At 43.3% G+C, this 288358-nt stretch overlaps 2 protein-coding genes across 5 annotated transcripts; one reads left to right on the top strand and one right to left on the bottom strand.

Moving 5' to 3' along the window:
- Positions 1 to 3392: 3392 nt before the first annotated feature.
- Positions 3393 to 145484, bottom strand: SMC4 (structural maintenance of chromosomes 4). Its single transcript, XM_088479818.1, has 24 exons — positions 145213 to 145484; positions 143916 to 144051; positions 143241 to 143419; positions 142785 to 142976; positions 141918 to 142094; positions 132618 to 132782; positions 125271 to 125398; positions 125020 to 125160; positions 85415 to 85565; positions 72903 to 73067; positions 71088 to 71321; positions 61731 to 61916; positions 50727 to 50888; positions 33421 to 33646; positions 32628 to 32707; positions 32382 to 32534; positions 32173 to 32299; positions 31631 to 31820; positions 20506 to 20650; positions 14302 to 14475; positions 13980 to 14162; positions 12330 to 12562; positions 7931 to 8114; positions 3393 to 4020 (listed from the first exon to the last, which is right to left on the bottom strand). The coding sequence occupies exons 2-24, from the start codon at positions 144043 to 144045 to the stop codon at positions 3844 to 3846; spliced, it is 3882 nt and encodes a 1293-aa protein (XP_088335944.1). The 5' UTR covers positions 144046 to 144051; positions 145213 to 145484; the 3' UTR covers positions 3393 to 3843.
- Positions 145485 to 145687: 203 nt separating this feature from the next.
- On the top strand, positions 145688 to 236383 carry IFT80 (intraflagellar transport 80). Of its 4 annotated transcripts, none has more exons than XM_088479819.1 (20): positions 145688 to 145939; positions 148077 to 148177; positions 151146 to 151369; positions 156887 to 156997; positions 166368 to 166436; positions 169613 to 169722; positions 172126 to 172215; positions 174560 to 174697; positions 204796 to 204975; positions 205254 to 205372; positions 207900 to 207974; positions 208928 to 209091; positions 214256 to 214320; positions 218387 to 218522; positions 219383 to 219530; positions 226562 to 226733; positions 230455 to 230544; positions 230633 to 230805; positions 231370 to 231493; positions 234420 to 236383. In XM_088479819.1, exons 2-20 carry the CDS (start codon positions 148143 to 148145, stop codon positions 234540 to 234542), a joined length of 2346 nt encoding a protein of 781 aa, XP_088335945.1. In that variant the 5' UTR covers positions 145688 to 145939; positions 148077 to 148142; the 3' UTR covers positions 234543 to 236383. The 4 variants fall into 4 exon arrangements, with proteins under 4 accessions (XP_088335945.1, XP_088335947.1, XP_088335946.1 ...); XM_088479821.1 differs by having other exon boundaries at positions 148139 to 148177; XM_088479820.1 differs by lacking the exon at positions 145688 to 145939 and adding an exon at positions 145956 to 146229.
- The last annotated feature ends 51975 nt before the right edge of the window (positions 236384 to 288358 follow it).

A 288358-nucleotide genomic window follows, 5' to 3' on the forward strand; every position in this document is an offset into this window, starting at 1 on the left:
TTGGATAAGACCACTAGTAAAGTAACAATCAGTCAGTAATATATATCCAAATGCGTAAAGATGGAAAGTGCTCTCCACTTCTCGAGGGGAAAAGTTGCCAATGCATCACTTCTGTGGGTGATGGATGTGTCAGCGAGGGCAGCTGTGCTCCTGGCTGAGAATCGACATATATACACTATCATCATTTGTCCAATCTGGCTGGTTGGAACAAAAATCTGGTAATATATGGAAGCAAATGATAATCAACCCTTTTCTCCAAAACACCGGAAAACGGATTTAACAATTTGTCTGAACGACCATTTTTGTCTCTTTTCTAGTGTTTGGGAACAAATGGTCTATTGATATTTGCTCCCATACATTACAAGATTTTCAGTGCAACCAGCCAGATTGGACAGATAATCTTATATTACGTGAAAATAAAATGACGAGTTTCAGCGTTCCCCTTGTTGGGATGTACAAACACCACAATAGGTCATTGTGTTCATGAAACAGTACCAATAATCCAGGGGACGAAAACCTCTTAACTGATACTCCCAGATGTTGCGACCAATCATCCAGTGGACTCTCCCTCTTCCTTATAATTAGTCCTCCTGGAGTTCATGTGTGATTAAGGGGTTCACTAGGAGGTGCACGCACTGCCGATGTCAGATGTAGCTGAGCTATGTTTTTGCTAATTCGTCCCGATTCTGTACTCTTTGCATTCACAAAGTGCATTGAAAATAATTAGCTAGATGCTGACAGACCTTCTGGCCTGTCCATCATGTCTGGGCACCACAAAGGGCAGTCCAGCAGAGTTAATGTGCTCCCCCTCTTTGGTAAATCCATGAGAGGCATATCCTGAGGTGCGCCACCTTGATGTCCTGCACCCAATCACCTCTCGTTGTGGTCTCTATAACTAGTGTGGCAGATCAGCAGCTCGGTTCAGCATATAATACATACCTAGCTTCAGAGCAGTCTGACGAGCAGCACCCGGCTCCATAAGCAACTTAGAAAAAAAAGTGAAGCTTCCAGGCAGCTGTCTGGTAAACTCTCTGGTTCTCTGATATACTGTAGTTATCCATGACACCATTTGATAAGCTGTACTTCTTGATGTTAATTTGTTGAACGTAGTTAAAAATGACCTGACATCATATAGATAAATCAATTGCTAGAACCAAGGCCCTCATTCAGACCCGGTCGCAAACACTTACTCACTCTGCGATGCCTTACAGTGCTCTGCGTAATCGCAATGTAGCATTCGCAACAATAGGGCAACTGCATGCGCTGTTGCGATCATTAATGAATCAGGTCTTCAGTCCTCAAGGCACCCTAACAGTCCAGGTTTTAAGGATATCCATGCATGACCACAGGTGACTTAATTAATACCTCAGTCAATTTGATTTAACCACCTGTGCTTAACCATGAATATCTCTAAAACCTTAACTGTTGGGAAGCCTTGAGGACCGCGTTTGGGAACATCAGGGTTAGTTGCTTTTGATTCATACAGGGGTAGCTACCAAACGGCTTTCATGTATTACAAGAGAGATTTTTTTACTATTCAAGAGTGGTATTCAATTAGAGGTTATGTGTGCAGCCACACATCACTGCAAATTATTGTGACTCAATGGCAGAGATGAAGAAGTGGCACCAATACATTAAACGGGTTGGATATGAAATACCAGCTGTTAAAATAGCATCCAGAGAGGGAGGTATGTAAGTATCCTAACCCTCCCCCCTTCTACCTCTAAACCTCTCTCCTTGCACCCTAACCCTCCCCGTTGGTGCCTGAACCTAACCCTCCCCCCAGTGGTGCCTTTTCTGCAGGGGGTCCTTCGTATCCAGCCTCCCCTTGTCCCTCCTGTAGCACCTTGGGATTTGGCCGTTGTCCTTAGGGCCCTCCAGAGCCCCCCCGCTTTGACCCACTGGGCTCAGTGGACCTCAAATGGCTTACTGCCAAGACTGTTTTTTTTCTGGTCATTGCTTCTGCCAGAAGAGTTTCCGATTTGGGGGCTCTATCTTGTCGTTCCCCATTTCTTTTTTTTCACAGGGACAGGGCAGTGCTTCGAACTCGCCCTGGGTTCCTCCCTAAGGTGGTCTCTAGTTTCCACATTAATAAGGAAATGATTGTGCCGGCCTTCAACTCCCCAGACCTGTCGGCAGGGGAGGCCTCATTGGGTGTGGTATGTGCCCTGAAGATTTATGTGGATCGTATCAGATCTCTCCGGAAATCAGACTCTTTGTTTATACTCTATGGTTTCCACAAGGGACCATGGCCAGCCAACAAACAAACTTTGGCTAGATGGTTTCGTATGACGATCTGAGGCTTACATTCATGAGGGCCTTCCAGTCCTGCCCCCTCAATTACTGTTCATTCTACTCGGTCTGTGGGCCCTTCATGGGCAGCTCGTCAAGGTGCCTCGGCTGTACAGCTTTGTAAGGCGGCCACGTGGTCTTCTATGAAGACCTTTTTGAGGTATTACTCTTGATACCTTTGCCACTCAGGATGCTACCTTCGGGCGGCAGATTCTCCTTTCTGCACAGGAGCGTCCCCGCCCTTGAGGGTACTGCTTTGGGAATCCCCAAGGTCACCCTGTGGACCTTCTATGGATCCTGAAAAAGAACAGTAGAGATATGATAAGAACTTACCCTTGTTATCTATTTTTCCATGAGGTCCATAGGATCCACAGGGCACCCGCCCTGACGCACCTGTGTTTCAGTTGGGCTTCGCTCTGGTCATCGGTTTTCCGTCTCTGTCTGTGTGAGAATTTGATTCTAGTGTGTTCCCAGACTTTCTTCTCTTTTGTCCTCCTCCGGCTTGCTACGTAACTGAGGAGCCTCCAGCCCGGGGTGGGGTATAGAGGGAGACCCATTGCATCCTGGGAGAAGAATTTACTGCGTAAGGTGTCCAGATGACTCTGCATCACCTATACCCCACGGTCTCCCTGTGAACCTTCTATGGATCATGAAGTAGAAACCCCGGCTTCAACTCGTGCTCAGTGTTCCGAGTCTGAGCCAAGTTGAAGCCAGGATTTTATGTCTGAAAGGAATAGTACAGATTAGTCTGACTTAATTTCCAGTCTCATTACTACGTTGTTTGCAAGAGCTATGAAGTATACTGACATTATATAAAATCCTAATACAAACATGTCTAATGGTAAAAATAAAGTCACAAAACAAATGCATACTAAATGATCTTATAGTTATAAAAATATTATTTAAGGTTAAATTTAATTAGCTGGATTTTGTAACACAAAGAATCACGTTGGTTCTGTTATTTGTAACATACCTATAGTAAACCCTGTATTCACACAATTACTTGCAAGTAATGGTTTGCTTTACACTTGAACCTCATTTGTTATACCAGTCAGTAAAGCAACACTAGTTTAAAACATTTAAATTTTATTGGAAATGTACATATCACACACACTTGGATATATACACAAACATATATAATGAAATCTATATATCTAAATATAACAATACACATAGAACAGTGAAACAAAACAAAAAAATATGAAAAACACATTTTCCAATACAACTAAACTGATAAGTTTCACTTTTCTCGGTGGCAAAAAAAAAAAAGTAAACCAGGTAAGGTGTTATACTGAATAAACAAACTATTTGCTTAATTTTGGGAATGAAGGTAGAATTAGCCTGTAGATTAACACTTACAAACTAATCACAGTAGCAGCACTAAATGAGAATGTATTCTGGCTAAAGCAGGTGAGGCGTGAAAGGGTCCTGAGGATAAACCATTGTGCAAGCCCATTACTTTTTCTCCCTGCTCCGATGAAAGTCAGGATTATTTTGACACCTCCAAAAAGCAGGAAGTGTGTGGTTCAGATAATTTTCCCCTGACACAAATCAGACACACTGGGAAGCACCTAGTTCAGCAAGACCTTTTGAAGCAATAATTTTTGGATTTGTAGCCACACTTTTCGTTGTGTTGTGAGTCTTATAAATTCCGATGAGTCTGTCAGCAATCTCAAACATGTTGTTCCGTAATGAGATGATTATGAACTGGGCATTTTTCGTTTGTTCCTTAAAAGGAAAAAAAATTAAAAAAAAATATTGAAAATAAAACAAATATAAAAAGAAAACTTGGCTTCAAATATGTTAAAGTATATTAAACCTGTTACATAGACGCTTTCCACTACATATAGAGTAAAATAGTTAAAAATAACTTCCTTCAAGAAGGGTTGGTGTCCTTTAGCAAATTAAGGTTATTTATGCATTGATTGAGAAATAAAATGTTATATACGTTTTTAAGAATGAATTTGTGATATTTTTGTTCTTTCATGTACAGTTGCCAGGACCATGCAGATACCTCATCAGTCACCAGATTGGTGCTGATCTCCAGTTGGCTGCAGTAATTCGGGAAGGATATATGTAGCAGATGCACAAAAGGGGCCACCAATGGCAGCAGGGGAATGGGTAGTATATGAGAAAAGGAAGAGTACAAGAGTGGGGCGCCCATTTATCATGGTATATTTGAGCTATAATCCCCGAAAACACCAGTTTTAAAAGGGGTTAACCACTAATATTTAGTATCCCCCAGATGTATGAAGGAGGGACCGCAGCAGGTATCTCCATTCCCGCAGGCAGCCGCATGCTATGGGGATTGTGATGCTGCCAAATTTACGAACATCTGGAATGCGATGCATTCCGAATATTGGCCCCTGCAGCCAACTCCATCTGAAGATGGCGTTAGCCGCTACAGCCTATGGGCTACACCACGCACAATTAGCCGGCGGACGGAAAAGGCGGCAGAGCATGTGCAGTCAGTGTGACTGCGAATGCGCAGCAGCCCCAGAAGCTCTCTGGGCACATCGCAGGGACATGCTCCTTTTCGAAGCCAGTGTCCCTGCCTGTGCTGTGATTGCATATTGCAATGTGATCATGGGCGTAATGTCATGCCCAGATCACACTGCAATAGCGATCATTAATAAATGGGGGCCTTAATGATGGAGACAGAAAGAGTAAAAGTCATTAAAAAAATAAAGTGATAAAGAGCAAATATTGAATTAGACAAAAGGTATTTTTGCCATGGGGGCAGGGGGATAGATGGACTGAGGGAGTTTGCTGGCACTGGTGGGGACATATTCTTCAGTGGAGAAGTATAAACACAGAGGTGAGGGGGTAATGCATCTGGGAGATCTGTTGGAGGCATTTGGAGTAATGACACTGAGATCAAATGCCACTGAAGGGACACCCCTAAGGGTATTTTGTCCACTAAAATATATAAAATGATTTTCTCTTTTTTCTTAAAAAACAAGACTTTTTTTTACCAAATTAAATTTTAAAAGATTGCTTCTTTTTTTTTTCCCAAAGTCACCTCAAATGAGTCAAACATAACTTAAATGGTTAAACACGGCTTTAGGGAAAGTTTATATAATAACTTGGAGAGCATCAGTGAATATCTGTTTAATCAAGAAGTGTTACATTTCAGAAACTAGTATGTGACATTTATGAAACAATGTGTAGTAGCGCTTTTGATGGTGTATATATTAAACGTCTTGTTTCATAAACTCCTCATGATATTTTATCAAAAAGAAATATAAAAAGCAATATATTGCAAATACAATAAAAATACACTGTACGTTCAGAAATATGAATTAAAAATTATAGGACAATTGACACCCTTATTCTATGTCCACATAGATAAACATCTGTTCCTATAATGCTCCTGGATAGAGAAACAATCTCAATAATGTAATGTGACACTTGCATAAATTCACTGGAATTGTCCTGTATGCATAGTGTCAAATGATAGTACTTGGATCAATTGTATATTGGACTGTTCATGGTATATTTACTGTTCCTTGCACTGATAGGGGGAATACTCCTATTTGTATTTCAATTTTCTGAACGTACAGTGTATTTTTATTGTATTAGCAATATATTGCTTTTTATATTTCTTTTTATTAAAATATCATGAGTTGTTTATGAAACAAGACGTTTATTAATATATACACATCATCAAAAGCGCTACTACACATTCTGTTTCATATATATGTTTTTATGGGCCTGACTAGCCCTATTCAGTAGCAGCTTGAAATTGACAGCCCATCTCAGCGCCTGTTTCCAACCTGTTAGTAATTTCCATTGTGTGACATGTTTACCCAGTAACAAAAAATATCCCCAAAACAAAAACACACAAAAAAAAATAAAAAATAAGATTTAATAAAACTGGTCTGATTTTGTTTTAATATCAATTTAAGGAGAAAGTTAAGAGGCAGGATGTAATAGTGTGCTAGTTTTTTACTTCAATGGTGGAAATGCACTTTAGTAACCTAGCACGTTCCCACCTTTGAAGTCTCACCTCTCCCAGTCAATGAATGTTTAGCCAATGCATTTCTATGTGAAATGCAGAATCTAAACCGGCATTTGGGAAGTATGTCCGCCAGGTCCACTCTTGTCGGATTTTTAAAGACGGTGGATGCATACATGGAATGAAGAGGTACCAAGGAGTAGTTTTTTTTTTTTTTTTTTTTTTTCAGTACAGTTGTGGATTCTACTGGAGCAGGGGACAGACTAGCGCTAGCGACAAGGTAAGTATGTAGTGTGAATGCGGCTGAGTGTATGTGTAATAAAATATTAAAACCTTCAGTGCATGTGTGGCCTGTTTATTTTAATATTTATTTTGCAAGTAGGGCCAAGGTACGTATGTAGTGTGAGTGTGTGTGTAATAAAAGGTTAAAACCTTCGGGGTGTGTTCTGTCTTTTTTTTTCTTTTATATTTCTTTTGCTGTAAACTAGGAGGTACCAGTGGGCCCTTAATGCTCTGCATGCTGGTACCTCTAGTTCTCCTGCAAAGGACAATATTATTTTATCTATTTTTTACACAATCAACCCAGCACCCACCGCCCAAGTATGCCAGGGTGCTCTGGAGACGGGGGACCTCTTTATAGGGGGGTACCCACTGCCACAGGGATTCCCGGCCTGGGCTGACTAGAGAGGGATGATGAATGCTTTGGCAGGGGACCCCGAGAGACGCGTCACACGGCTGTGGTATTACACCCCGCTAAAAAGAGAGTCTGGGGCTAGTTGTAGCCAATACGGGGACCCCTACTTATTTTGTCCCCCGTATTTCCACAATCACTGAGCCTGGTACTGGTTGATGAAAATACCAGCAGCCCTACGTCTTTTCCCTCTGTATTTACACAACCAGGGCAGGTTAAAAAAAGCCCGGTGCTGGTTGTGCTTTTAGGGGATGACCCCACATAATTTGTTTTTAATATTTTAACACTTTACTAGTTTTTTTTTTTTTTTTTATTACACAGAAGTCTTCACAGGTCTCACTGATCTGTGAAGGCTTCTGTCTAACTCGCACCTGCTCAGGCTACACTTGCTAGCCTGAAGCAGGTCTACTATTTAGCAAGTTTTATGTAAGTAATTTTATGCGACTTAAAAACTCACACTCTATTACATTGGTAGAGTTGAATGTTTTTCATGGGAAAACATCTGGATGCGAATTTCAGCATTGCGAGTTGTGGAAATGCAAGTTTGCATGTTCTTGCATTCTATTACTTCTGCAAGTTCCTTATTACATTTAGCCCATGGTTTATAACGGTCTCTCAACTCCAGTCCTCAAGTACCACCAACAGGTCATGTTTTTTAAACTTCTTTAATCATGCACAGGTGAGCTAATGTATCTTGCTGCTTCAGTAATTATTCTATCTGCTCCACAGACAGAAAACTTAAAAACATGACCAGTTGGGGGAAACTAAAGGGTTGAGAATCACTGGTCTAAAATCTGTTTCAGACCATGAAACAGATATGGATCAGATGTCAGTATCACATGATCCCAGCAAGGTGTGAACAACTGATGTGGTGGGAAAAAGGCCTTTCTTTAGTTTCTCAAGTAATTTTAAAATGGGCAATATTGGCAAGAACAGTCAATGTACGCAACTTGAAGGATTTAGCACAGTTATGAGCCTTAACTACTTACATAAATGTAAAATGCAACAATGGACACATTTTTGAAGTCCAAAGCAGCGTCAATCTCATCCATGAAGTACAGAGGTGTTGGCTTATAATGGTGAAGAGCAAACACCAAAGCTAGAGAACTCAAGGTCTTTTCTCCACCTGAAAGATTAAATATTTTCTTCCAACTCTTCTTTGGTGGTCGCACACTGTAAAAAAGAGTGGGATGGGGTGAAAAACATTGATGAATATTATACACAGCATAATTGTTGCTCGTACTATAAAATACCCAGGTTTCCCCAGTTTAGGGGGAAATATAGGTTCCCTCATTAAAGTTACAAGAAAGCAAAAAACTCCTGTCAGCCTTGGTAGAACAGTAAATCAAAAGAATTAGTACTGACAGCTAGCTGAGGGGTCAGCTGGATGTGGAAATTACAAAGTGTGATTTGCATAACAGTTAATCGAAAGGTATATGATTTTCATTTCCATCCTGCATGACTACTACTCCCAATCTGCATTCACCCTCATGCAAAACCATCTGTGTATTTAAATGTATGCGATTTCATGACTTGCTTGTAATTGGTATTACTTGTTCTGGGCATGTTCTTGAGGGTAGTATAGTTTATTGAGCATGTGTTTACATAACAGTACAATTTATTTGCTTTGCTAACCATTTGAGTTCAGCTGTAGTTTGTCATAATCAGACTCTTTAGAATCAGTAGGGTCAGCTGGATGTGGAAATTACGAAGTGTGATTTGCATAATAGTTAATCAAACAGTTGAACAAACATTGATCATCATCTGAGACCAGGTAATAACTAAATCACTATTTCATGTAATGTTTGAACATGGTTAGGACTAAAACTGGGTACACACTGACATATACTGGCCGATAAATTGATCGGCCAATATATCTGGTGCCCGTCGGCCAGTGTGTACCAGCGATATGTCTATGAACGACGTTGTACACAGACATATCGTGCCGGCTGTGCTGCACAGCTGATGGACAGATATATCTGCAGACATATCTGTCCATCGGCAAGTGGGTATTGCAGACAATCGGTCAAACACATGCATCGGCAGCTGCGGGGAGAGGGGCGGATCCGTCCCCCCCGGCCAGCGGGTCTCCCAGCTGCATGGAAGATAGTCGTTCAGTATATGAATGACCATCATCTACAGATATATCTGCAGATCACTCGCTCTGCAGAAATATCTGCTATGTGTGTTCCCACCTTAAGAGATGCACTAACAAAGCTCTTAGAGCTACAGTATGTGTGCAAATGTGAGCTTAGGAGAGCAAATTCGGAAGCAAATTGCAATAGTGACAACGGATAATCTGGATATTGTGGCTATTACGGAGTCATATCCTGGATACTTTCTCCAGCTAGGCCTCAGAGACCTGGGCATGAGTTTCTGTCCACGTACCCTTACCCCCCAACCTTATCTTAACAAACACTAATACCCAAACATCCTTAACCCCCCACACTAAGAAACCCCTAACTCCTAGCTCTAATAACCTAAGCACTAATACCCAAACAACCTTAACCCCCAACTAACAAATCCCTAACCCTTATACTCTTAGGTGTAGATTTACTAAAGCTAAAACATTCAAGTGGTGATGTTGCCTACAGCAACCAATCAGATTGTAGCTATCATTTCTCTATTGCTTTCTAGAAAAGGATACACAGAATCTGATTGGTTGCTATGGGCAACATTACCACTTGTCTATTTTAGAAGCTTTAGTAAATATATCCCCTACTCTCAAACACTAACACCCTAATACCCAAACAACCCTAACAAACTACCGTAACTCCCTGAACCCCCTAACCAAACCACTAAACTCATCCCTAACCTTAATTAGGTAACCCTAAATGGGCAAACTAGATGGACCAAACGGTTCTTACAGAAGTGTCCACATACAGCTATCCTCATGCGCTACACAACGCCGGAGCTCTGTGCGCCTCGGGAGTACAAAGCGTCTTTCGTGCGACTTTTTACCTTCAAATGTGTCTTATTCACAAAGTTATGCGAATAGGAAGCACAAGCAGCTTCTGCTTATTAAAATGATATGCAGCATGCCTATGTTCTCTGTGCGTCTGTGGGTGTATGTGAAATGCTACGTTACAGTGCCAGTAACGTAGTTTTGCATGCAGATACACCCGCATACAGAACATAGGCATGCTGCATATCATTTAAATCAGCAGACACTGATTGTGCTAGCTATTCGCATCACTGTGTGAATAGGACATGTTTGAAGGTAAAAGTCATACGAAAGACGCTCAGCGCTATCAAGTCACGCCATGATTAGAAGGGCTGTTTAACTTGCACAGAGGCTAGATGTATGAGGATACATCTGTATCTGCCATCAAATTCTATGTTTCTATATGTTAATGATGGTTCTACAAAAATTTGTACTGGCCTTTGAATAGTCTTCAGACTTCTTCAGGTTCAGCACATTGAAATACGTTGCAGTCAATATGGTGAGATTAATTTATTCAGTTTATGCTGTATTGAGCGATTGTATTTTATCTTGGGAGCCCATGACTTTTTTTTTTACATATTTATTATATTCCAATTCTATTCTATGTTGGATTTGATATGCATTTCTCAGTAAACATTAGCAAGAACAGTGTTTTTACTTTTAAATCTGTTTTTCTATGACATTATGGCTATGTATTTTTAAAGTGCACTTTGTAAATTACTTATTTTAAAGCACCGGTGGTTGCTGGACATTCCAGTTTATATACAGCTCACCTGCCTGGTGGGTAAAGGGATTGTTTCCACCATATTTAATATCACCCAATCTATAAAAAGTCTGATGAGCAAGATCTGTTCCACCACTTATACACTTGTCAGACACAAATTCCCTACGTTTGAAGAATAATACCCTTTTCAGTGCAGGAGAAACCTTGTTTTTCTATATCCTGACTTTAAAGGGTCTGTTGAGAGATTTATTTATTTATTAACAGTTTCTTATATAGCGCAGCAAATTCCGTTGCACTTTACAATTTGAATCAACATTAACATTTTACCGGGTTGTAAAAGACATACATACATGACATACTAAGACACATACATAAGGGTAAGAGGGCCCTGCTCATAAGCTTACAATCTGTAGGGAAATAGTTGTTGATACACAGGGATAGGTGCTATATATTGCAAATTGGTCCAGCCCGATTGCAGATGTTCTTGGTGGGCTGTATGATCCAATCACACTGGAAAGTTGGTCTAGGGTTAGAAGGAAGTAAAATTGAAGAAGGAGAAGATGTGATGGGTGTTTAGTATGAGACGAGAGTTAGATAGGGATGCTATAAAAAGGTTAGGTGGGCGGTTCTGGAATCTGATAAGCTTACCTGAAGAAGTGAGTTTTTAGAGAACGCTTGAATGTTTGGAAACTAGTGGAAAGTCTTATTGTGCGTGGTAAGGCATTCCACAGGGTTGGTGCAGCCCGAAAAAGTCCTGTAACCGTGCAGGGGAACAAGTAATGCGCGGGGATGAGAGATCTTGTGCAGAGCGGAGATGTCGGGTTGGAAGATATTTTGAGATAAGTGAAGAGATGTATGTTGGTGTGGTTTGGTTAATAGTTTTATGCGTGAGTGTAAGTATTTTAAATTGAATACGGTAGAAGACTGGCAGCCAATGGAGGGACTGACAGAGTGGATCAGCAGACACTGAACGTTTGGTCAGAAAGATCAACCTCGATCTTCAGTTTCCTTAGGTCACAGATTTGGGTATCCCTTTGGTGCCATCCATATTTTACATTTTTATAAGCTGGAAATTAATAAATGTGACGTGAAAGAGGGAGATAGTACAGCATTTGCAACTGTTTATCAGTAATCAACAGACAAAAATAGCAATCTTTGTGATTTAGTCTTGCTTGGTATAGCAGTTACTTCTCTAGCTGTATACAAATATGGAAGTGCAGCACATATGTACAGAAGAAAGGTTGGATCCAGGGATGCAATGCAACCAGAAGTTTTAAACAGTGAAACACACAATTGCTGCGTAATTTCGCTGGCATCTCTAGCATCACCTTTAATCGTTATTTGAAGCATCAACTAGCCAAACCGTTTATCTGAGAAACCACACAATTTCTCTTCCTGAAATAACAACCATATTATTTAAAATAAAATCCTGTGATTTCATGGATAAAATTTGCATCATCTTACTTTCAATTATATCTGCAAAAAAGCAGAGGCATATAAAGGTCTCTACAATCAACGACAACTGGAACCAGACTTGAGGATGGAACGTCTCAGTGGGGAAACATCACTGACCACCAGGGAAAGGGAAAGACAAAAAAGGAGGCAGAACATAAAGGGTGAAAGAAACACTTGCACAAGTGAAAAAACAAACACAGAAAAGTGAAAACTAAAAAAAGAGGCTCAACAAAGAACAGAGGCACACGATGCATAGAAGACCAACCTAAACATGATGCCTTCTGAAAATGGATCCAAGCTGTCTACGAGTTCCAGCTCTGCATCGCCTCCCAAAGTCAACATCTGGTAGTTTTCTTTTAGTTTATTTGTTATGACATTAAATCCAGCCATAAACTCATTAAGTCTTTGCTTACGAAGATCTTCATAAGCTCGTCTAAATCGATCTCTCTCATTTGTGATTTCATCAAGTTCTGCAACTCTTTGCAAATATAGCTCCTCCTATTAATGAGAAAAGGACATACTTTAAATACAATTTAATAACACAAGGCGTCAGAAAATAGGTACATGGAATATTTTAGTTGTTACTATTGCACTTGTTTATATCACTTTATCCCAAAAAGAGGCCTCTTTCCTTCCATTAAATACATTTATATAAAAAAACACATATATTTCAGATATTTGAAACCTCTCATCAAGGCCTATAATTGCATTTTTGCCACAATTTTAAAAGGATAAGAGAAACGGGGTAGCGGTAATGTACTAATTAATATATTTTGTATTTTAACAATACTATTTATAGGCGCTACTTACATTTACAGGCACCAATCACGTAAAAAAAAAAAGCGAGAGCAGTTTTCCCAATGCAAATATAGGACCGCATTCAATTAGCGTTGAAAAGTCCGAATCCGCGGAAATGTATCGCGGATGACGTCATTTTGCCAGGCAGAAAGTTTCCGCCGTAATCAATTGCAAAGACTTTTCAATGCAATGTAAATCGGCGGAAAAGTTTCGCCTATGAATAGCAGGCGGAAAAAAGTGCAGAATTGCGGTTTTGGGGTGCAAAGGTGCGGAAACCACTCTACACCCTTGGGACAGCCCCACCAAACGATAACTGCGTTAAAAAAAAAAAAAAAAAGGGAGAACACCCCAAAAAGTTACTTTGAAAATGGGGGCACACATAAAAAGTAGCGAAATAGACTTTAGGGGGGGGGGGGGGGTCTGCAAGTATGGGGTAGGTGTGTTTTTGATTGCAGGTGCATTGCTGATGGTGCGTTTTTGACGTCGCTTAAAACTTCACTTAAGCGAATTTAAACCATACTTGAACCCATTTTAAAGTACCCAAATTTGACAGGACTACTTAATTTCTCCAAAAAACGTGCTTAATGCTATTCTTCACCACTTGTGCAAAGACACTATATAGAGGCAATTGAAAGCACTTAAGTACCCCAAATAGCTTCATGGGGGCTAATCGGGGACATCTATACTGATCCCCAATGTTAGTGCATCTTTTGGGGGGCATTAAGCCGATTTCCCCATCTCTGACAGCACTTTACCTGATTGCGTTTCGCCGGGACACGTTTTCACGAATAGCGGGGGCGTGCACGAAAACTTTTCGCGTCCAAAACACGCGATGTAGGTGAAAAGTCCGGCAGGCAGAAAAGTATTGCGGGTGAGAAACTAATTGAATACAGCTCATAAGTGGAAAAAGTATCAATATCATAGCAAAGAGCTTATACCGGGTATTTATTACATCCAAAATATTCAGAATTTTTTCAATCAAATCCAAATACCAATTTTCATGACCTATAAAGCTTCCCAGAGCTAAAGAGTTACAATGCTTTCTCATATAAGCTCTTTCACTTAATTTCAACATGTAAATTAGGTTCGAGAGACCATAACATTGTAAAACATGTACCTTCATTTTATATGCGGCAATAGCACCAAGGTTTGGCTTCATTTCAAGACTCTTTGCTTCTAAGAGAGCAATTTGATTATTTATTTGATCTGGATCCTTTATAGCCTCTAGTTCTTCTTGGGATAGTATGGGGAGAACCTCCTCTGGATTGTCTTCTATGTTATGAAGCTTAAGTTTTGAGATCTAAAAAGGAGATGCACAACAGATACAACTATGCACATTACACCAATAAAAATAAATAATATATATACTGTGTATAAAACCTATGACGCATAACATTACCTAAGAAAATGTAGTTGACAGCCACAAATCTTAAGCTTACCTCTTTTTGCCAGTATTTAATTTTAGACTGATGTTCAGCTAGGTGACCATCTATTTGCTCAATTTTAAGTCGAATATTTAGTGCATCCTTTTGAAGTGCATGCTCCTTATCCTGAACTGCTTTAATTTCTTGCAGTAAACCTTTGTGCTTTTCTTGGATCTCAGTGAGTGAACCCTAAATAAAAATGATGAAAAACAAGTATAAGAAACAATAAATAAATGATCCTACACAACACAAATCAAATTGTACCGGAGCACCGAGCCAGGACTGTGACCAAAGAGACTTTGAATGTAAATGAACAAAGGGGACAACCTTGAGGGAGGCTACCACAGTCTCCAGCAACTGCATGGAAACCTGTCTCAGCCACGATTCCTCACCAGAGACTGAATGGCCAAAACTTCGGGCTCCAGAAGAACAACTTTGACTCCTGGTGTCAAATAGCAGACCAAGAAAATGTATGTTTTTGGCTGGAACCAGAGTGGACTTTGGGAAATTTATTATTGTTCAAGTTTTTTCAGACTAGAATCCACCATGCTTAGATGTTGGCAGAACAGTGGTTCTGAATTTGCCTTAAATGATACTCATCAATGAGTATGTTAATTAAATAGGGAATGATCGATGCGCCCTTGGTCCTCCACAGAAGCATAGGGAGTAGCAGTGGAGACCAAACGGAAGAGTCTGGCATTGGAAATTTCTGACCACAGACCTGAGTAGCGCATCAGTTTTCCAGAACAGTACATGAAAATAGGCATTTCTGAAATCTAAAGTTGCCAGAAACTTGTTCCATGGATATTATGACCAATTGTATAAACTCAATTTTGAACTTCTCCATGAACCAGTGATTGTTCAATAATTTTAGGTCCAAGATTGTCCAGAAAGAGATCTGGTATCATTACCAGAAAAAGGTTAGGAGTAGACTCCCAATACCTGCTGATCTACGGAAACCAGAACTAGGACTTCTAACCTTGAGAGAGTGGAATGCCCTTTTTAATGCCTTCCTTCTGACCAGATCTTTTGAAAGGGGGGAAGGGGGCAACAGATAACTAGCAGGGTGGAAGACTTAAAATATCCAGAATGAACCCTCCGCACAGAATAACATTCACTGACTCGAAAAACTTAGGCCACACTTCCCAGAATCAGAGAAGACTGGCACCCGTCACAGATGGACCTGGGTGAGGCACCAAACTTTCATGAGGACTATTATGTCAGCCTGCTTAAATTCTGGACGTCTTCCTGTAGAGGTCAGACCACCCCAAAAGTTAACTCCTCGTTTAGCGTTGGATTGACCTCTGGATGGCAAAGCTCTTGCCTTTCCCGCAAACCGAAAGGGAAAACTAGGAGAGGCTCACAAAATGGAGACCCAGAAATCAGATTGCCTCCAGTGTCCTTTCTATCCAGAACATCTCCAATGTACTAAGATAACCCCTTGGTCTGCCCACTAAAGGCAGAAGGTCCACTCCAGGAACATTACACTGCAGACCCTAAGCCAATTGGTCATTTCAAGACCTCCTTCACTTAAGCTACAGCCAACACCGTATGTAGAGCGAAACGGTCAACAGCAAAAAAAGTTTTCAGAATACTTTTACATTTTCTATCAGTATGATCTTTTAAGGCCACAACATTTGTAAAAGGAATAACTGGATTTAGACAATTGAGCAATGGGGTATACACTTTAAGTGGAATTTCCCATGAAGCCGTATTATGTCAACAAACATTAAGTGGATATAAGCCAGTGAGGCACCTTTTTTTTTGCTCTGCTGAAACCAGGCCTCATCCAGAATGTTTAAAAATGGAAAAAGGAAGTAGACACTCTCCTACACCAGAGGTTCCCAAACGTGGTCCTCAAAGCTACCCAACAGTACAGGTTTTAGAGATATCCTTGGTTGAGCACAGGTGGTTAAATCAATTGCCTGAGGAACTAAATAAGTCACCTGTGCTCAACAAATCTCTAAAACCTGAACTGTTGGGGAAGCTTTGAGGACCGCCTTTGGGAACCTCTGTCCAACACTAAAAAAAATTAGGAAACATCACTAGCCATAGAGGGCTATCCGCATGAATACTGAAAGCCTGGCGAACAGCCTGGACCAGCTCTTCAAATCCGTGACTGATAGGAGGATCCTCCTTCTAATCTGGCTGGTCTTTCCACTCTAGGTCAGGAACTTTACCTTCTTACTGGGAGTAACCTACAGAATCAGTCTTCTGGAAAATATAACTGGGAAGGGGTCTGACATTCTCTTATGCAAGTAATGCAGAGGACTCAAACATATTTCCTAAGGAAGAGGAAGCCCTAGAAAGTTCCCTTGTTAATATTACAGGCAGACTGTGGTTCTTGAAAAAGACCCACTAATTCCTCTTGGTTGGGAGCAGGAGGAATTGCAACTAGAGATATGGGCTTCCTTTCTCAACAAGTTTTATCATTCACGAGTGATAAAACTCGTTGCGTTTGTTAAATGGTGCTCCAGCCAATCAGCTCCCAACTGTAATTTTTCAAACAAATGACAGTTGTGAGCTGATTGGCTTGAGTACCATTTATCATAAGCAACAAGTTTTATCACTTGTTGTGAATGATCAAACTCGTTGATAATTGAGGCCCGTCCATGGTCTGTGACGGGGCAACATTACAACCACTGATTGACGTGCCACTGCTTGGTTAAGTTCCGCAACTGCCATGTCCACTGTCTTAGCCCACTCAGGTATGAGCTGGCTGAGCTCCACTGTCCACAAAGCTGCACCACGGGCACCTGGTTCTGGGCAGCTATTCAATAATTTTTCCATGCATTTAGAACAGATAAAATCCCTGACAGAAACATTCCCTTGTTTAGCTTTTGAATTCTCTCCCGTGTCAGACATAACATATGCATAAGTAAGAAAACTTACAGAAATATGTTGCCTATACACTCAAGAAGGAAATAGACAAATACAGGCTAATATAAAGCCCATTTTATGAATATAGAGGTAAATAGGACAGGTAATGCAGCCTATGGCTGTAGTTTATTCTCTCTATAAATTTTAGAGAGAGAATAAACTACAGCCATAGGCGAAACTGTGGGGTGGTCCAGGGGTGCACAGGGGCACCCATTAGCCCAGTTCGCCAATCCGCCGCTGGCCCGCCCTAACGCTGCCCGCCACCCACTGCCTTTTTGGGCGCCCGGCGAGAGAACAAACCTGCACAGGTGGCGAGAGGACACTAGCAACTAGATCCCCTGCGCCAGTAGGACTTCTCCGATGTCAGGCTCTGGGGGGAGCTGAGGGCAGGGCCAAAGTCAGCAGCGGGAGTAAAGTGCTCCGGACCCGGTGCTAAGGGGACATCGGTCTGAGCTGTGAGGGAGGGGGGAGTCAGTGGATAATAGGTTCAGCTGGTTACGTGTAGTTCTCAAGGACAGGGATAGTTGAGGTCTGGCACCAACGCGTTTCAACGACCCTATTACGTCTTTTTCAAGATCAAAGACGTCACAGGGACGTTGAAACACGAAGGTGCCAGACCTCAACTATCCCTGTCCTTGAGAACCACTCGTAAGCAGCTGAACCTATTATACAGAGACCAGGACAGCTTCATCTCCGGCAGCCAACAATTACTTCATTATTCACCTGATTCAGGTACACACTGTTGGGGATATTTCCGGCATTTCACCAGGTTAAAAGAGATTGATAGAGCGGCTATCCTCAACTTTACACCTGGCTCGAGCACAAAAGCCAGTCATCCATGGATACCATCCTACATCATAGCCTACTCCGGACCCCTCTTAAGCCAAAGATGAGATATTTCCAGCTGAGCAGCAGGTAATTCTAACCGCTACCCAGAGATCCTAAATCACGGATTGCACTGCTAACCTATATTGGATGAAAGCAGGTAATAAATACAACGATACTGCATAACCCTGCCTTGTCAATACACTTGTCTCAATAACATTTAAGTATATTAAATTATAACTACTGACTGACTTGAGATCAGATTCTCTCCCCAGTCTTATCCTAATGTTGTTGCATAATGCCATATATAGGCTCAAGTGGTTCAAAACTCCGGGAATTTTTAATTTTTTATGACTTTGCATATATTTTGCCCAGTGTATTTTATGCAAAACATAGCAGCTAATATATATTGCTACAATTTAATGATTGTTGTTTTATAATAAATACCTTATAAATTGTTACTGATTTGTGCTTTTATTTCCCACCTTCAGACTCTGTAGCTGCTACTTTGTATTTATTTGTTTATTCAGTGAGGGTGACTCCCTCATACAACTACTGTACATTGAGTCTGAAGTTGTTTTAACTCTACAGCACCTGGATTTTTCTTGTGTTTTATCTTCAAGGAACTGCAGCCTGCTAGCAGTGCTGGACTTAATCCCCACCTCCCAGTGACATCAGCTGTCAATCACCATTATGGCAGGGAGAAGATGGCTGCATAGACTGCAGCCTATGACGTGCAGACAGGTAAGGAGCCGTTGCTGGTTCCAACCCATGGTGCTGGGGTACCGCAGTGGCTCAGCCTACTCTTAATTCCAGTTGCGGGAGTACTGTACTAGCAGACTTTGTGACTGGGGCAACCACCTGCAGCCCGATGCTACATGAATGTAGGCTGTGGCTGCTTCCTTCCTGAAGCAGTGGCCCACAAAGTGTGGTGAAAAGGCCTGTTGGACTCTATTTTTTGAGTCCCTGTACACTCTGCCGAAAGAGTGGGATTGCAGCGTAACAAGTTATGCTAATCGGCCATATATCTCCCTCCCAGCAACGCAGAGTGTACATAGCACTTTCAAGAAACAAAATAAGAAAATTAAGCAAAATAAGAATAATCACCAAAGACAGCAAGCATTCATAAAAGGCTGCCAGTATCCCCTAGTGGATGAAGGAGAGAAAAAAACCCACTAAGGTAATTTGGTAGGTGGCAGGATATAGAGAGAAGTGCAACATTTCAATTTATAGTTAACCATCTAGGATGGGATTTTAGGAAAATTATAACTCTTCGATATAGGATTCATCTCTCTCAGGAACCTGACCCCACAAGATAAGATGGGCAAAAAGAGACATGTATCCTTTTTGCGGCCCTCCATGTGGAGTGGAGGATTGCCCTCTGGGATAAGGGCCCCCTTTTTCACAGTTAGCCTGATAATTTTTTTCAGTTCAGGGCAAAAATGGACAGTGCCATTTCCTAAACACCCTGCCTTCTAGAAGATACCCCCTAAGAGAATGAGATATCTTCCAAGTCTCTGCAGCAACACACCTTCCTGAAAGTATAAATCGAGTGATCTTTCCCAGGACTGGACAATAGCAGGTATCTAGCACTTGTGAGGTCTAGCTGGACAGAGATTTAAGATCTTCCCCAAGGATGAGGAATCATTTATTTATTAAACTCAGACCAGACTTTCCTAGGCTCTAAACCCAAGTTGGCTCTTTAGAAGGAGTAGGAAGAGGGGGTCCAAAGGCTTCTGGTTAAAACCCCCACAAGAACAGGTTTCAAATCTAAAGGTGTTAAAGGGAGATACTTCAGTGGTTTCTTTGCTCACTAGTATGGAACATAAGTTGCTCAATAGACTGAGCTATGGACTTCTAGCAGAACCGGTCTGGGCTGTCTGCTGCACAGCACAGACGATTACGGCAGACTAGACAAGTTATGCACAGGGCATCTACCCCCAACTGTCTACTAGGCAGAAAAAATATTAAGTCCATCCACTAGACTTGGACTCTTGTACTACTTCCTTTATCTAGACAAGGAGGAGATTCAAATGTAAAAAAAAGGGAATGAGCTCTTCTGTCCCTCACCCTGCACTAACAAGAAACAGTTCAAGAGGACAGTACCCTGTAATGCCAGAGGTGTCTGGCTGCATTGTGAAGCAGCATCTTGCTACTTACCTCATCCTATTCCAAGGACCAGAGCTCTGCAACATTTGTCTGTTCACAAGTTTTGCTAATGCTGACTATTACATAAAACTCCTCTCCCCCCACAGGGAGAGGAGTTACTGATCTTAGTCATCTTGTTCTAGGGAACGTCTGCCTAATAGTAGCTCCAGATCAAGAAGCCGGTACCTTCAACAGTAGTGGCCGGCTTGCCCATCTAGAGGCAGTCGACAGTGGGGTGCAGCAATAAAGAGACTATAGCCCGTGCTTAGACAGTGATAATACAATTTGTTTAACCCTAAGCAGAAACCAATATACTTACAACATATTTAAATTAAAGGTTAAATAAACAAGTTTGAAATACCACACCTCTGCTTCTTTGCATTCAGTCATTACTGTAGTTGCTTTCTCCTCCAGATTTTTTAATTCTTCTGACAAATCTTCTATGCTTTTGTCATTATCAACAATTTCCTTTTCTGTGCGGACTACAGACTCCTCTGCTTTCTTGAGGTTTCTGGGAAGAGGAAATAAATGTAAATATATTTTTTTAATGTGTTTTTCAAAAAGTTTTACATTTAATTTCTATGAAAGAATATAAACCTAAACCTTGCCTCTTAACCATGTAGAAAATTATGGGTGAACCTTTAAATCAGACACCATGGGAGGAATTGAATTGTTTTTTCACGCCATATGTCCCGTCTAAAGCGACGTGAGATCGGGGTGAGATATTCAATTGTTTTGAGCACCCATAATGCAGAGTTTAGACAGGTAAAAGCAACTAAACCCATGATGTCCTGGTTTGCGCACTAAAGCCTTACATTTTGCAGATTTCTACTCGCCACCTCAGGAGGGAGAGAGCAGAAATCTCTGCGCCCACATCATTCGAACCCTATCAAAGCAATAGGGGAGTTGCTAAGAAGGGCACCAGTTTGTAATGGGCACACAAAATAAACCAATTTCCCCTCCATAAAAGCTTAATGATCTTAAATTTATTCAGGTATTTTACTTTTTGCAATCCACAACAGGGTGACAAAAAAATAGTTTACGTAAGACAATGGTTACCATTGCTGTTTTCTATGTTGTTGAGTAACTTGGAAAGCACAGATTCTAAATGCAGCCAGAGTGGAGTACTCATTAAATTAAACCCTCAACTCTTTCCTTTGTTAATTGCACAGGTTTGAATGTGACATTGGGACTGATTCAGCAAGGAACGCAGTTGCGTATACGCACACAATAGGTTGATTAATTTGCAGCACGCGATCGAGGCGCTGCATTAGGATTTGCGTATATTGTGACTATGCAGAACCATGGCAGTGACTGACAGGAAGTGCAGTTTGTGGCTGGAGGGGGGCAGGCCAACGCAGGCATGCCAGTGCGTTTCAATGCCGTTGCATGGGCATGCATAAATTATCCACTGCGAAACCAGATGCCGCCTGAGGTCTCACAGCTTGCACAGTAGTTAGCAATTCCTGATTAATGTAAGGGCTTCAGTAACTGTCCGATGTTGCTCGATGTTAACGATTGTTTCACTATGTTGTCAAAGTATACGGATGTGAGCAAGGGGAAGTGGGCGTCCTTAGGTCAGGCTGCCATCGCAATACCAATGAAAAGATTTAAATATCACTGCTGATATTAGCAACGCAGTTGCGTGCGTATAAGCAGAATAGCGATCCGTAGTGAATCAGGCCCATTGGCTGCTAGGTGATTTCAATACATTTCTATAAGTTGTATTAGTTATATTACAAGACAATGTGCTGAAATTGACAAGCAAAACAGGTTCAGAGCAAGTTTGAAACAGCACAGAGAAAAATTTAGAAACAAACCTTAAAAAAATAAAAAAAAATAAAAAAACCCACCAGACATAAGGCACAGGAAAAACTTCTGTGAACAAAAAAAAAAAAAATTGCACTTCTATTAAATCCTTTTCTAGTAGTCTATTGAGGGCCACTGGAAAAAGATTTTCATGAAATTAACACATTTGAAAGACACTTTTTAGTCGATGTTTTGGTCCATACAAGGACCAGTGTCAAGACTGGTGTCTACAATATCAAAAATGACAAAAATTACCTAAAGGACATCTATATCAGGGCTCGACAAATCCCAGGGGCCAGGCCGCCATGGCTACCAGATTTTGCAGTGAGGGAGGAAGCAGGTCCTCATCAGCTCTGGCGGAGATTTGTGCCTATAGTATTGCGGTGTTCATATCATCCACAGGAGTGCATGTGCTGAGTGTCGCCTGTGGTGACTGTGTCTATCCCGGCCTCTACAGATGACTCCTCTCCATCCTGGCCTGCTCTGATGCCTGTTGTCTGTCCCAGTCTACACTGATCCACCTGTATGTCCTGGCTGTCTATGCAGCTGGAGCTAGGGGACAGTAGAGCTCTCCAGTAGTAGGGTCTATGCATGGCCAGGGATTGCGGAGCGGCTTCAGAGGGATAGTTGTGTGACCATGAGGGGAGGGGAGTTTTGTTGTACTTTCTGGCCCCATTGTTTTATGTGAAATGTGGTCCGTTATTACTGGAGGGTAGAGCAGGGGAGCTGTGCAGAGCAGTGAAGGAGCCTCCATTTTACTGTATCCATTCAACTGTGACCATTTTGTGGACTAGGGGGGGCGGTGGTCTGGCTCCTACAATTTCATCCTGGCTCCTAGATTTTAGAAAAATTTGTCAAGCCCTGATCTATATGCTGTATAGAACAGCATAATGCATTTCCAATCCAAGCTCCATAGATTCACCCAAATGTATTGATGAAAAATCGTGAGGGGTCACAGACCACTGACATCAGAGACAAAACTTAAACATACATGCAGACATCTAAGCCAGAGAAGGGGGACGCAAACATCATCCCCGCGTGTGGAGCTCCAATAGTCACGTAAGGTCAGGGCAGAAGTGTATAATAGAGAAAATGAATAATATATATATATATATATATATATATATATATATATATATGGGATGTGCAGGCTCGGATAGGTTCGAGTTTGCACGTGGAGTTCGGATTTTTCCCTCAAAAGACCAGGAATGATGATGTTCGTCCATGTAAGATGACGTTTTGCCTCGTTCTGAGTTCCGTTTTTTTGGAGGGAAAAATCCGAACTCCACGTGCAAACTCGAACCTATCCGAGCCTGCACATCCCTAATATATATAGATATATATATATATATATAGATATATATATATATATATATATATGCAAATGGCTGGCACTCCTATCCAAAAATGTACAGGCTCTGGGTGCACGTCCAACAAATGAAAACCTGCCATCAGTGTAGAACGGATGGCACTCCAAGAGACTTGATAAATACAGTAAAGAGCGAGGCAGACAACAGCGTGTCACATTCAACGTTTCATTATGTAAATCATTTAGTCAGGAACCTGACTAAATGATTTACATCATGAAACGTTGAATGTGACACGCTGTTGTCGGCCTCATTCTTTACTATATATATATATATATATATATATATATATATATATATATATATATATCTCTATCTATCTATCTATCTATCTATCTATATATACACAGGTTGAGTCTCCCATATCCAAAATGCTTGGGACCAGGGGTATTTTGGATATTGGAATATTCCGTATTTTGGAATAATTGCATATTATAATGAGATGTCTTGGAAATGGGACCCAAATATACACACACAGAATGCATTTATGTGTTATATACACCTTATACACACAGCCTGCAGGTAATTTTAGACAATATTTTTTATAATTTTGTGCATCAAAAAATGTTTGTGTACATACATGAAATTCATTTATTTTTCATATACACCTTATACACACAGCCTGAAGGTTCTTTTATACAATCTTTTTAATAATTTGTGCCTTAGACAAAGTTTATGTACATTAAACCATCAAAAATCAAAGGTTTCATTATCTCAGTCATGCTGAAAATATTCCGTATTTCGGAATATTTGGATATGGGAGACTCAACCTGTTATATATATATATATATATATATATATATATATATATATAGATACACACACACGGTCAGGTGCATAAATATTGGGACATTGACAGAATTTTCATATTTTGGCCTCTATTCAACACCACAATGGTTTTGAAATGAAACAAGCAAGATGTGCTTTAACTGCAGACTTTCAGATTTAATTTGAGGGTAATTACATCCAAATCAGGTGAACGGTGTAGGAATTACAACGGTTTCTATATGTGCCTCCCACTTTTTAAGGGGGCAAAAGTAATGGGCAAACTGAACAATCCTAAATCTAACTTTCACTTTTTAATACATTGTTGCAAATCCTTTGCGTTCCAGACTTCAGGCTGTAATTGCCTGCATAGACATCACCAGACGCTGGGTTTCATCCCTGGTGATGCTCTGCCAGGCCTCTACTGCAAATGTCTTCAGTTCCTGCTTTTTCTTGGGGCATTTTCCCTTCAGTTTAGTCTTCATCAAGTGAAATGCATGCTCAAATCGGATTCAGGTCAGGGGATTGACTTGGCCTTAAAAAACTCTTTGGTTGCTTTTGCAGTATGCTTCGGGTTATTGTCCATCTGCCCTGTGAAGCGCAGTCCAATGAGTTCTGAAGCATTTCACTGAATATGAGCATATAATATTGCCTGAAACACTTCAGAATTCATTCTGCTGCTTTTGTCAGCAGTCACATCAATAAATACAAGGGAACCAGTTCCATTGGCAGCCATACATGCCCACGCCATGACACTACCACCACGCTTCACTGATTAGGTGGTATGTTTTGGATCATGAGCAGTTCCTTTCCTTCTCCATACTCTTCTCTTCCCATCACTCTGGTACAAGTTGATCTTTGTCTCATCTGTCCATAGGATGTTGTTCCAGAACTGTAAAGGCTTTTTTAGATGTTGTTTGGCAAACTGTAATCTGGTCTCCCTGTTTTTGAGGCTCACCAATGGTTTACATCTTGTGGTGAACCCTCTATATTCACTCTTGTGAAGTCTTCTCTTGATTGTTGACTGACACATATACACCTACCTCCTGGAGATTGTTCTTGATTTGGCCAACTGTTGTGAAGGGGTTATTCTTCACCAGGGAAATAATTCTTCTGTCATCCACCACAGTTGTTTTCCGGGTCTTTTGGTGTTGCTGAGCTCTCCGATGCGTTCTTTCTTTTTAAGAATGTTCCAAACAGTTGATTTGGCCACACCTAATGTTTTTGCTATCTCTCTGATGGGTTTGTTTTGATTTTTCAGCCTAATGGTGGCTTGCTTCGCTGATAGTGACAGTTCTTTGGATCTCATATTGAGAGTCGACAGCAACTGATTCCAAATGCAAATGTCACACCTAGAATCAACTCCAGACCTTTTACCTGCTTAATTGATAATGAAATAATGAGGGAATAGCCCACACCTGTCCATGAAATAGCTTTTGAGTTGATAGTCCCATTACTTTTGGCCCCTTAAAAAGTGTGAGGCACAAATAGAAACCGTTGTAATTCCTACACCGTTCACCTGATTTGGATGTAATTACCCTCAAATTAAATCTGAAAGTCTGCAGTTAAAGCACATCTTGCTTGTTTCATTTCAAAGCCATTGTGGTGATGAATAGAGGCCAAAATATGAAAATTCTGTCCATGTCCCAATATTTATGCATATATATATATATATATATATATATATATATATATATATATATATATATATAGTAATGCAAGGCAGTGTCACTCTCTGGACTTGAAAAAAGGGGGTCTCACTCAAGTCACTTATAGTCAACGTTTCGAGTTTTAATAGCAACTCGTCATCAGGACATACAATTACATGAAGTGAATTCTTACCTTTATACCCCTTCCCTCATCGCGTGTGCCGCCAGACAGACCCGCTTCCGGCTCACCTCCGCTGCCCGGCAACTGCCGATGACGTCAGCGTGAGACGGAGCATCGTCAAGGCAACCACACACGATGTCAACATAACCACGTGTCAATGCGTGTGTGATACACGCGTATAATCTAAGTTACAAAAGATTAAAAATACAAAGTGCAACATATAAAAAGCACCTCAGGACCCATATCGCAAACAAAATAGTTACTAATAAAGCATCAAATGTTAATAATTTAACACTAATAAATACACAGTTTGCAGACATATCTCTTATACTGCCTGCCAATACACTAAATTGCCTAATCAGGCTTAAGGGAATACTTGCAAAAAGAGGAAGGATACAATTTCACAGACAAATCCTGGAGTGACAACAGAAGTAACTATATTATTAATAACCTAACAATGTTGAGAGCCACCCATATTTTCAAATCATCACAAGGTGACTAGGTCTATATAATATACCTTACTTCTACATATATTCCAGAGAGTCAATAGCTCATATATCAAAAATACAGTATGTATAATAAGGCCACAATCTTAAAAATCAAACAAATGCAGTGAACGACAGATGGTCATTTAGACCTTTCGGCTTGACCGTATCCAACATATATATCCACCTTGTTTCCAAACATAATAGGGCCTTATGTCGGTCACCCCCGTGGGGGCTCTCAGGGACTTGATCTATTATCATATGCCTTAGATTAGCCATGTTATGTTTACTGTCAACAAAGTGCCTGGCCACAGGTTGCTCCAATGATCTACCCCCCATTGCTGATCTTATAGCAGATCTGTGCAAGACCATCCGCTCCGTAAATGAACGGATGGTCTTGCCTACATAATAAAGGCCACATGGGCACTTAATCAGATACACAACAAAAGAGCTGGAACAGGTTAAGTGGAAATCTTATGTTGTATTTTCTGCCCGTATGTGGGTGTGTAAAATATTTACCACAGATCATATGGCTGCATGTGATGCAATCAGTACACTTATGGCAGCCTCCACTTTTTCTTTGTATATTGCTGGATATATTTACAAGTTCTGTAATATCTGATTTGACTATGTGGTGCCTAAGGTTTTTGCGTCTTTTAAGGCACGAGAGAATCCTAGTTTGTTTAAGGCTTTTAAGGTCCCTATCCTGTTGGATAATAGGCCATAGATTCCGTGTGGTCTGGTTGATAATATTGTTAGCTAACGTATATCTACGTGGCCAATGTATTCTCTTATCTACGTTCTTTTTGACACTTTTTTTAGTAAATCATTTCTGCTGAGTGCATCCACTCTTTGTCTCGCTAGTCTCAAAATCTCAGATGTATAACCTCTATTTTTGAATTTAGCGCACATCCTAGTGAGATCTTCATCCAATTTCTCCTGGTTGCTAGTTATCCTTTTGACCCTAACTAACTGTAAGAAGGGTAGACTCCTTATGGTGGCTATTGAGTGGTGACTAGATGCTACAAGCAGTGTATTGCGGTCTGTCGGTTTTGTAAAAATATAGGTGTTCAATTTATCATCTTCCCTTTTAATAGTAACGTCAAGATAATTGACCTGTTCTAAGCTAATGTGAAAGGTAAATTTAATCGGACAATCCATACTATTGATGTTTTCCATAAGGACGACAAAAAAACAGTCATAGTCACCCTGCCAAACAGCAATACGTCATCTATATAGCGACAATAAAAAAATAATTTTATCTCTTACCCCTCTACTGAAAAATAAGTCTTTTTTAATAGCGAACATGTATGTGTTCGCGTTCGCTATTGAAAAAGACTTTTTTTTAGTAGAGAGGTAAGAAATAAAATAATTTTTTATTGTCACTTTATAGATGACGTATTGCTGTAAGAATGTAATTCCTGATGACGAAATTGCTATTAAAACTCGAAACGTTGACTACAAGTGACTGGAGTGAGACCCCCTTTTTTCAAGTCCGGAAAGTGACACTGCCTTGCACTACTACTTACCTTCTTCAGTGAGCACCACGGCCAGAGGACGTTGTTTTGGGAGTGCCTGCACTACGGGGAAGTGTGTGTGTAAAATAATAATAATATATATATATCTCCATCCATGACACATAGACACACATTAACGAATAAAATACATACAGCACATATTTGCATGATACACGACGCATACACGCAGCGCAACGTTTGCGCTGCGTTCAGACGCACAACACACAATGATGAATTCCTGTAAATATCTCACTATTACTTATGCAAACACATATAGAAAAGGTTCCCTAGCATTAAGCTTAATAATGAAAAGGTTTTCTTAGACAATCATTATGGTATAAAGTGTGCATATATGATATTTAAGGTATACAACATGGTAGACATGGCATGTTTGGTACTATACTGACACCCTGTTTATTTCCAGATATTCTAATCTATCAGCGAGGGAGTCGCATCTTGCGTACGATGGTTATGGATTATAGGAAATTATTGGTTAGAATGTATACTCTGTATGTAGTGTCTTAAACCAGTTAAAGACGAAGTAATCTCAAGACATTGTCGGGAGAATTGGGACATACCCCTAGTGACAACATATGAATTACAGCGTACTACAAAGACCAATGGAATTATGTTTGTCTGTCTACATTGTTGTTATCATGATCTGTAGGGTATATAACCTGTGTCCCGGTCCCAGACAGTAGCCATTCTCTTGGATGACCACAGACCTCAGGATTGACGACTGTATAATGGGACCGATGCGCATGCATCTGTATCAAGCTGTACCTTTTGTATTTACTTCCTTCTTTGAGCTAATTGTTTAGATCAAAGTGCGTATTATCCTTTATGTGAATAATATAACTTTTGTGCTTTGGAAACACAGTTGGGCTGGAAAGCAATTATTTCTTATGTGACTTGCAGCGCTAAAAGCTACTAGCGATTAAGGGTTATTCATAGTCCAAACACTGAAGGTCCTCCAATTCATTTTTTTCTGGACGTATTGGAGAAACTCGAACCATTTTTTTTACATCTCATAGGCTGTGTCATGGGTTCAAATATGGCACAAATAATTTTCAAACCTTTATGTTTCAGATTGAGTGTTATTTTTCGATAACTCAGAATTCTCCCAGCATGTGGCTTACTTTACACAATATATTGACAACATTCTGGTTTTATGGTCTGGTACAGAAATTCAGTTGACTACTGCAGTGTCCTGTATAAACCTACCACACAAATTTACTTTTGAATACAGCTTTGAGAAGATTTGCTACCTAGATGTCTATTTCAGTAAATGGTACAGAATTTGATATAAATTTGAACAGCAAACTAGCTGACCACAATACATTGCGGCATGCACAAATTGAATACGGGCCCTAGTTTTAGGAAGGGAAACTTGCATGCGATCTACAAGAATTTTCTGTAATAGAGCGCGTATCTACTGTAGTTCTTTAGTAGGTTGTTTTTGTTGCTCTAAATTAGGCAGTTTAAGGCCCATATTCAACTAGGCAGCGAAAAGCCGTTTGAAAAAAATATTTTCGCAGATTCCACTTATCCCTGTATTCAATTTGTCCGACTTTTCACCAGTGCGAAAAGTTTGCGCCTTGTAACCAGCGGAAAAGTTTCGCCAATGAATACCCGGCGGAAAAGAGTGCAGAATTGGGGTTTTGGGGTGCAAACTTACCACCCCGCACCCTTTGGATAGCCCCCTTGAAGCCAACGGTCAAAAAACGCAAGAAAACAAAAAAAAACAAAGGACACCCCAAAAAAGTGGCCGAAAAATTTCATAGTGGAGCTACAACTTCAACAATTAGCGAAATAGCCTTTGAGGGGCTCTGCAAGTATGGGGAAGGTTTTTTTTTTTTTTTTATTACAGGTGCTTGCTGAAGGTGCGTTTTTGGCACTTTTTAATACTTGACTTTAGCAATTTCAAAATATGCTTGAACCCATTTTCATGTACCCCAAATTTGATGGGATAACTTATTTTACCAAGAAAAAAAATTTGCTTATTGCTATTCTTCACCACTGTTTTAAAGACTCTAAATGACGCCCATTGAGACCATTTAAAAACCCCAAATACCTTTAGCAGGTATATTTGGGGGTACCCATAGTGAACCCCAATGTCATAGCATTTTTAGGGGAGTGTCAGGCTGATTTCCCCAAAAACTACAGTACTTTTTCGCAGATTTGGAATTGAATACGGCGATACGCAGGGATAAGTTTTCGCGTCCAGAACACGCGAAGTAGGTGAAAACTCCGGCAGGTGGAAATGTATCGCGGGTGCGAAACTAATTGAATAAGGGCCTAAGTTCTAATTGTTTATGATGGGATATGAATTGTTTTTTAAGGTGTGACCCCTGTTGTACAGCTATTCCTCTCACCACAGCTTTAAGAGTGTACCAATGCGTAATGATAAGACGCCTTCTCTTGGGCTGGCACTCCTACCTGCCCCAGGTGATTTTGATTGGTATGGGTCTCTGCATTGCAGTACACACATCTAATGGGCCCTATGAAAGGTAAGTCCTACATAAATTAATTAGTGTGTCAATATTAAGAATGTTAGGGACCCCACCTGTATAAGGATTCACAGTGAGGTGGTAGGTGGGCAAACATCTTTGGCGAAACATGTATTAATAAACCTTACTTTTAAAACCATGTTAAATGTTGCAGTTTGTTATAAACTTTTTGATTACTAGAATTCTTAGTGCTTATAGTGTGCACCTGCGTCTTCCCCTTTTTTTTTGCTAAAGTAACTAGGTAGGAGACTGCTAATAATATATACTAGAGAACTAGAATACATTTTGGTGGAACTTCAGATTGTCGAAAGTACAAATTTCTCTAACTATAGCTCCGTACACACTGAACGATCAAAGATCAGATATCGTTGTCTGATCGTCCTTCATGTGCTGGATTTTCGATGTCGAACATCCAGCACATGCACCAACCCCCAAACTACTAGATATCGACCAACCGTGCCCCCGCATCGACCATCGTTTGGGGGGGCCCACAAACAGGGCGATATATCGATATAATTTATATTGACCAGCTAAACCTGACCGTGTATGCGCATCATATGACAGATCCCTACAGATATAAAAGGGGTTAGTCAAAGGTGACATGAACATTGCTAAAATTGTGAGATATTTTCCAGATACCACAACATGGTGTTAAAAGATGCAGTTAATAAAAGCATGATGCACAGCTACTACACGATAGTAAAAGCACTATTACTCAACACCCACAAAAATCTCAGTCAAGTGTAAACACTGTAGATATGAATAGCTGCAGTGACCTCTACAGTGCATACATATAAAACACTATACGCTGATAAGTAGGAGTCCATTTCATCATATCAAGCAATACAAAGAATTTCAAACATAGGACATCCATACTCTATGTAAAATGAAAGACCTAATAGAAGCTTCTTGCAATGATTTGTAAGTAAAAATGACCGATTGTTTGGAAAGGATTGGTATTTCCTTAATTAGTTTGTACATGTAAAACAAGAGGAATAAGGCCTGAATTTGGCAATTTCTGCAGGGTCACTTAGGAATCTTTGCACAACTGGTTGCTTCCGGTTGGGTTGCTCTCTACATGTGAAAGATGATTAATTTCAAGTGAACGCTTTCTACGTACAAGTTGCCTGTGGTAACAGCAATTTCATAGTTTATTATTCTAATTTATATCCACAAGCATATTCCATTTCACTTTGGTTTGTACTTACCTGTCTGCAGTCTTTATTGCCACTTGAGCTTTTGTTATAGAAGAGACACATTCGTCGATGTTTTTGTTGATTTTATCTAGTTTGTCCTGTTGCGCTTTTAACTTGTGGTTGTTGATATCAACTATGAGATTGTGAAGTCTTTTTACTTCTGTTTCTACTTTTCCAGCTTTCTCTGCAGCTTTTTCATAGTCTTCATTCAATCAATCAAGGGAAAAAAAAAAAAAAAATTCCATCACTTAAATAGACTACATTTTGTTCTCCTATATAATAAAATATTATCATGATCAGCAAATTTTTGCAATACAGGTTTAGGTTTTAATCTCTGTACTAGACTGCAGACAATTACTTCTCAAGCTTTGTATAAAAATTTCCCCATTGGACTTTACTGACCATCTGTAAACAGTTAGTACTTGCTAGCTTATCCTATTCATGTGTTTTGGAATTCCATACCAGTTATGAGGTTAGTACTTTTGCAACTAGAATAGCCAGACCATGAATCCATAATGTGGTGGGGTACTGCCAGAACCAACTAGAATACCTACCCTTTGTAAAAGTTTCCAAAATTTTCTCCATCTGCTTTTGTTGATTTTTGTCAGGTGCAGCAGCAGCTACATTGATCTCAAGCTCTTTGACCTGAGTTTTCAAGTGTGTCTCTTGCTCGGCAAGATTCTAGAAAGTAACAGACCACAATTACACTTGTACAGTGCTTAAATGGATCTTATGAAATAAGATCGAGAAAATGCATATTTACCTGCAAACTGGCTGTGTACTTCTCAAAGGTATTTTTCATCTGCCTTGTAGATTGGCGCAGTTTAGACAACTGTTCCTCAAGATCTACTTTGCGATCCTGAATTGCTGTCGCTTTATCAGAGTCCGATTTTAGTTTGGATTCCATCTTTTGCAGCTGCAAATAAGCAAAGACATAAATGAGGATGGGTAGGGGAAAAAAAAAAAAAAGAGGGGAAATGATGGAAGTTCAATTACTAGTACTTCTAACCTGTTCTTCTGAAATTTCAACCACAATTGCATTTCCCATTCTGCCTTTCATCACCTTGCCCCCACCACCAGTCATTGTACCTAGGAATAGAAAGTACAGGATTCATGGATACAAAATATTAGAAAGCCATTTCATATCTCTCTAAATAAAAGACCATTTTCAGATTAAACAAGGTGGTTAGTTTATTTTGAGTTGATTTTATGATTAAGGGTTTACCTCTCCATACTGTAATTTGTGTCAGTGTAAACTAATGCATAAAATTTATTTAAAATCGGTCAATTTAAAGCAAGGAACTTAATGATGCCACAAACCATGGAACAGTAGGATTCTTTTTTTTGTGCAAATTATGAACTACCAAAATAAATTTTGCATTTAAAATAAAAATCTAGAAGTACGTAATTTCTAATTGTTACATAATATTTAGTATCATCCAAAAGGCAATGGGCACATAGTGAAAAATTTTAGGAAAAAAATTGATATAAGAAATCTATCTATAGATTAGACAAAATTATATCTATATCTCTACCTATCTATATCTCTCTATAAATAGAAATACACTAGTAAGCGTAAATCTAGCAGAATCAGGATATGAATTAAATGTGGCAATACACACATTTCTATTGGCAAAAGTAAGACTATCCTAGGAAAAGTCTTATATTCAAACAGGAAGAGAGCTAGCAGACCATTCTTCGCAAGAGCCTTATAAATTAAAGAAAAATCTGCGATATTGAAATACTGTGCCCTTAACCAATGCAGAACAATGAAGTGATTGGAGGCAAGTGAATTTAATTACCTGACTGCTCAATAATTTGTCCTTGTAAAGTCACCACTCTCCACCTCTTGTCTTTCTGAAAGGCCACTCTGGTTGCTTGATCTAAACTATCTGCAACAAGGGTATCTCTTAGTGCAAAGTAGAATGCTGGTCTTATGTGCTCATCTTTAACTTTGACCATGTCAAACAAACGTGGGATGCCATCAGGGGTCTGTATAGTAGCCATTCCTTTTTCCCATACCTTCATCTGCGATTAAAAAAACAAAACACTTAATGCAGGTCCGAAACAAAAAAAGCACTCTGGGCCTGATTCAGACCCGGTCGCAAGCGCTGAGCGCTCGCAACCGGGTCGATGGTGGGGCCAGCTGTCGATGTTGAGTGACAACTCGCCCCCTTTGGTGGGCTTCCCAAACGGAGGCGTTCCCATGAGAACGCCTGCCGTTTGGGAGCGGCCCCACTGACATCACGAGTGATGTAAGTGGAGAGATTCCGGCTCTGTTAGAGCCGAAAGCTCTCTGGGGCTTGCGGCCACGACACCCTACCACAAGGGTCTCGTCGCAAGCCCGATGGTCGCGATGGTCTTGACCATCGCGACCATCATCATTGCCGCTCGCAATAGCTGTGAGTGGTCACCCACAGCTATGCGAGCGGCCAAGGGGCCGAACCAAAAAAAAAAAAAAGCCCGGCCCTGATTCAGAGCGAGCGCTCTGTCAGAGCGAGCGAATCAGGCCCTCTGTTCTCTGTAAAATCCCTTAATTGTAATGTGCAAGTGGGTAGGGAATAGGGACACAACACCAATAGCCAGAGCAAAACAGCTAGGATCAACAAAGTTACAAAGTAAAGCTAAAATTAATTTAATAAACAGACCAGTAGGAGAAGCTAGGGAGAACCAAAACAAAGAAAAAGAAGAAAAAAAAAACCTCCTCTCTGGGTAGCTTGTCCTGTTGCTGCGGTGGGAGCCATTGGGGACATGTGCATTTATTAGATTTGACAGACAAGTCTATGATATAGCTGGAGGGTCAGAACTTTTTTTTTTTATAAAGAATTATTGATCGTACAATCGAGTGGCCAGAGGTAATGGTAGATTTAGTGAACGGTCATCCCTGGGTCATCCAGTAAGGATAACATGAAACCCCTAAAGAAGAGGATAACTTTAATAAATATCCAATACCTGTAGTATGTTTGGAATAACTCAAATGGTAGAACCAACGAACAAGAATAAAAATGAATAATAAAAAAAAAAATATGATGTCTCAGATGCAAATCCTCCTCTATATTCCTAACCCGAAAAAGTATTTAAATTTAAGCCCAAAAGGAAAGTACCAGAAAGATCAAAACCAGAAGAGATCCCCCTGAAAAATTATGATTTTACTTTAAGAGGATAACAAGAGCGCAAAAAGGATGGTTACTCAGACCTAATGTAGGGGCATCCAAGCTATAGCCTGCAATTCAATTGCGGTTTGCCACCTGGTGAGAGGTGACACCCGTGTTCTTGCAGAGCACCCACGAAATGCTAAACATAGTTTGGACATTTGAGCGGAGGAGGTGTAGTGTTGCACCGCCTCCTTCACTCTGGGGAGAGACTGAGGGGTAAGGTTTAGTACCAAACTCAGATTTCGGCCACCTGCCGCCCTTTCAGATCAAATGTGGGCTCTGCAATCACAGCCTCTGCCTCTCATAACAACCCGGTCAGGTATTTACATTAATTATGCATATTTCACTGGGTACACTACTGTGTAGCACATTTTGAATTGAGGACGTTGATGTGTGGAACGGTGGTGAGGCAGCTCATCAACTGAAGGCACTGCTGTATGGCATATAAATTGGGGATACAGCTGTGTGGCATTACTGTGAATCTTATCAGTGAGTAAAACTGAAACCTAAAATTATTAAAAATATTTCAAAAAAGGTCTATTATTTAATGTTTAGAATAAAGCAAAGAATACTTTCCTAAAGCTGCATACACGTAAAGATTTTCTGTCCAACCATCCAACTAGTTGATTGGCTGGAATGAAAATCTGGTAACTTATGGGAGTAAATGATAATCATCAATTTGCTCCTAAATGCCAGAAAACAGATGAAAATGGTTGTCAGACAAGATTGTTAGTTAAATGTTTGATCTAAACAATTTGTTCAAACAACAGTTCTTGTCCATTTTCCGGCATTTGGGAGCAAATTGCTTTTTTACTTTCATACCTTACCAGATTTTCATTCCAACCAATCAACTAGTTGGATGGTTGGACAGAAAATCTTTACGTATGTATGCAGCTTAATTATTTGGAAGCTAACTGAAGTTGAACACCTTATTTAGAGAAAAGGATGCAATGGAGTGTAAAAATCTTGTTTTCACATCATTTGAGGGACAATAGTACCATGGGCATGTATTTATTGGTTCAAGGGTTTTTCATAAAATTATGCTGAAACTAGTTTCTGCATAATTTTATGTAAGAACAGTCTAATGCAGAAGATTTCACAGAAGATTTCGCAGACTGTAGTCCCCATTATTGTCAATGGGGACTGCAGTCTGACCTCTAGGTACAATTGGTGGTATCAGATGGGCATTCTAGGGGTATGTAGGCATGTGGGGAGGACTGAAGGGCATATGGGAAGCTCTAAAGCAAAAATTATGATGGGACCCAGAAATAGTCAGGTAGGACCCCATTTTTTTAAAGTGGCGGGTCCCTGGGACCCACATTTTGTCTTTCAGGGCGATCACCGACTGTAAAACAATTTGTGAAAAAACAAACAAAACAAAAACCCTTTTGGCAGAGCTCTGCAGTGATCTATGACGTAGCCCCAATCCATATTGTCCTTTACCTAGAAACCTGAAGGGGAACTGAAGCACTGATTACTGGCTTCTTTGCGGATTTGGTTTGTTTACATCTGTTATGGCGCGTATCCTCTACAACATAGATTAGCCCAATTGAACGATATCGTTCATCGTACACAGTCTTCCACCTACGATGCACGCTATCCCTCATGAAAGCCCCACCCACCCCTCAAAACGTCAGCCCAGTATACACCCCTCAAGAAACATCATGCCAAGAATTTTAAAACGATATCATTTATCGTTGATTGTAAAATCGTTGCAAATGGTTAAATTTTACCAATATCGTTCATCCTAGACATGGTGAAATTCAAGGGAAATCGTTCAACGATATTGTTCAGGGAGGATATCGTATAGTGGATATGCGCCTTTAGAAAACTGCCTTCTTGGCTCAATAGCTCTGTATTCCAAATATTCTGATGGTCTCAGATGTAATCAAGCTATCCAATTCAAACCTATGCCTTAAAGGCTAAAATAGCTCTAATGCTGGGTACACAATACACGATGAGTATACCCAGCGACAACATGATGCTGCGGCACGATACATCGCTCCTTCCGTACTACGTGATGCAGTGGACGACGGCACGATAACAGGAGATATGGTAAGAACTTACCTTTGTTATCTCCGTTTCTACGAAGTCCTTAGGGTCCACAGGGATACCTTGGGGTATAAGGCTTGGCTCCAGCCATGGGCACCACATAGTTAAAGATGTCCCTCCTAGGATGCACCGGGCCCCCTCCTATACCCCGCCCCCTGGCCAAGGCACCTCAGTTTTAGTATCAAGTCATAGGCCGGGAGAGAGGAAAAAGGAAGAAGAAAGTCTGGAACACACAAGATTCACATTCTCATAGAAAAGGGAGACAGAAACTGGTGACCAGAACAACACCCTACGGAAGCACATGGCGTCAGGTCGGGCGCCCTGTGGACCCTAAGGACTTCGTAGAAACGGAGATAACAAAGGTAAGTTCTTACCATATCTCCTGTTTTCTACCTCAGGGTCCTTAGGGATCCACAGGGATACCTTGGGGATGTCCCAAAGCAGTATCCTTCAAGGGAGGGGACGCTCCTGTGCCGAGAGGAGAATCCGCCGCCCGAAGGAAGCATCCCGAGAATCAAAGGCGTAATGCTTGACGAAAGTATGGACAGAGGACCACGTGGCCGCCTTACAAAGCTGAACAGCTGAGGCGCCACGTCGAGCTGCCCACGAAGGTCCCACAGATCTTGTAGAATGAGCTTTCACAGAGGGTGGCACTGGAAGTCCATCATGAGTGTATGCCTCAGAGATCGCCATACAGATCCAGCGTGCCAAAGTCTGTTTATTGGCAGGCCAACCCCTCTTATGAAATCCATATAGGACAAACAAAAAGTCCGATTTTCTCAAAGAACTAGTACGGTCCACGTAACTCCGCAGAGCCCGTACCACATCCAAAGAAGCCTCACCAGCTGAGAGATCAGATGAATTAAAAGCTGGGACCACAATTTCCTCGTTAATGTGGAAACTAGACACCACTTTAGGAAGGAATTTGAGACGGGTACGAAGTACCGCCCTATCCGAATGAAAAATTAGAAATGGGGGACGACACGAAAGAGCCCCAAAATCCGACACCCTTCTGGCTGAAGCAATAGCCAAAAGGAACACTGTTTTTGCCGTAAGCCATTTCAGATCCACAGAACCCATAGGTTCAAATGGAGGATCCTGTAGCGCGCCTTCAGGACCACAGCCAGATCCCATGGAGCTACCGGATGGACATAGGGAGGATGGATGCGAAGGACACCCTGCATAAAGGTAAGGATATCAGGCCGCGTAGCAATCCTTTGTTGAAACAAAACCGACAGGGCAGAAACATGCACCTTCAGTGAAGCAAGGCGTAGACCTAAATCCAAGCCTGCCTGAAGGAAAGCCAACACTCTCGATATTCTAAACTCGCGAGGATCGTACGCTTTAGGGCGACACCACTCAAAATAGGTATGCCACACCCTGTGGTAAATTCTAGCTGAAGCCGGCTTACGAGCATGTAACATGGTATTGACCACCGCTCTAGAGAAACCCTTGGACCTCAAGAAGGAAGTCTCAAGAGCCACGCCGTCAAAGATCGCCGACTCAGGTCCGGGTAGAGACAAGGACCCTGAGACAATAGGTCCGGCCTCTGAGGTAACAGCCAAGGAGTGTCGATGGATAGACACTGGAGATCAGAGTACCAACTCCTTCTGGGCCACCAGCAGGATCTTGCCTCCTTCCTGCCTGAACTTTCGAATTACTGGAGGCAGCAGGGAGAACGGAGGAAACAGGTACGCAAACTGGAAGTTCCATCGTGCCGACAGAGCGTCCACAAGGAGAGCTCCTGCATCTCTTGTTCGGGATCCGTACGCCAACAGCTTGCGGTTGTGTCTGGAGGCCATGAGGTCTATTTCGGGAAGACCCCACTTGTCCACCAGGAGTTGGAACACCTCCTGGTGAAGAGACCATTCCCCCGGGTGTATATCGTGGCGGCTGAGGAAGTCCGCCTCCCAGTTGAGCACACCCGGAATGAAGATTGCCTTCTGCCCAAGTCAGAATGCGGGACACACACCTCCCTTAGAGCCGCTTGGCTTAGAGTTCATCCCTGACGATTTAGGTAAGCCACCGTGGTGGCGTTGATTGACTGTACCTGCACAGGTTTCCCCAGCAGGAACGGTCTTTTCCAATAAATTGATTGGCAGGTCCGATTCCTCTGACGTCCACCGGCCCTGGAAGACGTGTGGGCCTGTCACAGCGCCCCAGCCCCGAAGGCAGGCATCCATTGTTAGAAGGACCCAATCCGAAATCCAAAACGAACGTCCCCTGCTGAGATGAGACTTTTGTAACCACCACGTCAAAGACAGACGCACTTCCGGATTGAGCCTAATCATCTGCGTCTTTATTCGACGGGGATTTCTGTCCCATCTGGACAGGATCAACATTTGTAGAGGCCTGGAATGGAACTGGGCATACTCCACCATGTCGAACGTTGACACCATGGAACCCAGTAACTTCATCGCTGAGAGAAGAGACCACTCGGCGACTGCTTAGAACATTGCGTATCTTGGACTGCAACAGGGCTATCTTTTCCTCCGTCAAGAAGATCCTCTGTTGCCGAGAGTCCAACAATGCCCCGAGATGGACCATTCTCTGAGAAGGAATTAGAGAGGACTTCTTCCAGTTCACTATCCAGCCGTGAGCCTGTAATACTGATATTGTCAGTTGTAGATGTCTGCAAAGGACTTGTGGCGACCCTGCCAACAACAGAAGGTCGTCCAAGTAAGGTAACAGGCGAACTCCCTGCAACCGCAGGTGTGCCGCCATGACCGCCATTACTTTTGTGAACACCCGAGGAGCCGTGGAAAGGCCAAACGGTAGAGCCTGAAACTGGTAATGGAGGTCCGACACTGTAAATCTGAGGTAACGCTGATGAACCCTGGCAATGGGGATATGCAGGTGAACATCCTGAATATCCAGGGACACCATAAAATCCCCAGGCTGCATAGCTAAAACAAAAGAACGCAGAGTTTCCATTCGGAACCGAGGGACCCTTAAAAACTTGTTCAGGGACTTGAGGTTGAGTATAGGTCGGTATGATCCATTTGGTTTTTGAACCAGAAAAAGGTTGGAGTAATATCCGGTCCCTCTCAGGGATAACGGAACAGGTTCTATTACTCCCATCTGAAGCATAGAACGCACCGACTCTTGGATCGCTAGAGCCTTTGTTGGAACTGAAGGACGTGCTGTTACAAAGTACTGATGAGGCAGCCTTCTGCGGAAGGAGGGCATATCCCTGAGATACCACCTCCCTTACCCAAGTGTCTGTGGTGGTTTTGAACCAACAAGGGGCGTATTGCAGAAGTCGGACTCCCACCTTGGGATCCCACAAGGGGAGGGCCAACCCGTCAGGCTGAGGGTTTGTCGTCCGGCATGGCAGCTGGACGTCTGGTACTCCAAGCTTGCTTCTTGGTCTTAGCGGTCTTTTTGGGACCTGAAGGTCTCGGAAAAAACTGAACCCTAGGTTTTCCCGGAGGGTGATAGGGCCGAAAGGACGGATTTTTAGACCCAGAAAGAGTCGGGGCTGAAGGTAGACATGCAGATTTGGCAGCCGCCAACGTGTCCACTATTTTATCCAACGCTGGTCCAAACAGGACCTGCCCATTGTAGGGTAAGCATTCCAAGCCTTTCTTGGATTCAGCGTCCCCCCTCCAAGAACGTAACCACAAGGAGCGTCGAGTGGTCACAGCCGCCGCAGAAATCTTAGAAGTAAGCAGGCTCAAATCCAAAGCTGCTTTGTTAATGTACGTAGCGGAATCCCGAAGGTTACCCACTAACACAACCTGTTCGCTGGTACCCTCAGAAGCAAATGATGCTTCCAAAGCGTCTGCCCACCTTTCCATAGCCTGAGCCACCCAGCAGACAGCCATAGCTGGTCTAGATGCTCCTCCAGCAAAGGAATAGATAGACTTTAGGCACACCTCCACTTTACGGTCTGTAGTATCCGTCAGAGAAGACATAGACGGCATATGCAAAGTTGCGCTTTTTACTAAGCGCGTCACATGAGAATCCACCTGAGGAGACTCCCATTTAGTGAAGTAATCTTCCGCAAATGGATATGTACGAGCCATACGCTTGTGAGGTTGAAATTTTTTTCCTGGAGATTTCCAGGCCTCCTCCATGTGATCAACTAGCTGACCAGATAGAGGTAATACTGCTGCAGCTCCTTTAACCTCTTTAAAATAAGCATGAGTAGGCACTGCAGGTAAGTTGTCATCAGTAACTACCATGGCCGCACGGACTGCCCGTATGAGGCCTGGAATGTAAATACTAGACTGCCCCTACTTGAGGAGTGTCAGTGTCCAACAAATCTAGAATTTCGCCCTCATCAGACGAGCCGTCATCCTCATCATCCTGAGCGGATGGATATGACAATAACGGTCTTTTAGCAGGTCTAGATTGATCCTGCTGAGAGCCCCGCACCCCAGAATCAGACAAACCTGGGTCAGCCTGATTAAGGACATGTTGCGGGGGGCACTGCATTACTATCGGTCCCGGAATTCCCAGAACAGGAGGCGGGACTACCGCCTGCTGTGCAAACCCCAATTGTGGAAACGTAGGAGGGAGTGCAAGCCTATTTACAAGAACAGTCAGGGCTTGTGCAAAACAAGCCCAAAGTGGTTCCTGAGAGGTGCTGGGTACAGCAGAGGTACCAGGGATGGCCAAACATGCAGCACATAACCCATCCTGTAGTATCGCCCCCTCCCCCACACCTGCTTTACATCTGGAGCAGGAAAATAGGAGAGGTGCTCCTCTAACAGAGTCCTCACTGGACATAGTGGTATGTGACACTCCTCTCACAGAAATAAATCAAACTGTGAGGTAAATTCTTACCCTGACAGTACTGGCACTGAGAGGGCTGATCAGGAGGAAGAAATAGGGATAGTAAAATGGCTGACAGGAGAAAAGATCAGGCACACAGCGCTAGCATAAAGTCACATGCAATGCAGAAACCCTGCACTAAGTGCACAATTCACTTACACAGACCTACAGCCTGGCAGTGATAGTGCTACATACGCTGACCTTATACTGGGAGGAGAGGTATGTAAGGGGCACCAAGGCTCCGCACCCTGCACCACAGCGTCTTTGCTCATAAAATGGTCGCCGGAGGATGAAGGGAGGCGGGCCTGGGGAAGATCACTGCCTCAGCCCGCCAAAACCTCAACGTAAGGTGGCGGAGAGCAGTGATGGGGGAGGAGCCTCTTGTGCGCTACAGGGAAGGCATCCTCCCCTGCCAGGCCATTAACCCCCCGGGATGCTGGAGCGAGTTCCGCAACGCTCCAGCCCCGTATCCCTGGTGGTCTAGTGGAGAGCGCAGGCATCCGCCTGGCTCCACTATACTGCCGTCCCCAGGGAGCCCCCAGCCCTGGGGACGCCGGACTGTGAGTCAGCGGGCGCCTACCGCAGACGCCCGCTGCTTACCTTATGTAGCCACCCGTAGATCCGGCCACAGTCCAAGGCCCCCGGGGGTTCCGCTAGCTGGAACCCCCAAGAGCACGCTGAGCTCCCCGGATCGCTACCGGTGGTCGGCGCCAGCGGGGGTGGTGGAGCGGTAGCATGGACGTCCGCTGGACAGTCCTATGCTACCGCTCTTGAAGATCTTCAGGGGCTGTTATGCCCCAGCTCCCGGCCGGGCACCTACTGAAACTGAGGTGCCTTGGCCTGGGGGCGGGGTATAGGAGGGGGTCCGGAGCATCTTTAACTCTGTGGTGCCCATGGCTGGAGCCAAGCCCTGTACCCCAAGGTATCCCTGTGGATCCTTAAGGACTCTGAGGTAGAAATGTAGTTCCATGCTGTATTTAGCAGCATGGTGTCATTCACTGCAGATGGGATGATGAGATGAGGATTATGAACAACCTGCGGGTAAGCGCGACCAGGTGTACACATTATTCGGTCTGCACGATATATCGTTCCAATCTGAGTAGGAAAAACATATCTTGCAAAAGGACTGCCTAGTGTGTACCCAGTTTTATATTTGCTCCTACCACATTTCCACAGCACATTGTTGACCTACGCGGAAGTGGAAATGGGTCTCAGAAAGGGACTACATAAATAAACTTTAATATACTTGAGGATAGTACAGTCAGGAAAATTATGGACTACTCTTAGAACCTGCAGCTTCATCTGAATATTACACATTTGCAGTATCCACTTTATCCTTTTTTCTGACGATATGGTTAAATGGAACAATCTGCCTAAAGGATCTATGGCCTCATGGGGTCTGCGTAATACGCCAACCCTACTATTAGACCAAAAACAAGAGATATGGTAAGAACTTACCTTTGTTATCTCTGTTTCTACGAAGTCCATAGGGTCCACAGGGTTGACCTTGGGGTATAGGTTGGGAACCAAATCCTGGCACCACGCAGTTAAAGCTTTTAGCTCCCAGGATGCACTTGGGTCCACTCTCCCTATAACCCCACCCCCAAGCCAGAGGCACCTCAGTTTTTAAGTAGCCAAAGGCCGGAGGAGGAGAGAAAAAGAGAGAAAACTGGAACACTCAATAACCATACTCACAGAAATGGGAGACGGAAAATCGGTGACCAGCCACACAGCCCATATGAAGCCAGGTGCGTCAGGAGGGGCGCCCTGTGGACCCTATGGACTTCGTAGAAACAGAGATAACAAAGGTAAGTTCTAACCATATCTCTTGTTTTCTACTTTAGGGTCCCATAGGGGGTCCACAGGGTTGACCTTGGGGATGTCCCAAAGCAGTTCAACCAAGGGTGGGGACGCTCCTGTGCTGAGAGGAGAATCCGCCGCCAAAAAGGAAGCATCCTGAGAGGCAAAGGAAACCAATGCCTAGAACCTAGTAAGGCAAAACAGCCAAGGCACCACAGCGAGCCGCCCACGAGGGTTACATGGCCCAAGAAAAAACAAGCCTCATCAACAGAAAGGCCTACCCATGGGTAGGCCCCTGAAGAAGACATACGAGGCCCTCCAGCCAACATTTGGCTATAGGCCGGCCAGCCTTTCTTATTAAAACCAGAAATCTCAGACCACCAATAAGGAGTCCGTTTTCCGTAAGGAACTTGAACGGATCACATAAATCCACAGAGGCCGGACCACAGTCAATGAGGCCACACCAGCCGAGAGGACTGGGGACTGAACGGCCGTACAATAAGTTCCAGAATAATATGGAACCTAAAAATCACTAAGAAGAAACACAGGGCGAGAGCAACTCACACCCTGACATGATGCCCTCCAGAAGAGGGAGCCACATGAGAACGCTCCCAATTCCGACACTCACCTGGTCGATATAAACACCCTGAGAGAAAGAGAGAGCCAAACCAATAGACCATGTAATGGCTTTCACAACCAGCTGTTCCTTTGACTGTCCCCAGAGGGGACAGTCAGTGGAGATCCGCACTGTCAGGAAGGCCAGGCCGAAGGTGAAACCCAAGCCAGCCGGAAGGAATACCAGAATATCTGGAAATCCTGGACACCGGAGGATCGTATCGACAGGTATACTACCATAAGAATTATGGCTGCCACAGTTTGTGGTAGGTCCCAGCAAAAGCTGATCCATGTGCTCTAATCATTCCAACGATGACAAAGCCAGGGAAGCCGTAAGACCACTGTAGGGACGCAGTCAAAGACAAACGACCCAGGTCCAAGGCAAACCCCAGGACCCTGAGACAACAGGTCTGGGCAGTGAAGCATCAGGAATGGAGTATCGATGGAGAGACTCCGAAAAACCAAGTACCCCTGACATCTGGGGCAATCAGGAGCCACCAGCAGGAAAGCTTTCTGTCTCGATTGAAACACTTCCCTCGAGGAAGAATGGAGACCGGAGAACACAGGTACGCAAATTGGAAGGACCACTTCACCGACAAAGAGTCACTGAAGGTTGCTTCAGAATCCCCAGAGTTGGACTGTAACACCATAGTGTGATAGTCAGAAGGCCATGAGGGTCATCTCAGGAGGGCCCCCCCCCTGCTCACCAGGAGATGAAACCTCTCTTGGGAAAGAGACTAGTCCCCGGGATGCACGTCGTGACGGCTGAGGACTCCCGCTTCCCAATGGAGAGCACCTGAAATGAACGCTGTCGAGATGATCGGGAGGAGACCCTCGAACAATGTCCGAATGTATGACATACCTGACATTGCCACCCAACGAACAGTATTGCTAAAAAGGAAGCCACTGTTCTGACCCTGTCGGACTGAACTTTTTCAGGTTCACCGGGAAACAAGAGCTATGCCAGAGTGAAGGCCGAAGACAGGCTAAAGTTCCAACAAGTTAATTGACAGGGTGGATTCGACAGACATCCAACTGCACTGAAATGGATGCGAACCAGAAACTGTCCTTAGCAAAGAATACCCTGGACGAGATGGCCATAGTCACCCGAAAAGGGACCGACTTGCCTCCAGGGAGAGCATCATCGTTTGAACAGTGATCAGACAGAAAAAAACTTGTTCCATCTGGAGATAAGCCAAATATGGAAAGGCCTGGAATGGAACTAAGCCCATTCCACCCTTCCAAAGGCAGACACTGAATAGTGGACCATGCATCCCAGATTGTAAAGACATATGTCGACTGCGCAGACATCCATGTACTCCTAATGGAAGAGTGGAGATGCCGTCTTATGCCAGAAGAATTCTCAGATTCTGAGACTCCAGCAGGGCTCCTAGGTGAAGAATACCCAGAGAGGGATGCAGGGAGGACTTTTTCCCCATTGATTAAACAGCTGCACCCTGAAAAGGCCACAGTCAACCTGACCCGGCTGTAAAGTACCCCGGTGATCCTGTTAAGAGCAGGAGGCCATCCACGTACAGGAGCATTGGGATATACTGAACAGAAGAACTGTCAGAAAATCCAAAATGTTGGTAAACCCCTGTGGGGCTGAGAACAGTCCCAACAGGCAGAGCCCGAAAAAATTGTAAGTGCTGTGATACAGCAAACCTCAGTCCATGCTGAGGCAAGGTCTCTGTAAGTACCCGTAGGCACGCGTCCTGTATATCCAGTGATACCATAAAGTCCCCAGGATCCAAACATAGTATGATGGAGCATAGGGATTGCCTCCTGAGCCCAGGTAGCTTTAGGAACTGGTTCAGGGAATTGAGACAGAGAATACGCCAAAGAGGACCATTAACCCACCGCACCAGAAAGAAAGCAGAACAACCAGTCCCTCGCTAAGAAAGTGGGGATGGCCCAATTAGCTCCACTTACCGCAACAACTGTATAGCTTTCTGGATTTGTAAGGCCCTGTTCGGGTCCGAATAAGGGCCTGCGTACCATCACATGGAAATAGGCCGCCTGAGCAAAGAGAGGACGTACCCTCCTACCCACATAGCCGCGGCAACTTGACACTAGTACCGGGCGAACTGAGAAAATCGCCATCTCCCAGTGGTAGGCCGGTCTAGTCAGGCTGAAGATATATCCGTAGGTTCAGAAGCAGGATCGGCTGGCAGTCCAGGCCTGCTCGGTACTGGATATGTCGGCCCTTGTAAAGGCCGACAGTCTATGAAGAAACAGACCTTTAGGCTGACCCAGGGACAAAAAGACTTAATAGACTTAGTCTGAGGCCCTGTAGCGGGCATAGCTGAAGGCGGTAAATTTGTACTGCCACTGTCAAGGTCAGGACCCAACAAGATCTACCCTATAGATGGTATCTGCACCTCTGCATTCCCAGAGCGCAGCCATAGGGTATTACGGAGGATACAGTCGCAGCCGAAACTATGAAAGTTAGGAGACTGGTATTCAATATAGGCATGTCCACCTATGACAACTGCATATATTACGTGAGCGACCAAATACATTTGAACCCCAGACGTGTTGTAGGGGAAAAAATATTACAAATGCATCAGCTCAGTATGCACTAGTATTAACCAACCATGCTATAGCCATGGTAGGATGGGTAACAACCCCTGAAAGCGAGTATACTGATTTCAGGCAGAGTTACCACCTACGGATCGGAAGAATCCGACCACGCAGGAATGGGATGCGTAGTAACGTCTGTAATCAGACGAGTAACACGCCCATCCACCCCAGGAGGGGCTCGTGATGACCCCCAGGGAATTTGGGACAGGAGGCCAAACACTGTTGTAATACCTCGTTTCTGGCAACAGCCAGAGTCCCGCCATGCGCTAGTCAGCAACAGGGAACCAGAAGGCACGTAATACTGAGGGTGTATGATACAGGTGCAGGTCAACATTCACTCTAACCAGAATGGACCTGCTACCAGCCCTAAAGCAGGGATAATAATACCTGAAATAGGCTTCCCCCCGTGTAAGAGGGAAAGAGCCCAAAACAGTATCCAGTTCACGGCAGAGCCAACTGGGAAGTAACCACAGGGCGTCAACCACGCCAATTTGCGTTTCGTAGAAAAACAACATCCACCCAGGGTGGCTGTTGTGGTAATCCCTGCAAGGGGAATGACAGACTATTGTGGCACCAGGGAGAATTCATATACTCGAAAAAAAACCTGCAGGGAGCTATAGTCTGTGTCACAGGGGAAAAGTGCAAGAAACTGCAAGATACCCTGAGATGAAAACGCCAGTATGGTGAAGTAACCCCCAGGTGAAGTACAACAATAAGGGCCCGCCTGGCGATCCGCAATTGAGAGGATCCCGAGAAAACAAACCGCCCAAGGGGGTCGTGAAAGGGGCCGGCACCCGATGACGCCACATACAGAACCCTTTAAGAGTTAAACCCTCCACACTAACACCTGCAGCACATGGCTTGCAGGATAGTAAAAATGGTGCAGTATAACGCTCTATCTCCTGGTCAGACATATCTGACCAAGCATTGCGATCAAGCAGCGCTATACTGGTCCTGACTGATACTAAAAATTAGCTGCAGGGACCCATTTTCAGCGTATGCAACACACAGTTCCACTCAAAATATGGCAACGTGCAGCACGCAACAGTATGTGACAAACCTCACAAATATTAACAAGTATATAAATGTGAGGTCTCAGAACCACCCCAAGCACAGCTGTATTAGGGCAGAAAAAGAAAAGGGATAGATATACACTGACAGGTGAGAGAATAAAGTACAGACAGTCAGCACTAGCATAAGTCACATACAATGCAGATATATACATATATACATAAACATGTCATATAATATACTGCACTATTACACTGCATGCAACTTACCCAGATTCAGTGTCTGGGAAGGCTACAGCGCTGTGTACACTGACCTGATGGTGAGGTACGCAGGGGGACTGGACCAACTGCCATCTCCAGAGATTTCTGCTGCACCACAAAGAAATGGCCGCTGGAGACCTCAGAAGAAGCGTGACCCGCGGAAGAAGCAGCTCAGCGACGCCAGACTATGGATACTGAAATGCGCGCTGAGGTGAGGGAAGGCTGCCTCCCCTGGCCGGCTATTAACCCCCGGGACGCCGGCTCCCTGCACCGAACACTAAGTCCCTGGTGGTCTAGTGGATACACAGGGTATGGGGGGGCCCGCCGCCACCTCAGGGTATGGGGGGGCCCGCCGCCACCTCCGGTCCGTCCCCAGAGACCGGAGGCACAGGACTGCATTTCAAATGCGCGGATCAAGGCAAGCGGTGACCCGCACCTTACCTGCTCCACGTGGATCCGGCAGCAGTCCTGGGCACCCGCAGAGTCCGGCTAGTACAGACTCTGGGGTCCCGCTGAGATCCCCAGATCTGTACTGGCGTCTCAGCGCCAGCGGGGTGACGGAGAGGCAGCTTAGACGTCCTATGGACAGTCTGACGCTCTGAAGAATCCAAAGTAAAAATAAAAAACTTTGTCCTTTAGAAAAAATAAAGCTATGGGGCTGCTAATCAGCTCCCCACTGCACTAAAAGGTGACCTGACTCCGGCCGGGCACCAACTTAAACTGAGGTGCCCCTGGCTTGGGGGTGGGGTTATAACGAGAGTGGACCCAAGTGCATCCTGGGAGCTAAAAGCTTTAACTGCGTGGTGCCCGGATTTGGTTCCCAACCTATACCCCAAGGTCAACCCTGTGGACCCCCTATGGACCCTGAAGTAGAAACAATTGTAACGGTCGACCCACGATGTATATTGTCATTCCTCCAGGGTCCAATTAGCGACATCATGAGCCAAGGTGAGGTACTGTGTCCGGTGTCATAATGTTAACGGGCACTCTGTTAGTTTCAATATGGGAGCAGAAGACCTAAAGAACTCTGCACTGACCTGCTGGATATGCGTCTGGTACCTTCCGCATTGAATGTGGATGTGATTTGAGGCAGTGTTATGGTCTGTTACCACGGACAATTCTGGCTAGCTCCGTTGGTCACGATCATTAAGCACCTGTGGTCGGCCACTGCGCTGTCCACGGTGGGTGGTAAGGCCTTCCATAAAAGGTATTACCGGTACACACTAGATCAGGGGTTCCCAACCACTGTCCTCAAGGCACACCAACAGTCCAGGTTTTGGGGATAGCGATACTTGAGCACAAGTGACTTAATTAGTACCTCAGTTATTTTGATTTCACCAACTGTGCACAATCATGGAGACTGCTAAAACCAGGACTGTTAGTGTGCCTTAAGGACAGAGGTTGGGAATCACTGTTGTAGACTGAGGAATGTTGAATATCCGCACAACTTCGGAAACTGAATATCCGTCAGGCACCCACTATCATGGCCCGTTCGAACTCCGATAATTCACGTCGCCTGCCAGGAGCAGCCTAACCGATGTCCAAACTGACTCATGAGAAGTCAATTACAACTAATGCAGTTCTGGACTTTTCCAAGATGTCGCAGTTCAGTGATACCACCTAACATTACCTTTACATACTGCTATCTCATGACTTTTGGCACTTTAATGTATTATGAGACTTTGCTGACCCCTCATTATCCTGGATGAGTCATGTTTTGTGCACTACGTCATTCATCCTGTACCATTTAATAGCATTATTGTCAAAACAAGAGGATCCTTTAATGTCTGAATCCTCGATTACCTCGCCCTTTTCTAACAAGGATCACCAGGAAACAGACCCTACACAGGATGGAGCCAAGCTAGAACACAGGCAATTCCAGGATGCTGTAGTTTAACGAGAAAGGAAGAAAAAGAAGAGAAAGGAGGAAAAAGAAGGAAGAGAAAGGAGGAAAAAGAAGAGAAAGGAGGAAAAAGAAAAGAAAGAATCAGGGAAAGGAGGAAGAGAAAGAAGAAAAGAGAAAGAAGAAAAAAGGAAGAAAGAAAAAGGAAGAGAAGGAGGAGTTTAATATACCAAGGTCCTAGAATGAATTATCCAAAGGACGATTGAGAAAAGAGCAAATTTACTGATCGCTCTTTCCTTGAAATAATCCATGGCAGCCATTACAATGAGTGGTTTCACCCCTAGGTTAGGAAGAAACCGATAAATAAAAATATATTCAGACCATAGTTAGTGAAGCTCCTCCACTACTCCAGTGTCTGAGTAACTTCTGAAAACGAATAACAAATATATCGAAAATAAAAGTGTGGAATTTGGGCTGCCATGAAGTATTTCAAGGTAAAAGGAATAATCAGCAAATATAATTTGCTGTTTCTCTTCAAAAGTCTATGGCAGCCATTACAATAGGATGTACCCAAATAATATCGTAGGGAGGCCTACAAAGAAACCAAACCACATATGATGCATAATTAAAAGTGTATTTAAGTGGCTATAGCTCGCAAGCTGCATTAGTAGAGGATAAGAAACCCACATGATAGTGAAAAGAGAGGGCATGGATTGATGTTCAGACTGCTGCCTTGTACAGCACAGTCAGTAGTTTGAGGCCTTTTTGCCTAAGATGTTTCCAATGCACGGTGTGCTCTCAGTAATTGTGGCACCTTACGTCCATTCTTTTTGAATACCTGTGATTACTTATTTAAACCATCTAGAAATAGCTTGCTTTCAATCATAAACAGTTGTCCTAGATTTGCAAGAACCTCCGTCCTGAATAAATACAGTGACTGTTCACAAAATGTAGTGGTTTCCTACACCTTTTTGCTCTATTAAAAAAATAAATGTACAAGTAAATGGTACCTTGTCCAAACCAATGAATGTTGCTACTCCAACATTCTGTTTCTTCAAAAAATTAACACAGTCTTGTGCAGTATCAATAGTATCCACAACAATATGATCCAATGCTCCACATGATGATGATATGGCAACATCATATTTTTCATCAATAGCTCCAAGATCACCCTAAAAGGGAAAAAAATAAAAATAAATCGTTGTACCCAACTAGTTGCAATGCAAAAAGGTTTAACAAATTTGGCAATAGTGAGATAAACTTAAAAATAAAGTATAGAATAATAAAAGTAAATTATATAGTGGTTGTAAAAACAATCACCATTTTAAAAAGTTTGAAATTCTACAAAAAATGCTTACATCATCGAATAAAAATCATCAATATGTTTTAAACTCCTCCAACTCCTTTCGTTTTCAAACAAAGCCCCACAATGCAGTAAAGAAAGAAAAACCGTTGCAGAGTTTGGCATAAGCCTAACCCTTCATATCATTTGAAGAATACATACCTATTTTTAAGCATGGGGGCATCCTAATGCTGTGGATATGCTTCTCTGCTTTAGAAACGCTAAAAGCTTTCAAAATAGATGATGAAAAATAAATACAAAGCCTGCAAGGGACTTAGGACAGGATAGATGTTTTAGCAGGACAATGAACCGCAAATCCACACTGAAGAAGTCTTCAAACATAAAAAAGCCACTCCTTAACCCCATCAGAATGCTGAAAGCACCACATCAAAGGCTAATGCAGACTGAGAAATATTGCAGAATCCAGATATGCAAGGAATTACACAAATCAAGATTATCAATGCTTCTATAATAAATTATTGTCCATGCTTTTCTCTTGTAAATAGGATTTCCAATATTCTCTTATTTGACAATGCAGTATTTTGTGTTCAGCAGAGTAAGAACCCAAATACGAGGGTTGTTCAATAAGTAAGATAACAAGACCTCAAGCGTGTGTAATGTTCTCGGTTTCATTCTAATTTCCTGCCAGGCCAGAGCAGGTAGACCACTGCTTCCCCTCACGGCCATTATACTGTGCCTAATATCAGTCATACTGTCAACATCAGTTATAAGAAGGCGAGGCTGGCGGAAACATGGTCAAACATTGAGCTACGTAATGTTATCAGATTTCTTCATCTAAAAGGGCACATGTGCTAAAATTCATTGCCAACTTGTTGAGGTGTATGGCTATGTCGTACATGTCATGGAAACAGGTATGCGTTTGGTGCATCGCCTTTGAGAATGGTAGAACAGATGTTCAAGATGAGCAACGATCTGGCCAGCCAAGCACGTCCACCAGATGACAATTTGTGCCGCACTGAAGGTCTAATTCAGGAGGACAGACAGACACATTCAAATTAGTGTTACCGACGAACTGAACATCTCAGTATGTACTGTGCACAACATCGTTCATGAGCAACTGGTGTACATGAAAAAGTGTTAAGCACGCTGGGTACTCAAGCAACTCCCAAGTTTACAAAAAAAATAGGATGGGATATTCTCTCGTGAACTTTACGCAGTAACAGTAGGGAGTGCAGTTCCTGCAACTTATTGTTACAGGAAATTAAGTATTGATGCATCATGTGGCACTGGAGATGAAGCAAGCACCCATGACATGGCAACACGCGTCATCCTCACCTTCAGAAAAATTCAAAACGACTCCATCAGCAAAGGTGGCCATAGTGACAGTCTTTTGGGAACACAGGGGTGTGCTTGTTGATTTCCTCACCAAGGGTATTACGGTGAATGCTATCCGCTGTTGTGACACATTGGTTGCGACACCCTCAGCTGGGCGTCTATACCTTTGGGCGCCCGAACGAGCAACTCAATTATTGTTCCATTCAGACACCTAAAGCTGCAGAGGGTACACATTTATTCTCGCAGCCTCCTGAGGTGTGTGAAGAAATGTGTGCAAAGTTCACCGATTTGGGCGCCCTAACCCCTCCTATAAATGGGTCAAACTGCTTTGCGTGGCTAAACCCCGGACTTTTAGCAGTGTTAAAGACTAATGGGCGCCCAAACTAAACAATTAAATGGCTCCGTTGGGAGCCTATTCCTAGTGATGCCCAGCAGGAGGAGCGCAGAACATTTGAATTTCCCCTATTGAGCCGGTTGCAGAGGGCAATTAGTTGAAAACTGCTTGTATTGCTGCGGACAGGCGTTTTATTGCTGCGCGATAATGCCAGGTCACATTCAGCAAACCATGCAAAGTGAGTTGTTACGGCACTACCACTAGGTACTGGACCATCCTCCCTACAGCACTGACCTGGCACCAAGCGATTTCCATCACTTTGGACCATTGAAACAGACAGACAGTAAAGTTCAGCAAGCCATAAGGTCCTGGCTTCAGGCGCTTGACACAAGTTTCTTCAATGCCGGGATAGATGCGTGGAAAAATGATCTGTATCAATGATTACTATTGATTATACATATAGGTACGAGTTAAATACATTTACGCAATGAGAGGTATATGTTACCTTATTTATTGAACCACCCTCTTATATGGATATTGACATGATGTAAGAAACAAAAAAAATCATGTAATCTTTTGGGACTGGTGGATTCGGGGTTGTAGACTAATACAGTGGGGGCCCATTGGAACTGGGAGTGGGCTCTGCATCTGGGATTATTACCAGTTGCAGGGTGAGAGGTAATAATGTTGGGGAACTTTTTTCAAAGGATGGGGAGTTATTTTACAATGGGGGTGACAAAACATCCCCTAGGTATATGGTTTTTAAAATAAAATTATATATATGAAACGTGTTGGGCGTTCCTGTGGTCACCACCTACTTGAGACAGATAAGTGGATTGTTTATTTAATTGTACGCACAGACAATTTGAGGCGGTTTCTTTTTATCTCCCTACATATTTATGTACCTCGGGAATGAGGAAACCTATGGGAGTTGAAGCATTGTACCAGATTATGAACTAACTAATGTTGGTACAAGCATTACAATTTCTTACAAATTCAGATTTGGTGCGGGTCACCTAAGAGGCACGTTTTGTGTAGTATATTACACTCACGGTGGTGTACAAAAACAACTTTTTCTTTTAAAATATATTTTTCCACAATTGGTCATTCGTTTATCTTTCCTCCTGCATGAGAGCACAGATAAATATATATTTACCAGAATTACACTTTTCTCCCGTTTACCTATATATGTTCAACACAGTAGCACTATATGAAGACAAAAGATTTCTACAGGGACAGCAGAAACTTTTAAAGTACATTGGATTTGTTGTTAAGGTCTTTATCTATTTTTGCACTGAAGGCAATATACACCATGGTTTTTTACCATTTTTGTTGATTTCTGAATATATCGTTTTTTTGGAGAGTGCAACACGTCTGATTTGTTATGCTCTGGTGGGGAGTGCAACACATTTGATTTTTTATGTTGTGTTTGAATTACCTACAATTGTAGATATTTTCTTTTGACACTGTATGGTTAGTTGCGCCACTTACACTGTTGTTTACACTTTATTAAAGAAATACTAAACATTTCTGGACATTTTTTTGGGAAAACATTTGATAGTTAAAGTGGTTAAGTACACAAGCTACATACACACCATGAGCTATGTATTTTTAACAAGGTTACATTTAGGGTCCGTATTCAATTAGTTTCGCACCTGCGGAAAAGTTTTGCATGCCATACTTTTCTCCGACATCGCGTGTTTTGGCCACAAACTTTTCTTGCGCACCCCCGCAATTGGCAATTCCAAAAGAACCGAAAACGCATCCCGGCGAATGTGAAACAGGCAAAAAGTGCTGTCAGAAATGGGGAAATTAGCCTGACACCCCCAAAAAGATGCACGAATATTGGGGATCAATCTAGATGTGCCCGAATAGCCCTAATAAAACTATTTGGGGTACTTTAGTTGTTTCAATAGCTTCTAATTAGCGTCTGCACAAGTGGTGAATAGCATTAAGCAGTATTTTTTGGTGAAAATAAGTAGTCCTGTCAAATTTAGGGTACCTGAAAATGGGTGCTAGCATATTTTAAAGTCGCTAAAGTGAAGTTAAAAAAAATAAAATAAAAAAAAAATATCTGAAGCAAACACCTGCAATAAAAATTAAAAAAAAAAAAAACACACAGCTCACCCATACTTTCAGACCCCCGAAAAGTATTTAGCTACTTTTTATGTTTGGACCACCACTTTGTACTTTTTTGCCTCCAAATTCAAAGTACTTTTTAGGGGTGTTCCTCGGTTTTTTGTTTTTTTTAGGGAATTTTTGACGCAGTTATCCTTTGGGGGGCTGTCCCAAGGGTTCTGAGTGATTTCCCCACCTTTGCACTCCAAAATACAAAATGCACTTCTTTTCTCCTGCTATTCTGAGGCAAATCTTTTTCACGAATTACATTGCAATGACTTTCCGCGTACGCGAAAAGTATTTGGAATTGAATACGGAGATAAGTCTCCGACTTGCGAAAAGTCACAATCTGTGATACTTTTTCGCGGCTAATTGAATACGGCCCTAGGTTTGGACTGTACTGTAATGTACTTTAATGTATATTTTAACAAATTTGAAGGAGTGATTACCAGAGATAAATGATCCAGAAGGAAACAAGACATTTCCATGGACTCAACTAAAGCACAGGAAAAACAAGAGATATGGTAAGAACTTACCTTTGTTATCTCTGTTTCTACGAAGTCCATAGGGTTGACCTTGGGGTATAGGTTGGAAACCAAATCCGGGTACCACGCAGTTAAAGCTTTCAGCTACCAGGATGCACTGGGTCCACTCTCCCTATAACCCCGCCCCCAAGCCAGAGGCACCTCAGTTTGTAAGTAGCCAAAGGCCGGAGGAGGAAAGAAAGAAGACTGGAACACTCAAGAACCACACTCTCAGAGAAGGAGACGGGAAACCGGTGACCTGTAACACAGCCCATATGAAGCCAGGTGCGTCAGGGCGGGCGCTCTGTGGACCCTATGGACTTCGTAGAAACAGAGAACAAAGGTAAGTTCTTATCATATCTCTTGTTTTCTACTTCAGGGTCCATAGGGGGTCCACAGGGTTGACCCAAAGAAGTCCTTATAAGGGTGGGGCCGCCCCTGTGCTGAGAGGAGAATCCGTCGCCCAAAGGAAGCATCCTGAGAGACAAAGGAAACCAATGCCTAGAACCTTAAAAAGGTGTGGAGAGAAGACCACGTGGCCACCTAGCAAGGCAGAACAGCCGAGGCGCCACAGCGAGCCGCCCACAGCCCGAGTGGAAGAAGTATCAACCAAAATAGAAAGGCCTAGCCTATGTGTAGGCCCCTGAGATAGTCATACGAAGTCATCTTACCAATGTCAATTTATTGGCCGGCCATCGTTTCCTGTGAAATCCAAAGTCCACAACTAAGGAGTCTGATTTCCTGAAGGAATTTGAACGGCTCACATAAATCCGGAGAGGCCGGACCCCAGTCAAGGAGGCCACATCAGCCGAGAGGACTGGTGACTGAAATATCAGTACCATAAGTTCAGGAATAATATGGAACTTAAAAACCACTTTAGGAAGAGACACAGGGCGAATGCAACTCACAACCCTGACATGCTGAACTAACCAAAACAGGGAGCCACCTGAGAATGCTTCCAATTCCGACACTCTCCTGGCGGATGCAAACGCCATAAGAGAGAGAGAGCCTAAGCAATAGACCAAGAAATGGCCATCACAGCCAGTGGTTCAACTGAATGTCCCAGGAGGGCACGAAGAACCACTACTAAATCCCAAGGAGCCCCTAGGGGGGGAGAAAGGGAGGCATAATCCAGAAAACACCCTGAAGGATGAACCGGATAGCAGAGAATGGAGCAATTCCACATCCAAACCACACTGACAGTGTAGAGATCCACACTGTCAGGAAGGCGAGGCGGAGGGTGAGACCCAAGTCAACTGGAAGGAATGCCAGAATTTCTGGAAATTCTAAACACCGGAGGATCGAAGTGACAGGTATGATACCATAAGAATTATGTATGCCACAGTCTGTGGTAGATACCAGCAAAAGCGGGTCTATGTGCTCTTAAACATCTCAAGGATGACAGAGCCAGGGAAGCCTTAGGACCACAGTAGGGACGCAGCCAAAGACGAACGATCCAGGTCCAGGGCAAAACAAGGACCCTGAGACAACAGGTCCGGATAGTGAAGCAGCAGGAATGGAGTATCGATGGGGAGATTCCAAAAATCTAAGTACTCGTGATGTCTGGGGCAATCAGGAGCCACCAGCAGGACAGCACCTCTGTCTCGATTGAAAAGCTTCCGAAGACCTCGAGGAAGAAGGGAGACCGGAAGAAACAGGTACACAAAGTGGAAGGACCACTTCACTGACAATGACACACAGAAACAAGCAGTCTAGCGCTGAAATTAGTATATAATGAAACACACAGTTGTTTTATAAAAAGACCACAAGACTGCAGCTTCAAATATCACGACAGGCTGTACTCTACCTGTCAATATGATCAACAACTAATAGAACAATGAAGCGCAATCAAATATTTATTGATAAAAATTGTATGATAAAAATATCACAATGGGAAAAAAATGCCTCCCCTAGACAAATGCTAACTTTGAATCAAAAGATGGATATTGGTTAGTCAAAAAAATAAATGTTTAAAAAATATGACAACTGAACTTGTTTAATATATAAAATTCAGACACAAGAAAGATCAAATATTGAGTCCAAAAAATCCAGAATTATTGAGGCAAGATATTTGATAATATCTGTAGATGCGGATAATGAATAGACCAGAATATCCGAAGTATAAACACCTTAGATAGTTTGTTGCAATGAACTGTAAGATAGCAAATATCTGTGAATTGTTTCAATGTAGCTAGCTCTTATTAGCGCTATCTTTGCTTCAGTCCCATAATAAGTCAATACATATATATTATAAACATAATCCTCCAGGAAGATAGGATACTGCACAATCAGTCCATATAGAAAAGGTATACTGTTTAACAACACGTGGTGCACTCACGTTTGTAACGGATACCGTGTTTTCCTCTGTTATCCGGAGGTATGCATACTTGTATTTTTTGCAGCAGCAATAGCCGATGAAAGTGTCAGGTGGACTGAACCTGCATAAAGTGCCAGGTCTATCTCCTCTATCCTCCGGAGGCCTGCACACCTGTAGTCTCCACGGCGGCAATGTATCAGACACCTGTATGTCTGTATTCTCCGCAGCGGCAATACGGAAGTCGGGTTGAATGAGCCGGCACAACAGCGGACAGTGTGATCACACGGGCAGTATATAGCTTACTGCCGTCTATTCTTCTACACGTTTCTCCGCCTGTCCAGTAGGTAAACTAGGGTGAGTGCGACTTTCAACTGTGTGCAACGGTATCCGTTACAAATGTGAGTGCACCACGTGTTGTTAAACAGTATACCTTTTCTATATGGACTGATTGTGCAGTATCCTATCTTCCTGGAGGATTTTGTTTATAATATATATGTATTGACTTATTATGGGACTGAAGCAAAGATAGCGCTAATAAGAGCTAGCTACATTGAAACAATTCACAGATATTCGCTATCTTACAGTTCATTGCAACAAACTATCTAAGGTGTTTAAACTTCGGATATTCTGGTCTATTCATTATCCGCATCTACAGATATTATCAAATATCTTACCTCAATAATTCCGGATTTTTTGGACTCAATATTTGATCTTTCTTGTGTCTGAATTTTATATAATAAATAAGTTCAGTTGTCATATTTTTAAATCACTGACAATGAATCAGCGAAGGTTGCTTCAGTACCTTAAGAACTGGACTCTTACACCGGCAGTGTCTGATAGAGGCAGAAGGCCATGAGGGCTCCCTCTGCTCACTAGGAGTTGAAACCTCTCTTGGAGAAGAGACCTGTCCCCGGGATGCACATCGTGACGGCTGAGGAAGTCCGCTTCCCAATGTAGAACTCCCGGAAAGAACACTGTAAAGATGGCCGGGAGGAGTCCCTCGGACTATGTCAGAATGTGTGACACTCCCGTAATTGCTAACCAACGACCAGTGTCACCTAGATGTAAGCCACTGTTGTGACACTGTCAGACTGAACCGTTTCAGGTTCACCATGAAGCCTGTGTTAGGCCAGAGTGAGGGCCCAAGACAGCTTAAAGTTCCAACAAGTTAATTGGCAGGGCGGAAGCGACAGACATCCAACAGCCCCGAAGGACCGGTCACAGCACCTCAGAGACAGGCGTCCGTAGTAAGGATTACTCTAGATGAGATGGCTATAACCACCCAGATAGAGACACACACATCTCCAGAGAGAACATCTCTAAACAAACAGTGATCCGATGGAGAAAACCGTTCCCTCTGGAGAGGATCAGTCTTTGCAAAGGCCTGGAATGGAACTGAGCATATACCACCCTTTTGAAGGTAGACACCCTGGATTGAAGAACCCACAAGACAGAGTGTATAGACACTTGTCAACTGTGGAGACATCTGTGCACTCGTAGTTAAAGAGTGGAGATCTTGTCTGATGTTAGAAAGGATTCTCCGATTCTGAGAATCCAGTAGGGCTCCCAGATGAATTATATCCTGTGAGGAATTCAGGGAGGACTTTTTCCCAGATGATTAACCCTTCGTGCTAGTGAAGGGTAGCAATGGATAACTGGAAATGCCTTCAAAGAATCCTGGTGATCCTGTAAAGAACAGGAGGTCGCCTGGATACAGTACACACACACACACACACACACACACACACATACATATATATATGTATAGGATGGTAGTATTATGCTATTTTTCGTTAAATATTTGTTTTGGTTTATATTTCTTTTTTTCTAGGTCGTGTACGTATATAAAAATTTTTTTTGTTTTTGTTGTTTTTTTCTAAGATTGGTATTTAGCAGGACATTTATTGAGTGATGCTTTTAAGATAATAATTTTTTCTATGTTATTTTGTTCATGTATCTTTTATATGTATGTGTCTTTTAGTGAATTGTTGCTGAATTGAGGGATTCAAGGGGGCCTGTCAGACGTTTAGTTTCACTCTCCACGGATTTGTGTTTGTATTCTGGTTACCTTGGTAACCGCTGTAAGACCGGTCTTCCGGGTATTAAGGGGCACGTGATTCATCTGCACCACGTGTCTCCGGCTGTCCACTGCACAGGCTTGGTGCCTGTCACACGCCCCTCGCATCACGCGCCGGCATTGGTCCCTTTGCGGCATGACGTTCTGCGGGGAGTGTCTGTATTTTGCAGTTTGGGATGAACAACCGTCATCGTCCGGTATGCAAGGCCCAGAACGAGTCTTGGCTTCCCGCATCAGGTGAGTGTTAATTACATGTCTGATTCGGCGCCCTTTTCTCCTTTTTCTAGGCCAGGTTACTGTATTCAGCTTGTGCTCATGATGAAGGTGGTTGTACCACCGAAACGGCCGTCGGGCGCTTTATCCAGCATACTGCATTTGGTCACCAGGCACTGTTGAGTATCTACTGCATCGCAGATGTGACATGCAAAAATATTTTTTCCCGATGTAATTTGGCTGTACTTCAATACATGTGTTTTCATTGATTAACTGTCTGGTGTGCTGGCTTCAGAGGTTGGTTCCCCCCTTCTTTGTTGTAGGGGATCTGGTCTCACTTTTGTATATATGTATAAAAATATATTATATATATATATATACATACACATACACACACATATATATATATATATATATATATATATATGACACACGAACATGACGTATAATATACTGCAAAATGTCGCTACATTCAACTGCCCAGATTCAGTGGGCACGATTCTATTCAGCGTGATGTAAATTGCTCCGGGAGTGAGCTCCCGAAGCTATTCAATACACCGCGTTGCCAAGTCCGACTAATGATTTCTTCTCTCATCCCTCCGGGGATGAGAGAAGAAATCCGATAAAAAGTCCTGGTGCAAGGCTGTTTTCTGCCCTTCGCGCCTGGAAAACAGCCTCGCGTCGGGAAGTTAGGTCGGGGAATGCCCGTTATCGCGCCTAAACACCCTGTTTAAGGCGCGATAACGAGCCTTCCCCGACCTAACATCGCGACGAATTGAACAGCTCCGGGAGCTACCTCCCGGCGCTATTTACATCGCGCTGAATAGAATCGTGCCCAGTGTCTGGGAAGGCTATAGCGCTGTGTACACTGACCTGATTGTGAGGTACGCAGGGGAACTGGACCAACTGTCATCCTGAGAGGTTTCTGCTGCACCACAGAGATAAAATGGCCGCTGGAGACCTCATAGGAAGCGTGGCCCGCGGAGGAAGCAGCTCAGCGAGGCCAGACTATAGACACTGAAAGGCGCGTTGATCTGAGGGGAGGAGCCACTACAACAGGGAAGGCTTCCTCCCCATGCCAGCTATTAACCCCCGGGACTCCAGCTCCCAGCGCCGACCGTTAAGTACCTGGTGGTCTAGTGGACATGCGGGGTATGCCTCCATGGAGGGATAGCCCGCCGCCACTGCCAGCGTCTCCGGTCTGTCCCCAGAGACCGAAGGCATCGGACCGCATATTAAATGCGCGGATCACCGCAAGCGGTGACCCGCGACCTTACCTGCTCCCCGTCGATCAGGCAACAGCCCAGGGCGCCCGCAGAGTCCGGCTAGTACAGCTCTGGGGTCCCGCTGAGATCCCCAGATCTGTACTGGCGTCTCAGCACCGGCGCTGCCGCTCTGAAAAGTCAAAGTAAAATTAAAAAAACAAACTTTAACTCATAAAATAAGTAAGCTTAGGGGCTGCTAATCAGCCCCTTCTGCGATAACGGTGACCCGACTCCGGCCGGGCACCAACTTAAACTGAGGTGCCTCTGGCTTGGGGGGCGGGGTTATAGGGAGAGTGGACCCAGTGCATCCTGGGAGCTGAAAGCTTTAACTGCGTGGTGCCCGGATTTGGTTCCCAACCTATACCCCAAGGTCAACTCTGTGGACCCTCTATGGACCCTGAAGTAGAAATGCCTTTTCAGAGCCTATAATTACATTCAGATTGCCAAAAGAAAGCTACAACCGCTACATTATCTGCAGGACACTGTTTAGATATTACATGAAAAACAAAAAACAAAACATTAACACACCAGTCTTCCATAGATGCCAGGGATTTTTCCCAATTTCTTCTGCTGAATCAAAGCATCAAGAACTTTTCCTCTGCTACGATTTGCAGATAAAGAACTTCTTGCTTCTTCCACTTTCTGTCGTATCTCTCTAACGCCATTCTTTACAGTGATTTCTTCTTTTAGGAGTGTTTCAAACTCACTTTCTTTCTGTAAATGTATTTCAAGGAATACATTTTAATCTAATTAACATTAAGAAGTATACACTACAAGGACATAATGGAATTTTTACTTTTAAGTTGAGTCCATTGTGGGGCACTGGAACATAGAAAGACTCCACTGGAGTTTGGGCACTTTAAATGTCACACTAAATGCTGCATTCATCCCCTATATAGCCCCATAGCCTGCTGGTATACTCAGATAATTATTATTTTTTTAACAAAGTTCTACAGGACAGAACATGGACAAACTAAATGAGAGAGAGAAAAGTAAAGATTTCTGTAACAGTCTGTTAACTAAGTTGTGTTTTTTTTAACAAGGAGAAAAAAGAACTTATCAGGTGGGCGTCCTGTGTTCAAAGGAATACAATAAAAAAACAAAAAAAAAAACAAAGATTTTGATAGAAAGTGAAAAAAAAAAAAAAAAAAAATCTAAAAATTGAAATACTAAAATTGCAATTTAACTCTTCCATATAGGGGACAATGGAGACGTCTCAAAGTACAGAAGGGTACAAGTTGCCATAGACAGCACATTCAGTTTAAAATTGGGATCTTTGGATGCAATAAAGCATTCTGTAATACTTTGTTAATGTATGTACTGGAGACCAGGTAGCCATTCAATACAGCTGTTCACCTTAGGCCCCTTGCTACCAAAGAAGCATTTTCGCTTACTTGCCAAATGAATTAAGAGTAATCCATCTAGCAATGGTCAGTTTGGGTGCCAGCCAACCTCACAGAAGACCAAAAGGTCATCCATACTCACACTTCACAGATCCTATAAACTTAGGCCCTCAAAGCTCTGCCAACATCCAGAGCCTAAAGAAAGCCCAAACCTCTTGCACTGAATTTTAACATTAAATTATCTCACAGATCTACTGAAGTGAAAAAATATGAGATATGGTAAGAACTTACCCTTGTTATCTCTATTTCTACGAAGTCCATAGGGTTCCACAGGATACCTTGAGGTATAGGTGATGACGTCAGTCTTCAGGCACCACAGAGTTAAAGTTTTCAGCCTCCCAGAATGCATCTGGGTCCCTCTCCTATACCCCGCCCCCGGGCCAAGGCATCTCAGTTACGTCACAAGCCATAGGCTGGAGGAGGAGAAGAAAGAAGAAAAAATCTGGACACTCACAAGAATCACATTCTCACCATAGGGAGACGGAAAAAACGGTGACCAGAATAAGCCCATCTGCAGTACAGGTGCGACAGGGCGGGAGTCCTGTGGAACCCTATGGACTTCGTAGAAATAGAGATAACAAGGGTAAGTTCTTACCATATCTCATATTTTCTACTTCAGGGTCCATAGGGTATCCACAGGATACCTTGGGGATGTCCCAAAGCAGTATCCTTTAAGGGTGGGGACGCTCCTGTGCTGTAAGGAGAATCCGCCGCCCAAAGGAAGCATCCTGAGAGGCAAAGGTGTCAAAAGCGTAATACCTCACAAAGGTATGGACAGAAGACTACGTAGCAGCCTTGCAGATCTGAACCACGTCTAGCTGCCCACGAAGGACCCACAGACCTAGTGGAATGAGCCCTCACCAAGGAGGGAACTGGAAGACCTTCATGAAGATAAGCTTCTGAAATTGCCATACGAATCCAGCCTGCCAAAGTCTACTTTGAAGCAGGCCAACCCTTTTTACGGAAGCCATAGAGGACAAACAAGGCGTCCGACTTCCTAAAAGAAGAAGTGCGGTCAACATAAATTCTCAATGCCCGCACAACATCCCAAGTGGCGTCATCCACTGAAAGACCAGGTGAATTGAAAGCCGGCACAACAATTTCTTCATTGATGTGAAAACTGGATACCACTTCGGGAAGGAATCCCGGACGAGTGCGAAACACCGCCCTATTCCTATGAAAAATCAGAAAAGGGGGTCTACAAGAGAGAACCCCTAAATCCGAAACCCTTCTGGCCGAGGCAATGGCCAGAAGGAATATGGTTTTAGCTGTAAGCCATTTAAAGTCCACTGAGTCCAGTGGTTCAAACGGCGGGCCCTGGAGAACTCTCAGGACCACAGCCCAATTCCAAGGCGCCACCGGTGGAACCAAAGGTGGCTGAATGCGAAGAACACCTCGCATAAAGGTGTGCACATCAGAGAGCGCAGTAATCCTACGATGAAACCAGACTGACAGGGCAGACACCTGCACTTTCAGAGAAGCCAGGCGAAGCCCATGATCCAGTCCAGCCTGTAGGAAAGCCAACACCCTAGATAGGCGGAACTCCCTAAGGGAATACCCCCTAGGTCTACACCACCGGAAGAAAGTATGCCACACACGATGGTAGATTCTTGCCGAGGAAGGTTTACGCGCTCTTAGTATGGTTTGCACCACGGAGCTAGAAAAACCCTCTGGACCTTAGCATGACCGTTTCAACAGCCACACCGAGTCAGGTCCGGGTGAAGACAAGGACCCTGTGACAGCAGATTCGGTCGTAATGGTAACCTCAGAGGAACGTCTACTGACAGACTCTGGAGGTCGGAGAACCAGTGCCGTCTGGGCCACTCGGGAGCTATCAACAGTAGCGTACCTCCTTCTTGATTTGAATTTCCAAATTACCCGCGGAAGAAGGGAAAACGGAGGGAAAAGGTAGGCAAACTGGAACGTCTACTGGACGGACAGGGCATACACCAGAGACGCCTTTTCGTCTCTTGTTCGAGACCCATACACCGGCAACTTGTTGTTGTGCCGGGACGCCATGAGGTCTATCTCTGGAAGACCCCACTTGTCCACCCGACTCTGAAAGACGTCCTGGTGTAAAGACCTCTCCCGGATGCACGTCCTGCCTGCTGAGAAAATCCGCTTCCCAGTTGAGGACTCCCGGGATGAACACTGCCGATAATGCTGGGAGATTGCGCTCCGCCCAGACCAGAATACGGAACACTTCTGCGAGTGCTGCTCGACTTTGGGTTCCTCCTTGCTGGTTTAAATAGGCCACCATGGTGGCGTTGTCCAACGGGACCTGCACAGGGTGACCCTGGAGAACCGGCTGTGCCAGCTGGAGAGTTCTTGACACCGCATGGAGCTCCAAAATGTTTATTGGAAGCTCCGCTTCCGCCCGAGTCCACCTGCCCTGAAACAAGTGTGGACCCGTGACAGCTCCCCAACCCCGGAGACTGGCGTCCGTTGTTAACAGGGCCCAGATCAACGGGCGACCGTTGTTGAGGTGGCTCGTCTACAAACACCAGGTTAGAGACAGGCGAACGTCCGGAGTGAGCCCCATCGTCTGGGACTTGAGACACTTAGGCAATCCATTCCATCTGGACCGGATCAATAGCAGCAGAGGTCTGGAGTGAAATTGGGCGTACTCCACCATGTCGAATACCGACACCATTGAGCCCAATAACCTCATTGCCGAGTGTCTCGGGAACTCCCGCATGGGTGACGACACCACTGACTGCTGGGACAAACCCGTCTGGGTAAATGCAGGTGGCGGAGCTAGCTGGCCCACAAGGGTTGTAAGCGCCTTAGCGAAACAAGCCCAGGGAGGATACTGTACCGGGACCATAATCGGCCGTCACAGTGCCAGGCACTGGGGACATAACCCCTTCGCGTCACCCTCCCCCTCCGCTATTGGTACCTTACATTTAGTACACATGAGCTGGAGAGGAAAGTCAGTCTCAGACATGATGGTAAGTATGTGACACTCACACCTATACGTATTGGTATAGTGTGAATAACGCCCTGCACACCGCGCACCGCAAGGGCTTTGAGCAGAGCAAGATCAGGGACAGTAATAAGGCTGACAGAAGTGAAAGTACAGACAGCAGGCTAGCAGATTAGTCACATACAATGCAGAAGAAACAAATCCCTGCACTAATAGCGCTGGTTCTCAACTACTCAGACCCTCAGGCTGGTAGGACTCAGCGCTGCATACACTGACCTGTGACAAACAGAGGAGAGGTATGCTGGGGGACCCAGACCGCAATGCCACCGCTCACAGGCTTCCAGCAGCGTTCACCATGCTTCAAAGATGGCCACCGAGGAGCAGAGGATGAAGGAGGCCGGCCTGGGGGAGGAGCGCTGACACACTATGGCCAATCGGGCAGAGCAGAGAGGCTGTGTGCAGCAGGGGAGGCGCCGGCTGTGAGACAGGGAAAGCGCGCTCCCCTGGCATGCATTTAACCCCTGGGACGCCGCAGCGCATGCCGCTCAGCAGCGGCCCGCTGTCCCAGGGAGTAGTGGAAGCGCAGGTTGGTCGCCTGGCTCCACGCTGCAGCCAGTCCCCAGGGAGCCCCCTGCCTGGGGACTCAGGACCAAGTGATCAGCGGGGACCCACCGCGGGACCCCGCTGCTTACCTGCTATCCCCTGGGATCCAGCCATGGTCCAAGACATCTGGGGGCACCGCTAGCCGTGACCCCAGATGTCTACCAGCATCCCCGGATCAGTACCGGCGTTCTGGTACCGGCGGGGTGTAGGGGAGACGGCATGGACGTCAGTACTGACTGTCCATGCCGTACTCCCAGATGTGCAGCCAGCGCTGCCTTTAAAAGAAACTTCAGGGGCTCTTCATAGCCCCCCTCTGCACAGTGCCTCCGACTCCGGCCAGGCACCGACGAAACTGAGATGCCTTGGCCCGGGGCGGGGTATAGGAGAGGGAACCAGATGCATCCTGGGAGGCTGAAAACTAACTCTGTGGTGCCTGAAGACTGACGTCATCACCTATACCCCAAGGTATCCTGTGGATACCCTATGGACCCTGAAGTAGAAATTCCTCCTTGTTAATAGCAGAGCAAATCCTTTTCACAGATTCCATTCAAAATTACTCCAGAGTTTTCTTGAGACTCTAGATTCACTTACCAAGCCCCGAGCCAGAGAGTTCGGGCATGCTTTTTATACCCTCACAAAACCCAGTATACCTTTAAGAAAGCTGCAGGCTACACAGCGAAATGCGTCAGGAATGCTGCCTATCCATTTAACGATGCGGGAGACGATGGCACGATTACGACGCCGTTGTCTCCCGCGTGGTGAACTGCATACACTGAACGTTCAGATGTTCAGTGCATGCAAATCAATCATCCCCAAACATGGCAACCTGACGGCGGTCGTCAGATTGATCGTCATGTTCGAACGATGATTGATGTTAAAAACGACCAGCGCGCGCATCGCTGGTCGTTTTTAACCTTTTACTGCCCGATTTGCAGGTGATAACGACCGTAGTTATCGCTTTATCGCTATGTATAATCGCCTAGTGGATGGGCAGCAGTAGGCACCCTGACACTACCACCCCAACTCCAGGAACCCTGTGGACTCACACTTACCTCTGATAGCACCTTGAAGCTGCAGCACTTTTAATATGTAATCGAAAGGAACATCCCAGCATTTTGGAGCACTACCTGCTTGGACTGGTAAATATCCTGCTGGATATTTGTTCCTCCACTAACTGTGGCAGATGCTTAAATAAATAAGGAAACTATCTTAAAGTGAACTTTATATTGAAGTATCAACAATACTCGATATACTAAGACAATTTATTTATAAAGATTAGGGATTTTGTGGTGTGTCATTTTATATGTACATTTGTCATTGTATGGTCACTGTATTGATTTTATGAGATTAAAGCAATTTACTTCTAGAGGTAAATTAACTTTTTTTGTATGTCAATTTAGTGCTGTAAATACAAACTGTGGTATTTTTGGCTTATACATTGTTAGATAGACACTATTTTTACAGCTACTTTTAGAGAGGCACCCATGGTAGCATCTGGACAGTTTTGCATAACCCCTTTCTGCTGTATTCTTGCTGTGTAGATTTTCTGCACTGCCCACAATAAATCATCCACCTCACACCATCTTGCAGAATCCTCGTCAAAAGCCGAGGAATTCTCAAAACTTGATTCCTATGCTACTCTACCCTTCTCCTTGAAGGTGTACTCTGAATCTGACCCTACAAAAGGAAAAAACAAAAAACACAGAACTTTGAAATCTAGCCCAATTAGAGATCTCTGTAATATTCACTAAGGAGGAAACGTTAACAATATCCTACACGGGTGTAGTAGGCATTACAGCCTGCCGCGCCGCATGGCCGGCGGTTCAAATCCCGACAGCGGCAGCCCGGCAAAGGTGAAGATTCCGATCGTATTAAGGTAAGTATCGCTAACCTAATTCTACCCCCTAACCCTCCCTTAGGGGTGTCTAACCCTAATCCACCCCCTTCTCCGCCGACTAAACCTAAGTCCCCCAGGTGCGGTTCCTAACTATAACCTCCTTCGGGGGTGCCTAACCCTAACCCCCCCCATCCCCTAGCCTAAGCCTAACCCTCCCTCGCGACTGTCCGCGCCCGGCTTACTAAGCGTCGGTCTTCCGGCGTATGGTTAATGATTGGCATTGAGTTTGACACCTGTCATTAGTACCATGCCGGGATTAGAGAGTCTGGTAGCCGGCGGTCGGCATTTAGACCGTCGGCTTCCAGACTACATCCCTCCTACACCGCCTGTCAGGCTTTTTCCCCAAACCAGCTTTTACAATGTCAATAATAAGGGACCAGGTTACCCGGGGTCAAACATAGGGCCTGATTCAGAGCCGGACGCAATTAGCGCTCGCTTGTCCAGAAAATAGGGGTGGCTATTCAAATGAACCGTTCGCTATTTGCGGTCTGTTCACGCCTCTAGGTCTGAACGAGCGAACAAAACTTGCGGTCGTTTTTTGGAAAAATATGCCCCCTGGCCGATCGCATCCTACGTCATGTCCGCTATTTATTAGATTAATCGAGTACATCGACCAGCGTATGAACTGCTCGCAATTCTTGTGGTTGGTTTTTGCTACCACAATCTTGCGATTCAGATGCTTGGGATCAGTTGCTGAAGTTTCTGCGAAAGAAGTGGAGGGATGTATTCCTTCAGCCATAATGTGAAAACGTGGGGCAATCGGTGAGAGCTCGGAAGTTGGCTGGGCTGCATGTGGCAGATGGATGTCAACATCACAGGTTGTGCATAAGGCATCTGTTCCTTACTGTATACTGGGAAACTTAAGGCTCATACACACTTAACGATATGATCCACGAGCGATATCTCCAAGTACTTCCTCCGCAAAGCCAGGCTCAATGTCGTTAACAACATTGAGCATACACACTGAACGATATCGTTCAGTGACGGCACCCTTGCTCATCAACGAACTTTGAGAACTTTACAATATCGTCAGATTGCCCTGCAAGTAAGGGGGATGAAAGACATAGTTAATAGCACTCCCGCTAGGCTGTTTTAGCGGGGCGCGGCGCCCTGCCTTCCTTCTGGAAGGCAAAAAGCGCCCTGCCCTCAGAGCCTGCGGGTGTCGTCTTCACCTGCGGGTCGCAGTATCCCACGGGTGGGAAAATGTGCGGTGACCCGGTCACCGCCGGAGAATAGACACCGGGCGCATGTTCCTGGCATCTATTCTCCCTGTCTACAGTGCTTGGGGGCTCCCCGGCGTGCCCGTAAGTGCCGGGCACGTCCCCAAGAGTAAAGAAAAGGGGACGTGCCTTATAGACACGCCCCTTTTCAATGGCCGTGCCCTCTCTAGCTCCGGCGCCCTGCCTGCCGCCGGAGCTAGAGTGAACACTAGTTAACGAACCGCGGGAGCGCGCATCGTTAACTATATCTGGCATTCACACTGGACGATATTGAATGCGATGAACGATATAGTTATCGTTCAATCATCTAGGGTGAACGCAGCTTTAGACAATTCAAATCTGTATAACATTTGATTGATAAGCCTAAAGAGACCATAAATTATTCCTTTTGACAGATATAAAGAGAAAAGGCAGCTACAGTACAAATAATGGAGATGATTCAGAGCTGCACGCAAGTCAGCCGCATTGCGCTAACAGAAATAAATGTTAATAGTCATATGCAGAGCTGCATGCATTTATGTAGCCATACTGCCCCCATTCAGCTTGTGAACATAGGGCCTGATTCAGAGCCGGACGCAATTAGCGCTAGCTCGTCCAGAAAATAGGGGTGGCTATTCAAATGAACCGTTCGCTATTTGCGGTCTGTTCACGCCTCTAGGTCTGAACGAGCGAACAAAACTTGCGGTCGTTTTTTGGAAAAATACGCCCCCTGGCCGATCGCATCCTACGTCATGTCTGCTATTTATTAGATTAATCGAGTACATCGACCAGCGTATGAACTGCTCGCAATTCTTGTGGTTGGTTTTTGCTACCACAATCTTGCGAGCAGTTCTGGCTATAAAATAACCCAGTGACGTGGTCAATGACGCTGCTGTTTTAATTATGCACACCCTTAAAACGCCCGTTTTGACCTTTAAGCACGCCTGCGTTCGGATTTCCACTCCCCGTTTTCAAGCACCTTCCCCTGTTACCACCCACATACGCCTCATTCTGTTACTCAAAATAGCAGGCATTCGCTATTTAGCGAACAAACGATTTTCGGCCGCACTGACTGGTTCGCGCATGTGTATAACGATCCGTACGCATGCGCAGTTGGGCAAACATCGCTCGGAGCGAACGAGCGGCCGCTTACGAGCGGCTCTGAATCGGGCCCATAGTCGTAATTACTGTCCACACATTTGCATCAAGTCCTATATTGGGTGCAAGTCATCTTTCCAAATTTAGACGCCTACACGATCACAGAACACTAATGCTATGTACAAATGCTGCGTTGCCTACCAGTTACAACCATTCAGCCACAACTGGAGATACGCAGACTCCCAAATCACCCATAGTTGTCTGCATTTGGCCCTGTAACATGTTCAGTGCTAAAAATAGCAAGAACCAGCCACGATACAGAGTTTTTAGCAACTCTGAATCAGTACCAATATCGGAATGTGAACACTGCTCAGCAAACAGATAAACTTAGTTGGAGAAAGTCCCACTAACCCGCTGAATTAGAAGAGCGCAGCCACTTGTGTCAACTCCATCTGCATTCAACCAAATTGCACAGCAGGGCCCCTAGTCACCATCTGCAAATAACAGTCAACTATAGGAACACAACACAGGTTCCCTGCAGGAAGTGGAGATGGAAGAGGGAAGAGAGGACAGACTGAATCTATTTATAGTCCTTATTGAAGCTTTATTGACTACACGGTTCAGTACCCTTCAAGTGGATATAAGAAACAAATTTAAAAACACACAACCACCATTTACTTTGAGGAAAAGGCCAACAACTATTCATCAGTGCTTCTCATGGTCTTACAATTCAGTTTCAATTACAAAAACACAGCGCACCTTTTTAAGATCCTCTTCAGCCTTTGGTAGCTCAGTCTCTGATTCTTTGATTGCAGATTTTCTTTCTTTTAATGTCGCTGAAGCAGTGTTCAATGCTTCTTTTGCTTTGTTTAGCTGGGACAATGCTGTTTTATGACGACTCAAATAAATATCCAGTTCAGATTGTGCCACATCCATCTTTGAACGTGTCTCATTGACACTCTTGTTTAGCTCCATCAGCTCTTTCTCTTTGACCTTGAAGTTGTAAAATAAAGTAAAATAAATAACTGTATAAAACAGCCTCTTAAGTGGACATGTCAATTCGCACATAACTATTGTGTCAAGGAATTAAGATGTTGGAGCCCCTGTCCCTGGATGTTCTTAAACCACTTGCCTGGCATGGACGCATAGTTTATGACCACGCCAGGCTGTGAGTTACCTGACATGGTCTCAAACAATGCGACCAGTCAAACACACACTGGGCAGCTGCCAGAAGAAAACCTTCCAGCAGGCACCAATGGCAAAGGGACTTTCTAGCCCTCTGCAGCCCCCCAGTGTCTTCCGCACTGCTAATTGGGCAACATGGTAGGACCCCCCACACTGCAGGGTGCTAATAGGAGCAGCTGCTGGGGGAATATAAATAAAGCAGCTCCCAGTATATACCTGGGAAACAGTCACAATGTCCCAAAATATCGACGACCAAAATGTAATACTCAATATTGATGCTGTGTGTTTTGTTATTTTACAAAATGATGGCCCGCATTCAATTAGTTTCGAGTGCACGATAAAGTTTCACATGCCGGACTTTGCCTATATCGCATATTTTAGTCGCAGAAACTTATTGTCTGCGTACCCGCGATTCGCCCTATTAAGTTCCAAAAGATACGAAAACGCACACACGTGAAGTCAGAACAGGCGAAAAGTGGTGTCAGAATTGGGGAAATCAGCCGGAACCACCCCAAAAAGATGCAGAAACATTGGGGATCAATGTAGAAGTGCCTGAGATTAGCCATAATACAACTGTTTGGGGTCTCTCATAATTGCCACTAATTAGCGTATTTGAATAAGTGGTGAAGAATGGCATAAAGCAGTATTTTTTGGAGAAAATAAGTAGTCCTGTCAAATTTGGGGTACCTGAAAAATGAGTGCTAGCATATTTTAATGTCTCTAAAGTGCAGTTGTTTTTTTTGTTTTTTTTTTAAATTTGAATTTCCACCATCATAAGAGCACCTGCAATCCCAAAAACACTTGACCCCCTTCTTAGTGCACCCCCAGAACCTTAGTTTGCGAACTTGTACCCCCACTTTGTGCTTTTTTTGCCCCCAAATTCAAAATGGGGTGTCAAGTTGTTTTTTTTAGGAATTTGACGCAGTTGTCCATTGGGGGGTTGTCCTAAGTGGTTTCCCCACCTTTGCACCCCTAAACAAAAATGTTGCACTCTTTTTCCTGCTATTCAGAGGCAAATGTTTTCGCCTATTACATTGCATTCACTTTCCGCGTACGCGAAAAGCGGATGGATTTAAATATGGAGATAAGTTTCCACCTGGCGAAAGTCGCAATCGGCGATACTTTTTTGCAGATCTCGGCTTTTCGCTTCTAATTGAATACGGCCTGATGTTGGATAAGTTATAAATAAATGTTCTTGACAGAATTTAATTAGAAAAAAACCCCGACAATTTCTGATCGGTTTCTGGAAAACATATTAATCACTTAAGTGGTTAACAGCACATCTGGGCGATCTATAAATTCTAATTGAAGTGAAATAAATAATAATCACAATATAAAACCCAATAATTAGTAAATATGCCCCATAGTGAGATCTAAGATTATAAATACCTCTTTATCCTCTTGCAAACCTTTGGTTTCTTTCTTAAGACTATCCATAACTTCTTTCAGCTTCTCTTCCTGCTCCTCTTTTTGCTTTTCGAAAACGCCTTTTTTATTACTAGCCTCATCAATAATCTTCTGACTGTTAGCGGGTACACTTCCTAATTCTTCCACCTACATGTACAGAAAAGCATATGACAACAAATGTATTAACATTGGACAAAATTAATATTAAGAACTAGCGATTGAATCCAGTATTAGTTTTTTGGGGGTTTTATTTAAAGCTCACCTTTTGCCATCTCTATTATCTGCATTGTGGGCTTGCACGGTCTGTGTTCAGGGTTTATTGTGTAACACTGGGGAACAGGCTTTGTGTACAGCAGACAGTGTTACATTATTGTGGTAAAGGTTCTGTGTACAGCAGCTGACATAATTAGGGTACAGAGGGCCTGATTCAGAGCCGCTCGTAAGCGGCCGCTCAACCGCGCATGCGTATGGGTTGTAATACACATGCGTGAACCAGTCATTGCGGTCGGAAATTGTGTGCTCGCAAAATAGCGCATGCCTGCTAATTTGAGTGACAGAATGAGACGTTTGTGGGTGGTAACAGGGGAAGGTGCTTGAAAACGGTGAGTGGAGATCCGAACGCAGGCGTGCCAAACGGTCAAAACGGGCGTTTTAAGGGTGTGCATAATTAACAAAGCAGCGTCATCGACCACGTCACTTGGTTGTCTTTTAGCCTGAACTGCTCGCATGATTGCGGTAGGAAAATGCTACCACAAGCACTGCGAGCAATTCATACGCCTTTCGATGTACTCGATTAATCTAATAAATAGCGGAGATGAAGTAGGATGTGAGCGGCCAGGGGGCGTTTTTAAAAAAATAGCGAGCGCATGTTTCGTTCGCTCGTTCAGACATAGAGGCGTCAATAGACCGCAAAGAGCGAGCACTCTATTTAAATATCCGGCCCCTTTTTCTGAACGAGCGAGCGCAAATAGCGTCCGGCTCTGAATCAGGCCCAGAGTTCATAAGGTGACCACCTGGCACCATGTGACCTTTCCCTGCAGTCATTACTAATGCTATGTTAAGAGACTGACCTGTTGATCAGACACCATCAGCCCCAGGTTCACATTGCTTAGTTCCCTGTATTTCCTGCTCATTACGGTGCCTTGTCTCCAGCCACATAGAGCAAGCAGACTGTTGTAGACGCAGAAAAAAAAATTCTGCATCAGTCTCCTGCTTTCAGTCAGTAGGTGACAGGCCTACTGCTCGAATGAATCCTTAGGTAAAGGCACTTATCACTAAAGATGTGAGTGTACATCTCTTCCAATGCTTTTACATGCCATCATACAGACCCCTGCCACCTTAAGCCATGTAACTCACTGTCCAAAGCCCTGCCCTGAGACCTACTCTTATACCCCTTTTACACCAAACAAATAACCCGGGTTATTGCCAGGTCGATCCGGGTTGAGGCTGTGTGTGAACGGCTCCCAAAAAAATAACCCGGGTCGATTTACCGGGCAATCTTACTCGGGTAGAGAGCAGGGCTGAAAACTGGTTGTTCCCGGGTCATGAGGCAGTGTAAACGGGTGCTACCCTGATTATTTGACCCGGCTAGCTCCGAAAGATGCTGATTGGAGCTTCAGGGGCATCGGTAGCTGATGTAATTTGTCATTGCCCTGCAGAGAGAGACGCACATGAAGCCATCGCTTGCCTGCCTAACCCCCTTCGCCACAGCAGCCTGACCAGCAGCCACAAAAGCAGGCAGGCACACAGCCTGCCACAGCCAGAACTGCAGCCTGCACCACAGCCTGACCAGCAGCCACAAATGCAGGGTGATACACAGCCAGAACAGCAACCTGTAGCAATGCTGTAAGCAGTCCCCACCCCTCTCTTTTGTTGCCTTTTGTGACCATCTTTGTCAGACCTTAAAACAGACAATTTTTAATGACTTCTATAGAGAAAAGCAGGGATTACCCGGGTTCAGTGTAAACAGGGCAAACCCGGGAATAACCCGGGTTCAGTGTAAACAGGGCAAACCCGGGAATAACCCGGGTCGATTTGCAGTGTAAACGGGGTCTGAAGCAGAGTTCGACCCGGGATTTTGGTGTAAAAGGGGTATTACACTGCAGCTGCTCTCCATGCCGTGGAGAATCGAACTGCTGAAAGTGCTTTTCTTCGGCAGCATTGCGACTATACTTCAGGCGGTCTTTTCAAGCTTTAATTAGATTTTATTGCAATGTTCTTGAGTTTTCTCCTCTAAAGCCCTGTTCACACTGGACGATATGGGTGATAACTATATCTTTCTGCAATATATCGTTCAAATTGTGTGTAAGCACTTACCGATGAAAAGATGCACGCTCCCGATGGTCGTTAACAGCATCCGGATGGAAGATCTACAGCAGGAGCGGACAATAAGCGGCCCTCCAGCTGCTGTTAAACTACACATTCCAGCATGAGCTAAAACATTTTTAGCATGGCCAAATAGCAATTGTGGTGTGGGCATGCAGAGGTGTGTAGTTCTACATCATCTGGAGGGCCACTTATTGCACACCCCTGATCTACAGTGTCTAGATAGACAGTCAATAGGTCGACTTTGTGAAATGGTTTTTTTCATAATTTTTGTGCTAATTTTAGGTTCGATTTAGGGCTAGGCACTTGGTTGAGGGTTAGGTTTAGGAAGGGGACAGTTAGGGTTAGGATTAAAAGAACAAAAAAAAAAGAAGAGCACTGCTGATCTTTTATACCATACCTACGCTAAATGTGGTGATGTAGTTTTTACCACAACTTAAGGCCATATTCAATTAGCGGAAAAACGGCAGTATTTTTCGCCAGTGTCAAAAACAGCCGTTTTCGCCAAAAAACAGGTGAAAACAGCAACAGGTGAAAAAAAAACTGGAGAAAAAGCTCTCCATCCCAGATGAAAAAAAATGCAAAAGCCCCATTTTTGGCAAAAAATGTGGGGATTTAATTCAGAACCCTTTGGAAACCAACCCTGCAAATTTTGGGCTTAGAAAAAAAAACCGTTGAAAAAAAAAAAAAAAGCAATTTTTTTCTACTGCATGGACCATAGGGTATCCACAGAATACCTTGGGGTAGAGACGATGACTCTGCAGTCGGGCACCACACAGATAATCTTTTAGTGCCAGGATGCACTGGGGCCTCCTCTCCCATACCCCGGCCAAGGCACCCTCAGTTTCGTAGGTGCCCGGCCAGAGTCGGATCACTGCACAGGGGGACTGTCAGCACGGACAGTCCAGCGGACGTCCTTGCTGCCGCTCCGACACCTTCGCCAGCGCCGACCACCGGTACTGATCTTGGAAACTCGGCGGGCGCTTGAGGGTTCCAGCTAGCAGGAACCCCCGGGTGCCCTGGACTGTGGCCGGAACGCAGGGGGACAGCTCAGGTAAGCAGCGGGCGTCTGCAGTAGGCGCTGGCTGATGCACAGTCCATTTTTGTCCCCAGGGCTTGGGGGCTCCCTGGGGATGGTTGCTTGTGGAGCCAGGTACTATCCTGTGCTACCACTGAACCTCCAGGACAGGGGGCTGGAGCGCCGCAGAGTTGTGCCCCAGCATCCGGGGGGTTAAATGCATGCCAGGGGAGCACGCTTCCCTGTTCAGCACAGGCGGCGTCTCCCCCTCTGCACACAGCGCCGTGTTTCCTGAGTGATTCAGCGGGCTGTTCCAGCGCTTCTTCTCCGGGCACGCCCACACGGAGTTCTCCGGCGGCCATCTTTTTGGGCTTACAACGCTGGTTTCAAGACAGTGCGGTGCCTGGCTCCCCCCTACATACCTCTTCTTCAGAATAAGGTCAGTGTATGTAGCGCTATTCCCTACTGGACATTAGTCTTGTAGTTGATTTATAGTGCTATTGTGCAGATTGTTTTCTCAGCATAGTTTGTGACTTATGCTAGCGCTGTGTGTCTGATTTCTACTGCCAGCCATTTTAACTATCCCTAACTTTCCTCCCTTCAGCCCTCTCAGTACCAGTGCTGTCAGGGTAGGAATTTGCTTCACAAATTCCCAGTCAGAAGTTCTCACTGTGTGATGGGTCACATTGCTTGTCATGTCTGGGAGTGATGATTCACTGTAAAATGGTGCTCCTCTCCTGCCTGCCTGCTCCAGATGTATAGTAGGCATTGGAGAAGGGGATGTATGTCAGGAGGGCTTATGTATAACATGTTATGCTCTTTCCTGTACTCCTGCTGTGCCTATAATGTCACAGGGGCTTGTCTTGCACAAGCTTTGAATGCATTGGTGAATAGGTTGTCTGCCCCTCCTGTGGTCTCCTCAAAGGGATTTCCGTAGCAGGCAGTAGTCCCATCCCCGGTAATAGGGGTCCCGGGACAAAATGGTGGCACAATATTACTCTTCACAGCCACCTCCCCGAGGAACCGGTTTGGGCAAACACGTTGTCCACTACGGTAGACCATTGCGGTCACCCCCAATCACAGTATAATGAGGATGATGATGACATGACGTCGGATGAGGAAGCCCACTCCTAAAGAGGTTGAGGCTAGGTCTAAGATATTTATTCCAGGCCTCATACGGGCCGTCCGTATGGCCATGTTCATGATGGCCTCCCCACGGTTACGCCCACATATGCCTACTTTAAAGATGTTAAGGGTGCAGCTACTGTTTTTCCCTATCTGGCCAGTCGGTGGATCATTTAGAGGAGGCGTGGAGGTTGCCAGGGAAACTATTTCAGCCACAAAAGTGCCTGTCTTATGCATACGTTTTTGTGGACAGCTATTTCACTAAATGGGAGTCTCCCCCTCAGGTGGATTCTCATGGAACATGTGCAGCTTTACCACAGTCCATTTCATCTCTGACTGATGCTACGGACCGTAAGGTGTAGGTGTGTCTTAGGTCCATTTAATACCCTCCCTGGAGGGGCCTCCAGACCGACTATGGCAGTCTGTTGGGTGGCTCGGGCCATGGACTGATACGTACTTGGAGAGCAGATGCTAACTCCAAGAAGGGCCTGGAATGTTTCCCTTATAATGGTCAGGTTCTGTTTGGCCCTGATTTAGACAAAATTGTGGATACGCTGGCAGCAGCTAAATCTGCATGTCTGCCTTCAGCTCCGATTACATCCGGATCTAGGGACCTCATCCTATTGTCCCCAAGGTACACCTAAGGAGCAGTCTTTTCCGAGACCCTTCGGAGCGAAAAAGGTTGCTAAAACCAGGAAACAGGCTTGGAGCACTAGATACCAGGCTGCCAAGCCTTCTCTAGGTCCTATTAATCCTCTGCGTATGATTTTAAACTGGCAGGTAAGCAACCCTGGTTTACCAGACGCCCGGCTCCTGAGACGGCAGACAAGCCTACTGCGGGACGGGACGGGCCTCCCCCTGGGTGACCCTAAAGTGAGAAGTGGTCTCTCACGGGTATGCCCTCTCTTTCCGCAGAAGGCCTCCCTATCAATTCTTCACGCTGGCCTTCACTCAGTTCTGGAAAAAGGCCCTGGAAATCCAGAAAGTTGTGCACTCTATGCTCCAAGCAGGTGCCATAGTGCCTGTTCCGCTACCCCAATGGGGAATGGGTTATTATTCCAACCTCTTTCTGGTACAGAAACCGAATGGTTCATACAGTTTTATCCTCAACCTCTAGTCCCTAAACAAATTTCTCAGGGTACCGTGGATCAGGATGGAAACTGAGTTCCATTATTTTAGATATGGAACCTGGAGATATCCAGGATGCCTACCTGCATATCACTATTACCACAGCTCATCAACGTTTCCCCCGATTTGCTGTATGGGATCACCATTAACAGTTTCAAGCTCTACCCTTTGGTCTCTACACGACACGGTGGGTATTTACCAAGGTAATGGCGGTCATGGCGGCCCACCTACGGCTCCAGGGGGTTTGCCTGCTACCCTATCTGGACGACCTCCTACCGTCAGCAGGATCTCCAGAAGTACTTTGCAGCCATCTGCAACTGACTAGATCAGTGTTGCAGACTCATGGCTGGCTGATAAATTGGAAGAAGTCCTCCCTAACTCCATCCCAGAGGATGATCCATCTGGGTGCTCTAATGGACTCTCATCAGCAGCAGATCTTCTTAACAGAAGAAAAGATTTGTGTTGCAGACAAGGATATGCACTTGTCTACAGGGTCGCCGAGTGTCCATTCACACAGCAATGCGTCCATGGTTTTGACGTTCGGCATGGAGGAGTATGCCCAGTTTAATTCCAGACCTCTGCAGAGGTTTAGCTCTCTCCGGGTGGGATGGATTACCCCATTGGATAAAGACACAAACGATGGTGCTTTCTCTAAAGGTGCGCCTGTCTCTAACTTGGTGGTTATAGACGTGTCATCTCAACAAGGGACGCTCATTTTGGATCCTGGAATGGGTCCTTCTCACGATGGATGCCTGTCTTCGGGGCTGGGGCGCTGTGACAGGTCCACGTCTTTCAGGATTCGGTGGACATTAGCAGAATCTGCCCTCCTGATCAGTATTTTGCAACTTCAGGCAGTGCTCAGCGCGCTGCAACAAGCAAGACTCGTTCTGCACTAAAGACCTGTGCAAAGTCAGCCAGAAAACGCCACCACGGTGGCTTGCATAAACAGTCTAGGAGGAACTCAAAGTCTGGTGGCCATGAAGGTGGTATTCCACAACCTGGGCGGGAGTTATCTCCCAACCATCTCAGCTGTGTTCATCCCAGGAGTCCTCAACTGGGAAGCGGACTTCCTCTGCTGGCACGATATTCATCCAGGGGAATGGTCTCTTCACCAGGAGGTATTTCAGCAAACGGGGCCTTACCGATATAGATCGCATGGCCTCCAGACAACCGCAAGTTGCATGTGTACGGGTCCAGAACAAGAGACGCTGCGGCTCTTCTGGTAGCGCTCTGTCGGTATGGTGGACCTTCCAGTTTGTGTACCAGTTTTCTCCGTTCTCCTTTCTTCCTCATGTGCTTCGAAAGTTCAAGCTAGATGGGGGTACGATCCTGCTGCTGACTCCAGCATGGCCCAGACGTCACTGGTGCTCAGATCTATGGAGTCTCTCTATCGACACTGTTGCCTCAAAGGTACGGACCTGTTGTCTCAGGGTCCTTTTACCTGGACCTGGGTAGCCTGTCTTTGACTGCATGGCACTTGAGACATACCTCCTAAGGGAAGGGGGTTCTCCAGCTTTGTGGTGAACACCATGCTCAGGGCTAGGCAACATGCTTCTGCCAGGATTTACCACAGGGTGTGGCATACCTGCTTTGAATGGTGTCGTCCCAGGGGGTACGGATCTACAAATATTTCGGATAACCATGGCTCTGGCTTTCCTACAGGCGGGCTTAGAAAGGGTCTCCGTCTTGCCTCCTTGAAGGTGCATGTTTCCCGCACTGAGTGTGGTTTCAGTGTAGGATTGCTCCGTTTCCTGTTATCTGCACCCTTATGCGGGGTGTTCTTCCCACTCAGCTTCCCTTTGTCACCCTAGTGGCTACTTGGGATTTGGCTGTGTCCTTAGGGCTCTCCAAGGACCTCTATTTGAACTCTGGGGTTCAGTGGACTTCAAATAACTTGCAGTGCAGGTTGTATTTCTTCTAGCTAGAGAAGGATGTCAGATTTGGGGGCTCTCTCTTCGTCCTCCCTTTCTGATTTTCAACAGGAACAGGGCGGTTCTTAGGACTCGCCCTGGTTTCCTTCCTAAGCTGGTGTCTTGTTTCCACATTAATGAGGAAATTATATTACCAGCCTTTATCTCACCAGACCTTTCAGCAGGTGAAGCCTCATTGGATGTGGTGTGTGTTCTACGTATTTATGTGGACTCCCTGTTTGTCCTCCAGGGTTTCCATAAGAAGGGTTGGTCTACCAACAAACAATCGTTGGCAAGGTGGATCGCATGGCGATCTGAGGCTTGCACTTATGAGGGCGTTCCAGTACCGCTGTTACTGCTCATTCTACTCGGTCTGTGGATCACTCGTGGGCAGTTCGCCGTGGCGCCTCGGCTGTTCAGCTTTGTGTGGCGGCCACGTGGTCTTCTGTCCATACCTTTGTAGGTATTATACATTTGATACCTTTGCCTCTCAGGATGCTTCCTTCGGGCGACGGATTCTCCTTTCTGCACAGGAGCGTCCCCACCCTTGAAGGTACTGCTTTGGGACATCCCCAAGGTATCCTGTGGATACACTATGGACCTTGCAGTAGAAAATAAGAGATATGGTAAGAACTTACCTTTGTTATCTCTATTTCTACAAAGTCCATAGGGTTCCACAGGACTCCCACCCGTGCTTCACATGTGGGTTTAGTTCTGGTCACCGGTTTTCCGTCTCCTTCTCTGTGAGAGTGTGACTCGTGTGTTCCAGTCTTCCGTCTCTCTGTTTTCTCCTCCTCTGGCCTATGGCTTGGTATGTTTATTTATTGACAGTTTCTTATATAGCGCAGCAAGATTAACATTATACTGGGTAAAAGACATACATAAGGGTAAGAGGGCCCTGCTCGCAAGCTTACAATCTATAGGGAAATAGGTGTTGATACACAAGGAGAGGTGCTATTGCAAATTGGTCCAGCCCAATTGCAGATATTCTTGGTGGGCTGTATAATCCAATCACACTGGAAAGTTGGCCTAGGGTTAGGAGGATGTTCAATTGAAGAAAAGGAATATGTGATAGGTGTTTACTATAAGAAGAGAGTTAGATAGGGAGCTATAAAAGGTTAGGTGGGCAGTCCTGGAATCTGATAAGCTTGTCTAAAGAGGTGAGATTTCAGAGAACGCTTATATGTTTGGAAACTAGTGGAAAGTCTTATTGTGCGTGGGAGGGCATTCCACAGGGTGGGTGCAGCCCGAAAAAAGTCCTGTAACCGTGCATGGGAACAAGTAATGCGCGAGGATGACAGACGCAGATCTTGTGCAGAACGGAGATGTCGGGTTGGAAGATATTTTGAGATAAGTGAAGAGATGTATGTTGGTGTGGTTTGATTAATAGCTTTATGTGTGAGTGTAAGTATTTTAAATTGAATACGGTAGAAGACCGGCAGCCAAAGGAGGGACTGACAGAGTGGATCAGCAGACACTGAACGTTTGGTGAGAAAGATCAACCTCGCAGCTGCATTCAAAATGGATTGTAGTGGGGAGAGCCTGTTTTTGGGAAGACCAAAAAGAAGACTATTGCAATAGTCAATGCGGGAAATTATGAGTGCATGTATAAGAGTTTTTGCAGTGTCTTGCGTAAGATATGGTTGAATTTTGGCTATGTTTCTTAGATGTATGTAACAGGATTTAGAGACAGATTGAACTGTCTTTTGTTCCCCACATTCAGAGTCAAGGATCACACCTAGGCAGCGAGCTTGTGGGGTGAGGTAGATTGTCGAGTTGTCAACAGTAATAGAGATATTAGCTTAGTCACTGCTATTGGCTGGTGGAAATATAATTAATTCTGTTTTGGATATATTAAGTTTTAGGTGGCGAGATGACATCCAAGATGAAATGGCAGAGAGACATTCAGTGACACGGACCAGCACAGATGGTGACAAATCTGGGGAGGATAGGTAAATTTGAGTATCGTCCGCGTACAGATGATACTGAAAACCAAAAGAGCTGATTTGTTTGCCAAGAGAGGTGGTATATATTGAGAAAAGCAGAGGACCTAATACTGAACCTTGTGGTACGCCAACTGATAGAGGTAGCGAGGTGGAGGTAGAATCAGAAAAGCGAACAGTGAAAGAGCGATTAGATAGGTAAGATGAGAACCAAGAAAGGGCTGTGTCTTGAAGACCTATGGATTGTAGTGTTTGTATGAGAAGAGAGTGGTCAACAGTGTCAAAGGCAGCTGAGAGATCTAGAAAAATTAGAAGTGAGTAACGGCCTTTAGCCTTGGCAGTGACCAGATCATTTACTACCTTAGCCAGTGCTGTCTCAGTGGAGTGTTGGGAACGAAAGCCTGACTGAAGTGGATCCAATAAGTTGTGGGTGTTAAAGTGTGTGAGGCGAGTGTAGGCAAGTCTCTTCAGGAGCTTGGAGGGGCAAGGTAGCTGGGAGATAGGACGGTAATTTGAGAGAGAGTTAGGGTCAGAATTATGTTTTTTCAAAATGGGAGTGATCACTGCATGCTTGGGAGTGATCACTGCATGCTTGAACAGTGATGGAAAGATACCAGTAGAGAAAGAGAGATTACAGATTTTAGTTAAATGTGGAACGAGCACAGGAGACAGAGCTTTACGGATTTGTGAGGGTATAGGATCAAGAGGAGAGGTAGTAGAGTAGGAGGATGAGAAGAGTGTAGCTACTTCATCTTCATTAGTGGGGTCAAATGATGAGAATGTGCCACTGGGTTCAGGTATGGAATTGAACAAGACCCTGGCTGAGGAAGTGCATACCATTTCATTTCGGATATTATCAATCTTGTTTTTGAAATAGGAAGCAAGATCTTGTGCACTGATAGTAGGAGGTGGGTTGGGTGATTGAGGGGTAAGAAGGGATTTAAATGTATTAAAAAGTCGCTTGGGGTTAGAGGCTTGGGCAGAGATAACAGATTGGAAATATGTCTGTTTGGCATTATCCAGTGCATTAAGATAAGAGTGGTAGGTCGTCTTATATGTGAGGAAGTCACTTGGAGTATGAGACTTTCGCCACTGACGTTCTACTTTACGTGAGTTTTTTTGTAGGTGTCTTGTGAATTTGGAATGCCACGGTTGACGTCTAAGTCTACGCGGAATGTGATGGGTAGCTGGAGCTACTTCATCAAGGGCTAGTTCTAGGGTCTGGTTCAGGTGTGATACAGCAGTCTCAGGAGAAGTGAAAGTAGAAAAAGGTAAGAGTGATTGTTGCAGAGAGGTGGATAGTTGTTCAAAATTAATAGCATTAATATCTCTGCGGGTTTGAGGAGGTTTGGTTGATTTGCTTGGCATTGAGGCTGATGTAATGGAGGAGAGTGTGCAGGTGTTAAGGTTATGATCTGAGAGAGGGAAAGGAGAATTAGTGAAATCAGAGACTGAGCATAGTCTGGTAAATACAAGATCAAGGCAGTGGCCATCTTGATGAGTAGAAGAGTCAGTCCATTGGGAGAGGCCAAGAGAAGATGTTAAGGAGAGAAGTTTGGAGGCATGAGGGGATTGTGGACTGTCAATGGGGATATTGAAATCACCCATAGTAATGGTGGAGATGTCAGAGGATAGGAAGTGAGGGAGCCAGGCAGAAAAATGTTCCAGAAATTGATTGGGTGGTCCAGGTGGACGATAGATAGCAGCAATGCGCAGAGAGAAAGGAGTGAAAGTCCTAATAGAATGTACTTCAAATGATGTAAATGTAAGGGATAGTACCTGTGGAATAACTGTGTATGTAAAAGATTGGGACAGTAGTATTCCTACTCCACCTCCTTTACTATTACCAGGTATGTAACTGAGGGTGCCTAAGCCTGGTTATAGGAGAGGAGGCCCCGATGCATCCTGGGACTAAAAGATTAACTGTGTAGTGCCCGACGGCAGAGCCATCACCTATACCCCAAGGTATCCTGTGGAACCCTATGGACTTCGTAGAAATAGAGATAACAAAGGTAAGTTCTTACCATATCTCTTATTTTTCCAGGAAATTACTGTACCACATAAATTGGGAGTATGTTAAAAAGGGTGCAAGTATATTTCCGTTTCGTAAAAACACAATTTAAAAACCTGCCTGCTGCGATCACGTGCGATATTTAAAACACGACACAGCCATACCGCCCATCAAAAAATCAGACCCAATACGTTGAAACCATTTTGAACGAGTTTTTTTTCTCCACTAAAAATTTGCGCAGTCGCTTTTCGCCAAAGTAGGCAACTTGCAATTTTTTCCCCCCGCTAATTTATCATTAGGGGAGGGGTGGGGCGAGGTAGGATGGCCAAAGGGTTCTGAAAGAAATCCCCACATTTTTATCCAAAAATAGGGATTTTGCATTTTTTCCCGCCTGTCTGGAAAAAACTTTTCTCCAGTTTTTTTTCGCCTGTTGATGTTTTCGCCTGTTTTTTGTCGAAAATGTCACCAGTTTTTTTTAATCGAAAACGTAAGTTTGACAATGGCGAAAAACACAACCGTTTTCGCTGCTAATTGAATATGGCCCTTAGTATTAATACATAAATATTTTCACATTCACTATACAGGTTGAGTCTCCCATATCCAAATATTCCGAAATACGGAATTTTTTTGGCTTGACTGAGAAAATGAAACCTTTGATTTTTGATAGTTCAATGTACACAAACTTTGTCTAAGGCAGAAATTATTACAAATATGGTATAAAATTACCTTCAGGCTTTGTGTATAGGGTGTATATGAAACATAAATTAATTTCATGTATGTACACAAACTTTGTTTGAGCCACAAAATTATTGAAAATATTGTATAAAATGACCTGCAGGCTGTGTATAAGGTGTATATTACATATAAATGCATTCTCTGTGTATATTTGGGTCCCATTCCCAAGATATTTGATTATGATATGCAATTATTCCAAACTACGGAATATTCCGTTATCCAAAATACCCCTGGTCCCAAGCATTTTGGATATCGGAGACTCAACCTGTAATAGTTTAAAACTGACAAACAAGCTTTACCTTCTCTTTGTCCTTTTGAAGTTGTTTCTGAAGTTTTTTCACTTTACTCTTTGAATGCTTCAGCTTCTCACGAACGTCAACATCTTGCAAGTCTAACTGAGTAAATTTCTCTCTATTCTCTTCGATAAATTTGGTGATTTTATTGATTTGCCTAAATAATAAAATAAAATATATATGTACATATACATACGCATCTCAAAATATATGTTGAAAAACATGCACCTTATAGTCTAGTAAGTACTGGTTATTTTTTTTATTAAGGTGCAAGATTGTGACCAATATGATCAATTTTATGATCACTCTTATCCACATTGTTGAACATTAAAAAGGGACCACCAGCGATACTACATTGACAAGGAATAAGAAAATTTGACACATAAAAGTCCGGACAACTGCACTCATAAGTGTACTGCTTCCTAAGGTTCAAAACGCTCCTGTTTCATGAACCGGCCTCCACTCCACCTGGTGTCTTTTCTTGTATGATACTACATTTTTTGGGTCCATGCATGTAAAAGATACCATTATATACGGAGATCCTACAGGGATACCTGTTTCTGACTCAAAGATCTTTTACTACATCTAAATTTAAGCATTTATGCTGTATGAAGCGCCAATATCCACTTCCTATCTATTTCGTTTAGGGATACAACATTGATATGCATCCCATAGTTGTACATTCCACATAGTACTACACTATATTGCTTTCGCTCTCCTCTGTGGGTTCGTTTGAGGCTAGTTAAGGTTGCCAGCTACACAAAATAATTAGTTCTGTTTGTGCAGTGGAAGGCCTATAACAGGCTCCCTGGGTCAAAATTCTGCCCCGTGCACTCCGCAGTGACGTCTGACCAGGACCCCAACACTCGATTAGGCATCCCAATTGAGACCCGTCTGCAGTTTTCACTCAATTCATCCAGTGGAAGGCTAAGCACAGGTTCCCCGGGTCAAAGTTCTGCCCAGTGTACACCAACAGGAGGTCACCGACAAGGACCCTAACTCCCCTAAAACCTGGCCAGGATCCACCTGGTCCACCTTGTACTGGTTTCACCCTAATCAGTGCAGGGGTGCCCAAATGAATAACCGGACAAACAGCCAATTAATTTTATATATAAAGGAGGTAGATAGATATATTATCTATATATCCACACAGTCAAAAAAGGTGTAAAATAGAACATTTTTAGATTGCTTTGCAGCTCACCTAATTGAGTTGGGCAAGGTCTCATTTTAGACCTATTTATATGGTATATAACAGAAGTGTTTTTCAATAAAAATTGAACATGTCAAATTTTCAAAATCAAAAATACGATTTTTGTTGCTACCGGTTAATTCCTCTTCTCTGTTTTCCAAAGATATATAAAACATATATAAGAACAAAATCCCTGTTTTTTTCTGCCTTCCTATGGGGGACACTGTAGACTGCCCCTTAGGGAGGGAGCGCACCTGTGCGGGAAAATAACACCTGTGAGGGTCTATAATAATTTGGAGAGTGTTAATTAAAAGCATAGTTTCATCAGTACTTCGAAAAAAATCTATTTTCCTTTACACAAATTCCATGAGATTGAACCAGCAGCTGACAACACCCGAAATAGGATACTAAGGGCCTGATTCAACTTTGGGAATAGAGTGAGAATTAGCACTTAACTGTGTATCTGGACAAATCATATTGCAATGCAAGGGGTGTAAATACATACATTTTTTTGCCTTTAGTGTAAATACTGGTTGCTTTTGCATGTAGCCCATAGACACTGCACAGCTTTATTATTGCTCTATAATTTAGATGTCAGTTTTGACACCTCCCTCCCAAATCTAAATATCTCCGCACATTTTAAATGTGCCCCACCTGCAGTGCAACATGGTTTCACCAAGATGATCAGTTAAGTGCTAAATCTCACTCTATTCCCAAAGCTGAATCAGGCCCTAAGTTTGGACTCCATGAAGAGAAAGACAGAATGAAGACCCTCTGACACATTTTATGTCCTGTTAACCAATGAAATGTACACATTTACTGTATAGCCTTTTTTGGCAAATGTTTGTAACAGCAGTTTTCTTGAACTTATAAAAAAGCGGCTTAAAAAAAGAAGTAACTCAGAGCGGAGTTGAATTAGTCACACTGTGTGCTGGGTTTACTTTTCTCCACAGCTGGCTGGATAATACAAGAGCAGAGTTTCTCATACCTTGGTCCAGGGGTAGAAAGCCTCATCACCCAAACATTTCCTGGGGGCTCGTCCAAGATCCCCAACTGCCTGTCCAGAACTGACCAATGACCACCTGGACCTTGGGAATCGCAGAAGCAAATTCCGTAAGTTGAGTAGTTGAAAAAAAAAATGTGCATTTGCGCGTTCACTACTCTCTTCTGCACTTCCTAATTAGTATTGTGTGGTTCAGTAGGGACGGGCTAATCGGGGATCTATGAACAATATATGACAAACCTGCTCTTTTAAAGTATAAGTTGTCTTGTCTTGAAGATAAGTGAAAGTAGTATGATTGTATGTGTTCTAACTATGAGATGTATATAAAGGATTCAGATCTTTAAATAATCAACCAAAGGCTGCACTGCTCACCTGTAAATAAAGGCTTGACCTTGTCTTTTGAGAACTGCTGCCCCTGGGTTGAGACATTCACTGATCTCCTCGCTCTCATAGTAGCTTTAAAAAGTGACACCTAGCGCCTAAACACGGTAAAAGTATAAAGGGTGCAGAGAAAGGTGCCCATTGAGTAGGGATAGGGTCCTTCGTGTTTCCCTAATGGTACCCCCTAGGGGCGACTGAGGCCGGAGGTTTGTACAGGTTATTCATCTGTATAGCATGCCAGAAGGGTTAGAACAGTGGGTCATTATCTGTGGGGTATTATAGTGATATTGGGAATACTGTATTGTCTCTCGAAATTAGGGACAGGGATAACAGGTCTCCAGAGTCTGATATATGAACCACATACAACTAAAGTGTGAGGGGTGTAAGGATTCAGGAAAGACTAGGAGCCGGTAACCCACAATGGGGGCTTAGGGCAATAAAGGCAGGCATAGCAGAAGAATTACCATGTGCTCCTGTGGATCCAGGGAGGGGAAAAGTGCACTTAAAAGATGTTCAAAAGATACTACAGAAAGCAAGGATGCCCAGGGTAGGTTCCCTAGAACCTGTTAAGATGGGAAACCTTTGCAAAAGAAAACAAGGCTTGGATAAAGTAAGAAAGTAGGCAAGCAAGTACAGGCTTGGTTAAAGGTAGCCAAAGAAATACATAAATAACAGGAGGCAACACAAAAGACTTAGTTTATGGAAGATTGTGGTCAAAATACTGTGAGGCCAGTCCTAGTGACCACTTTTGCAAATCAACAGGTATCACTAACAGCCTCTGATTTAAGCTCAAAGTACCCAAGTTTGGCTCCATTTACCATACACCAGTAAGGGATGGCAGGAAATGCCCTGTATGTGGTAAACGTGTACCCAATGCTTAAACTAATTGCCCATTTTGTGCATGCCGCCTCTCTTGCCAACTGATTACTTCCACCCACTCCCGCATCCGAGATTTTTCCCGTGCTGCTCCCTACCTTTGGAATGCTCTTCCTCTCCCTATCAGACTCTCCACCTCTCTACAAATCTTCAAACGGGCTCTCAAGACCCACTACTTCATCAAGGCCTTTCAGCACTCATCCTAACCCACCTCATGCTCTTTCCTTCCTATCTTCCCCTTCTGTGTCACGCCTGTCTGTCTGCCTCTCCCCTTAGAATGTAAGATCTCATGAGCAGGGACCTCTTCCCTCATGTGCTTCTCTTTACATTTTCTTCTACTCTCTACTCCCAATTAGGGCACCTAACACGGAACTGCCAACTCCCGGCAGCTTATTGTGAGTGCTTTAATCGCTATTTCTGCAATGTCGTGTCCTTGCCCTACACTGTAATGTACTGTAAGTTACTTGTTTCTTGTTCACCTATTAGTTCTATGTAAGGTGCTATTGAACACTTGTGGCACCATATAAATAAAGGATAATAATAATAATTTTGTGAGAACCAAGTACCCCGGCCAGGGGAACCCTGTGATAAACAAGGCTTAACAAGATCACCTCATTATCCATCACTTCCACACTTATCACCAGTTACACCACCAGCTCCTCCACTGCCTTATGCAGGAGGAATTTTCAGCCCTATTCCCAAACAGGGGTGGTCAGGCACCTTAAAGACTTAGATGGTTAATAAAAACAGACAGGTGTGCAAGAAGAAAGCCACAGGAAATAATGAACCTTACACCTGTGAACATTGTGGGGGTGAATAGATAAACTTTTAGAAAGGGATAGGTCCATTCCCATACCAAAACACATCTGTAGAGGCTTATCCTGTAACTACACAGGAGGTGTTTGAACCAGATCCCCAGAATGCGTCAGTTATGATAAGAGTAAGAACCCAAAATCAGTATAGACACTGGACGGCAGCAGAGATGAATGATATTGTAAATAAAGCCCCAGACACCAGAAATAATCCAATGGCCAACCACAGACATGTGGAGAGATTAGTACTTGGGCAGATTTGGAGGAAATATGTAGGATGACAGTGGGAACAGGCAGCCTGACAAAAATACTAGCAGTAGTAGCTCTGCTTAAAGACAAGGCAGCAGATTTAGTGCTGGACCACTCATTGATAATACAGGTTCTCCACTCAGTAACAAATACTTAACCAGGCCAGAACTAAGCATGTTTCTGCAGCCAGGTTAACAAATGTGACCATTAAGAGGTGCAGTGTTGAATCCTGATACATTGCTTCCAACGCAGGATTCAAAAGAGGGGAATAGCAAGGGAGGCACACACACACCTGTTGACAACATATCAGGTAATGACAATAAGGAACACAACAGTGAGGATGATGTGGGGGATAATGTACTGCAACTAAAGTCAGATAAAACCACAAATCAATTTTTCTGAACATAATTGTCTTGAACTTATGAAAATGAAGGAACTAGAGAATGTGACAGATGTTCCCTTAACTAATCCAGACTGGGAATTGTTTGTAGATGGCTCTAGATATTATCATGAAGGGTCCCCAAGAACAAGGTATGCAGTCACCACCTTAGAGAAGGTATTGATTCAGCAACCACTCCCACCTTCCTGCTCAGCACAGGAAGCAGAGTTGAGGGCACTCGCTGAGGCATGTATGACGACTGAAAAATCAGACAGCAAACATTTACACTGACTCCAGGTACGCCTCGGGTGTGGCCCATGATTTTGGGCTTATTTGGAAGAGTAGGGATTTTATGGGCTCAGCTGGTAAACCCATTGAGCATGATGAGCTCATTAGATCCTTGTTTGCAGCCTTAAAGCTTCCAAGTAGAGTAGCCATTTTAAAAAGGTGCAAGCACACACCAAGGAGAAAACAGCTGAGGCCAAAGGGAATGCCAAAGCAGATGCTGCGGCTAAGCAAGCTGCCCTGTTACCGATCCCAGCCCTCTATGGTATAGAAACAGACACAAAGACCCCATGGACATACAGACATTACACCAATTTCAAAAACAGGCCACAGAAGGAGAAAGGAAAGACTGGCAGAAAGAGGGAGCCACCTGTGTTAATATGCATTGGGCAAAGGCCACCAGGTGGTGCCTCCCAAGGGCTCTATATCCCCTGATGACCCAACTGGCCCACAGTCCAGTGCATAGTTCAAAGGAGGCCATGGTTAACACGGTGCTCCAGCACTGGATAGCACCAGGCTTTAATGCAGCAGCTACAGCGTACGTAGCATCATGCCAGGTGTGTGGGAAACACAATCCAGGACAGTAAAAGTACCACAAAGGCATACACCAAAGCCATTATACCCAGAGACTGCAGGTAGACTATATTCAGTTGCCTAAGGAGGGGACATAGGAGTACACCCTCGTCAGTACAGACCTCTTCTCTAATTGGCCAGTTGCCAAAGCCACTGCAAAACAACAGCCAAGAAATTAATAAGTGAAGTAATTTGCAGATATGGGATATAGAGGGTCACACTTTACAGGAGAAATTATGCATCATATCATAAAGGATATAGGCATTGAACAAGCCTTTCACACCCCTTATAGGCCTCGGGCCAGTGGGTGTGTACAGACTAAATGGTACCTTCAAACTTAAGATACAAAAGATGATGGCACAGACAGACAAGACATGGGTGGACTGACTGCCCATAGCTTTATATTCAGTAAGAACCACCCCCAGTAAGCAATAGAAGTCGTTACCTTAAAGAGATATTATTCTTAGGATCTCCTAAGACCGGGAGTAAATTCCCCCAACAGTTGCAGCACAATCATGCAGATTTGACAGACTATGTAGCTACTCTTTGTAATCAAGTGAATAATATCCATTGTCTAGTTTTCTGATACCTTCCGGACCCAGAACGGTACCTGGCATACATTCATTAGAACCGGGCAATTGGGTATACACTAAGACAAGCCAGAAAGTCTCTGGAGCCAGGATTTGATGGTCCGTATCAAGTTCTGTTAACTACACCAACTTCAGTGAAAACTGGAGGAAAGAGCATGTGGAAACACAACTCACATTGCAAGAAGTTGACGGTCAAGACTGAACCACCATCATGAATCCTTTTTATGTAATAATGTTGGCTATACTTAGTCTAGGGGTAGGCACACACACAAGGGGACAACAGAAGGACAATTAGAGTACTCTATAGTAACCAGACTTACCAGTTACACAAATTGAATGTAACATGGTCATGGTTCTATCTATCTATCTATATATATATATATATATATATAAAAATAAAAACAGAAAACCCAGCACTCACCATGTTTAAACACTCACAATGATGTATAAATAAGTAAATAATGGGGATTTAGTTCATGGATTGATCAATGCATTTAAGCCCGCAGCCCACATCACGGGACCCCACTTTCTGCAGGTCCTACACTATCCGTCACACTAATGGAAACCTGTTAGCTGCTATCACATAGTTTAGACTGAAAAAATATATATATGTGTAGTTTTGGACAATATAATGTGAGGCATCTCTACTGGGCGCCAAGGGAACATGATAATATTACTATCATAAGTGGAACAAAAATTAAGTGTTCTACTGATATGTTTACAGGCTATAAAGGATTTCTGAAAACGTGGGCACAGGGTATTCATAGGAAGCCCAACAACTATAGAAAGAGGTGTAGTGCTAGTTTGCACTAATGCCATGCAATTACCAAATTCAGTAATGATGATGAGGATGTACGTCCTAAATAATAAGCCCACTATAAGGAATGACTCACTAGTTAAAGTTCCCTCCACTTGTGTAAATGTGCTTATCCAAAGAAAAAACCACTATATAAAAGATTCAATATTTCTTTTCCCCCAGAACCAAAATGCTACAGCAGGCAGTAGAGAGAATGGTATGATACATTGCTAGCAGCATCAGGTACAGGTTTAGGGTTACTTAATAGTATAGATATAGAAACTTTAGCCAGCAAATGAGTAATGCAGGCGAAGATATGAGAATATTAGTTACAATGAAAGCTACATGGATACCGAATAACGATATTTACAGGTGTTCAATAGCACATTGTTTAACACACTTTACCGGTCAACAAATGTTTAAAAACTGGTTCAATTGGACTGAATGTTTTCTCAGAACCATGCATCAACATATGCAAAAGGGCAAAGCACAAACACAGTTAATGACAGGTAACGAACAAGTATATAGAAGGATGTTTAATATATCTTCCCGGTTATGGATACAAATTCAGGGTAAGATGATGTTGTATATTGACAACTTTTGCACGGGTGAAGTTCATGTGTATAATGTCACACAGAGACAGGTGATGTGTAAGTATTTCATCTTACCAGACCCCTTGTGGACAACTACTGGAGGGACCCAGTTGTGGACTGTCCAGATGAGAGGTACACACAGACACTAGTAATAGGATACGACATATCCCTGTGTACAGATACCGATGATGGATTAGTATGTCCTCAGCAAACACAGCTATATGAGCCTTGTAAGTCAGAACATCCAACCAGTGTATGCAACTGGGAATTGTATGATAAAGAGGTGGATATATTTTTTAGAAGTAGAGCCTCAGGTTGTAGGCCTAGTCACATATGATATGAATACAACTTCCCTCTATAATTTACCAAATCCTTTTTCCAGATGCTTATTTAACGTTACACACCTCAGGTTGGAGAACACTACTTATGTGTTCTATGCGAAGAGACAAGAAGATGTACAGTTTGAATTTCAGGTGACTGACATAAAGCCCCATACCCTTACAGTTAATCTCCAAAGTATCATTAATACTATTAATAACAGAAAAACTTGTTTACCACTTGCAGAAAGTAAACTATTATGCCCATAATGCACAAATGCAGACAGTTTTAGAAGCAGAGAAATTGGTGGAAGTAGCAAGACAATTTCCTGCACCATTAGTGGGATGTGTTCACAGGTAACTCACCTTCAGTCAAAAATAAGAGATAGTCCATAGGGTTCCACAGGATACCTTGGGATATAGGCGATGGCTCTGCCGTCGGGCACCACAGTGTTAAACTTTTGGTCCCAGGATGCACGAGATCGCCTCTCCTATACCCCACCCCCAAGGCACCTTCCGTTACGTAACAAGCCAGAGGAATAGAAAAAAAAAGAGAGAAGGAAGACCGGAACACACAAGATTCACATTCTCAGAGAAGGAGACGGAAAACCGGTGACCAGAACTAAACCCATCTGAAACACAGGAGCGACAGGGTGGGAATCCTGTGGAACCCTATGGACATCGTAGAAATTGAGATAAAAGATAAATTCTTACCATCTCTCTTATTTTCTACTGCAGGGTCCGTACGGTATCCACAGGATACCTTGTGGATGTCCCAAAGCAGTACCTTCAAGGGTGGGGACGCTCACGTGCAGAAAGGAGAACCCGCCGCCCGAAGGAACCATTCTGAGACTCAAAGCATAATACCTTACAAAAGGTATGGACAGAAGACCACGTGGCCGCCTTACAAAGCTGAACAGCCGAGGCGCCACGGTGAACTGCCCACGAGACCGAGTAGAATGAGCAGTCACAGAGGGCGGCACTAGAATGCCCTCATGAGTGTAAGTCTCAGAGATCGCCATGCGAATCCACCTGGCCAACGTCTTTGTTGGCAGGCCATCCATTCCTATGGAAACCGTAGAGGACAAACAAGGAGTCCGACTTCTAAAGGGAACTGGTACGGTCCACGTAAATAAGGAGAGCACGTACCACATCCAATGAGGCCTCACCTGTGGAGAGGTCTGGTGAGTTAAAGGCCGGCACTGTAATTTCCTCATTAATTTGGAAACTAAACACCACCTTAGGAAGGAAACTAGGGCGAGTCCTAAGAACCGCCCTGTTCCTGTGAAAAATCAGAAAGGGAGGGCGACGAGAGCCCCCAAAACTGACACCCTTCTAGCTGAAGCAATAGCTAGAAGAAATACAGTCTTCGCTGCAAGCCATTTGAAGTCTACTGAGCCCAGTGGTTCAAATGGAGGTCCTTGGAGAGCCCTAAGGACCATAGCAAAACCCAAGTAGCCAAAGGGGGGACAAGGGGAGGCTGAATGCGAAGCCTGCATAAAGGTGCAGATATCAGGAAGCGGAGCAATCCCACGTTGAACACACGCATCTTCAAGGAGGTGAGGCGTAGACCCCTTTCTAAGCCTGCCTGTAGGAAAGCTCGAGCCCTGGATATCCGAAATACCCGGGGATCGTACCGCGACACCATTCGAAGTAGGTATGCCACACCCTGTGGTAAAACCTGGCAGAAGCGGGTTTCAGAGCTCTGAGCATGGTGTTCACCACAGAGCTGGAAAACCCCTTAGCCCCTAGGAGGGATGTCTCAGGAGCCACGCCGTCAAAGACAGACGACCCATATCCAGGTAAAGGCAAGGACCCTGAGACAACAGGTCCGGATATTGAGGCAACAGCAACTGAGTGTCGATAGAGAGACTCCGAAGATCTGAGTACCAGTGACTTCTGGGCCAAGCTGGAGCCACCAGCAGGATCATACCCCCTTCTTGCCGGAACTTTCAAAGAACTCGAGTAAGAAGGGAGAACTGAGGAAACAGGTACGCAAACTGGAAGGTCCACTGTACCGACAGAGGGCCTGATTCAGAGCTCTGCATCAGTGCCTGCCTATTGTATTTTTAGAGCGGCCTCCTGGCCCATCGCATAGCTGTGCGAGCGGCCAGGATGATGGTCGCGATGGTCAAGACCATCGCGACCATCAGACTTGCGACGAGACCCTTGTGGTAATGTCTCGTTGCTGCAAGTCCCAGTGGACTTCTTGCTCTTACAGAACAAGAAGTCTACCCACTGACGTCACTTGTGATGTCAATGGGGCCGGCCCTAGACGGTAGGCGTTCCCATGGGAATGCCTCCGTCTGGGCAGCCACACCCCCGCCCACCAAAGGGGGCGTGCTGTCACTCAACATCGACAGCAAGTCCCCTTTGTAGCGAGACCCGGAGCGACGGCTTGCTCGTCGCTATCCGGGTCTCGCGCATGCACACTGGGCCAACATCGACCCGGTTGCGAACAGGTCTGAATCAGGCCCAGAGAGTCTACCAGGAGAGCCTCTGCGTCTCTTGTTCTGGACCCATACACTAGCAGCTTGCAGTTGTGTCTGGAGGCCATGAGGTCTATTCCTGGAAGGCCCCACTTGTCCACTAGGAGATGAAATACCTCCTGGTGAAGGGACCATTCCCCTGGATGCATCGTGCTGGCTGAGGAAGTCTGCTTCCCAGTTGAGGACTCCTGGGATGAAAACTGCAGAGATGGCTGGGAGATTGCCTTTCGCGCCCAAGACAGAATGCGGGATACCTCTTGCAGGGCCGCCTAACTTAGAGTTCCTCCCTGACGGTTAATGTAAGCCACCATGGTGGCGTTGTCCGACTGAATTTGCAAGGGCTTTCCCTGCAGAATGAGTCTTGCATGTTGCAGCACTCTGAATCCTGCCCGAAGTTCCAATATATTGATCGGGAGGGCAGACTCCGCTGACTTCCACCGTCCCTGAAAGACGTGCGGACCAGTCAGTGCCCCAGCCAGACAGGCATCCATCGTGAGAAGGACCCAGTCCGGGATTCAAAACAGGCGTCCCTTGTTGAGATGAGAAGTCTGTAACCGCCAAGCTAGAAACAGTCGCCCCTCCGGAGAGAGCACCATCGTCTGTGTCATTATCCGACGGGGTAAACCATCCCACCTGGAGAGAATTAACCTCTGCAGAGGTCTGGAATGAAACTGAGCATACTCCACCATGTCGCACGTCGACACCTTAGACCCCAGGAATCACATCACTGAGTGGATACTCGGCGACCCTAGAGACAAGTGCGTATCCTTGTCTGTAACACAGAGATCTTCCCTTCAGTCAAGAAAATCTTCTACTGTTGAGAGTCCAACAGTGCACCCACATGAGTCATTCTCTGGGATGGAGATAGGGAGGACTTCCTCCAATTTATCAGCCAGCCGTGGGTCTGCAACACTGAATGTCAGTTGCAGATGGCTGCAAAGTATTTTGGGAGACCCTGTTAACAGTAGAAGGATGTCCAGGTAGAGTAGCAGGCGAATCTCCTGTAGCTGCAGGTGGGCTGCCATGACCTTGGTAAACATGAAGCTGGTAATGGTGGTCTAGTACCGCAAATATGAGAAAAACTTTGATGAGCTGTGGCAATAGGGATATGCAGGTAGGCATCCTGAATATCCAGAGACACCGTAATGTCCCCAGGTTCCCTAGCTAATATAATGGAATACAGGGTTTCCATCCTGAACCTGGGCACCCTTCGAAACTTGTTTAGGGACTTGAGGTTGAGAACAGGACATTAGGAACAGTTTGGTTTTTGTACCAGAAAGAGGTTGGAATAATAACCCGTCCCCCCTAGGTGTAACAGGACAGGCATTATGACCCCTGCTTGGAGCATAGAGTGCACAACCTTCTGGATCTCCAACGCATTGTCTGAACGAATGCCTGTGGTGAAAACAAGAGATATAGTAAGAACTTACCTTTGTTATCTGTTTCTACAAGGTCCTTAGGGTCCATAGGGCCTTGACCTTGGGGCATAGGTAGGCAGGGCAACCAGTCTGGGCACCACACAATTAATCTCTTTGAGCCTCCCAGGATGCAGCAGACTCCCCTCCTATACCCCGCCCCCCGGCCAAGGCACCCTCAGTTACGTTACCAAGCCAGAGGAGGCGAAAATCTAAAGGAGAAATCCATACTCACAGACAAGAGAAAGAAAACTGGACTACCAGAACCAGACCCTTCTGAAACACAGGGCGGGCGCCCTGTGGACCCTAAGGACCTCGTAGAAACAGAGATAACAAAAGGTAAGTTCTTACCATAACTCTTGTTTTCTACATTAGGGTCCACAAGGACTTGACCTTGGGGATGTCCCAAAGCAGTACCCTTCAAGGGCTGGGATGCTCCTGTGCAGAAAGGAGAATCCGCCGCCCGAAGGAAGCATCCTGAGAGGCGACGGTATCGAAAGCATAATACCTCACAAAGGTCTGAAGCGTACACCATGCGGCGGCCTTACAGAGCTGAACAGCCGAGGCGCCACGCCGAGCTGCCCACGAGGGACCTACAGACCTCGTAAAATGAGCAGTGACCGAGGGCGGAACAGGAATGCCCTCATGAACATAGGCCTTGGAAATTGCCAAACAAATCCAACGGGCCAAAGTTTGCTTATTGGCCGGCCAACCTTTTTTGAGAAAACCGTACAACACAAAAACAATCCGATTTCCAGAAATAGGTGCGCTCCACATAAATGCGAAGAGCGCGAACCACATCCAACGTGGCCTCATCCGCCAACAAACCAAGAGAGTGAAAGGCCGGAACAATGATCTCCTCCTAATATGGAAACTGGATACCACCTTAGGGAGAAAACCAGGGCGAATCCTAAGAACCGCCCTATCTTGATGAAAAATCAAATAAGGGGGACGAGAAGAAAGTGCCCCCTAATCCGACACTTCTAGCAAATGATATAGACACAAGAAAAACAACCTTAGTTGTAAGCCATTTGAGGTCCACTGAGCCCAGTGGTTCAAATGGAGAGCCTTCAGCACCACCGCCAAGTCCCATGGTGCCACCGGAGGGACAAAGAGGGGCTGAATGCGAAGAAGCCCTTGCATAAAGGTGCGGACATCAGCCAGAGGAGCAATCTGACGCTGAAACTACACCGACAAGGCAGACACCTGCACCTTCAAAGAAGCAAGGCGCAGACCCTTATCTAAGCCTGCCTGAAGGAAGACGAGGACTCTAGAAACTCGAAACACCAAAAGGATCATATTTCAGGGGTTGGCATCACAAAAATAGGCGTGCCAGACCCTGTGGTAAATCCTGGCCGGAGCCAGCTTCTTAGCCTGGAGCATGGTGGTAACCACCGAGAGATGTTTCAAGAGCCACGCCGTCAAAGACAGCCGACCCAGATCCGGGTAAAGACACGAACTGAAAGGTCCAACGTACCGACAGAGCGTCGGTAAGGAGAGCTCCTGCGTCTCTTGTTCGGGAGCCGTATACCCGCAGCTTGCGATTGTGTCTGGATGCCATTAGATCTATTTCTGGAAGTCCCCACCTGTCAACCAGGAGCTGAAATATGTCCTGGTGAAGAGACCATTCCCCTGGACGCACGTTGTGACGGCTGAGGAAGTCCACTTCTCAATTGAGTACTCCCGGAATAAAGATTACCGAGATGGCCGGTAGATTGTTTTCCGCCCGAGTCAGAATGCGAGACACCTCTCTTGGAGCTGCCCGACTTAGAGTTCCTCCTTGATGATTTATATAAGCCACCGTCGTGGCGTTGTCTGACTGAATCTGTATGGGATGATCCTGTAGAAACAGGTCTCGCCTGTTGTAAGGCCTGAAGAACTGCCAGAAGATGTTGATCGGAAGAGCAGAATCCGCCGAGGTCCACTGGCCCTGAAACACATGTGGACCAGACACAGCGCCCCACCCGCTGAAACAGGCATCAGTCATCAGGAGAGTCCAATCCGATATCAAGGAGAGGCGTCCTCTGATAAGATGAGACTTCTGAAGCGACCAGGTCAATGACAGACGTACCTCCGGAGACAGCACCAGCGTCTGAACATTTAGCCGAAAAGGTATCCCATCCCATTTGTATAGGATCAGTTTCTGTAAAGGTCTCGAGTGAACTGGGAATATTCCACCATGTCGAAAGTCGACACCATGGACCCCAGTAAGCTCATTGCAGAAAGGATAGAGATCCTGCGATCCAGCAGGAAAGTGCGAATCTTTGCCTGTAACACTGAGATCTTTTCCTCCGTCAGAAAGATCCGCTGTTGCCGAGTGTCCAGCATAGCTCCTAGATGAAGCATCCTCTGAGAAGGCTTTAGTGACGACTTCTTCCAATTTATCAGCCATCCGTGACTCTGCAACACCTGAATAGTTAGTTGCAGGTGCCGTTGAAGCACCTCTGGAGAACCTGCCAGGAGTAGCAGATCGTCCAGGTAAGTTAGGAGGCGTACCCCCTGCAGTCACAAATGTGCTGCCATTACTGCCATGACCTTGGTAAACACAGTCGGGGCTGTAGAAAGGCCAAACGGTAAATTGGAGAAATGATGAGAGACCACTATTGGGACATGAAGGTAGGCATCTTGGATGTCCAGAGACACAATAAAGTCCCCAAGTTACATAGCCAAGATAATGGAACGCAGGGTCCCAATCCTGAACCGAGTCACCCTCAGATATTTGTTGAGAGCCTTCAAGTTGAGGATAGGCCTGTATGATCCATTCGGTTTTTGCACCAGGAAGAGATTGGAGTAATAACCCATCCCCCTCTGGGGTAGCGGGAACGGCACAATAACCCCCTCCTGGAGCATGGATTGTACAATCTTGTGAATTTCCAGAGCCTTCTCCGGATTGGAATGCAGATCCGTGGAAAAAAATGGATGGTCTTTTCCGAAAGGAGAGGGCGTACCCGTGAGAGACCACTTCCCTTACCCAAGTGTCCGAGGTGGTCTGACACCAACACTGGGCGAACTGAATAAGTCGGCCTCCCACCTTGGGGTCCCCCAAGAGGAGGCCCGTCCAGTCAGGCTGTGGGCTTGTCGTCAGGCTTGGCAGTCGGACGTCTGGTGCTCCAAGCCTGTTTCCTAGGCTTAGAGGACTTCTTGTTTCCTTATGGTCTCGGGAAGGATTGCATCCTTGACTTACCCGGAGGCCTATAGGACCGAAAGGACGACGTCCCCAACCCAGAGGTGGAGGGAGCCGAAGGCAAGCATGCAGATTTTGCCGCTACCAGCGTATCCACAATCTTGTCCAGAGCTGGCCCAAACAGTACCTGTCCATTGTATGGGAGACATTCCAGACCCCTCTTGGAATCCGCATCCGCTCTCCAAGATCTGAGCCACAAGGATCGATCTGCAGACACCGCTGCCGTAGAAATCCTGGAAGTAGACTTACATCCAATGCTGCCTCTAACATAAATAGCCGAATCCCTGAGGTTGCCTATCAGAATGATCTGCTCGCTGGTAGCCCCGGAAGATAGCAAGGCTTCCAAAGCATCGGCCCATTTTTCCATGGCTCTAGCCACCCAACACACTGCCATTGCAGGTCTGGCGACCCCTCTAGCGAGAGAATAAATAGATTTCAGACATACCTCCACTTTGCGGTCTGTAGGATCCTTTAGAGAAGACATTGATGGCATAGGCAGAGTCACACACTTCACCAACCGTGTCACATGGGAATCCACTTTAGAAAAATAATTGTCCGCAAAAGGGTATGCAGAAGCCAAACGCTTTTGCGGCTGAAACCTTTTACCAGGAGCCTTCCACGCTTCCTCTAGGTGATTAACTAACTGACCAGATAAAGGAAACACCGCATTAGTGTTCTTAACACTCTTGAAATAAGCATGCGAAAGCTCGGTATCTGCAGACGTCTTGTCCTCCATCACCATGATCTCCCGGACCGCCCGTATAAGTCCCGGGATATATATAGACAACCTAGCTTCCGCCTCTTTGACGGGAGCTTCAGTGTCAGACTAATCTAGTACTAGTATTTCTCCATCTGAGGTAACATCCCCCTCGTCATACTGAGGCTCGAATGACAATAATGGCCTCTTTGCGGGCCTAAGTGGGAATTAACCACCTTGGGAAATTTGACCAGCCCACTAGGGGCAGGGGACACCTGAGGCGCAGGTACCGGCTGGCTGTGTCACCATCTGACCAGGGCTCCCCTGAGAAGGGCCCGGTAACATCGGCCGCTGTGTGAACCCCATAGAGGGCTACGCAAGCGGAGCCGGTAAACGTCCTGCCAGTATGGACATAGCCTGAGCCAGGCTTTTTGCCCAAGGAGGCTCTTGTGGCAAGTCGGCGGCCTGAGAAGTGCTAGGTAGCATACATGTAATACATTGGCCCCCTCTCTCTGCCTCTTCCTCCCCAATACCTGCCTTACATCTAAAGCAGGAATACAGGGCAGGTGCAGCAAGCTGCACAGGGTCGTCATCACCTGACATAACGGTAAATAGACCCAATGTATGTGACTATTAAACACAGACCTAGTCTAAATACAAACTATCCCACCCTTTGTACTATAAGGGTCAATATTTTTGGAGAAAGAGAAAAACAAGGATAGCTAAAATGGCTGACAGTAAAAGAAAGGATAGACACAGGTAACAGCACTCAACAGAAACAGTGTCTATCAGCGCTTCCAGTCAACTATCCTGGCACTGGACCTGGTAGGACTGCACTGTTACCTGCACCTCTCAGTCCAAAGGGAGAGGTATGCAGGAGGGGGACCCAGCTCCACTGCTGACTGAAGCTCCTGTCTCATAAAATGGCCGCCGGAGCTCAGACAGAAGGAGGAACCCAGCAAAGAGCACGCTTCTGGGACTTAGCAGCAGGGGAGGAGCCAGCTGTAAACAGGGAAGGCATCCTCCCCCGGCCTGCAATTAACCCCAGGGACCCCAGAGCGGTACCACTACTGCTCTGGTCCGCTGTCCCTGGAGGCTAGGTGGAGCGCAGGACTCAGTGCCTGGCTCCACCAGCAGACCTGCACCCCGGGAGCCCCCAGCCCTGGGTGAATATATGCCTAACGGCGGCCGCCCGCCGATACTTACCCGTCCCCCGTAGACCCGGCCACAGTCAGGAATCCTCTGGGGTTTCTGTCAGCAGAAAACAACCCCCGGAGGCCCGTCGAGATCCCCAGATCAGTACTGGGGTCTCGGTACCGACGGGGTGGTGATGTGGAAATCCGCCGGACTGTCCACATTACCTGCTCTAAGAAGTCTTCAGGGGCTGTGAACAGCCCCCCTTGCGTGGTACACCCGACTCCGGCCGAGCACAGACGAAACTGAAGGTGCCTTGGCCGGGGGGCGGGGAGCCTGCTGCATCCTGGGAGGCTCAAAGATTAACTGTGTGGTGCCCAGACTGGTTGCCCAGCCTACCTATACCCCAAGGTCAAGGGTCCTGTGGACCCTGATGTAGAAAAACTGATTAGGAAGCTTTCTGAGGAAAGCTTCCTAATCAGTGAGAAACCACTTCCCTTACCCAAGTATCTGTGGTGGTCTGACACCAGCACTGGGCATTTAGCAGAAGTCAGCCTCCCACCTTGGGATCCCTCAAGGGGAGGCCCGTTCCGTCAGGCTGAGGGTTTATAGTCAGGTTTGGCGGCCAGACGTTCGGTGCTCCAAGCCTGTTTCTTGGGCTTACCAGCCTTTCTGGCCCCTGAGGGTCTCGGAAAGGACTGCTCCTTAGGCTTGGGGCTGATCGGGCCGAAAGGACGAGGTCCCTGACCCAGATGGAGTCGGAGCTGAAGGTAGACATGCAGAATTTGCTGCTGCCAGCGTATCCACTATTTTGTCTAAATCAAAGCCTAACCATTATAAGACAGGTATTCTAAGCCCTTCTTGGATTCAGCATCAGCTCTCCAAGAGCACAACCACAAGAAGCAGCGTGCTGACACCGCTGCCGCTGGAATACTGGAGGATGGTAGGCTCACGTCCAAAGCTGCTTCATTAATGTATGCAGCGAAATCTGAGATTGCCTTCTAACACAATTTACTCACTGGGAGCATCTGGGGGAAAGGATGCCTCCAAAGTATCCGCCCACCGTTCCATGGCCTGAGCCACCCAACAGACGGTAATAGTTGGTCTGGAGGCCCCTCCAGCAAGGGAATAAATAGACTTAAGACACACCTCCACCTTACGGTCCATAGCGTCAGAGAGCTATGACACGGTAATAGATAAGGTCGCATCACTAAGCGCGTCACATGAGAATCTGCCTGAGGAGGAGACTCCCATTTGGTGAAATAGGTCTTTTCAAATGGGTATGCATAAGCCAGATGCTTTTGGGGTCGAAACAGTTTCCTTGGAAACTGCCATGCCTCCTCTAAGTGATCCACTAATTTGTTCAGATAGGGTATTAAAAGTACAGCTGCTGTTTTTCCCTTAAAAGTAAGCATATGAAGGTGCAGCCGAAGGAAGGCCGTCATCTGTAATGAGCATTGCCATACGGACGGCCCGTATGAAGCCTGGAATATCTTATCCAGAAGTTCACCCTCATCTGAAGTCATGTCATCATTATCATACTGAGTGATCGTGACAATAACGGTCTCTTAGCAGGCCGAAGCTGAGGTTCCTGTTCCGTTTGGGTAAAGTCACCACTACGGTGCAGAACCTGACAGGTTACGCTTGGGAGGAGGGGGGAGGATCGTTGGTACAGCCCGCTTAATCCATAGAGAAAACAGCGCTGTATGCAGCAGGTGGGGAGGGAGAGCCTCCTGTGCTGTACAGGGAAAGCGCTCCCCCCTGGCATACATTTAACCCCCTGGATGCTGGCACGCAACTCCGCAGTGTGCCAGTCCCATATCCTGGTGGTCCAGTGGTAGCGCAGGCTCTTGCCTGGCTCCATTTGCAGCCATCCCCAGGGAGCCCCCAGCTGACAAAAACAGACTGTGCATCAGCAGGCGCCTACCGCAGACACCCGCTGTTTACCTTGCAGTCCCCCCTGCGTTCCGGCCACAGTCCGGGGCTCCCTGCTAGCTGGAACCCCCAAGCGCCCACAGAGTTCCCCGGATCAGTATCGGAGAGGCAGCACGTCCTGTCCGTGGTGACCGCTCTTGTTCAGGGGGCTGTCTCAGCAGCCCCCCTGTGCAGTGACCAGACTCTGGCCGGGCACCTACGAAAATGAAGGTGCCTTGGCCTGGGGGAGGGGTATAGGAGAGGAGGTCCCGATGCATCCTGGGACCAAAAGTTTAACTGTGTGGTGCCCAACGGCAGAGCCATCGCCTATATCCCAAGGTATCCTGTGGAACCCTATGGACCCTGCAGTAGAAAGGCTGTTTAGTGGTCTCATTCAGCCAGTGATAGTTATAATTATTGTATTAATTTTGCTCATTCTGTGGAATTGCTCTTAGAGTTTTCTGAAAAAGGTAAATAAGGCATCTGAACTGGTAGTGACTCTCTGTCACACAGAAGAAGAGTGCCTCAGAGCGGAAAAAGTTTAAGTGTTTAGCGTGTGAAAGAATTACTGTACATTGATCACACCTGAGAAGAAATGAGTTTTCTATAGTACTGATGTTGGAAGAAACCCTTCTTTTTAGGTAAAGATGCGCCGGGATTCTTGTAATGATGCGTGCAACTACTTGCATTTCATCATTATGGAAATATAGTTACAATGGGATTGCCATGACTCCAGTAAGGAAGGGACATTATGTTTTAATAAAAAGAGGGAATTGTGAGGGTCTATAATTGAGAGTATTTATTAAAAGCATAGTTTCATCAGTACTTCGAAAAATATCTATTTTTATTTACACAAATTCCATGAGATAGAACCAGCAGCTGATGCAGAGGAACAGCTGACAACACCCGAAATAGGACAAGGAGTCCTAGGACAAGGAGTTTGGACTCCGTGAAGAAGAGACAGAATGAAGACCCTCTGAGATCTTATGTGCTGTTACCCAATGAAATGTACACATTTACTGTATAGCCATTTTTGTCAAATGCGTGTAACAGCAGTTTTCTTGAACTTCTAAAAAGGCAGCTTAAAGAGGATGTACGTCAGAGCAGAATTGAATTAATCTCACTGTGTGCTGGGTTTACTTATCTCCACAGCTGGCTGGACAATATAAGAGCAGAGTTTCTCATACTTTGGTCTAGGGGTAGAAGGCCTTATCACCCAAACACACCCTGCGACCGAAAGAAGCATCAAGAGAAGCAAAAGTGTCAAATCTGTATAATTTAAAACCAAGTGGTAACTCTGCAAAGTTGTGCCACAGAGGCACCCCACAAAGATCCCACCAACCGAGTTGAGTGAGCCGTAACAGACTCCAGAGTAGGTTGACCACCAAAAATATAGGCATTGCGTATAACAGCCGTTATTCACCTGGCAATAGCTTACTTTGACGCTGGCCAGCCACGCTTGTGCGCATTCAAAAGAACAAAGCAAACATCAGCGCGACACAAATCCTTAGTCTTGGAAACGTATATTCGAAGATCGCAAACTACATTCAGGGTATAAATTAATAAGAGGTGGTATCTAAAATTATTAATCTCAGGGGGCGCTCACAGACATAAGGATACATATAATACAATAAAATATTTTATTAAAAGTACACAGTATTAACATATAATTTTTGTTTATAAAATCAGCATCTAAATGGCCATTCTCACATATTCATCATAATGGATCAATAATAGCATGTGTGAACAATCAAATGTCCACCTGTATAAATAAGTATATTGATCTCCTTTAAGGTTGTAATTATGTCCAAATAGAGCAATATTGCACTCGCGTCCTGTCAATAATTATGCTCCTTATTAGGGGTGGGTAATGAGATTTCCAAAGCAAGTTTCAGCTGTTAAATGTCCACTCCAGTAATACCTGAAGTTTGCCAATCAACACTCTCTGCAGCCAACCAACAGGTGAATCAAGGTAGCTATTTCAAAGAGGATGAAGATTTAGTGGTACAGTCTCGGTATATTTACCCAGCTCTCCTCTCCCTGACGTCTGTAGGGGCACTGCTGGTCCGAAATGCTGCTGTTATCTTGCTATTGCAAAAGGTGTAAAATCCCTTTCTCCGTATGGTTGCAGGGGGATAGATGTCTGTGTGTGCTCTCACCTCACACAGCAGGTTCCCGTTCTCACTGCAGAGCCACGGCTTGGGACAATAGACAATGTTGTAATCCGGATATGTGAGAATAGCAAAACCTAACGCATTTCCCCGTCACGTGACGGCTTCTTCAAGAGGGTGGTACATTCAGAGTATGTAAAGATAGATCAGAAGTGCCGGGAGAGCTGGCAACACAATCTCATTAATGTGGAAACTTGAGACCAACCTAGGAAGGAATTCCACACGGTGAAAAATAAGAAAGGAGTCTTATGCGACAAGGGCTATAATTCAGGCACCACCAAGGGAGGGTTAAGCTACTTACCGCCCTTGTCAGCATCTTGCTTCTTCGGGCATGTGGAATCGGGATATGAACCGATTCATAACCCAACCCAAGGAACCACCGGAGGTGCGAAGGGGGGCTGAATGTGCAACACCCCCTGTAGGAAGGCCTGGATCGCAGGAAAGACCGTAAGTTTCGTTTTTTTGGGGGAGGGGGGGGGGGGGGACATGAAATAGCCAAAACCTGGACCTTCAGGGAACTGGGACGCAGACCCAACTCGTGTCCCATCTGAAGGAAAGATGGCAGCCTAGAAAGATGGAAAAATCGAAATGAGAAAAAACTCCTGTTCGCACCAAAGGAAAAAAAAAAGCTTTCAAAACCCTGCGGTAAATCCTAGCCAACAGCAGCTTCCGAGCCTTCAGGATGACTGTCTCAATAGCCACCCCGTCAAAGCCAGAGACTGTAAATCTTGGTAACGAAGAGGACCTTGACCAAGAAGGTCTAAACAAAGAGGGGGCTACTGACATTCAAAGAAGATAAGAGTACCAGGAGAGACAGGGCCAACAGGAAGCTACCAGGATTGCCAAAACACGTTCCTTCCGTAGCTTGCGAAGGACTCGTGGGATGAGAGTTATGGGAGGAAAAAGTTGGACCATCCTGAAATGCCACGGAGTCTACAAGGTAATCTGCTAGATTCCGAGTATTGTACTTGTCGATCTTGTAATTCTGTAATCAAGTCGATTTCTGGGTGTTCCCACCATTCCACCAGAAGCTGGAAGACGGCGAGATGAAGGGAACATTCCCCAGAGTGGACATCCTTGCGTCTGCCTGACAGTTGTCCACCCCAGGAATACAAACAGCAGAAATGACCAAAATAAGTTTTTTTCAGCCCAGGACATAATGTGGCCTGCTTCAGTCATGACCTGAGCACTTATTGTTCCTCCTTGGTGATTTATGTAAGCGATCGCCGCCGCATTGTCTGACTGTACCTTCACATGGAGTTCCTGAAGAAGGTGACAAGCCTGTACCAGAGCTAGATAGACCGCTCTGAGTTCGAGAATATTGATGGGAAGATGCACCTCCCTAGTAGACCAACGACCCTGAAAGGTTGCGTGAAGGGTTTATAGCTCCCCATTTCGGTGGGAATTGAGAGGGAGATTGAGGGTTTTGAGGTTCAAAATAGAACAGAAGGAGCAGTCCAGCTTCGGAACAGGGAAAATGTTTGAGTAGAAACCTTGTCCTCTCTGAAGTGGAGGTACATACACAATGAGTTCTGACGCTAACAGGGAAAGGATGGCAGAGCTCCTGCTTTTTTTTGGATCTGAGGGAAGACCATTAACAGTGGGCCGCGAAGTACAAGACATATTGCCTGGATACAATGTTGCAAACCCACCTTTCTATTGTTTAAATACGACACTGTTTGCTGAACCTGAGCAGACGACCACGCACCGTCGAATCCTCTTTATGGTGTGGAAGGAGAAGTTAAGCATAGTCATGCTGTAGACTTGTCGGCCGGCTTGGGTGCAGGACGCCGCTCCGGACGCGCTTGATGACCTCCAGATCTTGGAGGGACCTGGATGGAAAGACTGCATCATGTCCCCTTAAGAGGAAAACAAACCTTGGCCTTCCCTGCGGACGAAATTACCGAACGGAAGGCTTTGGATTTGGCACAGAGGAAAGCAGCACATTGGCTGCAATAATCTTCTCCAGCTCAGGGTTGAACAAGACGTCACCATTGAACGGAAGAGAATCCAGTGCCTCTATCAGTGCAATGATGGCAGAAGCTGAGGCCCTAGTAGACAAAATTCCAGAATCAATAGCCGCTTCACCCAAGTACCTGGATGCCAACCAAAAGATCTCCACCAAAGCCAACAGCTCCGCACATCATGTACCACTACGAAGTCTGTCATGTAAGAAGTCCACCCAGCGTTCCATGGCCTTGTTGACCCAGGATGTGGAGAGTGCTGGACGAAGTGCGAGACCTGTGGTGGTAAAAATATATTTGAGTAAACGATAAAGTTCCTTATAAAAGTTACTTATATAGAGGAATAGTAGTAGCCTTGGCCAAACGTGCGATGGGGTATCCACCGGGGGTGGAGTTTACCATCTGGTTCTGTCTAAACATGGAAAAGAATAAAAGGAGAGGATAAATCTGGAAGTTTCGGTGAGGCAGATTCCAGGCTTCAGACAATAAATCCTATAGTTGAACAGAAAAAGGGGAAAGTAATGAATTCCTTTTTCTAGCGCTTGAAAAGGGAGGACACCTGTTCGGTGACACCATCAGAATCCTTAATCTGATGACGGCTATATCCACTCCAATTACTACCATTTGGTGCTGCTGCTCTGGATGGGTGGTGCTACTTGATGGGTTGAAACTGGCTGAAGGCATTATTTGTTTTTAGTATTTCTATTTCAGAAAGGGTGCACTATATATATATATATATATATTTATATATATATATATATATATATATATATATATAAAAAAAAGATGGTGATGGACCAGTTGGATGGAAGAAGGTCACACTGCATTGATGTTTTCCTCTTTCCTTGTCCAGAATAAATGCAAGCCACCATTTATCAGTTAACAAAGACTACAGTTACATACCCTCTATGGGACTAAGGCAACAGCGCTAACTTAATCAGAGTGCAGGGTGCAGTGCAGCTGCTTGCCAGGTCAGCCATCAAGGCTGTATTGACTATGCAGGCAGCGGCTGCATGTGGCGGGAGGATTATTGGGGTCCAGCAGTTACTGGGACAATGCATTACTGGGAAATAATTCCCATGAGACTCTGCTGAGTGACAAGAAGAGCATGTGCTGAGCTCCGATTGTAATAGCCCATAACATGCTCCTCTGACCCATGGAGATCAGCAGCAGGCGCATGGGCTGAGAGTTCTCCTCTCTGCCTGGCCGGGTGACTAAAGGTGCGTACACACGGTACGATTAAAATGGCCGATATTAACGATAATCATGTAATTGATATAGTGCATTTTTCGGTGTCGAACGACCTGCGATGCGCAGGCACGTATGGACGATATCGTTATCATTCATCGACCGTGCATGCAGGCCAACCTGGTCTATATCGACCAGGTTACTATAGGGACCCGTGATAGTTGATCACTATAGTCGTTGAATTGGTGGTGTGCTGGATGATCGATAGTCAAGCACACCCGGGAGATCGTACAATGATAGTTATTATTGTCGATCGTCCCGTGTGTACAAACATGAAGAGGAGCATGCATTCCTCTAATGGAGTGAACTGGAAAAAAAAAATGGATTTGTTGATTTTCTCAGATGTGTAGTGCGTCAAATCAATTTTCATGAATCACTCAAACAGCAAAGCTCTTATAGCAAGTGATTCCACCATTATCCCAAAATAAAACTGACAATTTATTAACAGTATGAACAATTTTGAGTTTAAGGTGAGCTGCAAGTGCAATTTAAAATACTGTTAACAGCAAATTTTTCATAAAAAAATTGCAACTGTAAAAGGCATATAACTTCAAAACCAATGAACGTACCATCCTAAGATTAGAAGGGTTTCTTTACACATACATATAGTCAAGTCACATTATTATGTCCACCTCCTACATTAGACATCGGCAACATGTAGCCAATGAAGTACATCACATGTCGTGCGCGGGCTCTGTGGGTATATAAGGTGTGTGATAGGTAGTCTGTAAACATATAACTCGTTGCTGTCATGTGTAAAAGGGGCTATTTTTCAGAGTTGCAAAAAGGTGGAAAAGGCTTCTATTTTCACGCCTGTATCCGAATTGGAACTTCGGTGATTGGCGCAGTTGCCTTCTCCGATGAGTAACGTTTCTGCTTCATCGAACAAAAGGACGTTGGCGTATCTGGCGAGAAACATCGGAGAACAAACACCCTGCAACCATTTGCTGGTGGTGGCAGCATTATGGTCTGGTGAATGTTTTCATGGCATTCTCTGGGTCCACTCATTTATGTATGAGGCACCCTCAACTGATTTGGTTATGAATCCATCCTTGCAGAGCACGCCGATTGTCTTCCCTGAGGGGAATGGGATCTTCCAGCAAGACAATGCGACATGTCACACGGCTAGAAATGTCAGACAGTGGTTGGATGAGCACAACTTCCAAGTACTTCCCTGGCCCACTAATTCCCCCGACTTGAACCAAATTAAGCATCTGTGGGATCATCTCGATCATTGTGTTCGCTCTATGGATACTCCACCACACACATCGACCAGCAGCTTTGGGATGCACTGCAGTCAGCATGGCTCCAGATACCTGTGCCAAACTACCAGCACCTTATTGAGTCACTCCCAGCCCGTATAGCTGCTGTCCGTGCTGCACACGGTGGTTATGCTGCCTATTATAGCTGGTGGTCATAATAATAGGACTCGACGGTGTGTACAAATTTAATTTATTATAATAAAGTTGTAATGGTTGTGTCTGTACATAGAATTTTTTTTGAGAAATTTACTCCTTGGGACTGTGTATGAACTATGAAGACAAAAAAAATAAAATAGGATAGTTATGGTAAAACTTACCTTCGTTTACTTATGGACTTCGAAGAAAGAGTTGACATTGGGGTTTAGGTGGGACCTGGATGACCAGATACCAACAGCAATGCTCTGAGCATGATCTAGACTACAGAGCTGGAAAAACCCGAAGCCATTAGGAGGGAATTCTCAAAAGCCAAGTCGTTAAAGAGAGACAGGCTTGGTCCAGATGTAGACATGGACCCTGAGACAAAAGGTCTACTCGTAGAAGAAGTTGAAGAGGAACATCTATGGAGGGCCTGTGAAGATCGGAGTACCAATAATGTCTGGGCCAAGCTGGAGCTATTAACATGACAGTAACCCCCTCCTGTCTGAACATCCGAAGCACTCGAGGAAGCAGGGATATTGGAGGGAAGAGATATGCCAAATGGAAGTTCCAATTCACTGACAAGGCGTCTATGAAGGCTGCGTCGGGGTCCATTGTTCTGGTTCCATAAACTGGAAGCTTGTTGTGCCTTGAGGCCATGAGATCCACTTCTGGAATACCCCATTTGTCCACCAGAAGCTGAAAAACTTCTGGATGTAGAGACCATTCTCCTGCATGCACGTTGTGACGGCTGAGGAAATACGCTTCCCAATTGAGAATCCCTGGGATGAGCACTGGGAAGATGGCTGGTAGAATGCGTTTGGCCCATGTGAGAATGCGTGATACTTCTGTACTTACTGACTGACTGTCCCCTTGGTGATTGAGGTAGGCCACAGCCATGGCATTGTCGGGCTGTACTTGTACTGGCCTGTTTTTCAGAATACGCTAAACTAGAGTGAGAGCTCTGTAGATGGCTCGATGTTCCAAGATATTGATTGGCAGCACTGCCTCGACTGAGGACCATCAGTCCTGGAAGCAGTGCTGGCCGTTTACTGTGCCCTACCCTCGGAGGCTTGCATCCATGGTGAGGAGAGCTCAGTCCGGAATCCATAAGGTACGACCCTTGTTCAAATGGGAAGTATGTAGTCACCAGGCTTGGAGAATCCAGGAGGGCTCCCAAATGTACCATCCTTTGAGAGGATGTCAGGGAGGATTTTTAGCAGTTGATCGACCAACCGTGCTGTTGTAGAAAAGCAATTGTTAACTGCAGATGGCGGTGAAGAGTCTCTGGGGAGCTGGCCAACAGCAAGAGATTGTCATGGTATAGGAGCATTCTGATCTCTTGACGACGAACAGAGGCCACCATTACTGCCATGATCTTGGTAAAGACTCAAGGGGCCGTTGAGGGGCCAAATGGCAGAGCCCAAAAACAAGATATGGTAAGAACTTACCTTTGTTATCTCCGTTTTTACGAAGTCCATAGGGTCCACAGGGTTGACCTTGGGGGGGCATAGGTTGGGAACCAAATCCGGGCACCACGCAGTTAAAGCTTTTAGCTCCCAGGATGCACTGGGTCCACTCTCCCTATAACCCCACCCCCAAGCCATAGGCACCTCAGTTTGTAAGTAGCCAGAGGAGGAGAGAAAAAGAGAGAAAACTGGAACACTCAACCATACTCACAGAAAAGGAGGCTGGAAACCGGCGACCAGTAACACAGCCCATATGAAGCCAGGTGCGTCAGGGCGGGCACCCTGTGGACCCTATGGACTTCATAGAAACAGAGATAACAAAAAGGTAAGTTCTTACCATATCTCTTGTTTTCTACTTCAGGGTCCATAGGGGGTCCACAGGGTTGACCTTGGGGATGTCCCAAAGCAGTTCAACCAAGGGTGGGGACGCTCCTGTGCTGAGAGGAGAATCCGTTGCCAAAAAGGAAGCATCCTGAGAGGCAAAGGAAACCAATGCCTAGAACCTTAAAAAGGTGTGGACAAAAGACCATGTGGCCACCTAGTAAGGCAAAACAGCTGAGGCGCCATAGCGAGCCGCCCACGAGGGTTACATGGCCCGAGAAAAAACAAGCATCAACAACAGAAAGGCCTACTCATGGGTAGGCCCCTGAAAAAGACATAAGAGACCATCCAGCCAACATTTGGTTATAGGCCGGCCCATCCAGTCCTGTGAAAACCAGAAATCTCAGACCACAAATAAGGAGTCAGACTTCCCTAAGGAACTTGAACGGATCACAGAAATCCAAAGAGGCGTGACAACAGTCAATGAGGCCACACCAGCCGAGAGGACTGGGAACTGAATGGCCGTACCATAAGTTCCAGAATATGGAACCTAAAAACAACTATATGAAGAAACACAAGGCGAGAGCCACTCACACCCTGACATGATGCCCTCCAGAAGAGGCAGCCACATGAGAACGCTCCCAATTCAGACACCCTCCTGGTTGATATAAACACTAAGAGAAAGAGAGAGCCTAAGCAATAGACCCTGTAATAGCAATCGCAACCAGCGGTTCCATTGACTGTCCCCGGAAGGAACGAAGAACCACTACTAGCTCCCAAGGAGCCCCTAGGGAGGACAAATGGAGGCATAATCCAGAAAACACTCCAAAGGATGAACTGGATACCAGAGTGAAGCAATTCAATATCTTAACCATACTGACAGTGTAGAGATCCGCACTGTCAGGAAGGCCAAGCCGAGGGTGAAACCCAATCCAGCCGAAAGGAATGCCAGAATATCTGGAAATCCTGGACACCGGAGGATCGTATCGACAGGTACAATACCATAAGAATTATGGCTGCCACAGTTTGTGGTAGGTCCCAGCAAAAGCTGATCCATGTGCTCTAATCATTCCAACGATGACAAAGCCAGGGAAGCCGTAAGACCACTGTAGGGACGCAGTCAAAGACAAACGACCCAGGTCCAAGGCAAACCCCAGGACCCTGAGACAACAGGCCCGGGCAGTGAAGCATCAGGAATGGAGCGACTCCGAAAATCCAAGTACCCCTGACATCTGGGGCAATCAGGAGCCACCAGCAGGAAAGCCTTTCTGTCTCGATTGAAACACTTCCAAAGACCTCGAGGAAGAAGGGATACCGGAGAACAGTTACACAAAGTGGAAGGACCACTTTACCGACAAAGAGTCACTGAAGGTTGCTTCAGAATTCCCAGAGCTGGACTAACACCATAATGTGATAAAGTCAGAAGGCCATGAGAGTCACCTCAGGGGGCCCCCCCCCTGCTCACCAGGAGATGAAACCTCTCTTGGGGAAGAGACTAGTCCCCGGGATGCATGTCGTGACGGCTGAGGAATTCCACTTCCCAATGGAGAGCTCCTGAAACGAACGCTGCCGAGATGGTCGGGAGGAGACCCTCGGACTATGTCCGAATGTGTGACATACCTGTCATTGCCACCCAACAAACAGTGTTGCTAAAAAGGAAGCCACTGTCATGACCCTGTCGGACTGAACTTTTTCAGGTTCACCTTGAAACAAGAGCTATGCCAGAGTGAAGGCCCAAGACAGCCTAAAGTTCCAACAAGTTAATTGGCAGGGTGGAATCGACAAACATCCAACTAAATTGAAATGGATGCGACCCAGACACTGCCTATAGCAAAGAATACCCTGGGCGAGATGGCCAGAGCCACCGGGACAGGGACCGACTTGCCTCCGGACAGAGCATCATCGTTTGAACAGTGATCAGACAGAAAAAAAACTTGTTTCATCTGGAGATGAGCCAATTATGGAAAGGCCTGGAATGGAACTGAGCCCATTCCACCCTTTCAAAGGCAGACACTGAACATTTGACCACGCATCCCAGAGTGTAAAGACACATGTCAACTGCTTAGACATCCATGTACTCCTAATAGAAGAGTAGAGATTCCATCCTATGCCAGAAGAATTCTCAATCCAACAGGACTCCGAGATGAGGAATACCCAGAGAGGGATGCAGGGAGGACTTTTTCCCCGTTGATTAAACGTTTGCACCCTGAAGAAGCCACGGTCATCCTGACCTGGCTGTAAATTACCCCGGTGATCCCGCTAAGAGCAAGAGGCCGTCCAGGTACAGGAGCATTGGGAAATACTGAACAGGAGAACTGTCAGAAAATCCAAAACGCTGGTAAACCCCTGTGGGGCTGAGGACAGTCCCAAAAGGCAGAGTCCGAAAAAATTGTAAGTGTTTTCATGTGATTCAGCAAACCTCAGCCCATGCTGATGAAAGGTCTCTATAAGCACCCGTAGGCAAGTGCCCTGTATATCCAGTGATACCATAAAGTCCCCAGGCTCCAAACATCGTATGGCGCATAGGGATTTCCTCCTGAGTCCAGGTAGCTTTAGGAACTGGTTCAGGAAACTGAGACAGAGAATAGGCCAAAGAGGACCATTTAGCCACCGCACCAGAAAGAAAGCAGAACAACCAGTCCCTCGCTGAGATAGTGGGTGTGAGGATACGGGGTTCTCTCAATCACCCAGACACCGAGCAGATGAAACCATTGTGATGGTTTATTTTTCCACAGCACACAGAAATAGATAATATGTCAGGACAAGCAGTAAATCCAGTGAACGGGCAATAAACAGGTAGCAGTCCAGACAGAAGCAGTCCCAGTAGAGTATAATGTCCCAGAACAATTCCACGAAATAGCTAGAGACACTCAGTCCCCACAGTAGAAACTATCACTGATCACGCAGCAGTGCATAGCGTATGTCCACTCAATCGCTTCCAGGACCCCACACGTAGAAACTATCAGAGATCACACAGGAGTGATAGTCCCTGGGTACAATCAAGCATTTCCAGGACCCCATGCAGTAGAAGCTAATCACAGAACACACAGCAATGAATAGCGTATAGGTCCTTGCAGAATTTCCAAGTATAAATCCACAGAACTGGTGATGCGTTCCACTAGCACCTTGGCAGAGCGAGGCCTCTTAGCCAAAGTCAGCGACTAACATCTGGAGTTACCTTCGGTGACATGTTTTAAAATCTTCCAATTTCCCACGATATTGTGACCACCCAGGGGGGGTTGCACCGTCTCCTGATTGGTGCCGGTCCCTTATGCTGTCACTTTCTCCTACCTCCTCCTGATATTACTTCCCTGACGGACACCTGCTGGGATGGTTCCGTTCGGGCTACCATTCACGTGAGACACAAAACAGGCAAATGGAAGGAGGAGTAAATCCTGAGCGTCCCCTGGGGAGGTGAGAATTAACTTAGAGGGTCTTTTGTTCTGGGAGGTGTCACCTTGCTCTAGTGGTTACAAATAACACAGACATATGGACCAGGCTAACATCAAGGCTTATCCAGTATTAAACATTACAATTACTTACATTTTTACAGTACATAATATTCATGGTAATGGAAATGTGTGTCCTGAGAATGATCACACATACACTAGGAGACGGGAAGGGGGACACAAAAGAACTAAAAAGTAAATTGAAGTCTGCAATGACTGAGATGCTGCCAGTAAATTTGTAACACACATCCCATGTCCTCACAGTGGGGATGACCTAATTAGCTCTGCATACCGCAACAAGTGTATAGCTTTCTAGATTTGTAAGGCCCTGTTCGGGTCTGAATAAGGGCCCGCGTACCATCACATGTAAAGAGGCCGCCTGAGCAATGAGAGGGCGAACCCACCTACCCACATAGCCGCGGCAACTTGACACTAGTTCAGGTTGAAGAAATATACTCAGGTTCAGAAGCAGTATCAACTGGCAGTCCAGGCCTGCTCGGTACTGGATATGGCGGCCCTTGTAGAGGCCGACAGTCTAGGAAGAAACAGACCTTTAGGCTGACCCTGAGGACAAAAAGACTTAATAGACTTATGGTGCATACACACGATCAGATTTTTCCTTCAGATATGAACGATAACGATTTAAAAATCGTTCAGTCGTTCATATCTGAAGGAAAATCGTTCATATCTGACATGCCTGAACGATGGACGATCAACGATGCGCGTTCCCGTTTGTCAGATAACGATATCTGACATCTGATGGGTTTGCAGTCAGACTTGGACGATTCCATTCATTTTAATGCAGTCAAAAATCGTTCAATCGTTCAAAACTTTGGTCAAATCGTTCAAATCGTTTAATCGTTCAGTCGTTCATCTGACAAATCTGACAAGTCTGACCGTGTGTACGCTCCATTAGACTGAGGCCTTGTAGTGGGCATAGCTGAAGGCGGTAAACTTGTCGTTAGTAATACTGCCAATGTTACTACAATCTTGTCAAGGTCAGGACCAAACAAGGTCTTCCCTATAGATGGTATCTGCACCTCTGCATTCCCAGAGCGCAGTCATAGGGTATTACGGAGGATACAGTCGCAGCCGGAACTCTGAAAGTTAGGAGACTGGTATCCAATAAAGGTATTTCCACCTATGACAACTGCATATATTACGTGAGCGACCAAATACAGTTGAACCCCAGACGTGTTGGAGGGGAAAAAAAAAGTTACAAATGCATCAGCCCAGTATGCAATAGTATTAACCAACCATTCTATAGCCACGGTACGATGGGTAACAACCCCTGAAAGAGAGTATACAGATTTTACCACCTACGGATCCAAAGAATCCGACCACGCAGGAATTGTAGGCGTAGTAACATCTGTAATCAGACGAGTAACACGCCCATCCACCCCAAGAGGGGCTCGTGATGACCCTCAGGGAATTTGGGACAAGAGGTCAAACGCTGTTGTAATACCTCGTATCTGGCAACAGCCAGAGTCCCGCCATGCGATCCACCCGCTAGCCAGCAACAGGGAACCCAAAGGCATGTTAGACTGAGGGTGTATGATACAGGTGCAGGTCAACATTCACTCTAACCAGAACGGACCTGCTACCAGCCCTAAAACAGGGATAATAATACCTGAAATAGGCTTCCCCCCGTGTAAGTGGGAAAGAGCCCAAAACAGTATCCAGTATACGGCAGAGCCAACTGGGAAGTAACCACAGGGAGTCTACCATGCCACTTTGAGTTTCGTAGAAAAACGACATCCACCCAGGGTAGCTGTAGTGGTAATCCCTGCAAGGGGAAAGACAAACTATAGTGGCACCAGGGGGAATTCATATACTGTGAAAAATCCCTGCAGGGAGCGATAGTCTGTGTCACAGGGGAAGAGTGCAAGAAACTGCGAGATACCCTGAGATGAAAAGGGCAGTATGGTGAAGTAACCCCAAGTGAGGTACAATAATGGGGCCGCCCGGCGATCCGCAATTGAGAGGATCCAGAGAAAACAAACCGCCCAAGGGGGTCGTGAAAGGGGGCCGACACCAGATGGTGCCACATACAGAACCCTTTATGAGTCAAATCCTCCGCACTAACACCGGCAGCACATGACTTGCAGGATAGTAAGAACAGGTGCGGTATCGTGCTCAATCTCCTGGTCAGACATATCTGACCAATGGAGGAAATATCAAGCAGCGCTATACTGGTCCTGACTGACGCTAAGAATAGCTTCAGGGACCCATTTTCAGCGTATGCAACACACCGTTCCATCTAAAATATGGCAACGTGCAGCACGCAACAGTATGTGACAAACCTCATAAATATTAACAAGTATCTAAACGTGAGGTCTCAGAACCACCCTAAGTACAGCTGTATTAGGGTAGATTGTAAAGAAAAAGGATAGATATACACTGACAGATGAGAGAATAAAGTACAGACAGTCAGCACTAACATAAGTCACACACATATATATATATATATATATATATATATATATATATATATATATACACACACACACACACACATACATACACACACACATACATATACATATATACATACATACATACACACACACACACACACACACACACGCGCACACACACATGACATACAATATACTGCAAAATGTCACTGCATTCAACTGCCCAGATTCAGTGTCTGGGAAGGCTACAGCGCTGTGTACACTGACCTGGTGGTGAGGTACGCAGGGTGACTGGACTCACTGCCATCTCCGGAGATCTGCTGCTGCACCATCAGAGAAAATGGCCGCTCGAGACCTCAGAAGCAGCGCGGCCCGCGGAGGAATGCAGCTCAGCGACGCCAGACTTTTGACACTGAAAGGCGCGCTGAGCTGAGGGGAGGAGCAGCTTTAACAGGGAAGGCTTGCTCTCCTGGCAGGCTATTAACCCCCGGGACGCCGGCTCCCTGCGCTGATCGTTAAGTCCCTGGTGGTCTAGTGGACACACGGGGTAAGGGGGGCCCGCCGCCACCTCTGGTCTGTCCCCTGAGACACAGGACTGCATTTGAAATGCGCGGATCACCGCTTGTTCCCCGTGGATCCGGCAGTAGTCCTGGACGCCCGCAGAGTTCAGCTAGTACAGACTCTGGGGTCCCGCTGAGATCCCCAGATCTGTACTGGCGTCTCAGCGCCAGCGGGGTGACAGAGCGGCAGCTTAGAAGTCCTATGGACAGTCCGACGCTGCCGCTCTGAAAAGTCCAAAGTCCTTACAAAAAAACTTTGTCCTTAATAAAATAAAGAAGGCTAAGGGGCTGCTAATAAGCCCTCCCTGCGCTAATGGTGACCCGACTCCGGCCGGGCACCAACTTAAACTGAGGTGCCTCTGGCTTGGGGGTGGGGTTACAGGGAGAGTGGACCTTGTGCATTCTGGGAGCTAAAAGCTTTAACTGCGTGGTGCCCGGATTTGGTTCCCAACCTATGACACCCCAAGGTCAACCCTGTGGACCCCCAATGGACCCTGAAGTAGAAATTGGTAATATTTTTAATGAGAAGGCGCCATAGGTACATGAAGGTAAGCGTCCTGAATGTCTAGGGATAACAAAATATCCAGGCTCCATAGCTAGAATAGAACGGAGGGTTTCAATACGAAACCTGGGCACACTGATAAACTTGATCAGAGATTTGAGGTTTAGGATAGGCCGATGAGACCCATTGGGCTTTTGAGCTAAGAAAGGGTGGAAAAATAATCCTTGACCCGTTGTGAGGAAGAGAACCAATTACCCCTGAATTCAGTAAGGACTGAATTGAAGAAGTCGGCCTCCAACCCCTTGGAGCCGCCAGGGAGAGGCCGGCCCCGCCAGGCTGCAGGCTTGTCTTCAGACTTGGCAGGTGGACGTCTAGCAGCCCAGGCTTGCTTGGCCCTAGACTTGGAAGCCTTTGCTGATGTCTGCGAAATTATAACGTCCTAGATTTAGCATTATATGTAGAGGACAGCAATGCTAACTTCGAAGCTGCCAAAGTAGTCAAAATTATGGACCAAATAAGATGTCTCCCGAATAAGGTAGAGACTCCAGAGCCTGCTTTGAGTCCGAATCTGGAACGGAGCCAAAACAATACGGCGGGAAACTACTGATGTGGCGGATGTCCTGGAGGCCAGAAGAGCTGTATCTATAGCTGCTTCTCCTAAGTAGGAGGCTGCATCCCTAATGTGAAATATGAAGGATAGTTATTCCCTTGAAGTATCAGTGGGAAACGTCTCTTCTAGGGACTCTGCCCAACTCTCAAAGGCTTTCGCCACCCAGGCCGTAGCTCTAGCAGGATGAGTAAACTCCTTTAGAAGCTTGTCATAAATCCACTTACTCTCTTGTAGGAGACTACAGACGGAGATTGCAGTATGAATGGGTAATGTGGCATTTTTAACCAGACGTGTTACATGAGAATCCACCGCTGGGGGAACTTCCGAATTTAGGGCCTGATTCAGAGCCGGACGCAATTAGCGCTCGCTCGTCCAGAAAATAGGGGTGGCTATTCAAATCAACCATTCGCTATTTGCGGTCTGTTCACGCCTCTAGGTGTGAACGAGCGAACAAAACTTGCGGACGTTTTTTGGGAAAATACGCCCCCTGGCCGCTCGCATCCTACGTCATGTCCGCTATTTATTAGATTAATCGAGTACATCGACCAGGGTATGAGCTGCTCGCTATTCTTGTGGTTGGTTTTTGCTACCACAATTTTGCGAGCAGTTCTGGCTCTAAAATAACCCAGTGACGTGGTCAATGACGCTGCTGTTTTAAATATGCACACCCATAAAAGGCCCGTTTTGACCTTTAAGCACGCCTGCGATCGGATCTCCACTCCCCGTTTTCAAGCACCTTCCCCTGTTACCACCCACATACGCCTCATCCTGTCACTCAAATTAGCAGGCATTCGCTATTTTGTGAGCACATGAATTTCGACCGCACTGACTGGTTCGCGCATGCGTATAACGATCCGTACGCATGCGCAGTCGGGCAAACATCGCTCGGAGCGAACGAGCTGCCGCTTACGAGTGGCTCTGAATCAGGCCCTTAGTGCAATCAGGAGCTGATAGCGGGTAAAAAGAATCGCTTTGGAATTTGAAATCTTTTACCAGGCATATTCCATGCTTCACTCATGTCATCAGATAGCTAATCTGCTGGAGGCAATTCTGGAAAAACCACCTTTTGTCTTTTAAAAAGTGCAATTGTTTTAGAAGCAGGTTCATCCTCTTCTATTTGTAAAATAGATTTTGCTGCTCTCACAGTAGCAGGTATATTTAGTTTAGAGGATGGCTCCTCTTCTTCTGAGACAGAGTCACAGAGGTCTAAGGGCCTGATTCAGAACCACTCGTAAGCGGCAGCTCGTTCGCTCCGAGCGATGTTTGCCCAACTGCGCATGCGTACGGATCATTATACGCATGCGCGAACCAGTCAGTGCGGTCGAAATTCATGTGCTCGCAAAATAGCGAATGCCTGCTAATTTGAGTGACAGAATGAGGCGTATGTGGGTGGTAACAGGGGAAGGTGCTTGAAAACGGGGAGTGGAAATCCGTTCGCAGGCGTGCTTAAAGGTCAAAACGGGCGTTTTAAGGGAGTGCATAATTAATCCAGCAGCGTCATTGACCACGTTTCTTGTTTTTTTTTAACTCAGAACTGCTCGCAAAATAGTGGTTGAAAAAACCAAACCACAAGAATAGCGAGCAGTTCATACGCTGGTCGATGTACTCGATTAATCTAATAAATAGCGGACATGACGTATGGTGCGAGCGGCCAGGGGGCGTATTTTCCAAATTTACGTTCGCATGTTTTGCTCGCTCGTTCAGACTTACAGACCGCAAAGTGCAAACGGTTCATTTGAATAGCCACCCCTTTTTAGAAAACGAACGACCGCAAATAGCGAGCGGCTCTGAATGAGGGCCTAAGTCTTCTGCTTCCCCAGATGATATGTCAGAATCAGAAAACTGAGTGGCCTGGGAAGATAACAGGGCATGTTTATTAGATATAGGGCCATATTCAATTAGAGGCGAAAAGTCCGTTATCACGTCATTTTTACCTATTTCAATTAACCCCATATTCAATTTCAAAAGACTTTTCGCTGGTGCAAAAAATATCTGTTACAAAACAGGGATCTCTTTTCTCCATAGAATAAATCACAAAAAAAAAAAAAAAAAGTGCAGAATTGGAGTTTATGGGTGTAGGCTTTTAAAAAAAAAAGGAAAAAAAAAAGCCTGCAGGCCTGGGAGGGTCCCCTAAAAGTAATCTGTCAAAAAAATTTTGAAAAAATCCTCAGGACACCCCAAAAAAAAAAAGGTACTTTAATTTTGGGGGCGAAAAAAAAATATTGGGGAACAAAGTTTTAAAGTAGCGAAATTGATTCAGGGGGGTTACCATGTATGCGGCAGGTGTTTTCGGAGAATGCGGCTGGTAGCGGCACCGGGCTGAGGAGCCTGGGGCTGTGTAGCAATTAATACAAAGACCATCCTGAACAACAATACAAAGACCATCCTCTAGGGCTAAGCATACTAAATAGGAGTTACATGACAGACATAATCACAGCAATAAAAGAATACAGTGGTGTGCAGTGAACACCCTGCAGTATGTGTATTATGGCACAATGTAGTCTGGAACAGAATTATATATGGCACAGTGTAGTGTGCAACCACGCTATATAGTATGTGATAGTCCTCACACTTGTATAGAAAAAGTGAGGTATAATGAACCCCCTATACCTTAGTATATCAGGGAATGTATAATATAGGGACAGTTATAAACGGACAGTGTAGAAAATAGCGAATAGCGCTAGCACAAGGCACACACTAATGCGGAAAAAAACATCACGTCTGCAATGGGCTCTAAAATCAACTACACAGTCCGCAGTGGCTGGCAGGATATAGCGCTCTGTAACCTGGCCCGTGGGAGAGGTATACATGGAGACTGAACCCAGCATTTCCCGGAGACGGGACAGCAGAAAATGGCTGCTGCGCATCTGAGGGGGCGGAGGGTGAGGGAGGAGCAGCTCAGTTATCACCAAGACCTCAGTGGAAAGGCGCCCTGAACTGGGGGAGGAGCTGCAGGTAGAGCACCTTTTCCCTTGGCTGACGTTAAACACCGGGTCCCCTGGCCATAACAACTGCCAGTATATTGTGCCGCGGTGGTGTAGTGGGCGAGTCAGTGCCCACATCAGCGCCTCTGGTCTGTCTTTTGAGACCGGAGGCAAAACTGCACTAAACCACGGGTCCCCGCAAACGGGGTTCCAACTCACCTGTCCCCTGGATTTCAGGCTGCATTTTGGGTTCCGGAAAGCCTGCTAGCTAGTCCCCCTCAGAGGCCCGCCGGGAGAACCTAGCACAAGCTTGGTGTCACGACACTGCGAAGGGGTGATGGGGCTTCAGCACAGAAGTCTGGAGGATAGTCTGGTGCTGCTCGCCCATTAGTAAAAAAAAAAAAAAAAAGAAAATAAATGAAATCATAAAATGAAAAGCCCACTGTTTATAATGGTGGTCCAGCTCCTGCTGGACACCAACGAAACTTAAGTGCCCTCAGGCTGTGGGCGGGGTATAGGGGGGAAGTACCGGTGCATCCAGGAACAGAAAAACTTTGCTGTTGGTGTCCGGTATTCCAGGTCCCACCTACACCCCCAATGTCTCTCTGTGGAGCCCTATGGACCCTGAAGAAAAAAAAAAAAAACCATGGGATGAATTGAGATTGTTTTCAATATTGTATAGCTTAGCCACCTAGAAAGAAACGGATGTATGTATTATGTCAATGTGACATCAGGGAGAGGAGCAATAGGGAAAAACCAGACGCTTGACACTCGGCGCGTGCAGGCTCCTCAAGTCCAAAATTACTATATGTACAGAAAACAACAAACATATATTGCACACTCCGAACGCAAAAAGTTATATATGTATGCATATAGAAATACATACACATGATGAGATGGATATATCTATCAAGATCTAGTTTGCAGGAAAATCCAACTATATATTAAGCACTAATCAGGTAGCTTATCATGGCTCATGAAGTTGCAATAAACATGTCAATCCAGTAGATTGCGCACAAAGACAAATACTACATATCAAGAGTCTCTGCTCATGTTACTTGAATGAGAGTAGGTCCCTAACATACTGAGGTTGAAATCCAGAGCGCAGGACACCCCCAGAGGTCACCTGGGCGCGGTGGGTAGGCCCACAACCATGGCCATGATTATGCCAAAACCTCTTATGATTTGCAAAATTCTATTGTAAAATGTATTATTAATATATATTGAATAATGTTGGAGTTGTGCATCTGTAATTCTTTTTTGTATGTTTGCAACAATAGTTTCCACAGGTAGCACCTCCCCATTATATATATTTTCAGTGTGTGCGGTCTAGGTCCCCATTTCCACATAAACTTTTCAATCCAATCGTCTCAGATTTTCGTTTATTTTTGTAGGATGGTAGAGATATATATGGGCTCCGTGGAAAATTGTTTTAATGTCACACCTCACATTAAAACAATTTTCCACGGAGCCTCCTAGCGCCGCTGATTGATTTCTTCTATTCATATTGTTGCGGAGGGCAGAGGAGCATCTTTCAATTACAGTACAGTGGAGTGCCGGTCCATAGATTATAATTTATTACACACATATATACATACACACACACACACACACACATTAAAAAAGCTGTACATTTCTGAAAGGCATTATAGTGCCCATGAAACAAGAATATATATATATATTTATAGTAGCATTATATTTACTTTTCAAAGTCTTTCAAAGCTTTATTCTTCTCCTTCATTTCTTCAGACAACAAGTTACCCTTCTCAGTAATCTCTTTTGTATCTTCTTGAATCTTATTTTTTTGTGCCTCCATATCCTGAGTACGTTTCTGCAAGTCATGGCTATGACAGGGACAACCAAAAAAAATATTGAGACATTTTTTATTATTTTAACACCCCCCCCCCCCCCTCCAAGAAATGTTTACAAAAATAAAATTAAAAATATGACTCACATGTAATATTGACAGATCTGATTTTTCCTCTTAAAAGTCTCATTTTCCACAGTGAGAAATTCAATAGCCTTATTTTTTTCTCCTTCTAATGCATCCTTTTCTTTTTCCACAAGTTTGACTCTATTAAGCTTTAATAAAATAATTAAAAAATTGATTTTATAGACAAGATCTGAAATAGCCAGCACAATTTCACCAAATTGATTTAATATTTAAGAAATAGTCTGTGGTACCTATTACACATTTCAAGTTTTTAAAAAGACTTCTAATACCAGATCGTATTCAGAAGTCACAAATATGTTCTGCGTACCGTATTAACCTAATACACATAGGCATGTAATATGGGATCTTTTAGGAGCCTCACTTCTCTTCAAGAATTATAATGCATTGTCGTGATTGATGTACTGGAAATCGTTCATAGAACATTCATAACAATAGGAAAAAAAACAAGAGATATGGTAAGAACTTACCTTTGTTATCTCTGTTTCTACGAAGTCCATAGGGTCCACAGGGTGACCTTGGGGTATAGCTGGATCCTGGATCCTCGGGCACCACGGAGTTAAAGCTTTTAGCTGCTCCCAGGATGCACTTGGGTCCAACCTCCCCTATACCCCGCCCCCGAGCCACAGGCACCTCAGTTGGTAAGCAGCCCAGGCCGGAGGAGGAGACGAAACAGAGAGAAGGAAGACTGGAACACACAAGAACCATACTCACAGAAATGGGAGACGGAAAACCGGTGACCAGTCACAGAGCCCATATGAAGCCAGGTGCGTCAGGGCGGGTGCCCTGTGGACCCTATGGACTTCGTAGAAACAGAGATAACAAAGGTAAGTTCTTACCATATCTCTTGTTTTCTACTTCAGGGTCCATAGGGGTCCACAGGGTGACCTTGGGGATGTCCCAAAGCAGTCCAACTAAGGGCGGGGACGCTCCTGTGCTGATAGGAGAACCCGGCGCCCAAAGGATGCATCCTGAGAGGCAAAGGTGTCAAACGCATAGAACCTCAAAAAGGTCTGAATGGAAGACCAGGTGGGCGCCTTACAGAGCTGAACAGCAGAGGCGCCACGGCTAGCAGCCCAAGAAGGGCCCACGGACCGAGTGGAATGAGCCTTAACAGAGGCTGGAACAGGTAAACCCTCCTGCATATAAGCCTCAATAATAACAGAACGAAGCCAACGGGCTAGAGTCTGTTTGTTGGCAGGCCAACCCCTCTTGTGAAAACCAAAGAGGATAAACAAAGAATCCGACTTCCTCACAGAACTAGTCCGGTCCACATAAACCTGGAGTGCCCGGACAACGTCTAAGGAAGTTTCCCCAGCCGAAAGATCAGGTGACTGAAAGGCTGGTACAACAATTTCCTGATTAATGTGGAACCTGGAAACCACCTTAGGCAGGAAATCAGGACGAGTGCGAAGCACCGCTCTGTCCTGATGAAAAATCAGAAAAGGGGGACGACAAGAAAGCGCCCCCAAATCTGAAACCCTCCTGGCAGAAGCAATTGCCAAGAGGAAAACAGTTTTAAAAGTTAGCCACTTGAGCTCCACTGACTCCAAGGGCTCAAAAGGAGGACCCTGTAAGGCCCTAAGAACCACCGCCAAATCCCACGGGGCCACAGGTGGCACAAAGGGAGGCTGGATTCTCAAAACACCCTGGAAAAAGGTGTGTACGTCCGGCATAGCAGCGATCCTGCGCTGGAACCACACCGACAGACCAGACACGTGTACCTTCAGTGAAGAAAGACGTAATCCTAAGTCCAAACCGGACTGAAGGAAAGCCAGAATACGCGAAACTCGGAACACCTGGGGATCATAGTTTCTGGCCTCGCACCACTGAAAGTAAGTGTGCCACACTCTGTGATAGATCCTCGCGGAAGCAGGCTTGCGCGCCCTCAGCATGGTGGTAATAACGGAGCTAGAAAAGCCCCGAGACCTCAGGACGGCTGTCTCAAGAGCCACGCCGTCAAAGATAGTCGACCCAGATCCGGGTGAAGACAGGGCCCCTGAGACAACAGGTCCCGCCGTTGAGGTAGGAGGTACGGAGCGTCGATGGACAGGCTCCGCAGATCGGAGTACCACGGCCTTCTGGGCCACCAGGATCAGTGTGCCTCCGTCCTGTTTGAACTTGCGCAGGACCCGAGGCAGCAGAGATATCGGAGGGAACAAGTAAGCAAGTTGAAACAGCCATTTCACCGACAGCGCGTCTATCAGACTTGCGCCTGCGTCCCTTGTCCTTGACCCGTACACAGGCAGCTTGTGATTGTAACGGGACGCCATCAGGTCCAGTTCTGGCAGCCCCCACTTGTCCACGAGTAGTTGGAATACCTCTGGATGAAGCGACCATTCCCCGGGATGCACATCGTAACGGCTGAGGAAGTCTGCCTCCCAATTGAGGACTCCTGGGATGAAAACTGCCGAGAGAGCTGGAAGATAGCGCTCCGCCCAAGCCAGGACGCGGGACACCTCCGACATCGCAGCTCGACTGCGAGTCCCTCCCTGGTGATTGATGTACGCCACCGTGGTGGCGTTGTCTGACTGCACCTGAACGGCCCTTCCGTGAAGAGCGGTGCCGGACGACTGCAGGGCTCTGTATACTGCCCGCAGTTCCAGGATGTTGATGGGAAGAATCGCTTCCTCCGCCGACCAACGACCCTGAAGAGACAAGGAGCCTGTCACCGCCCCCCAACCCCGGAGACTGGCATCTGTCGTGAGCAGAACCCATTCCGGGATCCAAAAGGGGCGCCCCTCCAGGAGATGCGCTGTCTGCAGCCACCAGGCTAGGGACAGACGCACCTCCGAGGACAACACCAGCATCTGAGAGCGGATCCTGTGTGGCAATCCGTTCCATTCTGAAAGAATCAGCCCCTGCAGGGGCCTGGAATGGAACTGGGCAAACTCCACCATGTCGAATGCCGACACCATGGACCCCAAAACTCTCATCGCTGAGTGCACCGACACTCTGCCACTGCTCAGACAACTGTGAATCCGCAGCTGTAAGGAGGAGACCTTCTCTGGAGTCAGAAAAATCCGTTGCTGACGAGAGTCCAGCAGGGCCCCCAAATGAACCATCCGTTGTGATGGGATGAGGGAGGATTTCTTCCAGTTGATCAACCAGCCGTGCGCCTGTAGACAAGCGACCGTCAGGTGGAGATGCTGGATCAGTACCTCCGGGGAGCTTGCCAGCAAGAGGAGGTCGTCTAGATACGGTAGCAACCGTATCCCCTGGCTCCGAAGGTGAGCCGCCATGACCGCCATCACCTTGGTAAATACCCTTGGTGCCGTGGAGAGACCAAAGGGTAGAGCCCTGAATTGGTAGTGGTTGTGGAGAATAGCAAACCGCAGAAACCGTTGGTGCGATGTTGCTATAGGCACATGGAGGTAGGCGTCCTGGATATCCAGGGAGACCATATAATCCCCCGGTTCCATCGCCAGTATGATAGAACGCAAAGTTTCCATCCTGAATTTGGGAACCCTGAGAAACCTGTTCAGGGACTTCAAATTGAGGATGGGGCGATGAGAGCCATTGGGTTTCTGCACCAGAAACAGCGTAGAGTAATACCCCATCCCACGTTGAGACTGTGGTACGGGTATAATGACCCCCGCCGTCAGCAAGGCCTCTATGGCTTCCTGAACCTGCAAGGCCTTGGTTTTGTCCTGAGAAGGACTTGTGCAAAAAAACTGGCAAGGCGGCCTGTGCAGAAAAGACAGGGCGTACCCCTGGGAGACCACTTCTCGCACCCAGGCATCCGTGGTGGTATTGTGCCAGCACTGGGCGAATTGAAGAAGTCGGCCTCCCACTCTGGGGTCCCCCAGAGGGAGGCCCGTCCCATCACGCAGAAGGCTTATCTTCTGGCTTGGAAGAAGGGCGCCTAGCACTCCAGGCTTGCTTCTTTGGCTTTGAGGCGGTCTTGGGTGCGGACTGCCTCGGGAAGGACTGACCCTTTGCCTTGCCCTGAACCCGAAAGGAACGAAACGCCGAGCTCCGGACCTTAGCAGGTGTAGTAGCTGAAGGGAGGAAGGCTGACTTGGATTTTGCCAGGGTATCTACTATTTTGTCCAGGTCCGGACCAAATAGTAATTCCCCATTAAAAGGTAAGGCCTCCAAGCCCTTCTTTGAATCCGCGTCTGCTCTCCAAGACCGCAACCACAAGGATCTACGAGCAGACACTGCTGCCGACGAAACCCTAGAGGTCAACAGGCTAGCATCCAAAGATGCTTCTCCAATGTAGGAGGCGGCATCTCTCATCTGTCCTAACAACGCCCTCTGGACGTCCGGAGATTCATCCGTAAACGTGTCCTCCAAGGCGTTGGCCCACCCCTCAATGGCCTTGGCCACCCAGGAGATGGCCATGGACGGCCGGGCTACAGCCCCTGAGAGAGAATAAATAGACTTTAGACAAGTCTCCACCTTCCTGTCCGTAGGATCCTTCAGCGAGGATATAGACGGCAATGGCAAAGTAGCACTCCTGATGAGGCGTGTTACATGGGAATCGACTGCAGGCGGAGTTTCCCATTTCTTACAATGCGCTTCCGGGAATGGATAATTGGACGCCAAGCGTTTCTGTGGCAGGAAACGCTTACTGGGCGTCTGCCAGGCCACCGCCATGTGATCAGTCAACTGATCAGACAAGGGGAACGCTGTAGAAGTAACCTTAGCCTTTTTAAAACTAGGATACCTTGACTTGGGAGCGGGTGCCTCATCCTCAATCAGAAGAATAGCCCGCACCGCCTTAACCAGAGCCCGCACATTGATGGAAGACTTAGTGTCTACCTCCTGGACTGAGGCATCTGAGGCTAAGTCATCCTGTACCTCACCATCATCCGAGAACCCCTCAGAATCCGAAAGATGCGCAGCCTGTGCCATGACTGAGCGTTTAGACGCCCTGGAGGGCACGTCACTGCGCAACATCGACTGAAAAGCCGAAGATGCTGCCGCCAAATCTTGGACAGTGTGGGAAAGCGCATCCACCCAGGGTGGAGGAGCTGTCACAGGAGCCTGAAACGGCACCACAGCCGGCTGTGCCACAGGGGTGGACTGAATATACATTGGCAACCCCGCATAGGGACCAAACAGGCTGAGACCCCGGGGGAGTCTGCAATAATTGTGGGACACCCGGGGAATGGCAGGCTGGGGCAACGCCCTAGTAGGGGCGGCAGTCGGGACCGACAGACGGTCCGCGATGGACACCAGCACCTGGGAAAACATCGCCCATGGTGGCTCCTGCGAAATGGGAGGTTTAGACGTACCAGGGACCGCCTGGCACCGTCCGCACAGGCCGTCCTGTGACAAATCCTCCCTATCCACTCCTGCAGAACAGCGCCTGCAGGAGAACAATACCGGAGCCCCGGAGTGCTCAATCTCCTCCTCAGACATGACTTAGGAAGAAAACGTGCGCACTCACCAGTGTGCTGAACAACAGCCCACAATATGGCACCGTGTAGCACACAACTGTATGTGACGGACCTCACAAATACGTGATCTATATAGGTGAGGTCAGTAGAAACACCCTTCCCCCGCACACCTGTAGGGCTTGTAGGAGAAGGAAAGGGATAGGTACAGGCTGACAGTAAGCAGAAAAAAGACACAGACAGGCAGCACTAGCAAAAGTCACATACCATGCAGGAAGATATACTCACTGCACCTTTCCACTACAATCAACCTCCCAGATTCAGTGTCTGGGAGGGCTATAGCGCTGTGTACACTGTCCTCGTCGGGGGAGAGGTACACAGGGGGACCGGTCCGCGTGCTCCCTGAGAGTATCCACGCTGCCACAGAGAAAATGGCCGCTGGAGACCTCAGAGGAGGAGTGGCCGTGTATCTGCAGCTCAGCGACGCCAGACTCCGAACTGAAAGGCGCGCTGAGCTGAGGGGAGGAGCCGCTGACAGGGAAGGCTTCCTCCCCTGGCTAGCATATTAACCCCCGGGTTGCCGGCATCCCGCTTGCCGCGATATTAACCCTAGTGGTCTGGCGGGGTATGCCTCCGCTGGAGGGGGGGCCCGCCGCCACCGCTAGCGCCCCCGGTCTGTCCCCTAGACCGGGGGCATGGGACTGCATTTAAAAAGAACCCGCGCACCGCCGCTAATCAGCGGTGCGCGGCTTACCTGATCTCCCCGGCGTCTTCAGGCAGCAGTCCCGGGGGAAACCAGAGTCCGGCTAGTACAGACTCTGGCTTCCCCCGCCGCGATCCCCAGTTCAGTGCTGGCGTCGCGGCGCCAGCAGGGAGAAGGAGCGGCAGCGTGGGCGTCTGTACAGACAGCCCAGCGCTGCCGCTCTGGAGAACAAAACTAGTGTAAAAATAAATTTAACCTAGTTAAATAAAAAGCTTTAGGGGGCTGCTCCTGCAGCCCCCCCCCGCAGGGTGACCCGACTCCGGCCAGGCACCATCTAAAACTGAGGTGCCTGTGGCTCGGGGGCGGGGTATAGGGGAGGTTGGACCCAAGTGCATCCTGGGAGCAGCTAAAAGCTTTAACTCCGTGGTGCCCGAGGATCCAGGATCCAGCTATACCCCAAGGTCACCCTGTGGACCCCTATGGACCCTGAAGTAGAAAAAAAATGATTGCACGATAATGTGAAAGTGCCCTCCAAGCATATGTCTGTTCTCCAAGTGCAATGCACTTTCCTATTGTTATGAATGATCCATGAACGATTTCCAGTACATCAATCACGACAATGCATTATAATTCTTGAAGAGAAGTGAGGCTCCTAAAAGATCCCATATTACATGCCTATGTATTAGGTTAATACGGTACGCAGAACATTTTTGTGTGGTGCGTGTTACAATTATTATAACAATATCACACTATTGGGCGCTTGTTTCCACCTTTTGTATTTTTCATGTTATCTGAGGACCATACAGCAAAGGTCAACCCTGGGAAACTGAGCAGCCACCTTCAGAACTGGTAATATAGTGTGTCAAAGAGGACTTGACTTAAGAGACCTGACTCTTCGATTGGAAATAACCTGTTTCGGATAGCGCTGTTATCAGTACGTGTATAATATATATATATATATATATATATATATATATATATATATATATTTTATACACACACACACACACACACACATCTCCACTGATTAACTGGCACTCAATTTGTAAAAGTTCATGCGGGCCAGGGTGCCCTCTGCATAGATACTGGTAGTGCTTGCAAAAAGAGAGACACCGGCACTCCTGGACTTGCATTTAATCAAGATGCCGACATTTTCAGGATCACACATATACACACACACATTGTATATATATTCTACTTACCCTTTCCACAATTAAGAGACACACCAAATACAGGGCCCTAAAGACCTTCTAACATTAATCTGAAATAAAAGGAAAAGAAAAGCTAGAATTAAACACTTACCTTTTCCCCTCTCTGCTGATTTAGAGCTTCAACTCTGCGACACAGAATTTCAATTGGGTCTTTTAATCTCCCTGAACCAATAATATCTTCTAAATATTCCAGCATTCCTTCATCATGCTCAGTTTGTCCTTTGGGCTTCATCATTGCAATCTGTTCAACTTCACCCTACAATAGGTTTTTGGAAAAATAAATAAACACAAATCCCCATCAAAAATATAGCAAAAAAACTGACATTTTTTTTTTTTATATAAAATATTTTTTCTCTTCAGTTGTAGACATTGAACTGCCCCTCCTTGAATAGCATAATAGCTGTAAATGCAGAAATTTAAGTGGTTCTGAAAACTACCATAAATCTAAATCGGATATCCTGGGCTACCCTAAAGTGGATGCATTTACAACCACAACAAGCTAATTATCAGTAAACTAAATATAATTTATTAATGTGTACATGTGAATAAGCACCAAATCGAAGCAAATTAATTCCAAAAGCTATGGATTTACATTTAAAGACAAGAAATCAGCATGTCATGTTTCTATATGGAACAGAGTACAGTAGCTTCAACTTAAAAAAAAAAAAGTCTTACCTTTTTTATCCTTAAAATAAAACCTAGGCATGAGTATTTCACCTACATAATGCCTTCTACAGTTTGATAGAGGAGATTAAGCTATAACCTCCATCTCATGTTCAGCATGCTTCCTACAATGCATGTAGTTTTGATTTTTTTGACAGACTCCTCTGCACAGGAGTGAAGTTTGTTGTATATGTCATTTTACTAATGTACCTTAATAAATAAAAGTGGAAAAATAAAGGAAAATGTTGTGATTGAAACGTTGGTATTCAAACACATCTCTTTTCCTGAATCTGCACCTGAGTGCCGCCGCTAATCTAGCAGCTCAAAATAAAGTTGATAAAAAAGTAACCAGTGGTCAAGTTGTAGATGTCACCTCACATGCTATTTATTGGTCAAGGCACAATACATTGGGAACAGCTATAAATACAAAACAAGAGAAAACAACCAAAAACTGTTCTACTGGTAATGGTTTAGATGGCAGGGGATTGCTTTTATTTTGTTCATTTTAGTAGAAAATGGTCAGCAACAAATTTGTTTGTAGGGGGATACACCTTCTACAGTTATTTATAGTATTCATAAACAGCTGAAACAGCATGGCTGCAAAGTGTTCCACAAACTGGAAGCACATACTATAAACAATCATATCACGCAATAAGGCACCAGCTGAACCTAGCTATACACACACACACACAAATATTATATATCCAATACTTTATGAAAAATCCAAGCAGCTAATAGAGAACAAAACTAAATAGCGGGGTCCCCACCATCCTGGACCCTTGTATTACGGACAGATAACCTTTCATATATTTCACTTGTACCACATTTATTACCTGCATTTATTTGTGGATTATACACACACACACACACACATATATATATATATATACACACACACACACACACATATTTATTATGAGTGTTCTATAGATATGGGGAACTAGCTGCAGTTCCTAACTGCAGATAATACAGTAATCCATACCTATGCAGTGCTAAAACGTTACACACGATGTTGTGCCTTATTTCTCTTTTCATGTACCATGAATTATGGTTGGTCAGGTGACCAAAGACAGTCTGAATAAGTTAAAGTAGTTTTTCCAACATGTCTACCATCACTTCATCACATTATTTATTATTTGTTCACTTTTAGGCACTTAGATTTTTCACAAAGTATTGGTTTTAGTTATGCGGTGCATAACCATATATGATCACGTTCCCGCTAGGCTGTTTCAGCAGGGCGCCGCGCCCTGCCCCGTTTCTGAAGGGCATAAAGCACCCTGCCCTCCAGCACAGCGCCCCGCAGGTGGTCAAAACGGCGGTCGCCGCCGGTGAATGGATGCCAGACGCAGGCGCCCAGCATCCATTCACAGTGACTGCAGCACTTGGGGGCTACCCGGCATGTCCGTAGGTGCCGGGCATGCCCCCAGGAGTGACGAAAAGGGGGGAGTCATAAAGACTCTCCCCCTTTAGCGCACCCAGAAGTGCCCTATATCTAGGTCCGGCACCCTGCCTGCTGTCGGCCCTAGAGTGAACACATACACACGAATATATTATAATATATCTCCACAGGACCGGCGCATTGATAATTAATTGGGTTGCTTGCCTGGGTGCCCTCCCCGAGTAGAAGAAACTACTCAGCTTGTAGAGACAAAGGACGGCGGCACTCGGCAAGACTTGTACAAGAAGCATCGTTACAGTGGTATTAAAGCAAACATTTTAATCTCTGTAAGACGAGAATCTCTGCGGAAAATCTCATATTAAAGAGATTGAAACGTTGGCTTTAATACCACTGTAAGGGTGTTTGTTGTACAAGTCCTGCTGAGTGCCGCCGTCCTTTGCATTACATAATTATATATATATATATTTATTTATTTATATTTATTAGTACTAACTAACAATTTTGTCCATTTCATACTTAAATAATTTTTCACCTTCAGGTGAAAAGATGTTTGCTTGGACAAACCCTGCAATTTTTTCCCCCCCAAAAGAATACAAGTTTTTCTATTCTAGTTTCCTCCAGTGCATTTAATTATTTTCTTTTTGTCCCTAGGAAATGGCAATATTCACAGCATAAAACATACAATTATAATTATCTGACTATACAAATGTTAACAGGGAACCTGGAACAAAAGAGGGTTAAAAAGCAGTTCATTAGGCCAATTTTTTTCTGTAAAGCGCTGCGGAATGTGTGTGCGCTATATAAATAACTGGTAACAAAAATAAATAAATTAGGTTGATCTTAAAGTAGAAAATAAGATATCTGATTACAAAACATTTGTAAAGATAATGGGCTGGATAAAATAGTGGTTATAAAACAACCAGTCTATAGGCAGCTGTTATAAAGCATATCTGGAAATGTCAGCATATTATCTTCAGTTGCAATTTTGTGTATGGCCAATTTTAGATCACATCTTAAGAAAAAAAAAAAAAATTACAGTCCATCCACGTCTCCATATTTTTGCTTTTAGTTTTTAATAGACATTACATTTCCATGTCTGTACTTTTTAACCATGTATTTTTAGAAAACAATGTTGCTCTGGAACAAAATAGAATATAAATGTATGCTCAGTATACAACTGTATCCATTCCAAAGAGTACAACACAGCTGTTGTATTCAAGGTAACAAAAAAAAAAAAAAACTGCCATCTGACAAATATATAAGGGGGGGGGGGGGGGGGGGGAACGACACTGCTATATATAAGTTGCAAAAGGAAAAAGTAAAGACCAATAAAATTAAAGTTGTCTGAAGGTATGGAGTATATTTGTCAGTTTAGGCACAATATAGACAAGGAATATTTCACACATTTTTTTTTTATATATGTACTGTGTCTAGTTACAAAGCTACTATTGAAAGCAAAGTTTTGTCCACTATGGGGGGTGAATTCCATTAAGGACAAATCCGTTCGCCTGATCGAATCTGTGCAGCAGTCCCGCGATTTACAGCAGCAGGATCTCACACAAAAGTATTTGTAGCGAGCACTTTTGTTCGAATCGGGCATTCGGCCGGCTGGTGCGAGACAGGTTACCGTTGCCGACGTTTAAAAGCTTCGGCAACAGCAATTCACACTCTTCGCCGGCGAAGGAATTCCTTCCCCAGATGGTTGAGGGATCACCGAGATCTATCATCGATGCTGCTACCTGTAAACTCCATCTAGTTGTGCTGCATTGCAAACATCATGCAACAGGATAGGAGTTGTGCTCATACAGAGCTATGATGCCTATGTCACATTTTGGTATGCATATAACATTTTGACATTTTACATATGCGATTACTGTAAACAGGTGTAGTAGGTATTACCGCCGGCCGCAAATCCCGACAGCAGCAGCAGCCCGGCAAGGGTGAAAATCCCGATCATGAGAAGATAAGTATCGATAACCTAATTCTACCCCCTATCCCTCCCTTAGAGGTGCCTAAACCTAACCCCCCCTTTCCCGCAGCCTAATCCTAAATCCCCCGGGGGGTGGGTGCCAAACCCCCCCTTCCCATAGCCCAGTGGTTCCCAAACGCAGTCCTCAAGGCTCCCCAACATGTCAGGTTTTACAGATATCCAAGGCTGAGCACAGGTGACTTAATTAGTACCTCAGTCAATTTGATGTAACACCTGTGCTTAACCATGGAAATCTCTAAAACCTTAACTGTTGGGGAGCCTTGAGGACTGCGTTTGGGAACCCCTGCCCTAGCCTAAACCTAACCCTCCCGGGTGCCTAACTCTAAGTCCCCCCCAGGTACCTAAAACCTGACCCCCCCTCCCCCCCAGCTGTCCGCGCCCGGCTTACGTTCGTTTGGTATGGCGGGTGTCAGTGGTCTTCCGGCATATGGATAATGACAGGCATCGAGTTTGACGCCTGTCATTAGTACCACGTCGGGATTAGAGTCGGGAAGCCAGCGGTCGGCATTTAGACCGTTGGCTTCCTGACTACACCCCCAGTAAACAGCTAGTGTTGAACCATTAAAAATTTCATGCAATGAAAATAAAATCGCAGCACAACCACCAAAGGAGACACCAGAAAACATTTGGACAAGTGCTTGAACTGACAATTTGTCATGAAGAAAAAAATAAATAAAAAAACTAACTATTGGGGATAAAGTTTTATTTAAAAATAAAATTTAAAAAATAATAGAAAAAAAGCCAGGGCAATTTAGCTAATCCTCTACCCCCCTTCCTGAAGCCCTTAGGGTTACACTCATTTATATGTGAGGTGTGCAACTTTTATTAATGCATTACCACAAAGGAAGTTGTAAACACCACAAAACTCATTTACTTATTTTAAAAAAAAATTCAGCTCAAAAATGAAAAATATTTATTCAATGAAATTTACTCATTTAAAACTCAAAAAGGTGTTTAGAAAGCAAACAGAAGAAGAAAAAAAACTAATCACTGTGGAGAAAAACAAAACAAAAACAACCACTTCTTCACCTTTTGGTTGACAACATTCTGTCAGAAGACAGTTTCAATGCACAATAGACAAATCAGCATTCTGACATCAGACAACTTATATAATGGTGTACAAGGTGTTCTCTTACAGGGTTTCATAATATGAACACACAATCAAGTAGCTCCTTTTTTGTTCAATTTAAAAAAAAGTTTATTTTTTTACATGTAAAATCATGTTCTAGCAAAACAATAATAATAAATAATAATACTACTACACAACACACCAGAAAGATAGCCATCTTCAAAATAAGCAGCGCCCCAATGGGAAATTTATACATACCTGTACTATGGTAACATATAAAAAGAAATAAAAAAAAAAAAAGAACAATAGACTGTTTAGTTAAGAATATACCAAACAATTTGATCCTAGAAAAAGTCAGTCATATTTAATATATATATATATATCAGCATCTGCCATTTGATAACTTTGCAAAGCAAAATCAAGTTCTTAAAAAAGTAACCTGCGGTCAAGGTGTAGATGCCACCTCACATGCTATTTATTGGTCTGGGCACAATACAATGAGAACAACTATAAAAGAAAAAGAAAAAGAAAACAAACAAACAAAAAAAACTGTTCCATTGGTAATGGTGAAGATGACAATCAGAGGATTGCTTTTATTTTGGGAATTTTAGTTGAAAAGAGTCAGAAACTGATTTGTTTGTAGGGGGCAACACCTTCTACAGTATTCATAAACATCTGAAGTGTAACCAATAGCATGGCTGCAAAATGTTCCCGCAAATTGGAAGCACATATAACAATCATATCATGCAATAAAGGCATCAGCTGATGTAGCTGGCTATAAAATACTGGTTACACATATTTTATATTATTTGTATTTATTTATTACCAGTTGTTTATATAGCGCACACATTCTACAGAGCTTTACAGAGAATATTTAGCCATTCGCATCAGTTCCTGCCCCAGTGGAGCTTACAATCTATATTCTGTATCACATGCATGATGTTTTTGGGAGCAAATTAACCTACCAGTATATTTTTGGAGTGTGGGAGGAAACACAAACAAGCACAGGTAGAATATACAAAACTCCACACAGTTATGCCGGGTACACACTAGACGACATCTCATCCATACTGGCCGGATCGGACGAGATATCGGGCACATTGTCTAGTATGTACCAGCTATGTCGCTGACTATGCGCACTCCCACAAGCTCGCCAGCGACATCGCCCGTTCATTGTTAGGGAGGGCCATGCTGCCGAATGCAGCATGGCCCCCGCCGTCGCTTTGTCGCCACCGGCAAGTGTGTACGCACTCACTGATGCCAGCACCCCAGAGAGGGCAGTCGCTAACGAGGTCAGTACACACACACACACACACAACTCTGGGGTGTAAAGCCACGTTGAGTCATCCTGGTAATGGATTCCAATGCAGATGGCAAATAAAAAAAATGAAGAAACTGGTTCCTTATCTATTTATTTTTTTAAGAAATCTGTGAGTGTACACATACATTCACACACAAATACACAACATACTTGAGGTGGGAGAAGACAAGCTCGCCACTGATACTATGGGGGGTATTTATCAAAGCTTGGAGATAATGTACTAACCAATCAGCTTCAAACTTACATTTTACAGGCAGTTTTTGAAAAAGGAGTTAGGAACTTATTGGTTAGTACTTTCTCACAATTTTATCTGTCTCCAAACTTTGATAAATTATTTCCTCCATTGGAACATATAAGAAGTTATCAATTTTTACGTTAAAATATGACTGGGAATTCTAATATCTACATGTCCAAATATTAATTGAAGAAGTGTATACCACCTCCGATTTGACGCAAGCCAATATTCCGCTAATTTGTTGCTTACAATGAAATGCAACATACATTGCCTTTTTCAGATCAGACAATTATGTACATGTTGCTGTGATGGACTCCTTTCCTCCTGCACAAAACTAGGATTATATTTGTTTTAATATTTAAGACTGTTATTTGCAAAATATTTACCATGTATGTACCCCAATAAAAAAAATAAATAAAAAAAAAACGTAGGAGGAATTAAGAATTGGATCTATGCCATGTAGAAATATGCCTTTCGTTTTTTCATGAACCATTTTACATTGCTGAAATAATCACTCGTGTAAACTGTGCAGCTTGTATTTTTACTAAGTGTTATTGGTGCACTGCTTTTCATTTCAAATAAATGCTTTATTACTATCTACAGACCAACACAATAAGGGATTTTATATCACACAATTTTTTATCCAGCAGTTAGTCCTAAACGAGTGACTATAAACTTGCATAGCCAAGGTCAATGATTTTTTTTTTTTAAATTGCTGATAATATGCCCATTCGTGCATATCGCTATACCATATATAAGAATTGTCACACTCAGGTATGCAATACAAAAAGGTAGACCAAACCAAATTGTAGGGAAAGGTAAAGTTTCCAAAACATTAATCATCTGCAATGCTGGACAATGTAAAAGATTTGAACATCCGTAATTGGGCTATAACATTGATCAACTGCATGGTTTGAGCAAGATATGGAACATTAAAAAGGAAAACATCTGAAGACATTAATGTTGTCCACTGCCCCTATTTTTATGCAAATTATCTTTACATTTGTAGCTAGTTTGTAATTTACTTAAAATTATATAAAATGCTACTCCATTAATTACACAACACACACTATAAAATGATAGATAGTCTTGGGACAAATCTTAATATCAAAACTAAACATCATATTATGTAGCCAATTATGGTAAGTATATTGAACAAAATATAGTTTTCTTTATTTTCACAAGACAATATTTAAAGTCTTTTTGTATCAGAAAATCCTGTTACAAGATCTCTAAAGCCAGCAGTTAACTTGGATGCACTTAAGTGTTCACACGGCGTATAATGCTAGATTCTAATGAAGGCCTGCAATAATTAACTTTTGACAGGCCATAGGAGAACTCTCCAATCAGGTGACTACATTACACTTCAGATATCAATCCAATGCCTTTTTTCATACAAGACATTACACTAGAGTATATGATAACACTATTTAGATTTTAATTCTCATAGGTCAAAGGGCCTCATCCAGAAACCAGGTGACAATAAATTAAAAAAAATATATATATTTTTTTTTTTACACAGATAAGAACATATAAAATACTTAAGCCAACTAGTAACGTTATTTAAATATACACAATTATAAAAATTGTCAAAAATTCTATAAAATATATCTATTTTCATACATACGTTTTCAATGCATTTAGAAAAAATAAATAAAACTAAAAAAAAAAAAAAAAAAAAAAAACGGTAAAGCTGTACACCATTGTTTCACAAAAATGAAGAGCCATATCACTAGTCAGAATAGTTAATATGGTAAATGAAATGTGGATTGAAGATAACATGCCATGATTATATAATGAGTCCTACAGTTTAAAATAGAAATGGGGGGGAAAGTATTAAAAACACCTCACATCCTAGAACATTTCACTATTCACCCTCTTATAACACTGCAGATTATGTGCCAACATACAAGAGGTGGTATACATGAAAAAAAATTAAGGGAGTCATTTGAACACAGATCTGTCAAGCAAAGAGTTAATACCAAAACTTCACTGTAGGCAATATTTATTTTTGGCAGAATTCATTTGACCCAGCATATTATGATCAAATGGGAAAGCTAGAGCAGCAAAACTTTTTGAAAATGCAAGGACAACTAAGTCCGCAAATAGCTCCAGTTTTTCTATTTTGTCACCACAAGCTCATTTTAAAAACTACAACCAGTAACTATAGTACATATAATGTTCTAAATGTAAACATACAAATGAAGTTCTAAAATAACACGTTTAGCAAAACAAATGTTTAGTAAAATACACAATTGCAGGTATATTTCCAGTAAATCCAGCACACATTTACTACACGAAAAGAAAAAAGTAAAAATAATTGTACTGAAGTCAGTCTGAAGCAAGAAAACGTTCAGAGTTGGTGCAGAATTCTTGCCACACTAGAGCAGCACAATAATATTGGGGTCCTCTATTTCACCACCCAATATTTACGTGCTGCTAAAGCAGAACAGATAGCAGCTCTGTCTCCCTCAGTCTTCAGTTCACCAAGAAAAAAAAGCACTGGTCATCTTCCATAAAAAACTAAAGCAGCAAATAACGATTAGTATCTTTAATATAGCATGCAAATCATGATGTGCTGCTACAGCTTTTTAAGGACTTCACACAAATAAGAAACAATATTATTTAGACCTATCACATCCTGTGATGCCAAGAAAACGTAAACTGCTTTGAAACAGTGAAAAAAAAAAAAAGTGATACAATTATAATCTTACCTGGAGAATCAGAAACCTGTTGTGATCCAAATCAATCCCATGACTTCTGAGTAAAACACCAACATCCTTAAATGACTTTTTCTTACCACTAATGTGATACACAGATGAATTATCTTTATAAGCAGTTCTGGATACATAGAACCTGCTGTCAGGGATTACTTCAAAATCATCACCTTCCTGTGAAGGTAAAATACCAGTAATATTAACCATTAACAGGACTTCAAAATGTTATTAACTCGATATCAAATAATAGAAAAATATTTGAGTAAAATTTACAGATTTGGGAGTTATATTTTAAAAAGTGCTATATTTAAAAAGCAGTCTCTGGAATTGACACATTAATAAAAAGTAATGTGCTGTAAAATGCTTTAAATTGCCCTTTTTTAATAGTTTCATTGTTTTAAATTTCTTTGATGCTAGCCTTCCACCTTAATACTTTTCGATGGCAAAAAAAATAAAAAATAAAAAATTGTCAACAGTAATATTTAATTTTGTAAAGAAAAACACATAGCATACTTGCTCTTACTATAGACACTGGATAACAACAATAGGGAGAAAATCAGCATGCAAACAGGAAACAAACAAAACAAGAGGTGGGAGGAGTGCATGAGGGCCTAGATCACTACAGAAACACATTGTGCAAGTACTCCAAATACGTCCAGCATATTACAAAGTATGAGCAGGGGGAAAAAAAGTGTGTGTATATATTTATTTCACACACAAAATATAGTTGCATCAGACTGAAATATTAAACATTATATTCTTTTTTTTAATGCTGAAATAACTTTCACACAGTAAGCAACACAAACACACAAATCTATTTTTGAACCACAATGTGGAATGACAATAGGCCAAACCCAATCTCACCTTGTCAATGATCTTCTGAAAATGAACTTCCACGGTGCAGCTCTGAACGTCTTTGTGCTCATCAGAATTATGGATCAGAACTGACAATTTTTTGGATCTTATTTTTTGTGCACGATATCCAAAAACAAAGAGCATTGAATCAATTACATTGGATTTTCCACTTCCATTGGGCCCAATAATACATGAAAAGCGCTAAACAAACAAGAAAGATCTCAGTGTAAGCAGAGTAATATCTTAAACACATTATATAGAAAGGTACTCCGTGATTGTCATCACTCAACCTGTTAAATAAATGAATGCCCAGCACAGCTTATAAAACAAACTGAATTACATACACATTTAACATGGCATTACTAAAGCAAAAGCCTCTACAAATGCACTAAATTGTGCAAGTGGTATTTTGGGCATGATGGTAAATGGCAGAGACCTAGACACACTGACAGAAACAGATATCACCTTATGAAAGGGGCCCAAGATGCGTTCACCAGCATACGATTTGAAGTTCTGGTTTACAATATGTGTTATCATGAGACGAGGAGCTCCAGCTTCATTGGTCATTGCTGGAGGTGGGGGAGGAGGGATGCTACTTAAAATCTCCTCTAAACTTCGATTGTCAGCCACCTCATTAGGAGTCTCTGAAATTAACAAAATAATAAATAATATAGCAACAGTGCAAACTGCACACAGCGAGGAGACGCTGAGGATTAGCCGGATTGACAGGTTGTACCCATCCTAGTGACAAGCTGATCTGGGACTCAGAAAAACGCCCTTCCTCTCCCCCCCGAAGCCCCCTCCCCTCCTACTGGGATCTTACACACTCTATGGGGAGCGGGCGGCTCAGCTGCCACTACGGACCAGTGAGGGGACCGACGGCTGCATCAGTAATACACACATACAGGAGTGTGGAGAGGAGTACGCACTCACCCAGCACCATGCAGAGGAAAGATGGGACACACAATTACGCACATGACAGCCACATCAGTCTCCCTTCCTGGCAGACAAGGGGTTACCCGTTTCCCTGCGGCCGTGTCTTCCCACCACAGTAACTGGCAGCTCCCCGAAGTGCGCGGGGGACCACTGATCAGCCGTGTGCACAATACCCCCCTCCCCCCCACACCGGGTCAGTCATACCTTGTGTCGCTGGCTCTCCATCCGCTGGGGCTTCCTCTGGAGCAGGCAGGGCAGAGTAGCTCTCATTCAGGGGTCGCTCCGCGGGCTCCCTGGCCACGGCTGTGGAGGTTTTGGTCTTTTTAGGTGGCATGGTGATCTGTGGAAGCGAGAGAGACAAGTCACATAGCAGGCACTCCTACACCCGGCTCCATAGCATGGGCTGTCACTGAGTGACCAACACCCGGGACACGGCAGTGATTGAAAGTTACACTGAGAGGTACTGAGTGGTCCCAACACATCACCGATCACAGTGCGGGATGCTGGAATAGTCTGCCACACACAGCACCGATCATTCAGTACAGGATGCTAGCTGGGGAACAGTCTCTGCCTCACAGTACAGCACCGATCACATAGTACAGTACGGGATGATGGCTGGGGAACAGTCTCTGCCTCACAGTACAGCACCGATCACATAGTACAGTACGGGATGATGGCTGGGGAACAGTCTCTGCCTCACAGTACAGCACCGATCACATAGTACAGTACGGGATGATGGCTGGGGAACAGTCTCTGCCTCACAGTACAGCACCGATCACATAGTACAGGATGCTGGCTGGGGAACTGTGCCACGCATGGTACAGTACAGGGTGCTAACTGGGGAACAGTCTCTGCCTCACACAGTAAAGGGTGTTATCTGGGAAACTGTCGCAGTCGCTCACAGTACAGCGCCGATCAGATTTGTACAGTACGGTATAAGAGCTACCACAAATAGTACAGCGCCGATCACACAGTACAGGATGATGGCTGGAAAGCGAACTTGGCCTCGCTGCCCTCGCACAGTACAGGATGCTGGATGGATAACAGTCTGCCACATACTGTACAGCACCGATCACATAGTACAGTACGGGGTGCTGGCTGGGGAACCGTCTCTATACCAAACAGTACAGCACCGGTCGGATAGATAGTATAGCACAGTACGGGGTGCTGGCTGGGGAACCATCTGACACACATACAGTACAGCACCGATCATACAGTACAGCACCGATCACACAGTACAGTACGGGGTGATGGCCAGTAAGCTCCGGGTGAGTGAGATGGTAAACGGTTGCACAGCAGCGGGCAGTGTGCGGTACCAGCAGACAGGGGCAAGGGGCTGTCACCCGCAGCCGGAGTGAGGTGATAACACTATACAGGGGGCACCGGTATGTGCCGCGGTGACAGCTGCTCACCCCCCTCCCAGCACAGCCTGTCACATCGCCGCTCCGTCTCTGCCCCAGCCCGCTAAAATAAATAAGTGACAATGGGTGAGGGGAATCACCTGCAGAGCGCTCCCGCCGGCTCGTCCCGACACCGGCAGCCTACGTGATTTTTTTGCCGATTTTTCCCGGTGTCCCGGCTGTCTGGCGGCGTAATCCACGGACAGGACGCGGGGTGCTCAGTCCCTGCCTGCCAGCGCCTCAGCTGCTCCACTCGAAAATGGCGCCCAAAATCCAAACTCGAACCGAAGTTCGTTACAAATGCGCGCTGCCTTCTGGGAGTCTACTCTGGTTTGAAAAAAAAAAATGGGGCAGGCAGGCAGGGTGCCATCTTCCCAGCAGCTGGGGAACAGCGCCACCACCACCGCACCGGGGGGCTTTCTTAACCACACCCCCCCCCCCCACTCTGAGAGTCCGTGCCAGACACCGGCCCCGGTAATAGCGGGTATTAATAACTAGAAAGATATATAATAAAATAAGTGACGGTTATTGGATTACTAGGCGGTTTAAAGAGGCGGGGCTAGGTTGCGTGGCAACGGAAAGGGGCGTGTATAATGGGTGTGTCTACACTGGGGCAGCCTAGGCTGGTCTGGCCGTGGCTCTCTTCTCTCCTATGTACTGCAGGGTCGCCTTGATTTGTCCATGCGCGGTCACGTGATGCCCGGGGACGCTTCTGCTTCGGCCATGTTATAGTCTGGCAGAGAGCGCCGCTGAGCTGCAGTGCAGACGGAGTGGAGTAAGGATTCTTATACAACGCTCTAACCGAGACATTGACAGCAAAAATGAAATGTGAGCGCTATGTAACCGGCAGCCAGAACTGGTGTGGGGAGCATTCTTCGCGTTACACTCACATAGGCTGTTCAGTTTTGTTCCATATCTCGTGTTTTGAGCACATGTAGTGAGTGGGTCCTGGAGCCGGTGTTACTGTGTGAGGGGGGCAGGCTATAGCACATTTTCCCAATGACACTGTGCCAACGTTGCAACTCTCGCGATACGTTACCATAGCGACGGAACGCCGGGAGTAGCGCTGCTGAGAGAGCCATAGGGAACGGAGGCCTGAGATAGAGAGAGAGCTGCAGGTAATGATCCCCATACAGTACTTAGGCTGTCCTGGTGTGTCTATGCTCTCCCTATTACATCTCAGCTCACTAACTTTTCATTGTATACACACGAGGAGCGCCTGTGAACTCCTCTGCATGCATGGCGAGCCTTTCTAGTTCTCATTGGTGTCAGTGGGGCCCTGTAGAGTATCATTGCTTATCACAGCAATAAATAAGATATGGTTTTTTTTCTGCTCTGATAAGCAGCTGTCCTGGTGAAATCTGTACAATAGACACCGATCTTTGCAGCGGGGAACGTTTACACTATTGGGACGTGCCCTGCCAGTGTCCCTGCGCAGCCTTAAGGCGAGTCCACACTAGGCGATGTGCTCACAATGCAATATCGTGAGTGATTTCCCTTGAACTCTCCCCGACACTCCAGGACACAATATGGTGCTAAAAAGTGTCCAATCTGACAAACGAGCTATCGTGCGTCCTTAACGATTTTCAGTGCGTTGCGTACGAGATTGGCAGATCTTGCCTGCTGTAGTCAAGATCTGAAGATGCGATATATGACCCACGGGGACGCGCATCGTTATTGTGAGTAGACACTCACTATTTGGACATATTTTACATGATTTGTCGTTCCGATGCGTCGAAATCGTGCAATATATCGTCTAGTGTGTAGGTACCTTTTAGGTCTCGCACAAAAAAAGAGGAAAGAGCCTGCTGACTCTATATGAAGATGTTTAGCTATTGGAGACAAGCAATGAAAAGTTAAGCTTTTCTGAGCTTGGTAAAAAGGCCAGACCACAGTTTCCATTATGGTGTTTGCGGACCAGCAGGTGTTTGCCTGATGCAGGAGGTATCGCTGATATCTCCTACACTCAGGCATTGTCTAATAGGCTGTTACTTAAAACTGCCATTTCAACATGATTTACAGGGAAAATTAGGTAATAAACATTAGGTCCCTTTATATTCGTTATCTCGCAATATTTTTAGAATCTTTTTAGCCTTTGGAGCAGGGGAGGGCTATAAGCGGACCTCCACCTGTTGAACTGCACATCAGAGCATGCCTTGCAAGAGTTTTAGAATGGCCAAATAGCAAAACTATCAGGGCATGCTGGGATGTATTGTTCAACAACAGCTAGTGGGTCGCTAATTGCCCTCCCCTACTTTGTAGATTAAGGGGCCTATTCATAATCACTTATGGTCCTATTACACATGTGGAAACACTAATTTACAAAATAAAATTTGTATAGGGCCCATTCATTATTAAGGTAGTATTCTGCAAATTCTAAAAACTAAAAGTTTTCAGAGATTGCTTGTGGAAATCAATGACATCTTCAGATGGCGTTGATTCCAAAAGCCCCGCTCCTTCCTATTGGAGGGAGGTCCAGGGTAGCAAAGAGGGATCCTAGAGATCCGAGCAGATCATGCTTGCACACTGAGTGCCCTGCGCCGCATGCATGATCTCGGGTTGGATGGGCATTGGTAGGTATCACTGCTACTTCTGTAACAGTGTTACTGAGCACGTGGACAGCTGCCTTTTGGAGCAGCTGTCGCCGCACTTGAGCTCTGATTATCAAGTATCCACTGTCACACTCACACCTTGCAGAAAATTGGATTCTTAATTATCGGGGGCCATCCAAGAGAATAGAAGTACACAACATAATCACCTCTTAATCTTTATCTTTAGCAAATTGATTAATACAGAAATATTTGAAATGCTAGTTGAAAAAAAGTTTGAAGTTCAGATTTTTTTTTTTCAAGAATATATTAACTATATATTAAAATTATATTTTGTTGGTTATAAAAAAAGATGAAATTGGAATGACTTATGTTGCTCAAAAAGTGGACTTTCACATTTTGTTTTTTTATTTCAGGTTGAGCTATATTTACTTTTTATTGAAGAATCTGAGCTTATTTTATTCCATTTTATACACAGAAAAATGAGACTGAAGACATCATTATTAAAAGAGCCCAAACATATCCTTTACAGTGAATAATAAAATAAAAACATTTGGTTGCCATTATTCAGAAATGATCTCACTGGCTTAATCTTTTTTAAAGTTTTAATGCAGATGAAGGGCTTTATTTATAAAGCTGCGATTTCTGAAAGCCGCAGCATACCGGTGAGTTGGAGGTGAAAATTTAAAACGGCATCTGCAGTCGAGGTAAAGCAGTCCGGTCTTTACACTGACTGTGAGTGCCTTTTTAAATTTTCTCCTCTAACCCGGTATCTATTTGTTATCACTTGTCCCAGCTCCTACACTTGACAATTTACAAAGGAATATGGGATCCAATATGATGTTATTTTAATTTTGTGAAACAGACATATTTAGAATACTTAGTATTTTTATTACTTTTTTTTTTTAAATACATTAGTTTTTGTGGAAATCATATCAAGACTGAGTAGTTTGGATAAACAATGCTTTTTCTAAGGATCCTTAGATAACTGACCGAGGGAATAATGCAGAACCAGAGCGTCCATTGGTCTTATTGTTTGTATTGAATATTTATTTATACTATGCAGGGCTTGCATTAGAAATCGTGGGGCCCGGGACTGAGAAAATATGTAGGGCCCCCACCAGGGGGGGTTTGGCAGAGGTGGGTGGAGCTACACCAGAGGGTGGGACACCAATTTGTGCGTAAACCAATTTAAAAAGCAGTAAAGCAGCATATATTTAATATATATATATATATTAAATATATTAAATATATGCCTGTGACCCTCTCATATATATATATATATATATATATATATATATATATATATATATATATATATATATATATATAAAGAGAGGGTCACAGGCAGCACTCACAGCTCTTAGTAGCAAACTAGCAATAGTAGTAAATAAGGAGACACTATTCCATATAGTGTCTGGTAGTAGCGCTGCATCCATACATCGGCATTTCAAATATGGCGCGGCTGTGAGCCAATCACAGCTTGCAGACCAGCAGCAAGGTCCGAGAGCTCCGGCTAGCTCGCGGCGGCACCATAAATGACATTCCAATTGTACGTGGCTGCCAGTGCAGCACTGCTGCACCCGGACCCCCTTTTTCTCCGCTGTCTCCTTGCCCCGGACTCAAGGCCCGCCAGTCCTGCCTGATGGCGGCCATGACAGTGTGTTTGAGGAAGTTCCCATAACAAATAACATGAGTATGGCAGTTGAGTAACACAAGTAGAATTATTTCTTATGTAATTCACAAATTTGTGGGTAGACAGGTTGTATAAACATCTCACTTCATATCTTCACCTTTCCAAAAGAATAAAGAAAAAAGAAACTATTTTCAGAAAGAAATGAACAGCTTATGTCACTCAATTTCAGACCAGCTTCTTTTTATGCTACAAAGTAAAGATATGTCATTGAATTCTTTATTTCCAAAGGTGAGCACCACACTGTTAAAAAGCCTGCTATACTGCAAGCACATCTTTGCTTTGCCTGGCTGCTACTAGTTCTCTTGGTTACCACCATTAATTATTTGTCATTTATTAAAATGTATTTATATAGCGCCTGCATATTCCACAGCGCTTCACAATTGGGAACAAACACTGTATTAATACAAGACTGGGTACTAACAGACCAGGGGGTTTATTTACAAAGCATTGGGATGTAAAACCCAGAACTTCTGATCGTGTTTATGCCCGATCTTTAAAAGGACATTGCTTTTTGAATATCTGGAATAAACACAATCAGAAGTGCAGGGTTCTACAACCTGATGCTTCGTAAATAAACCCCCAAGAGTTAAGAGGACCATGAACACGAGCTTACGGTCTATATTAAAATGGAGTATATAGCCTAGAGAGGTTAAGTGAATGGTTCAGGAACTTGATGATCTTGGTTGAAGAGGTGAGTTTTCAGGGAAAAGTTTGGAGGCTAGAGGAAAGTCTTGTTGTGTGAGGTAAGGTATTCCTCACAGTGGCTGTAGCCTGAAAAATGCCCGGTAAGTGGGAATGGGAGGAGCAGGTATGGAGTGTGGATAAGAAATGCAGATCATGTACAGGGCAGAGGGGTTGAATTGGGAATTATTTTGTTACGTGAATATTTGTATGTTGGTGTAGTTTTACTGTATCTGTTAGTAAAAGTACTGATGTAGGGACTAGTGGTGGATGGTTGATAATCATCGGAAGAAAAGCAATGATTATTTAGCCATCGATGGCTGAGTGCTGCGCATGTGCACACTTCAGGCATCAGACCGGCACCCTCAATGTTCTCCAACATAAGGGGGGACTGCCATCGATAAAAAAAACACTTGCCATAGACCATAGATGGCTACAAAACTGTTGATGGCCATCCCTAGTAGGAACCAACAGAATGGATTAGCTATAAAAGAAAATTTTGTAAGGATAACTAATCTAGCTGCTTCGTTCAGAATTGATTTGTAGGGGTGAAGTAAGAAGCCTATTGTTATAATGTGGGCGATAATCGGTGAATTAAAGTTTTTGGGGGTTTTTTTTGTTAAAAAAATATCCAGAGAGGGACAGTTCTGTGGGTTATTGAAAGAGGTCAGAAGAGAATGGCAAGTCTGGTTCAAACTGACAAGGAGGCAATAGTAACTCAAATAACCATGCGCTTGAATCATGAATGCACAGCAAATTGACCATTTAAGTGGATGCGCTAAAGCAGTGGAAGACTGTCTGGTTCCACTCTTGTCACCTAAGAACAAGAATCTTCCCAGTACTAGAAAGGTGTGTCTAATAAAGTGACAACTGACTGTATATTTTCTTAAATCTTTTGTATTGCTAAATTTAAAATGCAGGTATCGTTCAATAAATGTTATTTTGGATTAAAAAAAACCTGAATTTTATTTCTTGTTTAATGTCAATAACTTAAACATAAAAATGAGCACTATGACACAATAAATATGCCTTAATTATGTGTTTTGTTTTTTCTCCACCCCCCCCATCCTACTCAAACTCCATATGTTAAACTCCTTAATCCCACTGTACATAAGGAGCTGGTTAGCTGTGTGGGCTGGACCTCTGCTGATGAGCTGTATTCCTGCAGTGATGACCACCAGGTTATGAAATGGAACTTATTAAATGGCGAGACAACATTGATGGTAAAACTCCCAGATGATACATACCCTATTGACATTCATTGGTACCCCAAGAATGTGGGCAACAAGAAGCAAGGGCAGTCCGATATGTTTGCTCTAACAAGTTCTGATGGTGAGTATGCCCATTCATCAGTATTGTTGGTGCTGGAGGTGTTATTTACAGCATAACATGAAAACATGCTTTAAGAATCTGGGCCTGATTCAGACCCGCTCGCAAGCGGGTCGATGGTGTCCAAGTGCGCATGCGCACGACGGAGGCGACTCCGAGACCAGAATAACGATGGCCAAGGGTCTCGCACCAAAGGGGGCGTGCTGTCGATGTTGATTGACAGCACGCCCCCTTTGGTGGGCGTGCCGGGGGCGTGGCTGCCCAGACTGAGGCTTACCCATGGGAACGCCTACCGTCTGGGTCCGGCCCCACTGACATCACTAGTCAGAGAGTGTCCGGCTCTGAATCAGGGCCTCTGTCCTATGCTTATGTGCATGAGAGATTTTGGCCTGTAATCCATGTGGGGGACAATGCTTAATCAAAATACCACTTTTCTCTTGATTGAAAACATACTTGTGAAAGTATTATTTTTTAAATTAAGTTTACAATAATATTGTTGATGCTTGAAACAAAGAAAGGTACTTTTATAAAGGGAATAGATCTGAGCTGCTTTTTTTACCAATGGGCCTGTTTCAGAGTTGGACGCTATTGTTCCCGTAGTTGCAATTATTTTATTTTCATCTGAGGATGTGTGAAATGATGCTAATGGAACAGCCCCCTGAACTTGTACTGATTCGCAAGCTGTCCGCAACTGCGTACACATACGCAGCATCGGATGCAGATCATGCAAACATCGAATCCTTGAGTAAATCTATAATCACTCAGAATGGACTCCTGAACTGAGATGTCGAAGCAGTGTTTTTAGCGTACGGGATCGCAGATGCAGAATGTGACATGCCCCCGAAAAGGTCGAGTCACGCCTGCGTTTTTAGTTGACACTCCCCGTTGCCTCCCTCAAACACTCCCTGCCTGTCAATTACACTGTGAATAAAGAATCACAGAGTGCAACTATGGTAATGCACCACGACACATGCCTAGTGTGATTAAGACACATGAGCAGGGGCAAAAAATCCCTTGATTTGCAAAAACATCGGCATTGCGTTCAACATAAATCAGGCCCAATGTTCACTAAAGCTTCTGACAATCATAAATCCTCATTCTGGGCCTGATTCTGAATCGGATGCTATGTAGATGTGTTACACATTGTTGAGCGTTTTTTATTCTACGCATGCGTCTACAGTCCATGCACACATTGTCGCAGTTGCTATTGAGACACAGGGCCTCAGGAATGTCTTGAAAATTTATTTTGCATTCTTGGGCGGTAACAGGGACGTGAATAAGGGGATGCACGGAGATGACCCATCTTATGGGGGTGTTATGCATGTCACTGTAGTGGTTGCAGACTTGGACACACAATTGCAACCATGGGAGGTCACACTCTGACGGACAATATGAATCGATTGGGCGACCGATGGTTGCATCTAAAACCGGGCAAAGCTGTATTTGGGAGTCTAAAGTGAGCGTCTCAGTCTTTGCACATTCAGACACATGCTTGTACTCCAAGTAAGGGCTTTTAGCGGTATTTGCATAAAGTCGCAGAAGCAATTCCGGCATAAGTTGCAGACATGAACGTTGCAGCATCCGACTAAGAATCGGGCCCTTTGTGCATAAACATTATCTCTGCACAATTGTATCAATATGGCAGACTAGTTGGGCCAAGTGGTTCTTATCTGCCATCAAATTCTATGTTTATTACGTTTAATATTTGACACAGCAAACTAATTTTTTTAAAGTCCCATATTGTGTGTTTGTGTGCGCGCGCTTCATGTTGTCTGTGCTCCTGCCCGAGGCCTGCTTAGCAGCTGTAGTTTGCTTTGTGATTTCTTTGCTCCATTCCCTCCAGTAGACTAGTTGAGGTTGCCTAGGGGGGTTATAGAGAACACTATAAGACAATTAGTGATAATAACAACAGAACCTGTTGTTTGCTGCCTAGGCAAAAGTAAAGCTGGGTACACACTGGGCTGATATCGAATCGAACCGCCGATATATATCGCAAGCACGTTGGTGGTGGTCTACCCCCGATATGTCTGTAAACAACGTCGGTCACAGACAGATCGCATTGGCTGTGCAGCGCAGCAGATGGGCGATATATATCTGCAGATACAGTATATTAGTGGATCTACTGGTGTGTACGGGCGACCTGCCGAACGCACGTACACATGCTGCAAGGACCCGGCGGTGAGTGACTGCTCAACTGGGTAGGCAAATGCTTCCCAAGTTGTGACGTCAGGCCTGACACATAGGCCAGACGATTGGCAGTGTATATGCACTTACCAGTCGTCAGGTTGGTGGGTCGACCTAGTGTATACACAGCATAACAAACCATGCAGATTGTGAGACACAACACTAAAAATATATTACCATTTTGCGCAATATTCTATTGTGCAGATATTACCTACCAACTTTATGCTTGCATCGGTTATGTTTAACTGATATTGAATTTAGTGGCTATGAAACATATTTGTGACTAACAGATCAGATTTGTTGCGGGACTCTGATGTCATTTCCTGTCTACTTTTTCTGGAATAGTCACCTCTTAACCATCCTTACCCCACACAGACACATTGACGCACACATTGAGTTTATTATAGTTCGCCTACACATATGTCTACATCATTACTGGTTGGAGGTATAACATTTCCTTATAAACATACAAGTTGCAGCTTTAACCAAGGGCTATACATTTAACATAAGACAACAGTGACTGCATGATGCTAATGGGGGATAGAATCATGGTTAAGTACAGTTTTCTTGTTTGTTTAGCGCACACAATATTCTATATATATAGTTGGTATTTATGTACTCTACTTTGGATGGGAATTTTTTTACCTGCAAACAATATTGTTTCCATTATTTGTTGAATTTGTGTTTTGTTTTTACAAAGAGCGTACGTAGTGTGCAGTACAACTACACAGATCTCCACTTTTCACAACATATGATTTTGAGTGGTGTGATACATTTTGGAGTATGTAATACAAATTTTATTGATGTATCAAATGTAATGTAATAATTCTGTATATATGAGGTTGAAATCTACCCTTGGTGATATGAAGTGGGCAAAATCGCTATCTATCTATTTATCTTATGCACGAAATGAGCATACATCGTAAAAACTGTTATTAACGTAAATAACCTTTACACATGCTATTTTTGTGGTTGTTGACAATGTTTATGGTATGATTATTCCAGATAACCTAGACTGGAAATTACATCACATTCGGGAATTAATACAATCAATGAGTCAGATTTGCATTTCACATATCTTGGGTCAGCTGGATGCGTAACGATGGTGTGCATTCACATAGTCATCATTCACAATGTGGACACCAGAATGTTGACAGTTATGATGTCGACATGGTTGGAATGTTGACATCCTGAAAATGTTGACATGACATGAAGTTAGGGAAAATTAATTTATATGATTACTATCGACATAATACACTGAACCCGAACAGATCACTACCCCACTTGAATGACATGGCAGATATTCACAGAAAGCCATGATCCTCAAATGAAATTTCAATGTTTTTATTTTTGTGTGCTTAAATTTGCAACAACCAAAAATGCAACAAATTAAGACTGCACTGTTTAATTTAAACTTTTTAGACTATGAAATGACAGAAAGATATGCATCAGTTAAGGCTCCAAATGTTAAGAATCAATTAACAATTTAATCACATTATATACTGTAGTTAAAACACATCTCACAATCTACATCAATACATATAGATAGTATTATTATTATCACTTGAGTGTTTTCTTACGGTCCTTTCACTTCAATATTAAAACACTTATAACAGTAATATATTCCTAAAAATAAGTTGATCTCTGAGCCATAACCCAGAACAATATTGTAGTTTAGAAGAACATTTTGTTGCAGTTCATTAATTAGATCTGATGTAAAACTTCCAGTATTTGTTGCATATTGGGTACTCACAAGCCCCTTATTGTTGCCTTGCAGCTGATAAATAAATTAAAATTGAAAATATTTACATATATTGTTTATATAAGCGCCAGGTTCAATGGTTCGGTTTTGCTTAAATTTACAGTAAAAATAAATTTTATATACAGGTGGGATGTAGTTATCAGACCGACAGACATCATGCCGCTGGTCTGAATCCCGACACTAAGAGCCGTATTCAATTTGAGCGGACCCGTGATACTTTTTCGCCTCCCAGGACTTTTCGCCTACTTCCCCTGTTTTGCAGGCAGAAAAGTATCATGTGCGTGCGCCCGCGTATCGCCGTGTTCAATTTGAAAGTAGGCGAAAACGGGACCTGGTGAAACTTAAACAAGCGGAAAGAACTGTCAGATTTGGGGAAATCAGCCTGACACCCCCCAAAAGATGCTCTGACATGGGGGTTAGCTATGGTACCCCCTGATTTGGCTTGCTGAAGGTATTTGGTGTTTTTAAATGGGCTCAATAGCTGCTAAATAGCGTTTTTGTATAAGTGGTGCAGAATAGTATTCTGAAATTTATTTTGCAGAAAATAACTTATCCCAGCAAATTTGGGGTACTTGAAAATGGGGGACAGCATATTTTAAAGTTGCTAAAGTTAAGTTTAAAAAAAACTTGAAAAATCCACCTGCCGCAAGTCTCTGCAATGAAAAAAAACACCTGGGGCATACTTGGGGACCCCCTAGAGTCATGTTCACTAGTTTTTAACTTTGTCCCCCAACATTTTTTTTTTTCGCCCACAAATTCAAAGTGATTTTTTAGGGTGTTCTTAAGTGTTTTTTTTTTGTTTTTTTTACATTTTGACACAGTTTACTTTTGGGGGACTGTCTGAAGGCTGCACAGGGGTTCCCGCAACGTTGCACCCCAAAACCCCAATTCTGCACTTTTTTCCGTCTGCTATTCATAGGCGAAACTTTTTCGCCTATTACATTGCATTGACTTTACGTCTAGGCGGAAAGTCTTTCAAATTGAATACGGAGATACTTTTCCGCCTGCAAAATTACGCGATCGGCGAAAAGTTTCCGCCAAAAATGGCGAGATAGAACTCCTTCCGTTAATATACTGCCCTGGTGGTCCAGAGGGAGTGTGGGCGGCCCGCTGTGGCAGAGACCTGTCGGCGGTCTCCATCGCTGGAGCCACCGGCGCGAGGGGTGGTGAGCGGCAGCGCTGAGCGTCCTATAGGACGCTCTGCACTGCCAACTCAAAGCAGCAGGGCTGAACGTCCGCGCTGCCAACTCAAAGCAGCAGCACTCAGGACTCTCTGCACTGCCAACTCAATGTAAAAGCTGCTTGGTGCAGCCCACGAATAGTAAATTCCCGGGTAGCACCATTCAGACATAAGCAGGGTAATTTCCCGGGACTAAAGTCGATTGAAGGGTCAGCTGCCTGAAAGGGGTATTAGAATTGTGAAAAACACCACTGCTATTGAACTCCATGTGGAATATTAATGGACAACCGTGACCTCCCCAACCCCTCCCCCCCCCCCCCTTCTTTTTTTTTTTTCTTAGGCAGTTGGTCATTGTCTGTGTTAAACATTAATATCTCATCTAACTGCTTTCTAGGAAAATTCCACCTCATTTCTAAGTTGGGCAAAGTGGAGAAAAGCGTAGAAGCTCATTCTGGAGCAGTTCTTGCTGGCCGCTGGAATTATGATGGAACAGCCCTGGTTACAGGTGAAATGTGGCTTACATGTTCTTTTGTTAGGGCAGTTTTTTTATATATCATTAAATATGGTAACCTTTCAAACTATGGATGCAAATTAATTGTTTTGGCCCCTCCTTGTGCCCGACGGAGATATATTGTTGCTCCTGTCGGGTGAAAACAGCTGCCGGTGCCAGCATTTCAGCTCGCACCCCCAAACTGCACTTTTCGCGATCGCGCCCAGCACTTTGGTCGGGTGTAGCCGTTTTGCGTGGCTAAACCCGACTTCTTTGGGCGCGATTGACATGAAGATCGCCACCAATTATATAGCGCCCCGCGATCTCCCGTCACTATAGACGGGAAATCGGGCGTGTTTAAAATTATTGAATTCCGCCCATTATGTCAAGGTGAAATCAAGACAAAATGTAAGAATTTCTAATAGCAATGTACACATATAAAGGTGATACACAGAATGAATTTATGGGCACATCGCAGCTTCATGTAAGGGAGGGGTTAATCTAGACAAGAAGAAACAAGACACAAATTCCCCCAGCACTCTGCAATGGGCCAGCACAAGAGACTTGCAGCCTACATAATGATGCCCACCATTCCACCATCACTATGGGCTTGTTAGTTCAGCTAGAACAGTGGTCTCCAACCTGTAGCTCGCCCACTACTGGTAGCTCGCGGTCTTAATCCTGGTAGCTCACCTAGCTGCAGTACTGCCAAGTAAACTAGGAGCGAGCGACCCCTGATGCATGCTCCCACATGAGGTGATTGCCGCAGCTGTGGTTCCACCCACGGCGTCTACGCTACGGCAGAGCGAGTGATTCCCGCATAGCCGTGCCGGAAAATCACAAAGCAGCCCTGCCTATACAGTACCTCCTTGGAGCCGGTAATTAATAGTAAAATGTGCCTGTGCTTACATTTTATTTACAAACTACAATAATATCACTGTAATAATTAAATGTATTGTTGTTTTCTATGACATTTTTTTTTACATTTTCCTTAAATGACCTTCAATTGTTCGGTTATTAGCCAGATTTTTTTCTACAATTTTAATAGCTCTTCAGGAGGTTTAATTTTACTAAAGTAGCTCACACCTCAATTAACGTTGGCGACCACTGAGCTAGAAGGTGGCTGGAGACGGGTCTATTACAGGTATCTTATGATTGCATTTACCATCAGGCTCAATAGAGTCATTATTGGTCTTCTGAGATATTTGGGGGGGGCACACACACAGTGTTCAGCAATAGGGATTTTTATAGTTTGCTCGATACAGAGATGGTAACAAATAGGGCATAAATTGCTATGAAAATACAAAGAATAAAAATTTATGAAGTTCTGTACATATGCAAAGCCATAGACCTCTAGAGATGTGTACGTCTCCCCATAGGTAGCATATGCGCCTACTTTATACCAAGCCATCAGTGTGTACTTGTTCCTTCGCCGATGCAGTTGCAAAAGATAATCCTCCTAATGCAGTGGTTCTCAAACTTTTTTGAATCACGGCGCCATATAGTATCAGTATTTCATGGCACCCCTAACTTTAAGCTTACTACATTTTTTTCTGAATCTCTCAATAGCAAATTAGTAAAGTGAAGTAAATTGTGCTTACCTGTCATCCTTAGGTTCAGTTATATGGAGGTGGACAGGTTTGCGCTGCTGTTTGTCAACATATTTACTTAAATAATTACATTTGGTGGTGGACCACAAACCTGAGGCACCACTGCAAGTATCCACAGGCACCCCAGGGTGCCACGTCGCACAGTTTAGGAACCACTGTCCTAACGGGTTCCGGACTATAGATAGACCTTAAAAAGGTCGACAATGTCTAGATAGACACTAGATGTTAGACCGTCAATAGGTCAACTGGGACAAAAGGTTGACACAAAATGGTCGACACAATAATCTTTTATTTTTTTAAGAGTTAGGCACTGACCGGAGGGTTAGGGCTAGGCACTTACCCCGACGGTTAGGGTTAGGCACCAGGAGGGAGGGTTCGGGTTAGGCACCAAGGGAAGGGTTAGGGTGAAGATTAGGGCTCAAGAAATAAAATAAAATCATGTGTCGACCATTTTCATATAGACCTTTGGACCCTGTCGACCATTTGTCCCAGTCGACCCATTGACTGTTAAACATCTGGTGTCTATCTAGACACCGTCGACCTTTTTACTGTCTATCTGTTAAGCAACACCCCTCCTAACTGGCGTATATGTGCTTAGTATCTGGTCTGCTGAGATGCATTTGCGTGAACACACCCTTACTAAACATTGCCTACATAAAGTGGCCCTTTCTCACCCTCGATTGGTATTGGGTCGTAAAGTTTATTTCATGCAAATTTTGTGCGGTTCTGCATAGGCGCATACTCTGAGAATACACATAAGATACACTATGCAGGCTGGCATAGTACTCTCTCTCTCCATCAGCCCCATAGAGAGTTTGAAGAGTAAGGTAAGTTTCAGGTACTAAGTAGCTTGTTTTCCTTCTTGTTTCTACACCAAAGAAACCATTTTGAAACTTGTATTCATTAAAAAAGGTAGTTGCTATTTATTTATTAACCAATATTTATATTGGTATTCCCTATCATGGACACACGTACACACTATAGCTAATTGTAAGATAGTTTACCTACCGGTGTAGAGTGTGAGGAAACAGACACAAGCACAGGGAGAACTTATGGTGCATACAGACGGTACAACCTGCACAACCAACGATATCACTGATAGATTTCTACTTTCTGTACTGCAGGGCAAACGATTTTGGTTGTGTACACTGATAGATATCTATGATAGATATTTCAGTGAAGTCCTCTCTTAACATGCAAATCGTTATGAAGTCGTCCAAGTTGGCCTGCATGTACGGAAGACCATAGATATCGTTATCGTCCATGCGGAAACGCGCACCGTTAGTCATTCGTTGATCGTACGCTGCATAAAAATGAACGATTTATTGTTGATCGATTATCGTTATTGTTCATATCGTTCATTAAAATCCTACCGTGTGTACGCACCATTACACACTCCAAACAACAGATAGGGGCCCTCATTCAGAGCCGTTCGCTATTTGCGGTCGTTCGTTTAAAAACAAGGGGTGGCTATTCAAATGATCCGTACGCACATTGCAGTCTGTTCACACCTCTAAGTCTGAACGAACGAGCAAAACATACGCTCGTTTATTTGTTAAAAACGCCCCCTGGCCGCTCGCACCATACGTCATGTCCGCTATTTATTAGATTAATCGAGTACATCGACCAGCGTATGAACTGCTCGCTATTCTTGTGGTTGGTGTTTGCTACCACAAATTTGCGAGCAGTTCTGGCTCTAAAATAACCCAGTGACGTGGTCATTGACGCTGCTGTTTTAAATATACACACCCATAAAACGCCCGTTTTGACCTTTAAGCACGCCTGCGTTCGGATCTCCACTCCCCATTTTCAAGCACCTTCCCCTGTTACCACCCACATACGCCTCATTCTGTCACTCAAAATAGCAGGCACTCGCTATATAGCGTACAAACGATTTTCGGCCGCACTGACTGGTTCGCGCATGCGTACTAAAAAGCGTACGCATGCGCAGATGTGCAAACATCGCTCGGAACGAGCGTACTGCCGCTAACGAGCGGCTCTGAATGAGGGCCAGGGTCTTGATTAGGAATTGAACTCATGACCTCAGGGCTTTGAGGCAGTAATACTAACCACCAGACAAATTGTACTTGTATGGTATAGAGAAATATTTTTTTCATCGCCCACTGCTTTTCTCAGGCTCTCTAACACTCATGACTCATATCCTAATAGAAACAAAATGCAGACTAAATATCAGTTTTATGGCTCAGGCCGCTATTCTTGTCTACAAGTGTCTGCAAATTGTCTTTATTTTTTTCAGAATGTCATTTAAATTGTAGCGGGGAGCAAAACCTTGTGTTATCAGTATGATCACATTGAATGTAAATTGTGATGTAAGGAGAATCACTTGTGAATTAATGATTTAGGGAATTTTGCAGAGTAATTCGGACAGTGCAAATGTGTCCAACATGAAAATGAGTTCATTTGGACGATCCCATCATCTTTCTCTAGCTATTGGGAGGCAAATGTTCCCTATTATATTGCCTACAGACAGTTTTTACATCTGTAAGCTGTATTTCACTGTACACTAAGACCATGACAATTTATAGATCTGATTTGGTTATTTTGCTGACTCTTCTTGTTTGTCACAATAGTTTTGCTAATAAAAGTCAAATTCTACAGGCGTAAGGGCCCTTTGTCTCCCAGCATGTGATAGTTTTAGATGCACAATGCCTGCACTAGTTCTGATCTAAGGGGCCAGTTCAATTCAAAATTAGGGATCTATAGCTGTGCAGATTTCTGGCCATTATGGCAATCGTACTTGTTTTTCACTTTCTCCTGTATGGGGTATGAGGTATAACAAGAGATATATCCATGACCTCATATCCCGCAATGTTTCTGATTAAACCTTGCAGCTAATTGAATCACCATTTGCACCAGCATGGTGTGGGTGTAAAACCCAATTCTAATGATAAAGCTGTGGATGGAAAAATAGTTTGGCAGCGCCACGTTCCACATTAAGAGCCGTTTTAAATTAGGTGTGAAAAAGTCGCCGTCGGCGAAAAGCGATCGCATGGCGAAGTTATCGACACATATGCGTACCTTTTTCAATGCTGTTTTCGCCCTATCCAATTGCAAAACACGAGAAAACGCATACGTGCGAAAAGTACAGCACATTTTTTGGGAAATCAGTCTTTACCCCATAAAAAGCCCAACTGACACTGGAAATCAATATAGAAGTATAAAATAGTCCTAATAAAAGTATTTTGGCTTCTTAAAGTGAGTCAAATGGTTGTTATATGCATATTTGCATAAGTGTGGAAAAATTATATAAAGCAATTTATTTTGGAAAATATAATTGCTGCAGTTAAATTGGGGGTACATTAAAAAGGGTGCTAGTATATTTTTGTGTCTATAAAGTACAGTTTTAAAAATATTAAAAATACACCTACTGCAGCCACCTGTAATCCTAAAAACACCCATCCTTACAGTCCCCCAAAATACATGACCCAGTACTTTAAACCCATTTTCCTAAACCCATTTTCCTAAACTTTTTGAATTTTCAGCCCAAAAATTACATGTCATTATTAGTGTGAATTAAGCTAATTTTATTTAATTTTTTTGCCTAATTCGTCATTAGGGGGGTGTCCAAAGAGTTCTGAACCAAGGTCCCGATTCAGACCGCTCGCTAGGCTGCGTTCGCACATAGGACCTCATTCAGAGCCGCTCGCTCGCAAAAAGCGAGCGCTCGCTCTGAATGATGGCAGACGCTTTTCTTTTCTTTTAAAGCTTTTACCACCCACAGCTTTAGCGAGTGACTAGGTGATGGTCGCGATGGTCGAGACCATCGGGGCTTGCAACAAGACCCTTGCAGTAGGGTCTCGTCTACCGCAAGCCCCAGGTAGCTTCCTGTTCTAATAGAGCAGGAAGCTCCCTACTGATATCACTGGTGATGTCAGTAGGGCCGCCTACAAACGGCAGGCGTTCCTTCAGAAACGCCTCAGGAACACCCCACCTACAAAAAGGGTTGAACTGTCGATCAACCTCAACAGCCGCCCCTTTTGTAGCGAGCCCCGGAGCGAGTGACAAATGCAGGCCCTCACCATCGACTCGCTTGTGAGCGGGTCTGAATGAGGTCCATAGCCTGCCGATGTTTGCAATCTGCGCATGCGTATAAGATGCAGTGCGTGTGTGCGAAACAGTCCATGCGATCGCGAAGTGATCGCCCCTTGTACATAGACGCCTCACTAGATTGAGTGACAGGACGAGCCGTTTGTGGGTGGTGACGGGTTGGTCGATGGAAACGGTGGTTTGGTGGTGCAAATGCAGGCGTCTCTGTGCATCTTAATGCCGTTTCAGGGGCGTGCATAATTAAGACGCAGCATCATAATACATGTCACATGGCTGAATTACACACTGAAGCACTCGCAGTGCTTGCGATAGGGTATGATCAGCCACAAGTGCTGCGTATGGGTCCGATGTTACTCGATGTTACTGATTGTTGAATATACTTCCTGGAGATGATGTGTATCACTAAGGGAAAGTGTGCGTCTTAAGACAGGCTGATGGGCGTCTAAATACACATCGCGATCGCACGCCAAGACATACTGGGCTGGCTAATGCCTTGCTGTTCGATCGCAGGATTTGCATACTTTGACGGCTGCGTATGAACGTATCTAGTGAGCGGGTCTGAGTCAGGCCTCAAATCCCCACATTTTTACCCAAAAATAGAGATTTTGCACATTTTATCACGTGCCTCTGAGCTGGAGAAAACTTTTTGCCAGTTTCTGCTTATGGAGTTTTCGCACATGCGAACACTCCGGCAATTGGATAGTGCAATACGGATGTATGCGCGAAAAGTTCGCATCGGCGAACACTTTTCGACAAACGCGACTTTTTGCACCTAATTAAATAAGGCCCTAAGACAGATGGATAATCCGCATACATGGGTGGATATTCGCATTAGCATAAGGTAGTAAGCAAGCTTCTAAGACTGTATGGCAAAGCAGCCGCACATGCGTCCAACTCAGAATTGGGCCCATAGCCTGTAAATGTTGGTGTCATGTTCAGCAGAGTTTATTACAGATATGTGCCTATATGTCCATTGCTATTAATGATGATCACTTAATGATATACTAGGCTTGCTTGCTTAGGGTTATGGTTACAGTTAAGGGTCCCATACATCAGGAGTGTGTCGGGCCAATTTGTCATTTTCCCGATTCCAGGGGATCGTCAAAATCCAACATGTTGGAAATCCTTCATTCGCCGATTCCAACTCAAAAATGATCGGAATCGGTGAGTTGGGTATTTTTAACATGCTGGATTTTGGCAATCATTGGCGCCCACCGACCTGATCGAATTGGCCCGTAGATGTATGGCCCGCATTAGTCTGTTAGATCTGTGGTTCTAAAGCTGGCCATACACCTAAAGATTATCTTTCAAACCATACAACTAGTTGACTTGTTCGATTGAAAATCTGTAATATGAGAACAACTGACAATTGACCATTTGCTCCCAAACACTGAAAAACGGATGAAAATGGTCATTTGATTTAACCAATTTGTCTGTTTTCGACTTTTTTCCAGTGTTTAGGAAATTATCCTGATACTTCGGGAATTTGAATTGGCCTCAGAAAGAATACTCTGACCATCAGATTACAAGATTTATTTGTATTCAGACAATATTATTTTGACAATAACGCATCTGCTTTTCACTCTTTCAAACTTACTGAGGAATGCTTACTTTTTTGGGGAGATTTCAAATTTCACAATAAATTTGGACAAAACAGGATTTCTGGAGATTAGCATCTTGATGTTGGTCCCTGAGGAGAATTATAACTTTAGATGGTAGAAACGGGTGTGATATGACATTAATTATATAGACCTTGATAAAATGTTGACATGTTAGAATGTCGACATATCGTCCCTGGTGGCCCAGCAGTTACTCACCTTTCATGGCTGCAGAGAGTACAGCGCTACTTAAGTATCCCAGCGGTCATGTGACTGTGACTTTCGGGTCAGAGCTGTAACAATAATCCCAGCATCACCTCTGTAGCAATACATCCTCCCTTCTTCCACTAGCAATGCACCCGCCTGTTTCTTGCAAGGTTAAGTGCAGCAACAATACAGAGCCAGCCTGATGGCTAATCTGAGTGAAAACCTGTAATGCTGATATGTTTCCAGGCTGACCTAGCTGATCTGTGGTAGGTCTCACTGTGGATATTGAAAGGAGAGACCCCCTCAAGTCACATTGCGGATCAAGCACTGTGGTACAGCACCTGTGACCGAAGCACTGTGGTAGTATTTCTGTCTCCAGTCTTCCTATATGATTGCTGTTAACATGGGTCCCTGTAGACCCCATGTTTTCCAGCACTGTTTTATAGTATAAAGCATTTCTAATAGTCTGCCCCTGTGCGACAGTAGTCAGCGGTTCTTAGTAAAACACACCTGGAACTTTCAAGTTATACCAGCAGCAGCCTGATAACAGATTGGGTGTAGAACTTTGTTGTAACACTGCTGTATACATACAATAATTGTGAGCTCACTAGCATAGGGGTATTATTTTCTACTCGAAGGGGTATATTTACTAAAGTGTGGGTTTTCGAAGTGGAGATGTTGCCCATAGCAACCAATCTCTAGCAATTATCTTCTAGAAGGTTCTAGATAAATGTTAAGTAGAATCTGATTGGTTGCCATGGGTAACATCTTCACTTCTAAAAACCCGCACTTTAGTAAATATACCCCTAGAAATGTGGCACATGGTGGATTTAGGAACTTTTTGGAATACATGAGACCCAGATGACATTAAGTACATGAAACTGTGTCTCTGACTTCTTATGCTATAGATGACCGGGACCGGGTCACTATTGGAGTTTGAGGGAACACTGCATTGCTTTCCGAGCAAAATGAGGCATTTTACTGTACAGATGATGTAGCATTTATAGCTTTAATCAAAGGGAATTTTGTTAAGGTTGTGGTAAGGAATAATACGCTATTAGTTATATATTTGCTCTGCTTTTTCAAAGTACAAAAGCAATTAATTTATTATTAATATTATTATCCAGTATTTATAAAGCACTAACCTTTTGCACACCGTTATTTTTTTTAAAAGTAAATAGAATGTGGTGGACATTGCAGTGGCGTGGCTTTGTAATGCATAGTAATTCCCAGCTGATAGGCAAACACAGGGGGGTTTCTGGTTACCTGGAAACCCCCTCCCCAGCCCACACCATGACCACAATAGAAATAGTAATATAATTGAATTGTGCTACATGTTCTTCTCAGTATCACAAATTAAATAATTAGCACCACATGTGGATCTTTTAACACGTGTCGGCCAGTAATAAATAACCTGTACACCAACTAAGAGATCTTTAAAACATGCACTGTTAGGGGTGCACTACTATAGACCATCAATAGGGTTAATTACTAATACTGCAAGGAGATCAATATGTACATATATGTCTAGGGCAGTGCTAGGTTCTTCTGCTTCTCCCCCAGACTTCCGGACTTGCTCCAATGGTCTGGAATGGTGCCCACATCTGAAATAAAAACTTTGAGCTCAGGCAGGATGGCCCTACTTCTGCATCTAATAGCTTAATGTGATTGCTGGTCCTGTATATGCTGGAATTATAAAACACACTACACTTTGTATGACACATATTAAATGTGGGTAAGTGCTAATTATTCCCTCTTCATGGACTGGCCACAAACACTCTAAAATCAGGCATTTGGAAACCCCCTCTAGAAATCCTGTTTGCCACTGCAGCTAGACAAACTGAATGCAAGTAATTGGTTGAAATCAAATAATTCAAAGTGTGTGTGCATATGTCCCTACAGTTGGTGAAGATGGACACATAAAAATATGGTCAAAGAGCGGGATGCTGAGATCCACATTGGCTCAGAATGGTAAGAGATACATCAAAATAATCACATTTGTAACAGTGTGTTCTTATACTGCTTCCAAAGCATTACCATGGTACTTGGTAACAGTATATTTTGTAGTGTACTCTGGGAAGTTTGTTGTTTTTTGTTTTTAAAGGAGAAGGAGAGTTTTAAATGTTTATTGACTGATTTATCTTTTTATTTCAACACAATATATATTTTTTATATGTATACTTGTATTTTGGAACGGTCATTCGCCAGGTCGCTAGCTATTGTACCCTGGGTTGCAGATGTTTTTTGTTACCTCTGTCTTCCCATACCTTTTATTCTCTGTCCTCCCTCTTTCTCTCTCCCCGCATTTGTCTCTCTCATCTCTGTCCTCTCTCTGTTTTACCCCTCCTCCCCTCCCCGTTTCACACACACGCCCGTCTCCCTTGTCTTTGTCCCTCCTGGGAGTGTCATGGGCCTGGGAACTATGGGGGGTGTTTGCTGTTGGAAGGGTGCTGGCTCCAGGCACTGACAGGAGGGTACAGCCCTGTGCGTTCATACAGCACTGCAGGGAGAAGAGAGACTGGGGGGAGGGGATTCAGTTATCCCCGTTAATTTTTTGCATGCAAAAAAACAGGAGGTTTTTCTGTTTGTTTTTTTCCTCGCGCAATATATTTGCATTCTGTGTTTTCCGTGCAATAAAATATAGAATCCGTGATACTTTCTCTGACCTATTTGTCTTCTCGCCTGCAAACGCAAAAACGGGGTAATTTTTGGTGATTTTGTTTCACCCACGTTAACTGCCAGCTTCATGGCTAATTGAATAGCCCCTGGGGGATCAATTAGCCTCGGTAATTCCCCCTGTGTGTCCTGGAGTCAGTCTGGGAGGGGAGGATGGGCGGGGCCTCCCACTAGCTCTTAATGAGCCTGTGCAAGACAAACATTTACTAGGATTATTTATACTACACACACGTATCATTCACAGTCTCTTTTGAATGGCTTTCTTTTACCTCATACTAGCAACTCTTTACTAACTATTTTAACTTTGTATAACTAAATGCGCTTACCTTCAGTCTACATTTCACTTAGTGTTTTATACTTTAAAAGAACTGGGCAAATTTGAAGAATAATGCACATTGTGTTGATGTGATGTACATTGTGGTACATGTAATTTACATCATGAACTAATCACTTTCTTTACAAGGTTGATTAAGGCTTTTTATGTCATTTTCAAATATTCGGGTACTGTATGGTATTTCATATGTGCTGTGAATTGTATTCCATACAGTTAAAAATGCTTTTATAAATGCAATCTGTGGGCCTTATTCAGATTTGGGAATAGCGTAAGAAAGAGCAAGTAACTGTGAACCTGGACAAACCATGTTACAATGCAAGGAGCGCAAATACATACATGTATTTTGCATGCAGGGTAAATACTGGTTGCTTTGGAATGTATCCCACAAATGCTGGACAGCTTGTTTTATTATTACACTGCAATTAGATTTCAGTTTGGACACACCCCTCCCAAATCTAAATCTGTCTGCACTTTTTACTTCTGCTTCACCTGCAGTGCAGCATGGTCTTACCAAGGTTCACAGTTAAGGTGCATAAACGCAGTACAATTAAAATGGACGATATGAACGATATCGAGCATATCGTTATCGTTCCTATCGTCCATTTTTCGGTGGCCAACGACCTGCGATGCGCGGGCACACATGGACTATAACGATATCGTCCATCGCCAAACTGGTCGATATCGACCAGGTTACTATACGGACCCGCGAACGTTGATCGCGGGTCGTTAGCCATCGTTGGTGGGTATATGGTGTGCTGGATGATCAATATCGATCTTACGGAAGATCTTACAGCGAAATCGTTGTCGATCGTCCCGTGTGTATGCATCATTACTTGCTCTTTCTGACTCTATTCCCAAATCTGAATCAGGCCCTGTGTTCTGTATTTTTGTTAATTTAGTTGTTTCTTTCCATTTCTCTCTCTCATATATATATATATATATATATATATAAAGAGAGAGAGAGAGATATAGATATTATAGTATTTGTCTTAACATATCATTTAAATACCTTCCTTCCCTGTGATTTAATGACTGTTTGCACACACTTGGTACTGTTATTTAGTAGAAGTTTCGCTCTGTTCGGTTACATTCTATCGCTATCTGTTCTTGAGACAGGAGTGGGAGGAATAGTACTTTGTTGTCTCTCCTTCTTAGCCAGTCTCAAGAACAGTCGGCTGAGTGCTTTATTTAAACAGCATTCCTTAAAATGGCAACGCTGTAATTTAATAATAAAGGATTTTGTGGGGGGAAAAAAAAAACATTTTATTGACTAACTCAGTATGCTTCATACAAATGCAGTACAGAACTGACAACACATAAAAAAAAAGAGAATTGGTTGCTCATTTTTGTGTTACCCAAGCAAATCACTTATGGTGCGTGCGTGCATCAGTACATCAACCAACCAAAAAAGTGAAGAAGTGAAAAGATGATGTGGCCAAATTGTTTACTGAGGTGTCTGTCTGTCCGGCGATCGGCTGAATGACTGAGCTGCTCTGTGTATGGATCACTCAAAGCAGACTCTGGGGACAGACACACACTTCCCCAACATACAGTACCGAGGCAATTTCCTATAGGTTCCTTCACATTACCATGGATTATGTTTCTAACAAAAACACATAGATGTGTCTTTTTGATATGTCGAGTAATGCTTAATTCAATAGATTTAAATGAAATACTGCAGTATATATTTAACTCACCACAAGGCTCCGTCACGTTGGGTATAAAAATGTTAAAGTTAATTATAAAAACATTCCTATCAGAGTACATTGTACAAGTATGTATACAAAATTGTTAAACATTCAATCTGGCTTTAATTCCCCATTAAGGATAAACTATTCTTAATCAAAATAGGTAAATTAAGCATTTGAGGGAAAACAAATTAAATACATTTTCAAATGTTAAATGTACCTGATTGTGCAGCTTCATTTGCAGAGTGTTGTTACAGACGGAACTTAACATCTTTGGTGCAAAAAGAGCACTTTTCTTATTATTTACTAGAAAGTAATGACGTGCGCTGAATGCCTATAAAACTGGTTTGTTTGTGAAGCTACATTCTTTTTAATGATGCCTCGTTTTTATAGACTGCATATTTCACCTATGGTTAATTGCTGCTACTGAATTTTGTTTAATATTTTAGGTGTGCCAGTTTACTCAGTTGCCTGGGGTCCTGATTCTGAGAAAGTTCTTTACTGCCTAGGAAAACAGCTGATCATTAAACCACTTCAGCCAAGTTCTAAAGTCTTACAGGTATCAAATAACCTCTATTTATTACATCACTTTCAGTATTAAAATGTTGTATTTTGCATATTTTTTTCTTTATTGCAATACAGGTCAAGCATTGGAGGATACAAAGTATAGCCTTGTTTATATAATTAAGAATGTTAAGCATTAGAGCATAATGTTTATATTGTTATCCGTAAACATTATATTGTTACACTATTAACCAGAGCTAGGTTGATATCTCGTGCATCAATTTATCCCCAATAAAATAATTCATTATAATATTGAGGTTTTTTTTTTATTTAAATGGTATTTATTCAATCATTTCAAACAAGTGTACAGTGTACGTAAGGTAAGAATATATGAGACACCATACAGAAAAGTAAACTTTGCAGAAACTTATAATATTAAATATCTACAGTGACATATGCAACATCCAATAGAACCCCCTCTCTCTCTCTCTCGAGAGAGAGAGAGAGAGAGAGAGAGAGAGAGAGAGAGAGACTAGACAACAGCTTCTTTCTGCCTATGCAGGTTTAAAGAATATATATATATATATATATATATCTGCTCAAAATAATAAAGGGAAGACTAAAATAACACATCCTAGATCTAAATGAATGAAATATTATTATTAAATACTTTGTTCTTTACATAGTTGAATGTGCTGACACCAAAATCACACAAAAATTATGATTGGAAATCAAATTTATTAACCCATGGATGTCTGGTTTTGGAGCCACACTCAAAATTAAAGTGGAAAAACACACTACAGGCTGCTCCAACTTTGATGTAATGTCCTTAAAACAAGTCAAACTGAGGCTCAGTAATGTGTGTGGCCTCCACGTGCCTGTATGACCTCCCTACAAAGCCTGGGCATGCTCCTGATGAGGTGGCGGATGTTATCCTCCCAGACATGGACTAAAGCATCTGCCAACTCCTGGACAGTCTGTGGTGCAACGTGGCGTTGGTGGATGGAGAGAGACATGACGTCCCAGATGTGCTCAATTGGATTCAGGTCTGGGGAACGGGCGGGCCAGTCCATAGCATCAATGCCTTCGTCTTGCAGGAACTGCTCACACACTCGAGCCACATGAGGTCTAGCATTGTCTTGCATTAGGAGGAACCCAGGGCCAACCGCACCAGCATATGGTCTCACAAGGGGTCTGAGGATCTCATCTCGGTACCTAATGGCAGTCAGGCTACCTCTAGTGAGCACATGGAGGGCTGTGCGGCCCCCCAAAGAAATGCCACCCCACACCACCCCGACCCACTGCCAAACCGGTCATGCTGGAGGATGTTGCAGGCAGTAGAACATTCTCCTTGACGTCTCCAGCGTCTGTCACGTGCTCAGTGTGAACCTGCTTTCATCTGTGAAGAGCACAGGGCGCCAGTGGCGAATTTGCCAATCTTGGTGTTCTCTGGCAAATGCCAAACATCCTGCACGGTGTTGGGCTGTAAGCACAACCCCCACTTGTGGACGTCGGGCCCTCATACCACCGTCATGGAGTCTGTTTCTGACTGAGCAGACACATGCACATTTGTGGCCTGCTGGAGGTCATTTTGCAGGGCTCTGGCAGTGCTCCTCCTGTTCCTCCTTGCACAAAGGCGGAGGTAGCGGTCCTGCTGCTGGGTTGTTGCCCTCCTACGGCCTCCTCCACGTCTCCTGATGTACTGGCCTGTCTCTTGGTAGCGCCTCCATGCTCTGGACACTACGCTGACAGACACAGCAAACCTTCTTGCCACAGCTTCCATAGATGTGCCATCCTGGATGAGTTGCACTACCTGAGCCACGTGTGGGTTGTAGACTCCATCTCATGCTACCACTAGAGTGGAAGCACCGCCAGCATTCAAAAGTGACCAAAACATCAGCCAGAAAGCATAGGAACTGAGAAGTGGTCTGTGGTCACCACCTGCAGAACCACTCCTTTATTGGGGGTGTCTTGCTAATTGCCTATAATTTCCACCTGTTGTCTATTCCATTTGCACAACAGCATGTGAAATTGATTGTCAATCAATGTTGCTTCCTAAGTGGACAGTTTGATTTCACAGATGTGTGAATGACTTGGAGTTACATTGTGTTGTTTAAGTGTTCCCTGTATTTTTTTGAGCAGTGTATGTATGTATGTATATATATATATATATATATATATATATATATATGTGTATGTATATATAATATATATATACATACATAATCTCTAAACCTGCATTGGCAAAAAGGAGCTGTTGTCTAGTCTCTATGGCACTGGGGAGGCTATGAATTTGATCGGTGAAGATACAGCAGTGAGAGGTCACTGCTGCTGTTCCTCTCTGCAAGCACTCAGACTTATGAGCAAGCTCTCTGCAATTCTCCAACTGATCTTGGTCAGGGAGCAGGCTGCATTTTTCTTTAGTGATCATGTAAGATATTTCTCCCTTTTTTTGCAGTGGAAAGCTCATGATGGTGTCATTTTAAAGGTTGACTGGAATCCTGTCAATGACCTCATCCTATCTGTTGGAGAGGACTGCAAATATAAGGTGATGCTCAAAATTTAATGTGGTCTTCTTTAGCATGTATTGTCACATACCAAAGTGCTTAGACACTTTCTATTCTGAATTTTGATTGAACATTACCAACTACGTAAAGGACTGTTTTCTAACTTACTGCAACATTGCTTATGGCTCATTGTAAACCAGGGCTGTCCAGCAGCTTGAAACTTAGATTCCTTATTGTGTGGCATCATATTCACATAGCAACCAATCAGCTTCTATCAATCATTTTATAGACTGTATTTGGTAAATGATAGCTGGAAGCTGGTTGATATGGGCAACTTCTCAATAATACGTGGTTTAATACATTTCCCTTTTATGCTGGGTACACACCGCACAAGGTGTATCAAGCACAACATCGCATGTGGCATGGAGCAAGTGCCTACATGCTTGCCGATGCCGGGTCCGAAGGGGGGAGCTACGTGTTTTGCAGCATGGCGTCGTTAGCGACATCCTCCATCAGCCCTGCAGTACGGCCGACGGGCGGTGTCGCTAGCGACCCGCGGGAAAGCGCATTTCATGGGTACACACTAGACAATGTACCCAATATGACGCTCTGATCCGCTGGATCGGACAATATATCATCTAGTGTGTACCCAGCTTAAGTCTCCAAGGTGATAGCTTGTACAAAGCAACTTGACTTGCAGAATATTAAACGTTATCTTTGGTATCCTTTCTGTTTCTTTGTAATATCCATGTGCCCTATATTTTGATTTGAAGATATATTAAATATTTATTTTAAAAGTGGAGGTCATTCCCTCATACTCCAGTTGTCATATTGCTACTGTTTGCCCAAAGTATCCAGTTATTATGTATTTGATAATTTAATTAAAAAAAAAATATATATATATATATCTATTGATCACACTTTTCTCCATTTTAAATTGTTGTCGCTGTGTGTTCTGTAGGTCATGTTCCGCCAGTATTGATCGTTCCAGTGACCCAGCAGGGGCCGCATTGCGCCCCCTATGGGTATGGCTCCCTCGAGCCAGCCCTGCTCTCGTGCCCCCCCCCCCCCCCCCCCCGTAATCCGGCTCACTGGCATCATGGTCCGCCAGTATTGATCGGTCCAGAGACACAGCTGTGGCTGCACTGCACCCCCTAGGGTGGCTTCCGCGAGCCTGCCTTGCTCTCGTGCCCCTCCTTATGGGGCACATCCACTAGACGATCTACTCCCTGTCCAATCTCTAAACGATTTTCCCTTGATTTTTTTCCCTTGAAATTTTATCTTTCAGTCTGAACGATTTGCAAACGATCTTTAATAGATGAAGTGAAATTGACCTGCATGTTCAGTCGACTGACGAGATGATCAAACGACCAGCGGGAGCGTGCATCATTGATCGTTAACGACCAAACACTGCACGATTTATAAACGATTTTTAAGCGATTGAACGATAACGATGTCATTATTGTTCAATCGTTTGCTAAAATCGTGTAGTGGATGCCCCCCTTTAGTCCTGCTCTCTGGCATCAGCACAATGTAAGCTGATACATGTAACAGCCTCAGCCAATAAGAATCAGCTTGATATTGGCTATTGCTGTCACATTGTCAGCCAACAAAGACAGCCGCAGCTTCAGCTTCAACCAGTTGCGGATTCAGTTCAGTGCAGCTAGCCAATAAGAATCAGCCTGATTCTTATTGGCTGCCGCAATCTGCGGTCGACCAGTCAATTTTGATCGATGCTTTGGTCACCCTTGCTGTATACTTTAACTCTAAGCATGGCAGACCAGGATCCTCAAACAACTACCACCTTCACATATATATATATATATATATATATATATATATATAAAAAAAAAGTACACTTAACTACCTAACCCCCCACCCCCTACCAACAGGGGAAAAATTAGGGCAACTTTACCCGTGTTCCCTATGGCCATGGTACATCCAGCCCATGATCAAGTAATCTTGGTCTGTTTTATAATAAAAGGAGGTTACAGTGTGGCAGACCATAAAGAGGAAAGGGACAGATACAGAAAAGAGAAAAAAGTATCCAGATGGGTGGTCACCAAACTAGACAATTAGATATTTGATATACAGTATATTAATGTTTATAACTTGTTTTACTTTTTAATTTCAACTTGCTTTTAGTACAGTCCAAATGTTTTTTAATTCATCGAAGTTAATTTTTGAATGCTTACCGCTGTCCCTCAAACATTGCCCATCCTGTTTTGTATGTTATATATATGTTCATCAGGGTCTACCTTCCACATGCTTTACACAGTCATTTATCATTACAGTTGTAATGTATTCACATTATGTTTATATAAATAGCACATTTATCATATTTTAATCTCTGCCTTACAGTAGTCCTTTTGTTTTTGTATAAAGGTTTGGGACAGCTATGGGCGCCTCCTATACAGCTCACCAGCCCATGAGTATCCAATAACTTCTGTTTCCTGGGCACCTGATGGAGATTTGTTTGCTGTGGGTTCTTTCCATACACTGCGCCTATGTGATAAAACAGGGGTAAGTAAATAATAAATAAATCTATATATATAAACATGTTGACTATGGAATACTAACGGCTGCCCTTTGTTTATTGTTGTCATTGCTTTCCATTTTTACTCCAGCAAAGATCAGGTGTACAACTTGAATGTACAGTTTACTATCGTGTGTGTGTGTGTGTGTGTGTGTGTGTGTGTGTGTGTGTGTGTGTGTGTGTGTGTGTGTGTGTGTGTGTGTGTGTGTGTGTGTGTGTGTGTGTGTGTAAAATAAAAATACTTTTATTTTGTTTGGAACTTGTGGAATTTATTACCCAAAATGGCTGCACTAATCCTGCATTAAATTCATTGTGCTCGTTCACTATGTTTGTTTTTCGGTTTGTTTACGTCTAACTGTGATACTAAACCTTTGTGCTATGCTTTTAATGATTGTAAAGCGACTTGGCATCCTGAGAAAAATGCTATATAAATAATAATATCACAATTTAAAATATATAATTTATATATATATAATTTATATATGTGTGTGTGTGTATAGTTATGCTATATCCTTAAGTACTACAAGGACACCAGTTAGCCCAACCCACAGACATTTATACCTTGTTTATGGGGTACATGTGTTTAAACCTTCTATAGAGTGAAGTTGCCCATAGCAACCAGTCAGCTTGTACATAGCATTTATGAAGTACATTCTATAGAAACATAGGTACAAGCTGATCGGTTGTTATGGCCAACTTCTGCACTTATATACTGTAGAAGTATTATTAAAACTTCCCCTATGTTCTCTGCTTTACTTATGCTTTAAAAAAAAAAATGTAAGCCACAAGCTGTTGATGGCTTGATTGAAAAATAGGAATAGGCAGACAGGGCACTGACCTCCATGGCTACATTTAAGCCATACCCACTGGGGCAAGTTACAACTCCCGTGCTTCCCATTTAATTGAAACTCTTTCACACCTATGGATAAAAGTCAGGGCAGTTATGTGTCACAGAGAGTAATTGTGATGCTCTATTATGACAGCCACCAAGTCCGTATGCCTCAGTTATGTGTCACAGAGAGTACTTGTGATGCTCTTCCACCAAGTCCGTATGCCTCAGTTATGTGTCACAGGGAGTAATTGTGATGTTCTTCCACCAAGTCCGTATGCCTCAGTTATGTGTCACAGAGAGTAATTGTGAAGCTCTATTATGACAGCCACCAAGTCCGTATGCCTCAGTTATGTGTCACAGAGAGTAATTGTGATGCTCTTCCACCAAGTCCGTATGCCTCAGTTATGTGTCACAGGGAGTAATTGTGATGCTCTTCCACCAAGTCCGTATGCCTCAGTTATGTGTCACAGAGAGTAATTGTGATGCTCTTCCACCAAGTCCGTATGCCTCAGTTATGTGTCACAGAGAGTAATTGTGATGCTCTACCACCAAGTCCGTATGCCTCAGTTATGTGTCACAGAGAGTACTTGTGATGCTCTACCACCAAGGCCGTATGCCTCAGTTATGTGTCACAGAGAGTAATTGTGATGCTCTATTATGACAGCCACCAAGTCCGTATGCCTCAGTTATGTGTCACAGAGAGTACTTGTGATGCTCTACCACCAAGGCCGTATGCCTCAGTTATGTGTCACAGAGAGTAATTGTGAAGCTCTATTATGACAGCCACCAAGTCCGTATGCCTCAGTTATGTGTCACAGAGAGTACTTGTGATGCTCTACCACCAAGTCTGTATGCTTCATTTATGTGTCACAGAGAATACTTGTGATGCTCTACCACCAAGTCCGTATGCCTTAGTTTGCACATGTACCTATCCATTGTTTTAGTTTCACAGCTCACTACATAAAGTCTATATTTTCATTTATTTATTTTATATTTGTGGGGTAGTTTCACTGTTCCCCATTTCTTGCACCTCCCTAGGAGGGGATGCCTCGACACTGATGATCATTAGCTCTTACTGTTAATCATGAGTCCTGGCGAGTATGTCGGAACTCCCCAACCCTGAATTTGTGAGCATTTACGTCGCCCATAAGGATCTTCCGCTACAAGCCTTCTCTTCCTGACATAAAGTGGCTACATTGTGTGATGTCAGCCAGTTGCTTCCATGTGACGTTCATTGCTGCTGGTTTTGTTGATGTGGTGGAGTGAAAAATCCCAAGGTAGTTGTGAGAAACTCTTGGACACTCCCCACGCAGCACATTCTAGCAGTGTTTGTTACAACTTTGGTATGGCTTACTGCCATTTTTGAGGAAGGGGGCAGCAGTGGATCTCAGTGTCAAGTATAACTATAGGGACAAAGGGTCTCTTAAAGCACACAATGCCTTCCTATCAACAGTAGAAGCTGCAAATATGGCTATCCAATGCACCCACCCTCTAGTAGAGAAAGATAGAATGTGCAGTAAAAAAAAACCTTTAAACTTTAAGGGGCATATATAATTGGGCGCAAGGTTTAGCAAGGAAAAAACCTTGCTCCCTCGCGCCCATTTTGGGAATACCGTGGGTATGCGCTCTCAATACCCGCGGCATCCAATTAAAAAAATAGTGGTCGCGGGGTTTTTAGCTCTGAAAACCCGTGCCGCGTAAAAAAAAAAAATTCTTCACTTACCTGCCCTGGGGTCTCCAATGGTCTCCGCAACTCCCGGTGGCATCCCCTCTATCTTCTTACTGGAGAGGGGGCTGCTGGGAGTCCCAGGGGCTCCTGGGAGGGTCCGGGGCTGGTTGGAGGGGCAGGCCTGCAGGGAGATGCATTTCTCCCAGCGTCCATTCTGGGGGCCACACGGACACTAGAAGGGCACACTGGCAGTGGGGGTCACACACACACACACTTTCATACACACACTTACAAACACCACACACACTGACATACTCACCCTGCGGCAGAAGAGCCGACTCCCGACGCTGGATGAAGAAGACAGCGCTGAAGAAGGTGAGTACTTATGGACTAATTAAGCTAACTGGAAACTTCCAAATGCTTAATTAGTCCTAAGGGAGGGTGCTGCCTGGGTGCCAGTGCAAGTCCCACTGATTTTTTATAAAATTTAAGTTTTTAGGAAAAATCACGCTTGCTCTGGAGGTGCGTGAAAAAAAACCCCTGGCGCACAAAAAAAACCCCACGCACCTAATTGAATAGCAAAAAACTTGCACCTGCAAGAAAAACCTCGCAGGTGCGGGTTTTTTGCTATTCTCGCACCCAATTGAATATGCCCCTAAGTAAAGGATTAAAAAAAATGTGAGACAAACCTTAAATATTATCGAAAAGCAATCCCCAATATGTTGTTGCACATAAAGGGACGGCATGACATATCAATAATTACTGGTATCCTATGCCATGCCTCCAGAAATAGGAGCATATTAAAAATGCCCAACATATAAAGTTGTGAACAGAATATAAATGAAAGAACTTTTTCCAAGAGCATAAATAAGTTACTTATATATTGTTTTGGTTTACATAGTTTATAATAAAATCTAAAGAGAAGTGTTGGGAATCTAAAACTGTAATAATATGGGAATAGAGAACTTGAGGAATATATGGAAAGGTTTGGGAATGCACCATAAACCCGCATGAACTAATGCAGAGGAAAGTGTAATTTTTACCAGCCCTACACTCGCTACTTCTCTACTGTTCCCATTTTCTGTCATCGCTCACTCACAACCTTTGCACACTGTTACACGTTCACCATACACAGAGCCATTTTTACAGCTTAAGTAGCATACAACTTTGAGCTACAGTAAATTACTGTTGCTCCAGTTTCAAGACCCTACTGTATTATATATAGTAATACTCAAAATAACATAGAACATATTGTATCTGTGGACCACAATAACAAAAGTTTATCACATGTACATAAAAATACAGAATACGAGTCCCACTCATCCTCAGCATTGCAGTGCTTATGGTAAGTAACTGGAGGGAAGGGGTCATTATGTCATTCCACCACGCAGTCATGATGTCACTGAGGCTGGCTCTTACCCTGCACTACAGAATACAAAATCTGAAGTATATGGGATTGGGTCCCCTTTTTCAAATTATGTACCCCTTAATAATTATTATCTGGTTGTCACATGTGACAAACAGACAAATACGCCATACACTACTAAAAAAGTGTTGTGCTTTATAGGGTGGCAGGTTTTCTAATGCCTAGAGATCCATCATTTTGATCCAAATAAAAACACGTTACCTCTCCATTGATGCAGTAGATTTTCAACTTTTCATCATTTTATTCCTTGTTGGGCTACTTTATTCTTCCTTCAAATTGTTTACATCATTTAAGATGTTGAAACTATAAGAAAAAACAAAAACCAGTATAGTTTTATTATCAGCTAGTAAAGGGACCCAGCACATGCCGGGTCACCTCGTTGGATGGGCGGCACCACCCCGGCTCCCACTGTACATGCATGTAGAAATGGGACAGACCTGTTTTTTGCTGTTTTGAAAAGGTGGCTTAATGTTAAAGTAAAAGCTGTTTTTCTTGGTGGTGATTAGGACAAAACAAAAATCTCTTTTTGCCATTTTAGGCAGATTTTATTTGTTATGTTAGATAAGCAAATGTTCTGAAAATTGACGAAAACAAGGTATAATTTGTGATGGTACTGTATAAAAAAATACTGATACTGATTTTGGGAGGTAACTGCACAAAAGTTGCCAAAATAGGCTCTGCACAGGTGTGAGAAAAGCCTCAGCGACAAAGGGGTGAAAAATGTATTCTATAATATAATATAATATAATATGTAGGTTAGTTTCATCTTTTTGTTCATCCCCACTGAAACACACAATACATCTGCAATATTTTTGTAGATTAAAATTTTACTTTTGTCAAAAACCTATCCCTAATGTAATACCCCTTTTACACCGGAGCTAAAACCCGGGTTATTGCAGGGTTAACCGGGCAGCTCCTTGGTGTAAAAGGGGTGAGGGTTGGATCGCCGGGTCGGGTGACTCAGCAATCCAACCCAGGTAAATAGCAGGGTTTAATACGGGCGTGGCCCGTGAAACCCTGCTGTGTGTACGGCGCACTCCGGGTCTTGATGACCTGCAGTGCGCCGCAAGCCGGCCGATTGGTCTGCTTCTGTGGCGCTTGGAGATGACGTCATCTCCAAGCGTCCACTTTCACGCCGGAAAATCTGGGTCTATGCAGACCCGACTGCAGTGTGAGCGCGCCGACTCGGGAATATCCCGAGTCGGCGCCGGCTAAATTTCGGGTCTGATCCGGACAGGAACCCTGTTCCAACTCCGGGTCAGACCTGAAATTTTGGTGGAAAAGTCGTATGATTTTCCAAATCAGGAAGCCAGTCCTAGATTTTACATTTCTATTTACATTGTGGTATGTATTCTGTATGATGCTGCAAAGAAATAACGTGTACGTCTGGGGTTGCAAATACAGTTTGAGTCTCCCATATCCAAATATTCCAAAATACGGAATATTCCGAAATACGGAATTATTTTGGCATGACTGAGATAATGAAACCTTTGATTTTTGGTAGTTTAATGTACACAAACTTTGTCTAAGGCACAAATTATTAAAAGTACTGTATAAAATAACCTTCAGGCTGTGTGTATAAGGTGTATATGAAACATAAATGAATTTCATTTCTGTACACAAACTTTGCTTGAGCCACAAAATTCTTGAAAATATTGTATAAAATGACCTGCAGGCTGTGTGTATAAGGTGTATATAATACATAAATGCATTCTGTGTGTATATTTGGGCCCCGTTAACAAGATATTTCATTATATATGCAAATATTCTAAAATACGGAATATTCTGTTATCCAAAATACCCCTGGTCCCAAGCATTTTGGATATGGGAGACTCAACCTGTACATACAAATAGTTTCACTTAAAAAGCTTTCATCAGCCATACTTTATTTTCTTATATAACCTAGAAAAACTTAGACTGTGATTCACTTGGGCAGATACATAATCCGTGCAGTGATCCGCTTAATATAAATAACTATTACACATACATTTATTATTTGCAAGAGCACACATGGGATATACATATAAACTTTCCTGTATGCTTTTAAATACAGCACAGGGATACTGTGAGGTAGCTGTTGGATTTCACCTTTTATCGAAGCTGGTTGCCACATGGCAGCTTGACACAGTGACTGTGGGGCGACCAGCATAGTAACCGTCGGGCTCACCTTTGTTCAGGAGCAGCTGGAGAACAGTACAGCAACAGATGACCTCAGCCGTAGTAAGTTGTGGATACAATTAGGGCTATCCCTTAGGATGTGACCTTCCCAACATCTCTGTCACATTCAGAATAGACACCAGATTTGGATGTCCGCATAAGCCAACAAGCATGACCTATCAATTTCTTCCCTTACAGGACTGCTCTATTTTTCAGGACAAGCAGTAGTAACTTCAATTTATATGAAGGAAATTTATATTGATATTTTTTTGTGGTACTTGGGGGTACGCAGCTAATTCTTATAACTAGTTCCAGATATAGGAAGAAGTCAGTGAAATAATTTCAGAAGTAATAAAATAAGTATATGCCTATTTATCCAGAGTGTGGAGACTACTGTAAATCTTGTTTCAAATTGTAACTTTAGATGAGTACCAGCATTTTTTTTTTTTGGACCATTACCGTTTTTCAATGTTAAAAATCACTGAATATAGATTATTATGATCATTATCATTTATTTATATGGCGCCACAAGTGTTCCGCAGCGCCTTACAAAGTACATAAACAAATTGTAGACAAGCGACTTATAGAACAATACAGGACCAGGACATGGATAATATATATTGCTACATTAGCGACCATAACACCCAGATAAGCAACAGAGCATAAGCAACCAAGTGTTAGGTGCCCTAGTGGGGAGTAGGAAGTAGATGAAACTAAAGTAAGGAGAAGCACAAGAGGGTAGAGGGCCCTGTTCATAAGAGCTTACATTCTAAAAGGGAGAGGAAGACAAACAGGTTTGACACAGATGTGGTAGATGCCCCTCATCTATTACATCTGCGTCAAACCTGTTTGTCTTCCTCTCCCTTTAGGGGCATGTAGCAGGGAGTTAGAATGATAGCTGGAAGGCTTTGATGAAGTAGTGGGTCTTGAGAGCCCATTTGAAGCATTGCAAAGAGGTGGAGAGTCTGATGGGGAGTGGGAGAGAGTTCCAGAGGTAGGGAGCAGTGCCGGCAAAATCTTGGAGGCGGGAGTGGGAGGAAGTAATCAGCTGGCATGAAAGGCGGCGTGCGTTAGTTGAACGAAGAGAGCGGAGAGGAGAGTGAAGGGAGATGAGATCAGAGATGTATATGGGAGAAGATTGGGTGAGGGCTGTGTAAGTGAGCATGAGAACCTTAAATTGGGTTCTAAAAGAGAAGGGGAGCCAGTGGAGGGGTTGTAGGAGAGGGGAGGCAGATGTAGAGTGTTTGGAGAGGAAGATGAGCCATGCAGCAGCATTAAGGATAGACTGGAGAGGAGAGAGATGGGATTTGGGGAGGCCAGATAGGCGGATGTTACAGTAGTCCAATCTGGAGATGACCAGTGAGTGTATGAGGGTTTTAGTAGCATCCAGGGTGAGATCGGGTCTGATCTTAGAAATATTTTTGAGATGGAAACGACAGGACTGTGAAAGGTTCTGGATATGTGGTTTGAAGGGGAGGGATGAGTCCAGGATAACTCCAGGACAGCTCACTTTGGGACTAGAGCAGATAGTTATTCCATCAATTGATAAAGAAATAGTGGGAAGTGAGGTTATGTGGGAGGGTGGGAAGACGATCACCTCTGTCTTAGACATATTAAGTTTAAGAAATCGCTGGGACATCCAGGAAGAGATAGCAGAGAGACAGTTGGAGATACGAGTCAGAAGAGAGGGGGAGAGATCAGGGGAGGAAATGTAGATTATAGATATAGATAAATATTACATAGACAAGCTCCAATATCCGCTTGCTAATGCCCCCAAGGCATAATTTCTTCCAACAATCTGATGTCTATTATGACAGCAAAGACTCTTCTTTATAGACAGCAGACTCTTAATAAAAAGTATAATACAATGTACAGTATCTGCTTTTAATTACACATTACTCCTACCTAGACTGTACATAAGAGTCAGCAAGTCATGGAGCTGATTCAATTCTGCACAATGGTCCTTTCCGGAACAGCACATTGCGACCATTAACATCACGGTTTTCCTTGCACCCAATGGAGGTGCCATATGAGGCAAATATGTGTGCAGCTGAACATTGCACAGAATTGAATTGGCCCCTATTTGTGTAATAAAATTAAATTTCTAGATTATATATTCCATGATCCTCAGTTAGCCTGATAATCACTAAAAGTTGTGCAGAAGTGTATAGACAAAACAAGACGTCAAATAGGGAAGAAAAAAAAACTGCTTTTATTTTAAAGCTAAAATCATATAGCCTAATTTATTAAAATATACACGATCAGCCATAACATTGAACCACCTGCCAAATAATGTGTAGGTCCCCCTTGTGCCACCAAAACAGCTCTTGACCCGACGAGGCATGGACTCCACAGGACGTCTGAGGGTGTCCTGTGGTGGTATCAGGCACCAAGTCATTAGCAGCAGATCCTTTAAGTCCTGTAAGTGGCAATTGGAGCATCCAGGGTTCTGACTTTTTTTTCCAGCACATCCCACAGATGCCTGATCGGATTGAGATCTGGGGAATTTGTAGGCCAACTGAACTCAAACTATTCCTGAACAATGTTTGCAGTGTAGCATGGCGCAATGTCCTACTGAAAGAGGCCAAGGTCATCCGGAAATACCGTTGCCATGCAGGGGTGCTCTTGGTCTGCAACAATGTTTGGGTAGGTGAATGGCAGGACCCAAGGCTTCCCAGCGGAATATTTCCCAGACCATCACACTGCCTCCACTGGCTTGCCTTCTTCCCATAGTGCATCCTGATGCCATCTCTTCCCCAGGTAAACTTTGCACATGCACCTGGCAGTCTCTGCGATGTAAAAGAAAATGTGTCTCATCAGTCCAGGCCACCTTCTCCTATTACTCCTTGGTCCAGTTCTGATACTCATGTGCACATTGTAGGTGCTTTTGGCGGTGGACATGGGTCATCATGGTCACTCTGGTCTGCAGCTACGCAGCCCCATATGCAGTGTATTCTGACACCTTTCTATAATAGCCAGCATGAACTCTTTCTGCAATTTATGCTACAGTAGCTCTTCTGTGTGATAGGTCCAGATGCGCTAGCCTTTGCTCCCCATGTGCATCAATGAGCCTTGGATGCCCATGACTCTGTCGCTGCACCGGTTGTCCTTCCATGGACCATTTTCGGTATGTACTAACCACTGAATACTAAGAACACACTACAAGACCGTCCGTTTTGAAGATGCTCTGACCCAGTCGTCTAGCTATCATATTTGGCCTTTGTCAAAATTGCTGAGATACTTAATGCTTGCCCATTTCTCCTGCTTCCAACCAATCAACTTCAAGAACTGTGTGTTCACTTGCTGCCTAATATATATCACCTCTTGACATGTGCCATTGTAACAAGATAACAAATGTTATCCACTTCTTCTGTCAGTGGTTTTAATGTTATGGCTGATTGGTGTATTTGTATTAAACAGACACAGTTGACAAATGCATTTAACTCCAGAAAAGCTTCTGACACCCATTTCTAACATTGGAACCAAGATTGCTCTACAGGAAGGAAGGGCAGTATTGCCGTGTATGCTCAGGGTCCAGGGCAGGAACACTCTAACATGCTTAAAAAAATCACCTACATTTTGTTTTTCCGCTCTGCAGTGAATTCAGTTTGCTATGAAAAGAGAGAGCCTGAACAATGCTTATGTTGCGAGTGAAACCTTTGTCCATAAATGTTTGGTTGATTAGTGCTATTGCTAGAGCAAGGTGGTGTGCTGTAATTTCCAAATATGAATTCTGTGTAAGTGTTTTACTCCCTCTGCTGGACAACATATACACATGAGAAAAATACAGATCAGCTACATTAACTTACTCCTCAGTGGCACTTCTGCCTGTAAGTGCATTAGGGGACCCAGCGTCCCTTTGCTCTATGTAGTTCAGACTCCAAGGAGTAGGCGCTGCACCATTCATTGACAGAAGTACAAAATGTTACTTCTGAACTGTGTCCTGTTAGCTTACTATGTCAGGTGTATGAACAGTTGGTCAGTGTTATTTGTCTAGGAAGAACTGCTTCTCTCGTGTAGTATTTGCCTTTAATTCTCTCTTGTAATAAATGCCACTTTTCTTTACAGTGTTTTTAATCTGTGGGCTAATCCCATTGGGGAACCTCCAGACCTAGTAATATTAAATACTATCTTTCATGGCTCCAGGGTGTAGACAACAGGCACTGTCAAACAAAAAAGAGTTGAACTCCAACTAAGCAAGCAAGTTTATTACAAAGTAATAAATATAAGTGATAAATCACTTATGGAAATAATGTTGAAGTTCCTCCGCCCTGAACAACTACCCTAGTGTGGAAAGCATAGGAAGATCTTGTAATGTATGAATAAGTAGTGAATACTGAAATGGTATGCCGTTCAGCCCTTAAATGTCCTTTAGAACATGTGTGCGCAACATAAATGTCTTACATAGAACATACATGCCAACTCTCCCTGATTGTCAGGGACTCCCTGATATAGCAGCAATCTCCCTGAAGAGTCTAGCAGTCTCACTGATTGCACCTTACCCTATTATGTAGCTGTTATATACATGGAGAAAAATTAAAGAAGAAATCAGAGATATATACATTCAAATGGTATAATCAGTGCCATTTACCTGCATTAGTTATAAGGCACAATGATCCCTATGGCTACAAACATTTGCATATAAGGTTTCTCCTGGACACTTATAAGGAACCTCTTGTAATACACAATACATGAGCAAGCCCTGAAAAGTATCATTGTGTTAGATCTTACTAACTGCTTTGGGGCTTTTTTACAATTGGATGTAAGGCAATTTTATGACACGCCTCTCAGATGTAGCACTACACACCCACTTGACCGCCGTGCTCATAGGTGTTGCTTTCACAATCTTTTTTTCAAAAGTAGGCATGTATGACATAGACTAAAACATTTTTGTATTATCGCTGTTCTCTCATAGTTTACTGCTACTAAAAACAGTTTGTTCTTGACCTTGTCCTCATTTCACTAGATGTCTCCATTTATCACTTGTTCATTTAAGGTGCGTATCCACTAGCAGATATAGGAACGACAGTACGATTACAACATTGTAATTGTACAGTCATTCCTCATCCCCTGTAGTGCCTACACTGAAGTGGTCGCAGATATATGAGCCACGGTACACATAATGCTTGGAGTAACACTCTTTTATTTTCACGTATAATTTTCTTCACGGTGAAGGTATATTACAGTCAATTGCTGAAATTTTTGCAATTCATCTAGATAAAAACTTTTTGGCAAGAGATTTGTCTACAAGCTGTTGGATGTGCTTAGGTAGCTGCAGGTGCTTTTTGCTCTTACCCCTCTTTCTAGGGCAGAATAGATTATAGGCTATTTTATTCCTGGTACATATATAATGTATGTATACCCTGAAAGTGTGCCCTAACACACTGACTTTACGGGGTATATTTATTGAAGTGCAGGTTTTTAGAAGTGGAGATGTTGCCCATAACAGCCAATCAGATTCTAGCTATTCTCTTCTAGAAGGTGCTAGATAAATGTTAAATAGAATCTGATTGATTGGTTGCTATAGGGCTGGGCAATATCTTCAAATCTAAAAACTTGCACTTTAGTAAATATACCCTCATAAATATTAGAGCAGAGCTTGGCAAGTATAGGTAGCGCAGACGTCAGGGCACACATATATTGTGATGCTGTGTACATAGTGAATGGCGCATGTTCATACTGGTCAGGTCAGACTACAATCCAGTCCAATGCTTTTGCATAGTAATATAAATTGCACAGAATATGCAAAAATATTTATAACAGTTCTTTGATCTGATGAACTTTTATTCTGACCGCTCAGCACAACGGTCAGAATAAAGTTTATCATCTGTCCTTTAAAATAAAATTCTACTATAAAATACAGTATAACAATCTAAAAAATTAGGTTTTTTTCTATTTATATAGTTGATTAATTGTAGTATAATAATTTTAAATGCGCTGCTTAAACTGCTTTTCAAATACGCTGTGATATAACCAACAGAAAATTAGACTTGATAAGTAGTACAAGGCTGTGGGGAGGTGAAGGTTGAGGAGAGGTTAGCTGAGCTGGATCCAAACAAAGAGAGTCCTGAATCAGCAGTATCAGCAACGCCCTTCTTTCTGCCCCCAGGCAATGCTGCTAAAGATTTTCTGCAAATTAATCTTTTTAATTATTATGACCCTGCTTCAGGTACATACAGATGTTTTCATTTGTTTTGTTTTTTTACCCTTCCATGATTAGCAGTTGTTATTGTTTGTTACCTTTAATATTTGCAATCAAATCTATTGGGCCAAGTCATTTTTGAAATAGTACACACTATCCTCCCCTATTTCACCCATGTTCCCCGATCGGTGTGGGGAGATAAATGACAATGTCTGACACCAGGGGCCCCAGCCAAGCCCTCTGGCAGAGTCATTAGTTTTCAGCCATTAAATCATTATCATCTTAGACAACTCAAATGTGCTCTAGAGAGTACAACCTCTCTTTCTGTGCCAGATTTGTTTTCTGCTTAATACTATTCCAACTACTCATCATATGACACCAAAAGTTAAGCGATCTTTATTTTCCACAAAAAGGGAACTCTTAGGACTGATTCTATAATATGCATCCTCACTTGTGTTTCGTCATATTATTTATTGTCCTGTCTTCACATTTTACATTAAAGTGAAGACTCTGGTTTTTAAAATCTTATTTTTTTGTTTTTTTTCTAAACTTTATATAACATACTTTAAATTCATTCAAAAATCATAAGTTGTAAACTTAAGGAGATCTCTGTATCGCTAAGGTTTAACTGTTTTGCAAAATGCAGGTGAAAGATTTTTACAAAATGAAACATAAATGCAGTAAACATGGCTGCAAAGCAAGTATTCCATATATACTGAGAGCAAGGAAAGCTGTATAATTATCAAACCGCAGCACCTCCTACTTTGGGAGGGGTTGGCTACGAGATCCCGGCGGTCGGGATGCCGGAGGTCAGAATACCAACAGCGGCATCCCAACAGAATTGGGTAAGTATCCTAACTCTCCCCCCAACCCACCTTTCCCACAGCCTAACCATAACCCTCCCCTCCCGCAGTCTAACATACTGTCGGGATGTCAGCAGTTGGGAATTCTGGAGTCGGTATTCTGACCGCCGGCATCTCGGCCTTCAGGATGCCGTCTACTTCCCCTTTGGGAAAGCTCATTATTTGGTGAGACTGAGATTTATAAACATTAGTCTGTATAATGCCTCATAGTACATATGGACATTAATCAAAACCTTTTAAAGGCACTTCGTTTCTTATAGTCCATAGAATGATGTAAGTGAACGGACCTGTATACACACTGACAGGCTTGACAGGAATTTCTATTGCGCTTTGATACAGTGGTGCAGTCATTGTGTGTTTGTTTTTGTTTTTTAATTAGTAACCTATTTACAGCTATATAATTGTGCTCTTAAATTGTTTCCCTGAAATATCATAAGCTGGAGACACAGCTGTACAAAATACAGGAGAGATTTTACATACCTTGACATAATTAGCAATCATCTAGTCCATACCAAGCCCTAAAATTTGTTACACCTAATTTCATGTGACATATAAACATTAACATATTCGATTTTAAACATTTACCCAACAAAAAGTCAAAATGAAGAAGCCATGTGTGAGAGAACTTGTTTGGTCCATATGAGTAAAGGCTGATGATCACCTGCTGCACGTCATCATTTGATCACTGGAAAGTGCCACCACTCTTATATAAATACAGAAACGTGGGCAGTTTGAGCAAGTTTGTGATAACAGCATGCTAAGGAGTAAAGACATGGCAGTACACTCAGAGAAGCAATTTTTGCTATGCATCAGTCAGGAAAGGGTTATTATAAGATAAATTACAAACAATTATAGTTATAGTATTTACAAATGGAGAACACTGAAAACTCGCCCAAAGATGATGTTCCTAGAAGACACCTAGAACCTGAATTTAGATCATGTAATATGCAGTTGCCTGTGAACACTGTAAATGTTCACGTTTATGACTCTACATATCAAAACAATTAAAATACAGCCTAGGTTTGAAAAGCTGTATTGGAACAAATCACAGTCTTCTGAAATAATTTTCTAGAGTTGTTTGATCTTAATGCGAAACACCATCTGCAGAAAACCAAACACCGCGTATTATACAAGAAACTCATACTTAACTACCGAGGTGGTACAGGGGTGACTATTTAACCTCTTCAGTGCAGATGAGTGGGCAACGTCAACCACATATGTATTAAAACGGTGGATGACATATCCTGCTCATCGTCCCCTTCGAGGTAAGGCTGGGATAACATTATTTCCATACCGGTTCGGTTAACCAGTTGGGCTTGCAGAAAGCCTGGTTTCTCCAAGTACTGACGTCCGTTTATCTAAAAAAAAAAAAAAAAAGATATGAGAGTATGTGGGTAGGGACTTTAAGTACTCTCCAACCCTGCCACCAAGAAACATGGAGGCACCCTTGTTTCAAACTATGTGCTCCCCATAAACATTATTGCCTGGTGATAAATATGATTGTCAGGAAAAAAAACCTAGATCACAGAAAAATCATGGAGTCCGGGATGGGGAAAGTGTCCCCCCAACCTGGCTTTAAGAAACTCAGGAGCATCCACATTTGAAAGAGGGCCCCCTGGTCCCCTCCCAATAGAATAGTAAGTCTATTGGTGTTTAGATTGCAAGAATTGCTTACCCAGAACACACAGCTGGTATTATCTAGACCTACTGTATGTCATGCAGATATGTGTTCAACTTCAATTTCTAACACACTGCTATATTAGATTCACCCTTAATACAATGATGACTTTGTTTCGTTCTGAAGGGCAAGAACTTTACTGCAGAGCTGGAAAATATATAGGGGAATGTGCTACATAGTGTCAATAAGGATACAAGGGATTACGTGGCATGCAAAGAAAGATGCTACAAGCATTCCTGTTTTATGTAGAACATGGAAAACACAGGCTTTTGCATTATTGTTGGATGGCGGATTCTTTATTTTTTCCCATTTAGCTGCACTCAGTCTTAAATATTTCTTGCAAATCTTTGGGGATGAATCACTTTGAAGATTTTTTTTTTCTGGACATTGTCCAAGGGTTCAATGTAGAGATGAGATTATGTTGAAATAATGACATTTTAAAAAGTTTACATTATTCATTGCATATACATCATTGTGTCTAAACATAATAGAAACAGGCTTAGAAATATAAAAAAAAGCATAGTGTTATTAATTAATCATAATAATAATTGAGGCAGAACTGTGCACAGTGATTAGCATTGCTGTCTCACAGCACTGAGGTTATAGTTTGATTGCAACCAGGGAACTATATGTATGTTCTCATATTTGCATGGATTTCCTCAGGGTACTCTTGTTTTTTTTGTCAAATTAACCTACCTGCATGTAATTGGATGGTGGGAGAAAATCAGTGTTTATCCATGTAGTGGGGAATTTAGATTATAATTTGGAGCAGGCACTAATGTGAATGACTAAATGTTCTCTGTACAACGCTACATGCTATGTGTGTGCTATATCAGTGTTTAATAAACAATAATAATAAAATGCACAACTTAATTCTTGTACAAGAATCTGGTGCAATGCAACAGGTTTATAATATACCTTGTAAAACCATTACAAATATTTTGACTAGTAATGGCCTAGTACTTGCAGGAAAATATATAAAGAGAACATTCATGGAGAAAGGATTAGGTAACACATAATTAGGGATTTTCTACTAAGCAATACCCCTTTCAGACATAAAACCTCGGCTTTAACCCAGCCCAGACCCGGGACACTGAGCCCGGGTTGAAGCCGGGGTTTTCTGTACTTACCCCTTTCACACATGGTTATTCCTGGGTCATCACCATTTACACCAGACCCGGGTCTTCCGGCTTTCAGATGATGTCATCTCAGGCGCTAATGTCCCCGCCAATGACTTTTTCTTTTAGGCGTGACCCGGGTCATCAAGACCTGGGTCGCAACCTTCACACATAAGCCGCGTTGTAAGTCTTGGGGAAAACCCTGATAGAGTCGTGGACGTGGGACTGTCAAACCCGGGTCGGACCTTTCACACATATGCCAGACCCTGGTTGATGCGTGTTCACAAGCAAAAACTTGGCTTGTATGTGAAAGGGTATTAGGCTCCTGTCATCTTACATGCAGCTCTAGAATTGGATGTACTTTTTTACTAGGTAGTGGAATTAAAAGCAATTTTTTTTTTCTATACAGCCTGAAGTGTCTGAAATAATGTGAAATAGGCAGCATGATGATGCATTCTGATATTAATATGAGGAAAATTAAATAAACTACTTAGAAAAAAATTACTTGCACAGGCTAAACCTAATGAGACAAGGAGAGCGAAAGAGAGGAAGCAAGACCGCAACAGGGCAATTGGAAAAGTGAAAGCAAGAAACAGAATTAAAAGAAAGGCAGAGATCGAGATAGTTCACAAGACAGGGAGGGGGGGACAAACATTGTGAGAGCAAAAGAAAGTGAAAAACGAAGAGTGAGAGAGCAAAAGAGAGAAGCAGAGAGTGTAAGAGAGCCACTACAATCCATTGAAAGAGAGCTACTACTACCAGCTGCGAGGTTGATCTTCCTCGCCAAACGTTTATCGTCTGCTAATCCGCTCTGTCGGTCCCTGACTTCTGTTTTTCTACCGTTTTCAATATAAAATTCTTTTACTTACACATAAGGCTATTAACCAAACCACACCAACATACATCTCTTCACTTATCTCAACATATTTCCTAACCCAACCTATTCGCTCTGCGCAAGATCTGCGTCTCTCATCCACATGCATTACCTGCTCCTATTCACAGTTACAGGACTTTTTCAGGCCGCACCCACTCTCTGGAATGCCCTTCTCATGTACAATAAGACTTTCCTCTAGTCTCCAAACCTTCAAGCACTCCCTGAAAACTCACCTCTTCAGACCAGATTTCAGAACCGCCCACATAACCTTCATGGCTTCCCTATCTAATTACATCCCTTCTTACAGTCCACACATAACCTCACATATTTTCTCTTTCTTCACTTTTACATCCTCCTAACCCTAGGCCAACATTTCTGTGTGACTGGATCATACAGCCCACCAAGAACTTCTGCAATCTGGCTGGACCAAAATGCAATATGCAGCTTCTATACTTGTGTATCAATGCCTATGATTGATTGATTGTAAGCTTGCGAGCGGAGCCCTTTTACCTCTGTCTGTCTGTTATTACCCAGTTTTGTTCTATTAATGTTTCCAATTGTAAAGCGCAAGGCAATATCCTGCGCTATATAAGAAACGGTTAATAATAAGGCAGATCGTGAGAAACAGTGAAATAGAGAAAGCAAGAGAAAAAAGCAGAGAGTGAGAAAGGAGAGAAAAGGAGTTAAAAAAAGGAAAAGAAAAAGCGAGAGTGGAAAGTAAAAAAAGGAGAGGAAGACCTACAGGGTAAAAGAGCGAAGAATGTACAGTAACGAGAGAAAGGCAAAGAGCAAGAAAGAGATGTAGTAAAATAAGATAAAGATAGAAATAGCGAGAAAGAGAGGTAAGAAAAAATAAGTGCTAGAGAGAGAAAATAAAATGAGAGAGAGACTTGATAAAGGTTTTGTGTGGACTGAAATGTTCCTAGTGCATTTGGGTAAAAAGAAAATGTATTTACTGCTGCAGTCTGGAGGTGCTGCCACTATTTTCTTTTGCTTATGATGAGGACTAGGATGAGTCTGTGTAATGTGGCATGTGCACTTATTTACAAGGAAGTATTTTCCTTATATGTGTAGTTTTATCATCTTTTTTACTGTAGGTTAGTGGCATAAAGGAGCATTGTGCAACTATATAATTTAGTCCTAGGAAACAAGTGCTTACATAAATATATTTGCCTGCAGACCTACATACTGTAGCAAGTGGTGTAAGCAACAAGTGCCGCCTGCAATTCTCAAGCAAGTAAATCCCGAGAGCTTTATGCGGATGCACAAAGATCCATGGAACACGGCAAAACATTAATACCTGGCTTCTAAACCATTGTGTATCAGGAAGCCAAAGATAAACACAATGGGGCTGAGGCAGATTTAAATGCCATTGACTTTTGCACTCGTATCTCCTGCGGTTTCACACTGCTCATGCTGTAGAGCCGGGCGCAGACATCTACTGGCTTTGTGGAGTGGTAATCAACTCAGTCTCATCTCCTCTTGTGGGCATTCACTTGTAGGATAAGTTCAGCAAAGGAATTATGGCTTATCCAGAGTTGTGCATTATTCAGGACACATATGAATTACACAGATTCTGTAGCTGGCTGACGTCAAGTCTCCATTTCATCTGGTTTTAATCAGCCACAGAACCTGTGTAATCCACATGTGTCATGAATTAAAAAGATGATATGACAAGCCTATTCATTTTTTGCACCTGTTTTCAGATCTACCTTTTACACCAAAGATGAGACTGGTGCAAGTGTGCACAGATCACCCCATCAATATGCTTGATTCCATAGTGGTTATCATGATCAGTCTGCTGAGATGAGTACAATTCTGCATAAGGGCGTATTTCTGCATTTAGGGGGAGATGTACTAAGCCTTGAAAAGTGATACAGTGGAGAGTGATAAAGTACGAACCAATCAGCTCCTAACTGTCATTTTACAGGCTGTGTTTGAAAAATGGCAACTAGGAGCTGATTGGTTGGTACTTTATCACTTTTCAAGGCTTAGTAGATCTGCCCCATAGTTCCATGTACGCCATTTTGGTTAATTTGCGTTCAACTTTGCGTTTGCCTCAATATGTATCACCCTTATTTAAATGTGTAGAAATAAAACTATACATGTAAATGTAATACTGTTTTTAGTAACAAACACACGAAAACCTCTACTATTAAGCATGCATAACATGTATCTAAACACAAATAATGTCTAATTAAATCAGTCTGAATGATGACTCTTCAGTTGTGGCCTACACACAAGTATTTCTCTCTCTCTCCATGAGTATACCCTACAGCCTGAGCTCTGCCAGGGACTGACCTCTGATGTAAATCCTTCTCTCTCTCTCTCCCCCTCTCCCTCTCCCTCTCCCCCTCCCTCCATTCCCTGAACCAAAATGACACAGGGTAGAGGTGGCTTGAGAACTACACACTGTTATATTCTTTTATGAGGAAATTTGTTAGGCACTGTGTTATTGTGCATCTAGCAGCAAGAGTAAATTAAAAATTCCACCTACTCTAAATGAAAAATACCATTTACTGGTGCTGTAACAACTTTGCTACTTTCGTCTTCCTTTTCATATGTTAATCATGCCTAAATAAGACTTTGAGAAGAATTTACGAAGCAGCTGCTTACAGAAGCCGCTGCTTCGTAATTCTCCCCTTTGTCTATGATAACAAATTTTAATAATAATCCAAAATATGTACAACGTTTTGATATATGTTTTCTTATTATAGCCACACTTCCGAATATGTAATGTTTGTACCTTCTTCTAGCCTGCAGGTGTCGCTGTTGTTTTAGCGCTATGTAAACATGGTTAAACCATGGCTAAAACTCCATGGATTATCAACATTCATATCTGCAAATTTAAAAAAAATAAAAAAAAAATAGTATTGCCATTCTACATGGGTATACTTCCTTTAATAGGCAGTTAGAAACCTACTTTGTTTGACATTTATTATTAAATATTACAGTTCACCTCCTGGCTTGATTGATTTCCCGCTGCGTTATGTCTACTTGCTTATTCAGATGTTTGAAGCAGTGACAGCCAATATCTGAAAGATCTTAGAAAACCTTGTGTGAAAATGGCGTGTTGACACTAAGAACTTAGGCAGCCTTTACATTAGGTGATATATACTACAGCAAGGCTGAGGGGCCAAACAGTGTCAGGAAGAAAGTTATTTAACTAAAACCAGCTGCCTTGTCCTGCTAAACCACCAGCAAAACCAATGTACAGAGGTAGCCTCTAAGTCTTGCTGTTTCCCTCCTCCTGACACTAATGTTAGCAGTGGCGGTGAACAGGCGGTGTAGGACTGCTAGTTGTGGGAAGGGGATCTGGGTGAGTGGGAATGAGTCACATGCCACCAAAGTGATTATTAAATGAAAAGATCCAGACCAGGCTTTCTGGTCAGCACAGACTTTTTCAATGTACCTGATGTAATGGGGCTGCTTCAGCAAATTGCTCCCTCAGGATTCATAAAAAAACTGTTCATGTCATTAACCCTTGCCCTGCATATGTCTCTCATTAAACAACTTTAATTCAATTACATACATACACCCTTTTCGTAGTGAGCACTAGACAGAAAAGAAAAGAAAAACAAAGTCATTGGGTGATGCATGTGCTGTGTAGACTTACGCCTGAAGCAGCTCTCCCCAGTTCATGTCTTGGTATTGGGACACAACTATATACATTTCGGGTTCCATGGAAATGTGCAGTGAGTTGTTTCATTTACATTTAAGAGAGCATGGAAAAGTGTTTTGCAACCAGATTGTCACAGCATGTTAGTGTGCTACTAAGCAGACCTTAAGCAACCCCATGCATGCAGCCATTCATGCAGCCATTTTAGATATATTAAACTAAAATGGCTGCAAATTGCTTTGTTTGGGTAGCCAAATGGATCAGTAGTCCCAATTACCATGTAATCAGGAGTAGTCCAATTTGAGAAACCGGCAGCAAGTGCAGCCAGAGGAAAAACACAATCTGTGAAAAGACCGGGCTTACCCAGGTTCGCACTGGTGTGAAGAACAGTATATAAAATGATAACCTGAAGACAAAGTGGACCTTTCTTTCAACATCTTTCCATATTCCTTTTAAAATAAGAGCTCTGAACTATAATCATTTCAATAGTGTTGTAAATGCTGCTCCATTCCCTCTTTACTCTCCCTTGCGCCCTCATATATTTGCTTGTCACCACACCTTGCCTCTTTGATAACCAGCTCTTGCTTCCACCTACAACACTTGTCCCAATCTCCACATTGAGTCACACTTGCTCCTCTGGTCATAGCTGTGCCCTTTTCCCACTAGACCCTGAGGGGTCTATTTACTAAGCCTTGGAGAGAGAGAAAGTGGGTGGAGATAAAGTACCAAGCAATCAGCCCCTGTCATTGTACAGGCTGTGTTTGAAAAATGACAATTAGGAGCTGATTGTTTGGTACTTTATTTCCGTGCACTTCATCTCTCTCCCAGGCTTAGTACATAAACCCACAAAAAAAAGAATATATAGCCTCGACGCTTTAACATAAGATACAAATAATACAAAATATATAGATTAATTAATAATAAATAATGATATTAAAAATATTGCTAATTCTAGTTGGTAATATTTCCTTTAGCTGCAGTATTTAATGGATGCTAACTAATTTCAAACAGAAAAATAAATAGAGGTTTTACTGCGCTTAAGAATTACCCAATTACAATGATAATCGACTAAACATCAAAAGTAAGTGCCAGTTTAGTATAATAAAAAAATAAGTTAAAAAACAGAAATGTTTTAATGAAAAATACTATATATCATATTAATTACATACAGATGCAACACAATATCACATTTGACAGTAGAGAAATTTCTCATTTAAAGCTCATGTGAACTCATGAACAATTGTAAAATAGCAAAAAGTTTCTTACTTTAATAAAGTGCAGTCGCGTCCGGCTGGTAAAAAACACAATAAAACAATGTTAATATGAAAAATATGTTGTTGTCATTTTCCCTCAATAAGGCTTCATTGCTGTAACAACAAAAAAAATAAACTGATAGGTCCAACTATTCAAGATGTTGTTATATTGATTTGTATCCAATAATGTAGTTGGTTTTAAATTAAGATGTAGCAAGTTTCCTTATAAGATGATACCACTTGTAGTTATCATATATATTTTTAGCAGCTTCTATCATAAAGTCCGCCACGTATATATGTCTCTGTATTAAAAACAGTCCACAGTCTTTTGCGACAATAGTATATATCAAGGAAAAGACATTTTAATGTGTCTAGCTCTGTGTAATAAACAGTAGCTATTTCTCCCACTCAGCATGAGACAAAGCCGTCAATACAACTCACTGTTTAGTTGTTAGTCCTTTTATCCATAAGCGTAGCCTTGCAGGTGTAGGAGACAATGCAGTAATGGGGGACTCAGCAAAGTGTAGCTATACGCCGTCTCTTGCCTGGGTGATCTCCTGCTTAGAGGTGTGATCTCCAATAGGGATTGTAGTGGCTACTGCACCTGGACGTCCCATCTCTCAGAGGTGCAAGAGCTGAGGTCTCTCCCGACTAAGTCTCCAGAGTCAGCGGCTGCGCTGTATGCAGGTGGGCTGATCGGCTACACAGGTGATCGCTGCGGCGGTCACGAACAATGCAGAGGTGAGCGGAGCTGCTGGTGGTTCACCGAAGCAATAAGCATAAATGAGGTGGATGAATTAGCAGTCCCTAACGCGTTTCTTCCATTAGGATTTCTTCAGAGGGGTGTGGTCACCTCTGCATTGTTCGTGACCGCCGCAGCGATCACCTGTGTAGCCGATCAGCCCACCAGCATATATACTAAACTGGCACTTACTTTTGATGTTTAGTCGATTATCATTGTAATTGGGTAATTCTTAAGCGCAGTAAAACCTCCTATTTATTTTAGTACATAAACCCCTGAGCTCTTTCACGCTACCCTTTGTTTCCTCCTTTGCATTTTTATATTATCTATATTACAATACTTGTATGTTTTATGTATGTTATGTTTTCATCACTGTTTGATGCTGATGGAACTGTAGCTATTTACATATCACTGACAACAATAATACCTGCTTGCATTGTTCTCGCTTTGTTGTGATGCTCTCCAATCAGGCAGTTGACCGTAGAAATCTGTGATCTAAACGTCAGAGTATTGTCTATGAGGAATTCTGTGCTGGTAAATACACGGCCTGGTTCAGACATGTACGCTAATGCATTCACAGCTGCTGTGCCAAAATCTTCTAAAGCTGTAGCTGGCTGGAAATGTATAGTGACGCCCACCGGTGGCTTCGCAGATCCAAGCAAGTCCGTACAAATACACAGCCACCATGGCAGACCATGCGATAATCGGCCATCTGAGTAGCCCTATGGTCACGCAGAATAGCCGTCTGAACTGAGCCGTCGGAACCACCTTATCTGCGTACGGGATCGCAGACACAGGTTAGGCACTCCCAGAAAATGGCCGGGACACGCCTGTATTTTTTGCCACCACCCCAAACGGTCCCTGACTGTCGATCACTTTGCAAAGAAATCCTCTCTGAGAGCAGCATCGCAAAGGTACCTTGGTGCATGCGCTGTCGACCGATAATCACTCAACTGCGTAAATATCGGAATAGCGTGCATCTCCAAATCCGGCCCACAATGTGAACATGTCCTTAGTGATGCTAGAGTTAACCTGTTTTATATTGTCAGAAGTTTGTTCACATAGGACATGATAATTTATTAGTTTTATCTTCCCTGATTAAGGATGAACTCAAAGTTATGACATCATCCAGTCGTTAATTACCTATAGTACTCTTTACATTGGCATCTTTCTAAGCAATGTCCAGCTTGTATAAAGAAAATACAATGCCTTTTACAGTTGTCATAAAGTTTTCTTGTTTCTTCTTACCAAGCAAATTTTAAATGAAGTAAGGGCTGAGCCAAAGATCAGCAAAGAGGATAATTAATGAGCAAATAAAGCCGCAATTTATACAAATATGTACACTGTGCTCTCCCTCACTCAGCTGCAGCAGGTTCCCATATTAGAAGAGATATGTTCTCCAGTGGAACATACACAGGGGGGCATACAATTCACAGGGTCATTTCTGCTCAAAGCCTATGGAGGTGTGAGCAGAATTAACCTACCTACTGGTGGCAGCTCTCATGTAATTGAATCACCCCCAGAGTGACATAACCTGGCAGACTTTCTTTGTGTGTATTGGTTGATTCATACAGAGGCAAGTGTCTGGCAGTAACAGTGATGTCACCGTAGCTCAAATGAATGCAATCTCAGTCATACAGTATTTTATACCTTCATGGTTCATACAGTCTCTAAATAAAATTCAGTTTAGGGGTTTAGTTGTCCTATAATAACAAAAAACGTACATGACGACCATTAATTCCATTTCATGTAGCACCAAATTCTCCTGTCATGTATCTTTTGTGTTCAAGTCTGTAATAGTTTCTTCAGCAGGTTGTTTTTATTGTCTGGAAGATTTATTGGCAATTTTACATGTGTCTTTCCAGTAGAGTCCAGCCGCAGTATGATTTACATGGCTGTGGGCAATAAGTACATTCCTGTACCTTTTCATGTGCGTTTTACAAGCCCTTTTGGAAATTGGAAACTCCAGGCTCAGGTGAATGTAAAAATTCTCAGCCTACATCCACACGTGGCAACTTTGTCACTTCCACTCCAAGTTTTCTTATCAACAACTAATGGCCCCCATACACTAGCGATGGATTGTCGCCCGGCTGCAGGATCGGTGAAATCCAACATGTTGGATTTCACTGATTTGCCGATCATGATCAAAATATGATTGTGATTTGCAAATTTCTGAAATTTAACATGTACATATAATTTCACTGATCCTCAGACGGATCACGGAACATCGATTAACGCCGGTCGGCATTTCCAACAGGTGGATCTGCGTTTCCAATCGCAGGACTGCGCAATCCGTCGTTCGGTGTATGGGCCCCTCATCCATTTTGCCAAAAGAACTTTTCATTTTGGCTGTTTATATCTCTTTACATTATAAACTAAAGTATATTTATTCAGGCCACAGATGTAAATTGAATAAAGAGTCCCAATTATACCATCTGATCAGGATAAATCCGATGTTGTTACGGACCTGTTATGTTAATTCCCCTTATTTACCGTACATTCTGCATGTGTGCATTTTAAGTACCTCGTTTTGATATATGGAATTCTGAATTTTGTTCACTTTGTGTTACTTACGGCTCTTAGGTTTTTACATAACACGAGCGTAGTGTGGAAGTTTTACAAACGAAATGTACATAAATCATTTATTTCATAAAAGGTAGGTTAAGCCTCATTTGCGTTAGAGGACTACAATATGATAAAATACCTGTCGCATTCCATGTGACCATGGTTTGTTGAAATAATTTACTGGATTCTGTTAAATATATTTTATTTTTCGTCCTCTAAAGCTTTCCTTGTCAATTTGAGGTTTGCATCAGTTAGAAAAGCTTGTTATGCTTATTCAGTCCCTCAAACCACACTTCATCTGCACTGCCTATTCTAATTACTGTCAGATGTGTTTTATTGTCTGTATTGTGCAGAAGTTAATAAATAAAATGGATTATTGTATATGTCAAGAATGCTTAAAAAAGAAACACCGCTATCCACAACTTAATAATGTAGTGGAAATCATTATTCTAAATACTAACTGTGAATTGATTTACTTTAAAAAATAAGTTGTAAGTGAAATATTTAATTTTGCTTTGTAAAAGGAAAAAAACTTTTTTTTGTTTGTATTTCCTTATTGTAAACAAACACAGACACACAGTAGTGTATATTTTATTATCAGTGTCCAGTTTCCTAGTATTCCACTGAATTTGTTTTCCATTCTGTAAACACTATTTTGCAATGATAGAACATTAGTACAGACACCCTGTCATTCTTTACATTCTATTTGGCTTTACATTTCAATGATGTGCAATAAAGTAGGCACAAAATAATTTGATATTATCTGAGTGCATTGTAAGCTTTATAACCCTCTCGCTGTTATGATACATTAGAAATGCCATTCACATTTGGACCAAAGGTTTCCTCCTGTTCTGCCAAATATTCCTTGCAAGCGAGTCATATTTCTAATCATTTAAAAACACATGGGGATATATAATAAGAATCATTCAGTAGTTATTACCGTTTTGTTTTCCCACAAAATGTATTATGAACCAAGTGCTAAGCTCCTTTAATTCCTTGCATATTTGATAGCAAATCCTCTACTAGGCACATGGGAGGGTAAAGCAAGCTGTACCGCTTTCAAAGAACAAGTGTAATGCAGCAGTACTCATGTATTGGGAAATCATATATGAAACAGCTACCTAATTCCAGCTTCCCTGTATTGCCTCTGGAGACTGGTCACATACTAACATACTGTATTGCAAGATCCTATACAGCTGTCTGGGACATGGGCAGTAAATTGCTTGTTTTACTCCTGGGATGTTTATTATTTATTATTATTATGATTATTATTATTCTTTGGTTTTCTTCAAATCCATTCAAAACAATATGTAATGTTTTGTAATCCTGCAAAACTATATGCAGTAATTATTTACCGTAAATAATTATGCGTTCTATGTAGTGTTCCCAATTAGTGTACGTAGACTAAAAATAAGTATTTAGATAATATAAAATAATTTACCAGGATACCATATCATGTTTGAAGTCACTTTTCTTTTTGTTTTGTAATCTGTGTTTATTGAGCACCAATACAGTGAACACATAAGAACAAGAGAATTTAAACAATGGCAGTGATACATTTTTACCTTATACAGAGAAAAACAAGTAAAACAAGACCAGACAAAAAGAAAAAACAATAGGAAGGAAGGAAAGGGTAAAGGGTATTAAGTAGGGAATTGGTGAAATACCGAAGGACGGGATGCTGGCTGTCAGTACATTGACAGCGACATCCCGTTGGTTCAAATCCTGACAGGGGAATGGTAAGTAAGGTTCCCCTGTCCTATTTACCCCCTAATCCTCCTTTCCTGCACCCTTATACTAACCCTCCCTACCCCGTACCCTAGCCCTCCCAGTAGGTGCCTAAACCCTAACCCCCCCAACCCCGGTGGTGCCTGAACCTACCCTCCCCCTGCCCAAAGACTAACCCTAATCTCCCCTCTCTCGCAGCCTAACTCTAAATCCCCCCCCGGGCTACCTAAACCTAAGTCTCCCCCCCACGGCTGATACTTACCTTTCCCCAGTGTCCTTACGATCTGGATGCCGTCTGCCGAGATCCCGGGGTCGGCATCCCGAGACATGTCAGGATTTCGGCGCCGGTGTTGTCTTGGCGATTGGGATTCCAATGACGGGATTTCGGCAGACGGCATCCCGGTTGTCGGGATATTAACCGCATCCCTTAAGTAGATCTGATATAGTGCTGATAATCATAAGACAATTTCTACTCCAACCAATAAACCATGAAGTCACTTTCCTATAAATAGAATGCTATTGTGGTGTTTTTAAGTATGCATATAGTAACTTTGGTAAATAATAAGATGGAAGCGTACATATACAGTTTGCAGTTCTAAGCAAAGACTTTGTACAGTTTTATAGACTCTTCTCAAATCTGAGATACTTGTTTCCTCACATTGGGCTCCTATTGTCAGAGTGTTTGCTACTGTAGGTTGTCTAATGTTCTTATTCCTATGGGTGTAATTACTAAACAGCAGGTTTTCAAAGTTGCCGCTTTGACCAGTAAATTTAAAACACCAATAGTAATAAATGCTAAATCAGGTTTGATTTATATGTATTGTTATTGCCGTTTTAAATCCAATGATCCAAGAGATAATCAGCAGCTTTGAAAGCACGAAGTTTAGTAAATATACTTGCTAGTCGATGGATGGATGGATAGATAGATTGATAGATGTGTGTGTATATAGAGAAATATATATACCCATCAGCAAAAACATTAAAACTACCTGCCAAATAGGGATGCAGTCAGGAAGCAGACGGTCGAAATGCCGACCACCGGCTTCCCGACTGTCTAATCCCAGCAGGGGTCTAATGACAGGTGTCGAGATCCCGATGTCTGTCATGTTACCTACGCCGGTTGCCCAGCATACCGATCAAAGGTAAGCCGGATGCTGGGCGTGGACAGCCACGTGGGGAGGGTTAGGTTAGGGGCTCCCGGGGGGAACTTAGGGTTAGGCTAGGGGAAGGGTGGGTTAGGGTTAGGCATCCCCAGGGGAGGTTAGGGTTAGGCAGCTCCTCGGGAGACTTAGGTTTAGGCTGCGGGGAAGGGGGGGTTAGGTTTAGGCACTTACAGGGGGGTTAGGGTTAGGCACTTGGGAGGAGGTTAGAGTTAGGCACCCCTAAGGGAGGGTTAGAAGAGGTGGTTAGGTTAGTTAATAGTAAATATACTTACCTGTCGGGATCTTCACTGCCGGTCTTCCGCCTTCGGGATTAGAATGCGTCCGGCGGTATTCTATACCAATCCCACCAAATATTATGTAGGACACCCTTGTGCCGCCAAAACAGCTCTGACCATTTGATTCATGGACTCCTCAAGATCTCTGAGGTGTTCTGTGATATCTGGCACCAAGACGTTAGAGGCAGATTCTTTAAGTCCTGTAAGTTGTTGTTTTGGTAGGTGATACGTGTCAAAGTAACATCCACGTGAATGGCAGGACTCAAGGCTTACCAGCAGAACATTTCCCAGATGATCACACTGCCTCCGCCAGCTTGCTTCTTCCTATAGTGCATCCCGGTGCCATCTCTTCCCCAGGTAAACGATGCAGACGTACCCGGCCGTCCACAGAATATAGAAGAGAAGATGATTCATCAGACAAGGCTGTCTTCTTTCATTGCTCCATTGTCCAAGTCTGACGCTCATGTGCCCATTGTAGGCACTTTCGATGGTGGACAAGGATCAGCATAGGCACTCTGACCAGTCTGTGGCTACGCAGTCCCATATGCAGCAGGCTGTGATGCTCTTTGTTTTATGACACCTTTCTATCATAGCCAGCATTAACTTTTCTGCAATTTGTGGGATAGGACGGGCTGGCCTTCACTCCCCACTCACGTCAATGACATTTGGGCGACCGTGACCTGGCACCGGTTGTCCTTCCTTGGACCACTTTTGGTATGTACTAACCACTGTATGCTGGGAACACCCCACAAGACCTGCCATTTTGGAAATACTCTGACCCAGTGGTCTAGCCATAACATTTTGGCCTTTTTCAAAGTCTCTCAGACCCTTATGCTTGCCCATTTTATTTTTTTTTGCTTCCAACAAATCAACTTCAAGAACTGATTGATCTCTTCCTGCCTAATATACCCCTCCCCTTGACAGGTGCCATTGTAATGAGATTATCAATGTTATCGACTTCATCTGTCAGGGTACTTTACGTTCTATTTGTATCACCAATACTTTCAACACACTGAAGAAGAATCCGAAATCTCTAACCCAAACTTTCCTCCATTTGTTTATTACAGCGTGAGACCAAATACTTAATTTTTTTTTTTCTGAAATTTTTTTATTTATTACAGACCAGATTCATCTTGGTTCCCACTGTCATGACCTGTCCTAAGCTTGTAATCCACCGTACATAAACATGCATTTCTAGAGCAATTTTATGATTTGACTAAGGTCATGTGTACACTAAATGCAGTTGGTGCTTTTGGGCACTAAATGTTTTGTTCTGCTGTGATCCACATTGCTTCTGCATATATATATATTTTTTTTACAGAATATTAAGTGATTCCTCTTATTACTGTGTCTTAATAAAATAAATTGTCTAGCAGTATTTCAAGCAAGTCCTATATGTACACTAGTCTACCCTCATTATATTTATATGTTAACAGTTGACAAGCTTCCCAGGAGCTTGATATTTTGTGGGTTCATACGTACTGTAAAAGAAATTATAGTGCTAAATATGGCAAATGCATTAAATATTTTTCCCTAAAGCACAAAATGATATATCCTGCATTTTGTGTTTGGACAGATCTTGTCTTAAACAGATGGCTTTTTTGTCATGGTAGTTATTGAATAAAGTTCCTTTTCAGTTTTTGATTAATGAGTGTTTTAATTAGCTTTGCATCTGAGCTCTATTTGCTAAGCTTGACTTGTCTTTCTTCTGATCAATCTTAATAGCCCTGCATATATTGCTAATGTCTCTAGCAGAATTGAAGCACTCGCAATGTCGTCATCTATTCATATTCAGTGGAGCGGCCTTGACCTCTGCCACTACTTCTGTTGTGTGAGATCCAGCTGTTTCAGGTGTGCTTAGTCATGGGCAGAATGTACGTCTACATCACCCACTCTGTTTCTAGGAAAAGGCTGTAAAATGTGTCCGTATGATGGGTATTCCACAGGCAGGTTTTAAAATGAAACCTTTTTAATCTTTCAGTGGTCCTATGCCTTGGAGAAACCGAATACTGGCAGCATCTTCAGCATTGCTTGGTCTGTAGATGGCACGCAGATTGCTGGGGCTTGTGGAAACGGTCATGTTATCTTTGCTCATGTTATTGAACAACATTGGGAATGGAAGAATTTTGAAGTAACTTTGATCAAAAGACGTGCTATGCAGGTTATATTTACGTTCATACCTAATTATCATGCTATTTTTGCACATATGCTTATCAAATTATTTGTGATTTTTTTTCTTCCCCCGTGAAATACTGTATACTGTGGAAGATACAGGACTGTGATTATTTTTTATGAATTGCACAATTTCAGGTCTTTAGGGGTTAATACTGTACTTTTTAATATTATTGGATTTCACCACTGCATAATGTGTGGCGGTTGTAAAAATATTGCGATCTGTCCGAGTAGGACCGGAGCCTTACACGTTCTCTGTTCTTCTAGGTCCGCAATGTAATTAACGATGCTGTAGATTTGCTAGAATTCCGTGACCGAGTCATTAAGGCATCTTTGAAGTTTGGGCATCTAGTTGTTTCTACCTCTCTTCAGTGTTATGTATTTAGGTAAGTAGGTTGCCTGTCTGTGAAATGTTTCCTCTGATTCATAGCTTTTCAATCATGTGTGAGACAAAGGTCTGTTAAACTGACGCTATACCAAGCTTGTGTCCTTTGTTGAAATACTGTCATAGGAAGCAGGTGGTACTGTTGCTGCTAATCTATTCTGCCTCTGAGAGAAGTTAAAGAATCAAAACATCTGGACTAGCTCCAACAAAAACCTTTCAAGTAATTGTTTTTGTAGCTTTCTGTTTTAAGTGTGGTCACCTAGTTTACAAAGTGAAAGGGCGGCCTCCAGCCCCTTTGTTTTGAGTTCATGATCTGGGCCCCAATTAGATGGTTGGGAGCAACACATTTGGGAACAGCTGCAGGCTTTTTTTTTCTTCCCGTTTGTAAGTCTGTAATGCCATATGTAACTACAGTGTGTCTTGTGGGAAGACAATAGTCACTCTGAACTGTGCCCAATGCTTCCATTTAAGCAAACTACTATCAACATGTTTTATTAATAATAATTATTATAATTATTATCCTTTATTTAGATGGTGCCACAAGGGTTCCGCAGCTCCTTACAAAGTACATAAGCGAAAACACAAAACAGTGACTTACAGTACAATACAATGCAGGACAAGATTTATATACATTGCTGCATAAGCAATCATAACACTTGAATAAGCAACAGGGCTTAAGCAACCAAGTTTTAGGTGCCTTAGTGGAAAGTAAGGAGTAGATGAAGGTATAAGTAAGGAGATGCAAGGAGGGTAGAGATCCCTGCTCGTGAGAGCTTACATTCTAATGGGGAGAGGCAGACAAACAGGCACAACACAGATGGGGAAGACAGGGAGGAAGGAGTATGCTATAATGGAAATGCTCTTCCTAAAGTGTGTGAATAAATTGTGATGGAATAATTCACTTTTATCCCATAGTGCTAGCCATAGACCTATAATAGTCAATATTAGAATTCATATGCAAAGTAATGTGGCGTGGTAGGCTAAGGAGTGCGCAAAACAATAGCCTTCTTTATAAATAGTGTGGTGCTTTTATAGGCTAACTATAACTATGTAAATGCTCTGTGTTGAGTTTGAATTACTTTTATCCTACTACATCCTGTTTAGAATCTATAAGAATTTTTCAAGCTACGTCGATTGAAGCCACAATTCATATTGCATGCCGGTGATACGTAATAGCATGGAAATGGCTATATTTGCCTTTTATTTGTGTTATTACTCTATGGGCCCTATTGAATTGTTTTCGCACCTACGATACTTTTTCGCATGCCGTACTTTCGCCTACATTGCCAGTTTAGCATACGAAAAAGTATCGCACGTACTCCTGCTATTCGCCGTATTCAATTCCAAAGGACGCGAAAACGCATCCCGATGAAACTCAAACAGGCAAAGTGCTGTCGAAATATCAGGCTTACCTGGGGGCATTACTTGTACATGCCCCCAAATAGCCCTACTGAAGGGGTTCTTAAGTGCTGTCAATTGGCTCTAATTAGCGTCTTTGCACAAGTGGTGAAGAATAGCATTAAGCAATATTTTTTGGTGTAAATAAGTAGTCCTGTGAAATTTGGGGTACATGAAAATGGGTCCAAGCATGGTTTAAAATCACTAAAGCAAAGTTTCTAGTGTTGCAAAAAACGCACCTTCAGCAAGCATCTGCAATCAAAAAAACACCTCCCCCATACATGCAGACCCCCCTAAAAGAGTATTTAGCTAGTTTTTATATTTGTACCCCCACTTTTAACTTTTTCGCCCCCATTTTCAAAGTAATTTTTTCGGGGTGTTCCTAATTTTGTTTCCATTTTTTTTTACGCAGTTTAATCCTTTGGGGGGGGGGGGGGTGTCCAAAGGGTGCAGAGTGGTTTCTGCACCACTGCACCCCAAAACCGCAATTCTGCACTTTTTCAGCCAGCTATTCAGAGGCAAAACTTATTCGCCGGGTAAATAGTATTGACTTTCCGCACCGGCGAAAAGTCGCAAGAATTGAATACGCCGGAAACTTTCCGCCTGGCAAAATGTCCCTAGACTCAGTTACTAGTTGTACTTATACAGGGGATAATAACTTAATATATTTGAAAATATAAATGTATAATAGGCTTGCTTTTATGATAAAAATATTTTCATCTTTAAAAAAAATAACAAATTAACATTAAATTACAACAGTTCAGTGGAAAAAATTGCCAGCATGGAGTATTACATTTGATCAGCAGCATAGATACCTGTAATTAAATTCCCACAAGAGCTTACTTTATAGTGTAACACATTTCTCCAATTGCGGAAGTATAGTACTGTTAATATGATATTTGAACATGGGGCCTGATTCAGCTGTGCACTGCTGATCGCAGATACCCGATTATCAATTAAGTACAGTGTATATGCAAGATTATACCAAACTCTCTGTTAGAAGAAAACGTTTTATTGTTATTTTATTTTTATGGTTTTTTTGTATCTTGTATATTCAATATGTTGCATACACTGTGCATTTTTTATGAACTGTTTATATATTTGTTATTCAACAACCAGTTCTTTCTCAGCATAAAGAACTGGAACACACCACTCATTTTTGACCTCAAGGAAGGAACCGTGAGCTTGATCTTGCAATGTGAAAGGTATAGAATAATCTATGTATCTTTTTTGTCAATTCCACAGCATACATAACCGCAGCTTAATATATTTCTTTCTATATGTTGTGTTTCAGCAATACGGCAATAAAAACATTTATAAGATTATTTTCACGTAATGTTACTTTGGGAATATGTTTTAAAAATAAAATAGGTTGTCATACTTTCCAATAAAATAAATGAAGTAATTTGATGTGACGTAAATAGCGGACATGATGTTGGTAGTTTTTAATACTTTTGAAATGTAAAATGCTCTTTAACATAAACATCTAAATTAACATTTAGTATGGTGACATTATGGTGTATGTATAATGTGTCTCTTTATGTGGATAAAAATATTAACCATTTATATATATATATATATATATATATATATATGTGTATGTACATCCCTTGATTAATTGTTAGTTTGTAAAGCAACGTCCTCTTGATGCACTGAAGTGGTTAAACGTGTGTTAGAGTAGCAAGTGTCAAATACTTCTGCATACACATGGCTAATTTGAATTAGAAGCCCTGTGTTATGGCATCTCTTTCCAATAAGCCATATGCTCTGTGTTTGTTAACAAATGAACCACATTCCATTCTGCATTCCTCCTCCCTGCTCTAGTGAATTAGAGGACTGGATTACTTCCCTTCTTAAAGGCTGCAGCGTGTGGTGCTTACAAAGCACTGCAACAGCTCTGTAACAATTTAATAATGAAGTAATCCAGAAATCTGTCTGCATTTTAAAAGTAAAAATCTGTGTTCAGCATAAATGCACCATGCTAGCACTAGAACAGGCCCCTCTTCATTTCTGTCAAACTCCGGAAAGAAGCATTGGTAGCTGGTGTATAGCACACATAGAATGACTGCTGTGTTTGCTGAGCTGTCTTTGAAGAAGTACAAGTTGTTGACTATAATGTACCTGCTCTTTGGTCACTTCCTTCCTTATTTTCTTGCAGGCATTTCCTCCTGGTGGATGGTGGTAGTTTGTTTTTATACTCCTATGAAGGTCGTCTCATCTCCTCTCCGAAGGTTCCTGCTATGAGAACAGATATTCTCAATGCACAGACTGTGTCTTTGAGCAATGATACCATTGCTATAAACGACAAAACAGATGAAAAATGTAAGTTATGTATGTATTTTACTGCATAGTGCCCAGTTCTGAAACAGCCTGTATCCATCTCACTTTTATTTAATGCTCTCTAGAAAAGCATTATGACACCTGAAATATATGTAATGCTGTATCACTGAGGAATCGGAGAACGATTAATATCAATAAGTATAAATACGTATAGTGGTGTGCGTCTTCAGTCATATATGTGTCCAACACCAGCTGGCATTAAATAGCCACAAATTCCTTTAAAAAACACCAGAGTCTAATTGAATATATAAGGACCGCAGCTCCCCTTTCTACAGAAAACCCGCAATCCCACAGGTATATATCACTAGAAAAAGAAAGGGGGCGCTCCATAGTGCATAAATGTTTTAATGGCATAAAACCATTAAAAGGACACTTGGCTAAAGGTGTACTGGTACCAAGTATAAAACGGTGTGGGCTGGTTTCCACATGTGTCAAAACAAAAACTTCATTGGCAATACAGCTCACCACCTGCTCCAGAATAGACTCGAGTCCACCATCCACGATGCTCACCAGTAGTTACAAGGTGCAGCATGTTGGACCACGCTAGTCACAGGGGATCACTAAGCCACGCCCTAACACCTTTCATCAACAACTTTGTCTGACGACAAACTGTTGGTACCCAATTATCAACGAGATATAAGATACGGAGGAGAAGCTAAATATACCTTTATAGATGCTTTTGCACTTGCTTTAAAGTGCGTATGGCACATGTTACCCTCCAATAATCTTGGGAGTGGCACCCATCACCATAATTATAGATACACATTCGGGCTGCATTACTCTTTTTCATATATGAAAGGAATTATTACACAGTTTGTTATTGCTTATTTTCATGTTTATGAGCGTAAGAAGAAGAATATTGGACTGATAAAATTTTGTAATTTTGTGACACTAATATTCTATATAGACATTACTCATTTCTTTTCTCTCTGGATGGTGAATATACAGTACATCATCCATATGTAGAAATCAAACATATTTATAATAAAGTCATTTATTTACTATGTGAAAGTTTTGTAACACTGTCAGTGTCTTGCATACATGGCTACCTGCAAAAATGGTAGTTTACGTATTGATTCAACTCTGCGACTTTCAATGTGGGATAGACTTTTACAAAAATATAGCAGCAGGCTAACTTCACAATCATTGTCCGAGTTAAGACTGTTTAAGACAGGCAGTGTTTGGTAGTTCTCTCTCCTAATCAACATGGCAAAATATAATTTAGGGTGTACTTCAATTGTAACTTTTTTAACTTTTTCTCGTGAACTGATACCACTACAATGAGTTATAATTTAAAATAATTTCTATTATTGATGTTTCTCATTAATAACTTATACTGTATCTAATAGCATAATTTATACATTAAGGTAAATTACATACCCATTTAAACAACTGAAGAGACTACCAGTTCCTGTGACTGAAGGGGAAGGAGAGGCAGCGAAGGGCTTCTAGGAGAGGGGAAGCCGATACTGTGCTTTTGGACATAAAGATGGGCAGGAGATAGTTTTGAGATGAAAACAGCAGGACCGCGTAAGGTACTGAATGTGTGGTTTGAAATAGAGGGAGGAGTCAAGAATAAATACAAGACTGCGCACTTGCTGGCTAGAGTAGATAGTGGTGCTGTCAATAGATAATGAAATTTAGGAGTGAGGTTATTGGGGAGAGTGGGAAGATCATCAGTACAGTCTTAGATATATTAAGTTTAAGAAAGCGCTGGGACATCCTGGAGGAAATAGCAGAGAGACAGCTAGAGAGAGGGGGAAAGGTCAGGAGGGTAGATCTGAGTGTCATCAGCATAGAGATGATTTTGGAGACCAAAGGAGCTAGTGAGCTCTCCTAAAGAGAATGTATAAAGAGCTAAAAGAAGAGATCCGAGAACAGAACCTTGGGGGACACTTACTGGTAGAGGAGGTGGAGGAGAAGTGGAACCTTGAGAGGAGACAGAATGGTCAGACAGAGGTAGGTGATCTTATACAATAAGATCACCACTCTGTCAGTATCAAATCATTGTACTTTATTTACTAAAAAGACATTGAGACTAACCAACCATTTACTAAAGTGTGGTGTGAGCAAAGTTTTTCAGTGATTATTTTGGGGGTTTTGTAAAAGGCAAGATTTACTAAAGGCAACAGTGCTTGAAACTCGCCAGATATTCAGAGTTCACAAAATGCCTCCTTACACGTTGCTATCCTGAGTTTTGTTTCCTTATAAGTATATGTAAAGTGTGAGATTATAAAGATGCATTTTGGCCATCAGAAAAGAAGTGTTCTAGATGTGTATGATCATAAATGACTGATCTGACTTTATCAAGCAAAGAGGGAGATTCGATTTGCTGCAGGTTCCGTGCGCTATGCTTGCGCATTAACATTAAGAGCATTTTGTGGGTAATTTCATAAAGCCTGACCCTGATACCTGCGCAAGTCAGTTTATTGGCAAGTCGTGGATGTCTCATGTTAATTCTGCAATATGTGACCTATGTGAAGTACAAGAAAGAGTGGGGTAATTATCCGAAATCCCCCCAAAGAAGCTGCAAATAAGATAGTAGGCCAATGTAGGGGGCAATTAGTGGCCATAAGCAATGTATTGCAGGCAGTTAAATGGTGCCAAATGCTTGGTTTTTGGAACTTTTATAAATGATGGAAAAATGATCACCAGCAAGTGTATTCCAGCAAATAAAAATATTTTTTGTGTAAATATACTTAAATAATAAAATATCTCTATAGTAATTATTAAGTGTGTATATATAAGTTTTGAATGTTGTTAAAAAAAAATCTTGCAACTCCCATCTGCAATTTCAAAACCCCTTTCCCATCAATACAACACCTCAGCATACATGTCCCACATCATTTATCCCATTTTTCTGCTTGCTTTCTACATGTCTTTATTGGCCACATTTTCATATTTTAAAATCCTCTGAATACATTATTATTCATTGGGAGGGGTTTTCCAAGGGCGCTACACTGTGGGCCTGATTCAGACCCGCTCGCAAAAGCTTGAGCGCTCGCGAACGGGTCGATGGTGTGCTCTGCGCACATGCAGCTGCCACACTGCGCGTGCGCAAGCCCCGGAGCGAGAGAGAAATTCTCTCATTCCGTGGCTCTCTACAAAAGGGGTGGCTGTCGATATTGATTGACGGCTCGCCCCGTTTTGTAGGCGTGGCGGGGGGGGCTTCACAAACGGAGATGTTCCCATGCGAACCCTGCCGTATGTGGGCATCTCCAGTGACATCACCAGTGATCAAAAAATATGGTAGTTGCTCAATCAGCTTAATGATATACTACAGGTGCTTGAAAGGGCGGGGTTTACACTGAACTACAGAAAAAAAGGAATTTGCCCCCCAGCACACTGCAGCTAAATCAAAAGTACTTGAATCCTACATGATAATAGAAATTCAGAGGTATTCATTACATATATTTGCAGATATATGAATAAGCGTTGGGTCGACGTCAAGGCTCCTCTATACCAGCGTCCCTAACATTAAGGGGTTCACATCGCAAATGTATGTAACGAATACCTCTGAATTTCTATTATCATGTAGGATTCAAGTATTTTTGATTTAGCTGCAGTGTGCTGGGGGCAAATTCCTTTTTTTCTGTAGTTCAGTGTAAACCCTGCCCTTTACAAGCACCTGTAGTATATCATTAAGCTGATTGAGCAACTACCATATTTTTTGCTTGCAGTTTGGAGGCATGAAGGGAGTCAGCATTAGGAGGAGGTGCTGATCCTTATAGTGCCATGTGGAGGTTTTTTGGGGTACCTCCAAGGTAAGTTAGCTCTCAGCTCATACATGTACTGTTATCATGCAGTACACCAATTTGTAATTATATGACCCAGAGTGGGTGCTACTATTATGTAGCAATAATTATTTTGGGGTGAGCGTTTGGGAGTGGGGCCCCCGGGATTATTCTGGCTGGACCTTTCTCATGGCATCACCACTTAATTCACATAGAATATTTTTTCACTTCTCTAATCGTTTGTATATTATTTGTCATTTGAATTCTTTTACATTTCATTTACACTTATTGATTTATCTTTACACATCTATCCTTTCCACTTCACCATCACCTTTTTTCCCCTTTTCGTGTGATGCCCTGGGGATGGTCCTTGGCTGGAATTTTTTGGGGTGCCTTGCTTCTCTGATGTGAACCCCTTAATGTTAGGGATGCTGGTATAGAGGAGCCTTGACGTCGGCCCAGCGCTTATTCATATATTTGCAAATGTATGTAACGAATACCTCTGAATTTCTATTATCATGTAGGATTCAAGTATTTTTGATTTAGCTGCAGTGTGCTGGGGGGCAAATTCCTTTTTTTCTGTACATCACCAGTGATGTCAGTGGGAGAGCTTCCGGCTCTATTAAAGCCAGAAGCTCTCTGGGGCTTGCGGCCACGAGACCCTACCACAAGGATCTCGTCGCAAGCCCCGATGGTCGCGATGGTCTTGACCATCGTGACCATCATCCTGGCCGCTACCAATAGCTGTGGGTAGTCACCCACAGCTATGCGAGCGGCCAGGAGGCCGCACAAAAAAGAAAAAAAAAAAACCCTATTTCAGAGCGAGCGCTCTTTCAGAGCGTCCGGCTCTGAATCAGGGCCTGTGCCTGTCATTTTTACATTAAAGTAAGGCTACTTTTCACAGCCTGGAACTGGAAACTAAAATTTGCGTTACCTCCCATTGAGACCCGTGTTAACGCATTCTAAGTAGGGATGTGCAGGCTCGGATAGGTTCGAGTTTGCACTTTGAGTTCGGATTTTTCCCTCCAAAAAAACGGAACTCAGAAAGAGGCTAAACGTCATCTTACATGGACGAACATCATCATTCCTGGACTTTTGTCCAGGAATGATGATGTTCGTCCATGTAAGATGACGTTTTGCCTCTTTCTGAGTTCCGTTTTTTTGGAGGGAAAAATCCGAACTCAACGTGCAAACTCGAACCTATCCGAGCCTGCACATCCCTAATTCTAAGTGAATGGCAAAGAGTCAAGGACGCTGGTTTTTAACACACGTTAAACAATTTTCGGTCAACTCACCGCTAATTTAATCTCTCCATAGACATTAAAACTAAGCATTCATGAACAATATAAAATGTATATTGAAAATATGTTTGTGAATAGTTCCATGACCTTTAGTTTATTTTTATATTTCAGTAATCTATTTGTTTGACGCTGTATCGGGGAAGCCACTGGGAGATGGGAAGCCTTTTACACATAAGGTAAAGTAGCTGGTTTTATTGTATTTATACCAAACTAGTTCTCTATTTCTCTTGTCTTTACTGTAAGCTGTAGTTGAACTATATGTGATAGAGAGGAAAATAAATGAAAACAAGACATGATTTTCAGAAGTAGAGGTTAACTACTATATAACTAGTGCTTTGTCTCCTGCATGGATTTGTTCCAGCTGGACCACACACAGTTGTGAATTAAATTCCTTGGACAGTGAGCAATATGATGCTGCCACATGCCTTCTCTCAGTCTTATCTATAGGGAGCTGAGATTTTCTGCCGCTGACTAAGGGACAGAATCACACAAAGCTATTAAGCATGTTATAATGACATTAATAGGGCAACATGATCTCAGTCATTTTCATATTTTTTATATAACAGGCACAAAACAGCATTGCCAGTTAATGAAATAACTTCTTGTTATTATAAATTGCATTTGTTTTATACTATACAATGACACCATTATTATGAAGTACATTTTGGACACTAGTTACTAAGGGCCAAAGCAGTAGTTGCATTTTTTTCTTCTGAGAGCCCACTAATGTGAACATGTATATCTCTACAGTACTGTGAAATAGCGGAAAATGAGTCACAATTTGTGTTGCACATGTTTCCCCATACACCTATCCTCACATTGCACCAAATAGCCATGTTTGCAACATTGCAACTTAGCTGCACCATGCAACATTTTTCTTAAAGTGTGTGTCTTAATCTGCGACTTTATATAAATTCCTTTGTGGCAATTATACTAGTCGTAAGTACCATGGGTGTAACTCATCAGTGCAGCGGGTGCCCACTGCTGAGGGGGCCTGTCTTCATTTGTCTGTCCAATGTTTCTATGTGAGTTTCTTTGCCATTGGGCGGTACATGGGGCCCTTACATATGTTGCTATGGTTCCACAAATTACTAATTACGCAACTGCTAAGTACCTACTACACCATATCAAATTGTTATGCTTCTGAGACAAAAAATTCAGGAAAGAGTACGCAAGCAGGAGAATCGCTACCCATGGCAGAGGTGTCTAAGTAGCACCAGGCATCTCACTCCATATAATGTAATAAGGATGGATGTATGAGGACACATCTGTATAAACATCAAATATATGAGGTTGGTTGTACCTATGGGTATATATTGCATGTCCATGACAGTAGAATGCCACAGGGACACATTGGCAAAATGCATTGTGTAAGTGCTGCCATGTCCATCTACAGTAATCTGCCTACAGTTTCCTTTTTAGCACATCATCATGTGAAGTGTAGTGACAAGTGATAAAGGGTGAATGATGGGTAACAGTGGATAAGTGATGACACAAGGGACGAGTGAAGGTCTCTGTGTTTTCGTCTGTATATGGAGGACTGTATGTTGTTATTAGTAAATATCCTTTATATATGGCGTCACAAGGAGTCTGCAGCGTGTACATAAACAGAACCAGTATAAACAAAATAAGAAAAAGTGACTTAAGGTGCGTACACACAGTACGATTTCTATGAACGATAATGATATCGTTCAACGATATATCGTTCATATTCATTTTTATGCAGTGAACGACCAATGATGCGCGTTCCTGCATGAACAATAATGATATCTATGATCGTCCGCACATGCAGGCCAACTTGCACGACATTGTCAACTTTGCCTGTGCAGAGATGTGGCAGGATGGCTTCACTGAAAGATATCTTTCAAGTCATTGGTGGTACAGATCGTACCGTGTGTATGCAGCTTTACAGTACAAAACATTGCAGAGCATGGGCAATGTTTATACACGTTGCTGCAGCAGCAGGCATAATATCCAAATAGGCAGCAGGGCGGCAGAAGGTTTGGTGCCGTTGTTCGCAGTGGGGAGGAGATATTGGTATAAGTGAGAGAAGGAAAAGCACATGAGAAAAGAAGGCCCTGCTGATGAGAGCTCACAATATACAGGTGGAGGCTGAGACGTGGTCTAGGACTGTGTATTTGTGGCGCTCCAGATATTGACTTGGGAGATTGGTGATGAACTTTTGAAGGGACTGTTGGAAATTGATTACAATATTGAAGATTGGGCCTGGGTTCTAATCGTACTTGATTATTTTTTATCTGGTCTCCCTGTGAGATGCCAGAGGACCAGGTGGGAGGTGCGAGGGTGTGGTGCCATTTTAATTGCATCGTCACTGACCCGCCCATGTTGTACAATGTCATACTTTGCAGCGTGGGGCCACAATGACACAATTCAGTGCCAGTTATGTAATTTAGCCCCATATAGCCCACTGCCTTGGAAGGTGGATATCTGGGAGGCTGGACTACTCTCTCGGGAGTCTGATAGCTACCTGAAGTTCAGCAGACTCCCAGACATTCCAGGAGAGTAGGCATGTATGGTTCTGTTCATGACTTGTATTTAAAATTGGGTGGACTATGCTTGCATGGCAGTAAGGCAATTAAATTAGGTTGGTGCAAAATAGAACATTTGTAGCCATGCCGCCAAGCTTATCCATTTTTGTTTAGCTACACTTTACTTTCAAACCTCACTCTTTTCCCAAACTACTCCTGTAACTTTGTGATTCAAGTTTGTTTTTACACTCACCTGTGGATATTTTCAGTTAGACCTGTGATGTCTTATTTTACTGGTGACTAATGGTACATGGTATTGTCTGTGCATATTCTTTTCTCTTACTGTGTATATTATTTCATATGAACAAATTCTAAACTTAAAATTTTTTTACAAAATAACCACGCGATCGCAAGATGCATGCAGTTCTGCGCTAAGTTTGTGTCAGGCATACATTCGATACGTCAAAAATAACTCCTTTTCTCTCTCTCTTACTAAAATATGCTTACAGACATTGAAGAATGCACCTATCATCTTCAGCGGAATCAAAAGCTGTTAGCTAGTGCTGGTGACTGTTGCCATCAGCCAAGTGTAGTTTTCCAGCCCTTAGGCACCAGCATTTGAAGGTGCTTTGACAGCATATAGGCATCTCTGCATCTGTTATTATTATTATTATTATTACCAGTTATTTATATAGCGCACACATATTCCTCAGCGCTTTACAGAGAGAATATTTGGCCATTCACATCAGTCCCTGCCCCAGTGGAGCTTACAATCTGTATTCCCTACCACATGCGCACACACAGGTTAATTTTTGTGGGGAATCAATTAACCTACCAGTATATTTTTGGAGTGTGGGAGGAAACCGGAGTACCCGGAGGAAACCCACGCAAGCACAGGGAGAATATACAAACTCCACACAGTTAGGGCCAGGGTGGGAATTGAACCCATGACCTCATTGCTGTGAGGCAGTAATGCTAACCATTATACCGTTGCATACTTGCCCACTATACATCAATTTCCCTTAGACTCCCAAATTTCTAGGAGCCTGATAATGCAATTCACTACGAATTGCATCATAGTGGCTCCGCCTCCAGTGACGTATTGCTGAAATTTGTGGCAAAACCTACAATCCCAACACGCCCAGCTATAGTTTTCTCTCCCTCGCCAATGTTGGCAAGTATCATTTGTTTTCATAATTATGCAAAAGCCCATTACTGTACTGTGACTGTTGTTTCCCTATGCTGTGCCACCTCGCCACTTCCATGCAGATGCATGTGTTAGATGTGAACAAACTTGTTTTATAGGCATTCACAGAAGCAATTTTTGTATTTTGTACTTCACAAACTGGCATATGTCCAACTCGGTAACAATACCGATATCACATATTAAAGATAGGCTTGCACTGATTTATTCAAGAAACAGAGGGTTAATTTTGCTCACTGTCACGATTAGAAAAAAAATAGTCCTTTTAAAATTTGAAGTTAATGCTTTTCTTTAGACTTTATTATACCTGTGCCTCAGCAAGAGCCTTGCACATTAGTTTCTCGTTATGGCATCACTTTGTGGTCGTTGAAGCTGAGGGAGAAAAGCTACAACAATATCTATTGCAGTTTCCTACATTAAACCTGTAAAAAGTGACACTTGTGGAAACTTTTATCCTAACAAAATAGACGACAATGACTACATCCTTTAATGTTATGTTTAAATATAATTTATGCACAATTTTGATTGTTCTTTCCTAATGCTTTGCAGATTGAAGTTGTAGAGATTGCTCTGGACCAAGGAGGACTGGCAAATGAAAGGAAAGTTGCTTTTATTGATAAAAATCGAGATCTCTACATAAGTCCAGTTAGGAAGTTTGGGAAAGAACTGAGAGCTGTCAAAATTGGTATGTTTAGATAAATCACTGTGTATATGTATGTATGTATCTATATATATTATATAATAAGGGAAGGTGTGTGTCTAGTGCAAGTCAAGTAGAGGGATGCCGGGAGGCCCTGTCCCCTCCCAGCCCTTACTGGGCTGCCGAACACTGGAACCAGGGCTGCGCACAAACACACACAACATACTAACGAACACCTTCTGGTGTCTGCCAACTCCCACTCACGTACCTTTAACATGATCCACATCACCCTGCCGGGACACAGACACTGAAAGCATGTGCCCCCAGAATACACAGCAGCTTGCCTAAACCAAGCCTGTTCTCCTGAGGCCGTAACTAGGAGTGTGCGAGGGATGCCACCGCACAGAGCGCAGTTCCCTGCGGGTTCTCCCACGGCTTCTGCATCGCTTCAGACATGCACACCGCTGCCCTTACAGCCCCCCGGAGCATCCTGAGGATGGGTGTGTCTGTATAGATAATATAGATAGTTTAGTAACATAATTTGCAAAGAAGTTAGAATGCTATTACTTTTGTGAGCTTAATCCAGTGTATTCAAAGAAAAGAAATTAGTTAATTAAATAATCCTGAAAATGAAGCTAGACCCAGTGTGCCTTACTATCAGATTAAGGGTCAGTGGTTCATTATCCTGAGAGAAAGACACATTGGTACACAGTTAGACCTAAACCAATTGGACTGTGCTCCAATGTACACTTATGACTGTAAAAGTAGCCATTGCACATGCATAGACGTGCTGGAATGTACCACTTATGTGCTCTACGTACATGGCTCCCAATGTATTTGTTGCCTGGCTTAGCAGTAGTATGGTCTGTCATCAGTTTGTTTCTTCTGCTCTGCTTCTTTTATAGGTAGTATGGTTCATACTTTAGCCTGGAATGACATATCTAGCATATTGTGTGGAATTCAGGACAATCGTTTCACAGTCTGGTTCTATCCTAATGCAGCTTATGTAGATAAAGAATTGTTGCCAAAAACAGTTATTGAAAAAGATGGAAGGTATGTATTTTCATTGACAAATACTGTTAAAAGAACAACCTGTTAACTTTTTTATATTACTGTCCTATATCTATGGTCATATTGTAAGATTGCAAAAATTCCATGTCTGCATTTGAAAGGCTTACACGCTAAAGATGAATCATAATTCACTTTGATCACACAAGTAGATCACTTCTTCATTGCAGCCTATGGGGCGATTAAGAGTTACATACAGGCTGGCTGCAATTTGTCCCAACCTCAATTTTCATCGTACTCATTAATGATGTCATTTGTTTTTGATATGGTCCCTATCTGTCATTACTGGGCCACACATGCTACTGTAGATTTTAGGTTGTTAGGGATGGGCAAGAGCTGTGTTAGATGTATTATATTAGTGAGGGTATCCAGTTAACAAAGAAAGCAAGTAATATTTTATATGAACATGGTTAAACTGTGTTATTTTATCTATTTTTTTTTAGATTTTGCCCAGTTTAGTTAGTCTTTAAAGTTATTCTTGTTGCCTTTTGTCCTTTGCTGAAAAAGCTATCTACAGTACTTCAGTTTGTAATCTACAGTGCCTTGCAAAAGTATTCACTCCCCTTTGCAGTTTTCATGTTTTGTTGCCTCACAACTTGGAATTAAAATGGATTGGTTGAAGGTGTGCATCATTTCATTCACAGAACATTGTGAATCAAGCAACATTTAGGACAACATAACAGAAAACTTCAGCGTGCATAACTATTCACCCCCCTAAAGTCAGTACTTTGTCGAGCCACCGTTTGCGGCAATTACAGCTGTAAGTCGCTTTGGATAAGTCTCTATGAGCTTGCCACATCTTGCCCCTGGGATTTTTGTCCATTCCTCAAGGCAAAACTGCTCCAGCTCCTTTATGTTGGATGGTTTCCGCTTGTGAACAGCAATCTTCAAGTCTGACCACAGATTCTCAATTGGATTGAGATCTGGGCTTTGACTAGGCCATTCCAACACATTTAAATGTTTCCCCTTAAACCACTCGAGTGTTGCTTTAGCAGTATGCTCCGGGTCATTGTCCTGCTGGAAGGTGAACCTCCGTCCCAGTCTCAAATCACAGGCAGACTGGAACAGGTTTTGCTCAAGAATATCCCTGTATTTAGCACCATCGACTCAAATTAGTTTCCCAGTCCCTGCTGCTGAAAAACATCCCCACAGCATGATGCTGCCAGGGGCGCCGAGATGGAGGGGGGGGGTACAGTTTACCCGGGCTCCCAGAGGGGGCCCGGTCGGGGGCCCGGGTTCGGCGCCGCCCCCCCTCACTTCCTCCCTCCTCCCTCCCTCTGCAGCAGCCCAGCACACAGCGTGTGCTGCGCTGCAGTGGGAGATTGCTTGCGGCTGCTAAGAAGCAGCCACAGCAATCTCATATGTCTGAAGGGGGAAGCGATCACACTGATCGCGCCCCCCTCTAGCTTTGCTCCAGGCTGAGGGACTCACAACGCCCCCTCCCCGGCGCACAGCGCCACTGCAAAACAATATTTTATTTTTTCAAGGGGGTGTGGCCACGCCTCCCGCGAGTAGGCCACGCCCCCTCTTTACTGGGGCCCGGCATGGCTCTCTATGCCCCTGGATGCTGCCACCACCATGTTTCACTGTGGGGATGGCGTTCTATGAGTGATGGGATTTGTTGGGTGTGCGCCAGACATAGCGTTTTCCTTGGTGGCCAGAAAGTTCAATTTTATAGGGGTATTCAATATGGGTGCGATAACATCGTTTTTTGCGTTAATATCGCACTTTTTAAAGTTTTTGCGTTAATATCACTTGTTTTAGTTTTACACCGTATTCAATTTCAAAGACTTATCGCAGTTTTGAAAAGTCTTTGATAAAAAACGGTGATAACTTTTCACCATTGAATAGGTGTTGAAAAAAAGTGCAGATTTGGGGTTTAGGGGTGCAGGCTTAAAAAAAATAGCCTGCACCCCTGAGATTGACATCATTTAAAAAAGAACTGTGTCAAAAAAAGTTTAAAAAAAAATAGGGACACCCCAAAAAATTAATTTATAAATTGGGGTGCAAACAAAAAATTGGGAAAAAATTGTTAAACAATAGGAAATAGGTTCAGGGCTATTCTGCAAGTATGCCGCAGATGTTTTCTAGAATAGAATTATAGCGGCAGGTGCACAAATGCAGAATTTTTAAAAACTTACTTTAGGGACATCAAAATATGCTAGTACCCATTTTCATGTACCCCAAATTTGATGGGACCACTTAAAAAAACGAAAAAAATAACCTAAGTGCTCTTCTGCATCACTTCCTCAATGTCGGGAAAAAAACACCTGCTGCGGTTATTTAAAGCCCCGACTTTCAATTAAAGGCTAAAACGGGGGTACCCATAGTGTTCCCCCATGTTTTTACAACTTTAGGGGGGTCTTCCAATTATTTTAAGGAAAAATTCGTAACTTTACGCAAATCCAACTTCGGAGTTTCCCGTATTCGTTAATTTGATATTGAATACGGGGATAAGCGGGAGCGCGCACCATACCTTTACGCAGAAAAAAACTCCGATATGAAGCGTTAACTTCGCCAGGGAAGTTAACCTTTCATATTGAATACCCCTCTTAGTCTCATCTGACCAGAGCTCCTTCCTCCATACATTTGGGAGTCGCTCACATGCCTTTTTTGAAACTCAAATCGTGTCTTCTTATTTTTATCACTAAGTAATGGCTTTTTTTCTGGCCATTCTTCCATAAAGCCCAGCTCTATGGAGTGTACGGCTTATTGTGGTCACATGCACAGATACACCAGTCTCTGCTGTGGAACTCTGTAGCTCCTTCAGGGTTACCTATGGTCTCTATGCTGCTTCTCTGATTAATGCCCTCCTTGCCCGGTCTGTGAGTTTTTGTGGGCGTCCCTCTCTTGGAAGGTTTGTTGTGGTACCATGTTCTTTCCATTTGATGATGGATTTGATGGTGCTTCGGGGGATCATCAAAGATTTGGATATTATTTTATAACCCAACCTAGAATTGTGCTTCTCAACAACTTTGTCCCTGAGATGTTTGGAGAGCTCCTTGGTCTTCATGGTGTGATGCCTCTTGCTTAGTGGTGTTGCAGCCTCTGGGGCCTTTCAGAAAAGGTGCGTTCATACTGACAGATCATGTGACACTTAGCTTTCACATAGGTGGATTTAATTTCACAAATTATGTGACTTCTGAAGGTAATTGGTTGCACCAGAACATTTGAGGGGCTTCATAGCAAAGGGGGTGATTACATATGCACATGCCAATTTTCAGAATTTTATTTATAAAGATTCTTTTTTATATATATTTTTCTCATTTCACTTCACCAAATTAGACTATTTTGTGCAGATACATCACATAAAATTCAGATTACATAAATAAAGATTACAGGTTGTAATGTAACAATAAAGCTAAAAAGCCAAGGGGGTGAAGTCACTGTATATGATTCCCATTAAAGCACTAACAAATCTGTGTGCTCTGCAATAATGTTATGCTGGAGAGAGCTGCATCTGGAAAGCCCTGAACTCAGCCATATGACAAAGCTGCTGTGATTGCAACTATGGTACTTTTGTGAACTAGTTTTAAAAAGCAGTTATGCTTAGTGCCACAGTCATAGAAATAGTGTAATATTTGGTGACATGACATCTCTGTGTCTCTATTTCCTTCTGTGCTCGTCACAGGCTTTTCAAAGGCAATTTCTTAGTATGGGAGTGATGACCACAGCATATTATTTGCTAACAAAAGGAGTTGCTCCACTGCAAAGCATATGGAGAATTGCACCACCTGCTGGATTTAGAATGTTACAAGTATATTTTTCTTCACACTGACCTATTTTGGTTTCTTTACCACAAGCTGTGTACATTTGATCCACTGTATTCATCTGGCATACAGCCCGAGGCTGTGCTTCTTGTTGAAACAGTGTGGTTTAGCATTGGACAGTAAGCATTGTTGCATCATAGGGGCATATCCAATTTGGCGCAAGGTAAGAAACCTTGCGTCCCTCGTGCCCAATTTTGGATTACAGCAGGTATGCGCGGTTCCGATATCCAATGAAAAAAAGTGGTCACAGAGTTTTCAGCTCTGAAAACTCTGCGCCGCCTAAAAAATAAAATTACACTTACCTGCCCGGTGGTCTTCGTGGCTCCCGGTGGCCTCCCCTCCATCTTGGGGAGGAGGCTGCTGGGAGTACCAGAGACTGGTGGGAGGAGCAAGGGCTGCTTGGAGATGTAGTTCACCCACTGCCCGTTACAGGGATGGGGTCACACACATCGGGGGTCACTCACACACACTCATGCACACACATACTCACCGCTGCTGCAGGGGACCGGGTGCTGACACTGGAGGAAGAAGACAGCGCTGCGGAAGGTAAGTAATTAAGGACTAATTAAGCTGATTAGAAAATTCCAATTGTTTAATTTGTCCTCAGTGGGGGTGCCGCTGGGGTCTCAGAGCAAGTCCAGCTGATTTTTCCTATTAACGATTTTAGGAAAACTCAGACTTGCTCTGGAGATGCTCAAGAAAAAACCCTCCTGGCGCTTAAAATCTAAAAAATCCGCACCTGATTGAATAGCAAAAATCCCGCACCTGCAGGAAAACCTCGCAGGTGTGGGATTTTTGTTATTCTCACCCCCAATTGAATATGCCCCTTAGAAATACATCTACAGATGTATCCCCGTACGCTATTGCAGCACTTGCACCAAACAGCCCTGCTCTGCACGTCAGGACCTTGTGCCAAGTGTCTCTTTCACGTCTTAGGTGTTTTGCTGCGTCTGCAGTGCAAATAATATGCAAATTTAAGGAATAAAAAGTCGCTATACCACTCAGTGCTGCTCAGCGTCTCTCACCGCATGACGTATTAAGGCTATTTGATTGAGGACACATCTGTATGATGCATTTAATGAGAAGATATCACTTTATTTTATATACTTCCTATTCTTTTATCCAGTATGTTCCCCCATGGTGACAGAGGTGTGGTGTGATACTTAGAGATATGTCAGTCATACGAGGGGTGTGCAGTAAGTTTCCGGATGCACCAAAAGTATTATATTTACAAACAAAGTGAACGTTTCATCTTTTCAAATTATTTGCCAGAGGAGTCTATGCAAAGTTGCATGCATTCAAACTACTAGGTGAAGTAGCTGGACCAGTCCGAAGCAGGTATGTCTTCTACATGCTAGATGAGAGTCTCCAATATAGCTTCCGGTGACTCAATCAAATCCCACGCATCTTGTGCTTGATTTGTGGGAACACTAAGAAGTCGCAGGGGGCCAGGACTGGACTGTACGATGGATGACCAAGCTCCTGAATGCGTTCATGGGCCACAAAATCCACCACTGTCCTGGACTTGTGGGCAGGTGCATTGTTGTGATGAGAAGGGCTCCATGAGTGCAAGTTCTTGGACGGCCAGAAAAAGCGCTTCCAGCACTTGCTGTAGGCATTGGTTGGCACACCAGTGCTCAGTGACGGTGCACTGCTGCGCGAGTGGTTCGGTAGCTACCTGACCAGTCTTGGCCACAAAAACAGCCACCATCTTCTTGGCCATGATGCGCTCACATTGGGACTTTTGTGGTGGCGCACCTCCAACTGGGGTCCACTAGGCCAACTGTTATTGGGTCTTGGCGTCGAAACTGTAAATCCAGAATTCATCGCCACTGATGATCTGCCAGACAGAGTTTGAGCGATCACCATCAAACCTGGCCCGCATGTTGCGGCACCAAGTCACCGGAGCCTCCTTCTGCTCACTAGTCAGCTGACGGGGCACCCAGTATGCAGAAACCTTGCTCAGGCCAAGCTTTTCGTGGAGTTTAGAGCGAATGGATCCCGATGCGATGCCCATCTCCTTCTCTGACTGGGCATAGTCACTCTGGGTTCCTTCTGAATTCTTTAGTGTGCAGTGCTGCTTGTATACCAGTTCAGAGATTACAGTTCACAACCAAACAGTCAGACACTGTCTACGCACTCCACATCCGGAAACTTATTGCACACCCCTTGTACTAGAATACATTTCAGTCCATTATACACTATGTAGACAAAAGTGATTGGAGACTGACAACAAATGGATCAACAAGATTTTATTGACATCAGTACTTTGTAGGTCCATCATGTGCAGTGATTTCTGCAGACATCCTTTTTGGCAAAATGTCCACAGTTCCTGGACAACAGCAGGCGATATGTTTTGCCATTCCACCTTAAGTACAGTGACCAACAGTGAAACCTAAAGAAGGTCGAGTCGGAGTAGAATGCACCCGTCACTCTAAATTGTCCCAGAGGTTCTCAATGAGGTTAAGATCTGGAATCTGAGTTGGCCAGTCCATCTGTCCATCTGGGTTACCGAATTTTTTGTATACCAGTCCAGAATTATCCTGGAAACATGACAGGTGGCACTGTGGTCCTGATAAAAACATTTGTTGTTTCCATAGAACTGCAAGTGCATGGGCCTCCCTACCAAGTGTTCTTGTCGAAACCTCCACATTAGTGGCCAATTGGAACTCATGTGCAATGGTATGCATTTCGCTTGCACAGGGGTGTCCAATCACTTTTGTCTACATAGTGTATTTGGAATCTCCTTATATTTCTTCCTGGTAAATGGCTATATGAATAAAAATAGGTAACAGTCAGCTGGTCATAGCCTGGTTAGTGCACCTATGTTTATATCCTACAACAAGCCTGAAACACAGGTTATTGCTCAGAAACAATGGAAGGCAATGTCACTGGAACATAATGTTGTGACTCTATGCTCAATGACATGAAAACAAGTTGCTGGTGAAGTTATCTTGAAATCTAAATGCATTTTGCATCAGCTGAGAGTTGTGCATGCCTCTTTAGGTGGGGTCATATGCAGTCTCTTTGTACTGACAGATGTATTAGGCAGATTGGGATATCAAACTTGATTGCATTTATATTAGAACATTTCTGTCTTCTAACACTAAAAGCACAAGTAATAATCTGAATCTTTTTTGAGCAGAAAAATGGCAATTTTCTGTGCTGCTTGCAGACACTACTTTGCATTCAGATATGCATAGTATTCATGCTGATCTTTAATGAAATCTGGTTTCTTTTTCCCAGCGAGTATAGTAAATGTCCCCAAATTGTGAGTTTTGTTGGGAACACAGTGACAATCCGAAGAAGTGATGGCTCACTTGTCCACACTAACATCTCCCCGTATCCTGCAATTATTCATGACTATGTCAGTGCTTCTAAGTGGAATGAAGCTGTGAGGCTCTGTCGTTTCGTCAAGGTAAACTATTGTAATTGAATTTGTTAGGCAATCTGAGTTCATTTCAGATATAAACATACATTTCAGCATTTTTTTGCCTCTATCATTTCTATAATGGTTTGTTAGGGGTAATAGCAGAATCTTAAAGGAGCCAGGGAAATATACATCCTTTAAAATCATTAGAATGACTCGCAAATGTTTAGGCATCAACAATCATTAAGGTTCACTGGTTAGTAGTATGGTACTATAAAGGGTAAAAATAAATACTTGTATAAAACCATTATAACATACGTTTTCTGGATACAGAATGATACAAAATGGTAAATCAAAAATCTGCTACTCATATAAAGACAAAATATAAGCAATAATCCCACATTTGCACTTGTGTAACTTTTAGAACTGGGTTTTGTTATACATCACATTTGTTTGCATGCTTTTTTCTTTTCTGCATTACACATATAATCTCTGGGTGTACAGTATACATACAGCTTATTAGTCTTTTTGTGTTCTTTTGTTTTATGTTACACTAGCTTGTTCATCTATGTGACCTGTCACTCAGTTTAGCACCTCCTGTGGGCAGTTTCCATTCAGTGGATAGAGCTCTGCTCATATGGCCGTTTCAGTGATGCCCCTGGCAGTCCTACTAGCACCAGGCTGTTGTGTTGGTAGGAACAATGGATTTGGCTTGTACGAACATCTGCACTGCAGCAACATATGTTGAAATACAGACAAAGCCTTCTGCAGCTTCTCTTTTCTCTTGAATTGGTCCATTGAGAGCAATGGCCTCTTTTTGTTGCAACTTAGCAAATTTAAATGTGCAAACCCAGCATAAGGGCCAAGATGTATAAAACTTTATTTGTAGTAAAAGAGTTGGCACCAGCTGCAGCAACAAGGTATTGTTTTACTACAACTGCTTTTTAGTGTATAGAAAGCTTATTTTCTGTTTGATGGTTGCACTCATGCAATTTGCATTTATAGAGATATTTTAAATATTCTAAAACCAGGTGTTAATTATAACAGCTGTGGCTATATCCAGTTTGTTAAATGTCTGCATTATCCCCAAGTCTTTTCTGCATATTATAGTAAAATAGGGTCTATCCTTCTGGTAGTGAGTGATTTAGATCCTTTTAAGGGTAATATATTTGTTATATAGCATTGTTTGTTGCAGGTGCTTAGTTAAGTTACATAACACCGAAAAGCAGCAGTGCGTAAAATAATAACATTATTCCCAATTGAAATGCAATATCCACCTATAAGACATATAAAACATCCAAACCTGGTCTATACTTATATTTCTATTGTATTTCTAATACTACATAGAGATTATTACAGGATCTGTAGATGCTAATAATAAAGTCCCGGGAAAAGAACAAGAGTAGTGATACTGGGTGGTATAGTATGTGTATGTATGTATGTTTGTGTATATATATGTGTGTATATATATATATACAGTCAGGTCCATAAATATTGGGACATTGACAGAATTTTCATATTTTGTCCTCTATTCACCACCACAATGGCTTTGAAATGAAACAAACAAGATGTGATTTAACTGCAGACTTTCAGATTTAATTTGAGGGTAATTACATCCAAATCAGGTGAACGGTGTAAGAATTACAACAGTTTCTATATGTGCCTCCCACTTTTTAAGGGGCCAAAAGTAATGGGACAAACTAAACAATCATAAATCTAACTTTCACTTTTTAATACTTTGTTGCAAATCCTTTGCAGGCAATTACAGCCTGAAGTCTGGAACGCATAGACATCACCAGACGCTGGGTTTCATCCCTGGTGATGCTCTGCCAGGCCTCTACTGCAAATGTCTTCAGTTCCTGCTTGTTCTTGGGGCATTTTCCCTTCAGTTTTGTCTTCATCAAGTGAAATGCATGCTCAATCGGATTCAGGTCAGGGGATTGACTTGGCCATTGCATAACATTCCACTTTTTAGCCTTAAAAAACTCTTTGGTTGCTTTTGCAGTATGCTTCGGGTCATTGTCCTGTGAAGCGCCGTCCAATGAGTTCTGAAGCATTTGACTGAATATGAGCATATAATATTGCCTGAAACACTTCAGAATTCATTCTGCTGCTTTTGTCAGCAGTCACATCATCAATAAATACAAGGGAACCAGTTCCATTGGCAGCCATACATGCCCACGCCATGACACTACCACCACCATACTTCACTGATGAGGTGGTATGTTTTGGTTCATGAGCAGTTCCTTTCCTTCTCCATACTCTTCTCTTCCCATCACTCTGGAACAAGCTGATCTTTGTCTCATCTGTCCATAGGATGTTGTTCCAGAACTGTAATGGCTTTTTTAGATGTTGTTTGGCAAACTGTAGTCTGGTCTTCCTGTTTTTGAGGCTCACCAATGGTTTACATCTTGTGGTGAACCCTCTATTCACTCTTGTGAAGTCTTCTCTTGATTGTTGACTTTGACACATATACACCTACCTCCTGGAGGGTGTTCTTGATTTGGCCAACTGTTGTGAAGGGGTTTTTCTTCACCAGGGAAATAATTCTTCTGTCATCCACCACAGTTGTTTTCCGTGGTCTTCCGGGTCTTTTGGTGTTGCTGAGCTCTCCGGTGCGTTCTTTCTTTTTAAGAATGTTCCAAACAGTTGATTTGGCCACACCTAATGTTTTTGCTATCTCTCTGATGGGTTTGTTTTGATTTTTCAGCCTAATGATGGCTTGCTTCACTGATAGTGACAGCTATTTGGATCTCATATTGAGAGTCGACAGCAACTGATTCCAAATGCAAATGTCACACCTAGAATCAACTCCAGACTTTTTACCTGCTTAATTGATAATGAAATAATGAGGGAATAGCCCACACCTGTCCATGAAATCGCTTTCAAGTTGATAGTCCCATTACTTTTGGCCCCTTAAAAAGTGGGAGGTACATATAGAAACCGTTGTAATTCCTACACCGTTCACTTGATTTGGATGTAATTACCCTCAAATTAAATCTGAAAGTCTGCAGTTAAAGCACATCTTGGTTGTTTCATTTCAAAGCCATTGTGGTGGTGACTAGAGGCCAAAATATGAAAATTCTGTCAATGTCCCAATATTTATGCACCTGACTGTATATATGTGTGTGTGTGTATATATATATATATATATATATATATATATATATTATATGCACACATCAACACCCCTTCATTGTGTGTTTTCTATCCCTGCCCAGTTATTCCTTTACTCCTTCTTCCATTGCTACAGCTCTTTTTTTTGTACATTATCACTGTAGTGCCACGGATCTCCCATCTAATAAAGTGATAGTTCTTATAGCTATATTTTGCACAAACCTTCCATAAAAACTTGCTGTTGTGTTCTGGTGTATTTGTTAAAACTTTTTAATGGATGGTGCTGATTGGTTGCTTTTCATAGTGATTGGCCGGGAGAGGCAACGACTGCTACTCGCACTTCCAACCTTTCCTGGCTGTGTACTGGTGCAGTATGCATCATGCCGTGTGCTGCACAAAGTGGCGTTTAGGACCGTTATCTTCATCAATTATATAGTTTGGTTCCAATCTTCTTAAGAGTCTTTTTTTTATTTATTTTTTCCTCTGTGCCAATGAATCTAATAGAATGGCATTAAAAATAACATAGAATAGAATAGCTTATAGTATGTGTTAATTATTTTTCTATAACATTTTCTATACATTAAGTTTTTTCTAACCTTGTGTCACTGTTCTGTTGAAGTTACAAATCTGCTATATGATTCAATACACACAGGAGCAGTCCACATGGGCTTGTCTGGCAGCAATGGCTATTGCAAATAAAGAGATGTCAACAGCCGAGATTGCATATGCAGCAATTGGGGAAGTAAGGAGTCATTAATTATTCCTTTAAGCACTAGCACTATTTTGATGTATGTTTGTGTTTTCTGCAGCATCTTTTATTTTTCTTGCAGATTGACAAAGTTCAGTACATAAATTCAATTAAGGATCTGCCATCAAAAGATTCCAGATTGGCTCACATCCAGCTGTTTAGTGGGAACTTTCAAGAAGCTGAGGCCATTATCCTGCAGGCTGGCCTGACTTACCAAGCCATACAGCTCAACATCGACTCCTACAACTGGGAGAGGTAATACTCTCTGGGACTGTGGCATAACATACCATAGGTCATATCTCAGGCATGACATAAATGTTACCAGGAAAACAAATCTGGTAGGAACAGAGATACTCCTTGATTGGACTTTTTATTTTTCTTAAAGTTATACCTAGTAATCAAACATGTGCTTCTGCTAGTTGAAAAGCTTTCCCAAGTAGTGCTGGTCCCAATCCTGATCAGTTGTAATGCTATTTATATTCATGCTACCTTCATTGACTTCACATAGCCAACATATATCAAGGGAACTTGATAAGATACACTTACAGATTCATTACTCTCTTATTGTCGGCAATGATCAATTTTTAATTCAGACAGCCATAACTTATTGTTACTTTTTACTTTTTTGATCTCATGTTGCTGCCATCGGCAAAACCGTTTTACCATAATACTGCAAAGAAGGCGTTCTTATATGTTGTTTTTAAATCATAATTAGCAATACAGGGAAATATGAAAAAATGTCACTTTTTTATTTAGATTTTATTTATATTTTTGGCCCAGACATTAGTTTAAAACTTTGCAATAATGTATTTTATTTAGGGCCCTGGAGTTAGCTGTTAAACACAAGACACATGTCGATACGGTCTTGGCTTATCGGCAAAAGTATCTGGAAGACTTCAATAAAAAAGAAACTAACAAGAGTTTTCTGGAATATGCAAAAGGTGTAAGTAGATGTGTTCTTGGGTTTTTGCTCTCTTCACTGTCAGAAAGGGAAACTAAGATCTCTGGGATGTAGTTTATGCCTGTGCCGGATTCGCGACACCAGTCAGAATTCCGGCTCCAGTATCCCGATTGCCGGCATCCCGTCTGTAAGTAGTGGGGTTAGGGTTAGGTACTTGGAGGAGGGTTAGGGTTAGGCACTAGGGGGAGAGGTTAGGTTTAGGCTGTGATGGGGAGGGTTAGGTTTAGGCAGCGGGGAGGGAGAGTTGGGTCAAGGGTAGAGGTAGAGTTAGGGTACTTACGGACAGCTGTAGGTATCTTAACCCGGTCAGGATGCCGGGTTATGGGATTCTGAGCACCGGCATCCCATACCCAACTTAGATCTCTTTCAGATGAACACAGCACTTCTGTCGCTAACATATATTTGCACTAGATGAAACCATGATACAGATCTAGGGACAATGCTAATTCATTAGTATGAGCTATTCTTGTTTTATTTATAAAAGCAGTATAAGGAAGGGCCAGCTTTATATAACTGTAAAGTTTTAATTAGTTGAATCTCATGCATTACACTGTAGCAAAATAGTGTGCAAGCAGTGGGTCTTTAGCTCAGTACATTGGTTGTCAGCTATTCAATACATTATAATTGGAGCCACTTTAGTTGTGTTACTAGAATAATGGCAGACCGATACCGATATTTAGTATTTTGACATTCATATGGAAAAAGTTTGAGCCCTATAGCTGTAGCAAATAATTTTTCACCTTAAAATAGCCAGATTTAAGGAATACTTAGTTGAGCACTATGGGTTTTTTGGAGGACTGTGATTGGTATTTAAGCTGTGTAAATAACACAGTGTTGTCATCCATAGCAGCCAATTATTACCATTCCATAAATTATACTAGATAAATGACTGTTATAATCTGATTAAATGTTGTTGGTTAGACAACTGTGCACATATCACAGGTAGTGACTTTATACTTCTCAGTTTCCACAATCATTGTCACAGAAGAACATTCTCATAACTACAGTAATTAAGATTGAATGTAGACATAGTTAGTGACGTCATACTCATACCCCTTTCATTGTGATAACCTGACTGTTGTCACCTTGTGTTACTTTGTTCCAGCAATTCTTAAGTGTATTAAATAACACAGTTATCACTCCTTTTATCGTTTCCACTGATCTGGTCCCATTCCGATAGTCTTCCTGTGCCTTTCGAAGTAGTATAATTATATTTGCCACTTCTCACATTTATAATGCACTAATCTTATATCTTTAGAAATTCTGTTTTCCACTGCAGAATCCTGCTCCCAGCATTGGAAAGGTTATCTCTTTGATGTATGTTTAGTTCACTTTGCTGAATGCAACAAAGATCTGCTAACTATTGACTTTCCTGAAATACTCCCTCATGTCCCCCCACACACTCAGCTATGCCAGGACTTTCCCTGTCTCTACATTTCTGTCTTACTGTAATGCCATTTTACAGGAAGAAACATGTATATTATATATATATTATATATATATATATATATATATTAGCAACCAGTGTAATAAGCTGCTTCTCTTAATGAAAGCAACATGTATTCCACTGAAAGTTAAAACATTTATAAACATGAGTGTAATATTTATTGAAGGCTATGTTGTGTATGTTACCGCAGCAATATGGTCAACATTGTGAATTACAGGAAAAGTGTCATATCATGGATTTATTTCAGGCATTATGTTAAAAGCATTAACACATTGTCATATGTGATGTTAGTATGGGCTAAGCTGCCACCTTGATAGATATTTGCCTACGCTTCCTAATGTCTGGCAGCTCTTTAGGGCTCCAGAGAAAGAAGACCAGCCTGCCCGGAACTATTCACATTCCCAGAGAATTGGGCTGTCCGGGAGCAAGATTATGTGAGCCGTGTTATTGTGGCCCCGCCCCCTACTGCTCAACGCTGCCAAATGCAGCTTTGTAACCAGGGAGGCGCAATAATGTGATTCGCTGTGTCACACCCCTACAGGGGTCCCAGATTAAAAGTCAGCACGTATACCATGACATGATAAAAATGGGATGCGGTTAAGATACCGCCGTCCGGAATGCAGATTGTTGGAATACCGACGCTGGAAGCTCGACCAGGAGCTAAAGATAGGCGTCTAAATCCCGACACCTATCTTTAGCCTGACGCTGAAATCTCGACGCCCGGCATCCCGAACGAAGGTAACCCGGGGCTTTCTAGCTGTTGGCCGCGGGGGGGGGGGAGGGTTAGGTTTAGGTACCCCCCGGGGAGGGTTAGGCTAGGGGAGGGGAGGGGGTTAGGCTCCACTGGAGGGAGGTTAGGGTTAGGCACCCCCCTGGAGGGTTAAGTTTAGGGTGCGGGAAGGGGGGGGTTAGGGTTAGGCACCCCCCAGGTAGGTTAGGGTTAGGCACCACTAAGGGAGGGTTAGGGTACTTAACAACCCTAGTCGGGATCTTCACTGTTCGGGCTTCCAGCGTCTGTATTTGGAATAGATCCTGCCGCATTACATACCAATTCCGATAAAAATGTACATGATAGTAATGTGACAATTACATGCATTATTTTTAGATCCATTTCAGTTGACATGACAAAGCTTCTGTAACAAAGTACAAATAAACATGATAACCATAAAAAGCAGTGATATCAGGATTTCATCTGAAATCTGCACCCTAACAGTTCGTAGCGGTGCAGTATCAATCTTTTCTTATGTAAAGGTCCTAAAAAATTCAGAAATTTGTATGTAATACACTTCACAACCTTTCCATTTAGGCAGATTTGTTTTTCACCAGAATTTGAATTGGTCAATCCTAAAAACCTAACTATTTGTATTTCGGCCAATGTAGAAGTTTCTCAGATAATTTAGAGACAAAATGTTTGCATCAACTCTCAGTAACTTTGTTGTAATTTATTTTCTGTTTGCCTAGGTTGAAGTCGACTGGGACAAAATCAGAGCCAAAATTGAGATGGAACTTGTGAAGGAGAGAGAGCGAGCGTCCACAGGCCCATTAGGCCCCAACACCAGGAGCAGCCTTTCTATGCAGCACTGAAATAATCTTTCCTATCAATGAAGTATATTCATTTATTTAATCATAGGATATATTGTTCACAAATGTGCAACCATTTACACTCTGACATTTTTGTACAGTTTTGAAAATGAAAGTAAATATTTAGTTACCATTGGTTAGAGTGCCCTTTTGTGTATGTGCAAACTGCATAGCCCTGTGTTATTCATTAACTCCTCTAGTGGCACTTCAATATTTTATTATATCATTCTTTCTGTATTTCACTACAGTATATGGTTATATATATATATTTGCAACCATGGGCCAAAAGTCCTCTCCAAATTAGTACTCTTCGCTAGGGAGGTATTCCAGTAATAATATACATTTTAGCCCACTTTGTACATTTGAAATCGTATAGTGGAGACGGCCATTTTGCTTCACTAGGAACCTGTTATATGGCTGAGACACTGACCAATTTCATGAAACACTAGTTAATTCCTTTATTTATATGAATATTGGTTTTAATATGCTAATGGAATCTTCTGTCGGTTGCTATTACCCAAATGTATTTTTATAAAAAAGGAAAATTGCTAATAATGGGTGTCTCCTCTTGATTTACATATTACATGATTACATCCTGCTTTACTAATATATCTGCAAAGTGCATAAACAGAAAATAATAAGAAATGTAAGAAATTGTGAGCGTGTACTCAAGGGATGTCATATTCTTTTTAGTATTCACAATCACTTTAATATGTGCTGTACATCAGAAACAAATTCATATTTTATCAAATTGGATAGATTTGTAGTTCCTCGTACATGATAGCTATAGTGTAGGGCTGTATCAGGCTTTATCCACCCGAGGCCTCTCTGCTGCTTTGAAACTACATTTCCTGGTTGAGCATTGTCTGACCTGGCTGGTAGAGTGTTCCATAACATGTCCTGCTGTGCCTTACCTGACGCTGGATTGTGGGGGCGTACAGGAACACCCTTCCATGACATGTCCTGCTGTGCCTTACCTGACGCTGGCTTGTAGGGCATGCAGGAACATCCTTCCATTACATGTCTCGGCGTGCCTTGCCTGACGCTGGCTTGTAGGTGGTGCAGGAATACCCTTCCATTACATGTCCTGCTGTGCTTTACCTTACGCTGGCTTGTATTTGGTGCAGGAATACCCTTCCATTACATGTCCTGCTGTGCCTTACCTGACGCTGGCTTGTAGGGCATGCAGGAACATCCTTCCATTACATGTCCTGCTGTGCCTTACCTGACGCTGGCTTGTATTTGGTGCAGGAACATCCTTCCATTACATGTCCTGCTGTGCCTTACCTGACACTGGCTTGTAGGGCATGCAGGAACATACTTCCATTACATGTCCCGGTGTGGCTTGCCTGACACTGGCTGGTAGGATGCGTAGAAACACCCTTCCATTCTACATGTCTCGGCGTGCCTTGCCTAACGGTGGTTTGTAAGGTGTGCAGGAATACCCTTCCATTACATGTCTCGGCGTGCCTTGCCTAACGGTGGTTTGTAAGGTGTGCAGGAATACCCTTCCATTACATGTCCGGTGTGGCTTGCCTTGTACTGGCTGCTAGGGTGTTCAGGAACACCGTTCCACAACAGCAGATAGCCTACTATTGGTATAACAATTATCAGGTATGGGTGTCTAATGTTATTCTATAAACACCTTTATTAGTGGGAAAAAAGTGTCTTCATATGCTCGTATGTATTGCATTGTCTAATTCATTCACGTTCTATTATGCTTTTTCATATACTGTAATATGGATATCTGGATTAAAACTGCATGCTATGCATAGTTTCTTGAAACCATTAATAGTACATGTAAAAACCTGTGAAGGCCTATTATTTATTATGTATATTTTATACTTGGAATATTTGTATAATGTTTTAAATAAAATACATATGTAAAAGGTTTCAGCCACATTGTTTCAAAGCACAGACGCCTGCCAAGTGTGTTTCAGGTTGCACAGCCACTTCTCAGGCCTTGGTACTGCACCTGTCTTTGAGGATTTGCTGGTTATGTCTAAAAATGTTCATGGTGAAGGACTGACTTTAAGGTCCAACCTACTAACACTTTAGGACAGCTTAGTTTTTTATTTATTTTTTTAAAAAGCTACTCCGTTTACCTGTACTGTATAAAAATCAGTGGTTTTCAACTCAAATAAAAGGTCATGTTTTCAGGATTTTTGTCAGTGACCCAGCAATATAGGTCAACTCGTCTGTGCATGACGAAAAAAATCCCCAAAAACTGTTTTGGGAGTACTTGAGGACTGGAGTTGAGAACCACGGTCTTAAATGATTCATCTGAGTAAGAAGTGTTTGGATTAACCCTAGTGTCACTTATTTATATATGTATTACATTGGTGATCATACACCTTCATATGAGGTTTTCTTTAAAAGTGCAACCATAAGATGCAAACACTTTCCATTACACACTGATGTGACTAGTCTTTGGCTTTTCAGAGCTGGAGGGAAAAATCCAGTATATTTGTAGAAAGACCAATGCTATGCCACCTCCATCAAAGCATGTAACACCATGGTAAAACAACCTCTCCACCTTTTTTTCTCTTTTACATCATGTCATCCTGCAAAATTAAATCTACTTTTGCATATACTGTATGTCTGTGCTCAGCAAGGAACTTCCCCAATCCACCAAATCCCTATTCGGATGGTGTTCTCATTTGCTCCTCTGCAGAAGTTGCCTTTTTGGCCTACAAATCCTTATAATTACACATACAACAAGGTGAGTTTGCTCAGCAGTCACTACATAGCATAATAATAGTATTTGTATGTCACAGATTTATAAGTAGTCAAATCAAGTGTAATAATTGCTAATATATATTTTCTAGACACCTAATTTGTTTTTAGCAAATTTGACCTATAAATCACCAGTTTTTCAAAACCTCCAAAAAAGAAAAAAAACTTCAGACACGTCAAAATTACAGCAGTCACAATTTACTTTTACAACGTCTCCAGTTTGAGGAGCTTGAGATTGAAAACCAGTGAGATAATGAAAACAAACAATTTCTTTTGTTTCATGTGAAGAGCTTCACAATAGGCCCTATCATTTCAAAGGCATTTCCATTGTGCACTACAGGTAGAGACCCCTTTGAAATGAATGGGGGAAAAAAATCCAACTATTAAGTAGATAGAAAAATTTGGCATAGTGACCCCCCTGAATCCTCAAACAGACAGCTTTATAGTGAGCTCACAAGCATGTGTCAGCATTGCCACAGTGAAAACTTTCTTAGTGACATGGAAGGACCGGTCCCTAATGGGAGCTTGGGTTGGCTGCAAAAAGACGAAAAAAAACAAACCACTCGGCCTCCATAGACTACCGGCATGAAAAGCACTAGGGGTAGTCTCAATAATCTTGTGCTGTAAATATTGAGGTTATGAACGGGATTAGGGACCAATGGATTAGGAGTTTTGCCTCCTTAGTGGACCCAGTATAATGTTAATCACAAGCAAGTTCTCAAGTGATGCTTGTGATCGTCTCACAGTGAAGGTGATTCCCAATAGTCTCCAGTATTAGTTGTAACACTGTCTATTTTTCTGCTTTAACTACAGAGGCATGACACCATCACTATCAACAGTCTGATGTGATTCTTCAACACAGATATGAGTGGAAAGGGATACAAAGGAGCTTCCATCTTTAATAAACTGGATCTGAGAATCTCCTATTATTTTCTATGTATCTGGGGAGGGGGTGAGTGGAAGGCTGCTTGCAATACCAGAGATGGGCACTATGAGTACCTCATTTTGCCAAATGGTCCAGCTGTCTTTCATTTTGAAACAGACCTTCACCCCACCTTTTCTTGGGCAACCAAACATGGCTTGCCCATTCTTCCTGAAGGTGAATGCTTCTGCTAATGGGTTCTTTGTGAGAAATTATACCTTGGAGAAAGAGAACTATTGCCTATTAAACATCCTGTCTATTAGAGACATCCCCTAGAAGGTACCTTTTCCCCTGTGATGTCTAAACAGATCATACAGACCTCCTCTACCTGCTACCAGCCAAGGGCTATATTTATGAAAAGGTAGATTTGAGGTTAAACTTTAAAGTGACACTAACATGTGCAAAAGTTCCCAAACTATGTCCTCAAGGCACCCTAAAAATCCAGGTTTTAAGGATATCCATGGTTCTATTCTACAGAAAAGAATGGCCATTTAGGAAACATCTGCAGAAAACCAGCATAATAAGATCAAATATGTTTTGCGCCCAGTATATTTAATATTGTATCTGAACGTTATGTAGATATAATGACGTTTGGTGCCTTACTAAGATTTATTGGCCTATTCCTTTGAGGACTTGGCACATTGTCACTTAACATCTTGCATTAAAACAATTTTCACTTTGTGTTAATAATCCTCCCCTTAAAACTACAAGAATGTGAGATCTGCTGTAATTGAATAAATGAATCATTCAGTAATGCTGCTGTGCTGTAAAGGTGGTGCTATATGTGCAGCCTATGTGAGTGTGAGTCCACCTGCTGATAGAGTGCTTGTTGCTTCCTATTGGTCTGCAGGTCATACCTCTCTCACAGACATATTTGGCAGACCAATCTTTTTTACCATTCAAATAATTTGTTACCCCTTTCGCAAGAAAAAAGATTAACAGGAACAAATACAGCAAGGTTCAGGTCCTGGTGTTCTACTAAGTAGAAACAGTAACTCTCCTAACCCGGAATTGCTCACTTACATAAAAGAAGCTCAAATATATTCCTTGTGGCACCTTGTATGCTTGCAGTGCCTCTGCTGAGAATAAACACAGTTGCACATAGAGACCAAATGCTAGTCTTTTTTTTTTTTTTTTTACCACATTCTCGTTACTTACACCAGCTACTAGAAGTGAAACTGACAGGTCATGTATACTTAGTAGTTACATACCTTCCAATAGGAATGGGTATGAAGTCCTGGCGACTGAATAGCCACCGGTTCATATTTCGACACCGGCAGCCCAAAGGGAGGAGATCCCGACAGGGCAGATGAGTACCCTACCCCTCTTCCCCCCCCCAAACCTCCCTTAGTGGTGCCTAACCCTAACTTCCCCCCCTAGTGCCTAACCCTAACCTCCCCTTTACCGCACCCTAAACCTAACTCTCCCCCCTAGGGGTGCCTAACGCTAAACCCCCAAGACTTAACCCTGCTGCGCTCTAAACCCCCCCCACACACACACACACACCCGCGCGGCTAACGCTAAGGGCGCCCTGGACTTACCTCGTTCTGGCTGGCGTTTTTTGACGTTCCAGCATCGGGATTAAGATAGGTGGCAGTATTTGGGAGGCATTTCCTCGTTGTCTAGGCATGAATAGTGAATACTGACTGAAGACACCGAGGTGTGCTAAGCCACAGCCAGGTGAGGTTTATTATATAATTACTTGGGGCTGGCTGAGACTGGGCTGAATTTCCCACAAGGCCACGACCCCTTGCTGTGAGGCCATGACCCCTATTTTGGCAAGAATATTATTGATCTTGTAAATTCCCGTGGGGGTGGTGGCGCATTTTGACTGTTTGCACTGGGAGCCAGTTGATATAGAAACGGCCCTGGATCTAGGGATAGCCGTGCAGCATGCCCCCGTTTTTTGTCATGCTGGGGGCATGCCCAGCACTTCCCAAGATGCTGAGTTGCACCCAGCTCCTCTCAATAGTGTATGATTGCCACTGCTCTGCTATGCATCTGTGCTATATATATGCTGTCACAATTCTGTGTTATGTGTGCAGTGATAAGTTCTTATACTTGATTGGAAGGCACTTCAAGTAAGGCTACATGGCAGGGATTCCCAAACTCTGGGCCTGATTCAGACCCGGTCGCAAGCGCTGAGTGCTCGCAACCGGGTCAGTGGTGGCCCAGAGAGCATGCGCATGACCCGGATAGCGATGGGCAATCTGTCGCTCCGGGTCTGGTACCAAAGGGGACGTGTTGTCAATGTTGAGTGACAGCACAACCCCTTTGGTGGGCAGGCCGGGGGAGTGGCTAACCAAACGGAGGCGTTCCCATGTGAACGCCTCCGTTTGGGGCCGGCCCCATTGACATCACGAGTGATGTCAGTGGCAGAGATTTCGGCTCTGTTATAGCCGAAATCTGTCTGGGGCTTGCGGCAACAAGACCCACCACAAGGGTCTTGTCGCAAGCCCGATGGTCGCGATGGTCTTGACCATCGCGACCATCTTCCTGGCCGCTCGCTATAGCTGTGGGTGGTCACCCACAGCTATGCGAGCGGCCAGGAGGCCATTCTAAAAAAAAAATAGCCCGGCCCTGATTCAGAGCGAGAGCGTCTGAGTCAGAGCGTCTGACTCTGAATCAGGGCCTCTGTCCTCAAGACACCCTATCAGTTTAGGTTTTAAGAAATATCTTTGCTTGTGCATAGATGGTATAGTCATACTGACTGAGGTACCAATTAAGTAATCTGTGCTTAAGTATGGATATCCTGAAAACCTGGGCTGTATGAGTGCCTTTAGGACTGAGTTTTGGAAGCACTGCTATATGGTAATAGTTTATTATGATTAATGGTTATATTAAAATGATGCACTATATTTTAAAGTGAAATTCTTATACTGAATTAACATTTTCTGAATTAATTGCACGGAAAAAAAAACCAATGCATCATCTTTGCTATTTGTTCCATGAACATCTATTGTTTTCATTGTGTGCCTTTTCTGCTTCTTTGCTGATGCTGCTTCATAATGACACTGGCATTCTGCTTTTCCAATTAAAAAGTTACTAGAGACTTTTATTGTGTTACTTTGAAGAAAAACAGCAGCTTAAAAATATTTCATGATCATCCCCAGAACAAAACCAGCAGGAGCTATAGTCACACCCACCTGCTGAAAGGAAAAGATTAGTTACAAAGCACTCTTCCATCACCCCCTGCTCAGTGTTGTTGCTCTCCCTCAGCCAGCGGAAGCAGGCAGGTTTTAGAGCTACAATTGTTCACATATTCCCAGTCTGAATCCTTACCACATGTTGGTTGAGTCTGGACTGTTAATGGTTGCTGCAGTTCAGATGGACCAATGGTATTAGAGGAAGCTCCAAGTTTATTAGAGGGGTGGGGTAGCCATTTTTTTTCACATAGCTGTGCACTATGGAGGATTCACGGGTGTGCTGGCCCACAGCAGGAGATTGCTACAATTGTGGCAGTTCCTTTAGGTGCAAGTGTTATGTTTTGATCAGGGTGTCTGTTCTAGTTCACAGGTTTTCCTGAACATACCTGTTCTATAAGGTGAATATGGATGCTTCACATAGAGCCTCATTTATCAACGAGTTTTATCATATGCATTTTTCAAACAGCTGACAGTTGGGAGCTGATTGGCTGGAGCACCATTATATTACACAATAATTTTTATCACTCATTGATACATGAGGCCCACAATTTTAAAAAATAATCTAAATCTCACTCCTGCAAACATAGAATATGTGCAAAAGAGGAGGACATACCCTTAAAGCTGGATACACACTAGACGATATATTGGACGATTTGTCTTTTTGGGACAGATTGGAATGACAAATCATTCAGTGTGTACACACTATTGTGCACTCCTGCACATCGTTCGTCGCATCATCAGATCTGCCTGCAGTGCAGGCCAATCTGAAGATTTGACGGCTGACACCATGGTTCTGGATACGGCAGTGGAATGACATATCTGGCGGTCGTACACCAGATCATGCTTTGTGTATGGACCGCCCAATCTATCGTCTAGTCACATCTGCCATCGCTGGGTACCCAGCTTAGCACTGTCAAACCTGTACACATAAGGTTTCTACAGATAAAACTCATGGTGCATTAATGACTTTAGGTGAATAAAGAAGAATTTATCAGTACTTTTCTGGAAATCAGGAATGCTGGGGATGGCTGCTTCCTCTCTCCAGTAGGACTAAAAAGATCCACAGTCTGCAAATTATGAAACAAGGGTAGATGAGGCTCTGACTAAGGGGGTCATTCAGACCCGCTCGCGAGCGGCAGGACGCTCGCAAGCGGGTCGATGTTCCCCACTGCGCATGCGCATGACGGAGGGAGCTCCGTCGTGCGCATGCGCGAGACCCAGCGAGCGACGGGCTCACCATCGCTCCGGGTCTCGCACCAAAGGGAGCGTGCTGTCGATGTTGATTGACAGCACGCCCCCTTTGGTGGGCGTGCCTGCCAGACGGTGGCGTTCCCATGGGAACGCCTACCACCTCAAGCCGGCCCCACTGACATCACTAGTGATGTCAGTGGGAGTGATTTTGGCTCTGATAGAGCCAAAATCACTCCAGGGCTTGCGGCAGCGAGACCCTACCGCAGGGTCTCCGTCGCAAGCACGATGGTCAAGATCATCGCGACCATCATCATGGACGCTCGCTATAGCTGTGGGTGGTAACCCATGAGGACGCTCCAAAAAAAGGTAGCGAGCGCTCTGGTCAGAGCGTTCAGCTCTGAATCAGGCCCTAAGTGTCATTTATACCTACTTGCAAGATTTCTAATCTCTAACCGCTGTACAAAACTTTGTCAAGATCAGCACTCACTTGAGCCTGCGTGGCATGGGTCTGACACAGAGTTAATAAGAAAACACTCCCCAGTATCTCTCTACTTTTTATTAAGTTGTCTGCCAACACTTAAGGTTGTTTTAGGAGCTACTCTAAATAGTAATTCCTAAGTCCTCCCTACAACTACAATTAAGTCCAAGTTGTCAGCACCCAAATAATAACCTGTAGTACAGATATGTAGTATGGATTAGCCAAATCCACATGAAAAATAGATCTGGTAAGAATTACAGAGGCCAATCTTATTAAATTAAGTTGAATATGAACAAAATATTAACAATGCTTAAAGTATATACAAAAACAATTAATAACAATGACTTACAAAGATAGTCTTAGGTAAATAATTTTCTTATAAACAAAAAGGAAAAAATTTATAGAACAGTCTCACTTACCTGAATCTGTTTGCGAGGGGGCACAAGAAGATGGAGCAATTCCCAATATCAGATTGACTCCCAAGAATTCTACAAAGTTCTGCATTTGGGATATAGTATTTATCCTTATTTAGATGTCAGGTTGCCTTCCTCCCCTTCCCTTGTTTTTTGGGTCAATGCAAATTAGCCAAGATCCTACTTGTCAACTCAACATTCTTTTGAAGGGGGAAAGACGGGGGTGTGACGAGACCAAATTCATGTTACTTAGAAGGGCAATCCTGGAATGTATAAGATCCCCATAAGTTTGCCAATATCTGTCTGTTGATCCTTTGGCAGTTCTAATGGGCAATACATAAATCTGCCAGCCTCCCCGTCACCTGGCATCTTCTCAGACAAATAACCCTGCAGCTGTACATTACATATCAAGGGTCTTTCACAGGTCACCATGCTGGTAATTTAAAGAAATACACTTAACATAAATGGTGCCTAATATCTTGTAATCTTTAATATAATCATGACATGAGAAAAGAAGAGCATTGAAACTTTCTTTAGCAGATATGTAAGCAATAACATTGGAGTTCTTGGCAAAAAAATAACAGGAATTACTGAAGTATTAGAGCACCAATGAACATTGAGGTAATTAAATAAAAATAAAATTCACAATGAGCTCAATGAAGAAAAGATTTGGAACATTTGCTCTGGAGTACATGCCCCCCTGGCAAACATCTTAACAAAAATACTTTACTTCCCTTTCAAGACACTGCATCAATTAGACATCCAACTGTAGTTTCTTGTGTTCCAAATTCCAATGTCACTAAGTGTCTAGCTAACACATCATGTAGCTAAATCAACCCACTAATATTATTAATATTAGGTTGACAGCATCATTGATACTTCAACATAGTCTGTCAGCATAGGGGCAAGAACTGCTTTTTCCAACCTAGTCAAGAGAGTAGCATGGCTACCAACCTATGCATGTGATACTTCAACAAATACAGACCATGTGGCATTTGATACCAGGGATAGTTTGTAGTTAAGGAGCAACTTGACAAAAGGCCACTGATGACAATAATAACAACAACCTTGAAGACAAAGAAGGAATGACTCCATAAAAGATAAAAGAGAAAGGTAAGACATTTAATATTTCTAAATCCAACCATGATGTTAAATTTTTTAACTGGAACAATTCCAAGCACCAAAAAACAATGCAGGTAGAGATGTAAAACAAATCAGACTAATTTGGGGAGCTTGTATCCAGCAAATGGATTGTCAGGATGAAAATTTGTTAATCTTCTGAGTTCCAGATTGGTCCTTAAACAAGATCAGAGGTGGATCGACAAATCTCTTTAGAATATACAATAGGGGAACTGTTGGGATGAGGGCCCCTATAATAATTAAAATAAGCTTGGATGTATCTCTCCACTCGCAGATTTTCTTTTCAGTTTTAATGGTTTATGTCCCATATTTAGTTCATGTAGAAAGTTCCTGGGACTTATCCAGACAGCAAAGGGACAGTTCTAGTAGGATGATGCCCTTTGGCGCTTCTTCAGCACCAGGACAAAAAAACAGGGCGTTCTAGTGGTGTCCTATATGGACAACCTATTGACCGCATCAGACATGAATCCTCCTTTCCATTAAAAAATGTGGAACACCGTAAAAGAGATGTCATTGGTCATCTATGAGAAAGGTTATATATGTATAGAAATTGAGTCTTTAGCACAAAATTTTCTAGAAGTTATTCTAGTCTTGAAATAGCAGAGGGCATTCATTCCCCTGTATAAAGGAGAGTTATGGTAAAAACTTACCCTAGTTAACTCTCTTTCTTCAAACTCCATAGGCTCCACAGGTAGACAATGGGGTATAGGTGGTACTTGGAGGACTGGACACCAACAGCAAAGCTTTTTACCCAGGATGCTCCGGTCCTTCCCCCTATACCCCGCCCACAGCCTGAGAGCAACTTAGTTTTGTTAACAAGCCCAAGGCAGGAGCAGGATAGAAGAGAAGGAAGACTGGTACACAGAAGAATCACACTCTCACACAGAGAAGGAAACAAGTGATCAATAGAAGAGACTAATAGAGGCCAGGTGCATCAGGGCGGGTGCCCTGTGGACCCTATGGACTTTGAAGAAAGAGAGATAACAAAGGTAAGTTTTACCATAACTCTCATTTTCTTCAGGGTCCATAGTGCTCCACAGGGAGACAATGGAGATGTCCCAAAGCAGTTGTTCAAGGGCGGGGACGCTTCTGAGCTGAGAGGAGAACACGGCACCCGAAGAAAGCATCCTGAGAGGCAAATGTATCAAAGGCATAGAACATAAGAAAGGTGTGGACAGAAGACCACGTGGCCGCCTTGCATAGTTCGGCAGATGCACAACAGCGGGCTGCCAATGAGGGACCCACAGAGAGTAGAATGAGCAGAGACTGTAGCCGGCACAGGAAGGCCAGTCTGCGTGTAAGCCTGTGAGATAGTCATGCGAAGCCATCTGGCCAGAGTCTGTTTGTTAGCTGGCCATCCATTCTTATGGAAGCCATATAGGATGAATCCGATTTCCTGATGGAACTAGTATGGTCCAGGTAGATCTTCAGAGCATTGACCACATCCAGAGAGGTTTCACCTGCGGAGAGATCTGGTGATTGAAAGGCCGGAACCACAATTTCCACATTGAGGTGGAAAAGAGAGACCACATTGGGAAGGAAGTCAGGGAGCATTCGAAGAACAGCCCTGTCCGGATGAAAGATTAGAAATGGGGAGCGACAGGGAAGTGCCCCTAAATCCGATACCCTATGGGCAGGTGCTATAGCCAGAAGAAACAAAGTATTTGCAGTGAGCAAATTGACATCTACTGAATCCAGGGGTTCAAATGAAGGTTCCTGAAGTGCGTGGAGAACCACTGACAAATCCCACAGAGCCACAGGAGGGACAAAGGGAGGTTGTATATGTAGAACACCTTACAGGAAGGTGTGAACATCCGGTAGAGGAGTAATTTTGAGCTGGAACCAGATGGACAGAGCAAAGACGTGCACCTTCAGAGAGGCTAAACGGAGTCCATGATCCAATCCAGCTTGAAGAAAGGCAAGGATTCTAGAAACCCTAAAAACCTGAGAGTCATAGTTTCTAGTAGCACACCACTGGAAATATGTATGCCACACTCAGTGATAAATCCTGGCAGAGGCCGGTTTACGTGCTCTAAGCATGGTCTGGACCACAGAGCTGGTAGACCTTTAGACCTTAGGAGGGATGTCTCAAGAGCCAAGCCGTTAAAGACAGACGGGCCAGGTCCGGATGTAGACATGGACCCTGAGACAACAGGTCTGGTCATAGAGGAAGTTGTAGCGGAATGTCTATGGAGAGAATTTTAAGATACTACTAACAGGACCATGCCCCCTTCTTTCTTGAACTTCCAAAGAACTTGAGGCATAAGGGAGACTGGAGGAAAGAGGTATGCCAAATTGAGGGTTCACTTCACAGATAATGCATCCACGTAGGCTGTTCTGGCCCTGTACACTGGAATCTTGTGGTTGTGTCGTGAGACCATGAGGTCCACGTCCAGTAAACCCCATTTGTCCACCAGGAGCTAAAAAACTTCTGGATTGAGAGACCACTTCCCTGCATGCACATTGTGATGGCTTAGGAAATCTGCCTCCCAATTGAGAATCCCTGGGATGAACACTGTGGAGATGGCTGGGAGATGGCATTCGGCCCATGTGAGAATCCGAGACACCTGCCATTGCTGACTGACTTTGAGTGTCTCCTTGGCGATTGAGGTAGGCCACTGCTGTGGCTTTGTCAGACAGTACTTGTACAGGTTTGCCCTGAAGAATCTCCTGAGCCAGAGTGTGGGCTGTGTAAATGGCTCAGAGTTCCAGTACATTGATTGGTAGGACTGCCTCGGCTGGAGTCCAGCGCCCCTGGAAGGAGTTCTGGCGCTGGAGTCACTGCGTCCCACCTGTGGAGGCTTGCGTCCATTGTGAGGAGCGCCCAGTCCGGGTTCCAAAAGGGCGACCCTTGTTTAGGTGGGACATGTGTAACCACCAGGATAGGGAAGGCAAACCTCCGGAGAGAGGCCCATCATCTGGGATCTGATGAGTTGAGGCAGCCCATTCCACCTGGAGAGGATCAGGTGTTGTAGGGGCCTGGAGTGAAATTGAGTGAACTCCACTATGTTGAAGGTGGACACCATAGATCCCAAGATCTGCATTGCAGAGTGAATTGACACTTGGCAACTGTGGAGTAATCTGCGCACTCGGTGCTGTAATACAGAGATTTTGTCTGCTGTCAGGAAGATTCTCTGAGAGTCCAGGAAGGCTCCCAGATGTACCATTCTTCGAGAAGGGGTCAGGGAAGACTTTCTCCAGTTTATCAGCTAACCATGCGTTTGTACAAAAACAATGCTTACTTGTAGATGGTGGTGAAGAATTTCTGGGGAGCTTGCTAAGAGCAAGACATCGTCCAAGTATGGGAGCAGTCTGATCCCCTGACGATGAAGATAGGCCGCCATAACTGCCATGATCTTGGTTAAGACCCGAGGAGCTTTAGAAAGTCCAAAAGGCAGTGCTTGAAATTGGTAATGTTGCTGTAGTACAGCAAACTGGAGATACTGCTGATGAGAAGGCGCTATAGATACATGTAGGTAAGCGTCCTGAATGTCCAGATACACCATAAAGTCCCAAGGCTCGATAGCTGGAACAATAGAGCGTAGGTTTTCCATACAAAACCTGGGCACCCTGATAAATTTGTTCAGATACTTGAGGTTGAGGCCTGTTCGGCTTTTGAACCAAGAAAACGGTAGAATAATAGCCCTTCTGTGATGAGGGGACCGGAATTATTATACCCGAGAGCAAAAAAAAATTTGCCCAAAAAATATGAAGCCTGCCCTCTTATGTGCATCCAGCCAGCCCCCCTTTCTGTGCGTCCAGCCATACCCCTCTTGTGTAGATACAGCCAGCCTCCCCTTATGTGTGTCCAGCCAGACCCCCTTATGTGTCCAACCAGACCCCTTTATGTGTCCAACCAGACCCCCTTATGTGTCCAGCCAGCTCCTCTTATGTGTCCAGCCAGGCCCCCTTATCTGTCCAGCCAGGACCCCCCTTACCTGTCCAGTCAGCCCCCTTATCTGTCCAGCCAGCCCGCCTTATGTGTCCAGCCAGGACTACCCTTATGTGTCCAGCCAGCCCCCTTATCTGTCCAGGCAGGACCCCCTTATGTGTCCAGCCAGCCCCCTTATCTGTCCAGCCAGGCCCCCTTCTGTGTGTGTCCAGCCAGGTCCCCTTATCTGTCCAGCCAGTCCCCCTTATGTGTCCAGCCAGCCCCCTTATCTGTCCAGCCAGACCCCCTTCTGTGTGTGTTCAGCCAGATCACTTATCTGTCCAGCTAGTCCCTCTTATCTGTCCAGTCAGCCCCCCTTATGTGTCCAGCCAGTCCCCCTTATCTGTCCAGCCAACCCCCTCTTCTGTGTGTGTCCAGCCAGTCCCCTCCTCTGTGCATGTCCAGCCAGCCCCCTCTTCTGTGTGTGTCCGGCCAGCCCCCCTCTCCTCCGCTTTTTACCTGTGAGAATGGCACCTGTGAGAGAATTTTTGTAGCACCCCCCCACGCATCAATAATACTTTTAAACAGAAACAATATTTTCTAGTTTTTAATAAAAAAAAAAATTATTTCACAAAAGAAAAAAAGCATAAGCCCCTGGGACTGCCTGCCCCATGTGCCCCCTCAGTCATGCCCTATTAACCACAGTAGTGCCCAATATGTCATGCCCACCGTAGTGCCCCATGTGCCCCAACCCCAGTAGTGCCCCCTATACCCCGATCACAGTAGTGCCCCATATGGCCCAACCATAGTACCCCATATGCTCCATCACAGTAGTGCCTCATATACCTCCACCACAGTAGTGCCCCATTTGTCTCACTGATGTGAGGATGTGTCTGTGTGGTGCTGTGCTAAGATTCTTGTGTACAGACACTCATCTGTAGTGAGATTGGTGGCTGCATGACCAGGTGGAGAGGCTCAGCCACCAGGAGGATGTATGGGCGGGCAGGGCTTAAGTTCAATGTGCAGGACACAGAGTGTCCTGCACAGAGTCTCTCTGCCTTTAGTGTCCTATCTGTGGTGTGCACGGCAGGCTGATGACTGGACCCCCGACCTGCCGCGTCTGTGCGGAGGCGGGCCAGTCCATTATGATGTTTTACTGAGATCCTCGGAATTGGTCAGTCCCACGATGCGCCTGTGATGTGAGGCTGTACATGTGAAACAGGTCATGAGCCGGCCCTACTATGCACCGCAGGGAGGGTTAGTGAATCCTTCCTCTGCGCCACGCCCATGTGTGACACAGTATGCCCGGCGCTTTCCCCTGGGGTTGGGGGGCTGGCTCACCGGGGTTTCAGTTGGCCACCTTTGTTAGACAGCGCTGACAGGCTGTAACAGCAGCACAACAGATGATGATGGGCCTATTTTGATAGAGAGCTTGAAGCTGCAGCTCCATCCACCCCATTGTTAATCCATCCCTGTATGGGCCCCTATATTAGTGGGGGCCCTCATCACTGGCCCTGCACCAATTGCGAATGCATGATATTTTCAGAACAAGGGGTAGAATATTAGCACATGGTCCCCTCATGTCTTACTGAGGCTGTAAGAAAAATGAAGGAGCCCATGTGCTCAAGCCAGGGGGAGAGATACGATAGTATTGTAAAAGTTTTATTAGGTGGTAGTGCAACTTTAATATCAATAAATTACTACTTTCATTGCTCTTTAAAAACAATAAAAGCAGAGAATGATAGTTTGTGTCTTGGGTTGAGTGTTAATATGGAATCCTTTGAATTTTAATGGATGTTAAATTGAAGTGAAAATATAAATGGAGTTATAGCTTTCTATGCATTCATTTGGATGTACTTTTAAAGTTCTAGCACTAAATATTTACCATTTGTACCATCACTTCAGGGCAGACTTAGTAAACTGCAAATCTAGGTACAGTACTGTAACATCATAGAACAAATACAAAAGAATATACACTCTCCTTTCTCTGGCATGCAAAGAGTTACGTATTTTGGTGAGGAAGTTAGTATAAACATATCTGAAACAATACTGCTCGGCAACTGGAAATCTTTTATATGATTATAGGTTTCAGCTACAACTTGCAGTTATACAGATGGAACCACAGATTTAAAGAAGGAAAATGCTGTGGTTACCGTCTCTTCATTAAGTTCTAAGGAGCAGTATACAGTAGTTAAGAACTCAGTGGCAAGAGAGAGTTAATGTTAATGTTCTGGTGCATTTTACATTTATATGGTAACTGCTATTGTAGTTAAATACCATTCAAGGATTATTATTTTAAAGTTCCTGCATAATATGATGCTGGTTTCCCAGAATGTTTCTGTGAAATTATATTTTTTTAATTATAGCAAGGTGTACCAAATAAATAAAACAGTCTTATTATACTTAGAAGGCTTCAGTATATTCATTAAGAAGCATTTCCTAAACACTGATTGCTTTTCCAGTTGCTTATAAATAGATATGAACAGGATGTATGTTGCCAGTATTTGTACACAACTGTTTATTAAAGTCTAAGGGGCACAATACAAGCTGGAACACAACCTGATTAGTTGAGGAGAGAAACATTTTACTGCAATCAATACCTTTTGTTGGCTCAAAATAGGCTGTTTACATTAAGCCAACGGCTGAAAACCTAAAAGCAAAGTACTTTTCATGAAAAACAAAAAATCTAATTTCATTTTAAAAAGTGGTGCTTTAGAGTACTGTATGTCACCAGATCCCCTAATCCAGTTGAACAGGCTGTATTCTCATGAACCTTGGTTCAGCTCAGAAAATGGCTGCCATCACTGCGTTTGAGACACAGGGGTCTATTTACTAAGCAGTGTTAGGAGACAGAGTGAAAAGTGATAAGAAAGAGATAAGGTGCCAGCCAATCAGCCCCCAACTGTCATTTTTCAAACACAGCCTGTGAGATGACAGTTGGGAGCTGATTGGCTGGCACCTTATCACTTTTCACTCTGTCTCCTAACACTGTTTAGTAAATAGACCCCTTCAATTCTCTTAAAGCATTATTTCCACTAAGAAGAGAACCTATCCTTATACAGTAGCTCTGCCACCTCTCTAGAGTCCAGGCCGTTTGTTCATGAAGCCTTTTTACCTTTGATTCCATGGATAGACTGACAGCCCCAGGCCCAGATGTAACCATAAATAACACCTATTACACCATACTTGACTACTTTTGAAATCTAGTTTCAGAGAGATTATATTCGCACTGTCGAGGGGGTTGTACCATGCTCTGTGCAAATGGCGTGTCTAGCTTCACCCATGGGCATATCTATTGCCAGGGCCGAAACTAGGATATCTGTCACCCGGTGCAAGGCAGCAATTTTGCGCCCCCCTCCCTTCCCGTACCTGGATTTTGTCCCTGCTCCTCCATAAGGCAGTGCATTACTCAGACGTCCCTGGTATAGTGACTTACATTATTCCATACACCATAATGCCCATTACACATTATGCCACTGTAATGCCTATTACCAAAGTGCCACTTACATATTTGCCCGACACCATTTTATGCCCCACAGTAATGCTTCTAATTACTTTAAAATTACCTGCTCGTTGCCATGGGGTTTCATGCTCGTTGCCAGGGGTTACATGCTCATTGCCAGGGGGTTTCATGCTTGTTTTCAGGGGATTTATGCTCATTGCCAGGGGGTTTCATGCTTGTTGTCGGGGGTTCCATGCTCGTTGCCATGGGGTTCCATGCTCGTTGCCATGGGGGTTATGCTCAGCCAGGGGGGTTTATGCTCGTTGCAAGGGGGGTTTGAAGGGAGAAGATGCAGCTCTCAGCATCCTCTCCCTGCAGCGCCAGCGTTACCGGCACTTCCGGGAACGCTGTGTGCATTGCGCTCTGCTAACAGACACTAGAGGTCCAGTAGGACCTCTAGCATCTGTCTCTTCCTTGACGGCGGCCATTTTTTGATGGCCGTTTTCAGCAGAGTCCATGCGGACGGCTAGTCCGCATGGAATCTGCTGAAAACGCCCATCCAAAAATGGCCGCCGCCAAGAAAGAGACAGACACTAGAGGTCCAGTAAGGGCCTCTAGCATTAGTCTCCTCTTCGGCGGCGGCCATTTTCAGATGGCAGAGTCTGCTTTTTCACCCCCCCCCGCAACCCTCCCGGTGCACGTGCACCTCTAGCCCCCTCCTAGTTGCGGCCCTGCTATTGCCACTCAGGAGCAGGGGCGCCGATAGAGGGGGCAGCAGGTACAAATTGCCCGGGCTTGCTGGGGGGGCCCGGCGGGAGCCTGGGTTCGGCACCGCTCCCCCCCCCTCTTACATCACAACAGCCCAGCACACCCTGCTGTGTGCTGTGCGGCACTGGGAGACTGCTAATGGCTGCTAAGAAGCAGCCACATCAGTCTCCTATGCCTGTGGGGGGGCGATCAAGCTGATAGCACCCCCCACTGGTTATGCGCCGGGCTGCGGGGCAAAACTTTTTTTTTTACCTAAGTGGGCATGGCCACGCCTCCCACGATTAGGCCAGGCGGCTCTCGACGGGCCTGCTCAGGAGTGTGTGCTGCAGTGGTTGTCCACCCTGACTTGCATCAGCCCTATGCTACAGTAGGTGCACAATCTCAGTGTGAGTATGGCCTACAATGTGCGCAGTTAAGCATCTCAGTCATAAACAACTTCTGCGACATGCCCACTACAGTCCAATAACATGACCATCATGTACAGCAGGGATGGGGAAGCTCAGGCCCGGGGGCCGTATAAGGCCACCGGAATCATTTGGTCTGGCCCTCGGAGCTTTTGTCTGTTAGCCTCATCGGGATAGCAGGGTGCCTATAATGGTACACTGCAGCCAGAATCTATGCAGCAGTGCTGCCTGGAGCATTCTTAGGATACTTCAGACGGTCACACTGCTGCTCTTACAGCTCCCTGGAACATCCTCCAGGCATGCTGTAATCCCTGGAGAGTGTGGCCCGTCCCCGTGTGACATCACATGGTGGGGGCATGGCCTGCACCGGGCCCGCGATTAATCTTATATATATATCAAAAGGCTCTCAGCAGAAAAAAGGTTCCCCACCCCTGATGTATAGATTCATAGAAATAGAACAGGTACATAGAATAGAAACATTTTCCCTGTATCATCTCTATGTGTCAAATTTCTGGATTTTTAAAATGTAATATTAATAAATATATATATATTCAAAGAAATTGTTGTAGGGATCCAAAGACATTCTTAAAATGTGACTTTTATTGGTAAATTCATCAAATAGTAACAAAATGAAATATAAATTGGGTGGCATTGGTGAATATCGTGATATAGGGCTGTATTCAATTGCTGCCAAAAAGTCCCGGACTTTTCGACTACTGGACCGCGTGTTTTTGGCAAAAACACTTTCCGTGCGCACGACCGCTTTTCATCCTATTCAATTCCAAAGGAAGCGAAAACGCGCCCCGGCTAATCTTAATCAGGCGAAAAGGGCTGTCAGATTTGTGGAAACCAGACTGACACCCCCCAAAAGATGCACTGACATAGGGGATCACTATGGATACCCCCGAATAGCCCTGTTGAAGGTATTTGGGGTGCTTAAATGCTGTCCATTGCTGCTATTTAGCGTCTTTACACAAGTAGTGAAGAATAGCATTTAGCAGGGTTTTTTTTGCAAAAAAAAGTAGTCTCAGCATATTTGGGGTACATGAAAATGGGTGCTAGCATGGTTAAAAATTGCTAAAGTGAGGTTTTAAAACCATAAAAAACACACCTTCAGCAAACACCTGCAATCCAAAAAACACCTGGGGCATACTTGGGGGACGCCGTGGAGTCTATTTCGCTAGTTTTCAAGTTTGTCCCCCAACTTTGAACTTTTTCGCCCCCAAAACAAAATAACTTTTTGGAGGGGATCAAAAGTATTTTTTAAACTTTTTTTTTTTTTTACACAGGGGTGTTCCCGCAACTTTGCACCCCAAACCCACAATTCTGCACTTTTTTCTGCCTCCATTCTGAGGCGAATCTTTTCCGCTGGTTACAAGGCGCAGACTTTTCGCACCAGCAAAAAGTCTTTGCAATTGAATACGGCAGAAAGTTTCCGACAGGCAAAATTATGTCATCGGCCCATAGTGTTCGAGTGAAATAAAGTCACAAAAATGTATGAGTATTGTTATTCTTGGTTGTACATACATCCACTATAGTAGTGTAATCCAAAATATATGCAGAAATTAGATTCTGAATATGATCTTATAATGTGGGTGATCTGCATATAATGTGGGTGACCTGCCCTTCTGCTCCACGGAAGGTTTCTATCCTCCCTTAGCACGCCTTAGGACAGCTGCGTTACGATTTGACAGGTGTAACTCCCCACCTGCAACTGTCCATGGAGCGGGTCGCGCAGGTTAAATTCCACCAGGAATATTCCTGTATATTCAGGGAAGTGTATACAGTCTGGTGGAGCAGGCTATAGTTATTAAACACCATTGTGAGGTGAATTTCCTTATAAAAGTTATCAATGTCAATAATAGTTGTTATAATAAATATCTCTGATATCCTGTGAAAATAGGTAATTAACAAATGCATTTCTTATATCAGAGGTTAAAGTGTATAACAATCGTGTGTATTGTCACAACCTCACATTGCAAACATTATTTGTCACACATCTCCAGCTGTAGGTGCAGAGATACAGTACCTTGCAAAAGTATTCACCCCCTTGGCTTTTTACGTTTTTTGTTACATTACAAACTGTAATTTATTTATTTATTTTATTATATGAATTTTATGTGATGGATCTGCACAAAATAGTCTAATTTGGTGAAGTGAAATGAGAAAAATATATATAAAAAAGAATCTTTATAATTAAAATTCTGAAAATTGGCATGTGCATATGTAATCACCAATTACCTTCAGAGGTCACATTAGTGAAATAAAGTCCACCTGTGTGAAATCTAAGTGTCACATGATCTGTCAGTATAAACACACCTTTTCTGAAAGGCCCCAGAGGCTGCAACACCACTAAGCAAGAGGCATCACACCATGAAGACCAAGGAGCTCTCCAAATAAGTTAGGGACAAAATTGTTGAGAAGTACAATTCTGGGTTGGGTTATAAAAAAATATCCAAATTTTTGATGATCCCCCAGAGCATCATCAAATCAATCATCATCAAATGGAAAGAACATGGTACCACAACAAACCTGCCAAGAGAGGGCCACCCACCAAAACTCACAGACCGGGCAAGAAGGGCATTAATTAGAGAAGCAGCACAGAGACCAAAGGAAACTGTGAAGGAGCTGCAGAGTTCCACAGCAGAGACTGATGTATCTGTGCATGTGATCACAATAAGCCGCACACTCCATAGAGCTGGGCTTTATGTAAAAGTGGCCAGAAAAAAGACATTACTTAGTGATAAAAATAAAAAGACACGATTTGAGTTTGCCAGCAGGCATGTGGGCGACTCCCCAAATGTATGGAGGAAGGTGCTCTGGTCAGATGAGACTAAAATTTAACTTTTTGGTCACCAAGGAAAACGCTATGTCTGGTGCAAACCCAACATATCCCATCACCTGAAGAACACCATCCTCACAGTGACACATGGTGGTGGCAGCTTCATGCTGTGGGGATGTTTTTCAGCAGCAGGGACTGGGAAACTGATTCGAGTTGAGGGAGAGATGGATGGTGCTAAATACAGGGATATTCTTGAGCAAAACCTGTTTCAGTCTGCCTGTGATTTGAGAGTGGGACGGGGGTTCACCTTCCAGCAGGACAATGACCCGAAGCATACTGCTAAAGCAACACTCAAGTGGTTTAAGGGGAAACATTTAAATGTGTTGGAATGGCCTAGTCAAAGCCGGGATCTCTAACCAATTGAAAATCTGTGGTCAGACTTGAAGATTGCTGTTCACAAGCGGAAACCATCCAACATGAAGGAGCTCGAGCAGTTTTTGCCTTGAGGAATGGACAAAAATTCCAGGGGCAAGATGTGGCAAGCTCATAGAGCCTTATCCAAAGCGACTTGCAGCTGTAATTGCCACAAAAGGTGGCTCGACAAAGTACTGACTTTAGGGGGGTGAATAGTTATGCACGCTGAGATTTTCTATTATGTTGTCCTAAATGTTGTTTGAGTCACAATATAAGAAAACCACAACTTCACAGTTGTAGGCATGGTCTGTGAATGAAATGATGCACACCTTCAAACAATCCATTTTAATTCCAGGTTGTGAGGCAACAAAACATGAAAAATGCAAAGGGGGGTGAATACTTTTGCAAGGCACTGTATGTCAATCTTAGGTCACAGTTTCACATTGCAGACATGAGTGGTATGACACAGTATCAGTAATTCTGATTGAAATCACTCAGTAGTGGCTCGTAAGCTGCACTACAGAGGTTAACAATGTTCTACAAATGTATCAATAGGTTACCATTATTCCTGTATGTTAGTAACACTATAGCACATTTCCCATCAATCAGCCATCCAAACTCCAGCCATCCAAACTCTACTGTGATAATATACATAGGGGTCTTTTCATCAAAACTATAAAATATGATGTGTTAATTAAGTTTAGAACCCACATTAAGTTCGACCTAAATAATATTTATCATCATGCCTCCTATACATAAGTATGTCTTCCAAAAATCTGTCGGAGACAGCTTTTCAGAATAGAGATACATTTCTCTGGCTGCTCCGGCTTAACGATGCTGTATTCTGTGATGTGCATGCGCTGCCTCTGTACACAGAATAGATATTTAATAATATATATATAGCCTCAATCTCACTCTCTATAATTTATATGGTTATATATATGTATATATGGTATACGTTCAGGAAGCCGGCCGTCGCAATGCCGACAGCCGGCTTCCCAACTACTTAATCCCAGCGAAGTTTGAATGACAGGTGTCTAAATCTATATGGTACCACATCTATGGACAAGGGATGTGTATGGGATGCCGGCGTTCGGGATCCTGGCGGTCAAAATCCAGACGTCGGCATCCTGACAGGGTTAGGATACTGACACCTGTTTGTAGGTATCCTATCCCTCCCCATCTCCCTACCCTTAACCCTCCTTCCACGGGGTCCTGAACCTAACCTCCCCCTCCCTGCACCTTAAACCTAACCCTCCCCCCTAGTGCCTAACCCTAATCCTCCCCCTAATGCCTAACCCTAACCCTCCCCCCAACCCTGCTACTTACCTTTGGGATGCCAGTGCCGGTATTCTAAGCGCCGGCATCCCCTGTGTCTGGATGCTGAATGTATCTCATGGATAGAGGGGACACACTTCCCTTCAGCAGCATCATGCAGCAGCGGGGAGAACATTTAAGGCAGTGGGAGTCGGAAGAGGGAGAAGGAGGAGGGAGTGACGAGGGGGGGGAAGGAGGAGGAGCTCACAGCCACTGCAAGCAAACATGGATATCTCACTGCTACACACGCTACTGTGTAAACAGCAGCTTGTGAAGCCATTCGGGGCTGTACGCCACAGCTGCACAGTCAAGTTGCTAAATAGCCTAATATCTAGATCCCCATACTAAACTATGGGGAGCGTGGAAATATTGTGGCAGGACTGATAGAGCAGGAAGCTCCCAACTGACATCACTGCTGATGTCAGTGCGACCGCCCACAAAACGGCAGGCGTTCTGTCAGGAATGCCTCCGTTGTGTAGCCACCCCCCCGCCCTGCCTACAAAATGGGGCGAGCTGTCGATCAACATCGACAGCCGCCCCTTTTGTAGTGAGTTCCGGAGCGAGAGAATTTCTCTCTCGCTCCGGGACTTGCGCACGCGCAGTGCGGCCGCTGCGCGTGCGCAGGGCCTTAACATCGACCCGGTTGCGAGCGCTCGGCGCTTGTGACCGGGTCTGAATGAGACCCATTGTGTGGTGAATTTTGAGGACACAAATGATTTACTCCATTTTGGATAAGGCTGTAACATAACAAAATGTTGAAAAAGTGAAGCATTGTGAATACTTTCCGGATATACTGTACTATAATATCTGGTATGTGCTACCATCTGGCGACAATGAGACTGTTGCTAACGTTTTAAACCAACCACAGGCCACAATCATTCGCTCTCTCTGTTCCATTGTTGCACAACTTACCAATCATTTGCTCTCTCTGTTCCATTGTCATACAACTTACCAATCATTCCCTCTCTCTGTTCCATTGTCATACAACTTACCAATCATTCCTTCTCTCTGTTCCATTGTCGCACAACTTACCGATCATTCGCTCTCTCTGTTCCATTGTCATACAATTTACCAATCATTCCCTCTCTCTGTTCCATTGTCATACAACTTACCGATCATTCCTTCTCTCTGTTCCATTGTCATACAACTTACCGATCATTCGCTCTCTCTGTTCCATTGTCGTACAACTTACCAATCATTCCCTCTCTCTGTTCCATTGTCATACAATTTACCAATCATTCCCTCTCTCTGTTCCATTGTCATACAACTTACCGATCATTCGCTCTCTCTGTTCCATTGTCATACAACTTACCGATCATTCGCTCTCTCTGTTCCATTGTCATACAACTTACCAATCATTCCCTCTCTCTGTTCCATTGTCATACAACTTACCAATCATTCCCTCTCTCTGTTCCATTGTCATACAACTTACCAATCATTCCCTCTCTCTGTTCCATTGTCATACAACTTACCGATCATTCGCTCTCTCTGTTCCATTGTCATACAACTTACCAATCATTCGCTCTCTCTGTTCCATTGTCATACAACTTACCGATCATTCGCTCTCTCTGTTCCATTGTCATACAACTTACCAATCATTCGCTCTCTCTGTTCCATTGTCATACAACTTACCAATCATTCCCTCTCTCTGTTCCATTGTCATACAACTTACCGATCATTCGCTCTCTGTGTTCCATTGTCATACAACTTACAAGTGCAGTCAATGGGAAGTGCAGCTTCCCGACCTCGTGTGACTGATTATGCTTACTGCAAATTGTGATAGCAAATTGAGTGGGGTTTCTAAGAAATAAAAAATAAAAGCATTTGCAGGAAGAAAATGTACGCTGGACAAACATGAAGATATCTTCATTTTTGGTAAACAGAAACGACACTTGGCAAGTTCAAATAAAGCTTTAACTCTTCATCCCCATTTTCATTTCATTCATCCCCATTCACTTTTGGGTAGAAGTACATAGGCGGGGGGGAAGGGAGGTATGGGGCGCAAAACACAATCTTTAGCCACCCAATAGAAATCATCGGGGGCAACTTCCCCCCCAGTTCCTTTGGCAAACGTAGGATTTCTGGAGGGAGGGTTCCATTTCCTTGATTTTAGAGTGAAAGTAGCCAATCCATGATGAGGGCACAATTAGTACTTATCCAGCTTTAATATGCATAATACAAGTGCATTAAGTGTCATGATTCCAACACATACAAGAACAGTGATCACAGTAAGCCATTAATGTGGCAGTAGGACCATCCTGCCTGAGCTGAATGTTTTTATTTCAGATGTGGGCACCATTCTAGAGAATTGGAGCAAGTCTGTGAGTCTGGGGGTGCAGCAGAAGAACCTAGCACTGCACTGGTGATAAATGTACATATTGGTCTTGTCATGCACTGGATAGTGTATTATTATACAGTATTAATAATTAACCCTATAGATGGTCTATGGCAGTGCACCCCTAACAGTGCATGTTTTCCAGATCTCCTAGTTGGTGCACAGGTGTATTTATTACTGGCTGACACATGTGGTGCTAATTATTTAGTTTGATACTGAGAAGAACATGAAGCACTTGTAAAATTCTGTTCTATTATTATTTATATTTTGGTCATAGTGTAGGCTGGGGAAAGGGGTTTCCAGGCAACTGAAAAAAAAACCTTTGTCTGCCTTTGGGTTCCTACGCCTCTGCATATAGGGCTAATTCAGATGCAGCTGGCCATGGCAGCCTACTTATTTGGTCATGTCAATGTGAATATCGGCCCATCTATATGAGCTTCCATGTGTCTGGATGCATATGTGTCGCACCGTCCACTGATTTTCCATCTGAGGCTGCAGCCATCATCTACTATCAGCACTTTCCCCCACCCTATGCTGTGTACAGATCATCCTTCAGATACAGGTGTACCATTTGCACATTTCTGGCTAAACTCTACCATTAACATAAGTATAAATGAGGTCCTTAGCGCATATTTGGCCAAGAATGTGAGTCCATTCACCATGTCAAGAGAAACCTATGTTTGCAGCCATGCGTGAGGTGGACCATAATTTAGATTTCCACACAAATGGAAATGTGCTGCTTGTCTGTATATTATGCAGTCAGTACACCTTAATAGTATTGGTTTGGGAGCGCTCTGGGATGTCTCTACCCATATTGGGTAGAGCTGTTGGTCTCTAGGACCTGCTGCAGTTCGGTCAGGAGGCCTGACCTCCGATATGCTCTACTGTGCAGCTTCTATTGGTGTCCACTATGCATGGATGTGCCCTGAACACTCTATCCACAGTTAATGTCATACAAGATCACAGGTCTCCCAGTTACCCTGTACCACCACCGCTTGTATTGGGGAATGCACCACTACCACCAGGGTGTATGCTCAGCTATTACCCAGCGCACTACAAAGCCCATCTAACCCAATCGCTCCAGGCTGCACTAACCACAGTAAGTACCTGTTTAACCCTGTGTCTAAAGCCACATGTATTCTATCTGGTTATTAAACCTAAAACCTGGTAAAGTTGTCTCTTGTGTGGACGAACCACCATATACATATCCTCTATGCAATCCCAGCACACCAGTACTCCTAGGGCCACAGAGTGCTGCTACAAGCCCACTCTGCACATAGGTAATTGCCCAGTACCCAAATCTGCATCATGATGCAAATCCACACTCTGCTCATATGTTATGGGCCCAGAAACCTGCTAATAAATAGAAAGTTACTTACAGTGGCGGTTTCTACATTTAAGTTGGGGGGAGGCTGCAAGTGTGCACATGCCAGATTGATGAATGCGCATAAAACAAACTTGTCTCTAGAGGCCAGGTCAGCTGCAGCCCATAGAGGCCAGGTAACACTGACATAAAAGTAGTGACTTCCCATTGGACAAAACCCCTTCCCCCTGGGACTGCTTGTCCCATGTTCCATTAGCATAAAACGCTTCCAATGGCCCACATTGTGCAGTCACTGGGAGTGGTGGATTATACTGCAGCCACTAGGTAAAATCTGTCATTAGTATTTAGAGGGCCTGAGTCAGAAGCAGGGGCGCCGATAGGGGGGGAAGCGGGTACAATTTATCCGGGCCCGGGCTTCCAGAGGGGCCCGGGGTCTGGCGCCGCCCCCCCTCCCTCCTCTTTCCCTCACAGCAGCCCAGCACACAGCGCGTGCTGGGATGCAGTGGGAGATTGCTTGCGGCTGCTAAGCAGCAGCCTCGAGCAATCTCCTATGCCCGAGGGGGGGAGCGATCACACTGATCGCGCCCCACCTGGCTTTGCGTGAGGCTGAGGGGCTCCCAGCACCCCCTCACCAGTGCGTGGCTCTACAAAAGTGTGTTTTTTTTTCTCAAGGGGGCAAGGCCACGCCTCCCGTGATTAGGCCATGCCCCTTCTTTACCTGGGCCCGGCGACGCTCTCTACGGCCCTGTTCAGAAGTGGACACAGTGCCGATATTTACGCAGATTAAGCCATTGCACATGCGTGTAAGCCGTACTGCGCATGCGCAGCAATTGAATTGCGATTACGTTCACAGTCACACAGAGGTTTCACTTGCAAAGTGAGAGTTGGTTAGAAAAATGCAGATGTGTCTGACCACTTAAACACTGTTTTCTGGGCGTGCATAAATCAGCCACTGCATCCTTACTTGCAGCACGAGAGCCCTCTGTATATCTGGAGACCCACTTAGACTTACTCAGAAGGCTGAATTGCATTTGATCTGATCTGCATTCGATGTTTCTGGTTTTGTGTGTAAGCGGCGCATATGAGATGCTTTTAGTGGGCATCTCTAAGCACCGGACAGCAAGTGAGTTATTACCATATTTTAACAATTGCGAATCCGTGGGAGATCGCAGCTGCGGTTGCATTTGCATCCATCTCGGAATCGGGCCCAGAGAGTGCACCTGCAGTCTTTTTACTCCTAAATAACATCTTAGTTGAGTGTCTTTTATGTCTTAAATAGATCTTGAGAGTAAGCGGATATCAGAGGGTATATTTACTAAAGTGCGGGTTTTTAGACGGGGAAATATTGCCCATAACAACCAATCAAATTCTAGCTATTATCTCCTAGAAGGTGCTAGATAAATGATAAGTAGAATCTGATTGGTTGCTATGGGCAACATTTTAAATTCTAAAACCCGCACTTTAGTAAATTTGCCCCCAGCACTTTTTTTAATGCATAATACGAGTATTTGAGCATTTTAATGTGGTTTTAATGTGGTTTGAATGAGTACCGAATGTAATAATCATTTTGTAATGATAGAAATGCTTTGCACCCCTTGCTATATAAAGAATGCAGCTTCTCCCCTTGAATTTTAAAATGAAAATGAAAATCTATTTTTGCATGTATGTATAACTACTAGGAGCACCATGATTTTCTCAGTTCCACTTGTTAATGGCCCATTAGTACTCCTTTTAGAGATAAATGTAATTAGAATTTATTGAAAATACATTTTATTTAAATAATATCTTCACAAGCAGAGATGAGAGCAGCGCCTGAAATTATAAATCTTATTACCGAGTGTGCACAATGTAACTTTGACCAACATATCCCTGTGGTGATGAAGCAACAGACCCCGCATTAGAAACATCCTGCCTAGTGCATCCTTATATTAACCCTGTTGTCAACTTAGATAAAACATTCTTTGTAGCACTGGAAAAACCCCCCACAGATCTGATAGTTGATAAGAGAACTGGAGGATAATAAATGTATTTGTGTGTGAACATGTTCTCTAGCTGCATTTCGGCTTCTTTTTGTATTCAACTATATTTTGGACTGAAACAGGGCCAATTCTAGTAGAACCCAGGGCAAGAATTTTGCTCCCCCTTTACACACTCACTGCCCCCATAGCAGGGGCACAACTAGGTATTTGAAGGCCCCATAGCAAAAGATTGTAAGGGTCCCTATGTACCACCCAATGGTGAAAAATGTATATAACACATGTAACTTTGACAAGAAAGATGGACACTCCTCAGCTCTGGGTCTCATAGCAGCTGCACCCCGTGCACCTATGGTAGTTACGCCCCATGACCTATAGCCTCACATACACACCGCCCCCACACTGACATATTTATTCCCATACAACAATAAAAGTACATACAATGGAGTCACTGGGGTGCAAGGGTGCAGACTGCACCAGGTGTCAACCTCCGAGGGGGTGACACCAAAATGCTGACTCCTCAGTAACCAGAAGGAACCACTGAGGAGGAGCTGGCAGTGCGATGAGAGAGACCGGGAGCAGCCCAGCATCTCCGGGAGTGTTGGGCTAGCCCCCAGAGTGATCAAACAGGGGTGTGTGCCATAAGGCTACTCCCCCTTTTCAGAAGTGGGAATTTACTTGCTGCACTAAGTGTCACCTACCCTAGTGATGCCAATAAGTACATGCAAAAAACAAGGCCAAAATAAGTTATGTTCGACCTGCACTTGCCGCCTTGAGAACGTGCTGCAGCTACCTGCTGGTGTTCTAAGTTCTGTTGGGGCTTTTATAAATCCCGGAAGGTTATGGGCCTGTCTGAAAAATATATATAATAAATACCTCTTGAAAAGCGAAACAGTGGGGTAATTCAATTATGTGCGATGTGCCACTAGTGCGCACATTATGGCCATTTACGATAGTGTTGACATTGCACGTTTTCCCTTGAGAAGGAAAACGTGATGCCGGTGGATGCAATCTGCCTCTAGTCTCACATATTGCCCCCTCCGTAGTTCTCTCACTGCTCCCTATATCCATTTATCTCTTCCTTCCCCACTACAAAAGTCTAGTACTTCTCCTTCCATATCTCTAAGCCTCTGTCGAAGCTGGATTATTGGCTGAGACAAGATCAGTTTAAAATTGAATCTCAGCGACACCATCTTGTGACTGGCCGCAAGACGCCATCTTGGAAATGAGATTGCAAGACGCCATTTTGCGAATGGCCGCCTAAGCGCCATTTTAGATAAACTCACACTTTAGTACATGTGGCGATATTACTATTAGCATCATGCGAATGCATCTGTGACCATCGCCATAAGTTACGGCGATTCACCAAAAGCCCATTTCATGACTTTACGTAGTTTGGGTGCTCTGGATAAAGTGTATATTATTATAATTCCCCTAAAGGATATATTTTCAAAATTGGATTGCATTAGTTAAACAGAGCAAATGGCCACGTGACAACTAGCCTGTGTACACAAGCTTCCTGGATATAACGTCTGCTCTCACTCCAGGTGGCCCTGCTCGAATACACACCTTACATTAGCAGGCTTCCTGCAATAAAATACCTTCAAAGCCAAGAGTGTTATCTTAGGTTTTGGGTCTTGTAGCTGTGCTAATTTGCATTTACACAAGAGCCTGGGAGAACAAAGGATTTTACTTTTGAGCCTGGGAAGGGTGGGGGCTGCTGAGAGAGGGGGGCGTGTGGAACTATAAGGCTCAGCATTCCACACTGCTAGGTGTTCACTTAGTTTAAGTGAGATTTAAGTGCACCATTTCTCATACACACATTAATACGCACAATTGTGCTGGTAACTAATCGCATATTAGCGAATGCATAAGATCCTACATGAAAACGCTGTTCATTAGCTTTATGCGCATGCATCTGCTCCAAGTTAACTAGCGTCTTTATATTAAACCCCGCATACTCACTCATTACATATCCACATACAAGGTTCCATAAGCTTTAAGGGATAAGATTTAAGTTCGTTCATTTAGTATAAATGCTGTGAAATAAAGATTATTTGGTAACCAAGGTTTTATACATGCTAAGTAAGCCGTGTTTGGTTTTGTACTGATGCATACTCTTTCAACAGAATTCCGGTATTATCGGTGTGGACATCGCATCATGCATTCTCAACTTATGGACCGCAGAGACTTCAAGCAACAAAATGTATATTATATGAACAACTGTTAGGATGTTGCATGGGGCGGGAAACCAGAGACCCTCAGTTGTTGGAGGCTGGGTTGTGTCTATTTGAATCAGCCTGTTAAATGCTCTGTAACAGATGCATCCCCCTTGAGGACCAATGGCATCAGCAACAAACTTCTCTATTGTGTTGTCTATTTCTGGGGGGTATAAATATGTGTGCTCCAACACTGGGTCTTAGTCTTCTTGCTGAATGCTGACTGATGAGGGGTTTCTTGCTGATGCCTAACATCTGAACCAGAGAGCGCTGCGTATGTATACTGTACTTGGGTCTGTATAATTCCTTTGCACCGAATTGTGTATGGATCAATAGCGTGTAACTGACTGTACTTTTACTTGAATAATACTTTGTGCTTTGGAACCACACATTCCAAGTCTGGAGTCTTTATTTATTGTATGACTGCGTACGCAAAATAGCGTCATCCTTAGAGGTTTATAGGTAGGATATTAGAAGGTATAGGCAGGGGTATATAGAGGTTCAAATATAGATTCCTTACCTCCCTCTCCAAATCTCCCCTCACCCTCTTCATACCTGTCTTATCACCTCCTTACCCTGCAGGCTCTTACCCTTTTGCAGTGTCTTATAAAAGACTTCTGTGGTTGCTCCGCCCTCCGTACGGTGTCCTCAGCAGTTGCTCAGATCCTCAGACAGAAATTCACTTCCCTTGTTCTGATCTGAGCTTGCGCACTGGGGGTGTGGCTTCTGGGGAAGATCCCTGTCATTTCCTAGGATCACATTATCTGAGAATCATAATAAAGAGAGGAGGGGTAGAGTACAATTCGGGGGGCAGGCGCAGCCAGTGTGGCCCGGTCCAGATATTTAGCCAGCATCTAGGCTGTACCCTTCCAGGCTATGGAGGTCCATGCAACATCTTTGTCAACCCGCTCCTTGAGCCGCCCCTGGAATTAAATGATAATCCTAGTACATGGGGTGTGGTTTAAAGTTGTATGTATAAACATTGACAATGTCTAGATTATTATTTCCATTATTATTATCCTGAAAAAAATACTCACTCCTGTGTTACAGTCACAGTGGCACATGCAGGGAGAGGTTTTGAGTACCTAGAAACCCCCCTGACTAGGACCGGCCGGGAGATACTCTAGGAAGCGCGCTGAGCAGAGGATGGCTCTTTTTAAGTCGACTGGGGGCACAGAGCTGCTGTCACAGCTCAGTGCAGTACTTCCCGGTACCACTAGATGCCGCTATCTCCAATGTGCAATCCCATCTGCCAGACTTTGGATCTACTGATCATGAACTGACAGCTAAGGGGTGACTTACAGCTTACGCTAGGTACCCACTTGTACAATCATACTTTTGATGCAATTTTACTTTCAAATATAATTAAATTCGGAGGTCCCATTCAAAGTGTCGATCCATGCGTACACACCTTTACAATTTTACTTGCAATCCAGGAATTTATCTGTCTAAAATATCTGCTGGAGGATTTATGGGCAGTAGCATCAGACAGAAAGGTTGAAAATGCATTGATTTTTTTGTCCGATCTTGTACCAACAAATCGGATGAAAATCTGCACATAAGCCTGATTTTTCGTGCGAAAAGTTTTCTTCCAAGAAAACATGATTGAAGGTGCGTACACACTCTTAAGAAATTGTATGAGCAGGTTGGAAATCGAATGAACAGCACAACTGCACGACTGTATAGGTGTGTACCCAAGAGAGAGTGGGAATAAAGTCCTGAGGGAAATTCCAGAGATCCCACTGTGGAGCTCTGTAAAAATTTCAGGAGAATCAATAGTTGGAGAAAGTCTGCGATCCTACAGAGGAACTGAGTGAGTTTTGTTTTTGTATGTGATAGAGATCTATTATATATTAGAGATGTGTGCAGATGTGGTTTTGGCTCTAAATCATTCATGAAATGCTTGGTTTAATGTGCGCACAACACATGGTACGTGTTCAAATTAGGGGTGTGCACCGACCATTTTTCCTGTTTTGTGTTTTGGTTTTGGATCCGGATTTTTTTTTTACAATACCACCCTTCCGGGTTTTGCGTTTTGGATCTGTATTTTTTTGGAAAAAAGCATAAAAACAACTAAAATCACAGAATTAGTTTTTTTTAGTTCCTACACTATTATTAACCTCAATAACATTAATTTCCACTCATTTCCAGTATATTCTGAACACCTCACAATATTGTTTTTAGGCCAAAAGGTTGCACCGAGGTAGCTGGATGACTATGCTAAGTGACACAAGTGGGCGGAACACAGGGCACAGGGCAGCGTACCCCTACACCACACAGGGCAGCCCCTGTAAAAATTATTTGGGTGAATTAAATAGCCCCTGTAAAAATTATATGGATGAATTAAATCACCCCTTTTTATTTGGAGTGAATATACACAGGGCACAGGGCAGCATACCCCTATACCACACAGGGCAGCCCCTGTAAAAAGTATTTGGGTGAATTAAATAGCCCCTGTAAAAATTATATGGATTAATTAAATCACCCCATTTTATTTGGAGTGAATATACACAGGGCACAGGGGAGCATACCCCTGCAACAATTATTTGGATTAATTAAATAACCTCTTTTTATTAGGAGTGAATATACACAGGGCACAGGGCAGCGTACCCCTACACCACACAGGACAGCCCCTGTAAAAATTATTTGGATGAAGGGCAGCTTACACCACACACAGGACAGCCCCTGTAAAATTATTTTGATGAAGGGCAGCATACAACACACAGGACAGCCCCTGTAAAAATTAGTTTGATGATGAAGGGCAGCGTACAAACCACAGGACAGCCCCTGTAAAAATTAGTTTGATGATGAAGGGCAGCGTACAAACCACAGGACAGCCCCTGTAAAAATTAGTTTGATGATGAAGGGCAGCGTACAACCCCTGTAAAAATGAGTTTGATGAAGGGCAGCATACAACCCACAGGACAGCCCCTGTAAAAATTAGTTTGATGAAGGGCAGCATACAACCCACAGGACAGCCCCTGTAAAAATGATTTTTGATGAAGGGCAGTGTACAACCCACAGGACAGCCCCTGTAAAAATTATTTTGATGAAGGACAGCATACAATATACAGGACAGTCCCTGTGAAAATTATTTTGATGAAGGGCAGTGTACAATATACAGGACAGTCCCTGTAAAAATTATTTTGATGAAGGGCAGTGTATAATATACAGGACAGACCCTGTAAAAATTAATTTGATGAAAGGCAGCGTACAACCCACAGGACAGCCCCCTGTAAAAATGCTTTTGATGAAGTGCAGCGTACAACCCACAAAACAGCCCCCTGTAACAATGAATTTGATGAAAGGCAGAGTAACACCCACAGGACAGCCCCTGTAAAAATTAATTTGATGAAAGGCAGCATACAACCCACAGAACAGCCCCCTGTAAAAATGCATTTGATGAAAGGCAGCATACAACCCACAGGACAACCCCTGTAAAAATTATTTTGATGAAGGGCAGCATACAACCCACAGGACAGCCCCTGTAAAAATTATTTTGATGAAGGACAGCGTACAATATACAGGACAGTCCCTGTAAAAATTATTTTGATGAAGGGCAGCGTACAATATACAGGACAGCCCCTGTAAAAATTAATTTGATGAAAGCCAGCGTACAACCCACAGGACAGCCCCCTGTAAAAATTAATTTGATGAAGGGCAGCGTACAACCCACAGAACAGCCCCTGTAAAAATTATTTGCATTTTGGGCAGCGTAGCTCTGCACCACACAGGACGGCCCTTGTAAAAATAATAATGTTTTTTTAACACTGGTGGTAGGTGAAGAGAGCACCCCTTATACACAGCACTACAGCCAGCCAGCCCCTATGGACAGGACAACAGCCAGCCCCTATATGGACAACAGTAGCCAGCCAGCATCAGCAACAGCTCCCAGCTTCCTCCCTCTTCACAGTAGCCAGCCAGCCCAGTATGTAATGTATTATATCACACAACAGTAGTAGCCAACAGCTCCCAGCTCCCTCCCTCTGCATGCTCCACAGGCGGAATGAAAAATGGCGGCGATCGCGGGACCTTTATAGAATCCAAAATCCCCAAGAATCCGACAGCGGGATGATGACGTTTTGCCTCGTTCCGGGAACCGAGTCTGGCGGGAAAACCGGAGTCGGACTCGTCCCCGGCTCGGATTGATTCCTCTTGAAAATGATTGTTGCACAGTCAATTATTGTTTGAAACTACTAGTCTTCTTGGTCCCATTCTGTGATAAAGATTCAACCCCAGCAGCAACCCTAGCGTGCAAGGTATCTTCTGGTGATAAGGGAGGAGTCACTTAACCTTCGCAAATTGGATGCAGGAGGACTACCTCTGATCATTAATGAGGAGGAGATTGACGATGAAGGTGTTGGCGTTGGAGATTGCATGTGCTGGGATCTATCCATGCTGCTGGTAGCTGATGCTGGACTGCTTGTTATTATTGGACATGATTTTCCAGATATTGATAAATAATTAGCATGAACTTGCTGCAAATGACATAACTGAGAGGAGGTGCCTAGATGATTAACGTCCCTACCTCTACTTACCATTGCACTACAAATGTCACAGATGCCTTGAGAAATGTTGTCAGGCTTTAGGGAAAAATTATTCCACACAGAAGAGGTGACATGCCCAGGCATAGCAAGGTTCTTCCTTTTATCACTGAGAAGAACTTCTGCCATTGGAGGCTGACTTACTCTAACACAAGCAAAATAATACAGAAGATTACCGACTGTGTTTGGCCCTGACTTTCACAACAGCCATTCTAGAGCTTGAATGTGCAGTAGCAGGACCACAACTCGTAAAGAAAGACTATGATCTGAGCCTTTCCTTGCCACTGTGTGTGGTGTATGGCATGTTGGCAATTTTGCCTTTTTTGGCAGTATCTTTTTCCTTCATAGTTAGAAGTGATGTTGACTTTAAGATTGTGAAATCTGTACTTTTTATATTTGTGGTGCCTTTTCTTACACTTTCTTTCCCTTTGACCTCCTTTAATAGTAGATGTTGAAGTACTATGACTGCCAGAACCAGTACTGGGTTGCTTTTCTTCTATCAACTGAACCATGATTGAGTTTTACACCAGGATAGGAGTAATACTAGCTACAATAGCTGAACTTACCACACTACACCAAGTGAACGTACTATGAGATAAGAAAATAAGGGACTCTTAACGTTACCATGCAGATATCTGCTGCAGCCCCTCCATCTTAAATCCCGGGGAGCCTTAATATTGACGGTACCCATTTTCGATATTCTTTTATAAATATGCCCCTAATGCTCTGACTGGAAAGTTTGCCAATATTATTTAAATGTGTCTATCTATGGACTTTTTAAGAGAATGAATGATTTTTCATGAGCTTGTTTCCACCATTGCATTAACACTACATTTAATATTTTAGATTGTGCTATAGGCTATTTTGCATGTGTTAATGCCTGCTACTAGTACAGTAGCTTGTATTGGTAAAACCACAAAGCATTGAAGCACCTGGAAAATGCAGTAAAGATGATTCACTAGAAGGCATATAAAGTGAGTCATTCTATTCCATTCCCAGTGCATATTTATGAATGAGCCCTAAGGTTGCCACCTTCTTATTTTTAGATTCCCGGACAATGCCAAAATCGCAGTAGGGTTTCAACCATTTTATTTGTCAGATTTAAGATAATTGTATTACCAATTTAATAAACACATGCCTATTTCTATGCCAGAGCCCCATCATGTCTCTTTATATGGAATCAGTGCCCCCTCATATGCCATAAGAGAGCCTTCATGCCCTTATATATGCCAGAGCTCCCACATGCTATGCCCATTTATATGCTATCAGATCAGAGAAAGACCCTTTATCATGTGCCTTTATGTTGACCCAGAGCCTCCTCAAGTCATGCCTCAGCCTTTAATCAATATAAAACACAGCAATCAATATGGTCCAAGTACATTACTATACGCAACAATCTGCACAGCCCAAATTCCCAGCACTCACATGTAAGGGGCCACCTGGATAAAATCTGCTCCTGGAACAGCTAGCAACCCTGCGAGGAAGCCGCTAGGGAGACTGCAAATATGAGCACCTGTGGGCTGAGTTGTTCTCCCTCTTATGCCTGTCAGCCCCCTAGCTTCTCCATAACATGCCCCCTTCACAGCAGCTCATTTCTCACATGCCCATCTGTGTGCCCCACATGCTCCCAGCTTCATCCTGACATCTCTCCTAGAGCGGCTTATTCCCCATAGGCCCACCTGTCTATATGCCCTATGTGTTATTCTTAAAATGTTCCCCAAATACTTGCCTACTTTATCGGGACGGTCGGGAGCTTCCCGAAAATCGGGTGGTCCCGCAGAAGAGTGGGCAAGTCTCCCGGCTGGCGCCACCTGCCCACACCCCTCCACCATTTTGTGCTTCCTCCCCCTCGCCGGTGTCTGCTCCCCCTTGCAAGTGGGTGGTCCGGGGGAGCCGATGACGTGATTCAGTGCAGTAATCTCGGCATTCTGTAAAGGGGGAGTGGCCGCGATGACACGATTGCGAAGTCATGCCCCCCATCCCGTCCCCAAATTTGCGTCACTCTTCCTTACTGTGCCGATCTGGCTGCCTCCTCCCAGAAGAGGCAGCCAGATTGTCGGCAACTCTGTCCAAATACTCCCAACTTCTTCCTGACATGCGCCCTCCATAGCAGCTTATTGTGCCCCAAGCTTCTCGCTTACATGCCCCCTCCACAACAGCTTATTCCTAATATGTGCCCCTCATGCCCCTGGCTTTTTCCTGGTATGCTCCCCACAGCAGATTATTCCTCACATGTCCCCCTCATGTTCCCACTTTCTACCTGAATATCCCCTCAACAGCAGCTTCTTTCTTCAGAGTCTCCCTCCCATTGCAGAAGACAGCCAGACTGACTGCTGCAGGACCTGAACAGTTGGCTGGCCAGCCTATCCCACAGAAGAGCTACTGTAGCAAAAATTGCTGAAAAAGTTAATGCTGGCTATGATAGAAAGAAGTGACGTGCGGTGAGGTAAATGGCTGGGCAGGCACTGGCTAGTAACAGAGCCAGATTTACAGATACATCTCCCTGGAATCAGTATGATTTACCGCTGGACCCATGCCCGTAGGTCCAGCTTGATACTTTGTTTTATTTTACATGGACTGAGTTGGTTCTCATAGTATGTTTAATTATGTATGTTTTGGTATTACTTTATACTACTTTAGTTTATACTAGTCTATCTGTTTGGCTCAATCAAGGCCGCCATCAGGGGGGGACTGCCGGGACTGGAGTCCCGGGCCCGGACACCTGGCAGAAGGAGGGGCGCTCCACCCCCTGTTGTTTTTAGCATTTTTTTTTTTTTTACGGAGAGCAGCAGCAGCACTGCTGCTCTCTCCATCAGATTCAGTTGAGCTGGCAGGCACTATGACCCGCCGCGGCTCTAGCAGCCCGGGAACATGTGCAGGCGCCTCTGAGTTCTGGGACCGGGACTCAGCAGAGGAGACCGCACACAGCAGCAGACTGTAAGGTTAAAAGTTCTGTGCTATGCTTGTGAAAGCAGAGGAGAGGGGGGCTGGCTGGACACACACAGAGGAGGGGGCTGGCTTGACACACACAGAGGAGGGGGCTGGCTGGACATACACAGAGTAGGGGGCTGGTTAGACACACACAGAGGAGAGGGCTGGCTGGTCATACACATAAGGGGGGTCCTGGCTGGACACAGAAGGGGGGTCCTGGCTGGACACAGAAGGGGGGTACAGATAAGGGTGGTCCTGGCTGGACAGATAAGGGGGGTCCTGGCTGGAGAGATAAGGGGGGTCCTGGCTGGACACATAAGGGGGTCTGGCTGGACACATAAGGGGGGTCCTGGCTGGACAGATAAGGGGGGTCCTGGCTGGACAGATAAGGGGGTCTGGCTGTACAGATAAGGGGGTCTGGCTGGACACACATAAGGGGGGTTGGCTGTATGTGCACAAGAGGGGTATTGCTGGACGCACAGATAGGGGGGCTGGCTGGACGCACATAAGAGGACAGGCTTGATATTTTTTGAGCAATTTTCTTTTTGAAGGATTAAGGTAGTGGGGGAAGGAGGGCCTGCCAATTTTGCCAGTCCCGGGCCCCGCAATTTCTGATGGCAGCCCTGGGCTCAATTGCTGTGCTATATCCTAGATTTACTTAGTTCTGATGCAACAGAAAGTTCTTATTATAATCGATCTGTATTGGACTATTTCCCTCCTGTGCTATTTAATGGGTTTCTTGGATGAGTTAACTTATTATTATTAAGATATACTTCTTTGCACAGTGCTTGTTTATGTATGCTAGGTTTTAATATATGTATTTATGTGTTTGTTAATTGTTGTATATGTTTGTTTTTATTTTTTGGGGTTTATTGGGTGATTTATTGTTAAGCATAGAAGGCTATACACCTTTACAAGTGGGTGTTATTGTATTTTTTGTTACCATAGGTATGGGAACTGATCTGGTCATTTCCGGTGTGAGCAGCTTGTGGGCGTCACATTGAGCGACACGCAGTCAATCTGAGCTATTTGGGGTGAGCTATTTAAATTGCATTGTTTGTTAGCTCTATGTTGGCTTGACAAAAGCGCTAATAAAGGCGCTGAAACGTTGCTTTAAGAAGGTCTCTGTGTACCACGTTATTATAGCCCGGAGTGCCGCTATCTGAATGTATATATATATATATATATATATATATAAATATATAAAACAATGAAATATTCAGTATATCAAAACATATACATAAAAAGTATGCACACTATGGACTTATCTTATTATTCCTCATGATTAGAGGGCTCAGTAGCGATGTTTCGGAGTTACCATACTTTGTAGTTTGAGAAATCTTAAGACAAGTCCATGGAGTGCCTACTTTAAAAATCTAAGTATAATATATATATATATATATATATATATATTATATATGCACGCCATAAAAATGGCACCCTGTGAAAGAATTTTTGTAGCGCCCCCACATGCGTAAATAATATTTTTAAACATAGACAACATTTTCTAGTTTTTAAATTTGAAAAAAATTATTTCACAAGACAAAAAAAGCATAAGACCCCTGGGATTGCCTGCCCTCAGTCATGCCATATTAAACACAGTAGTACCCAATATTTCATGCCCACCATAGTGCCCCATATGCCCCAACCCCAGTAGTGCCACCTATGCCCCGATCACAATAGTGCCCCATCACAGTAGTTCCTCATATGCCTCCACCACAGTAGTGCCTCATATGCCCCCACCACAGTAGTGCCCCATATGTTTCATTGATGTGAGGATGTGTCTGTGTGGTGCTGTGCTAAGATTCTTGTGTACAGACACTCATCTGTAGTGAGATTGGTGGCTGCGTGAGCAAATGGAGAGGATCAGCCACCAGGAGGATGTATGGGTGGGCAGGCCTTAAGTTCAATGTGCAGGACACAGAGCCACCCTCTCTGCCTTTAGTGTCCTATCTGTAGTGTGCACGGCAGGCTGAAGACCGGACCCCCGCCCTGCCAAGTCTGTGCAAAGGTGGGCCAGTCCGTTAAGATGTTTCACTGAGATCCTCTGAATTTGTTAGTCCCGCGATGTGCCTGTGATGTGAGGCTATACTGGTGCAACGGGCCTTGAGCCGGCCCTACTATGCACCGCAGGGAGGGTTGGTGAATCCTTCCTCTGCGCCATGGCCATGTGTGACACATTATTCCCGGAGCTTTCCCCTGGGGTTGGGGGGCTGACTCGCCGGGGTTTCAGAGGGCCATAAGGCCACCTTCGTCAGACAGCGCTGGCAGGCTGTAACAGGGAAAAAAAATCCTGTATACAGCAGCACAACAAATGATGATGAACCTAATTTGATGGTGGGCTTGGAGCTCCAGCTCCATCCGCCTCAGTGTTAATCTGACCCTGAACATATATGAACCTGAGGATTCATGTGGGCATTATACAAAGGTTTAGCAGTATGTGCGGAAAAGGTAGACAGGGGAGGCAGTGCTTCACCATCCATACACTTTTTACTCCATAGTTTTGACTATAAACATTATTAGAATAATACAAAGAAGATATTTATAATACAAAAACTCTGGAGTATACCTATCACAGGAAAGGCTCTGACTCACCTGCCTAACCTGACTGCACATCACTGTTAGAAAGGTGTCAAGAACACACAGTGCATTGCTGCCTATGGAGCTGTGTAGCCACAGAGTGCCCATGTTGTCCCTGTCCACCACCAAAAGTGCCTAAAATGGGCACATGAGCATCACAACTGGACCATCGAGCAATGGAAGAAGATGGCCTGGTCTGAAAAATCACGTTTACATGGGAAGAGATTGCACCAGGATGCACAATGGGAAGAAGACAAGCCGGTGAAACAGTGTGATGCTCTGGGCAATGTTATTCTGGGAAACCTTGGATCCTGACATCCTTGCGGATTTTACTTCAACACGTACCACCTACCTAATACCTAAACATTGTTGTAGACCAAGTATACCCCTCCATGGCAACAGTATTCCCTGATGGCAGTGGCCTCTTTCAGCAGGAAAATGCACCCTGCTACACTGCAAAAATTATTCAGGAATGGTTTGAGGAACATGACAAAGTAGTCAAGGTGTTTTGGCGGCACGCGGGAGGAACTACATAACATTAGGCAGATGGTTTTAATGTTATTGTTAATCGATGTATATTTCCCCTTCAGCTTTGGAACTCCTGTATATACCATACATCTACCTTGGTGCCTTTGCTTGTAGTACACAATCTCCCAAAAGGTATTTCTGTAAATATAGTAGTAACCAGGCATGGCACTCAAGGTTTTCTGCAGAAATATATATTCACATGTATAAATAGGGGCGTATTAAGAGCATACTACCTGCCAATTCTCTCAAAAATAGTAGCAATCTCCCTGTCTCCCTGAAGTCTAGCAGTCTCCCTGATTCTACCTTACCCCCATTATGAAGCTGTTATATATATAAAAAAAATAGAGATATATACTTTCAAATGAGACCATTACTATAATGTCCCTGCATTGGTTATAAAGCACAATGATCCCTATGGTTACATGGATTTTCTGAAAAGTATCAGTGTGTTTTCATCAACAAGTAGATATTAGGAATTGCTTTGGGGCTCATTTACATGTGGATGTAAGGCAATTTTATGACACGCCTCTCAGATGTAGCGGTACATGCCCACTTTACCATCACGCTCATAGGTGTTGTTTTCACAATCTCCCTGAAATGCTTTTTCAAAAGTAGATAAGTATGATTAAGAGAGGAGGGGCCTGTGTGCAATCTATATCCAGGCTCCCTTCTCTCCAGCCGGCGGCACAAGTGAGCAGACTTTGGCGCTGTGTCTGGTTACTAGTGTTACATTTTGGGAGATAATATTGTACATATATATAAATAAATAATAATAATAATAGTAAAAATAAATAAATATATATATATATATATATATATATATATATATCCATCCAAAGGTCCGGCACTCTCATTAATGCATATAATAGAATGATCAGGTGCCTCCACAAGCAAATACTTACAGATCCCCCAAAGGTGCAGTACTCAGGCAGAATAAACAAGACTTAATGCAGTAGTAAGCTCATCAACGTTTCAGTTTATAGAAAAACTGTCTTCATAAATTGAAACATGGATGAGCATACCACTGCATTAAGTCTTGTTTATTGCACCCGAGTGCAGCACCTATATATATATATATATATATATATATATATATATTCACGAGTATTCGCCCGGCATCGCTAAATCAGAAAGATTATCGTACTCAGGTGACTCCTGTATGCATAGTTGAGATGAATAGGAAATAACCAGTGGCACTCTCAAATTCTCGAGTGCCGTTGGTTATTTCCTATATATATATATATATATATATATATATATACAATAGGTTCAGCACTCTCCAATAGAGAAATATAATCGCCTGCGTGCCCTTTGATAATCATGTGCAGGAAACTTTTGAAATGCCTGGTATGGCAAAACAATAGACGGCACTGCAGTATAATCATAGGTTCTTTACTTCGATGTTTCGAGACACGGATGCCTCGTCCTCAGGAAGATATACTATACAGAATGATAACAAAAACTTACCTTATATCCCCACCGAGAGAGTGACAGAAAAATTCTGCAGCCGGAGCGGGTGTACGCGACCGGGGAAACTGTTGCGCCTGCATGACGTCATCCTTGTGTTCCCCGGCGGTTGTCATAGGAACCATACACGCTACCCCAGTCTCTGACTGCATGACAGTGTGCAAATGTGGACAAACAGAAGAGGAAAAAAATGAAAAGAGACAACGATAAAGATATGTACATAAAATCAGAGCATATATATAAATTCAGAGCATATAATGTGGCATATAAATGCCCAAAGACTGCTTAATAGTTAGGGGAAAAGTGCCATATCTAGGGGAAAAATACCAAACACATAACACACATGAAAAGTCCACAAACATAAATACACAGACAGATGAGGAATCATAAGCTAAAAAATCGATTAATCCAGAGAGTTCCAAGAAATGCGTTCATTTAACCCCCTAGGAGCCACAGTGTCCAACTTGAAAATCCATGATGCTTCCAATCGTAACAGTTCTTTAAGACGGTCCCCACCTCTTATTCTCGCAGGGACGTGATCAATTATTTTATACCTAAGTGAGGCCAATTGATGTTGATAATTTTTAAAGTGGACAGCAACAGGTTGGTCCATAGGTTTATTATTGAGAGCTGCTCTTATTGCTGACCTATGTAAAGCCATTCTCTCCTTGAATTTACGGGAAGTCATCCCTATATAGCAGAGACCACATGGACAAGTTATCATATAGATAACAAAAGATGAATTACACGTTAATATATGCTTTATATAAAAAATCCTTCCTGTATGCGGATGTTGAAAGGTAGCTCCCGTCTGTAAATAGCTACATGTTACACAAGATGGACCACGGTAGCAACCTGGCTGTTTCTCTTTCACTAAATCAGATTTCTGTGGCCTCAAATTGGTAATATTAGTACGTACTAACAGATCCCTTAAATTCCGTCCCCGCTTATAGCAAGTCATAGGTTTGCTCTTATGTAGACCTACAAGATCTTTGTCACTTGTAATGATGGGCCATAGTGCTCTACTAGCTTGAGGAATAATTGCACTACTGGTGTCATACTTAGTGCTCCAAAGAAACACAGATGATTCAGAATTTTCTTGATCCTTGGGTTTGAGTAGGGTGGTTCTATTCATGGCTAGTACTTTTGTCTTAGTAGCCATAAGATCTTTATTTTTATAACCCCTCTCCCTAAATTTAGAAATAAGTTGGTTACAGTCACTGGTAATTCGAGCTATATGAAGCATTTGAGAGTAAGGCAGACCGCGTTTAAGGGGAGGCGGATGATGGCTGTTTGACTTCAATAGTGTGTTTCGATCTGTTGGTTTGTAGAAAACAGACGTAGAGATCTGTTTGTCTTCAATATTAACCATAACATCCAAGAAGTCAATACTGCTTTTGCTCCACCTAGAGGTAAATTTGACTACAGAATCAGAGTTGTTAATATGTTGTATGATGTTCTCCAATATAGATGCCTCACCTTCCCACAAAATGAATATATCATCTATGTATCGGATGTATAATTTCATGTTTCGGATAATGATGTCAGACTCAAAGAACAACTGTCTTTCTAGCTGAAACATGAAGACGTTTGCATAAGAGGGTGATACCGCTGATCCCATTGCGCATCCTGATTTCTGGATATAATATGCCCCGTCAAACAGAAAATAGTTGCGTGTTAAAATCTTTTCTAACAATAGGATAAAGAGATCCTGATTGAACGTAAATTGATCTCCTAGACGGTCCAAAAACTCTCTCATGGCAAGCAGCCCCAAACTGTGAGGTATACAAGTGTAGAGATCCTTGACATCCAATGCAAAAAGTGTGGTGTTATCCGTAATGTTGGTCATATTTTCTATTAATGTCAGGAAAGAGGTAGTGTCTTTCAAATACGTGGGCATGCTGGTGACAAATGGTTGAATTAGACCATCCAGGAATATGGAAATTGGTTGGTATAATGATCCCCGGGCGGAAATTATTGGCCGCCCCGGGGGATTTGTCCTATTTTTGTGGACTTTGGGCACCGTGTAAAGGATTGGCGTAATTGGGTGTAGTTGTTGTAAGGCATCATATGTTTTTTGATCCAGCATAGTGTTCTCAAAAGCTGCCTTAAGAATTTGAAACAGCTCAGTCTGGAATTCACCTATGGGATTAGCTTGAAGTTTCCCGTAAACTTAGTTGACGCATAATTTCATTACTATAATCCTGCAGATCCTGAAGGACTATGCCCCCTCCCTTGTCCGCAGGTCGTATAATAATGCTATGATCATTGCTTAATTGTTTTAGAGCTTGATGTTCCACACGTGATAAGTTAAAATGACATTTAGTGGAAGCTTTTGTGTATTTGGACATAGACTCATCAAAAAGCCTAGTAAAGGTTTTTATAGAGGCATTGGTAGACGGTGGGTCAAATTTTGATTTGGTTCTTGTTTTATAACATTCCGAAAAAGGATCATTGTTGGCTGTAGGGGGTGTGTGTTGGAAAAATTCTTTGAGTCTAAGTTTTCTATTCATTTTATGAAGGTCGATTTGCCACTGAAATTCATCATGTAGGTTTGTAGGTATGAAAGAAAGTCCCTTGTTAAGTACCCGCTCTTCGTTTTTACTTAATATCCTGGAAGATAAATTAAATATACATTTTTCTTCTTTCCTGTGGCTTTTGAATTCCCTTTCATTTTGGCCACCGCGCCTAATTCTTTGGTTTTTCCCTCCATCGTACTGCGGGTGACAGTTCCTAAAGGGGGTCTCTGTGTGGTGAGAGTATCATCCGATTAATTTACAGCGACGTTTCATGTGTGTTATGTGTTTAGTGTTTTTCCCCTAGATATGGCACTTTTCCCCTAACTATTAAGCAGTCTAAAAATCTTTGGGCATTTATATGCCACATTATATGCTCTGAATTTATATATATGCTCTGATTTTATGTACATATCTTTATCGTTGTCTCTTTTCATATTTTTCTTCTTCTGTTTGTCCACATTTGCACACTGTTATGCAGTCAGAGATCGGGGTAGCGTGTATGGTTCCTATGACAACCGCCGGGGAACACAAGGATGATGTCATGCAGGCGTGACAGTTTCCCCGGTCGCGTGCACCCGCTCCGGCTGCAGAATTTTTCTGTCACTCTCTCGGTGGGGATATAAGGTAAATTTTTCTTATCATTCTGTATTGTATATCTTCCTGAGGACGAGGCATCCGTGCCTCAAAACGTCAAAGTAAAGAACCTATGATTATACTGCAGTGCCGTCTGTTGTTTTGCCATTCCAGGCATTTCAAAAGTTTCATGTCGAAGCTGAATAATTGAGTGAGACAAGTTCAGTTTAAAATTTAATCGCAGCGATGTCATCTTGCGAATGGCCGCAAGACTCCATTTTGGAAATGAGATCGCAAGACACCATTTTTGTGGTCAGCCAATTCAAGTTATAACTCAGGAGCTAAGAACAGATGGCAATGTTTTTGTTAACCTACCAAGGGCAACTGGAAAAACAAGCTTTCTGAGTAAAAGTAAATAAGAAGAGACAATGGGTATTTTTACATACAAATTGGGAATCCCTGGATGCAGATAAAGTATAGTTGTGGCAATTGTAATATAATATCTACACAATTGGATTTGCCTGAATCCTAGACAGGATGGCCCCAAATCCCACAGTTTGAGGTGATAATACATTTGCATTTCACACAAGAGTCTGTGGGAACAAAAGAGGTTTTGTTTTCCTTTGAACACACAACAGGTGGGGGCCTGCTGACAGAGGGAATGTAGAACTACAACCCTCAGCCATCCACACTGCTGGATCTTCACTTCATATATGAGAGATTATGCACTTAAATCTCACCCATTAATAACTAGCGTCCTTATACCAAACCCCGAATACCCACACACTACATATTCACACACAAGGTTCCATTAGCATCAAATTGTATGATTCAAGTTGGTTAAGTTAGTTTAAATGCTAAGAAATAGAGGTTTTTGATATCTAAGGTATTATACATGATGATAAGCAAGGTGTGTTTGGTTTCGTCCTGATGCGTAAGCTTTTTACAGAATCCCGTTGTTATCGGTGGAGAGATCGCATCATGCAAACTCAAGTTACGGATCGCAGAACTTACAAGCAACAAAATGTTTAGTTGATGGAATGTTACAGGAGGCGTTACCAGAAAGACTCCGGCTGTTAGAGGCAGGGAAAGTCTATTTGAAACAACCTGTTAAATGTGTCGTTACATATGCTTCTCCTCTGGGAACCAATGAGATCAGCAGGAAGTTCCCCCTTTGTCCTGTTTCAGTCTGGGGGGGAATAAATACATGTGTCCGAACACTGGTTTGCCAGTTCATGCTGAATTTTGGGTGAACTGAGGATATCTAGTCAGAAGTCTATCTCTGGGTCCAGAGGCGCAGCGTATGTATAACCGTACTTGGTCTGTATTATTTCCTTTTACGCCTAAATTATGTATGTATAGATTGCGTGTAACTGACTGTACTTTTACCTGAATAATACTTGTGCGTTGGAACCACAGATTCCACTCCTGTCTTTATTTGCAGTCATACTGCGTACGCAATTAGCGTTGTGTTTAGAGGTTTATAGTCAGGTTTTGTCTTAGAGGTTCTAGGCAGGTGAATCTTAGAGGTTTATAGGTAGGAATGTATTAAAAGGTTTATTTACAAATTCAACAGATATATATATATATATATATATATATATGTAAATTTTCACCTTGGGTAGGTAATTATAAGCCATTGTTTACCTTGTACAACATGTAATGCAGCATAATAGATCATGATAATATCTGAAATTAAATATTGATAATTTAAATATATAGGGGCATATTCAGTTGGGTGCGACAATATCAAAAATTCCACATCTGCAAGGTTTTTCCTGAGCTGGGAGTTTTTTTCCTCGCACCTCCAGAGCAAGTTAATTTTAGGTAAAATCAGTGGGACTTGCTCTGGGACCCTGGCGGCAACCCCCCGCCCCCCTTAGGACTAATTAAGCAATTGGAAGTTTCCAAGTAGCTTAATTATTCCATAATTGCTTCTTCTGCAGCGCTGTCTTCTGCATCCAGAGTTGGGAGCCGGCTCTTCTGCAGCAGCGGTGAGTATGTCAGTGTGTGGTGTTTGTAAGTGTGTATGAGTGAGTGTGTGTATATGTGTGTGTATGAGTGTGTGTGTGACTCCCGCTGTATGTGTCCCCCCCCAGTGTTAGTGTGGCCCCCCGGAATGGGCGCTGGGAGAACTACATCTCCCAACAGCCCTTGCCCCTCCCACCAGTCCCTGGAGCCTACCAGCAGCCCCCAGGTCTCCAAGAGCCACGGAGACCATCGGAGACCCCCGGGTAGGTAAATGAAGAATACTTTTTTTTTACGTGGCGCAGGGTTTTCAGACCTGAAAACCCAGCGACCACTATTTTTTTAAATTGGATACTGTAGGTATCGGGAGCGCGCCTACCCGCGGTATTCCAAAATTAGGCACAAGGTTTTTTTATCGCAAAACCTCGTGCCCAATTTAATCTGCCCCATAGAGTGTTTTGTTTTTATATTATAGACATTTAACTCCAAAATAAACGCTGCTATCTATCTTAGTGCTTGTAACAGTGAACACTTCCGATATGAGGTCTGCTCATATTTGTTTTGTGAAACTTTCTAGAATCCGAGACATTTTATCATACATTTCATATCCACTGGACAAATTGCCAAAGCACCAAGCTAAAAATATCTATTGTGTTGTTTATCTGAGGCTATGTATCATTTCCAGACTGCCTGTAACTTAGGACAAATGTTTGAATGTATATGAAGCAGATTAGCAGGCGTATACATGTCGGGAGCCTACAATTCAATGCTTAAAAAGCTAAATCTAGATTAGCAAGCATTCTTGTTGGACTTGTCAATGCAGAATTGGTTGACCAGCAATGAAATGTGACTCATTATACCATTGTCTTTCCACTGTACTGTCCTTAGTAACTCATTGTGTGCCAAACACTTTGACATCGTCTCACTCTTTACATTGCACATTATTAGGAAGAGGGTTTAATTCCTCTGCCAGTCAGTCATAATCGACCATAGATCTGAAGAGCCCTGGTACTAGGGAAGGAAGCAGATGTGCTTTGTGGAATAGGGTGTGGGCTACTGCAGTATATACTATTTACTACTTGCTGTGGATTTTTCACCTGCGCACCAAACCATACACCAGCATTTGTTAGTGATTTTTTTTTGTTTCAAATATAAAACAATAATAAATCAAAGATACACTATACACATAAAGAATGGTGCGCAGGACCCCAGAGTAATTAGGCCACACCTTTTTTTTGGGACACACACCTTTGGCGTGCTCCTAATGTTCCTATTTAAAAAAATAAAAGGGGGGGGCAACAATGCAATTTTTGCCCCAGGGCATCAAAATGTCTAGTTCTGGCTCCTGGTGTGGTTACATCTTCCTCGCGTAGCTCTATTGTCCCCTCTGAATGTGAAGGATTCTGGAGTTTGGTCTCCGCAGCTAACGCCATCTAGCCTACAGGCTACACTTTGCAAAATTTACTAAGAGAGGGTTCCGGAGGTTCCCTGCATTGGCCGCTGCACATGCATGGTCAGTAGACCGCACAATGCGTAGGAGTCCCGGTAGATAGACTTCACTCCTAACACACTGGAGTCCCTGTCCTTGCATGTGGTATTGATATATTCAGGCGATACCGGATTATCACACACTGCAATGTGACTTTGGGCTCTAATATTGCACCTAGATCGCATTGAGAATGTGATTATTTATAAATGGCCCACTAAAGCTGTACTACCCCCTAGGAAAATATTTTCCTACAGTAACCCATTCGTCTCTACCTTCCAAATAACTGGAGCTCTGGTGTCTGTTACATGCAGTAATTTTTCCTGCAGCTTCAGTAATACAGAAACATCAAATTCATTTTGCTAATCAACATAAAATGGCTGTGGAGTTGGAATGTGAATGGGGCGACCAATCACAAGCCACAATCCCTTCATTGCGGCTTGTTATTGTGCTTTCCGCTACTCCCACAAATGATTTTCAGCTTTTTATGTGAGAGGAATGGAGGAGTCCTGGGAAAAATAACTTCACGGAAAAGCCTCAAGGCTCCGGCTATGGGAATGGCTATGTAAAATGTAACCATACACTGCTGAAAAAAAACATTTGAAACTACTTAGCCTTCTGAAAGTGGTATTTATGATTACTAGCCCATTTTTACCTGATGTAATGGATGAAGGGCAGCCAATTACTATATATCGAGTACAGGTTGAGTCTCCCTTATCCAAAATGCTTGGGACCAGGGGTATTTTGGATAACAGAATATTCCGTATTTTGGAATATTTGCATTTTATAATGAATAATCTTGGGAATGGGACCCAAATATACACACAGAATGCATTTATGTGTTATATACACCTTAAACACACAGCCTGCAGGTGATTTTATACAATATTTTTAATAATTTTGTGAATCAAAAAAAGTTTGTGTACATACATGAAATTCATTTATGTTTCATATACACCTTATACACACAGCCTGAAGGTTATTTTATACTGTATTTTAATAATTTTGTGCTTTAAACAAAGTTTGTATACATTGCACCATCAGAAAGTAAAGGTTTCACTTTCTCAGTCATGCTAAAAATATTCCGTATTTTGGAATATTCCGTATTTTGGAATATTTGGATATGGGAGACTCAACCTGTAGTACATATGCATATTGGCAGAAAGATCGCTCTTCATTCTGCTGCTACCAAATTCATCTATGGTTATTAACTGCCCCTAATTTCTAAAATGTTGATACAGGTTTTATAACATTTATAACATGTCTAGAAATCATTATAATACATCCACATACAGTAAGCATATCATGGTTGTTGTAGTCACAATGGTCCTGCTAACTTGTACTTTGTAGTCACTGTTATGCAGCAAAGGATCTCTGTATGCCAGTGCATATTCACATGCTGTCGGCTGCAGAGAAGTTGTAGGGAAATGGGGTACATTTATCTGTGTACATGCAATAATGTGATATAATAATATTCAACCATGTTACAGAGAAAATACGTTGCTTATATGAATGTTGCCGGTCGACGGCCTCCGTTTCCTCGTTGGGGAGGAGGGAAGGATGCCAGGATCTCCGTTGGCTGATGGGAGATTTCCTGGCCTCTTTGTTGTATCTGCGGTGGCCGGCTTGCATGACCCCATGGGTCACTTAGGCAGGCGATGTTATTGCAGGTTATCAAAATGCTGCGTCCTTGGATGCAGCTCAGAAAAAGTATGATGCCTCCTGCTGCGTTACCATAATTGCAAGGACGGAATTGCAAAGCTCCTTGTGTGCAGCTTTGCAATTCCATCCTGTGCTAAATCAGGACCAAATATGCAGCAGAGTGTGGTGGCTATGGCTAACTTCACTATAGCTGTGTGTGAGCCCATATTAGCAAAATGTAGCCCTTACTATATACATTACTGCTAAACTATTACCAATATTTTATTAGCTTGTGTGTTATGAGTTTGTATGTTAGATTATGGCCCAAATGTTGTAGCCAGTGATTTGTATGAGACAAATAAACAAGTAAGTGGTGTTCTATAAATGCGCCCAGGCTGCTCTAGTTAGACTCTTCTAAAAGAGGAGGAATCCTATTTCACCTCTCAGAAACTTAGAAGCAAACAAAAATTGTAATAGAAGTGTCACACCTGAACCCCACCTAATCTAAAATTGGGAATATACAAAGAAAAGTTTTATTAAAATACGTATCCCCTCTTCTTACTAGTCCTCCATGGATGGTGTGAATTTTGTATTAAAACATACAACATGCAAGGAAAAAAATGTAGAAAATCTAGTGCAGAAAATTCCACAATAATGTTGTGCAAAAATAATAATAATCAACCATAAAATAAGGGATTTTACCACTCTCGTGACATATGCAATAAATTGGACAATAGGGTTCTTAATTAGAAATTAAGAAAACATCACTTCAAGTCGTAGATTTCAAAAAATATAAAGAAAGTTTAATACATATCAAAACACAGAGCCCTTATATATAATTTCGGCTCAGATATCCACAGAGATACATAAAAAAAACACCAACATAGTTGAAGTTGGACTCGTACCAGAATCAGGTCACAACAGAGCCTGTAGTAAGCTGAAGAATAGTTTTAATAACCGGGATAGACCTCAGCCTTCTTCCAGGGTTGTATTCCACACTGTTTCAGGCAAGGAACCAAAAGTTCCCCCTCTCCAGCCAACGCGTTTCAACCTCTCCAAAGGTCTTTATCAAGGCAATGAGGGTCCTAATACCAGAGTCTCCTTATATCCCCCTATCAATTAGTACCTGATATCTGGGAGGAGCCATCTCCATTACAATATAAAATAAAAATACAATAAAAAAATGTCTCATATGAGATCCTAGCTATACATATATCATCTTCACTATCTAAAAGTGTAAATTTTCCAAACTACCAGAAGTCACTTGTTTATTTGTATTTTATTGGTATCCACTTCAGGTGTTTGTTCTTTTTTTGCTCCCATTATGTTCTCCTTAAGAGAAAATAGAAAGATGATTTTGATAGCTTATTCAATGGAGATCAGGACAATACCATTTTAGAAGATGAAGATTTAGAGGGCCTAACGAACAAATTAGAACACAAATTATTAAATGAAAGTAAAATCTGGTGGGAGGTTACTACCATAGAAAAATATATAGCACACCAGTTAATCCCCAGGAGTGATTTCGATGGCCTTTTCATTCACTAATGCAACAGAGACTTTTAAAAAAGAATGGGAAAATATTATAAACAATTGCTCCTTTGAATTAATGCATTTGTTTATAAAGGAGAGACGAATAGAGCTACAAAAACTTGAGGATGAAATCTCAATACTAAAGCCACTGTTCATACCCTTCTCAGGACTAGATGACTTTATAGATATGGAAAAAGATATAGAATTGAAATTAAAAAGAAATGAGAAAGAGTTAATGAATAAGAAAATAAAAAAAATGAATAGGGATAAATATGAAGTGCTGGAAAAAAATAATCCTTTCGATGATACCGACTTATGTTAGGTGAGACAAACTATCTGAGACAACATAGGGTTGCTCAGATGTTCGTTGTGCCATCAATGCTTCCGATGTTTTGTCTATTGTATGCACATGGCGAATGTGAGATGCCGGAGGTGGGCGTCTCTGTGCAGAAGACATCAGCTAAATCATTACCATATTTTTGCAGTACTGCTGCATATGGAGTCACGTTGGGATTTGCTTGCACCTCTGAATCAGGCCCTCAGTCACTTATAAAATAAAAAGTAACCAATGTTTCTACAAAGTATATAGCATTTTATAGCCCAGGTATTACAGGTAATAAAACATTTCATGCCAGAACACCTCCATCTCCAGTGAATGGAAACATGCAAACTAAGAAAACGTTTGAGGGTTATCAAACTTCTAGCAACCAATCAGCAATTAGCTTTTATTTCTGTAGAACAGTTTAGACAATTAATGCAAATATCAGATTGGTTTCTATGAGTTAGTGTGAATATACACATCTGAGCAATGATAGCAAATTAACTGATTATTTATTTATAAAGTATTTTACCAGGAAGAAATTCATTGAGAATCCTACATTAAACATATTCTCCTTCCCCATAGGAATTATTTATTAACTAAGTCAAATGTATTAACCCATGACAATCAACCAGTAATAAACGCTAACTTTAATCAACCTAGTGCAAGTTAGACACCTAAAGCAAATATTTAATTGAATGCTTTTCAAGTTTGCTCATATACAATTTAGACCCAGTATACACAAATGACAATAAGTATTACAATAACAAACATGTTTATTGAGTGAAAGACAGAAGCTTGTTGCAGCTGTGATATTTAAGTAACTCAGGTAGGTTGTCCCAGAAATGGGGA

This window comes from Taudactylus pleione, unplaced genomic scaffold, assembly GCF_031769625.1.
Source record: "Taudactylus pleione unplaced genomic scaffold, aTauple2 ptg000246l, whole genome shotgun sequence".
NCBI lineage: Eukaryota > Metazoa > Chordata > Amphibia > Anura > Myobatrachidae > Taudactylus > Taudactylus pleione.

Excerpts from the sequence above, each read along its gene's own strand:
- IFT80 (XM_088479819.1), top strand. The coding sequence starts at position 148,143 with ATGAGACTGAAGACATCATTATTAAAAGAGCCCAA. Across the intron at positions 205,373-207,899 it reads CTTCAGTGTTATGTATTTAG|CATAAAGAACTGGAACACAC; the intron begins GTAAGTAGGTTG and ends GTTCTTTCTCAG. Across the intron at positions 230,545-230,632 it reads CATATGCAGCAATTGGGGAA|ATTGACAAAGTTCAGTACAT; the intron begins GTAAGGAGTCAT and ends TTTTTCTTGCAG.
- SMC4 (XM_088479818.1), bottom strand. The coding sequence starts at position 144,045 with ATGCCACCTAAAAAGACCAAAACCTCCACAGCCGTGGCCAGGGAGCCC. Across the intron at positions 132,783-141,917 it reads ACAGGTTTCTGATTCTCCAG|GGTGAAGTTGAACAGATTGC; the intron begins GTAAGATTATAA and ends AACCTATTGTAG. Across the intron at positions 50,889-61,730 it reads CTGGCATCTATGGAAGACTG|GGTGATCTTGGAGCTATTGA; the intron begins GTGTGTTAATGT and ends TTTCCCTTTTAG.